Source organism: Capra hircus, chromosome 20 (assembly GCF_001704415.2).
Source record: "Capra hircus breed San Clemente chromosome 20, ASM170441v1, whole genome shotgun sequence".
NCBI lineage: Eukaryota > Metazoa > Chordata > Mammalia > Artiodactyla > Bovidae > Capra > Capra hircus.
The window spans coordinates 46,503,953-46,792,310 of NC_030827.1; the positions used below are offsets into that span (position 1 = coordinate 46,503,953).

The following is a 288,358-nucleotide window of genomic DNA, read 5'->3' on the forward strand; positions in this document are numbered from 1 at the left end:
GCAAATGGCAAATCATGATTTCATTTGTATTCACTGTAATAATGTTATTCATAAGACATTATTTTGGCATTTGTGTGAATGCAGCTCTCTATTTCCATGGAAATTTATTTTTATTTTGTTTTTAATTGAGTCAACTTGACTCATTGTTCTAGATGGCTTAGTTAACTGGCTGAGAGTACCTAAGAATTAATTCAGGTACAAACGGGTGGAAAGAAGTTCCATATGTCTAACAAGTGTTTTGTTTGGCTTGTTCAATATTTAAAAATGTACTGATAATTAAAACTTGGGATAATTTATCTAGCAGTCAGAATTTCTGTCTTATATTCATAAAGGTGCTTGGACACAGGCTTTTAAAAAGAATATTAGGGAAACCGTGTCACTGTTTCATTGTTAAGATTCCTAGGTACAGAAACTTATGTATCTAATACTGTTACCAGTAGACAGGTAATTAGGTAGAATGCAATCTGTTCGGGATTTAGTAAACCCAGAATGAAATATTTCTAGCATAATCAACCACTTGCTTGAACTAAAAATCTAGTTTTGATCAAGAGAGGCTACATTCCCATCAGATAGATGTGGAGAACAGATTGGCCACTTGTGTTTGTGTGTGTGTGTGTGTTCATGACTATAACTAGATCCTACAAAGAAATACTTGAATTGGGGAAACGTTATGGCGCCAAGTTGGTTCTTAAGACATTATCAGAAGAAAATGACAAATATTCAAAATATCACAGTCCTTACTGGTGATCTTTTTTTTTTCTTCTTCTTCTTCTCTTATGCTTAAACCAGGTCCTGAACTTCACTCTTTAAACTCATTCAAGGTACTGCATTTGAATTAGGAGTTTAATTTATATTGGATCAACTTTTCAAACATTTCAAGATATATTTCAAATAAGCACATTTTCTAGTTAATTGGTGATTGCAAGGTTTGTTGTTGTCTCTTTAGAAAGCACTGTCAATAATTAAACTCCCTTGACACGATTTAATTTTCTCATCTTGTAAAGATGAGTCTTGAAAAGTTTAATACATCACTTCACCTTATAACACTCCTCCCTCTATTTATATTTATAGTCTTTATATTAGCTATCTTTTAGTTTGTATCTTCTCTTCTGCATTTTCACCATGATTGAAGAGAAATTCCACCATTTGCAAACACTGATATTCTGGTTTGGCCATTTTCAGTAATATGCAGTAAATTGTCCAGATTCTGCCCTTTACAATATGATCTTCAATAAAAAAAGTAACCCTTTCTGGGTCTCTCTTTCATCTGTAAGTGTGGATAATAGCACTTGGTTGGCCCAGCCCATAAGGGTGTTTTGATCATAAGTAATGATAAAGTTAAAATCAAAGACAAATATTAATAGAAACCTTTTATTCACTCATAAAGCAGTCTTTAGAAGATTTCAGTACAAGGCTATGAGTTAGAATTTTTCTTTTTTAAAAAATAATTGCTGATTACCTAACATTTTAAGGGCAAGATTGAGAAATATTTTTCAAACTCTGGATCTGAAATTTTTACTAATTTACATATTTCAAAGCAAAATAAGGTTTCTTATCAAAGCTTTCTGTACAATGAAGAAATAATTTTAGGTTAGATGGAAATGCATGTCATGAAACTAGGGTTACTTTCCCTTATGCTTAGTAAAAATACTTCTTGCAATATGAAATATTCTACCTTTAGGTAATGAGTACTCAATTTTTTTTTTCTTCAGACCTTTATAAGTCTTTCATATTGCTGCTAGGTATTTGTGAATAGGTTTCTATTTGAAAATAGACATTGGTATTTCTGTATTATGAAAAAGACACATCTTTTTATTTACCTTTGCCTTGTTTCTTATTCTATATTGTAATATTTATTTGACTCTGAATATGAATATAAGAAACATGAGGAATTCAACCCAGTAATTGCTAACAGTCAACCACAGGGGAATTTGGTGTCGAGTTTCCAGACAATTCATCATAAATTTGACACTGATAATATAACTGGCTCTCATGTTGATACACCTTGAACTAGAGATTTATAAGAATTCATGTATTTGAAAATAAAAAAAAATGGAGATGTTTATGCGATTAAAATAATAGTCCTCATCCTAAAGCTGACTACTATTAACTGTTAGAATTAAACTCCTGCCAACACAGAAAATACTGCAAGAGCCAAACAGCATTTGGGAAACCGAAGTCCAACCAATGACATGCTATGAGGCCAGCAGTTCTTGCACACAGCAAAGATGTGGCCATTTTCCAGATTTCCAATCAGAGGTGGGGACAGATTCTTAGCGGAACTATATATAAATGTGATAAAAATAGAAATCTTCACTCGTATCTAACACAGTCCTTCAAGTTAGGCTTCAACAAAACATGAACTGAAAAGTTCGAGATGTCCAAGCTGGATTTTGAAGAGGCAGAGGAACCAGAGATCAAAATGCCAACATAAATTAGATTATGGAGAAAGCAAGGAAATTCCAGGAAAACCACCACTTCTGCTTCATTGACTATGCTAAAGCCTTTGACTATATAGAAACAACAAACTGTGGAACATTGTTAAAGAGATGGGAGGAGATGGGAGTACTAGATCACCATACTCGTCTCCTGAGAAACCTGTACGTGGATCAAAAAGCAACAGTTAAAACTGGACATGGAAAACTGACTGGTTCAAAACTGGGGAAGGAGTACGTCAAGGCTGTATATTGTCACCCTGCTTATTGAACTTATGTGCAGAGTACCTCATGCGAAATGCCAGGTTGGATGAATCACAGACTGGAATCAAGATTGCTGTGAGAAATACCAACAACTTCAAATATGCAGATGATACCACTCAAATAGCCGAAAGTGGAGAGGAATTAAAGAACTTCTTGGTGAGGGTGAAAGAGGAGAGTGAAAAAGCTGAGTTGAAGCTCAACATTCAGAAAACTAAAACCATGGCATCTGTTCCCATCACTTCATGGCAGATATTAAGGGGAAAAGTGGAAGATGTGGCAGACTTTATTTTCTTGGACTCCATAATCACTGCAGACGATGACTGCAGCCATAAAATTAAGATGCTTGCTCCTTGGAAGGAAAGTTTTGGCAAACCTAGATAGTATATTAAAAAGCAGAGACATCATTTTGCCGGCAAAGGTTTGTACGGTCAAAGCTTTGATTTTTCCAGTGGTCATGCACAGATATGAGAGTTGGTCCACAAAGAAAGCTGAGCATTGAAGAACTGATGCTTTCCAACTGTGGTACTGGAGAAGACTCTGGAGAGTCCCTTGGACTGCAAGGAGATCAAACCAGTCAATCCTAAAGGAAATCAACCTTGTATATTCATTGGAAGGGCTGATGCTGAAGTTCCAATACTTTGGCCTCCTGAGGTGGAGAGCTGACTCATAGGAAAAGACCCTGATGCTGGAAAAGACTGAAGGCTAAAGGGGAGGAGGGTGGCAAAGGATGAGATGATCGGGTAGCATCAGTGACTCAACGGTCATGAATTTGAGCAAACTCCAGGATTTAGTGGACAATGAAGGAAGCGTAATGTGCTGCAGTTCACGGGGCCATGAAGAGTCAGATATGCCTTAGAGACTGAACAATAATAACAACAGTATAGCCATTGTTTTGCTTATATTTATAAAGAAAGAAGGTCATAGGAACTTAAAAATTAAGCAAAAATATCAGGAATAAAAGAAGCTTTTCTTTAATTTTTAAAGATTTCCTCACAAGAGAAAAATGTTCAGTTTAAGCAGAGAGATATTATCCCTGATTTTCAATTTCTTCTTGAATATTTTGCTCTGTATTTGATAGAGCAAATATAATTGAAAATCAGAAAATATTTCCATATATACAAAGCATGCTAAACATATTTGATTTTCATTGCAACCCTGAACTGTTTTGTATCTTTTATATTCAAGACATGCTTATTTATTAGTTTGTAAATTTTGTCATGGCTGAGATTCTGTCATTGTAGATGGTGATTTAAAAAAAAAAAATCACTGTGTCAGGTTTTTCTTTCCTGCTCTGGAGATGGCAGATAGAATAGTTTGCTTTGGATAGTGGTTTGGATAAACATGAAGATAGAGAATGCATCTCTCAAACCTAGGATCTTTGAGGACTGAAGCATCACCTGGTTCACTGCTATGTCCTTGGCACATTCCTGCCATACAATAATTGCTCAATAAATGTTTGATAATGAGACATTGAATAGGTCCCCCCCCCACTACTGGCTTGCGAAATGCACTTTTAACTTCTGGTTGGGAAATGCATAGTATACTTCTTCAGCAGTGGGTTTTGTGGTATTTGGAGTGAGGCAGTGATATATAGTGGTGGAAAAGGTTTATTATGAGGATAGAGTTCCTGGGTTCAAATCCCTTTCTGCCAATTATGAGCTGTATTATCTTGAAAAGATGTTAACTTCTCTGTAAAAAATTATCAACTAGAAATAGAAGCCAATAATAGCTCCTATGTAATACAGCTGATGTGATCATCTAATGGGTCTATATAAATCCTTGAGACAGCAAGCACTATAGGGACCCTTCTCAGCTCATTTAAGGAAATCTGTATCTAAATTAAGTGTTCCTACATCTTCCTAGTTTTTGAGTGAACTCACATATATAATACAAAATTGTTAATGTTTTATAAATCAAGCAAAAGTATTTCTTTAAAATGCTTTAAAATCAAGTAACTTGATGGATTTAGTTTCTAAAGCATTTTGAAAATAATCTTTTATTCACTTATTTAATAGAATTACCAAAAGAAATAATTCTGGATAGCGTTCCTATGTCAATCAAATGAAATAACCTACTATTGCCTTTTAGAAATAATAGAAGGCAATGGCAATCCACTCCAATACTCTTGCCTGGCAAATCCCATGGACTGAGCAGCCTGGTAGGCTGCAGTCCATGGGGTCGCTAGGAGTCAGACACGACTGAGCAGCTTCACTTTCACTTTTCACTTTCATTTGTTGGAGAAGGAAATGGCAACCCACTCCAGTGTTCTTGCCTGGAGAATTCCAGGGACGGGGGAGCCTGGTGGGCTGCCGTCTATGGGGTAGTACAGATTTGGACACGACTGAAGCGACTTAGCAGCAGCAGCAGTAATAAAAATATAGATAGGCATAATTTAATGTTTCAGAAATTAAAAACATCAAACACAGGGTAAGGGCATAATTTCCATGCAAGTTTTACAATGAATATATGAAACATGAAGAGATTACTTTTACTAGAGTAGTATATGTTTTAAATTCCACTTCCTTTAGAAATTATGAACAGAGTTTGTATTTGGATTTGTGTGAAAGGAATTTTCCAGGGTAGAAATCTTTCTGATAGCCATTTTTCTTCATTTTATTTGTTTGGATTCACATTTTCAGTGAGAAATTACACATTGGTTTCAGAATTTTCTCTGTTGAATAAACATAGGGAACCCAATCCCCAGGTTGGTGAAGTGGAGGGGTCAGTGTTAATATAATCAGAGCTAGGAATGCGAAGTGAAAGTGGTGACATATAAATGGTGATACTAGTCATTTTTCTGTATATTAATATTCTTGAAGGGTCTCTAAAGAGTTCCTTTAGAAAAAAAAAAAAACAAGAAAATGACTTTCCATTGTGTAAACTCATCATCTTTTTAAAAGAGAATATAGCTTATCATTCTGAAAATTGGAAAATTGAATTTATTCCATAGTTCAGTGAAAAGTATAATCAGTAGAGTGTAGTGATGATGCCAACTCTCTGGAGGTCACATTATTATCGTTCTCATTCTGCTGCTTTTAGACAAAAGTTGATTCAAAGATTTAGAGACTTTATATGATAGTTCAAAAGACTCCAAGAAAAGAAATCTGTCACATATAAGCTAAGAAGACTTCTTCAATGATCACATTATATATGATTATGCATTTTCTGAATTGTTAGATTTTTAGATATAGTACTATCTAACTACCTCTATTCCTATTATTCCAAGATATAATGCAAGAATTTAAATTTAAGGAAATGAGAAATTAATCATAGTCCTTCTGGAATATTTCCTTCTCCAGGGGATCTTCGCAACTCAGGGATGGAACCCTGGTCTCCCGCATTGCAGGCAGACGCTTTAACTCTGAGCTACCAGGGAAACCCCCAGATTATACTATGCATTTATTTGAGATCTCTAGTAGATGGACGTTTTAATTCTCAGGCAGTATCTAAATTAGGGAAATATAATAGTATATCCTTAGAATTTTTTAATATATATATTACAAAAAAATTCTAGTGTGAAGAGTAGCTTTCCAAAGATTGGATCATTAAGATAATTTCCAACTAGCATAAAAGTGTTAATAGTGTGGTCAAGAGCATAGAGATTTTTGAACTACTGAGCCTCGGAGTAACATATTTAGTTCTTACTACAAGCACTAGCAAATAACTTTTTTTCATGTAATCTAGTCCCTCTATTTTATTTCTTGATCATTAAAAGTAAAATAATACCATGGTGCTTAGTATTTGCTAAGTCCTGTCCAACTCTTGCGACCCTATGGACTGTAGTCCTCCAGGTTCCTCTGTCCTTTGGATTCTCCAAGCTAGAATACTGTAATGGGTTGTCATTTCCTTCTATCATAAGGATATAGTGTAATTGTTATGATGACTATATGAGATAATTTTCCAGATTTAATGAGAGTATAATTGACTAGTCCAGAGAAATAACTTCCTTATTCAGTCATGAAGATCTATCAGGGAAGTGTTTGCTTTTTATCCACTCCTGTTCCTTTCTTCAAATGGAGAAGATATTTTTGCTTCCAATATTAAATCAGTTTTTACAATAACTTAACTAATAACTAATAAGTCACCATGAAATAGGGTTATACTAAAAGTTTTGTGACTGGTAGGATATTCGTCATTTTGAAGTCGCTCAGTCGTGTCTGACTCTTTGTGACCCCATGGACCTTAGCCCACCAAGCTCCTCCATCCATGGAATTTTCTAGGCAAGAGTACTGGAGTGGGTTGCTATTTCCTTCTCCAGGGGATCTTCCCAATCCAGGGATCGAACCCAGGTCTCTGGCATTGCTGCTGCTGCTGCTAAGTCGCTTTCTCATCCTCGGTCGTCCCCTTCTCCTCCTGCTCCCAATCCCTCCCAACATCAAAGTCTTTTCCAGTGTGTCAACTCTTCACATGAGGTGGCCAAAGTGCTGGAGCTTCAGCTTTAGCATCATTCTTTCCAAAGAAATCCCAGGGCTGATCTCCTTCAGAATGGACTGGTTGGATCTCCTTGCTGTCCAAGGAACTCTCAAGAGTCTTGTCCAACACCACAGTTCAAAAGCATCAATTCTTCGGCGCTCAGCCTTCTTCACAATCCAACTCTCACATCCACACATGACTACTGGAAAAACCATAGCCTTGACTAGATGGACCTTAGTCGGCAAAGTAACGTCTCTGTTTTTGAATATGCTATCTAGATTGGTCATAACTTTTCTTCCAAGGAGTAAGCGTCTTTTAATTTCATGGCTGCAGTTACCATCTGCAGTGATATTCAGTTCAGTTCAGTCACTCAGTCGTGTCCGACTCTTTGCGACCCCATGAATCGCAGCACGCCAGGCCTTCCTGTCCATCACCAACTCCCAGAGTTCACTCAGACTCACGTCCATCGAGTTCATGATGCCATTCAGCCATCTCATCCTCGGTCGTCGCCTTCTCCCTCCCAGCATCAAAGTCTTCTCCAATGAGTCAACTCTGCATAAGGTAGCCAAAGTACTGGAGTTTCAGCTTTAGCATCATTCCTTCCAAAAAAATCCCAGGGTGGATATCCTTAAGAATGGACTGGTTGGATCTTCTTGCAGTCCAAGGGACTCTCAAGAGTCTTCTCCAACACCACAGTTCAAAAAGCATCAATTCTTTGGCGCTCAGCGGTCAAATCAAAATAGATGTTGATAATGAACTGTCCGTAAGTGATAATTATAAATCATGTGAATATCAGCCCAATAAAAGGTAAATGGATAGAAAAAGAAAATACATCATATTTTCAAAATGAATATAAGCATGTTAATAGTTTTTATTGAAAGTGTTCTTTGACACTGAATTGTTTTTTTGTCTGTTTTGTTTTTGTTTGGGGCTAAGCATGCATTCTTTGGGAAGTCTTATGTACATTGTGATAGATAGCTTTGGCTTAAAATGTTATCTGTCAGTTGTCAATGAATAGAAATAAACACTTTTATTTTTACAAGTGTATTGGTAGTATACTATTAATAATTCAACAAAAATTAAAGAAAGTCTCTTTTTATATGAAGTAATTCTTGTTACCTGGGTCTACTTTTTTTCTCAAATTAAAAAAAAAATTATCACTCAAATCCCTTAATTTACATCAGAATTCACTCTTGGTACTGCACATTGTGTAGGTTTTGACAAATATATAATGATGTGTAGCCACCATTATAGTATCATATGCTGTGTTGTGCTGTGCTCAGTTGCTTAGCTATGTCTGATGCTTTCAACTCCATGAACTGTGGCCCTCCAGGTTCCTCTGTCCAAGAGGATTCTCCAGGCAAGCATACTAGAGTGGGTTGCCATGCCCTACTCCTGCGAATCTTATTAACCCAGGGATTGAACCCAGGTCTCCTGCACTGCAGTCAGATTCTTTACCATCTGAGCCACTAGGGAAAGAGAGAAAGAAAGAAAAAGTCATTCAGTCATGTCCGACTCTTTGCACCCCCATGGACTATATAGTCCATGGAATTTTCCAGGCCAGAATACTGGAGTGGATAGCCTTTCCCTTCTCCAGGTGATCTTCCCAACCCAGGGATTGAACCCAGGTCTCCCACATTGCAGGCAGATTTTTTACCAGCTGAGCCAGGAGGGAAGCCTGAGCCACCATGGAACCCCAAACAATTTACTTTACACAATGCCTATTCATTTCTTCCTGACACTTCCCGGCAATCATTAATCTTTTTATTATTCCCATTGGTTTGCTTTACCCAGACTGTCATATAGTTGAAATTGTACAGCATGTAGCCTTTTCAAATTGACTTCTTTCACTTAGTAATACTCATTTAAGATTCTTCCATGTCTTTTCATTTCTTGGTATCATATTTATTTTAGTACAGAATAATATTTCATTATCTGCATCTACCAAAATTTATTTATGTATTCATCTATTTAAGGACATCATGTTTGCTTCCAAGTTTTGGAAATTATGAGTAAAGCTGCTGTAAGCATACATACTTTTGAAGAGACATGAGTTTTCAGCTTTTATGGATAAATAACAAGAAGTACAATTGATGGATCATTTGGGTCACAAATAGTTGGACATAACTGAAGTGTCATAGCACATGTGCATGCAGTACAGATAAGAACATGTTTAACTAAGAAACTACCAGACTATCTTCCTAAATGGCTATGCCATTTTGTATTTTCACCAAAAATAAATGAGAGTTTTGTAACTCCATACCCTTTCCAAAATTTGAAACTGCCCAGTGTTTTGGATTTTTGTCTTCTTTATAGGTATGTTTCAATATCAATTCCTAAATGACTTATGCTCTTGAGTATCTTTTCATATGCTTATTTTCCATCTGCATATCTCTTTGAAATGGTATCTGTTTGAGTCTTTTATCTACGTTTTGATTGGATTGTTCATTTTCCTATTGGTGAGTTTTATGGGTTCTTTGAATATTTTGGTTATCAGTCTCCTTCATTAGGTTTGTCTTTTGCAAATGTTTTTTCTAGTCTATGGCTTGTTGTCATCCTTTGACAATGGCTATTACAGAGTAAAAATTGCATTTTGATGAAGTTGAGCTTATTAATTTTTTTCTCTTGGTATATGTCTTTGATGTGTATTTGAAAAATCATCATTTCCAAGGTTACCTAGGATTTAGCCTATGCTGTCTTGTTATATATTTTTTTCATTTCACATTTAGGTCAGTGATCCGTTTTGAGTTAATATTTGTGAAGGATGTAATGTCTGTGTCTAGATTCACTTTTGTGCATGCGGATGTCCAGTTGTCCCAGGACCATTTGTTGAAAAGACTTTTTTCCATTGTATTGCATTTTGTTTTGTTCAAAGATCAGCTGACTGTATTTATGTGGGTCTATTTCTGGGCTTTCTGTTGTGTTCCATTGATCTATTTTCCTATTCTTTTGCCAATATTGCACTATGTTGACTATTTAGCTTTATATAGTTTAAAAGTTGGGTAGTGTCAAGTCTTTGAGTTTTTTCTTCTTTATATTATATTGGGAAAGATTTTTTTAAATTTAATAAAATATAGACTAAGAATTGTTTTTCAGATATATTTTATATTCTAGAGTAAACATTTGCAAACTTCTTTTATTAAAGAGTCAGTATATATTACGGGCTTGTGAACAATATGTTGTTTGTTTCAACTATTCAACTCTGCTTTTTCAAGTGAAACAGCTTTAGGTAAAATATAAATGAATTATAGATTGGATGTGTTAAAATATATTTTTATGCAAGAACCAGGGGTTGGGCCAGATTGGTCCAAGGACCACAGTTAGTTTAATAACTGTTTTAGAGGATGGCTTCCTCAACAGCAATAACATCTGTAGCAAAGAGACCATATCTATTTTGTTTACTACCTTGTAACTGGTACCAAACAAAGTTCTTGGTACATACTATGGACTTAATAAGTGTATGTTGAAGAGATAAATGCAATAATTTTTTTTTCATTGGGGACATTTATTAATACTTTAGTCCAGAGAAATGATAATTTAGTAATGTAGATCCTGTTGCTAGCAAAGTGTAAACTTCACTAAAAGGATTCTGGTTCTATGAAATTAATGATTAATGTACATCCTTCAGTGAGAATACTATTGCATGTCACACTATAAATGATGCATACTATCATCCACATTTATTGATAATAGTTTGTACAATTTGATGAGTCTATAACATAAGAAGGAAAACAATTGGAACTATTCCCATTATGATTATGGTTTAGTTGCTAAGTTGTGTCTGACTCTTTGCAGCTCCATGGACCATAGCCCACCAAGTTCCTTTGTCCATGGGATTTCCCAGGCAAGGCTACTGGAGTGGGTTGCCATTTCATTCTCCAGGGGATTTTCCGACTCGAGTATGAAACCTGGGTCTCCTGCTTGGCGGCAGGCTTCTGTACCACTGAGCCACCTGGGAAGAGCACTATTTTCATCAGGTAACACTAATTTTTGTGTTTAATATCGATCTCTGTGTAAGAGGAGGAATTGGCAACCCACTCCAGTATTCTTGCCTAGAGAATCCCCATGGACAGAGGAGGCTGGCAGGCTACAGTCCATGGGGTTGCTAGAGTTAGACACAACTTAGCGACTAAATCACCACCACCACCAAGATTTGTAATGGAAAAATGTATTTAGTTAAGATACACATTATATAAACAAGCTTTTCATGCCTCTGAAGTAGATACTCTCAGCCAAACATGAGGTATAATGCTGACACTTTCAATAAATTTTATTGTGTAAGTTAGAAGTTTCTTCAGAAAATTCAGTTTATTTCATATTTTAATTTAGCATTTCAAAAGGTGTGCATAAAGTTATTTAGAAGCACATTTATTTGTGTAAATTAGAGGCTATTTTAGTAGTCTATTGTAGTATTAATATTCATATTTCATTCTAGCCTGCTGATATTCTTTATTCTAATCAGAATATGCAAACCTTTGTTATTATTCACTGTTAACATCCCATTAACAAATCACATGGGAAAAAAAGTGTTCTTTGGCACATTGAGAATACAATTGAAAGAGGAATTTTGTTCCTGTGGGATCCAAGAGGCATACTGGTATAGAAAATCAGAAATAGGAAATGATCTAGAAGAGTTTTGTTTTTGCTCAGGAAAATTTATATTTATGGACTATAATTGTATTTATTTATTTATTAACATAGATATATATGAGAAAGATCAGTTTGTAAAAATGATGTGGAGTTTTACTTTTATTGAAATTAATTTTAATAAATTATGTCTCAGGTAGGAATTGGAAATTTTTCTTAGCATACCAAGTTTCACTCTTAAAATTTACGCTATCAAATATTTAATCCTTATATTATTAAATATTAGAATAATCATGGAGCCAAAAGAACCCAAAGAATATAAAAAAATTAATATAATATCCTCTTTGTGTATTATAAAATTGCCATATTTATTGGTGTCACTTTTGCTCATGAGAAAGCAATACAACTGATTGATGCTAAATATTATCAGGCCAAATTCTCTACAATGGCCATTGAATATTTAATGCCCATTGACTATCCAAGCAAATATTTTAGTGGATTTCATTAATATCAATAGCAATCCACTATTTTAAGTAAATTCCTCAAGTACAATGAGCTAAATTTTCCCATCTATTATTAGCCATTATACTTTCTGAATGTGTTTCCATAGTAGCATATATATATCCATTGTAAATAAAGACTTTATTTATACCTTATAGTACTGATGAACAAGAGCCAGAACTGTTCAAGGCAAAAACAAAAAATAAATAAAACAAAAAAAAATTTGATGTAGTTTATTAAACTTGATTTTAATTATGCTTTAACACAAAGTTTCTTACTGATTCACATCCCCAAATAATGACTGCCCAATATTCACTATTATGGCCTCCATCCAACTGGCCCAGACCTTATTATACATGAGGCCTAGTTTCCTATCTCTCAAGCAATTTATAGGACATTTCTATTGGCATGTGCTGCTTTTGCCTCAGAGTTCAGGGCTTAAAAATTGTCATCATAATTTTCCTTTCTCTTGGCATTCCTATCCCCCAATAAGTAACACTAGAAAGGTTGTTTTCCTATTTAAGGCAAGTCCAAAAAACAACTATCGTTGCCTCAAAAATTTAGCTTTCCCTATACTCTGCATTGAAATATTTCATGGGAGTCACTTTATCAATATAAGAACTGAAGCTTAGAGGTCTTTATCATCTTACTCAAAATTACATTGCTGATGGGATTGTACGCTTCCCTGTAGCTCAGCTGCTAAAGAATCTACCTACAATGCACGAGACCCTGGTTCAATTCCTGGATTGGGAAGGTCAGCTGGAGAAGGGATAGATTTAATTATAAGGGCTGCAAAATAAGTGGCAGTTATTTAGGTAGAAAAAGTAGAAAGGAATATCAGTGAGAGAGAGAGAGAAAAAATACACAATTAAAAGAGAAGATGAAAAGACACGAGGTATTGCATATGCTACCTGAGCAGTGTTATCAAATATTGATGCTGTTAAATATTGATGATACTAAATTGTTAAGAATATAGGGCATTTTTCTTTTCATTTAAATATAATTCATTGTGATTTTCTTTGATTTAGTTAATATAACTTTATCTGCTATAAAAATTTTTACAATTTTTAGTATTTTGAATATGTTCTTTGAAAGATTCTTTCTATATTGATCAATCATTATTGATTATTTCAACACTTCTATATCAGCACAGTTCCTATAGAACTTTCTGCTCTAGTACAGTGGGTGGTCTGGAGAAGGAAATGGCAACCCACTCCAGTATTCCTGCCTAGAGAATCCTGTGGACAGAGGCGCCTGGTGGGCTGCTGTCCATGGGGTCGCACAGAGTCAGACATGACTGAAGCGACTTAACATGCATGCACAGTAGTCGATCAGTTTTGACTATTGAAATATGACTGATGACTATTGAAACATTGGAAGAACTCTGGTTACAATAAAGCTCTGAGAACGTCTGAGCCAGCACAATGGAAAATTCAAAAGCAAAGATGTTCCATCAGAGGAGTCCTATTTTGGGCAGACATGTTCAGAAATCAGTACTCCCAACAGATTCAGTTGTCAGGGCATTACCTGCGGAGGATGTAGACCAAGGCATGCTCCCGTGGATTCTTTCCAGTTGGGAACACTGCTCCATTCAAATGCTTCTGAGGCTATGAGTATCCTACATCCTTGAGAATGACATCCCAACCTCACAAAGTACTGCCTCACTGCTGGTACCTCATCAGCTCCTATAGTATGCTATTCTGAAGCCATCTACTTCTGGATTATGTAGCATATGTCTGCTGTTTAAGTGATATATTGTGTGGAATTCCATGTCTATGGGTCAGATATCCTATATGCCCCTAGATGGGTGCTGTCTTAGGTTCTTCATGACATAAGGCTACATCCACACCTGGAATATTTACCTTTTCTTGTCAGATTGGGCCCCCAGCCCAACTTGGAGCCTAGCACTAGTCTGTTTTGCTGGTAAATTTGTCACATCACTGTGACAATAGCCAGCTCAATTTTGGTAAGCAGAAATCTATGCTGCCTACAGTAGTATCCAGGAACTTTCTGAAGAAACATATGATCCTCTGATGCAGGTACCAAGGCCTTGCTTCAGATTTTCAAGAACCTATGTTAACAATTCTCCTAGAGTTTTTTCATAAACTCCACATTGCAATATTTCTTGTTACTGACAATCCCATTAGGCTCAGCCAGGTTGCATGTTAAAAACAACAGGGCCGATGGGGTCATAGCCTGAACCTACTGTCATTTGGTCTTTCTCAGATCTTTCATGACACCTAGATTGTGAATCAGAGCAGAATTACTAGCTATGAAATGTACTGGTTTTACAAACCAAGACAACCTATAAATGTCACACTACCTTCTTTGTATTAGAGGATGCAAGATGCCAGGAACTGTTTCTGTTTTACTCTGAAGTAAAAATTTCTCTCTTACATTTATAGAAGTGAAGGCTTGTGAAACTTTCTCAGGTTTGTGTCTCATCTCTGAAGCACACGTTTTTCATCAATGCTTCTGGCAGCCCAGACACCTCTTGTTCATTCTGCTTTGTAAGCCTAATATTATTGAAGTAATTGAGCAAAGTGATATTCTTTGGGAGGTCCAGACAAGCCAGATGATTTTGAAAGGAAAACTGGAGAGTTTCATAGCTATAGAGCAAAATAGTAAAGGAACATTGTTGACTACTCCTTGAATGCAAGATATTTTTGATCCTTTTCACTGGTTGGAATAGAAAGAAAACATTTGCCAAATCAATAAAACATGTCATAGACTTTAAGCCCTTTTAGTTGACATTAGCAATGATATTAAATTCATCATGGATCTGAGATCAGGACTGCAAACTCTTTTAGCTTGTCCTAGTCTATAGTCATTCTCCAGGATTCATCTGGTTGCCATTGTAACCAGGCTGGTGAGTTAAATGCAGATATGATGGAGATCATCAGCCTTGTCTTCTTTAGTCTAATATTGATGCTAATCTGTGACATTCTGGGGAAGGGCCCGTGACTCTTTAGAGTTTTGCTTGTCTGGACCTCCCAAAGAATATCACTTTGCTCAATTACTTCAATATTAGTCTTACAAAGAAGAATGAGGAAGAGGTGCCTGGGCTGCCAGAGGCATTGATGAAAAACGTGTGCAGTGCATTAGCTGTGCACCAAATCTGCTATGGGAAGGGCATCTTTTCCTGTGAGACTTACAAAATAAAGCTTTTTCAGTTGTCTATAGTTAGGCTGATTGATCACATAGAGAATTATGATCTGAAGCTGAACTCCTTAAGCTATTTGGTTGTTCCTCCAAGGCTGTTGGAAGAGGCAATGGCAACCCACTCCAGTACTCTTGCCTGGAAAATCCCATGCACAGAGGAGCCTTGTGGGCTGCAATCCCATGGTCTCATGAAGAGTCAGACACGACTGAGCGACTTCACTTTCACTTTTCCCTCTTATGCATTGGAGAAGGAAATGGCAACCCACTCCAGTGTTCTTGCCTGGAGAATCCCAGGGACCAGGGAGCCTGGTGGGCTGCCGTCTATGGGGTCGCACAGAGTCGGACACGACTGAAGCGACTTAGCAGCAGCAGCAGCCAAGGCTGTTAAAGTAACCAAAGCCCTCTGACTCCTGGCAGCCTACAGTCTGGCTTCAGTTGCTTTAGAACTTAAAAATACCCTTTGCTATTAATGAGCCAAGAAACTATATCTTCCAAACTTAACCCTGGCCAGCAGCAGAGACCCAACATCAGACTTCTTAGTGAAGCTGGTATCATCTTGCCAGAATAGTCCTGGTGGCCTTAGTAAATGGTCATTTCTCTGAGCCTTCCTGTGAAACAAAATCTTCTGGTGTTTCTTCTGACCCTATGTAACGTGTCCATTCTTGCATGCTTATATCCCTGGGTCATTTTTGCCTTCATCTGAGATGAGAACTGAAGCATTTCAACTTCTTTCAGGATAGACCATTACTTACTCCAGACTTCTCAGAACTTCTCTAGTAGTGAGTTTACCTTATTTGCTGGGGTCTCTGCTAGGAAGTTGGCTTTCCTGGTGGCTCAGACAGTAAAGAATCTGCCTGTAATGCAGGAGACCTGGGTTCAATTCCTGGGTCAGAAAGATCCCCTGAAGAAGGGAATGTCTACCCACTTCAGTATTCTTGCCTGTAGAATTCCATGGACAGCAGAGTCTGGCAGGCTACAGCCCATGGGGTTATAAAAAGTCAGACATGACAGAGCGACTAAAACTTTCACTGCTAGGGAGTTAAATCTATATCAAAAGAGTGTTCTCAAATCAATTAACTCTTGCACACTTAATTTTATGTACTAAATCCATCGATCAAACAGTCTCAAAATTCAGTCCCTCTGGTGCTACCCACTTGCTAGCTAGTTTGATATGTAATCTCTTCTTTCCCTCATTAGTCCCAGAATATTTCCAGCTTGCACATCTTTGCCTCAATATTTGTTATAGGCCTGCAAGATAGGAAGGAGGGTGAGAGTAGCTCTTGTCTTGTGCACAAGAGATCCCCTTTGGCAGTGCTACTTTTTATTAGCAAAGGATGCATTTCTTCTTCAGAATCTAATGGTTCAGAGGAATCATGAGTCATAGTTTTATTGAGATCCATCCAGATGTTTCCAACTCATATTTAAGTGTCTCATGTTTTCCCTATCAAGGCTCTGACTTTAGCATAACAGGTTTGTCTGGGCTGACAAATCAGTCCTCGAAAGTCTGAAATTATAACTGTCAAAATCTGAACATTCCATCAGTGGTGTCCTTTTCCTACAAAAAAAGGGCCTACTAGAATTAATCTGCAAAAGTGTCCTCCACTCTCTTTCAAAAACATTGAAACATACTGTTTGTTTACCACCTTCAGTTTCTAGTGTTCCCCTGAATAGTGTCAATTCATGTACCATAGTAATAACCAGACAACACCAATATTTTTATAGGTATTGTTGAGTGGTTAGAAAAATAAGCTCTTTGATAATGAAATTTAATTTGAGGAAAAAAATATGTAGATAAATCAAGCATAGCTATTGGGTGGGCCAAAAAGTTGTTTTAGGGTTTTCTATAAGATCTTCCATCTTTCTATGAAAAAATCAAATGAACTTTTTGGTTATTTTTCCTCTTAGCTATAGGAAAAGAAAATTTTAACCATATAAAAAGAAAATGGAAAACTAGTTTGCTTGGCTCTAGAAACTGAGAAGAGACTAGTGTAGGTTAGAAATGTGCATGCACGCTACGTAGCTTCAGTTGTGTCTGACTCTTTGTGGCCCTATGGACTACATCCCGCCAGGCTCCTCTGTCAATGGGATTATCCAGGCATGAATACTGGAATGGGTTGCCATTTCCTCTTCCAGGTTATCTTTCTGACCCAGGGATTGAACCTGTGACTCTTATGTGTCCTGGAAAATAACAGTGAGTGGGAGGTGAGTTACTTATACTTAGGAAGGTTAAGAATACTAGATAAAAATTATAAATAGGGGAAAGAAGCAGAGTACATGTTTTCTTGCAGGCTTAGGTGGAGAATTTAATTTTACTTTATATGCCAGGAATAGGCAAGGAATTATTTTAGCCAGATGAATTATCTGATTTGATTCTCTATTCAATGGGTAATTTATTATTTGGTTCATGAATTCAGTGACAGGTCATTTATTTCACACGATAATTTTCTCTGCTTGTCATTGATCTTGTACAAAGCACATGTGCTAGTTTTGTTTTCTCACTGGTTTATATATTAGAGCATGATCTTCTTGAGGACAAGGGAGGTCTTATTCGTTTTTGTATCTTCAGATTTTAGTTCAGTTCCCAGCATAAAACAAGTTCATTACACTTTTTTGAATAAAGAAATGAAATACTAATTTAATAGAGTGGAAATGTCTAATGATTCTTGCTGAGTTTATTTGCTTGGATAGTGAGGCTAGTTTTTAAAGAGACAAATAGGGAGTTATCATTTAGTACTGAAAATTAAATTTAAAAAAGTGGACAGAGCCTGAAACAACCTAGACCACTAGAAGCATAGAAACTTTACTAGCTTTTGATTTCATGGGTCATATTTCTTACTCTTTTTCATAGTTGCTTCTAAATAAGGCATGTAAGGTATTTACTAATTCTCGGTCACCAGGTCTGGAGAAGGCAATGACACCCCACTCCAGTACTCTTGCCTGGAAAATCCCATGGGCAGAGGAGCCTGATAGGATACAGTCCACGGGATCTCAGAGTTGGACACTACTGAAGTGACTTAGCAGTAGCAGTCGCCAGGTCTAATCACTACTGCCACATCTTCCTTGAACACCTATCAAACTTTCTACCGCTGGTCTGAATGCTTTCTCTGAGAATACTTAGCTACATATTCAACAGCCTGGAAACACTATGGGATGGACACTCATTCCTCAGGAGCAGAGCTCAGCTAAAGACTGAAGGAAGACAGAAGAGGTATACTGTAGCTCACTCCCTTTCAGCAGGATAATGCCTATACAGGTATTTTATTGTCTCTTTGACTTCCCCAGTGGGATTAGGCTCTAAGTAATTTATAGTGGTACTTGACTGATGAAAACACATTTTCAGTATACAGTTATCCCTTGGAATTGACATTATTGGTTCCAGAACACCATCCCCAAGATGAAAATCTGTGGATGTTATATAAAATCTGTGTCTCTTATATAATGACTTAGTAAAGTTGGTGTTCTGTATCTGTATCTGCAGATTGGACCCCACCAATCCAGTGGGCCAGCTGACAGTCATGTGATAAAGTATACATATAGTAGTCAAAGTATACATATAATAGTCAAAACTCAGGGAAAAAGTGATTTTTACCTAAATTAGCTTAATATCTTGATAACACATGTCATAGGAAAATCAGTTTACTAACTATAAGCAATAAATCGAGGAGATAAGTAAAGAAGCAAACCTAAAGTTATGAAAAAAGGAATCCACTGTTTTTCTGTTAATATGAGATGTGTAATTAAGGATTCATTTGGTTTCTTTCTATTGTTTGCTCAGTCATATTTGTCTATGTGAGACTCTATGGGCTGTAGCTCGCTAAGCTCCTCTGTCCACAGGATTATCCTGCAAGAATATTGGATTAGGGTGCCATTTCCTCCTCTAGAGGATCTTCCTGACCCAGGGATTTGAACCCATGTCTCACACATTTCCTGTATTGGCAGGTGGATTATTTACTGCTTTCTATCAGCTATAGATAAACAAAAACAGCCCTTTGAATACGTTAACTACAGTCTAAATATTGTTTAGGGTTATGGCAAGTGAGGTGTATCCAGTTTTAAGGTCCAAACTTCTAACTTTTCTGTTTTAAATTTGCTTAATCATGCATGAAATTTGAATACTAATATTAGGAGGCAGAGCAGAATGGCTGATCAGATATGCACCCACACACATACACACACACACATACTCACACTTGGTAATTTCTGGTACCAGCAATAGTGTTGGAAAGCAATTCAGTCACGCATGGTGGGAATGTAAATTGTGACAAACGTTTGAGAAAATATCTGGCAGTATAAACAATCTTTACACATCAAATCTGCTTTTAGAATTCCAACAACCATGATAACAGTAGGTATATACTTTGATAAACTGTATGGGAGAATATGAGATAGAAATTAGATGTTCATCAGTGAGAAATAGATAAATTTTTCTATATCCATTCAGTGGAATTTTAATGTCACACATCCATGTCCAGCCATCACAGGTAAATACAAAAGCTTGTTGCACAATTACATATAAGAGAAGAGAGGGAAGGGACCAGAGGAGTGGGGAAGAGAGGAACAAGGACAGGTGAGGAAAGACAATTAAAAAAATATCAAGGGGGAAAAAAATTAAAAAAGAGAGAGAGTGAGAGATAGCTACCAAGGTCTCAAACTGGTGCTTTCAGGAGTCAAGATAAAGAAAGGCTGACAGAAGTCTCTTGAAAAAATCAATGCCATAATCATACTTAAGAAAAATCTAGGAATTTTACTGGTGGAACAGTGGGTAAGAATTGCCTTCCAATGTAGGGGATGCCTATTTGATCCCTAATCAGAGAAGTACTAAGATACTATATACCATGAGGCAATTAAGCCCATGAGCTATGGAGCCTACATGCAACAAATAGAGAGAAGCCCACACACAGTAATGAAACAACCCACCTGCCTCAACCAAGATCCTCTGTGTTGCAACTAAGACCTGACACAGCCAAATACATAAATCAGTATTTTAAAAAAATCTTAAAACATATAAGCAAAACAAGAGTGTGAATAAAATGTATGCATGGAATTCTTTAAAAAAGTATTTCAGTTCAGTTTAATTTCTCAGTGAAAAAGTTGGCTTAAAGCTCAACATTCAGAAAACAAGGATCATGGCATCTGGTCCTATCACTTCATGGCGGATGGATGGGGAAACAGTAGAAACAGTGTCAGACTTTATTTTTGGGGGCTCCAAAATCACTGCAGATGGTGATTGCAGCCATGAAATTAAAAGATGCTTACTCCTTGAAAGGAAAGTTATGACCAACCTAGACAGCATATTCAAAAGCAGAGACATTACTTTGCCAACAAAGGTCCATCTAGTCAAGGCTATCGTTTTTCCAGTGGTCATGTATGGATGTAAGAGTTGGACTGTGAAGAAAGCTGAGCACTGAAGAATTGATGCTTTTGAACTGTGGTGTTGGAGAGGACTCTTGAGAGTCCCTTGGACTGCAAGGAGATCCAACCAGTCCATTCTGAAGGAGATCAGCCCTGGGTGTTCATTGGAAGGACTGATGTTAAAGCTGAAACTCCAGTACTTTGGCCACCTCATGTGAAGAGTTGACTCACTAGAAAAGACTGATGCTGAGAGGAATTGGGGGCAGGAGGAGAGGGGGATGATGGAGGATGAGATGGCTGGATGGCATCATCAACTCGATGGACATGAGTTTGGGTGAACTCCAGGAGTTGGTGATGGATAGGGAGGCCTGGCATGCCGCAGTTCTTGGGGTTGCAGAGTCAGGCACGACTGAGAGACTGAACTGAACTGAATGTCCAACTCTTTGCTACCCTGTGGACTGCAAGATGCTAGGCTTCGCTGTGCATAACCAACTCCTGGAGCTTGCTCAACTCATGTCCATTGAGTTCATGATGCCATCCAACCATCTTATCCTCTGTCATCCCCTTCTCTTGAATACAATCTTTCCCAGCATAAGGGTCTTTCCCAGTGAGTCAGCTCTTCACATCAGGGGCCAAAGTACTGGAGCTTCAACATCAGTCCTTCCAATGAATATTCAGGACTGATTTCCTTTAGGATTGACTGGTTTGATCTCCTTGCAATCCAAAAGACTCTCAAGAGTCTTCTCCAGCACCACAGTTCAAAAGCAGCAATTCTTTGGCACTCAGCCTTCTTTATGGTCCAATTCTCACACTCATACATGATTACCGGAAAACTATACCTTTGACTATATGGATCTTAGAACCTCCGTTTAAATATAGAATTTGATTAAGGGGAGCAAACAAGCTTCTTCCTTTCACACTCAAATATGCAGTTATAAACATAGTCAACATTTAACATGCTCAACCTCTGAAAATCCATCCGTCTTTGTGTTTGGGGATTCTTTTTATTATCCACATGTGAAGTGAGAAGAGAGAAAATTGAAAAAAATATCAAGGAAAGAAGAGATAGAGTGAATTTATTATTCACTTTAATGCATTATAAAGATTTTTGGAAAATTTTACTTCTAAATTTCTTGGGTAGACAACAATTACATATTTAAAAAAATAGGTCTTTGTGGACTCAAAACTTATGTGAAACCATTTTATAAAATTTATTTTAACCATAAACTTAAAAAAAAATGACATTTTTTTTCCCTTTAGTACTTAAAGGGCTACCAGATCATTCAATATAATTGTTTAAAAAAATCTTTGGAAAGTTAGAGATTTCAATAAATGTAGAAGCTCACACTCAAAACTAAATTCACTATGAGAATTTAAATTCCACTTTGAGAATTTACCTGATCTAGAATAAAAGAAGCATTTCCTAGGTTCTCTAATTTACTTTTAATTTACAGCATTAGAACATTAAATTTCAACTGTTTTTCAATTGAATTACAATAGTCACGACAAAGTTAAGTGTGCAATAATTGCTGACAGGCTTTTATCATCCTGATGCACATTATTCATTTCTGCTACAAAGACCCTCAAACTAACAACATTTTTTGGTAGAGCACTGTTTAATGCTTGTTTCCCTTAAGACAATGGAAAGGAATAGTCTTATATAAATTGATCTGATTTAAACAGTCAAGGCTATGGTTTTTCCAGTGGTCATGTATGGATGTGAGAGTTGGACTGTGAAGAAGGCTGAGCGTGATACTTTTGAACTGTGGTGTTGGAGAAAACTCTTGAGAGTCCCTTGGACTGCAAGGAGATCCAACCAGTCCATTCTAAAGAAGATCAGTCCTGGGTGTTCTTTGGAAGTAATGATGCTAAAGCTGAAACTCCAGTACTTCGGACACCTCAGGCGAAGAGTTGACTCATTGGAAAAGACTCTGATGCTGGGAGGGATTGTGGGCAGGAGGAAAAGGGGATAACAGAGGATGAGATGGCTGGATGGCATCTCCGTCTCGATGGGCATGAGTTGGAGTGAACTCTGGGAGTTGGTGATGGACAGGGAGGCCTGGCATGCTGCAATTCATGGGGTCGCAAAGAGTCAGACACAACTGAGCGACTGAACTGAATTGAACTGAATGGTCAGTCTCATATAATTTTGAAATAAATAATACAATATAGAAGAAAAGGCATTCCTGTTTGCTTCGGGGCAAAACAGCCTGCAGCTAGGCAGATATGCAGATATTTCCCTTTGGTATTTTGCTATTTCAAGAACTAAGTAAGGCTAATACAACCTCATCTTTTCTTGTGTACTAATTTTTATTGTAGTTTCATTCTTTATCTATATCCTAGAAGCTGTTTCTATAGAATTCTACATAGATTGTGGCCTTTCAGTAAGATTATAGAGAATGTAAGATGAAAAAATATCCTTTTTTCTAGATTTTTAGTTTCCTAGTTTCCGAATAGTTGATTCAGTTCAGTTCAGTCATTCAGTCATATCTGACTCTTTGTGACCCCAAACATGCCAGGCTTCCCTGTGCATCACCAACTCCCAGAGCTTGCTCAAATTCATGTCCATTGAGTCAACAATGCCCTCCAACCATCTCATTCTCTGTTGCTCTCTTCTCCTCCTGCCTTCAATATTTCCCAGCATCAGGGTCTTTTCCAATGAGTCAGTTCTTCATATCAGGTGGCCAAAGTACGGGAATAACATAATTTTGTGACATTTTGTACCTTAGTACAAAAATTGGTATACATAGGAATTGGAGAAATTCTTCTATTTGCACATAGAAATTAAACTGCCACCATAGTTGCAATGATTTCATGGTTAGTTGCTATTTACCAATAATGTGTCCCAAACTAGAAATCAACCTGAGTGAAGAAGAAGGTAAACAATAAAAAGAAGTAAAAGAGAAAGACAGTGACACTTCTGCACAAAGAATTTAGAAACTGTGTTCAACTACTTGAAAAATAGATATAATTGAAACTGTAGTCTCAGTGTGTTTGGTATTTTAATTTAGACAATCACTTGTAAAATTTATTTCTGCATTTTTGGTTTAATACGAAGTATTATATAATAGCAAGAGAAAACTCTCAGGGTTCTGAAACTGGAAACTGTTTGATTTATTAATTGTAATTGATAAAATCTGTTTGAAACAGAAAACGTAAGTCTATCATCTAATGTAATATCAGTGAGGAGCCTAATTCCACTTTCACAGTAATAGAAAAATAGAGATGTATAATTCTGCCTAAATTTGTCTCACTGTTGCATTGGATTAAATACATTGTCACAGTGTCTGTTCTACTTCTAAGTTAGTGATTAACAAAAGAATGATTTTACCTAGATGGTATAAATTGCTATTCAAATGAAATAATTACTTTATACTTGTATATATAAATCATCCATACTTAGCTTTCAGAGAAAATCTTGGTTCAAATTATGTGTACATAATTGTAATAAACTGTAATAAATTATGTGTACATAATTGTAATGTGTAATAAAGATTTATAAGACATCACTTGGTTGTATAGTTTACAGTTCTATAAATTTTTAATGGTAAATTAGTCACAAGTTTACTACTTCAAATTATACAAACATATTCTACATATGTGGTTCCTATATTACATTTTTTGTAAAGTGTTATGTTTCTTTCTTGAAATTTTGATGATATTTTAAGAAATTAGTAATGCATATTTTCTAAAAATGTATAAATGTATGTATATGTCTGCATATGTGAATTGAGAGATTACATCTATTTTAATGATTCTATCCTATTAATCTGGATTATAACAAAGAATTAAAAGTTTTTCTCATTTCTTATTGCCATATATCATCTGTATATTTTAAAATAATAATTTTGCAGAAATCTCCATTCAAATGAAGAATTAATAGCTTTGGTTACTTGAAAGAATATGGAGTCTAGATTCAGAAAAACAGTCTCTTGGTTACTAAACTCATGACTACCTATTATGGAAACTTCTTCTTCCTCAATCGTTTGTTTTAATCTTACTTGGAATGTGGTTAGAATAATCAGAGATATTTTACCTAATGCACTAAGCATATCATATCAATATTGCTTATCAAATCAAATGTATTATTACACATTTTATTCACACGGCCATTTCTTCATTACCTAAGAAGCATTAATTACCTTCATTTCCATGCACATGTTACCGTTGAAGAGAGAGAAACACAAACAATTGGGAAAAATATGATCTGCTTCAAAAGCATATAGCCCAGTATGTGATATATTAAACATAAAAATATATTATGTTCAGTGACTTTTGAAAAATATAGCAAGAAGCTTTTAATTCTGCTTGAACTTGGAGAGGAAGAGTTCAATGAAAAATGATATTTGAACTATGTCTCGAGAGTTGAGTTATGTTTTCTTTAGGTAGATTGAGTCTGAAGGTAGCATGGGCAGGGAGAGAGAGACTAAATTGAATTGGAAGCTTTCTAGACAGAGAAACCAACCAACATAAGGAAGTAAAAAATAAACTGCCATATTCAGCTACCTGAAAATAAGAGCGCATGGCTTAGATTCAGGCATGTGTGCAAGAGATGAGACTTTTATACCATAAAGATTCGCATAAGGCATCTGTGGAAAAAAAGAAAAAGATAACAGTCGCAGATCTGTGAATTACCTCTTCCCTACTTGAGGTTAATTTAATTGAGACACCAATTTTTCTCTAGGACAATAGCCAATTCAGGGCTATGATACTTGAGATAAGGAAAGCATTAAAAGAAGGCTTCACATTTATCTTAGCTTTTTTCCTGGGCGTGTTTTCCAAAGGTGCTCAGGAATATGGAGTGTACAAAGAAAGTAGCTATATTGCCACAGAGATGAAACAGAGATTGGGCACTAAGGTAGACATGGCAACAAAGCTTTGAAGAAAGAACCCAAGACAGGCAAAACCTGCATACAAGTTTTCTTCAAAATGTGTATAAAAATTCTGCTGATACTCATGACTATAGATATTCATTGGAAAACTTTGGCTACCTAGGACAGAGCAAATGCTGGCTAGCAGAGTTAAATGGAAAAATCAGAGAGTTCATAGTACCGAAGTATATTTGTATATGAATCCAGTGAGAATGGACATAACAGTGAAGATTTTAAGTACTCAGCTGAAGCTCTGAAATGCAGTAGGAACAAGATCAAACAGAAGTAAATTTGCTCTCATGGGCCTAAAATCAAGTTTCAATAGAATCAAGGAGCTCCATGGGGATAAGACTGCTTATCAGAGCAAATATCAATACCCTTCAGACGAAAACAGTATAATCCCAATTCTCAGGACATATTATCCACAATGTTCAGTACGCAATAAAAATAACTAGACATGTTAGGAGATAAAACAGTCAAGCGATATTCAGGAGGTGAAACTGTCAACAGAACTACACTTGAAAATAATGTGGATGTTGAAACAGGCTCAAGCATCAAAATAGTGAGGATTAGCTTTTTAAATAGAGAAAATAGTTGACAAAATGGTTTAATAAGTTAACACCAAGCTGGTATTAGCAAACAAAAAAATAGGATTAGAAATTAGAGGACTATTCAGGGGAAAATATCCAGAAAAATCCAGAAAAATCCAGAAAAATATCCAGAAAATATCCAGAGAAAAAATTGAAAAAGAGAATGCATATAAGAGAAATGTAGCATATGATACAAAATTTAACATGTATGTGATTGGGGTCCTAGAATAAGTAGAAAGAGGGAAAATGGGCTAGAAGCAATTTTTAAAAGAAATAATAAAAATAATTTTTCAAATATAAAAATAGATATCAAACCATGTGTTTAAGAGAGTGAATAAATAAACCATACAAACAAACACAGAAAAAATGACATGTAAGACAAACATAACCAAATCTCAGAGAATGAAATGGAAAGAATAAATTTTAAAATCACCCAGAGATTAGCTTTTTAAATAGAGAAAATAGTTGACAAAATGGTTTAATAAGTTAACACCAAGCTGGTATTAGCAAACAAAAAAATAGGATTAGAAATTAGAGGACTATTCAGGGGAAAATATCCAGAAAAATCCAGAAAAATCCAGAAAAATATCCAGAAAATATCCAGAAAATATCCAGAGAAAAAATTGAAAAAGAGAATGCATATAAGAGAAATGTAGCATATGATACAAAATTTAACATGTATGTGATTGGGGTCCTAGAATAAGTAGAAAGAGGGAAAATGGGCTAGAAGCAATTTTTAAAAGAAATAATAAAAATAATTTTTCAAATATAAAAATAGATATCAAACCATGTGTTTAAGAGAGTGAATAAATAAACCATACAAACAAACACAGAAAAAATGACATGTAAGACAAACATAACCAAATCTCAGAGAATGAAATGGAAAGAATAAATTTTAAAATCACCCAGAGATAAAGAAATATTATCTTTCATGATTAATAATAAGAAAGAAAACCAACTTCTCAACAGAAACTTTGTCTCAGCAGGAGGCAAAGAAAAGTAATGAAATCAGATAGAATGGTTAAAAAAAATTCTATATAAAGCAAAAATATCCTTCAAAAATAAAGATGAAATAAAAATAGTCTCAGAAAAACAAAAGCTGAGATTTATTTTCAGGTACACCTCCACTATGGGAAATATTACATTCAGATGGAAGCAGATAAATCTAAGGAATAAGCAATATTAGAAATGGTAAATACATGACTAAATATAAAATTCTATTCACTGTGTGAAGTAATACTAAATACTTTATAAAAAATGTAGAATAGGTAACAATTGCACAAAATATAGTCACAATACGTGAAATTATTCTATTTAATTATATTTTCCATTGTTTCACATGTTTTAAAAATACTAATTTGCTGTCTCTGGAAATAAAAAATATATATTGTTCTCTAATATGTTAAAACTGTGTTTTTAATTTCTAAGGTAACCAGTGGGAGATCATAACAAACAGTATAATGAAAGAGCTAGTAGAAAATGGAACATGAAATAAATGAAAATTTTTTCAAGTAATTAATATAAAGAATGGCTTTGCAACCCCATGGACTGTAGCCAGCTGGACTTCTGTGTCCATGGAATTTTCCAGGCATGAATATTAGAATGGGTTGCCATTTTTGTCCTCAAGGGGATCTTCCTGACCCAGAGAGAAAACCTGCACTTCCTACATTGACAGGTAGACTCCTTACTACTGTACATCTTGGAAAGCTATAGACAGGACAATATAAAGAATGGCAGGAAAGGTAGAATAAGGAGAAAATGACAAGCAAAAACAAAGAGCAATATGGTAGATTTGAACTCAACTGTATTAGAAGGCAGTGGCAGACCACTCCAGTACTCTTGCCTGGAAAATCCCATGGACTAAGCAACCTGGTGGGCTGCAGTCCATGGGGTCGCTGAGGGTCTGACATGACTGAGCGACTTCACTTTCATTTTCCTGCATTGGAGAAGGAAATGGCAACCCACTCCAGTGTTCTTGCCTGGAGAATCCCAGGGACTGGGGAGCCTGGTGGGCTGCTGTTCATGGGGTCGCACAGAGTCAGACACGACTGAAGTGACTTAGCATTAGCAGAATTATCTAAACACTCAATTTACTGATTTATTTGGCTGCATCAGGTCTTACTTACAGCATGTGGGATCTTTGTTGCGTCATGCAGGATGTTTCGTTACTGAGCTTCGGGCTCTCTAGTTATGACTCGCAGGCTCAGCACTTGTGGTGCTTGGGCTCCAGAGATCCTGGACTTCAGTAGTTGAAGCACAAATGGGCTTAGTTGCTCTGCTGCATGTGGGACAATTCCCTGACCAGGAATCGAACCTGTGTCCCTTGCTTTGTAAAATGGATTCTTAAACACTGGGCCTCCAGGGAAGTCCCTAAACATTTACTTTAGAACACAAAGATTGCCACACAGGATTTGTAAAAAGATAACTCAAATTGTTTTAAACACATACACATGTTAAATATAATTAATTATATATGAAACTAACATACCCAGCAGAATCGTGCCCTACTCTAACAATGTGTGCGATATAAAGCACAAAGCTAATACTACTGACATTATTAGCCCATTTTTTGTTACTGTGCTTTGCTACTGGTTAGGAGATGATGTGCTCTCATGTTGCATTTTGCAAAGGTTCAGTAAATATCATTTGCATTTTCTCCTTTAGCCTTTCCATTTAACAGTGTTGCATTCTCCTCTACATGCAAGAGTGAGTTTTTCCCCATCATCTTGTCTTTTCCACACTTGGCATAACTGAGTTAATATTCCATACATAGGCTTAGTCAATGTTAGCTCTCAATGTTATTCTGGAATCCCAAAGTAAAAACACCAGGCACCTGAGACTTCAGCTGTCAGTGAAATGATGCAAAACCAGATGTTTAGTCTTGACCCAGTAGCCAAAGTAGAGAAATAGCCAGTGTCAAATAGGATGATGTAAGTCGGCCACTGGGACCAGAAGAATGCTTGAACTAGACCAGGGCCATGTCCCTGCAGGTGTACTTCTGTCCTTCCTAAAAGTCAAAATTACAAATTTGACATCAGTCACTTGAGGTAGTTATCTAAAAAGCCTCTTGAAGAAAGTGAGAGGGGAGTGAAAAAGTTGGATTAAAGCTCAACATTCAGAAAACTAAGGTCATGGCATCTGGTCCTATCACTTCATGGCAAATAGATGGGGAAACAGTAGAAACAGTGCCACACTTTATTTTTGGGGACTCCAAAATCACTGCAGATGATGATTGCAGCCATGAAATTAAAAGACACTTACTCCTTGGAAGAAAAGTTATGACCAACCTAGATAACATATTCAAAAGCAGAGACATTACTCTTCCAACAAAGGTCCATCTAGTCAAGGCTATGGTTTTTCCAGTGGTCCTGTATGGATGTGAAAGTTGGACTATGAAGAAAGCCTAGTGCCTAAGAATTGATGCTTTTGAACTGTGGTGTTGGAGAAGACTCTTGAGAGTCCCTTGGACTGCAAGGAGATCCAACCAGTCCATTCTAAAGGAGATCAGTCCTGGGTGTTCACTGGAAGGACTGATGCTAAAGCTGAAACTCCAGTACTTTGGCCACCTCATGCGAAGAGTTGACTCATTAGAAAAGATTCTGATTCTGGGAGGGATTGTGGACAGGAGGAGAAGGGGACGACAGAGGATGAGATGGCTGGATGGCATCACTGACTCGATGGACAAGAGTTTATGTGAACTCTGGGAGTTGGTGATGGACACGGAGGGCTGGCCTGCTGCGATTCATGGGGTCGCAGAGTCAGACACGACTGAGCGACTGAACTGAACTGAACTGATAGTAATGCTATTGCCTCACGGGGCCTTCAGAGAGCTCCCATGATTCTTTCTTCCTTTGTTGTATGAAAACTGAGGCTGCAAAAGGTTGGGTAATTCTCTCAAATTCACACAGGAAAACACAGTATTATTATCTAAATTATCAAACCCATTCTCTCAAAGGGTGAAGCCAGATAAAAGCACTCAGAATATGTCATCTGATGCTCTTGTGTCCAGTGCACTAAAAATAACAAAAGTATCAGAGTAAAACAGATCTGGGTTCAAGCACAGCTGAGCTACCTATGAGCTGTGTGATTTGGTTTTTATATTTGACCATTTCTAAAATTCAGGTGGTGCTTCCCTGTTGGCGCTAGTGCAAAGAATCCACCTGCCAGTACAGGAGATGTAAGAACCACGATTTCCATCCCTGGGTTGGATAGATCTGCTGGAGAGGGAAATGGCCACCCAGTCCAGTGTTCTTGCCTGGAGAATCCCATGGACAGAGGAGCCTGGCAGGCTGCAATCCATAGGGTTCCAAAGAGTCAGACATGACTGAAGTGACTTAGCACACACACACAAGAAAAGAAGATCAGATGAGGTAAATTTAGACGGTATCTATTGCAGTAACCAACATGGTTAGTTTTCAAACTGTCATTAAAGAATAACATCAATTATACTTAAAGCAAAAAAAAAGTGTAAGTGTAATGGTGTTTTTTTTTTCAATTCCTGTGTGCATTTTTCATTTAAAGACCAAAAGTTAATATACAGTTACTAAGATACTAATCTTCATACACAATAGTTGAAACTATAAAACCAAAGCTTGACTAATGTTACATTACCTTTAAATGTGTATTTTTAATAAATACATGTCTATGTTATTCTAGCTTTATCTGTTAAATTATGCTGTATAGATATTAGCTATATTTTACAGATAATGCAATGATTGAAGACAGATTTTTCTTTTATAAAAAAAACAATTGAGGTTTTATAAATTAATCAATTGGCCAATTTAAAAATTAGAGAGCCCCTTTTATGAGCTTTGTGGCTCAGATGGTAAAGAGTGTACCTGCATGCTGGAGACCTGGGTTTGATCCCTGGGTTGGAAAGATTCCTTGGAGAAGGGAATGACTACCCATTCCAGTATTCTTGCCCAGGAAATCCCATGAACAAAGGAGCCTGGTGGGTAACACCCCATGGGATCACAAAGAGTTGGACACAACTGGGTGACAATCATTTTTATGAGCTTATCTATGTGGTCATGTATGGATGTGAGAGTTGGACTGTGAAGAAGGCTGAGCACTGAAGAATTGATGTTTTTGAACTGTGGTGTTGGAGAAGACTCTTGAGAGTCCCTTGGACTGCAAGGAGATCCAACCAGTCCATTCTGAAGGAGATCAGCCCTAGGATTACTTTGGAGGGAATGATGCTGAAGCTGAAACTCCAGTACTTTGGCCACCTCATGTGAAGAGTTGACTCATTGGAAAAGACTCTGATTTTGGGAGGGATTGGGGGCAGGAGGAGAAGGGGATAACAGAGGATGAGATGGCTGGATGGCATCACTGACTCGATGGACGTAAGTCTGAGTGAACTCCGGGAGTTGGTGATGGACAGGGAGGCCTGGCATGTTGGGATTCATGGGGTCACAAAGGGTCAGACACGACTGAGCGACTGAACTGAACTGAACTGAACTGATGTGGCAGACGTGTAATAACGTATGTTGTGGTAATGCCACACTGTGTAAATAAGACTAGATTTTAGCCTCCAAGGAGCTTGCTCTCTGATAGAGGGAGCAGGGTCTATTTCTCCCTGAGAAACAGGAAGAAACATTTGCCCATTAGTAATATCTAAAGTCACTTCAGCCGTGTCCGACCCTGTGCGACTCCATAGACGCAGCCCACTAGGCTCCTCTGTCCCTGGGATTCTCCACGCAAGAATACTGAAATGGGTTGCCATTTCCTTCTCCAACGCATGGAAGTGAAAAGCAAAAGTGAAGTTGCTCAGTTGTGCCCAACTCTTAGCGACCCCATGGACTGCAGCCCACCAGGCTCCTCTGTCCATGGGATTTTCCAGGCAAGAGTGTTGGAGTGGGTTGCCACTGCCTATCTAAAGAGGAGTGGTGAATTACCTTTGCGTGAGGAACACCCTCACAGAGGAGATGACATTTAAACTCTTTTGAAAGATTACAAGAAAAAATGCTGAAGTGGTAAGAGTTCCCTGGCAAAAGGAACAGTATATGCAAATATTTAAAACAAAGGAACAATAAGGGCTTCATTAAAGAAGTATGAAAAATTACATCTATCATGAGAACTGCATGTCATGTTGGAAGCAGTGGAGCCTAGAGTCTTTGGAGCTGTCAAGATATCAAATGCTTAGACCCTCTCCTGAACTTAACCAAGGAGTGAATCTGCAAGCTCTTTCTCAGATCAGCTCCCAAGCTTTTGTTTGGGCAGTTGGAATCACCAGCCAAGCCAAGGGAACTGCCAGGATCTGGGCTGTATTCAGCCTAGAACAACTAAGTCAGAATTTCACGATGAGAAACCTATCCTCAGGTGATTTTCATGCATGAACAGGGTCAAGCACCACTGATCTAGTTACTCCAACCAGTTTTAGATGCTAACAGGCAGGTTATAAGAGTCAAAAGTCTTTCCTTTTTATTGGTTTAAAAGAAAACTCAAGGTCACCTTCACTTTGCAGGGTATAAATTATCCCTTTCATGTCTTAAGAAACTCAAACTTTCCACTCTGGTGTTTTGTGCTACTAGCAAAGTACTGTATGTGAAGATATTCTTTAAAGGTTTGCTTATTTATGGAGATGATTTTAAAGTCACTGTTCAATTCAGACCTTTCAGTCCTTTTTTGGCTGTGCATTTAAGATATATGTATAGCACCTTATAATATGTTAACTACAATTTTTATAAAATACATAATATGTTTACTATGATTATAAAATGTTTCAGAATATGTTCACATATCATATGCTTTGTAAAATACATAATATAAAATTTTGCAAATATTAAATAAATTTAAGAATATATAAAACTTAAAAAAACTAAAAATATAAAAGAATGATAATTCAAGTTACATTTACCTTTAAAAGATTTCAGAAAAAAGTTAAAAAGGACATTAAAAGCTGAAAGATTTGAAAGACATTTATATTAATGGCATGGATGGAAGCATCCTTATGAACCACCAATTAGAAATTGCTATTAAAGAAATCAAAACATGAGACACACAGAGAATAGCTATTAGATTCATTGTTGAGGAAACAATTTTCTTCTTTCAATTCTTTACAGCTTCTGTTATTTTTATGAGCAGCCTCCTCTTTTGAAGCTTTGAGATACTGTTTCTAACAAATTTCTTTGATTTAAGAATCCCTGCTTTTAGTAACTAAACTGTTAATACCAGGCTTTTCAATATTAAACTTTCTCAATTCATATTTTTTTCAAGTTTGGTAGAGCAAATGCCATTATAATTTGTTCTTCTATAAATCAACAAAATCAAACCTAAACATAGAGCCTGCATTACTCTGAGAAGTGAACACATATATACATATGCTTCCTTCCTGATATCCAAATGAAACATATCCCAGTGAAGAAATTAGCAGAAAAGAAGAGTGTAGTCACTAAAATTCAGAAATTTAAAAACAGGGAATTTCCTAGCAGTCCAAATGTTAGGACTCTGAGCTGCCACTGCAGGAGAATGACTTCAATCATTAGCCTGGGAACTGAGACCTCAGCATAGCCAAAAATAAGTAAATAGAAACTTGAAAACAAGTGGCTGTACTGTTTCACTAAGCAAGGCAAATTCAAAAATTGCATTTGAAAATTTAATATAAATGTAAACTTTAAAAATTCATAAATATTACATAAAATATTTAGCAACCTTTGAAGCAATCAGTTCAGTTCAGCTTAGTTCAGTCACTCAGTTGAGTCCAACTCTTTGTGACCCCATGGACTGCAGCATGCCAGGCCTCCCTGTTCATCACCAACTCCCGGGTTTCACTCAGACTCACATCCACTGGCTCAGTGATGTCATCCAACAATCTCATTTTTGGTTGTCTCCTTTTCCTCCTGCCTTCAATCATTCCCAGCATCAGGGTCTTTTCCATTAGGTCAGGTCTTTGTATCAGGTGGCCAAAGTATTTGAGTTTCAGCTTCAGCATCAGTCCTTCTAATGAATATTCAGGAATGATTTCCTTTAGGATGGATTGGTTGGATCTCTTTGCAGTCCAAGGGACTGTCAAGAGTCTTCTCCAACACCACAGTTCAAAAGCATCAATTCTTCATCACTCAGCTTTCTTTATAGTCCTACACTCATATCCATACATGACTACTGGAAAAGCCATAACTTTGACAAGATAGACCTTTGTTGGCAAGTAACGTCTCTGCTTTATACTATGCTGTCTGGGTTGGTCATAGCTGTTCTTCCAAGAAGCAAGTGTCTTTTAATTTCTTGACAGCTGTCACCATCTGCAGTTATTTTGCAGCTTAAGAAAAGAAAGTCTGTCACTGTTTCCATTGTTTCCCCATCTATTTGCCATGAACTGATTGGACTAGATGCCATGATCTTAGTTTTCTTAATGTTGAGTTTTAAGCCAACTTTCCACTGTCCTCTTTCACTTTCATCCAGTGGCTCTGTAGTTCGTCTTTGCTTTCTGCCATAAGGATGGTGTCATCTGCATATCTGAGGTTATTGATATTTCTCCCGGCAATCTTGATTTCAGCTTGTGCTTCATCCAGCCCAGCATTTCTCATTATGTACTCTGCATATAAGTTAAATAAGCAGGGTGACAATATACAGCCTTGGTGTACTCCTTTCCTGATTTGGAACCAGTCTGTTGTTTCATGTCCAGTTGTAACTGTTGCTTTTATGACCTCCAAACAGATTTCTCAGGAGGCAGGTCAGGGGATCTTGTATTCCCATCTCCTGAAGAATTTTCCACAGTTTGTTGTGATCCACATAGTCAAAGGCTTTGGTATAGTCAATAAAGCAGAATTTTTTTTTTTTTTCTGGCACTCTCTTGCCTTTCTGATGATCCAACGGATGTTGCCAATTTGATCTCTGGTTCATCTGGCTTTTCTAAATCCAGCTTGAACATATGGAATTTCACAATTCACATAATGTTGCAGCTTCGCTTGGAGAATTTTGAGCATTACTTTGCTAGCATGTGAAATGATTGCAATTGAATGGTAGTTTGAGCATTATTTGGCATTGCCTTTCTTGGTGATTGGAATGAGAACTGACCTTTTCCGGTCTTGTGGACACTGCTGAGCTTTCCAAATTTGCTGGCATATTGAGTGCAGCACTTTCACAGCATTATTTTTTAGGATTTAAAATAGCTCAACTGGAATTCCACTAACTTTGTTCATAGTGTTGCTTAGTAATGCCGGCTAGATTTTGCATTCCAGGAAGTCTGGCTCTAGGTGAGTGATCACATCATCCTGAATATCTGGGTTGTGAACACCTTTTTTGTATAGTTCTGTGTATTCTTGCCACCTCTTCTTAATAGTATCTGGTTCTATTAGATCCATACTATTTCTATCCTTTATTGTGCCCATCTTTGCATGAAATTTTCTCTTGGTATCTGTAGTTTTCTTGAAAAGATCTCGTCTTTCCCATTATATTGTTTTCCTCTATTTCTTACACTGATCACTGAGGAAGGCTTTCTTATCTCTCCTTGCTATTCTTTGGAACTCTATATCCGGGTAAATATTTTCTTTTCTCTTTAGCCTTTCATGTCTCTTCTTTTCACAGCTATTTGTAAGGCATCCTCAGACAACCATTTTGCCTTTTTGCATTTCTTTTTCTTTGGGATGGTCTTGGTCACTGCCTCCTTTACCATGTCACAAACCTCTGTCCATGGTTCTTCAGGCACTCTGTCTATCAGATCTAATCCCTTGTATCTATTTCTCACTTCCACTTTATAATCGAAAGGGATTCGATTTAGGTCATACCTGAATGATCTAGTGGTTTTCCCTAGTTTCTTCAATTTAAGTCTGAATTTGGCAATAAGGAGTTCATGATTTGAAGCCACAGTCAGCTCTCAGTCTTGTTTTTGCTGACTGTATAGAGCTTCTCCATCTTTGGCTGCAAAGAATATGATCAATCTGATTTTGGTATTGACCATCTGGTGATGTCTATGTGTAGAGTCTTCTCTTGTGTTGTTGGAAGAAGATGTTTGCTATGACCAGTGTGCTCTCTTGGCAAAACTCTACTAGCCTTTGCCCTGCTTCATTCTGTACTCCAAGGCCAAATTTGCCTGTTGCTCATGTATTTCTTGGCTACCTACTTTTGCATTTGAGTCCCTTATAATGAAAATACATCTTTTTTGGCATTTAGTTTTGGAAGCCTTGTCAGTCTTCATAGAACCATTGAACTTCAGCTTCTTCAGCATTAGTGGTTGGGGCATAGACTTAGATTACTGTGATATTAAATGGTTTGCTTTGGAAATGAACAGAGATCATTCTGTCATTTTTGAGATTGCATCCAAGTACTGTATTATGGACTCCTTTTGTTGACTATGATGGCTACTCCTTTCTTCTTAGGGATTCTTGCCCACAATTGTAGATATAATGTCACCTGAGTTAAATTCACCCATTCCAGTCATTTTAGTTTGCTGATTCCTAAAATGTCGATGTTCACTGTTGTCATCTGCTGTTTGACCACTTCCAATTTGCCTTGATTCATGGACCTAACATTCCAGATTCCTATGCAATATTGCTCTTTACAGCATTGGACTTTACATTCGTCACCAGTCACATTTACAACTGGGTGGTGTTGTTGGTTTGGCTCCGTCTCTTCATTCTTTCTGGAGTTATTTCTTTACTGCTCTCCAGTAGCATATTGGGCACTTACTGACCTGCGGAGTTCATATTTCAGTGTCCAATTTTTTTTTTGCTTTTTCACACTGTTCATGGAGTTCTTAAGGCAAGAATACTTCAGTGTTTTTCATTACCTTCTCCAGTGGACCACCTTTTGCCTGAACTCTCCATCTTGGGTGGCTCTACACGGCATGGCTCATCAATTGGCTTCTACAGATGTTCCACAACATATTAAGTGGTAAAGCAGGTTTCTGAGAAGGTAATAAAATATATGGTCTATTTTTAATTAAAACACTAAAAGGTAGAGCGATTGATAGATATAAATAGGTGATAGAGACATAGATGCATAGATACAAAGATATACAGCTTAAAATATGAATAGATAGATTTTTAAATTTGATCACAGAAGGTACAGAAAATTGTATAAGAGACTGTTAATGTTAGTACCTACATTAAAAGAAGGGGTTTGAAAAGAAAAGAAGGGCAGAGAGGAAGAAAAATAAGGGGGAAAGAAGAAGTATAAAAAAATTTAAAGTTTCCATGATAAAAATAGTATACAGGATATAATCTCACTTATTTAAAATTAAATGTGTTGGTGACTTAAGTTACATACTAAAATATAACACTAGAAATTTTCTTTTATTTGAGTTTTATTGAGTGATCTCTGTTTGACTTTTAGGATAAGCATACGATGTTATATACCCAGTTATACCAACACTATCTTAAATAAAATAGAAAATAAATAACAATATTTTTTACTAAGCTTTCATTCTGTTTGAAACATATAAAGTGCATTTACTGGCTAACTAGTTTTATTTAATGTGCTAAAGAGATACAAAGATGAGTAAAAATCTAGGGATTTTTAAAATATATCTTTCTCTAATGTAGGTGTTAAGGGAATTTTTGTTATAACACATTATTTTCAGAATACTTATCTGACTAACATAATCTGCATGAGCATTTCTAAGTATTTCCAAAGATTTACTCATGAGCCAGAAAAAATAAGGAAAAAAAAGCTTTCAAATATGCTTAATACTTATAAATCATTTATAAATTGGTGTGTTCTTTTAACCTAATTCCTTACTAAAACTTTTTCTAAATGTAGATACACATTTCCTAAGTTATATATCATAAAATATGTATAGTAAGAATTTACATTTTAGGTATAATTCTATGCTGTATAGACATTTTGTTGATGAGAAATCTTTCCAAAGGCTACACAATATTACAGCTACATTTGGCCATCAGTGCCTGGAGTCGTAATGTGTTTTGTTGCCAATGAGCAGTTGAAGGAGACTGTATAGTGCTTAACAGAATGGGCATTAAATTTAAATAGAACTTGTTTCTACTCCTGATTCTATCAACTGCCTAGCTAAGTCAGTTTCATTGACTGTCAGGATCCTTATATTATATCAAGTGAAATCAACATTCATCTTCTAAATTTGAGATATTTGTAAAATACTTGTATTTATTAATGCAAATATGGAATAAGTCATTGCTATTATGATAATCAGTTGTATCATTATGAGTGATAGCAGTAGCAGTTGCAATAATAATAACAGTGATAATCAGGTGACAATTATAAATATAAGCAGAATTAAAAAAAAATAATAAAGGACTCGTATAAGTCATCCATGTTCTGCATGGTTTATGAATATCCAAGGAAAGACTTCAAGGATTCTGAGAACTTCCTAGATTTTCATCATCTACATAAAGACTGGAAAATGTTGAAGTTCTTCAAACTATGATGAAAAACAAAGATCAACTATGAATAATGAATCCAGAATTCTACTTCTGCTGCATTATTTGGTACATGGTACATGCATCAATCCAAGATCCCAGAGTCTGTCCATGGTTCATGTTTCACTGCCGCAAACATGATAGTAAACCCCCTCTTATATGTATCTATATTTTTTTCAATACTTTAGAAAAGTATTGCTTATTGCTCACTAGAGGGGGCAGAGTACATGCAATTATGAATCAAGAGTAGAACAAGAGAATATGCAAAGAAATAATTTTGATAATGGGCCCTGGGATCAAACCTGAGTGAGCTGAGAAGTAAGAATCACAAAGGGGCGAGAAACATTGAAAGAAGATGTGAGGTCAATGGGGGAGAGATCACAAGGAAAATTAGAATGGTGGTCATAAGATTCAAGGAGGAATCAAAATAGGAAAATCAAAGCAAGGAGGAGTCATTGTGTTGTGCGGATAATCAAAGTGATTGATGAATTTATTAAAAATGATGGCAATTGTTGAATAGAGTGTCTTTTCACCATTGTATATTCTTTTCAACTTTGTCATGGATTAATTGCCTATACGTGTGTGGGTTTATCTTCAGACTCCCTTTTCTGTTCTATTGATCTATGTGTCCTTTTTTGTGCCAATAGTATGCTGTTTTGATTACTGCAACTTTGTAGTATAGTTTGAAATCTGTGAAGATAATACTTCCACTTTGTTCTTTTTCTCAAGATTGATTTGGCAATTCAGGATCTTTTGTGATCTCATAAGAATTTTAAGATTATTTGTTCTAGTTCTCTGAAACAATGAGATTAGAATGTTTCTCATATCATATACAAAAAAAAAAAAAGCCCCACATGGATTAAAGACATAAAAGTAAGACCTGAAACCATAAAACTCTTAGAAGAAAACATAGGCAGAACATTCACTGATATAAGTCATACAAATATTTTTGACGTATTTCATAAAACAAAATCTAACAGCAAAAATAAATAAATTAGACCTAATTAAACTTAAAGTTTTTGCATAGCAAAACCCAACAGATGACTTATGAAATGTGAGAAAATATTCGCAAAATGGGAGAATTTTTTAGAAATTATATGACAGAGAAGAAGTTAATTTCCAAATGTAGCAACAGCTCATACTACTCAATATTTAAAAAAAAAAATCTGAGCACCTGAATATATATATATATTTTTTCCAAATAAGAAATGCAGATTGCTAGCAGGCACATGAAAAGATGCTCAATATCACTAATATTAGAACAATGCAAATCAAAACAACAAGATATTACCTCACAGCTGTCAGAATGGCCGTCATCAAGAAGCCTAAAAATAGCAAATGCTAGTGAGAATGTGGAAACAAAGGAACCCTTACCTATTGTTGGGGGAAAGGTAAATTGGTGCAGCCATTATGGAAAACAATATGGAAACTCCTCCAAAAACTAAAAAGTAGAACTACCATATAGTCTAGCATTTCCATATCTGAGTATACAGCTGGAAAAAAAAACAACAACACTAATTTGAAAAGATACAGGCAGATTCTTTACTATCTGAGACACCAGGGAATTTCTAAATGTTCATATCATCATTGCTTACAATAGCCAAGTTAAGAAAGTAACCCAAGTGCCCATCAATAGATGAATGGATTAAAAAATGTATATATATATATATATATATATATATATATATATATATAATGAAATATTATTCAGCCACAAAAATTGAAATTCTGCCATTTGCAGCAATGTGGATAGATTCAGAGAAAACTATACTTAGTGAAATAAATCAGATCAGTTCAGTTACTCAGTCATGTCTGACTCTTTGCCACCCCATGGACTGCAGCACACCAGGCCTCCCTGTCTATCACCAACCCCCAGAGTTTAAACAAACTCATGTCCATTGAGTCAGTGATGCCATCCAACCATCTCATCCTCTGTCATCCCCTTATCCTCCTCCCTTCAATCTTTCCCAGCATAAAGGGTCTTTTCAAATGGGTCAGCTCTTTGTATCAGGTGGCCAAAGAGAAAGACAAATACTGCATGATATCCACTGCATGACGTTCCACTTATATGTGGAATCTAAAATAAAATACAAATGAATGAATATGCAAAACAGAGACAGACACACAGTATAAAATTAATGGTTGTGAAAGGGAAGGGGTAAAGGGGGTGGAAATGAGGGATATGGGATTGACAGATACAAGCCATATGTATAAAACAGACAAGCAGCAAGTATATACCATATAGCAAAGAGAATCCTCGCCATTGTCTCATAATAGCTTTTAATGGAGTATAATCTGTAAAAATACTGAATTGCTTTGCTATACACCTGGAACAAATATAGTATTTTAAGTCACCTGTAGTTCAAAAAGCACTTCTGTAATGCAGAACCCAATTTGATTCCTGGGTGGGGAAGATCCCCTGGAAAAAGGATAGGATACCCCACTCCAGTATTCTTGCCTGGAGAATCCCCATGGACAGAGGAAACTGATGGGTTACAGTCCATGGAGTCACATACTGTTGGACATGACGGAAGGGACTAGGCAGGAGCATACTTCAAAAAAATGATGATGTTGATGGTTAAAACTAATAGTAAGAAGAAGAAGAAAAGTAGTAATAGTAAGAAGCAACAGCAGTAGCAGAAGCAGCAGCCAACCAAGTACTCAGTTTCAATGCATGAGGATTAATCATCTGGTCATTAATAAAATGATTTCAACACGGATAATTAGGTATGATGAAATCTATGGCAACCAGGGATAAAAGAGTAAGGAAAAATTACCCTAGCAGTGACAAGCTAGGAGATCACTGATCCCAACTCCAGACCTGTGGAACTCCAGGCTATGGGAATGACACCATTTCTCAAGAGAGAAGCATGAAATGCAGACGAATCTTCAGACAATAGCATGGTTTGAGTTAAAACAGGGAACTGAAAGTGATGTTCGAAGAAAACTACGAGAATACAAAGGATTTCCTAATGTCAAACAGATCTGCCAGTGGGCATATTTGGAACAAGGGAACTCTGATGAGATTTGGGGATACTGCAAATCACAGAGTGATAAAAATCATGATAATGGTAGGTGACTAGAGAAGCTTCAACTCTCATTTGCATGCATGCATGCATGATCAGTTGTGTCTTTCTCTTTGTGATCCCTTGGTCTGTAGCTGTCCAGTCTCCTCTGTCTATGGAATTTTTCAGGCAAGAATATTGGAGTGGGTTGTCATTTCCTCCTGCTTCCTGACTCAGGGGTTGAAGCCTCATCTCTTATGTTTCCTGCATTTCAGGTGAGTTCTTTACAACTAAGCCACCTGGGAAGCCCTGGAGAGGGCCTGATTCAAGTAGGAAGGTGAGCAATGGTGGGGTTACTATAGTAGGTTGTTTAGGGAAAAAGAATAGCTCATAATTTTTTTCTCCATTCCTGAGTATAATTTTCATGGGAGATTGGAGATATATATAATAGTGGTATGCAAAATCTCTTGTGCAAAGCCTTTTTAGCTGGGAAAGAGGAAACAATTCTTTCCCAGGTAGTGGTCTTAAATTCCAGGATAGTCCCATGTGTGGTGTCATAGTACAGGAAGCCTCTCACAGTTGTCTCAGTGCAATATCCATGCCTTTATGTTGTAGGACAAATTGTATTTTAAAAAATTCATTTGAGTATAAAGCTTATTTTATTCATTAATTCATATTCTTTAAAAAGGTTTTTCTACTTCAGTGCAAGATAAACTAGCATAGTGACTACTTAACTTTTTCAATGTCTTTTTCAACGAAAACATCGATCTCAGGAATAGCCAGGTGAAAGAGATACATAGGGCATGGTATGGACTATAGCCATGCTGTAGCCAAGAACACCACTCTCCTCAAATTCCCACTTTTATAACACCTGGATGCTCTCCAAATCTGGTCTTTTTGGTTTCCCTGTGGATGCTTCATTCAGTTCAGTTCAGTTCAGTCAGTCAGTCGTGTCCGACTATTTGCGGCCACGTGGACTGCAACATACCAGGCCTCCCTGTCCATCAGCAACTCCTGGAGTTTACCCAAACTCATGTCCAATGAGTCAATGATACCATCCAGCCATCTCATCCTCTGTCATCCCCTTCTCCTCCCACCTTCAGTCTTTCCCAGCATCAGGGTCTTTTCAAATGAGTCAGCTCTTCGCATCAGGTGGCCAAAGTATTGGAGTTTTCAGCTTCAACATCAGTCCTTCCCATGAACACTCAGGACTGATATCCTTTAGGATGGACTGTTGGATCTCCTTGCATCCAAGGGAATCTCAAGAGTCTTCTCCAACACCACATTCAAAAGCATCTATTATTTGGAGGCTTCATTACATAGGTATAATTGATTAAATCATCAGACATTGGCCATTGAGTCAATTTCCAACTTCTCTTCCCTTCTTATATCAGGGAAGTGGGACTAAAATCTCCAACTCCTATAATCACATATTCTGAACTCAAGCAGGGGCCTGTGGGTTCCTAAGCATGGAAATCTTTCTGTCCCCTGTTTGTTGACTCTAACCTTAATGACCTTTTTCGAGTTCCAAAGGGTAGAATAAAGTAGTTGCTAATTTAGGAAGGGAGAGTGAGGCAAAGACTATGGAAGAACAAGCCAGGAAATAAAGAGTGCTGTCTTGAGGTAGGGTCCTGGCATGAACTTGAAGGATCATATAACAATGTAATTAAGCTCTTTTAAGTGGTCAACCTCTTTGAGAGTTCGACCATAAAAAAGGTTGAGCACTGACGAATTGATGCTTTCATACTGTGGTGCTGGAGAAAACTCCTCAGAGTCCTTTGGACAACAAGCAGATCAAATTCGTCAATTCTAAAGGAAATCAACCCTGTATTTTCGCTGGAATGTGATGCTTCTTATGTTGAAGCCGAAGCTTCAATAACTTGGCCACCTGTTGTGAAGAGTCAACTCATTGGAGAAGACCCTGGAGCTGGGAAAAGTTGAGGGCAGAAGGAGAAAGGAGCAACAGAGAATGAGGTGGCTGGATGCTATCACTGACTTAATGGACATGAGTTTGAGCAAACTCCAGGAGATGTTGAAGGACAGAAAGCCTGGTGTGCTGAGGTCCATGGGGTCACAAAGAGTGACTGAACAACAACAAAGAGGTTAACATTCTTCATACCAGAGAAAAACATGTACCTCCACTCACGTTGTCTTTAAGTAATCAGAAAAGCTCATTGAGAAGATTGTGCATGCTCAGTCACTTCAACCATGTCCAGTTCTTTGCAACCCCATAAACTTTAGCCCACCAGACTCCTCTGTTTATGGGACTATCCCAGCAAGAATACTGAAATGTGTTGCCGTTTCCTCCTTCAGGGGATCTTTCTGACCCAGGGATCAAATCCTTGTCTCCTGCGGCTCTTGCACTGGCGGGTGGATTCTTTACCACTGAGCCACCTGGGAAGTGCCAATCTTTACAGCATCCCTCTACTTAAAGCATTGCCATGAAAGTTCTCACCAAATCCCCCTGGGTTGGGACTTTGTGAGGGCAGAAGCCCACTGTGCCCCTCTTTGCCTGGCAAACCAATAAAGCTATTCTTTTCTACTTCACTCAAAACTGTTTCTGAAATTCAGTTTGGCACTGGTGAACAGAGACTGAGATTCTGGCATCAGCTCTCCTGTCATCCAGCCCCCATCCTTCGGTGCAGTTTAGTAGTCACCTCACTAACCTAGGGGTGTCGCTGGTGGCTCAGAGGATAAAGTGCCTGCATGCAATGTGGGAGACCCGGGTTCGATCGCTGGGTCGGGAAGTTCCCCTGGAGAAGGAAATGGCAACCCACTCCAATATCCTTGCCTGGAGAATCCCATGGATGGAAGAGCCTGGTGGGCTGCAGTCAGACACGACTGAGCGAGCTCATTTCACTTCACTTCACTTCACTTCACTAACCTAAGAAGAGGTACCTTTTGGATCTTACTTCTTAGGCAATTCCAATGATTTTAAGGAGCCAGAAACCAGAATGAAGAGTCTATATATCTTCTATATCACAATATCATACAAGAGTAAGTCAATTGTTTTGAGTCGTCTGATATAGATGAGTCCCCAGGTATGAAGACACAGTATATTCAAAGACTAAAGAAAAGAAAAAAAAACCCAAAAGCAGAATTTTTTTTTTTACAATAAGGTAGTACTTTTGAAGTACTAAACAACTAAGAAAAGCTAATTCAAACTAATGTAATACGGAAGAGAATAATTCGAATAACATTTTACATTTACTAGAAAAGGAAATATACTCCTACTACTGTTAATAATGATGATGATGGTTTTGTGCAAACCTTTTTGCTAAATATTCATAAACATTATACTAAGTATCAAAAGCTATTTTATATGATGCAGAATGCTACTTATATTTGAAAACTTAAAAATAGCTATACACATAATAAGGAGAAGGCAATGACACCTCACTCTAGTACTCTTGCCTGGAAAATCCCATGGACAGAGGAGCCTGGTAGGCTGCAGTCCATGGGGTTGCTAAGAGTCAGGCACGACTGAGCAACTTCACCTTGACTTTTCACTTTCATGCGTTGGAGAAGGAAATGGCAACCCACTCCAGTATCAGAGTCAGACACAACTGAAGCGACTTAGCAGCAGCAGCAGCATACACATAATATAAAGTAATTTTCAGTAATCCCAAGGTTTAGGCCCCTTGTTTTCAAATGCTCCAAATCACTGTGACAAAGAAGTGAAAGGTAGAGGATTTCTGAGATAGTAAGATAATAACCATTTTTTTTTAGTTGGCAAGTTCCCCTCTCCCACCTCTAGAAGTAGTAAAAAATAACTTCAAATCAGGCAGTAGAATGCTTTGTTGGATTGTGAATTCACACAAAACAGCCTTTCCCTACAGTTGGGTTTCAGCGGGAAATGAAATGTATGCAACTTTAGGGATTTAAAGCTTTTATTTGTGAACATTCACCTTAAGCTATGATAAAATATTTTGTTTGGCTCCTTTCTCCCACTTTACAAGCATTACTTTATCAGCATTAACAGAGAGACTTCTATAATATGTTTATTTAAAGGAACAAGTAGACCTGGAAGAAATGAATATAAAGGAGAATGTGAATTTTATATTAAGTATCTTTGCCTCAAGAAAACTCTCTTAGACTCTGTGAAAAATTCACTAAGCTGCACTTAACCACTTGGATCTATCCAGTCCTGGACAATATACTTCATTTCTTCTTTCACTTCCTTCATTTGTAGATGAAAAAAGTTAAGTCCTTTTTTGTTGTTGTCCATCGGTCGCTAAGTCATATCAGACTCCTTGCAACCCCATGGACTGACTGTAGCACTCCAGGCTCCTCTGTCCTCCATTATCTCCAGGCGAGTTTGCTCAAATTCATGCCCCCTGAGTAGGTGATGCTATCTAACCATCTCTTGGTAGGGGGCTGGGGGTTGTCCATTTCCTACACTTTAAATTCACAAGTATTTCGAAACTGTGTACTACTAATTAAATTATTATGCATTAGCTATGTCACATTTTATTTTGGGACAAGTGAAATTGTATTTTCTAAGTATTCGTTTTCCCTTTTAAGAAAGGAATTTCTATAATGCACATAAATAACAATAGCTCAAATAGGCAGCTCTATTATCTGCACTTCATGGATAAGCTTCACCACTGGGGGGGCAGAAGTGGCAATTTTATTTTTATTTTCTATTGTCAGTTTTCCTTTGAAGCGTCAAATAGAATATTGATATTTTTGGCACTTATGCTATTTACTTACTGTGATTTAACGAGCCGTTATAAAGTGAGCCATATTCCCACTATGCATTTCATACAACTATTACTAGAACTTCTTTTCAGAAGGATTTATCTACAAATCAATATTTCTCTTATTGTACCATTTCCAGAAGTACTAAAGAAACTTCTCTTCTGAAACAGGATTTGATTGTTATAGTTTACCCTCTCTAATAGTTGTACAATGTACAGCAGCAAATCTAACAGGTGGAATATGTAGTTTTTATGATGTTGCTATGGTCACAATTATATGTGGACATTTCCAAGAAAGGTGAAAATACATCAACTGGAATATCAAATAATAAGCAAAATGTTATAGAAATCTAAAATCATATTTAAAATCATTCTGTTTACTGAAAAAATCATGTTAAGGTATTAGATGTCTTAAATTATTGTTAATGAAAGATTATTTTAGTCTATAAACTCAGAGACACATAAAAATTCATGATCACTGATAAATAGAATTTAGATTCTTTCTCTTTTCTTAAACTTGAAAATTTGAAATTAAAACAGTCATGAATTCTGCCGGGAGTATACACAAAATTCCTTTTGAGTATCAGCACTGTCCGTGTGATATATATTTGCTACAGATGATTTACAGGTTACAGACATGCTGTGACCTTTCTCTCCCAACTGTAAACATATTAAGCAGAGCTGATTAACGGAGACGGAAACACTGGGTTGTTTTCTCTAATGGGAGTCTTTGACAAAGCCCTCTTTGAGCCCTCCCACTTTATTCGCCTGCAAATCGCCGTGCCTAAAGAGTCTTTAGTCCCCAACCCAAACCTGGAGCCCTGCAGCGCCATCAGCGGCAATATCTTCCTATGTGAGGGACGTCTCTTATTAATCAGAAACGCTGAATGGAAACCAATCAGATAGAGAGTTCGTTTGGCTTCAGCTTCCTGCCTGTCTGAGTTAAAAGTGATGCTCGCTGTAAGAGGAAGGCACACTGAGATTCAGGAAGATTCGGCTGAGAAGATACTATAAAAAGAGAAGAGAAGGAATGAGAGAGAAGCAACACCGGAATTGTCAGCGCTGAGCTGGGCTAAACTCAATTTCATTGCGGAACAAGGTAAATGTCATATACTTTGCTTGACATTATAAGCTCTTTAATTTTTGCTTTCTTGTAATGTAGTAATACAAATAGTGCTTTTCTCTTAGTTGCTGTATTTTGCTCTTTCATTCTCTCTCTCAACATTTGAAAGCAGGTAAGAGTACATTTTTTAGTATTTGGATAAGATATTAAAATGCTCAGGGAAAAAACTTGCAATGTTTGCTTCTTATTTTACTTTTACAAAACTGATACCACCAAAGCTCTTTTTATAGTGCTCAAATTTGCATATGGAGCTTTATTTAAAAAATACAACTAAACTTCTCATCATGTTGATTTGGGTGGCTTTGAAACACATATTAATTTTGTTTGTGTGTACTATTATTATATTAATTTGAAATAGACTCCTATTTTTCTCATAACTTTTGCTTACGTAATTTGAGTCAGAACTATCAAAAATAAAGCCATCTTGATCATGTCTTAAAAAGTGATTTATTTTTAATATTAAAATGAAATGACATAGAAATAATAAAAATACCACATATATAGATAAACATAGGATGCCAGGATAATAGTGATCACTTTACCTGGTGAAGGAGGTTTCTTCACATATTTGTGGTTCTCACTCAGGTCAACATTCTGAGTGTGTATATCTGTTGGCTATAATTGTTCTCCATTATCCTGGGCAAATGTATCTTAATGTAATAAAGACTGGGTGAAAACCACAGGAGGGAGTTTCAAAGGCAAAATTGGTGTGTTTTATTTGAAGTGGTATGGAAAATGCAATGACTTAATGGAGCATTATTTTTTTTTACCTTGCATACTCAATATAACCATTCACATCAATTATATTTTCAAGCATGCTAATCTCTAAAAAGCCATGATGAATTTTAACTAAAAGGTTATCTATATTCTATAGCACTTACATTTAGATACTGTTAACAGTGTATGTTCTCAGAATCTATTTTAAATAACAAAAGTGCACAAAGGAACAGTGATCACCTGTAGTAAAGTTCACATTTATTTGTATTATCAACTTTTGGAAGTCTTTTCTGGGAGACTAGCAATATAATATTGTGTTGTATATCATCTATGAGATTAATAATCAAGATTTTTTTAACAAGGTCTTTGAAATCTGTAGCATAAAAATGAGTGATTTTTGTAACTGACAAAGGTGGTAACTTTTGCATGACAGGAGGAAATCTTCATGTGGCTCTCTACTTGTCTGTGGAATTAGAATGTTGCCCATCTTCAGCCATTAACTAAGAATGAACTTGATCATTCAATGTTCTTAACTTGGCAAAAAAGTACAATTTAAAAACCTCTAGTATTCAATAGAGGATGGATCCTGTTTTCAGACTGAGACACTTCTTCATTACCTAGGCAGTGCTATGTCAAAGGTAGACATCATTTGTGTAACTACAAAACTTGTTCATACAGGATTGAATGGTAGATATTTTTTGAAAAATAAAGAAAATGAAATAACATGCTATTCCAGCCCATAGCAGCAGAGACATGGGACTCAACATGAGCAGCATGTATTTGTGGTCTTGTCGTCAAACATATTATGGATTCAACTGAAGTTTTCTAAAATGAAGAGAACAAAATAATTGTATGCACTTAATAGACATATGCTGAGGTGTTAAAATACTGTCATCTCTGTATTTGTTTTGAAACATGAGAAAATGTAAGATAAAGCTCATTATATGGGCAAATCTAATTCTGGAAGTAATGAATAGAAAAAATGCTTCAGAGGAAGCAGAATAGTAGTATCAATTTAGAAAGAATTCACTAACTTTAAGTCAGAAAGGTTTGTTAGGACTGAAAAAGCAAACCATTTAAGATCATATTACTTTCTAGGATAGAAAAATGATTTTCCCCTTATTATACTATTTATAGTTTAAGAACAATTTTGAAATGTTTCACATAATTATACCACCATTATTGTACTCATTGTATAATTGGAATAAAAATGTCTTGTACCACTGCCTATGTATAAAGGATTATGGTATCAAAGTTAGCTTTGAAATTATGTCTTTAAATGTTATGTTGTTCTACTTGATAAATTACATGTTAAATCAGACGCTCTTCTGAATGTCACCTTGCATAAAAAGATTTCACTGGGTATTTGATATTTTACTGTGACCCTCATACACACAAAGTTTAGTCAGTTTAAGGTCCTTTCTTTGGTACATGCCCCAAAACTTCATCTGATATATATATATATATTTTTTTACTGAGTTACCTCTTTATAGACATCAGTGGTGATCTAAGGCAGACATGCATTCCCTATAATCTCTGCACAATCTGGAGGTGCAGTTTATCAGAATGCTTTGGACAATGCTTAAAATTACATAACATAAAATATGTGAGTAATATGGAGATATATTGTACACAAGAAAATAAAAATTAAGCTCTGTTAACTAAAAAATATGCATGTGTGTCATAAATAATCATTGGCTGTAACTTGTTTTCTATGAAAGTGAACAGACTAGATGGATAATTATTTAGTGTTAATACAAATGCTTCAATAAACTAGATCACTAGCTTGCTATACCATTTAAGACTAATTTTGTCCCCTCAAAGGCATTTTAAATATAAAGTATAAATAAATCTAATGTTTTTAAAGAAGAGTATGATACTTTAAAAATGTTCAATGTGATATTTTAAATATTTTCACCTCTGACTTCAAGGACACACACACACACACACATATATATATATATCTTACAGTATGTAAACATACATAATATATTATATTATTCTTTTCTATTATAAAAGCTCTAGTCAGGTTCTTAGGCATTTTGCTTGCTAATTTATCTACTTAAGTTTTCCTAAGAAAGAAGAAAACATTCTAAATGGTACCAAAGGGTATTGGTCTTAGTTAGCTTTGTTTTGACCTAATGTAAATTTATGAATAAATTATTTTATTGTAGAATAAGACACTTCTTAAGGTAAAGAAATCATTTCCTTTGTAGCTTGCATATTTGTTTTCAAAATGAGCTGTGTCTTAAAATATACCTCTGTCAAGCCTCTTAATGTCTATAACATCTCATCATCTTATTTAGGTGTTAACATAAAATCCTAGAACTTTAAAAAAGGGGTTTTAACCACCTCCATCTCTGATGTTGCACAGGAAAACTAAGGTTTAGAAAAATCAGATTATATAACCAAGGATGTCAAATTATATATGAAAATTGTCAACATTTTGTGAAAATATATCATTACGTGGGAACATTATGTGAAAGTTGAGTCATGAGAATCATATCAGGGATACACACACACACACACAGAGTGACTAGCTGAAAATACTAGATTGTTTTAAACATCCTGAAAAAGTTTTTTTTTTTTTTTTTCTTATAAGTCACTTCAAATTCCTCTGCCTGGAACTACCATTATCCTCATCAATATAATAAGGTAAGGAATGCACAGTGAGGAGAGTATCTTTATAGCACTCTTATACATTTTCATAGCAGCCCTAATATGTTAATGTACTTATCCCTAAATTTAGCACTACTAAGAGATGGTCTTATAGCCACATTAAGAATGCAAAGTGCCTGAATAAAAGAAGGATCTCTGGAACCTAACCAAGACATTTTATATTAACACTATCAAGAAACACCTCCCAAAGCATAAAAGTCATAATAATGGATCTTACTACTTATGAAGAGCAAATGGAAATCTCATGAGGTTATTGTTGCTGTGGTATGTGTGTGTGTGTGTAATACATATGTCTTTATACTACAGTCCATGGGGTCACAAAGAGTTGGACACACCTTAAGGACTGAACAACAATTTATTTTTAAGAGAAAAGGCGGGGACAAGAAGAAGGGAGAAGACCTGAATATTTTCTTAAAGTGACATTCAAGGTTTTCCTTTTTTCCCCCTATTCAATCACTTTGCTAAATTATAAATCAATTGCAGGAGGAATGGTTGTATTAATATTCTGTATTTCTATTCACGAGCAAGATAATTATTGGTCTTTCAGATTAATCAGTGAAACACCAGAACATATGATTGTTTTGTAAGAGTTAATTAAAAAATCTACTCCTTATATCACTGTCTGAGATTAACAGTTTCGAAAGCATGGAGATAGTAGTGGCTAGTAGTTATTATTTGATTCTTGAGTTTAAAGGTGAACATGTAAGAAATAGATACACCTGATAGAACTTATATTGGAAAAATCACTACACTTTATGTATTATTAACAGAATATCCAATGAATAGTGGACATTTTCCTCATATTTACTGAAACAAGATCTTAGGAAAGTCATAAAAAGCAAGAAACAATATTTACAGGAAGGAAGTGTAATAAGGATGACAACAATGCATATCAATGTGTAATCGAAGCAAATAAACACCAGTAATCCACTTCCTGTGACAAAAGATATCCTGTGAAATATAGTGCTTTTATGAACTAGGCCCTCAATACTACAAGTTTTCAAAGGGTGTTTTCTTTCAGACAAATAATTTCATTATCATCTATTTTTTTCCCTAGCAAAACAGGTTATTGAAATTATTTAATATAATTGCTTGAAATATTGTTTCAAAATATTAACATCTGTGTGTTATAAACACTTCACAATTCAAATCTCTTTTCACTGTAATGGTAATTAAGCCACAAATGAAACACTGAAGAACATTTACAGGTCAAATTACAAAGTAATATCTATCTATGTATGTTGTGTACTGTGCTTAGTTGCTTAGTCTGACTTTCTGTTACCCCATGGACTCTAACCCACCAGGCCCCTCCGTCCATAAGGATTCTCTATGCAAGAATTCTGGAGTGGGTTGCCATGCCCTCCTCTAGGGCTGTCTATCTATATCTTTATATATTTATCTATACATCCATCTGTATGTATTTCTTTTTCTGTATATATAGGTAGATCTGTGTGCATGTGTTTTTGTGTACCCAAAAATATATGATGGAAAAAAAAAGAAAGTAATAACATGATCAGTTCAATGTACAAATTATTATAGACGTTAAATTAGTAGAATGGTGTAATATTAAACAGTAAAAATCTATTTTATTGGCAATCATGGATACTATGAACAAATGATAAAATAGGAGTTAAAACTATGTTTTAATATTGGAAAAGTTTAAACAGAAAGTTCATGTATTATGGCTGATTTTTTTAGATAGGGAGAGTTACACGTGCATTTTTTAAAACCATAACTGGAAATAATCACTTTCCGTTTAATGTACAAAATTCTTGAAGGCTTCATAAAATTATAATCTCTTTACCCACTCATATGGTGGGTAGAAAATAAAGTAGGAATTTTAATGCTATCTCAAGCCATATTGGTTAAAACTTAGATTATTTTTATTGGAAAATAAGATCTTTATCATTTATTTAAAATATAGCAATAGCACATAATATATGATGAAATTTTAAATGATTTATTTGGTCATTTTCCATAGCTGACGGTGTCAATACCCCTTTTATATTTCTTGTATTATTCGGTAAATTAACTATTTGCTTATCCAAATTTTCTTTATATTACAAATATGATACTAAGATTAAAGACCATTGCTTTATGTCATATAACTTATATACAATAATTTAATAAATCAGTGAAGGATAAATATGTGTATTACTTCCAGTACTTCCAGGTTAATTTTATAACTTAGCATATTACAAATTAACTATGCATACACTGAGCAGGGTTTAAATAAGTTTAACTATTAGAGTAAAAGCAATACTTTTCCTTTTCCCCTAAATCTTCAGTGTATCTAGATGATGTGACATTTTATATATATTTTCAATTCAGTTAATGCTTTTTTGAGTATAAGAGCATTAAATAAGATTCAGGTTTATATTTCTGATACTACTTAACTCTTTCAAAGACTAAATAATTAATACTATTATAATAATGCATATGAAAATCATCTTTCATATATGTTTAGCTTAGAATTAAGGTTCCTGATACAGTCATTAACAATGAAGAATGTTATCATATCGGAAGTAAATATTTTTATATAATTAAAATTAACTTTGGTCAGTTTAGAATAGGGAGTTCTATTGAAATACAAATAGTGAACAATAATAAGCTTAAAATTTTTAATATTATAGAGTTCTTTTAACTCTTTAAAATGAAGATTTTTTAAAATCAATGCTATCTATATCTATATATTTAAATGTCTATATATATATTGAATGTATATATGTATGATGTGTCTCAAGGTCACTACTTTGGACTTGAGACTTATGTTAAATTTTGCTTTCAGTATGTAAATATGGAAGATTGTTTTATTTAAATAAGAAAGTTTCAATTTTGGAAATTTAGAAAATTGATTTCAGAAAATTAAGTGGGCAATTGTTCTAATAGAATTTTTAAAATAAATATATATCAGGAAACTACTTGAGTTTATAATTACAAATGCTCAAAGATGAATACTGAAACTGATGGAGACCAAATGACAGAATGGAGACTAAAAAGTAGTGAGATTCAATGACAGACTCAGTAGCTGCTGCTGCTGCTAAGTCACGTCAGTCATGTCCGACTCTGTGTGACCCCATAGACGGCAGCCCACCAGGCTCCGGTCCCTGGGATTCTCCAGGCAACCATACTGGAGTGGGTTGGCATTTCCTTCTCTAGTGCAGGAAAGTGAAAAGTGAAAGTGAAGTTGCTCAGTCGTGTCCAACTCTTCGCGACTCCATGGACTGTAGCCCACCAGGCTCCTCCATCCATGGGATTTCCCAGGCAAGAGTACTGGAGTGGGTTGCCATTGCAGAGACACGCAATAATTTAATAATGATGCTATCATGGGTGTCTGATGTCTCCCCAAACCTTCTTATGGTTTGCTGCTGACAAATGAAGCATTATCTTTGGAGTCACTGTAACTCTTTATTTAAACACAGGCATAGAAATTCCTCTCCATTTTACTCAAAACTAAGCTGTATTTATTGCAGTTTTACATTGAAATTGAGCTTTAAGCATTTTCAGGGAGGAATAAAATTTACTTCACAATAAATATGTCAATTGTGTATGTCTCACATTATACTTCAATGATATTATTGAATTATGGGCTTCCCTAGTAACTCAGTTGATAAAGAGTCTGCCTGAAGTGGGGGAGACCCAGGTTTGATCCCTGGGTAGGGAAGATCCCCTGGAGAAGGAAACAGCAAACCACTCCAGTATCCTTGCCTAGAAAATCCCATGGATAGCTAAGCCTGGTGGGCTGCAGTCCATGGGATTGCAAAGAGTCAGGCACGACTAAGCAACTAACACACATTTTAAATTGCACTGTTCTAAAACTACAAAAAAATGTAGGTAAACAACCCAGATGGAAAGGGTGTTGAGTAAATTCTACCCCAGAATGAAAATTTAATTTAGATGGTGAGTTTTGACAAACATATCCTTATGTATTTATAACTAATATTTTTATGTAAAATATGGATTTGAAAACAGATTTTAGAAAATAACTAGAAATCTATACATAGTCTTACAATGCAATGACTTTCTACAAATAAGAGATGTTTTATAAACTATCAGTGATACATGTTTTATTAAAATTACAGCTTTATATCATTTTCTAAATGTAATCATTTAATGTTTTCATTACTTTTCATCCAGTATTTTGACTTATATCAATGGAACCCATGTGAAATTAATCTTTATCCTCAAGATGAGAAACATTTTAAGTATAAGTAGTTAATTTACTAAAAGTAGAATTTTTTTTTTTTTTTTTTTTTGGTCATGCCACACAGCTTACCCTGGGCAGTGAAAGCACATAGTGAAACCACTGGTCACTGGTGCATGCATTCTCAGTTGCTCAGTCATGTCCAACTCTTTGTAACCCCATGGACTGTAGCCTCCCAGGCTCCTTTGTCCATGGGATTCCCCAGGCAACAATACTGGACAGTGAGGAAATTCCCACTACAAGTTGCTTTTTAACCTATTTAATATAGAGGAAAGTAAGCATATGTTAAGATTATGTAAAGAACTTTTGTCTTTAACATGTGATTAAAATGTTCTTGATAATAAATTCACTGATAAGATACATCAAATGAGGGGGTGACAGGATGTAATGGTTGGATGGCATCACTGACTCAATGGACATAATTTTGAGAGGACTCCAGGAGATAGAGTAAGACAGGGACACCTGGCATGCTGCCTTCCACGGGGTCACAAAGAGTTGGACATGACTTAGCCACTGAGCAAGTATATAAGTATATAACTATATATAATGCAAGTATATAACTTATATAATGCATTAATTTTCTGATATGCTTGGTGACATGTATTGTGCTGAAAGTGTTAAATATACCTCTCCTTTAACTATAACTATTATCTCTGAGAAAAAAAATGATCCACATCCATCTTCTTTTAACCTTTCGCTTCTGCTTGAATTCTGAATTGTTTGGTAGCTAAAATAGACTTCATTTGAGTTGTACGTTTCCCACTGATTTCTACCAAATTGAATGTAAATATGTAGTGATTCATAGAAGGCAGATTTTTTTTTCCAATGCAATGACCTGTGATAATTTATTCCTCTTGCTGCTTTTAACTACTTTAGCTTTATTACTTTCATTGAAGTTTTAGTTTTCTGCTATTTCTGTTTCCCAGTTTACTGCTTTTCTCCTTCCACCTACCCCTACACCTTCAGTTTTTCCTACGCCTACACCTTCTCTAATTCCAAGACAGAATATGTTTAACTGCAAGTGCTTTTTTATCCTTAATTTGGCTTGCTTTTCAGGAAGATGATTCAGTGAACTGTAATAGAAAAGTAGCTTTTCTAACTCAAGGAGCTCCTTAGAAGTGACACTAATAAAAATTGGTCAGTATATTCAATGGGCAATTTTATTGATATAAACACTTCGCTGCCATTCCACTTCTCCCAACTTTACCTTCTAATTGACTGGAAATGGGCCTTATGACAGTGGTTTAGTTGCTAAGTCATGTCTGACTCTTGTGATCCCATGGACTGAAACCCACCAGGCTCATCTGTCCATGGGATTTTGCAGGTAAGAATACTGGAGTGGGTGGCTAGTTCCTTCTCCAGGGGATGGGCCTTATGGGGAGCTGAATATTGCTGCTGCTGCTAAGTCGCTTCAGTCATGTGTGACTCTGTGTGACCCCAAAGACTGCAGCCAGGCTCCCCTGTCCCTGGGATTCTCCAGGCAAGAACACTGGAGTAGGCTGCCATTTCCTTCTCCAATGCGTGAAAGTGAAAAGTGAAAGTGAAGTCGCTCAGTAGTGTCCGACTCTAAGTGACCCCATGGACTGCAGCCTACCAGGCTCCTTCATCCACGGGATTTTCCAGGCAAGAGTACTGGAGTGGGGTGCCATTGCTTTCTCCAAGCTGAATATTACTGAGGTCACAATTCATTAAGAAGAGATAAGAGGAACAAAGAGACATGGTACTACTGACTAGTGGGTTTGACTGCAGGTCCAGGAATGTAGCCCTGACTTGCATACAGCTGCATGAAGATTTTAAACGATTAAGAAAAATCAGGACTTGAAACTGATAAGGCTGTTCTTTGTATAGTTAATATACATAAGGTGTATGTGTGAGGAGACAAATTAGCAAAAGTATTTCATGCTGAGTGCTCGAGAATCCCAAAACTGATACCTATGAACTTTTTACATTAAGAAACTGATTGTGTTCCATTTTCACGTAGTGGAAATGACAGTCCATCTTACAGTTCGCTGGTATTTGTAGAAGCAGTACTTCTCATAACATCAATAGCAGAATGTGGTGTTCTAAATATGTGCAGGTTTATTGAGAAGTCTGTTCAGAATCCTATATGCATCCTTTATGTTCTTTTAAGTTCACCATCAGGAGAAAAAGATCTTCTGATTAGTTGTAGAAATTAATCTTTCCATTGGCTGATTATTTCATTTTCTTAGCTTTGAATTTATTCATCACTGAAGATCTGCGTCATGTCTTAGGCTCTGTGCTGCTGTGGGCCATATGCTGGGAAGACCATCACATGGAAATCACTTTCATTTCCAAAAGCTTCACTTGTTAGACAATCTCCTCTTGCCATAAGTGGCAACATTTATCTTTATTGTCTCTATTTATTCTTAGTTTTCCTTGGTATTAATTTTTATTTCACCATTATGTAATAGTATTAAAAGAAAAGCATTCAAAGAAAACATTGTCTAGCCTATACTTTACTTTCAGTGTGAACAGGCCTCGTTACTGCAGTTTAAAATAAGTAATGTTTTATAGACTGCTATACCATTCAAGTTGCCCTGTGCAAATTGAGCTCTTGTTTGATATTATCCCAAAATTGAAATCAATAATCCTAATATGAAATAGGGATCACACAATAAGTAGGGCTATAACTCCCTTTTATAAGCTGCTTTCCAAGTTAATCCAAGACCGTTTTGCTATTCTTCTTCACTGCTTTCAAAAGACATACATAGAAAAAAATGTCTTTATGATTTGTAATTCTGTGTTACAAGGCAAAATACCAAATCCTGAGAGAGAAAATACTAGTCCTATCTTCCACTGATCTTTTACCATCTTGTCCTTCAACCAGTCTTCTTATGAAAACTTTCATATCTCTTTTCCCTAAAAAGATAAGACATTTTAATTGCTCACCTACCCAACAGTATGTTTAATAATTTTTTTTTTACATATACCCCTCTTTTTTTGGATATCTTTTCTATTTAGGTCATCATAGGGCATTACATATCCCTGGATTGGGAGGATCCCAGAGAAGGGAAAGGCTAGCCATTCCAGTCTTCTGGCCTGGAGAATTGTATGGACTGTATAGTCCATGGGGGGTCACAAAGAGTTGGACACGACTAAGTGACTGAGTGACTTTCACTTTCTTTTCTTTTTTCACTTTCTTTTCTTTTTTCACTTTCTTTTCAGGGCATTAAGAAGAGTTCCCTGTGCTACACACCAGGGAACACATTTAGTTATCTATTTTATACATATTAGTCTGTATGCATGTCAATCTCAATCTTGGTCTGTCTTCTAGTATGTTTAATTAATGATATATTCCACAAACTATAATCTTGTAAATTAAGAATATATATCAGTAACCTCTTCTCCCTTCTCTCTAACCCACCCTTCATCATGTCTGGAAATACATCAGTACTTCTCAGCCTTGGATCTGAGTCTTCAGCAGTTGGTTTATATATTTTAATTTTTCTGCTATATTATGAATCTTAAAAGTATGTTTACAGCCTTAAAGGGCCTAAAGTATACATTTCAAATGATCAGAACTATCCTGGAATCCTTACAAAAATATTTATGATTTGGTGTGAGTTCCCTGGAAGAAAAACCAAAGCTTTCATGATATGTATGGAGTTTTCATATTGACCTGACAAAGATGTGCTTAACAGTTTATAAGTTAAAATATTTGTAATTAACATACAAGTTTATCAAAATAATAGCAAAAATGCACTTGGCTAATGGTGTAAGTAAATATACAGTCTCTTCCCGGCTCCATTTACAGGTTCTGTCTTGTTGGTAAGTTATCTTCTTTATTGGGTACAAATTTTCTCATATGTAGTAAAATGCAATGAGCAGTAAATTTAGATAGGTAATATTTTATGGTCATAAGGGCAAGCAAAGTACTGGAGTCATACATTTAAAATATAAAAGTAGCTTTACTGTATACTTCATGTATGAGGTTGAGAAAGATTTTTAATGCTTCAGAGCTCTTGGAACTTCCTGAGTAAAGATATTAGCAATACCTACATTACAGTATATTATGAAGAGACACTACTGATACTATAACAACCACTGTTATTATTATTAAGAATGTTATTGCTCAGGTTCATTACATCTTAAAGTGTATTGAAACTTTCCGTGTAGAAAAGCATAAGAGTGACCTAGCTTAATTTGATAACTACTTTTATTGCTCTTGAAATTAGATAAGGTAAATCTGAAAGTCACGTACAACATTATCAATATAAATATGCATACTTGTCATGTGATTTCTTAAGTTGACATAGCATACAATGACAATATTTTACATTTTGAAAAATTATGTGGTATAAATTTATACCATATTTAAAGTAAGATAGAATATTTACAGTCATAGATTGAATACTATAAGGTTTATTGCTTCAAGTTAGGATGAGTATATTACACATGGATCTTGATGATGTGAATGAGTTACGAAAGTCTTTTAAATCAATGGTAATAACATTTCATAGTAACTCATATCATCACATATTTTAGCCAGGTATTTAATTTTCCTTTTCTATCATTTTTATGGTCTTCTACCTTTTATTCTTTGAATTACATTAATAACTATGAAGTGAATGACATTCTTGACCTTAAGTGCATAGAGTTTATAAAGATGGTTTACTTATATAAGAATTTTACTATCATTTGAAAAATGTAGTCCAAATAAAAATGGTAATAATGATTGCAAGCTTGTGACATTCACTAAAATTAACTTGCAAGCTATCTTTCAGAGAAGGCATTTGTGATGAATGTTACTGATTTGATAGTTTATTCTTAATCCATGTAAAATGGAGTTAATATTCATAAAACATAGAAACTATTTAGTTATATTTATTAAATATTTACTATGCAAATAGCACTTTTCTGAGTGCTAAGTTTATTGCAGTAAACATGATACAAAGTGTTTCTAGTCATCAGATTGAACTTTCTTGGGGAGTAATATAAATAATAAATAAGATAAACATGGTACTGATGAATGCTAAGGAAATAGGCAGTGGGGTAGAGAGGTACTGAGAGGAATGGGGTGGAACTTATCAGGGTAACTCGGAGATTTTTTCGGAGGTAATATTTAAATTGGTTCTGAGTGGAAATATCATAAAAAAAACCCATCATTTTAGACAGAAAGAATGGCAAGTTCTAAAGTTCTGGTATGTTGATAAATTTTGCTGTTCTTTATAATATTCTGATTTAAATTGCTTTAACTTATAAAAATTAGATTGTTATGTATATTTAGATGCTTATAAACTTCATAATAAAGATGTGAACTGGATATTTTCCACTTTTCACCTATTGGTAACTGTGCATTCTCACATTTTTTTCTTGCTTCATGAAACAAATGGTTCTGATATAATAGTCATCTTTGTATGTATACAAAGCTAGATTTTATTAAATGTTACTATTTATATAGTGATAAGAATTTCAGACAATTACTATAGAATATATAAATATTAATTCTTAGTGCCCCAAATATTTATTTCTCTTTTTTCTCCTGGTTATAAGTTGAAGATTCACTGAAGCTAAGGTAGGAAAGAGTATCTTATTGTAAGGAGGACATATAGATCTGTATATATCTTTGTATATTTCTATATCTATAATAAGGGACAGTTAATCTTACAATTTTCCAAAGGGGAAAAATGAACTCCATAATAGGTTTGATCCTCTTTTTTCCTAAATATTGAGGGAAATTCTATCCTTCTTGAAGGCACTAAGGACAGCAGGATCTGTTCTAGAATTGTCTCAAGTGTCTCCAAATGTTGATTCATCCTATCTGTGTGATTGTTTGGAACATGATTTTCATACTTCTGTAGAGTTTCCAAAAGAAATAGTCTAATTATGTGATTGGATATTTTTCTCTGCTTCTGAAGATCTGCTGTCTTACATGTTCCACTTTCATCACTTTATTATGTCATGCTTACCTTTATATTCTGGCACATTTACAATTTCTCTTTTGTTATTCATTTCCTCTTTTTTTGATGATCTGTGGTTAAAATTTCAGAGATAATTGTATTACTCTCTTATTTCTTTGTTCCAGGACCCTAGACAGTCTTTTAGTTGGTGCTCAGTATTTTGAGCACCAACCAAATTAGGTTGTTGTTGTACAGTCACTCAGTCATGTCTGACTCTTTGCAACCCCATGGATTGCTACACACTAGGCTTCCCTGTCCTTCACTGTCTCCTGAAGTTTGCTCAAACTCATGGCCATTGAGTCAGTGATGCCATCCAACCATCTCATCCTCTGTTGTCTCCTTCTCCTCCTGCACTCAGTGTTTCCCAGCATTAGGGTCTTTTCCAGTGAGTCGGCTCTTCACATCAAGTGGCCAGATATTGGAACTTCAGCTTCAGCATCAGTCCTTCTAATGAATGTTCAGCGTTGATTTCCTTAAGGATTGACTGGTTTGATCTTGCTGTCCAAGGGATTCTGAAGTCTTCTCCAGCACCAAAGTTCAAAGCTACAATTCTTTGGTTTTCAGCCTTCTTTATGGTCCAACTCTCATATCTGTACATGACTACTTGAAAAACCATAGCTTTGACTAGACAGACCTTTGTTGGAAAAAATGATGTCTCTACTTTTTAGTACGCTGTCTATGTGTGTCATAGCTTTTCTTCCAAGGAGCAAACATCTTTTAATTTCATGGCTGTAGTCACCATCTGCAGTGATTCGAAGCCCAAGAAAATAAAGTCTGTCACTGTTTCCACTTTTTCCCCATCTATTTGCCTTGTAGTTATGGCACCAGATGCCATGATCTTCGTTTTTTGAATGTTGAGTTTTAAGCTATCTTTTTCACTCTCCTCTTTCACCTTCATCAAGAAGCTCTTCAGTTTCTCTTCACTTTCTGCCATAAGGGTGGTGTCATCTGCATTTCTGAGGTTGATATTTCTCCCAGCAATAGTGATTCCAGCTTGTGCTTCATCTAGTCTGGCATTTCATATAGTGCACTATACATAGAAGTTAAATAAGCAGGGTGACAATATATAGCCTTAACATACTGCTTTGTCAATTTTGAACTGTCCATTTTTTCATGTCTGGTACCAACTGTTGCTTCCTGACCTGCATATAGGTTTCTCAGGGGGCAGGTAAGGTGGTCTGGTATAGTTGATCCTAGTCATATTCTCTTGGATCCCTGATATACAAAGTATTTGTGGAGAAATTGACCTTTGACCTCATCAAGGATTGGTTGGACACTCTTCTTTAAAAGCACCTGTCAGCACAGTACCCAATATACATGTATAAGATTACAACATTTGTGCAAAGTAAACAATCATAATGACAAGATTCGCAACCCAAATGACATGTAGAAAATGTGCTTCTTATCTTGCAAAATAGTGTTCATTTTGGCTAAAATTTCATTTGCAGTTGTAAAACAAAAATGAAAACATACACAGTTTAGAGTTTTAAGATTATATCATAAAAAGTTATTGGATGTTTTCAGTAAAGAAACACAATGGTCTAAGTATATTGGGTGAATTGTGCTTTGCTAAATAATTCCTTCCATAAGTTCTACATTACTCAATTATGAAACTGATTCATATACCATATTGGAAGGTGTGTTATTTATAACTTTTGATTTGATGCTAACTTTATATTTCCTATATCCCTGCTTCTCCCTTTCCCAATGCAAATCTGCCTGCCGTTCTTTTGAGCTACAGAGTAGGGAACAAATCATATTTACTTAAGTGCTAACTGTGATAGTTAGAGCTTAGATTCTTGAGTCAGAAACACCAGTTTTATCTCTCGCCTCCAGTGTGGTCTCAGGAAACTTATTTTATCTTCTTAAATTTAAATTTCCTCAGGTGAAAATGTGGACAATTGAATCATTAAAATTATTTTTTTAATTTATTTATTTATTATTTTTTTTAAATTTTAAAATCTTTAATTCTTACATGCGTTCCCAAACATGAACCCCCCTCCCACCTCCCTCCCCATAACATCTCTCTGGGTCATCCCCATGCACCAGCCCCAAGCATGCTGTATCCTGCATCAGACATAGACTGGCGATTCAATTCTTACATGACAGTATACATGTTAGAATGTCATTCTCCCAAATCATCCCACCCTCTCCCTCTCCCTCTGAGTCCAAAAGTCCATTATACACATCTGTGTCTCTTTCCCTGTCTTGCATACAGGGTCGTCATTGCTATCTTCCTAAATTCCATATATATGTGTTAGTATACTGTATTGGTGTTTTTCTTTCTGGCTTACTTCACTCTGTATAATCGGCTCCAGTTTCATTCATCTCATCAGAACTGATTCAAATGAATTCTTTTTTTACGGCTGAGTAATACTCCATTGTGTATATGTACCACAGCTTTCTTATCCATTCATCTGCTGATGGACATCTAGGTTGTTTCCATGTCCTAGCTATTATAAACAGTGCTGCGATGAACACTGGGGTACATGTGTCTCTTTCAATTCTGGTTTCCTCGGTGTGTATGCCCAGCAGTGGGATTGCTGGGTCATAAGGTAGTTCTATTTGCAATTTTTTAAGGAATCTCCACACTGTTCTCCATAGTGGCTGTACTAGTTTGCATTCCCACCAACAGTGTAAGAGGGTTCCCTTTTCTCCACACCCTCTCCAGCATTTATTGCTTGCAGATTTTTGGATCGCAGCCATTCTGACAGGTGTGAAGTGGTACCTCATTGTGGTTTTGATTTGCAAGAGGGATTATGATAATGCATACATCAAAGTGATCTCTGGTGGCCTTGGCTTGCAGTGGCTCGAAGCAGGACTTGGGTTCCCATCCAGAGACTGAGGTCAGGTCACAGCAGTGAGAACACCAAATCCTAGTCACTGGACCCCATAAGGGTTCTTGGCCTTTCAACTTTTCAGAAAAGAATTCCCACAAAGATGAAAAGTAGTGAAAAAAGTAAAGTATTTATTACAAGAAAAAAAAAGTACAGTACATGTGGATAGACATATGGGTGGGCAGACACACAGGTGGGCTCAGAGAGAGAATTGCTGAGTCATTCCCTTGTGGTGGCCTGAATTACTTTTATGAGGCATTTCTTTCATATTTTCTTGACCAATAATTCTGACTTGCTTGGTTCAGAGTCCATATTTGGTATATATCAGGATCCTCCCATGTGTGTGTACATATCACCTAGTCAAGATGGATTCTACTGAAGACGTCTATGGGTATCAATTGACATTGATCCCCTTTTGAACCCCAAGGAGCCTTTCCGCACGTGTAGTCAGGAAGATCTTCTGACTGAGAATGAGAAATATATGGTCTCTTATCTTCTGTCTGGGCAGGGCCCAGGCTCCTCTTTCAGTTGTCCTGCTGTTCTTATCTTGGTATATTGGTCCACAGGGGAAAAATGTCCCATTGTTTTACCCTGGATTGCCATCTACCTCCTGCCTCAAAAGTGCTTATGTAATAGCCATTTAATAAATATTAATTTTGCCAACTATTCTTGTTATATTCATAAAATACTCAAACTGTCAGTTTCTAATACTGTTTTAAGAGAATTTTACCCTTGTATTTGGAAAAATGTAGTTATAAAATTCAGTATATGTTTCAGGACTTTTCCTGTCTAAACTTTTAAAATAAAGTGGAAAATGAAATATAAAAGATGCTTTTGCCCTGCTAGGGTTTTACTTGATTAGGCAACATATTTTTTCAAAAGAAATCTTCACTGACTTTTAAAAATACCATATCATCAATCATGACAGCAGAGAGTAGGAGTAACAATAAGAACATATTGGAAACATTGAAGAAATGTTGTTTAAAATTATGTAAGCAATCACACTTTGAAAACGCACAGAGCACTAAAAAAACTCCCAATTATCGGAAGATGAAAAATATGTTTGAAAATGCATGAAAAATACATTGGTCTTAGAAAAACACTTGTCCAGTTTTCATTATTAATAAAAATAGGGCCAAGCTGTCATAATGATTTTAATACTATTTTTAAATTAAAAAAGTTTATGCTATAAAATGTGATCTTTCTCTTGGAAGGAAGATTTTAAATTAAGAAAAGATTGATTTAATGTAACCAGGGACTATTACAGTAAGAAGGAATCTAACAGACATTTAGGTAAGGATACCAAGACTCTGAAAAACTTGCTTAAACTGATCCTAGACAAGAAAACTGAGGATAGAATCTAGGTCTCCAAGGATAAGTTATGTGATTAAGAATGACTGATTAATGTAAATCATTATATTTTTTAAAAAATCATTTTTGATTCATACCCTTTACATGTAAAATATGGTATATTAGTAAGCATGAATAGCCAGACAGAAATAATGACTGCCATTTATTTCACCACTGTAGTTGGGCCTGACTTTCTCTATAAACCCTACAGAAAGAGTAGGATAAAACTAATCAACTCTGCATATAGAGAAGGACAAATAGCCTATGCCAATTGTCTCTGCTGTCTGCAAGAACGAAAGTGGGGTTAACTACTTCTAAAATTTTATGTGGTGGAATTACATTACAATCTAGTCAAAAGAACAAGAGATGGGGCCAAAAAGACTGGAGATAGGGGCTCTGTATTCATTTACCACTTTGGAATTTCTTCATTTTGAAAATGATTGATGGAGATAAGAAGACTTCTAAGGGCCTTTTCAGTTCTGAAGTCAATTAAATTTGTGAAAACAGTTATATTAATATTTAACATTCTATTATTTCTCTAACAAGCTTCCATCTTGTGGGGAAATAAAAAACAGAACAATAGAAATAAACAGTTTGAAAGTACCCAAAGACCTGGTACTATGCTCTTATACATGGTCCTTTTGAAGGCCTTTCCTGAGATGTGGATCCCTCTGTGTTGATGTCCACCCTAGTATTAGAGTAATAGTTTGTGTTCGATTGATATTCTCTATATTGCCTAAGTTTTCAACATTGATATCAGACTTTCTTTGCATTAAGAAATATGAATTTGAATTTTATTATTGTCAAAAATATTCAGAAATGTATTAATTTATCATGTTTACAGCACCAAACATTCCGTGTTTTTTCAAGCACATTCACAACTATTGTATTTTTTCAAGCACATTCACAACTATTGTATTGTATTTGGATTTGTATAAAACTTATTGTATACCATAAGCTATACATAGCTTATTGTAGAAATACATAGCTTTCTAAAGAAATTATCTTGCTTTTTGTTCAGATAACTGAAATAGTGTAATCTACTCATTTGATTGAACTTATATGTATGTTTCTGTAGTTATAAAATTATTTAACACTATTTATGTATTTTTATATTTGGACTTCCCTGGTGGCTCAGCTGGTAAAGTATCCACCTGCAATGCAGCAGACCCTAGTTCGATTCCTGGGTCAGGAAGATCCCCTGGAGATGGGATAGGCTACCCACTCCATTATCCTTGGGCTTTCTTGGTGGCTCAGATGGTAAAGAATCTGCCTGCAATGTGGGAGACCTAGGTTCAATCTCTGGGTTGGGAAGATCCCCTGGAGGAGGGCATGGCAACACACTCCAGTATTCTTGCCTGGAGAATCCCCATGGATAGAAGAGCCTGGTGAGCTCACCATGGACAGAGGAGCAGAGTGGGGCAGGGGGGGTCCCAAAGAGTTGGACACAACTAAGTGACTAAGCACAGCAAAGCACGTGTGTGTGTGTGTGTGTGTGTATTATTTTTATTTTTATTATTTCTGTATTTTAGCAAAGATTGCTTGAAATGGAACAGTTTGCTAACACAACAGCTCAATCTTTGGGAAAAAGAAAGTATGTCAGTTTCCCAGTTTCAAAGATAACAATTGGATTCATTTAAAGAATATGTAATTTTAATATCAAGTGAATTTCTAAAAATACACTCAATTTGTAAATGACTAGACTTAAAAAACGAAATATAGGTCAGTCATTTCTTTTAGACTTAAATATTGATATCTTTCAGTAATTCTGTCCTTGGATATCATCGTACCATTGGTTTATGTCAAAAAATATGTCAGGCATTTCAGATGTTAGATCCCTCATTTAAACCTAGAAGAATTTATTAACCTTAACTATGTTTTATTTATAGTGCTATCAGAGTAGTAAAAGCATAAATGTGTAAGATAAGTTCTCCCAAACTGCAAAGGGGCAACACCCTCTGTTTCAATGTAATGTCTTGAGGAAGCATAACATTACAAGTATTTGATAGTCAATTAAACATATTGCTTTCACAGTCTACTGACATGAAAATTAATTATTTATAGGTAAATTATTTCATCTCATCTCTTTGTGATTTCCTACTGGACTTAGAGGTTTGTTTCTTTATGATATTTTGGAGAAGGAAATTAAACTATACACTAAATAAATTAATCCCACTATAAAGTAACATTTTGTAGTAGGAACTACAGACTCTATTTTTCCTTGGCAATGAACCTTTATTAATAATGGTATCTTGCCCTAGTCTATGGGGAAAATGGGTAGTAGCTGTCCTGGATAAAACTCACATATTATTAGTATATAAGATCTCTTTGCCAATGATATCACTGGTTATGTAAAATATATACTTTTGGTGTCCTTTTTAAAATCCGTCATATTTTGTTTTATTTTAATTGTATTCATGTGATGTAAACAACCTCAATGTTATTGGCCTTATTTATACAACTATAGGGACTTCCCTGGTGGCTCAGACGGTAAAGCGTGTGTCTACAATGAGGGAGACCTGGGTTCGATCCCTGGGTCGGGAAGATTCCCTGGAGAAGGAAATGGCAACCCACTCCAGTACTCTTGCTGGAGCAACCCACTCCAGTACTCTTGCCTGGAAAATCCCAATCCCACGGACGAAGGAGCTTGGTGCAGGCTACTTTCCATGGGGTCGCAAAGAGTCAGGCACGGCTGAGCGACTTCACTTTCACTTTCATACAAGTATAGACAAAAATCACGTGATTCAGGTTACTTGAAGATTATGTGATTTCTCTCTTTATAAGACTCAATCTTTTAAGAGTTTGCATAATATATCAATGTTAATTTGTCAATATCAGACCTGGTTAAATTTACGTCTAAACACATCCCTTCAATTCCTATGTGAAATTGATCCATATAGAAAACCAAGCTACGTAGCACAATACTTTAGCGCCCTCTTTTGGTTGGCCCAGATTGCAATATGAAAATTACAAGGATTTGAAACAGTACTTATTTCATTGTTCCTGAATAAAATTAAACATCTAAATTACTTTTATAATAAAAATAATCAAATCTATTTCTGGAATGTTTTTACAGAGCTAAATGCTAACTTACTGAACACTTCATTTTAAAGTTAAAGATATATTTCAACACAGTTTTACAACATATCATTTAAAAAATAGCATTTACTTACTTTTTGAGATTTTAAAGTATGATTTCTCCAAATAAAACGTGAGCGTATATATCATACGTGTTTCCTAATGTCTATCAAAACTTGTATCTCCAAATCTATATTCTCATCTGTATTCTCATCTATATTTCTTAGCCTCATTTTTCCAGTCTTCATATTTGTGACTTTCTTTCATAACCTATATTTAATCCTAGTTCCAGCTTTCATGATTACACTAAACTGAGTCTATTCCTCTAAATATTTCTGTAAAATTTCTGGGAGTGTTTCCAAGTTCTGAGTTTCACCTATTAGTACATGCTTAGGATCCCTCTTCAAGTTTTTCAACTGACCAATGCTCAGCCTCAATAAGCCTCTGCTGTTTTCTCTCAGCCCTACTAATTCTAGGACATAATAGTGATTAACAATAATACCAATAATCATAATGAAACACCCTTTAGGGAAGGATGGGCTTCCCAGGTGGCTCAGCAGTAAAGAATGCACCTGCAATGCAGGAGCCATGAGTTTGATCGCTGGTTTGGGAAGATCCCCTGGAGGAGGGCACAGCAACCCACTCCAGTATTCTTGCCTGTAGAATTCCATGGACAGAGGAGCCTGGCAGGCTACAGTCCATAGAGTCGCAAGGAGTTGGTCGTGACTGAAGCAACTGAGCACACACACACTCAGTGAGAGACAGAAGAACAAAGATTATGTTAAGGAACAAAAGACATTAGGGAAGAAAAAATACAACAAAGTACTTCACTGTTGTTATTTATTCACTAAGTTGTATTAGACTCTTTAGGACCACACGGACTATAGCCCACCAGGCTCCTCTATCCATGGGATTCTTCAGGCAAGAATACTGGAGTGGTTGACATTTCCTTCTCCAGGAGATCTACCCAATTCAGGGATTGAACTCACACCTGCATTGCAGGTAGATTCTTTACTGCTGAGCCACCTGGGAAGTCCTGCAGTTCACTGATGAATCAAAATAGTCCATGCAGTTTCCCAGAACTTGACTCTAAGAAGTCTTCTTCCTTTGCTCTCAGCCTCCTGACTAACCAATAGATATTACCGTGACAATAATTGTCATTTGCAAGCCCCAAATCCTCAATTCTTCTCCGACTATAGAAAAAGGTGTTTTTTTTTTGTTTTTTTTTTTTTTTTTAATGAAATAATTTGGGCTTCCCTGGTGACTCAGTGGTAAAGAACCTGCCAGCCAATGCAGGAGATGCAGGAAACATGGGTCTGATCCCTGAGTTGGGAAGATGTCCTGGAGGCAGAAGTAGCATCCCACTTCAGTATTCTTGCCTGGAAAATCCCATGGACAGAGGTGCCTCCTGGGCTACAGTCCATGGGATCACAGAAGAGTTGGGCATAACTTAGCACCTAAACAACAACAACAAACAATTTACTCTAATATTATCTCAGAGATGCCAATATGTTTGAAAATTGAATTATTAAAGAGTACACATGAGCATTTGTAATTTCTCATTAGAAATCACAAGACCATCACTTAACCTTTATCTACATGACTTATAAGGCTTTCTGTGCATGAGGACAAACCACACCTTTGAATTAGATAATCTAAAAAAATAATTCTATTAACTTTGTCAATGATATTTTGTCACTAATCACTGTCCAAAGATCAAAAGTATTTTCTACTGTTTTCCCTCCTAATTTTGGGTGTATATAAAAGTATTTAAATGTTTATGCTTATTGTGTGGTTAAGTGAAGATGGTATAAATTTGAGAAACATTCTGTGTATAGTATGTGAAAACCAAATTTCTTTATCTCCTCCTGTAAATAAACAGAGACCCAAATCACTTTGAATAGCTTTCCTTTTTCTTTTTTTTTTGGGGGGGGTTATCCTCGTTTATGACATTTGTCACATAATAATTGGTTCAACTAATTTTTAGAAAGGTAATGAATCTTAAACTGTTTCTTTTAAAAATGAATAAAAATTAGAATTACTGTCTTTCAGCTTTATTAGAACCAATGCCAGCCTTTATTATAAAAACCAAAGATAATATAATCTCTGTCACAACACATCATGAGGAAGAACATATGTGTTAGAAATAATTGGTTCTGAGATTAAAATGGTAGCACAGGTTGCTAATGGAATTTTGAAAATTAGGCAGGATTTGAACCTGATCTAGGTGGCAGCACCAGAGGCTGGTCTAAACAAGTAAATGAGACTTTATTTACAAAAACGTGCTTGGGAATGATATCATCTGGTTTCATATTCCAACCCAGTCATGCTCTAACTCCAGTCCTAGAGGAGTGATTTGATCCTTCTGAGGCCCAATTTATTTCTGTATAAGAGACCCATAATAGGTTTTTATATGTATTCCTTTATGAGTCTTGATGAAACATACCTAAAAAGAATGTGTGTATTATGACAAAAGTAACATTTGGCAGAAAAATATTTTAATAAAAGCACTTTGACACATGTATGTCAGAAATCAAAGAATAAAGAATAGAACAAAGATAATAACAGTTTATAAATAATGAGTTCCTATATTTATTAAGCTTGAAGCTCGTCATGTTGAAGGAGACAAAGAGAAGAAATTAATGACAGAACTTGATAACACTCTGGCACTGAAACTCCAAATGATCTTCATTCAACTCTTTGGAAAACAATCAGGGATTAATTCCAATGAATAAAAAATATGTCTCTCTTCTCTATGGATTAAGGTATGATGTATTTTTGTAACTTTATGCTTCCTTAGTTTTCTCTTAATTTCACCAAAACTCCATAAATAAAAAGTTAGCATATCCTAAGTTTAGGTTCTTAAAAACATTTTTTGACAGCTAATTGAAAAAGAAAATAGAATTTTACGTCGTAAGTGATTTCCACAATGAATTTAAGTTACTCTTGAATTTCAGAATGCAAAGAGAAATATCAACAATCTCAGATATGCAGGTGATATCACTCTAGTGGCAGAAAGTGAAGAGGTACTAAAGAGCCTCTTAATGAGGTTGAATACTTGCCGAGAGAGAACAAGATGGCGGAGGAGTAGGTGGATGTGGATCTCTCTTCAAGGATACATCAGGAATACACCTTCAGACACAGAAGTGCATGCAGAACACCAACTGAGAGCGGACAGGAGTACCTGACCAATGGAAAAGAATATATAGAACCATGCAAAACTTGGTAGGATTCAAAGGAACCAGGGGGAAAAACAAGAGTGTTAGTAAGAATGGACCTGCCCTCAGCAGGTCAGGGAATTGAAGCAGGGGTCAGATCCCCACATCAAGGCAATTGTCTGAGTCAGAGGAGAAACATTTAAAGCTGAATGTGAAACAGCTGATCTGTGGCAGCCTAAATGGAATGAGAATCAGACAGTCCTTGCCGCAGGCATACATACCCTGGACAGGGATGTCTACCTGGAAGGCGCAGAAGCTGGATGCTGGAGTTTAGGGATTCTGGAGCCATCCCAGGGCAAGGGCTTCTGCTGACTGCAGAGAGATGGATTGAGGGGATGTGAGGGAGGAGATCGTGGTGGGAAGAGAGAAGTTTATAGCAATACAGTCCTAACTCAAGAAACAAGAAAAACATCAAATAGACAACCTAACTATACACCTAAGAGATCTGACCAGATAAATGAAAAAGAAATGAAAGAAACAATAGTAAACTAAAAACTGGTTCTTTGAGAAAATAAACAAAATTGACAAACCTTTAGCCAGACTCACCAAGAAAAAAAGAGAAAAGAATCAAATCAACAAAATTAGAAATGAAAAAGGAGAGTTTACAACAGACAACACAGAAATTAAAAGGATTATAAGAGACTATTATTATGAACAACTATATGTCAATAAAATAGATAACCTGGAAGAAATGGACAGATTCTTAGAAAAGATCAATCTTCCAAGACTTAACCAGGAAGAAATATAAATTATGAACAACCCAATTACAAGCACTGAAATTGAAGCTGTGATTTTAAAAAATCTCCCATAAAACAAAAGCCCAGGACCAGACGACTTCACAGGAGAATTCTATCAAACATTTAGAGAAGAGGTAATGCCCATCCTTCTAGAACTCTTTCCAAAAATTGCAGAGGAAGAAACACTTCCAAACTCATTCTACGAGGACACCATCACCCTGATACCAAAGCCAGACAAAGGCAACACCAAAAAAGAAAACTGCAGGCTAGTATCACTGATGAACATAGGTGAAAAAATCCTCAACAAAATTTTGGCAAACAGAATCCAGCAACATGTCAAAAAGCTCATGCATCATGATCAAGATGGGTTTATTCCAGGGAAGCAGGAATTCTTCAAAATACACAAATCAATTAATGTGATACACCGTATTAACAAATTGAAAGATTAAAAACCATATGATACTCTCAATAGTTGCAGAAAAAGCCTTTGACAAAATCCAGTACAGATTTATGATTAAAACTCTTCAAAAAAATGGGCATAGAAGGAACCTACCTTAACATAGTAAAGGCCATATATGATAAGCCTACAGCAAACATTCTCAATGGTGAAAAACTGAAAGCATTTCCCTAGATCAGGAACAAGACAAGCGTGTCCACTTTGCCACTATTATTCAACATAGTCTGGAAGTCCTACCTACAGCAATCAGAGAAAAAAAAGAAATAAAAGGAATCCAGATCAAAAAAGAAGTAAAGCTCTCATTGTTTTCAGATGACATAATACTTTATGTAGAAAACCCTAAAGATAGTATCAGAAAACTATTAGAGCTAATCAGTGAATTTAGCGAAGTGTGGGATACAAATCAATACTCAGAAATCAGTTGCATTTCTGTATACTAACAATGGAAAATCAGAAAGAGAAATTAAGGAATCAATCCCATTCACCGTCACAACAAAAATAATTATATATCTAGGAATAAACTTACCTAAAGAGACAAAAGAACTGTACACAGAAAATTATAAGACACTAATGAAAGAAATCAAAGATGACCTGAACTGATGGAGAGATATTCCATGTTCCTGAGTAGGAAAAATCAATATTGTGAAAACGACTCTATTACAAAACACAATCTACAGATTCAATGCAATCGTTACAAATTACCAATGGCATTTTTCACAGAACTAGAAAAAAATTTCATAATTCATATGGAAACACAAAAGACTCTGAATAGCCAAAGCAGTCTTGAGAAAGAAGGGTGGAGCTGGAAGAATCAACCTTCCTGACTCCAGATTACACTACAAGCTACAGTCATCAAGACAGTATAGTACTGGCGCAAAAACAAGAAATATAGAACAATGGAACAAGATAGAAAGCCCAGAAATAAACCCATGCACCTATTGGTAACTTATTTTTGACAAAGGAGGCAAGAATATACAATAGGACAAAGGCAGCCTCTTCAATAAACAGTGCTGGGGAAACTGGACAGCTACATGTAAAAGAATGAAATCTGAACACTTCCTAATACTATATACAAAGATAAACTCAAAATGGATTAAAGACCTAAATGTTAAGACCAGAAAGTATAAAACTCTTAGAGGAAAACATAAGTAGACCATTCAATGACCTAAATCAAAGCAAGATCCTCTATGACCCACCTCCTATAGAGTAAGTAAGTAAGTGAAATCGCTCAGTCATGTCCAACTCTTTGTGACTTCATGGACTGTAGCCTATCAGGCTCCTCCATCCATGGGATTTTCCAGGCAAGAATAGTGGAGTGGGTTGCCATTTCCTTCTGCAGGAGATCTTCCCCACCCAGGGATCGAACCCAGGTCTCCTGCATTGTAGACAGATGCTTTACCATCTGAGCCACCAGGGAAGTCTATAGAGTAATGGAAATAAAAACAAAAGTAAACAAGTGGAACCTGATTAAACTTAAAAGCTTTTGCACAGCAAAGGAAACTATAGGCAAGGTGAAAAGACCCTCAGATGGAAGAAAATAATAGCAAATGAAACAACTGACAAAGGATTAATTTCCAAATATACAAGCAGCTCGTATAACTCAATACCAGAAAAACAAACAACTCAATCAAAGAGTGGGCAAAATACCTAAACAGACATTTATCCAAATAAGATATACAGATGGCTAACAAACACATGAAAAGATGCTCAACATTGCTAATTACTAGAGAAATGTACATCAAAATTACAATGAGATATCACCTCACACCTGTCAGAATGGCTATCAACAAAAAGTCTACAAAAAATAAATGCTGGAGAGTGTGTGGAAAAAAGGGAGTGGTCTTACACTGTTGGTAGGAATGTAAATGATACAGCCACTATGGAAGGTGGTATGGAAATTCCTTAGAAAAATAGGAATAAAACTACCATATTACCCAGCAATACCACTCCTAGGCATATACCATGAGGAAACCAAACTTGAAAAAGACGTATGTATCCCATTGTTCATTGAGCACTATTTACAATAGCTAGAACATGGAAGCAACCTAGATGTCCATTGACAGATGAAGAGATAAAGAATTATGGTACATATACACAATGGAATATTGTTCAGTCATAATAGGAACACATTTGTGTCGGTGCTAATGAGGTGGATGAACCTAGAACCTATTACAAAGAGTGAAGTAAATCAGAAAAAGAAAGATAAATATCGTATTCTAACGCACATATAAGGAATGTAGAAAAATGGTGCTGAAGAATTTATTTACAGGGCAACAGTGGAGAAACAGACATAGAGAACAGATTTATGTACACAGGGAGAAGGGAAGAGAGGGTGAGTTTTATGGAAAGAGTAACCTGGAAACTTACATTACCATATGCAAAATAGATAGCCAACAGGAATTTGCTGTATGGCTCAGGAAACTCAAACAAGGGCTCTGAATCAATCTAAAGGGGTGGGATGGGGAGGGAGATGGGAGGGAGTTTCAAAAGGGAGGGGATATATGTATATCTATGGCTAATACCCCTGGAGGAGGGCATGGCAACCCACTCCAGTATTCTTGCCTGGAGAATATCCATGGAAAAAGGAGCCTGGTGGGCTATAGTCCATGGGTCGCAAAGAGTTGGGCATGACTGAGCAACTAAGCACACACATGGCAGATTCATGTTGAGATGTGACTGAAAAAAAAAACACAATCCTGTAAAGGAATTATCCTTCAATAAAAAAATAAATTTAAAAAAATCTGGCTGAGAATTCAGCTTTCACAAACAAAGATCATGGAATCTGGTCCCATCACTTCAAGGCAAATGGAAGGGGAAAAATAGGGAACAGTGACATATTTTATTTTGGGGGGGCTCCAAAATCGCTGGGGATGGTGACTGCAACCATGAAATTTAAAAAAATATGCTTGCTCCTTGGAAGGAAAACTATGACAAACCTAGACAGTGATGTCAGCATCACTTTGCTGACAAAGGTATATATAGTCAAGGGTGTGTTGTTTTCGGTAGTCATGTATGGATGTGCTATTTCTACCATAAAGAAGACTGAGTTCCAAAGAATTTATGCTTTTGAATTGTGGCGCTGTAAAAGATTCTTGAGAGTCTCTTGGACAGCCAGGAGATCAAACCAGTCAACCTTAAAGGAAATCAACCCTGAATATTCAATGGAAGGGCTGATGCTGAAGCTGAAGCTGAAGCTGAAGCTCTAGTACTCTGGCCTCATGATGTGAAAAGCAGACTCATTGAAAAAGACCCTGATGCTGAGAAGTTCAGTTCAGTTCAGTTGCTCAGTCTTGTTTGACTCTTTGTAACCCCATGGACAGGAACACACTAAGTCCCCCTGTTCAATATCAACTCCCAGAATTTCATCAAACTCCTGTCCATTGAGTTGGTGATGTCATCCAACCATCTCATCCTCTGTCGTCCCCTTCTCCTCCCACCTTCAATCTTACCAGCATAATGGTCTTTTCCAATGAGTCAGCTCTTCGCATCAGGTGGTCATAGGATTGGAGTTTCAGCTTCAACATCAGTCCTTCCAATGAACACTCAGGACTGATTTCCTTTTAGGATGGACTTGTTGGATCTCCTTGAAGTCCAAGGAACTCTCAAGAGTATTCTCCAACACCACAGTTCAAAAGCATCAATTGTTCAGTGCTCAGCTTTCTTTATAGTCCAACTCTCACATTCATACAAGACTACTGGAAAAACCATAGCCTTGATTAGATGGACCTTTGTTGGCAAGGTAATGTCTCTGCTTTTTAATATGCTGTCTAGGTTGGTCATAATTTTTCTTCCAAAGAGTAGGTGTCTTTTAATTTCATGGGTGCAGTCACCACTTGCATTGATTTTGGAGCCCAAAATAATAAAGTCTTCCACTGTTTCCACTGTTTCCCCATCTATTTGCCATGAAGTGATTGGCCCAGATGCCATGATCGTAGTTTTTTGAATGCTGAGCTTTAAGCCAACTTTTTCACTCTCCTTTTTCACTTTCATCAAGAGGCTCTTTATCTCTTCTTCACTTTCTGCCATAAGGCTGGAGTCATCTGCATATCTGATATTTGTCCTGGCAATCTTGATTCCAGCTTTTGCTTCATCCAGCTCAGCATTTCTCATGATGCATTCTGCATATAAGTTCAATAAGCAGGGTGACAATGTACAGCCTTAACGTACTCGTTTTCCTATTTGCAACCAGTCTGTTGTTCCACGTCCAGTTCTAACTGTTGCTTCCTGACCTGCATACAGGTTTTTCAAGAGGCAGGTCAGGTGGTCTGTTGTTCCAGCCTCTTTCAGAATTTTCCACAGTTTATTGTGATCCACACAGTCAAAGGCTTTGGCACAGTCAATAAAGCAGACATAGATGTTTTTGTGGAACTCTCTTGCTTTTTCGATGATCCAGCAGATGTTGGCAATTTGATCTCTGGTTCCTCTGCCTTTTCTAAAACCAGCTTGAGCATCTACAATTCATGGTTCACATACTGTTGAAGCCTGGCTTGGAGAATTTTGAGCATTACTTTACTAGCATGTGAGATGGATGTGATTGTGTGGTAGTTTGACCATTCTTTGGCATTGCCTTTCTTTGGGATTGGAATGAAAACTGACCTTCTCTAGTCCTGTGGCCACTGCTGATTTTTTAAATTTGCTGGCATACTGAGTACTGCATTTTCACAGCATCATCTTTTAGGATTTGAAATAACTCCACTGAAATTCCATCACCTCCACTAGCTTTGTTTGTAGTGATGCTGAGAATGATGAAGGTAAAAGGATAAGGGAATGCCAGAGGATGAGATTGTTAAATAGTATCACTGACTCAGTGAATATGAGTTTGAGCAAACTGGGAGATAGTGGAGGACAGGGAACCCTAGCATGCTGCAGTCCATAGCGTTGCAAAGAATGAGATATGACTTAGCGATCTAAAAACAACTCAGGGGAAATTTATGTGGCCAAGCATTCTAAAGGTTTTTCCTACAACGGATAGAATCAAATCCTCAGATTTTGTACCACAAACATTGAAAAACTCAAAGTTCACAAATAGCTAAACTGAGATAAGTATTCTTATAAGATAAATGTCATATGTGTTTTAAGTTTATTTGCCAAATGAATTCCTTTTCTGAAATGATGGTAGACTCTAAAGTGCACAATGTTTAACCTTTTTATGTACATATCCCCTACTTGTGTACACACAGTAGTATTTTGTGATAAGTACATACATACATATATATATGTATGTATACATATATATTCATTGAATGACAGTCCTTCTCAACTACATCCCATTTCTCCATCTACTAGTCTATTGATTTCAGATCTGTGTTGTATTAACAGAAGTGGGTTTCGAGTGTATGGTCAAAACCCATACCTGATATTCCATCAGTGTTCTGGAAAAATCCAAGATCAAGTTTACGAATAGTGGCTAATCAAATATCAGTACTGTCTGTTATAGATTTATTGAAATGTTCCAGTATCTAAAGATGGTTTAATTAAGGAAAATAATAAACTGTTCAAAACCTATAAAATATGTAGAAATTAAAAGGATAGACTATCTCACTAATACAAAGATATGTTAGTATACATTGAATTTGTCTTTATTCAGTCCTCCGATTTACGTAATTACATTAGTTCTGATGATGATGATGATGATGATGATGATGCCTCATTAGATTAAGATGATGAAATCATAGACTAGAAGTAGTTGTTCTCCAAGTTATTATTAGGAAATAATGATATACTGGATGCTCTGAGTTTCAGTGTTGGCACAGGTGATCCTCATATGCTTAATAAGCAAAATCCTATTAAAAAAGACAGCTGGGTTAAGTGTTTGGCAGAGTATGTAGTTATAATACTATGCAATGGAAACATGAATTATTTCTGGGAATCACTATTAATGCTCAAGAAGCCAGAGCATATATTAGAATTTATATAAGTATCTTCCTAAGGGGTAAAATTTGAGGACATCTTGGCTTTAGTTAATATGTTGGAGAAGACTCCTGAGAGTCCCTTGGACAGCAAGGAGATCCAAGCAGTCCATCCTAAAGGAAATCAGTCCTGAATATTCATTGGAAGGACTGATGCTGAAGCTGAAACTCCAATACTTTGGCCACCTGATGCGAAGAACTGACTCTTTTGAAAAGACCCTTATGCTGGGAAAGATTGAAGGTGGGAGGAGAAGGGGACGACAGAGGATGAGATAGTTGGATGGCATCACTAACTCAATGGACATGAGTTTGAGTCAACTCCGGGAGTTGGTGATAGACAGCGAGGGCTGACATGTTGCAGTCCATGGGGTTGCAAAGAGTTGGACATGACTGAGCGACTGAACTGAACCGAATATATTTATTATTTCATATCTCTGATAGTTAAAGACACTATTTAAGCAGCAGGCATATATTCCTTTGGCAAATATATAGAGAAAAAATTAAACATAAATTGATCTTATCATATATCTTACTTAAACTAGTTTCTTACAGAGAAGGATCCATAGCCAGAGGACTAGGAAGCTCAATAGGGCCTGACTTTAGAAGGTATTTCTGACTTAATTTTTACTTCTTGGAGTTTCTCTTATAGCAAAGAAAAGATAGCCTAATAAAGATTAATAGTGAGACTGAAGTGATGTAGCATGAATGATAATTTAAACTGAAAATGGTAAATATTCTCTGCTTGGGATTCAGTGGATTAAGAAATATTTCAAAGCTTTATTAACCTCATTGGCTGTGCAGTATTTCTAACTAAATTTTTAGCATTTTTAATGTTACAGTGCCTTAAAAATGAGATTAATTATGTGCAATATGTGTAGAGGGAAAGATAACATGTTGAAGTTGTCTGTTATAGTTAGCTGTTCCCTAGTATCCCGTTCCTTATTGTACAGACTTAGTGCATTGAGTCACTTGAACTCTTGGTCCATTATTCTTCCTCCAAATCAGACCATGATTCTATACTAATCTCAGGGTACATGATGAGGTTAATTAATTTTGTTATAAAACACTTTGATTCCCAGGTTATATTATTTATTGAAAAATCCTTAAGAAGACTGGGGGAGGTGAGAATGGCAGATGGGAATAATAGAAAAATAAATCAAGAAACAAGAGAAGGTCCTTGTATGATCTGATAACAATTACAGTCCATGAGCTGAGAGTGTAATTTATTCAGCCCTCTGCCCTTGAGGTTGGGCACTGAGGTAAGAACTGAGGCTATTCTTTAACAACCTTCCTTATAAATTCATATGCGTGTATACACACACATGCACTCATACACACGTACCCCAAAATGTCATATTTGTGCCAGTTTTACTGCACTGTTCTTTGACAGTTTTAACAATTCTTTGACAATGATATTGTTTTAATCTTACCCTTTGATTTATTCAAAGTAAAAACTATCTATCATGGAATTACATTAAGAAAGGAACTAACCTAAGTAACCTCATTGAGTCTCAAAATTCATACTGCTCTGTTTCAATGACAGCATAGTTGTTGTGTGGTGGACAATAGAACCAGACTCCTCAGGTATATACCTCGATTCTCACTGAAAAGTCCAATGCCTAAAGGACAGCCAGGAACACAGTTTTAGTCAAAATTTGGCATATTAACTTCCTGCAATAAGATATAGTGCTATCATGGGGAAATTGGAGATATTTTGGGCAGAGGGAGTTAAGATAAGCCTATCATAGGGTTTAGGGGTATGATGGGGCATTTGGACTGTGTTGATAAAAGCAGAGATCAACACTAGTTTAGGTAATACCAGGAAATTGAGGCAATTCTGTACATGTATGTTACTTTCTATATGGTACCTGGGAAAACAGTTTGAAGTTGTTTTTGATAAAGTCAGAGTAACTAAGAGAGGAAGATATTTGGTCATTTTGAGGGTGCCTAGTGCCTGAGAATTTTGGCTTGGACTTCCCTGGTGACTCAGACGGTAAAGCGTCTGTCTACAATGCAGGAGACCCAGGTTCGATCCCTGGGTTGGGAAGATCCCCTGGAGAAGGAAATGGCAATCCACTCCAGGACTATTGCCTAGAAAATCCCATGGACAGAGGAGCCTGGTAGGCTACAGTCCATGGGGTGGCAAAGAGTCAGACACGACTGAGCGACCTCACTTCACTTCACTTCATTCATAGAGAGAGCTCATCTAGTGATGGTATTCTGTTAAACTGTTTGTGCTCAGCAGAAGAAACCACAACCTTTTCTTAGTTGCCAGATCAGATACCAGCTGTCAGCTCTCAGAGCTGATTTTAATTTTCTCCCTTATCACCTAATGGATGTTTATCTTGGGCAATTTATTTAAACACTCTAAACTTTCATTTTTTTGTGTGTAAAATAGGAATAATATAGCACTTCATCAAGCAGATTTTGACACTGTAATGTGATTTAAGATCGATTCATCAGTCCTAAAGGACTAAGGTGTTCAGGGAGCTTAAACAAAAAATTTAATTTTTTCTCCCCGTTTATAATTTGCCTAGTGAGGATGTCAGGGAGCTCCTTGTGGTCTTCATTTTGGGTCCTAGTGGAAAGTCCTGCTATTTGGTATGGCAAAGGGAAAAGCATAGAAGCAGGATTATTTAGCAGTTCATAAATTTTCTTCCAGGAAGAACACATCCACTCAAACTTCAGTGGCTAAAGAGCTATAAAGAACTTCAAGATGGCAGTGCAACACAACCCCAGTGGACTAGAATTGGGATAATGAACTGTTTGTGAACTGAACAGACACATTACCAAAACTGTGAGGCACTTACAACAGTGCCTGGAGTATAAGATGTGTTTCATAAATGCTAGATATAACAATAATAAATAACACTATTATCTTCATTTTCCTTCCCTCCATAAGATTTCATAATAATGACTTACCTATCATATGTGAGTTTATTTTCAGATGAACTTTCCAGATGAAATAAACACTGGATTTTTAATATCAGTGTCTGTTAATGACATATGAAGCAATTTCTTAGTAACTTTATCGTATTTGAATAGGTAGTTTGCAAGGGAACAATGCTAATGTATTTTTACACTAGATTATTTGTAAAGTTTGGTGAGTATTTGAAATTTAAAAGTTAGGGATAGTACATGGTCGATGCTTTTTTCTTTTTCTTTTTTTTTTTTGGCCTGTTTAGATTTTATTGGCTGGTAAAATTAAATAATCTGTAGATCCATTATGAACCTGCCAAGTGGTACATTAGACTCATGTTATGCTGTGACTGTGAACACTAATTGAAAACATTACCATGGTGATTGCTATAGTAACATTTAAATTTGCATCAGTGCCAAGAAATCTTTATTGTTGATCTGATAGAGATTAATTCATAGTACATTCCAAGAATATAAATGAAATTTTCCTGGTATTTTCATTCATATGGGCTGAAAAAAGACATTGTGTATATGTTCTTAAAATAATAGATTTTAATAAAAATTGCTTAAATGCAATTTGCCATGTTTCATATATGATTTTATATTTTAATGATATCAGAGTACCTCATATAGTTTTCTTCCATAATATCACACTATATTTTCAGTTTGAAATATAAAAGAAATTAAGATACACTCTAAGTAATTCCATATACTAAATATTAAGCGTTTTAAGTCTATTAAAGTATTTAATCCATCAACATATACTTCTAATCTCCTCTGCTCTGTGCAAGATAATTTAATATAAAGACAGGAAAAGCCTGTTCTGGTTTTGAATAATAGTCTGAAAAAAGAGAGTCATATGTAATTTAAAGATAGCTAAACTTAACTGAGCATTTTTCTAAGCTTTTTATGAGAATTAGCAACAAGTTCATGAGTATTAAGTTTTACAAATTAAGAAACTAAGACGCAGAGAGAAGTTAGTGTCTTACCTAAAGTTACACTCTGATAGCTAGTAGGTAAGCATAGCTTTCTGAAACAATTCCAATTTATGGTCCTAAAAATGCTTTATGTTAACTCCCTTCACTGAATATTATATTCTCATTGATATTGAAGCATCGAAAAGAAATCTCTTACCTGTACCAGATACAGTGAAGGAAATCATACAGATTGGTAATAAATATTAATATTTAGTTAGCACTGTATTAGTTTCCTAGGGCTGTTGTAACAAAGCACAATAAACTGGGTAGCTTAAAGAAAAACTGAAATTTATTATTTTACAATTATGAAACTTAGCTATCTGAAGTCAGGGTATTTGTGGTTCTCTACTCTCTCCATAGACTCTAGTGGAGCATACTTCTTTATCTCTTCCAGCTTCTGGTAGGCTGTTTTGTGGCAGCACAATTCCAGTATTTATATCTGCCTTTCCAGGGCCCTTTTTTCTCTACCTTAGTCTCTTTTCTTCTTATAATCCAGTTGTGATGGATTAAGGCCCACACTAATTCAGAATGACTCCATCTTAATTTGATTACATCTTCACAGACCCAATTTCCAAATAATTTCACATCCACAGGTGCCAGAGCTGAGGACTTGAATATATCTTTTTGGTGAACACAATGCAACATGTAACAAGCACTCTCATAAGCAATCATCCAGACTGTTGACGAAATATTTCTGGATTTCTTTCTCCCAAATACATTGTTAGACTGTCCTCCTTCCTAACCTCTGAATTTAAACATAACCATGGAATTTGTTTTGCACATTAAAATATGAGTGCAAGTGAATGTTCCTCTTCTGTGTGGACAGCCTAGGGGCCAGCCTGAGAGGCCCTATGTTTCTTCTTCCTTCTCTTGGTAATCCTGGGGGCATGGAGATGGGACGTCCTTTGCCTTGGGTTCCTGGTGACAAGGTTTATCACAGCCTCCCAGGAAAACCACAGTGTTGTATATCTTGAGCAAGAATAAGCATCTGTCTCCAAGCCACCATTGAACAATGTGACTGGTTAATAAATATTTGCCAGAACGCATATGCTGTCCCAACAACATCATCATCAACAACAACAGCCCATGCAGTTTGTAACACTGACTTAAAGCCTGGCCATTCAGCAGTCAAGAAGGCCTTGTCAGAGTCTCAAAATGTAGAAATTCATTCCATACAGGGGTGTAATATTTGGCAAAACTATCACCTGTGATAACTTGGAAGGTAGATTCTGGGCCCAGTGAGCTTGTAGCCTGAGTGGAAAGGTGGAAAAACAGAGTATCAGTAGAGTGCACCTGTCATTATGGCTGTGTCAGCCAAGTACTATAAAAAACAGATAAATTCAGAGAGCTATTGCGTCTCTTGTGGCTCAGCTGGCAAAGAATCTGCCTGCAACACTGGAGACCTGGGTTCGAACCCTGGGTTAGGAAGAACCCCTGGAGAGGGGAGAAGCTACCCATTCCAGTATTCTGGCCTAGAGAATTCCATAGACTAATGGGGTCGCAAAGAGTCGGGCACAAGTGAGCAACTTTTACTTTTCAATGCCAGTTTCTTTGCAGGAAAAGGAGATGGCATGAATGGAGTACCAGCACGTTGAGAAGAAGACGCAAACTTTCATAAAAGAGATGCTCTTTCATAAAAGAGAAAGAATATTTTGTGTGAAAATGGCTGACTAAAACTTTTATAGCAAAAGCAAATCAAGAGAATGGTCAGACATCTATTTTTTAAACTTCTGAATGAATTATATAAGCAAGTGTTGGGCTGTACCCTACAAACCTACAAGGTGTGTACTTGCCCAGCTTTAACACCAAAGAAAGCCCAGAGGCAGCATCAGAGACATCAGCCATTTAATGGATGAGGGATCTTATATGCCTGAACCAAGGTCCTGATGCCACAACTCACCATATGTGGCAGATGGAGGGTAGGACATGATGGCAGTCTTCACACCAGAGTGGAAAGGGGAGATTGCCAGTTACAGGGGGAGTTGAGGGCAGTTTGGTGAAACCAAAAAAGAGGCATGCCCCTCATCACCCATTTAATAGTCTATCATGGTGGAGATGTTATGGTCTAAAGCTAGAACCAACATTCATTATCTGGGCCCTGGTCAGTCATGTGAGTGCAATGTAAGTGAAACAGGCATTGGTCTAGCTGAGGATGTACAGAGAGCAAGAGAACAGACATTTTGTGTGGCTTAACTCTACGGCAAAAGATTCAGGACCCAATTAAGTGTTTGGTTCCCAATAAATCCTTTTACTTGGACAAAATTTTTCATGTTAAAGACACTAAGACTGTGGCTTGTCCCATAAAACCCAGCAAGATTAAACAAACTAAAATCAAGTAGACAAATAACAAGAAATGTGAAACAATAAAAATAATAAATAAGTATAGAAAATCTAATTGTGTATAGACAGAAAATACCCTATGGAGTGTCTCTTGGCACATGAAATTGAAAGGAGCCAAATAGAAAAAGAACATTTAGTTTTTAATAGTTGTACTGCCCCAAACCAGCAACCCAGGCCAAAAAACCCAGATCTCATTGTTAAAATGATCTTTAGACTATCAATCCCCATGGTCCATAAGCTCACTAAGAATTTTTTTTAATTTTCAAGGTCCAGGAGTTTTCTTAAGATGTGGTCAGTGAGGTCAATGAATATGAAAGAATTCTGGAAGGTGAAGAGCTGCAAAGAACAGTGTACAAGGGATACGATCTCAGGAATCAGACCTGAAGAATGCTGTCTAATAATGGCCTGATTCTCCCACTGCCAGGATAGTAGGACATGCAAACATGATTTCAAAACTGCCATGGCTTTCAGAAGAAACAAACAAACAAACAAACATTTATTATGTTTGTATTGCCCCTGTGTCACCACTATTTATTGCATGTGTGGGGAACAGATATCCTATTTTAGTTCATAGGTCTTGGGTCATGAGGCATTTCATCGGGACTTGGTGTACAGACTGTCTCCCTCAATTTGAACTTGATGACAAGTCTGTATATGACCCATAAGCTGTATTTTTGAATATTTTTTCTCCAGAAGGAAGAATCAGCCTTACATTTGGTAGCTAGGGCTTTAATCATAATGATTATCCTTGTTACTTACCAAATATTTCTGAGTGTTTTGTAGGAAGGCATTTCACCAATACTTTTGAAGTTAGACAAAGTAACCTGATTTGGTCAATGATAAGTAAATGGAATTAATGTGTGCCAATACTAGGTGGAGATTTTAAGAGACTGAATGCAAAGTTACTTTTTTCCTACCTTGGCAAAAGTGGAATCAGAGATTGGAACAGGTCTCCTTCAGCCTGAAATTCTGATAAAATTGAGGTAGAACAACCTTCACTAACTGAACGATGATAAAATGCTGAGTGTATGTGAGGTACATATTATTATTTTACTATAATGTTATCACTGTTTTAACTAGCCCATTCAAACTAGTAGTGAGGCACTATTCCATTTAATTGATGTGTATCAACTAATGTAACACAAAATACTAAAAAAATGATAATACAACTTTCAAACTAGGGCAATCAGGGAACTAATGACTAAATAACACATTCAGGATCAACTAGCTAGAACCTGAAACCAGGCATTTGTGCTTCAGAGGCCATATCCTCAAATAATGAGACCTGTTACAGTCTGAGTCTTAACATTTGAACAGTTTTCAGGGTTGACTCTACAGAAACATAAAATCATTGTAGGTATTAGGACATTTGCAAATATATTCATCAGGAAGAAAGATTGTAGCACCTTCTAGTAATTAAAAGCTAGACCAGTTGAATTTTTTTCATATTTAGAGACCATTAGAATAATCCAGGTAAAATGTAATCTGCATTTATTAATAAAAGCATTGCAAAATATTAATTGTACAGTGAATATTGTGATTTCAATTCAATGGACAGCTTCCAGTCCCCATATTTTTGATCACGTTGCTTGATGTCATTACCTTCTCCCTCATATGCTTTCCTCTCTGGGCTACAAGAACTTCTCTCCACCCATGCTCAGTTTCTCTGTCCTCTTCTTCTATACTCTCCCCCCTTATTTCTCTCAGATAGACACAGCTGAAACAAACCAGGCACACTATTGCCAACTCATTGGAAAAGACCCTGATGTTGGGAAAGACTGAGGGCAGGAGGAGAAAGGAGAGACAGAGGACGAGATTGTTGGATGGGATCATCAACAAAATGGATGTGAATTTGAGCAAACTCTGGGAGATAGTGAAAGATATGGAAGCCTGGGTGCTGTAGTCCACGGGGTCACAAAAAGTTGGGCATGATTGAGAGCCTGAGTAACAACAAAATTGCTATAGGACCTTTGATTTGGCTGTTATTATGACTGGGCTTCCCAGGGGGCGCTAGTGGTAAAGAACCTGCCTGTTAATGCAGGAGACATAAGAGATGTGGGTTTCATCCTGAGTCAGAAAGATCCCCTGGAGTATGAGATGGCAACCCACTCTGGTATTCTTGACTGAAGAATCCCATGGACAGAGGATACTGGTAGGCTACAGTCCATAGGTTGCAGAGTCGGACACAACTGAAGCAACTTAGCATGCACATGTATGTGCATGATTGAAAGAACATCTCCCACATATCTAATTGGATATTTTCCATTTCTTCAAATATTTACTCAAATAATGATTTCTTAACAAGACCAACCTGGAATGTCACTTCCCTTCCCTTGCCCAGCCTCTATATTCTTATCCCACTGTATTGCTTTAAATTTTTTTCAATAGTTCTGAATGCTTTCTATCTTCTATATGTTATTCACATTCATTGTGTTTATTGGAGAGTGTTTGTCACTTTCTGTATGCTTTTGTTTGCATCACAAGCACCTGAATGATGCTCTATGCCTGGCAACAGTAGGCACCAGTCAATATTTGAAGAATAGGTGAATGGATTACTTCTAACATGCTAAAGGCTCATTCAGACCAATTGTGTAGGTAGCTCCTTAGAATCAGTATTGTAACTGAGACTTGGATTTGGGTATGGGTGTTGAATTGAAAATGTGCTTCTCAGGAGGAAACTGTAAGGAGGGAACAAAGCAAGAGAGAGAAATAAAAAGAAGACAACTTCCTAGCTTGATAGTCCTCATCAGTCCAGAAGAATTCTCAGAAGGGAGCAGCAGTAGGCAGTTAGTAGCCAGACATCACAGCAGCTGTCTGGTAAGTAGATTGGTATGGTCAATGAGATCTGCATGGAACACAATAGAATTTACCTCTATAGATTCCAGATTAGCACTTATAGTAAACCATGGATGTGCTTATACCTGTAAAATAGTTAATGTGATAGTTTACAAGGACCCTCTAAAACCTCATATTTTAAGTTTTCTAGACAAATGCATACTGTTTTATTGCATATTAATATAATATAATTATATAATGACCTAATCAATAGGTCAGTTTGAATGAAAGAGTTTAATTAACACAGATCGACTATATTTCAAGGTTTCTTTATGCACATGATTTTATACATTCTGTTAAGATAGACTTATGATTCCTATTATAGATATGATGAAAATAAAGACTAGTTAATAAATTCCTCTATGCTTAGGATATTAACCCATATCCCTCTTCATAATTGCTGTTTATTCTACTCTTCTGCCTACATCTGTAATGTCAATGTAAATACATTTTTTTTTCAAATTTTAAGTCCCTGTTACTTTAAAATATGGAGTCCATACATTTAAACTGGGAAACATTACATTACTATCCATACTAATTTCTTACTGAAGTTTAACATATCCCAAATTTGTGTTTATAGGTATCCATCTACAGAAGTTTTAGAGGTATCTGTGACTTTATCATAAGTAGAAATAAAATAACTTTCTAAATATCATGTTTGCTCATTTTTTCTTTGTAAACTTTGGAACCAATCAGATCTGCTACTAGGTCTTATTATTCATTGTATTACTTAAGAAGTATATGCCTTATTTTAGCATATATGTGGTGCATGTGCTCAATTGTGTCTGACTCTTTGCTACCCTCATGGACTGTAACCTGCCAGGCTCCCCTGTTCATGGAATTTTCCAGGCAAGAATACTGGAGTTGGTTGCCATTAGCTACCCCAGTGGATCTTCCTGATGCAGGGATTGAATCTGTGTCTCCTGCATTGCCAGGCAGATTCTTTACCACTGGCATGACTGAGGAAGCCATATTTTATAATAATGTTTTTAAAAATAGATTAATAGTTGTATTTTAATAAAATTGATCTCCATTTTAATACTATATATCTTATTTCTTAATTCATGCATTAAAATATTATCAGATTGATAGAAAGATTCATGAAACATAGAAGTTAAAATTCCTGTTTAAAATCCATGTATGTGTATTAAGTCACTTCAGTCATGTCTGAATCTTTGAAACTCCATGGACTGTCACCTGCCAGGCTCCTCAGTCCATGGGGATTCTCCAGGCAAGAATACTGGAGTAGGTTGCTATGCCCTCCTCCAACTGATCTTCGTACCCAGGAATCGAACCTAGGTGTCCGACATTGCAGGCAGATTCTTCACGGTCTGAATCTTTACCTGGTAAAGCCCTTAAAATCCATAATATATAATTTTTGATTAAACTATTAACTTCCCATCTGTATCTGTATATGGTAATTAGTATAAGTGCTTGCATATTTGTTTTGTAATTTGTTCTTCCATAACTACTTAATTTTCTCCTCTGTACTTCAAAGCATATGCCACCACCCACTTGATCCTGGAATCTCCTGCTCTTCCCTAAGAGAGAAGCTGGCCAGCAGTTTGGTGTGAACTATTGCTTTCTAGAGCTACTTTGGGAGAAAAGCTGTGTAAAATCACATATAGTTTTAAACATGGACACTTTTTAACACTGTGCTCTTCCTTAAATGAGAAATACTTAGTGAGACAAGTATATGTGAGACACTTATTAACTTGCCTCTGTCAGGTTCTGATGTTCATTTTGACACTGGAAGCTAACATGAAACCACCAGTAGAAAATTCATTTACACCTTTCTCCACTGATTAAAAATTTGAAATATAGAATTTCATTTCATTTTCCTGATTAAATGTTATTCAATAAATCACTTGTAATCTCAGTAACCGCTTCAGATATGTGTCATAAGCACATTTGCTCATGTTATATATGTAGAACATATTCTTAGAATGTAAACTTAGAATATAAATTCCACCTGATGAGAAGAACTGACTCGTTGGGAAAGACCTTGATGATGGACAAGATTGAAAGCAGGAGGAGAAGGGGAAAACAGAAAATGAAATAGTTGGATGCCATCACCAACTTGATGGACATGAGTTTGAGCAAGCTCTGAGAGTTGGCTATGGACAGGGAAGCCTGGCAGGCTACAGTCTGTGGGGTCACAAACATTCCAACATGACTAAGTGAATGAACTGAACTGAACTGAAACTCCTTAAGGAATCTGCAGTTCTGTTCACCTAGAAAAGAGTAGGCACTTTGTACATATTTGGTGAAAGAATTACTAAGTGGATTTTTTGATGACTTCATGTATGATCTCATATTACATGTAAGTTGTACTCTTAGACAATTAGTTCACTTTTACCTTTTCCCCAGTGTTTCTGTCAGGATATTTTCAGGAAACAACATACTGAATGAATGTGAAGTACTTAAAAGGTTTGTTGTTGTTTTTGCTTAGTTCCTAAATCATGTCCGGTTTTGTGGACCCCCCATGGACTATTGCCTGACAGGCTCCTCTGTCTAAGGGATTTCCCAGGCAAGAATACTGAGATGGGTAGCCGTATCCTTCTCCAGAGGATATTATCAACCCAGGGATCGAACTCCACCTCCTTCACAGCAGGCAAATTTTTTACCACTAAGCTACAAGGGAAGCCCCAAAAGATGGCATGGGTAGGGTTAAATGAATTGACTGGGGATGGTGTAATGTTTGAACTGTGGTGTTGGAAAAGACTTGAGAGTCACTTGGACTGCAAGGAGATCAAACCAGTCAATCCTAAAGGAAATCAGTCCTGAATATTTATCAGAAGGACTGATACTGAAGCTGAAATTCCAATACTTTGGCCACCTGATGCAAATAATTGACTCATTGGTAAAGACCCTGATGCTGGGAAAAGGCAGGAAGAGAAAGGGATGGCAGAGGATAAGATGGTTGGATGGCATCACCAACTCACAGGACATGAGTTTGAGTTGTTGATGGATGGGAAGCGTGGCATGCTGCATGCAGTCCATGGGGTCGCAAAGAGTCAGACACAACTGAGCGACTGAACTGACTGAACTGAAAGTTTCAGGTGTGTGTGTGTTTGTGTGTGTCTGTGTGTGCATGTGCATATACATACACATGCATGTCTGTGTTATTTTAAGCACTGACTCACTTTCTGGCTTCCTTGGCGGCTCAGACAGTAAAGAATCTACTTGCAATGTGGGAAACTCGGGCTGAGTTCCTGGGTCAGGAAGATCCCCTGGAAAAGGGTATAACTACCCACTCCAGTATTCTTGTCTGGAAAAACCCATGGACAGAGGAGTCTGGCAGGGTTATAGTTCATGGGGTCACAAAAAGTACGACAGGACTGAGCAACTAACACTACCACTCACTTACTGGCACTACAAAAGGCTTATCTTGTGTGTTTCCTTGGCTAGTTCTATAATCAGACATTTCTCCAAGAAGCCCCAGTTCCTTTAATTTGTAATGGTATTAGAAACTAAGATCAGTATACTAGGTGAGTTCATTGGTACTATATAGTATTGTTGGCAGGCCATCTCAACTAATAAAGTAAATAAATATACATGTAATTTATGTGTGTAACCCATATCTATAAATATTTCAATATATAAGCATCTGTGATTACATTAAAGTACATAAGTTTTCACTGATGTCTCCAATTCTAATCTGTTACCACATGGATCATGCTGTCCTCCTTTCCTTCGTTGTTCAGTCACTAAGTCATGACTGACTCTTTGTGACCCCATGGACTACAGCACACAGGACTCCTCTGTCTTTCACTATCTCCAGGAGTTTGCTCAAATTCACATCCACTGAGTTGGGGATGCTATCCAACTATCTCATCCTCTGCCTATCCCCACCCACTCCTTTTGCCGTCTATCTTTCCCAGCATCAAGGTCTTTTCTAATGAGTCGATTCTTCCCATTATATAGCCAAAGAATTATAGCTTCAGGATCAGTTCTTCTGGTGAATATTCAGGGTTGATTTCTTTTTGAATTGACTGGTTTGATCTCCCTGAAGTCCAAGGGACCCGTTTCCTTGTTTATCTGTAAATTCTCACAACAGCAGTGAGAAATGTGACTTCCAATACCTGCCATCCAATTACTTAATTGTTCAATTTCAGTATATATATATATATATATATATATATATATATACATATATATATGTATATATATACAGCAGCATAATTCTTAACCTATATTCTTGGAAGAAACAAACTTATTGGCTAGAAGGCAATGCATATGTTCAGTTTCTTCCCATTTAGTGTTAGAGACTCATTCCCAAAGTTGTTTAGAGCAACACCTTTCTCTCCCTTCCGCCACCCTTCACTCAGGTGGTTTCATACTATTTTAATGTTAGATTCTCTTGTAGTAGTCTGCATTCCTTCTTGGATTCAACCTCTGCTGTTTTCAATTCCTAAGTGATTTTTTTCAAGTGCATAAATTAAAGCTGATTATTTGAGTAAAGTTGCATGGGTTTTTGACAGATGTCTAATGTCACATAGGCCACTGTTGTAGTATCATACAGAAGTCACTGTTCAAAAGTTCCCCTTTGTACACATATTCATCCTTATTATCTTCCTCCCAAACCGCTGCAATGACTGGTTTTTCTATTGTGTCTGTAGTTTTGCCTTTTCCAGACTGTCATTCAGTTTTAATGATTCAATATTTTCAAACTTGAATGCTACATTTTAACATTTCACTTATCACAAGGCATCTGTTTTCTCATTTTTTTGCAAGTGACTTGACAGCTCATTTCTTTTTGCCCCTGAATAATATTATATAAGTATATCCCAATTTGTTTACCCATTCACCTACATTTTGTGCCAGTCTGAGCCTATTGATAAGCAATGTCATTGTAAAACACTCTCAGCACCAAAACTCAAAAAACTTTGGAAAAAAAGAAAAAAGCCCAAAGGTTTATTCTCACAACTCCTGGAAAGAACATGGCATGCCTGAGTGCACATATCTGTTTCCTGGAGAGGAGGATTTGAGGGAGAAAGAGATATACACACACACATATACAGAGACAGAGAGAGCAAGAGTAAGTTAGCTAGCCCGTGCATAGTTCTGGAGTTCTGCTTTTACTAGTATGAACAGTGAGGGCCTAGGGCTTCTCATTCTTTATTGGTGAATTAAAAATGTAACAGCAGAAATTTAAAGGGCAAGAAGAGAAAAACAAGTGGCTCACAGGTTGTAAGAAGTGTTGAGTTTGGTGACTTTTAACTTCTATATGAGCATAATTATTCTTTCCTATGGAAAGCCTTCTCTTTATCTAATTTCCTGCATTTTCATAGACCCACTATTGCTCTTTGTTTTTTATTCTTCCCTCAGGTGAAAGTGTTGTTGTATGTGTTTATGCTAATTAAATGATGTGCATTTCTCTTAGTCTTAACATAGTCCAATTTTATGCTGAATGTTATGTCATTTTGCCACACCAACTTGAAAGTCTTTTTGTCCAGTTTCGAGTGTTTAAGAACACAGAAACAAAAACTGTCCCTCTTTGTGATATAAAATTCCAATAACACCTTACTAGCCAAATTTCTTAAACAAGTTGTGAACACGACTGTCTCTTAACAGTTTTCCCATCTCTGACCCTGACTAAAATGATTCATTGTAAGGCAGGTCCCCCAATTAAAATATATCCAAAATAACACCCCCAACATGTCCCTTTTTTCTTTATCTTGTTATATTATGGGGGGGGTACCTCAACCGAACAGATACCGTAGTATCTTGGCCAACTACAAAGGGGGCATCTGTAATAGAAGGTCACATGTAAGTTTCAATCTTTTTGATCCCATTTCAGTTCAGTTCAGTCACTCAGTCATGTCCGACTCTTTGCGACCCCACGAATCGCAGCATACCAGGCCTCCCTGTCTATCACCAACTCCCGGAGTTCACTCAGATTCAAGTCCATCGAGTCAGTTATGCCATCTAGTCATTTCATCCTCTGTCGTCCCCTTCTCCTTCTGCCCCCAATCCCTCCCAGCATCAGAGTCTTATCCAATGAGTCAGCTCTTCGCATGAGGTGGCCAAAGTACTGGAGTTTCAGCTTTAGCATCATTTCTTCCAAAGAAATCCCAGGGCTGATCTCTTTCAGAATGGACTGGTTGGATCTCCTTGCAGTCCAAGGGATTCTCAAGAGTCTTCTCCAACACCACAGTTCAAAACCATCAATTCTTCAGCCCATTTAGGGGACTGATATTGGCGAAAAATTTCCTTGCTTATTTCCTTTTGTTTGAAAGTTGATGTGTTTTCCAGAAATCATAGAGTCATCCATTATCAGTTATTTTTTAATCTAGAACATTATTCTTACAGACAGAGTTTCTCTTAGATTCTAACAATAGATTGTTTATATGTCTTCAGATTTTATAATCCTCTATGTCCCTATTCAATAGATCCTTGATTATAAGACTTACAAGACATAATTTTGATGTCTATTCACATTCATAGTATTGATTCTTTGTACATGCATCATTTAACTAGCTAAACTGTTAGACTTATCTCACTGAACAGCATAATAAACTACAACAGTGTGTTGGAAAGATCACCAGCCAAGCAAAAAACAACATATGTATGCCATTTGCCAAATCCACAGAGTAACTGGGTAATCAGAAATATTAACAGTTTTCTTTCTCTCCAAACCTTATATGTCTCATCTGGAAAAGGATTCAGAATATATGACCATAACCCAGAGGTTTATTTGTTGTTTCTTTTGTTTGCTTGTTTTTCTTTAGATGAATATGTAAATGTGTGTGGAGGTAGGTTATTGACTACAAATCTTAAAATAAGATACTACAATCAATCATATACACTTGTTTTGTGTGTACATTTTATCTCAGAAACTTTGCCTGAAAAATATGGTTGGAAATTTGAAAATACTTTGAGTTAAGGATAAGAAATAATGATATAATTAAAATCTGGCTGGTAATTTTATATGATGAACATCCTACTTAATTACAATAATTTACATTTTTTCTTGGTTCACAAATAGCCAACAGTCATTTTTGTTAAATGCAATTGAAATATAATTAAGAGAACAAGGGAATGATAATAAAATAATTTTCAGTTTTTAAAGTTAACAACATTCAAGTCAATTCCTTGATTACAAAATCAAGATTAAACCAAACTTAAAATATGATACTTCTTAATACATCTGATGTTTTTATTTATCAACAAAAATGTGATTAAAATGCAGAGCATTTTAGGCTGATAGAGATAATTAACCATAGCAAAATTTAGTAATCAGCTTGTTGCTATTGAATAAATAAAGGCTATGAAGAATTTTTAATAAACCCTATGGGATAAGAGCTTGCTAAATTTAAAAACAAATACAACAGAACCCTTTATGATGTGCACTATTGTTCAAGAGCTGAGGAATGTACAGATGTTAAATTGGCCACACAAGGGGGTACATTAATTTTTCCTAAAGGTGAATGAATTATACTTAGAATCATGAGGAAAATAAAGAAGATATTTAATAAAAGGGCTTCACTGTTCAAATAGTCTATAATTTATAATTTATACCAATCACTTTGTGAAGTTCATACTTAATCCCATGTTATGCAAACTTTTATGAATATCAGTCTTACTTCACTGCATCTTGAGTTTTACTTGTTAGAAAAAACACTAGAACTCTTTTTTTAAAGACTTTTTCCACCAGAACCCTTTTAAAAAGCATGTTTCCTCCCAGTTAATCTCTTTCCATATCTTTATTAGATACTTATGCAATCAAATATCATCAATCTCATATTTGATCACAGGCTCAAATGAGGATTATCCAATTTAGGCATGAATCAACTAATCAGTTAATTTTACAAATACGTATTAAGTACCTATGGTATGTCAATAATTGTTTTATGCAGGACACAAAATATCCCACAACCATCCATTATAACTAGAGGAAACTGTCAATAAACATATAATCTACTAAATGAAATATATAATTAAAATCATTGTAAATTATATGAAAGAAATATGGATGGTATGAAAGAAATCAATAGAGATTTGAAGTTGGCTAAGCTATTTTTGAAAAGGTTACTTTGGAAGATTTTGAAAGAAAACAAAATATGACATAGAAATTGAAAATAATGAGAAGGAGTTGACTATGGATGAACCAGGTAACATTGTTCAAGGTCAGAGTGTGAGTAAGGAAAAACCTTGATTTATGCAAGCATTTAAAGATCATAAAGGAGGCCTCCAGGTAAGTTGCATAGGCAGTAATATTACTTTACAGCAGAACAATTAATATCAGAAGCACTGATATCAGTACAACAGAATTCAAATCCTAGACCCTTTTACTTTCCCACACATGCCTGACTTTCTGTGATATTAACAAGTTACTTCAGTTGCAGTTTACCCGTCTTTCTCGTATGGTCATACTTTCCTTGTAATATGGTTGTGAGGAGAATTTTAGAAACTGTGTTTGAAAAAAGACTTAGCACAGTGCCTACAACACAGAAGGCGAGTTGGAATAAATGTAAGTTGCCAGCATCACAGATGTTAAGTAGTCTATTTCGGGAGCAGTAGAGCCCAACTGCAAGTGAATGCCTAGTTTTAGTTTTCAGTCTTTCTGTTGCTATTTATGTGAACTTGTGCAGTCAGTTAAACTCTCTGTGCCTCAGTTTCCTTACAATATGAAAACTATGAGGAGTTATAGAAGACTTTAGTTTAAAAGGTTGCCATAAATATATAAACTATATAAAGTCAGTAGACCAGTGAATAACTTTGCTTCCTATTATTATGTTGAAATGTTAGTAGTAGCAGTGAAAAAAAAAAAAAAAAGATTTCATTTGACCAAGAATAAGGAGAAAAATGCAACAATTTTTCTAATGAATCTTCCCCCAGCCCCCGATATAAATGCCACTCCAAGTGGCTCAAGATTTTGTTCAATCATTTGCCTGGTTCACAAACTAATAATCTAGGAATTATAATTTATTTCTCCTTTATTTAAGACTTTATAATCAATACAAGGACTGATGCTGAAGCTGATATGAAAAACTGACTCATTGGAAAAGACCCTGAAGCTGGGAAAGATTGAAGGCAGGAGGAGAAGGGGATGAGAGGATGAGATAGTTGGATGGCATCACTGATTCAATGGACATGAGTTTAAGCAGGCTCTGGGAGTTGATGATGGACAAGGAAGCCTGGCATGCTGCAGCCTGTGGGGTTGCAATGAGTCAGCCATGACTGAGCAACTGAACTGAAATAAATCAATGCAATCAACATTCTCTGTTGAATATTGACTATGAAGATTTTACTCTGATCTTTGGTTCCCCAGAAACAGGCAAGGATTTGGGTGCAAGTGATTGGTTAACAGATTGCTTCCAGGTCAGGAAGTGTGGGAGAGAGTGTGAAAACAAGACAAGAAAAATAATCTAAGTGAGGGTGTTATTTCAGTCAGTCCAGGCTCAGCATGATTCTTTAGGGGAACTGCAGGATGCAAATAACATGTTGGTTTTTAATATTTCTGCACCTGTTAAACAGTAGCTCAGGGATTCCATGAGAGACACTTGTAAACTTGCAGGCACTTTAGGCTCCCTGTGCCTGTGGGCAAAGTGGCTCCAGTAACCAAGGGAAGTCCTTCAAAGAGAGTAGCAGGTGCAGGCCATTAGAAGCAAAGCATACAGAAACTGCAGTGCATGTAGTGTGTGTATGTGGCCATATTAAAGAATCAAAGGAAATCTGAGCAGAGATTGTGTCCACTTCAAACCACTTCTCTGTGAGCCATCATCATCAATTTCTGGATTACAGTGATAGACTGTCTCCCCAAATCCTTTCCTGTTTTCTAGCCTGTTTCCCAATCTGTAGCCAAATTGGTCTTTTCTAAGCATGGCATGTTAAAGCCTTTCAAGTACTTTCCATTTTGCACTGAAATGAAAGCAAATTTCTTACGATAGATTATAGAGACCTATGGAATGCTGGCCTTGGCCTAAGTCTTTGGCTCCATCTAATACAACTGAACTTTTCAGCTTAAAGACTTACATGCTACCTAAAGTGGATATCACAGAACAAACGACAGGAAATGAAGAATGCTCTTCAATTTCTCATGGAAATCTCCCAGTGGGAAGAAAACAGGGTACCCAGTGTAGTCTACTAAGGAAGTGTGATTATTTATCAAAGTGAGTTAACAGCTATTCTTGAGATTCTCTGGCTGCTCATTTTCTACCACACCATCCCTGATAAAGGACTTCCCTGGTGACTCAGACAGTAAAGCATCTGCCTACAATGTGGGAGACCCAGGTTCAATCTCTGGGAAGATGTCCTGGAGAAGGAAATGGCAACCCACTCTAGTGTTCTTGCCTGGAAAATCCCATGGATGCAAGAGCCTGGTAGGCTGCAATCCATGAGGTCGCAAAGAGTTGGACACGACTGAATGACTTCACTTTCACTTTCATCCCTGATAAATAAAATGTGGGGCATATTCTAAACTATTGACCATTAGATACTTGTCATTATGTGTTTTGCATGTATTATTTGCTGTTGCACTCTTCTTAAATTTCACAGTTTTATGGGTTGTGGTTAAATTTCCCAGTTTTCAGTAGTTTACAAGATTACTACTAGCTATGTAAAGTCAACAGGAATGATCAATGAACAATCTATAATGAGGTTGTTGATGGAAGTAATAAACAATCTATTGTAAGGAAAAACAAAGGGTTTTCTTTGAGCCAGACGGAGCACAAGAGCTCCAGAGACACTGAATCAAGAACTTGAATATTGTTTTGCTGGACTACAAAATGGTGATGACTGATAAAGGCAAAAACCTTTATGCATTAAAAATTACATAAACTGCTCATCAAGAACTAGGAGTGGAGCTACAAGAAGTAAGGATACTTGTTAAGCAAGGATAAGTTGGTGTCCAAAATGGTTGCAGAGTTAAAAGGGAAGACCTTGAAACCATAACGTTGCAGCTACTAATGGATGTTAATTTGAGAGCGACTGGTGTTGTTGAATCTGAATCAGGAAATTCAAGTTCTTGGTGATGCAGGGACATGTCTGAAACTATGTCCATTTTGGGTGACTAAACCACAATTACTCCATTTTGGTTTTCAAATGTACTCTCTTCTTAAATGGTTAAAGCAGATTTGTAATGTATGTTTAATAGATCACAGATAGGCTTTTCTAATTAGCATAAAGTTCAACTTAAGTCAGGTATAAGCCAGAATGACTTTCTCATACCTCAATAAGTGAAAATTTCTCCCATCAATAATAATTATCACCACCCATGCTTTCAGATTAAAAAATAATAACATGACTTTGATTTCTCTCATTCTGAGTGTGTAGATTTGTGGTTACATATGTGTATTTTGTTAAGTAATAATTTTTTTTAATAATAGGTATGGAAATTAGAGTACACATAGGTGGACAAGGTCTGTACCATAGCAAGTATCCATTCTTTATTATATTGGTATACATTGGGAGCAAACCTCGTTGACTGATAACGAAAACACTAACATGTTGGGGAATTGTATGCTAGCACTGTGCTGATTTACTATAAACTACATGTATTATGTAAAAATTAGTTTAAAGCTGAGAATCTAAAAACTAGCTCCAACATGTACTACCCATATGAATTTTGTCAAATTACTTAATTCTTCACACTTCAGTGTTCTCATAGGTATATGCTACTATAAAAATTTAATCTTTTTATTATAAATAGCTATGACTTTGTGATAAATGTTCAAAATGAAATAAATAACATTACTTTATGAGGCAGGTACTGATTATTTTCCTTTAATAAAAGAATTAATTGAGACCTCATGATGCAGGTAAGTATCCAAAAGTCTCAGATAATAAGATATAAGCCAAGCCTGAGGGCTATATATGACTTTTATGACTTGATAAGTAAGTAAGTGAAGTCGCTCAGTCGTGTCCGACTCTTTGCAACCCCATGGACTGTAGCCTACCAGGCTTCTCTGTCCATGGGATTTTCCAGGCAAGAGTATTGGAGTGGATTGCCATTTCCTTCTCCAGGAGAGGATCTTCCCAACTCAGGGATCGAACCCGGGTCTCCCGCATTGTAGACAGACACTTTACCACCTGAGCAAGCAGGGAAGTCTTAATAACTGCAACTAAATCCACAGGTACATAGTCTAGTACTGGACATCTGGCCGAGGCCGGGTAAATTAGAGCCATTTCTAGGATTTTTTTTTTGGTTTTTAAACTCAAAATAGAAAAGACTATCAGTTGTTTTCTCAATTGGAAGATATTGAATCTGAAATTCATGTATTTGCAGATTTCATCAGGTTGAGAAGCCTTAGGTTGAAGCCAGAAAAGAGTGAGAGACAGAGAGAGAGAGAGAGAAGGGAAAAAAAGAACTCCAGTACCCAAGGCCCTAATTCTCAGTTTTCATGAGCAGGAAGTGCCCAGTTGCTTCTCTACCCCTTTCATCATCTCCTTTCCACACTTGATTTTATAATCTAATGAATTATTTATTTACTTTTGCCTGTACTAGTTTGAGATGGGTTTTTTTTTTTGCTTGTGAAATCATTATAATCAGTAACAACATCTCAAATGTTCTAGATTATATATGTCTCAAATTAAAACAAAGTACTAATAGATAAAATTAATTTTGAAATACCAAAACATTTCAAAATTCTGGATCAAATTATCTCATAGGTAAAACTGCCTATCTAATTTTGTAATACCAACTTTGTATTTTCCTTTTTGTTATGATTATTATTTGAAATAATGTGTTTTTTTACAATATCAAACAGGATATTATAAATGAACAGAAGGAGAGCACATTCTCCTTACTTACTCAACTCATAGTTGGGAAAAAAGTTATTGATTGTAAAGGGTCAACCTTACAATGCTAAGTAATTAAAACAATCCAAAGTATATTTGGTATCATTTAATTTGCCTTGAGGCAACATCTCAACATGTTACAGAAGAAAAAGAGAAGAGAAAGGAGAGAAAGAGGTGGTGGAGGAGAAACAGCTTATAAAATTTGGTTTAGGTTGTGGACAGAAAATAGTGTTCTTGTTCACATATATTTATATATTAATAAATATTCAACTTTCTTTGGTCTTGAGGACTTTAGGAACTCAATATGATCTTTGGTGTATTATAGAGCTTACTTTTTTCAAGATAATGAATATTTTAAAATATGAATATATTCACATTTACATGTCATAATACAGTAGTAGTAATTCAGCTGTTTTCTGTTTATTTTTTCTATACACTTCTCCTTTACTATCAATATGTTTTAAATGATAATCCATTGATGTATATCCAAATATATGTCAATAATATAAATAATACATCTAAATAATATTCAGAAAAGTTTTGCAGGTTACAGGTTATATGAAAAAGAAACACAGTCTAATAAACTATTTTTCTCCTACTACTTTTCAGGAGAAAAAGGACAGTACATTGAATTTGCTTTCCTGCTGAAGCTACAGATAATGAGGACTTATCATTGCCTATCACTATTCATCTGGACCTATATGTATCATACAACTGATGCTATCCCATTTCAAGAAAAAGGTAACAGTGATTTACCAAGTGGAAGGATAGTGGGTTTGACACAAGATGATGGTAAAATGCTACATCGCACCAAGCGTGGCTGGATGTGGAATCAGTTCTTCTTGTTGGAAGAGTATACAGGTACAGACACACAATACGTAGGCAAGGTAAGAGTTTTTATATGATAAGTCTAGAAGTTTAAAGTAATAGCTATTTTTTACATCAAATTTCCATCTCACTAATAATTAAAGTATTTGACTAATGGCAATATCCAGAGGTATCATGTTGTCAATTCATTCAGTAGGATAATGTGGGGAATGCGATTTATTCAGGTAGTTAGATTAGGTCAGTATTCATAGTAAGCCTCAAAGAATAAACTATTTGTGGACTTAATTCACTATTAATCAGCTAGATATGATATACTTTCATGTGCATGTATCTAAAAGATTTTTTTTTAATTTCTTCAAAAATTAAGTCATGAATAAAGATAATTTGATGCATTATATAAGCAAATAAAACTGTAACATACAATTGTTACTAAAATATATTAGTCTCTGCTAATGAATAATTTGTTGTAATTAATAGTAGTATGCTGTATATGAAAAAGAAGTAATTTGAATACTTCTAGATACTTCTGTCTCCTAATCAGTCAAAATGAACTATATCTTGCCTATAATCCATACCAAAGGATTTAAAGCAGAGGGAAGAGGAAAAGAAAAAAAAAAAAAAAAGAACTAGAAAAAAGACACTACCCTTAGACAGACTTAATTCCATTCCAGTTGCAGCAGGTGAAAACTTGTTCATTAACAATCACGATCAAATAGCAGCAAGGAATATGTAACTGCCTTTTTGTATCCAGTTTTGATGAAAGAGAGTTAGTACCTCACTCCTCTTTCTGCTGTCTTGAAATAGGTGACATATTCTTTCTGCCATCCAGAATTTTCTAATTATCTATTGTCCTCTTACCAATCACATTCATTCTATTCCACACATACACTAATTCCTTTTTTTCACTGTGACTTATCCCCAGTTTATGCCCAGTGCTGAGGTAGTTTCAAATTCTGAGCATAAAACAAAATAAATAATTATTAATACTAAAATTTCCCATTAGTCATGTCTTTATTTATTTTTTTAGTTTTTGGCACAAAACACTAGAAGTGACTCTAATGATATAAATATTGTTTGACTCCCTGGCAACTCGGGCAAATAGGATAGAATCAGACAAAAATGAAAACATGAAAAGTATCCAGTATCACAAAAGTTATGCTTATTGCTATTAGATCAGAAATATTGGTGAAATAGACAAAATCTTGGTTAATACTTTACTCTTTGTATGTGACAGTATATATTTTTTTCAAATGCAACTTCTTTTATCAGAAACCTAGTATTTCCTTTTCTTTTGATATCTCGCTCCTCTGGTTCCATAAGTCATACTGATTTTGCTCCATGCATTTCAATTCCTGATTCTTTTTTCCCTCTTATTTTGCCTTAGGTTAGTCACATGGCATCTTCCAACATCCCTCATTTAACATCACTTTTCACACTATATTTAATAACCAGCATCAGGATATTACAAGTTCAACTGACAAATGTTTGTGTCCAAGGACTTGAAATTGCCTTATGATTCTTTTCCTAAGGCAATGTGTAAAGGACACATTCAGTTCATGGGCCTTGCACAAAGGGATTCATCCTTGGAGATTCACGGATACAGAAGAGTAGACACAAATAAAGAGATACTAGTAATCTTAAGGTAATCAAGGCTCCTCTACAAGCATTTAGTTTTAGCCATAAACAGAAATACTTCATTTTAAATATTGATTGCACATTAATTAACTGATCACCATTACTGCATTGACATTTAAAAAATATACGTTATGCTTTAGATCTTCTTGCTCCTTGTTCATTTTTAATTAGTTCTATAATCTGTCAAAAAATAGTGAAGTGGGTGCCTGCTTTTATTAAATGGCTTTTCGTAAAATATTTTATCACTTGTCTTGGGAAAAAAACCTCACTTTGATCATGGACAAGTTTCAACAAGATCATGAACCCAAAATAGAAAACACATTAAAACAGCAGAATTTTTCACATGAAGATATTCAAACCAAAACTATGTGTCAAATATTTTTATATTACCAATGGAAACAATACTCATATGAAAGAAAAACTTCAACAAAATAAAACACTTTTTGGAAAAAATACTCTATCTCTTTTGTAAGAAGACCTTTTCTTAGATATGCTGTCACCATCTATTTAGTTCATTATAACAATGTGATTTCGACTACTCCTTAGCATTTATTAAGCTTTTCTGTTGTGTCAGTCGCTCAGTTGTGTCCAACTCTTTGTGGCCCCATGGACTGTAGGGAGCCAGGCTCCTCTGTCCATGGGATTTTCCAGACAAGAATATTGGAGTGGGTTGCCATTTCCTTCTCCAGGGGGATCTTCCCCACCCAGAGATTGAACCCAGGTCTCCTGCATCGTGGCGGATTCTTTACCACCTGAGCCACCCAGGAAGCCCTGTTAAACTCTTAAGGCTCTGTAAATTCTCTCCTAATCTGTTCTCCTAGCATTTGACATTATTGCTCACTTGCATATGCAGCTAGCTCAGCTCTCACCCTTGAACTTGGTCAAACACTTGAGTTATGATGACAAATTAATATTTTGAACACAACACATATTGAATTTTTGACCACCTTGCTCTGGTTGACCCGGGTAAACTTAAACTGAATCTTTAAGAATCCATTGCAGCGGCAATACCCCAAGTGAAGACCCACTGCATTTACCATGCATCAAGATTGGGAAAGAATAGGGAGCTTCTAATGGTAAGACGTTTTCAAAGGTTTTTTTTTCCCCCTTCTTATTTTTCAGAAGCTAGGTATCACAGAATATGATAAGATATATTAATTTATAGCTGATATAAAATTGTTGAAAGTTAGAAGTGTATCTGATCCTTGGATGTAAAATCTAGGGTTCAATCCTGAATTTAAAGGAATTAGTCTTAGAACAAACAAAATGGAAGCAGTGAAATTTAATAAATCTACAAGTGTACACACACCAAACAAAGCTTACAAGGTTCAGTCCTGATTGTGCCATTCAGTAACAGTGCAAAAGTTGTAAGTCAGCTAACTTTCCCAAACTTCAGATTCTTGTTAGGTTAAATTAAAACGTCATTAAGATTTCTTAACTCCAAATTCCTGTTGTTTTCTAGGATTATGGAAGGAGGGAGCTGAGTCTGTAGCTAGGAAGTGCTAATAAAAATTTTAAAATTTCATGTGGATAAATCCAAGTGTTGGGATTGCAGACAGCAAGAAACACACACACACACACACACACCTAAAGAAAAGCTAGTCTAACGGGGTGAAATTAGACCACCACTATGAAATGCAGAAAATTCCATGCTGTGATGTTTTCATACACATCATGGGATGTGAATCCCTGTTGAACTAGTGTACAAATTCATCATGAGTGGAGCACAATTCTGGGATGCTCATTTTATTTTCAATGTCAGGGTGTAGTGGAGGACTAAGGGATACATTGTGAGGATATTTTTATAAGGAAATGTTGTAGAATATTTTATGTCATTTCAGGTCTTTGTAATGCAAGAGAAAAGTCAGACATGTTGAAATAAAAAGCATTTTTATTTTCACAATAATTCAAGCTGAGGTTTACTGATTCTGTTTTCTGCAACGAGGGAAACCTTTGGTTCTTATTCTTGAAGATTATAAAGTCATAACAATAGCCATGTGATTTTTCAGTAATGTGAATAGATGTGTGACTGAATTACTTGGGCAGTACTAATATCACTCAAGAGAATAATTAAAGTAAATTTAAGAAAAAGTATAGCAAAGGTTCCTACTATTCCTGTAGAGAAACTTCATACACAATTGATTTTTTATATATTAGGTTTAGATCTTGAAAAATCTGTACTTATAGATTAATAATCAATTGACCATATGGCTATACTTAATGAGCAGAATTTAATTTTATTATTTTAATATTTGGCTATTAAACACATTTATTGCATGAAGAGATAAATTTACAGATATAGCAATTATTGACAATTATTATTTTTGAACTAAATTTTAGTATTCATAAAATAATTTTAATATATAATTTAACTGACCAATATATTTTAATTCAAAGATATGTAATATTTATGCTTACTTTGCTCAGGGAAATTGTTGAACTGCCTATTAATTGTCAGCATCTAAATTCAAGTTATCTTTTTTACAGAAGAGCTCTCAATTATTTATAGTTTTAATTCAAAAACATGTACTATTCCATGGCTGAAATTATCCAAAACATAATAATAAAATTATGAACTAGAAAAGAGTTTTAACATTCATGAAACTCTTGGTTACAGCTGGATACTATTGATATAGGTGTTATCAAAAATGAAGCAAAACAAAAGTACTGATTGTCAAATGGTTAGGAGTCTGATTTACATTTGATTGAGTATCAGGTGGTGGAATAACTCTCTTGGACTTTTACAGGTTGATGTGGTCACTAAATATGGATCTTTCCCCCAAGAAAATAAAAAATAATATTCTTGGATAGGCAATTTTCTCTTAGGCTTTTAGGTAGGATATGGTGGTATGATTTGTACAGAGACAGAAATAAAGTCTGAAATTTCCTGAAAGCTATTTGATAAATGGTTATGGAACATTATAGTGCTTTTTCTGAATCTAAATAAATGATCTTTACAAAGGTTTTAGAATGTCATTACTTATGGTGCAGTCCTGGTAGCAGCTGCTTCTGATTTATGGACACATTGTATCCAAAATGCTTTTTATAGGTTCATTGTTTAAAACTAAGAACATATGAGAAAAATATTAAGCATTAAGGTGAGGTGCTCAGGAAAATCTACAAAGCCTTATTTCATACTGAATTCTATACAAATCTACTTTTACAATAGAGTGCTGTCATTTCCTTCTTACTACCAATCCCCTCACCACCAGTACTGTAATACCACAGCCCTGTACCACTGTATCACCACAGTGAATAGACTTTTCACTTGACTTTATTTGATTTTTAATTCTCAGAAATATGTTGCACACTATTTCTTTCTTTTTTATTGGGATATAGTTGCTTTATAATATTGTATTAGCTTCTGCTGTATAACAAAGTGAATCAGCTATTTGTATACATATATCCCTTCCCTCCCTGTTGGACCTCCCAACCCTTTACCCCTTCCCATGCATTTAGGTCATCAAAGAGCACCAAGCTGAGCTCCCTGTGCCATATAAGGTAGGCTCTCATTAGTTTCTTGAATGATATCAATCTCTTAGATAAAATGTCTATGGAAGAATAACCTAAATTTACTTAAGTAGAATTCAGTGTTCAGTGTCATTGTTTATTCCTGCCTTTGTTCTGTGTTCCCATCATTAGGTAGCCTAAGTTCTGGGCAAAGTTAAAACTTTCCTTTTCAAAATACTTGACCTCTATCTGATCATTTCATAGGCCCTTTTCCAGGAAGTATCTAACATCTTTTCTCATAATCTCATCTTTCTCTTTTGCTTTAAGTCCTACATCAGCTGCTTCCTCCTACATGAAGCCCATCTTCATTCTCCCCAGCTAGAATCTACTGTCAAAGTTATGGAGTCATCTATCAAAACTGTATTTATGACAGAATTTTAATTATTTTGGTTTACCAGCTTATTTTCTATACACAATATGTGAACCTTGGGCTTTGAATTTGTGTTAGATTTTTTTCTTTATTTTCTCAAAGTATTTGACATCGTATATTTACTCAAATTAATATTCAGGTGCTATCTCAATAGATTTTTATTGAGTGTTTATTAATCTGAGTCCTGAGAAATTGACACTGTATATCACAGAAAAAGCAGAAAAAACTTCAAAGAAATATACTTTATAATCACTTTTACTCCAAAATAATTACTACCTTATAAATTATACTATAAATGGAATCAATATTATATATTTTATAATTGTTTACAACATCTTTATAATTAAAATAGTAATCTTAACAACATTATAATCTCCCATGCCTGTAGGACTTTAGTTTTGTTATATATTTTCTTTCTGTATATATTGCAAATTGCTTTATACATTGCTATCATTTATTATTTAGGTATTTTATTACCATTTAAAAGCAAAAGATTTTTAAAAAATCATGTTATATTAAGTGATTACCATTTCTAACCATGCTTTTTATTTTCACATGTAGACCTTAATTTCTGTATGTTATCATTTCCCTTCAAACCAAAAACTTCCTTTATCATTACTTCTAGTGTGAGTTTGCTGGAAGCAAATTTTTTTAGCTCTTTTTAATCCGAAAACATCATTATTTCACTTTTATTTTTGAAAAAATATTTTCATTGAATATTAAAATTCAACTGATCTGAGAGTTTTGTTTTGTTTTGTTTTGTTTTCCTTTCAGTACTTTAAATTTTTGCTTCATTGCATTCTGGATTCTATTTCTTTCAATAAGAAGTCAGTCATTATTCTTATCATTGTTGCCCTTGTATAATTAGTATTTTTCTCTGGTTGCTTTTAAAGTTCTGTCTGTATCATTGACTCTCAACAGTTTATCTATGCAAGTATCTTACTTTGATACATATATGTGTTTTATAAATCTTGCTTGAGAGTAACTGGTTTTTTTAGACCAGTGATTTTGTTTCAATAAAATTTTAAAATTAACAATCATATTTTATGCCCTGTTCTACAAAATTAATAAACATAATGGATATGTAGATTTAAACTACTCAAACACCAGAACAACCAAGAGTAAAAAGACAGAAAATTCCAAGTGATATGAACAAGCTGTAACTCTCATGAATTCACGTTGAACTATGAAAGCTAGAAATATTAAAGGACACCAAAATGAAGCAGAACAATGTGCTTAGAGGTTAGAAGATTAATTAATAATCTAAAAATTAAATATTACCCAGTCAATACCCCTGTACATTTCTTTTATCTTTATTTTTACTAATTTCAAACATTTGGAGGGTCACTCAAGTTGTACAAAGAACTATATATCATTCAGCAAGATTTACCGGTTATCAATATTTCACCCAATTTGTTTTATCATACAATTTGCTTTATAGTATAGCTGAACCGTTTCAGTTTGTCATTACTTCTAGAATTTGTCTCTTCTTGAGCTCTATAGGAGGTTTGATGTAGTTGCAAACCCAAGATAACTTGGCAATATTGAACTCTTCCATTTCCTATGGATGAAATCCACAACTCCTTAGGCTTCTTGCTGACATTTTCTACTGTTTCTTAAAGTCAGATATTGTTCATGTGAAGTTTAGACATCAACTTAGAGATGTTAACAGAGACTTGAGTGCTCCATTTTCTGGTACTATCTCCTCCTTAAGATTGTGCTTTCTGGTTTCTGTCTACTCTGGCAAACCCAAACTCCAACCACTGTCTCCTCAGCCCAGTGATATTACTTCTTCCTGCCTGGGGTCTAACTAAATATTCCTAACTCTATCACTGGAAAATACCCTCAGAGGAAAAGTCTGGTAATAATGTGGTGGTTTAGGCCACAGAAATTTAACTCAGAGTCATAGGCTTTGCAATACCACCTCTTTTGCTTGGTGGTTGGTGTCATCAAGCAGTTTTGTCTGTTTGTATATCTGTAGGGGTCATACATTCATAATTTTTCTCAGTGGATATATTTGTACAATGCAGCTACCTATAAGGATAAAATGCTGAATATCAAGATTGATTTTGAGAAAATGCTTCATGATGTGACCATGCATGTTTCATGAACCAGTAAGACTTATAATTATATTGTAAGACTTAAAAATGTTTCAAGTGTTCTAAGTCAAAGTAAACTCTTTTCCTCAAATGTATACTTATTGTTTCTGTTTCAAGGTTGATTATATTAGGACTGTCAGAATGTTTTACATCATAAGTGATAGTGTGAATCAGTTCCTTACTGTGATATGTCACTTTAAACAATACCGTGCTTGGTATTTTAAAGTTCTCTGACATGTTAAGAAACATGGTGGTTCACTGTTTTCTTCCTGGAAAAGAACTCAGACCTTCGAAAGGAAATTTGCTGTGACCATTTGCAAGTGTTTTCTATTCATGTCTTGTCTGGGCCAGCAAGTCTATTTTTAGAGTCACATTTCTGCTTTTCCATTCACATATCAAATGCCCCAAAGAAAAAGTGATAAATGACCTTTCTTTCCAGGGAAGTTTTGAACAGCTCCACTCAATCTGCCAGTACATCAACGAGAGCATGAGGGCAAAAGTCAGGTTTCAATAGTTACCCTGTATGTTTTAAACTATTTACTCTTCTACTGTGTATGTTAGTTATGTAAAATAAACATAAATATTACCATTTTGTTTTACTGCATTTTGTAAAAGTAGTTCCATTTTATCTATTCAGGCTGGTTTATTCCTTGAAAATATAGATTCCCCCGGCCCCAGTCCAGTGTCTGGTATATATTCTCACTCAATTTCATGTTGATAGTAATCTAGGATTTTTAGCACTAGACTGTAATGTTATCATCAACGGTTATAATCATTACATTGATTAACCACAAGACAGAGCTAAAATTGAACAGGCAAATAGCTTCTAAACCTACTGAATGGCATTAGTGGTGTTTTGCAAAAGGAAAAAAAAATCACATACCATGCCTTTTTACTTATTAATTTTCATAGGTACATAAATCATTATTTAGCTCATTAAAGATGGCCTTTTCTTAACATCAAACATGATTTTAACAAAAATAGAGCAAAAGAGGAGAAAATTGTTTTAAAATATGCAAGATAGTTAAAATTGAGCCATATTAAATAATATAAACATTACTTGTCATTGTGTTAATTTTCAACATAATTTAAAAAGTAAAGATACATTATATACACTGCTTTAACCTTAAATCATTCATGTTAAACATGTTAAAACAGAAATCAGATCACAATAAAAAATGTTCACAAAATAAATATTTATTAACACATGTTATTAAAGGTATATTAGGTAGAGACACACTCAGATCAGTGAAATTTGCTACAATCATTTGTAAAACTTTGGTCATGAAAGAAGTTGAAATTGATAGTTATTGTTCTATAATCATATGCTTTTGATGAGTTTAAATTTTCTCAACTGTATATCAATACAGTTGATATATATATATATTTATATATATATATATATGCCTTGCACTGCTAATCTTCAAGGAACTTTTTAAGTAAAAGAGTAAAAACTAAAATAGATGTTATAAAAGTGACTACAAGCTAAAGTACAAAAGTAAATGACATATTTATGCAATCAGATATCTAAAGATTCTTCCACATTAACTTAGGTAACTTAGGTTTTCCAATTTCTTAAACCATTACCTGAAATCACGAAATAAAGTTAATATAGAGAGCACATTGAGTAAATAGTCTTAAAGCCCCATCTCATGATCAGGCATAATTTCAAACTTAGATAAAAAAATATAAACTTACTATTACTGTGCTGCAGTTAGCAGTCCGAAGAATAAGACTCAGTGTTCTCATTCCTTAGTTTTTTCCTCTTTCCTACAACCTGCATCACAAGTGCGATGGCAGAAGACATTTTTAAGTGTTTGGCCATGTTCTGCAAGTCCTGGCAAGAATTACTTTAATATTTTTTCCTCACATGGAAAAGCATACAGTAGAAAAGGGATACAAAATATATTCAAGGGATGTCAATGCATTGAGTTTGTCGTGGATGTGTCCTCTTTTTATTCCTCTTGTGCAATTGGTTGTATTATCTTCCAAATTCATAGGTATGGTGACATATGTGTTGCTTCTGTCAATCTTCAGTCTCTTAAAAGTCTCTGACTGAAGATTGACAGAAGCAACACATATGTCACCACACCTATGAATTTGGAAGATAAATCAATACAACCAACTGCACAAGAGGAATAAAAAGAGGACACATCAATGATAAACTCAATGCATTGACGTCATGTACACCCGTGGCGGATTCATGTCAATGTATGGCAAAACCAATAAAGTATTGTAAAGCAAAATAAAGTAAAAATAAAAATTTACATAAGAGTAAAAAAAAAAGTCTCTAGTCAGCTTTTCTTATACTGTTAAATTCCTAACAAGTCCTATTACTACCTCTATTGTTTTTCTTGTCTAGCAATTTACTTTTCTATACCTAATCAGAGTACTTTTTCTAAAGTATGAGTAACAATATTATCCTCTCCAAAACATTTAACATGGTTCTTACTTAGGAAAAATGCTCACATGTTGAGATTATCATTGTTTTAAAGCTCTTAACAGTTGAATATTCACTATTGTGTTGTTGTTTAGTTGCTAAATCAACTTGGACTTTTTTGCAATCCCATGGACTGTAGCCCTCTAGGCCCTTCTGTCCATGAGATTTCCCAAGCAAGAACACTGGAATAGGTTGCCATTTCCTTCTTCAGGAGATCTTCCCAATCCAGGAATTGTTTCCTGAAATCTTTACCACTGAGCTACTAAGGAGCCCAATATTCACTATTATTCATGTCATAATCACTCTTTATTTTTCCATTTAATACCGATCCCTCCACAATTTATACTCTCCATTCTACTCCCTGATTATTGTCTTACTCAATTTAAAAGGTCTGTATTTGATATCACTCTTTATGATTGATTTACTCATCTGCAATGTAGATGTTACTGTTTTCCCTTTGATATTATTGTATATTTATAGAATTTTTTTTTAAATCATAGAACACTTGTATTTCTTTCTGTGTGTATGTATTTGTGTGCAGGGTGTTAAAAAAAATTACTTTTCAATTTCAATGATTCTAGTATAGTACAGACATATGTACACATGAACACACACATGTGTTAGAAAAATAAAAACAGCTTTCTTTGTAAGGATATTAAACTTTGTAAGCAAATAATCTGAAGTGAATTCTGTTGTTAAAGTGCATTTTAAGCATGTGGTTGAATTTAGCAACATATACAAATAATATGATATAAGACAATGATTCAATCTAAACTCATTTCTTTTTGACTTACGGGTTTTTATATTTAATGAATTTTATGCACTGAGAGCACAATGGATAATACTGTTTCAAGTTGTTCCTACTAAACAAGTATTTCTCTAAAGTTGGGATAAAATAGTGAGAGTGATAAAACATTGCTGTAGTTAACACTCCCCCGAGTATTAAAATCGCCTATTTAAAATGATGTGTTCAAGGCTATAACCTTCACTTGTATTCTATGAGATATAATATGACTGATGAATGAATCCTAATTTTCTCTCATGTCATTTCACTCCTGGTTATGTGCTTCATCTTGACCATTTTTATGGTGAATAATGCTGGAATCATAGAGTACACATTCTCTTTTCTGACTTTCCAGTCAAGGCTAGAAATAGACACTCTCTTTTTAGCTTTGCATAAACCTGAAAAGAAGCAGAGTTTGCATTTATGTCACAAGGAATTTCATAGAATAAAAGGTAGCTGAAATGTGTGAATTGTGATAAGAATGGCCTCTTCTATGTCAGAAGCATTTTTTGAGGTTTTTACTTGGTAACATTCTTTTCCTCGCTATGGATCAGAAAATTTAGAGGAAATGAAAGTTTATGTCAGTATTCGATTTGAATTATATGTGAAGAGCCCAGGACCATTCTTATTATGTTCACAGTAGACATTTGAATTACTTTAGGACTTGCAACATTTATGAGAAAAATCATCTTATTTATATGTATACAGGTATACAAGACAAGGTCAAATTTGCAAAAGTGAGTGTTTTTTTTCTGAAGTAAATAAGGCTTATTCTATGTAAATATATGGAAAAATTCAGTGAATGCATAAAATGAAGATTACTAATGAAAAAGCTTCAAAGTGTACTCAATTATTCTGTCATACTGCTTTGGAGCTGTTGCAAAGCAGCTAAATGATTTAGTTAGTAAATGATTTAGTTGTTTTCTGTTTATTTTAGGCTAACAAGCCAAGTAAATATGGTATAACTTGAGCAATGAAGCTTAGTCATAAATATCCAAGCAGTACAATATTGGAAAAATCATTTCCATGGCATGTGAAACCACATATGTCATGTATATTTGCGTGTGTGTGTGTGTGGTAAGGTTGCTTTTACTCATATATTTCTAAGGTTTGGTAATTTGTTAAAAAAGAACTATAAATAAATCTATAATGCTTATTCTTTACAATCAAATAATGTGCCTTTTATAATCACTTCTTGGCCTTTTGGCTAAGATCAAGTGGTGGCTCAGATGGAAATCTTCTGTCTACAATGTGGGAGACCTGGGTTCGATCCCTGGGTCAGGAAGTTCCCTGGAGAAGGAAACGGCAACCCACTCCAGTACTCTTGCCTAGAAAATCCCATGGACGGAGGAGCCTGGTGTCCATGAGGTCACAAAGAGTTGGACACGACTGAGTGACTTCACTTTTTCACTTATAGTTGCTTACTCATCTGACTACTTGAAAAAGTTTGATTAGAAAAAACAGTAATTTAAGGTCAGTAACTACAATTCCAATTATACATATAGAATAAAAGTCAGTGGCTGCTTAATTTTGTGATTTTTTTTTGAGGCAAAAACCTGACAGTTCTTAAAATATTAAAAATTTAAGATTTACTAACTATCTTTTGAACATTCATTTTAATTTAAAAATTGAGTTATTAGAAATACTTAAATTTTAAAATGTGTTTTGTGATGAAGAAAGTTTGAGACTATGACTTACCTTGAAAAAGATGTATATGTATATAGTGTTCACATACATATATATGTATATAAATTTGTATCCTACTCATCAATAGAAGACAAGAAAAATATAAATTTAAGATTCTTGATGACATAAAACAGGAAATATGTGTTAAAATATGCCAATGAAACAGGAAAAAGTGAAATAAAATAAATAAAAATATATATTAGGCAAAGGAAATTTTAAATTTTAAAGTATTAACACAATATAATTAAACTCTACAATTATGCATTGATATCTGTTAGTTCTAGCACTATGCTGTATGACATCTAAGGTTTACAATGAATGTTTACATAATTCATATAGTCCAGTGACATAGATATCAGAAGCATATGCCCGAGGGAAAAAGCTAAATGTTTTTCACAACCCACTTTATTAGAATCTCTGCTTTTGCTTACCTCTTTGCTGTAATTTGTCACACTGTTATTTCAAAAATTTTAAATGATCATCATCCAAAAATCTTTTCTGTTCAATTAACATAAGAACAGATTCACTACAATCACAATAATAAAAATAATATCAAAACATCTATTAAATATAGTTCTCCAATGAGCCTTGTAAAGATGACAAAGTTTGAGACCTGGCAAGGGATTTGAAGTTTATTTCAGTTATCAGTATTCAAAAATAGCAAAAGACAAAATAGCAGTTAATAGTTGATGCTGTGATTCTCCCACCAGAAATGTACCCATTAGATACAACCTCAGAAATATTTGAAGATATATGCATATGGGCATTTAGTATACCACTGTATATACTAGCCAATGACAACAAGAATAACCTGAACATCCATTCACTGAACTTTGCTTACATAAGAATGAACAATTTCCTCACAATGTAAAATGAGTATATGGAACTACTTTAAATTATATGAGAAGCTATCTGAGATAAATTATTTAGTATTTTAAAAATGTAAAGAAAAGTGCAGGAGATGAAGCTTTAGGAGGGCAGACAGCTCCAGTTAATATTGCATATTCATACCTTTGATATATTAGACTATATTTCATGTCAATAAGGTGAGGGCAGATGTTATCTTTATATTCACTTTGCTTTTATATTTACAGGTTATCTTAATTCTTTATCATCATCACATGTTCATTTCATAGTAAGTAAAAGTACTAACATGTGTCCAATTTTACCTGACATGAGATCCTATCCAGACTTAACCCCATCACTCTTTTTATTTTTTTAACCATTTATCATTTATTTATTATTATTTTTTTATTTTTTTACTTTACAATATTGTATTGGTTTTGCCATACATCAACATGAATTTTAGGTGCTTCCCCTGCCAAAGGTTGGGCTGCCTAATCATAGCAAAATCCTTACTGTCTTCAGATCAGATTATGTTTCTTATACCTGCCTGGTGGTAAAGCATCTGGCTGCAATGCAGGAGACCTGGGTTTGATCCCTGGGTTGGGAAGATCCCCTAGAGAAGGAAATGGCAACTCACTCCAGTATTCTTGCCTGGAGAATCCCATGGATGGAGGAGCCTGGTGGGCTACTGTCCATGGGTGGCAAGAGTCGGACACGACTGAGTGACTTAACTAACTAACTATACCTCTAGCGTTTTTAAATGGTTGGTTCTTTTTCAAGTGTCCTGAAATATCTCCCATCTCTTTTGTTTGCCAGTGACTGGATATAACACCTATTCATATTTCATAATTACCTCATACATCACCAATTCCAGAAAAGGCTTCCTCAAATCTTCCCTCTCTTCCCTCAACGTATTTCCATATATATTTCAATAACATCATTTTATATTTCCTTTGTTTGTATGTTTCACATTACACTAAATTGTAAATCCATTAAATTAATGTTTATGTCTCTATCTCTGCATATATAATATATTGCACAGCTGCTGACACACAGTTCAGTTCAGTTCAGTCGCTCAGTCGTGTCCGTCTCTTTGCAACCCCATGAATGGCAGCACGCCAGGCCTCCCTGTCCATCACCGACTCCCGGAGTTCACTCAAACTCATGTGCATTGAGTCGGTGATGCCATCCAGCCATCTCATCCTCTGTCGTCCCCTTCTCCTCTTGCCCCCAATCCCTCCCAGCATCAGGGTCTTTTCCAATAAGTCACCTCTTCGCAGCAGGTGGCCAAAGTATTGGGATCTCAGCTTCATCATCAGTCCTTCCAATGAACACTCAGGACTGATCTCCTTTAGAATGGACTGGTTGAACTTCCTTGCAATCCAAGGGACTCTCAAGAGTCGTCTCCAACACCACAGTTCAAAAGCATCAATTCTTCTGCGCTCAGCTTTCTTCACAGTCCAACTTTCACATCCATACAGGACCACTGGAAAAACCATAGCCTTGACTAGACGGAATGTCTATAATTTGCATGTAGTGAAAGAATAAAAGAATATAAGAAATAATATAGATATTTAAAAGGTTGAGTGTAGTTTAGAACACATATTTGAGTATCATTCACTGTTTCACGATTTATCTTTACTAGTATGTAAGTTCCCTTCAGTAGGCATTTTCATTCACGTATTTCACTGTTGGGTTCCTAATACCTAAAAAGATACCTGGAATGTGTATATATATATATATATATATTCCAGTGATCTCTAGGGATCACTTCATAATTTCAAGTGAAATACTGTATCATTTTTAAAAGGAGTAATTACCAACCTGCAGTAATGATCAAATGATACATGGTTAAGTTCAACTTGCATTTGTGTCCATCACTCTAGGATAATATATACAATAATGAAGTAAAAGTTCCTCGGTTTCTCTATTTCAGAAACATTTGTAAGAAGGCTAATGGTTGCTATTGATTGCATGACTGAGTGATTGATTTGGTGTTAATGTCACATCTTTGTAGCAATCTATAAGCAATAATTAGTCTGTAATGCTCTGTTTGGGCTCAAGTATCAGCAATGAATAATTGCTGTCACCGCAACCCAGAAAAGACAGAACTGACATTCACTGCCTTTGTACTTAGCCTTATTTTCTCTGTATATTTTGAGGGTGTCTAAGACATAAGTGACTTCTTCAAAACAGACTTAAAAGTAGTCCAACAGAGAGCACTCCAAGGGGGACTGGAGCCAGAAGCTCAATTAGCTGCTATCCTACAAAGGGATTTATTTGGGTTCTATTGTATGCTCGTTTTCCTCTAGGCAAATTAAGCACTATTTCTTTAAAAGGACAAAAGTCAAAATGCTGTAGATTATATTATGACTGATAATTGTAAATGATTAATTCTAATATGATTTAGTGAGTTATCATCAATTCTTATTCAGTACTTGCATATATATAAATCTCATAATAATTATATTTGTAAATAATTACATGGGTAAATTTTTACTTTTATGCTCTCATGAAATCACTGCAGATTAACTTGTTTAAAGAGAATAGATTTTTTTTGTAGAAACATATTGATTTAGTTTTTATGAGGGTTCTTTATATTAAGAAAATAATTCTTGTTTAGAAAGAATTGTTAAACAGATCAGATATGGAGTAAAAGCTTTAGAAATAGGAAAGTTTGGGAGTTTTTTTTGCTCATTTGGGTGAATAGTACAACAGTAGAGCACAGAGGTAAGAGACTACTAGTGACAGAAGGCTAACTGCTTTGATGAAAGGTCAATAAAAGTTCATAACAAAAGCTTACTTTTGATAGCAAAAGGAACTCTAAGGTAATGAACGCATAGTACTAAATTTCTGTATAGTGGTCAAAGTGATTCTGCTACGTCTTCCATGCAATAAATATAATCTTCTACAACAAAGTTAAAATTCTGCATGGATTTGTTAGTAGTTATAAGATAGAATTATTAGGCAGTCAGTGTAAGGTTGGGGGCCTCAGTTTTTTTTTGTATGTTTGTTTGTTTGTTTTTTTAAATTTCACCTCATTTTCTCACATAAGCGTTTTGTTCCATTCAGTTCAGTTCAGTCGCTCAGTCGTGTCCGATTCTTTGCTCCATTAGCCTGACCCTATACTTGTTGCTCCAATCTAGGCATTCATAGGAATGCCACGCTGATCTGAGGGTCATAAAACATTCAGATCCAGGACAAAGCAATCATTAACTGCTGTCCAATTTATCAAGGAGGAAAATTCAAGATGGATCATTAACGTTTAAATATACATCTGGTCCCCAAATGGAGAAGGCAATGGCACCCCACTCCAGTACTCTTGCCTGAAAAATCCCATGGACGGAGAAGCCTGGTAGGCTGCAGTCCATGGGGTTGCGAAGAGTCCGACACGACTGAGCGACTTCACTTTTCACTTTCATGCGTTAGAGAAGGAAATGCCTACCCACTCCAGTGTTTTTGCCTGGAGAATCCCAGGGACGGGGGAGCCTGGTGGGCTGGAGGTGTGGGACTAGGTAGTGACTGCTTTGTGAATATAGGGTTTATATGGAGGGTAATATACTCGTTTTGAAACTAAATAGGAGTTATGGTTGCACACTGAAGATGAAATAAATTCCATTGAATTATATACTTCAAAATGATTGAATTTTATATTCACAGTATTTCCAAAATGTTTATAAAGTGACGAAACATAAGAATTAGGATCCTTTTACTTTTGATTTTCTTTCTCCTCTGTTATCATTAAATTTTATACTACTACATTAAGAAAAGGTATCCTAAATGCTTCCAATGAGGAGATCACCTGCTCAGGTATGTTCTCATCAACAACTCTGGACACTAAAGGATAAAGGAGTGATTGACGCTGCTCATGTTCAAGTTGAAGTTATTTTGAAAATAAATTCTATACACAGTAAAGTTATTAGTTAAACAAAGGATAAAATCAAGAAAGTTCATTCATGGACACAAGTTTACCTTCCATATGGCATTATAAAACAATTAAAAAGTTTAGACATCACATTAGACTTTCCAATTGATAATATAGTTATGTGAGGCTTTACGTTGAGAATGATATTGATGCATTTTTGTCAGTATAAAGAAATATAAAGAAGACAACCAATTACTTCAAAAAAAAAAAAGTAAAAGTTTCTGGAGAGTATTAGTAGTTCAATTAGAAAATAGACTGAAACTAAAAGGTAGCATAATTTTAATGACTAGTAGATATTAAGAGATGTCCCTGATAGCTCAGCTGGTAAAGAATATGCCTGCAATGCAAAAGACCCTGGTTCAATTCCTGGGTCGGGAAATTTTAAGAGAAGAAAATTCCAAATTAAAGGAGCCAAAAATAAAAGATGACATTGACAAAATGTATAATTGGAACCTATTCAATGTCATCTTTTATTTTTGGCTCCTTTAATTTGGAATAATATTTCTGAGGTTCAAACACACTGTAGATGAGGTCAGTTTAAATTTCTTTTTATAATTGAGTAATATTCCATAAATGAATATACCCCATCTTGTTTATCCATTCATCCAGTAATGAATCTGGTTCCACTTTTTGTTATTGTAAATAGTGCTGCTATGGACATTTAGGTACAAGTATTTGTTTCAATATGTGCTTTCAGTTTGGGAGGATATGCCATTAAGAGTGAAAATTCTGGGCGTATGGTAAATTATATTTTTAACTTATGGATGTTACAAAAACTTTCTCATAGTTTGGTGGTCTTTCATACATCATCTTTGATTAAAAAAGTTATTCAAGTCTTTTACCCAAATTTTAATTGTATTGTCTTTTGGTGTTAGGTACAAGAATTCTTTACATAGTCTGAATACTGGACACCTCTCAAATACATGTTTTGAAAAATATAAGCTCTTATTATGTAGGTTACTTTTTTTAACTTTTCTGATAGTGTCTTTTGATGCACAACAGCTTTTGTTTGTTTATTTTTATTTACCTATGACATTCAATTTATCTGAGTTTTCTTTTTTGCTTGTAAGGGTGTCCTGTATAAGAGTCCACAACCAAATCCAAGGTAACAGAGATTTACTTCTATGTTTTATTCTAAGAGTTTTATATTTTTAGCTCTTAAACTCAAGCCATTGATCAATCTTGAGTTAATTATTCACACCATGCTATTTTGGCCATAGTTTTGTCCAGTCACTCTTATTAATATTTTTGCATAGGTTCTTATTAAATAGATAACTTAAGGATTTCTAATTGTCTTACCCTCATAGTAAAATATTTTGCTAGGGTGTATGTAAGTTCTGAATATAATAAATGTATAATTTAGATTTTTAAAAAGTAAATTTGTTTTCACTGTACTGATACAGTATCTCCTGAGTACAGTTTTTTAATCTTTATTTGCTTACTTTTAAGTCACCAGTTTTCTTCAAACCTATCATTAGCATTTTTGTCTGTTCATAGCTATGTATGTTATTATAGCCACTATTCCTGAATTTGTAGGTGATTTTCCCTCTGTGCATATGAAAGAACCCTACAGAACAACAGGCTTTATCTCAGGAGGCACTTGTGGGAATCATAAGGGGAAAAAAGGAGATCATTGCTTCCTTAAATAATCAAGGGAGACTAGTGTAAGATATAGTTTTGATTTTTTTAGAAAGCCTTGTTTCAATCTCTTGTTTAGATCTCTTGTTTCACTCTAAATGTAAACTGCCTCTTTCCCCCATGTTGGTTAGGGAAGGAGGGTAACTAAAATCAACAAATCAATGATACCATTGCCTAAAATATTATTTAAGTTCTTCAATATTCAACCTTCTCATTTTCACTTTTCTGTTAATCTCAGGGTTTAGTGTATGTGTATATATGTGTGTGTGTGTATATATATATATATATATATATATATGAAGCAAAAATTAAACAAGCTTCTCCATTCCTCACTAGAGTGTTCTTTTTGTTTTTCTGAGCTTTGAGTCTCTCTCTCTCTCTCTCTCTTTTTTTTTTTTTTTTTAACAGAATCATGTTAGTAAATCCCACTTATTTGCTCTGCTCTAGGACTTGGCTAGAATTAACTAATGCATTCATCTTCGTTCTCAATATTACTCTAAATTCATTCACTTGAGTATTTTTTTCATATTTTATTTGGCTTGTGAGAAAGAGTGAGAAATTAAATTTGCTTCTGTAATCTATCTTTTTAAACTCAATGTCTCAATGACTTTGAAATGTGAAAAGAAAGTTAGTTTCTCAGTCTAGGCTCTCAGTCATGTCCTATTTGCCATCCCATGGACTACCCATGCCTGCCAGCCTCTCTGTCCATGGCATTCTCCAGGCAAGAATACTGAAGTGGGTTGCCATTCCCTTCTGCAGGTGATCTAACCCAAGGATCAAGTCCAGGTCTCCTGCATTTCAGGCAGATTCTTTACCAACTGAATTGCTAGGGAAGCCGAATGACTTTGAGATAATCTTTAAATAGAATCTACATGTAAAATAATGTATTTTGTTTAAAATATAAGAGGGGTCAGAATGTTTTAATTAATTTGAAGTAGAGAAAGCATAAGATTTGTATAGCATGAAATCTGCAGCATGCCTATATGTGTACATTAAATTTGCTACCAAAGAAAAAATATATTTAGGTAATTTCAAATATTTATGGGAATATCAATTTGACAACAAAAATAAGTTGACTTTATTATTCCCAACATGTTTTTAAGACCATTTTTTCAAATAGCAACAGACTCACAGACATAGAGCACAGGCTTGTAGTTGCCAATGGGGAGGCAGTGGAAGAGGAAAGGACTGGGAGTTTGGGATTAGCAGATGCAAACAGGATGGATAACACAGGGAACTCTATTCAATATCCTGTGATAAACCATAATAAAAATGTATAAAATATATTAAAAAAATCTATATGTGTGTAACAATTTACTTTGCTATACCACAGAGATGGGAACAACATTATAAATATTTCAATAAAAATTATTTAAAAATTTAAAAGAACCATTTCTCATTTATATTATATGTAAAAGTTTTTCATTAATACTATATAAAATGCTCTCAGTATCACTCCTACAGCAAAACTGATTACAAATTTCAAAGAGAAGTTTCAGTTCAGTTCAGTCACTCAGTGGTGTCTGACTGTTTGTGACCTCATGAATTGCAGCATGCCAGGCCTCCCTGTCCATCACCAATTTCTGGAGTTCACTCAAACTCATGTCCATCGAGTCAGTGATGCCATCTAGCCATCTCATCCTCTGTCGTCACCTTCTCTTCCTGCCCCCAATCCCTCCCAGCATCAGAGTCTTTTCCAATGGGTCAAATCTTTGCATGTGGTAGCCAAAGTATTAGAGTTTCAGGATTAGCATTACTCCTTCCAAAGAACACCCAGGACTGATCCTTTAGAATGGACTAGTTGGATCGATCTCCTTGCAGTCCAAGGGACTCTCAAGAGTTTTCTCCAACACCACAGTTCAAAAGCATTAATTCTTTGGCACTTAGCCCTGTTCACAGTCCAACTCTCACATCCATACCTGACCACAGGAAAAACCATAACCTTGACTAGAAGGACCTTTGTTGGCAAAATAATGTCTCTGCTTTTAAATATGCTGTCTAGGTTGGTCATAACTTTCCTTCCAAGGAGTAAGCATCTTTTAATTTCATGGCTGCAGTCACCATCTGCACTGATTTTGGAGCCCCCCAAAATAAAGTCTGACACTGTTTCCACTGTTTACCCATCTATTTCCTATGAAGTGATAGTACCAGATGCCATGATCTTAGTTTTCTGAATGTTGAGCTTTAAGCCAACTTTTTCACTCTCCTCTTTCACTTTCATCAACTGGCTTTTTAGTTCTTCTTCACTTTCTGCCATAAGGGTGGTGTCATCTGCATATCTGAGGTTATTGATATTTCTCCTGGCAATCTTAATTCCATCTTGTGCTTCTTCCAGCCCAGCGTTTCTCATGATGTATTCTGCATATATGTTAAACAAGCAGGGTGATAATATACAACGTTGACATACCCCTTTTCCTATTTGGAACCAGTCTGTTGTTCCATGTTCAGTTCTAACTGTTGCTTCCTGACCTGCATATAGGTTTCTCAAGAGGCAGGTCAGGTGGTCTGGTATTCCCATCTCTTTCAGAATTTTCCACAGTTTATTGTGATCCACACAGTCAAAGGCTTTGGCATAGTCAATAAAGCAGACATAGATGTTTCTGTGGAACTCTCTTGCTTTTTCCATGATCCAGGCGATGTTGGCAATTTGATCTCTGGATCCTCTGACTTTTCTAAAACCAGCTTGAACATCTGGAAGTTCATGGTTCACGTACTGTTGAAGCCTGGCTTGGAGGATTTTGAGCATTATTTACTAGCATGTGAGATGAGTGCAATTGTGTGGTAGTTTGAGCATTCTTTGGCATTGCCTTTCTTTGGGATTGGAATGAAAATTAACCTTTTTCAGTCCTGTGGCCATTGCTGTGTTTTCCAAATTTGCTGGCATATTGAATGCAGCACTTTCACAGCATCATCTTTCAGGATTTGAAATAGCTCCACTGGAATTCCATCACCTCCACTAGCTTTGTTCGTAGTGATGCTTTCTAAGGCCCACTTGACTTCACATTCCAGGATGTCTGGCTCTAGGTGAGTGATCACACCATCATGATTATCTGGGTCATGAAGATCTTCTTTGTATAGTTCTTCTGTGTATTCTTGCCACCTCTTCTTAATATCTTCTGCTTCTGCTTTCTGTCCTTTATCAAGCTCATCTCTGCATGAAATGTTCCCTTGATATCTCTAATTTTCTTGAAGAAATTTCTAGTCTTTCCCATTCTGTTGTTTTCCTCTATTTTTTTGTATTGATCGCTGAGAAAGGCTTTCTGATCTATACTGTTCTTCGGAACTCTGCATTCAAATGCTTATATCTTTCCTTTTCTCCTTTGCCTTTTGCTCTTCTTCTTTTCACAGCTATTTGTAAGGCCTCCCCAGACAGCCATTTGGCTTTTTTGTACTTCTTTTCCATGGAAGCTTATTCCTTTTAAAATTTTATATGTGATATTAAAATCCACTAAATATATGTAAAAGTTATATTAAAATTCAATTAAATAAAAGGATATTTTTGAAGGACAAATTAATGAAATTTTAGAATCAGATGTTCAGTAATTACTCAATTTATCCCAGTATAGTATTTTAAGGACATATGAAAACTATGCATTAAGAATAAAAAGTTAATTAAATGTCTTCAGATAAATTAAAAAAAGGAAATGGATGGACAACTTCATTGAATTATGCCTCTGATTATGTCTAATAGTCATTGGGCACTAACCTTGGTTTAGGAACTTTTAAGTTTTTTCTACATTTTAATGAATTTATTCCTCAATTCTAAAAGTGATTGCTGGTATTAGGATGATTTTATGGAGGTGGAGATGTTAAGTCACTTACCAAGGTCACACAATACCAAGTTGCAGACCTAGGATTTGGGTCCAGTCTGTCTGCCTCTCAGAAACATATGTTGAATCACTACACCCTACAGATGCTTAGTGTAGCTTAGTGTGTGTTCTGTAAATAGTATATTTACTAATATAGTAGGATATAATACAGTACATATTTATATAGTAAGTATATACTATAATATATATATTTGTATATATGTATATTACAGTAGAATAATTAGTGTAATAAACTGTACCTGAAAATATATAATGAGCAGAATGATGGTCCCAAATTTGCCTATATTCTAATACCGAGAATCTGTGATTTTTGTATAGTATATGGCAAAAGAAAATTTGAATCCTTCTGATAGTCAGAGGGAGCGGGCAGGACAAAGAAAGAGAGAGATGCAACCACAAAAGAAAGTTCAGAGAGATATCATATGAAGATAATTTGACTTGCCATTGCTAGTTTTGAAGATGAAAGAAAAGCTTGTAAGCCAAGGAATCAAGCAAGCAAAAGAAATTTAAAAACTCAAGAAAATGGATTCTCCCTTATATCTTCCAGGAAGGAATGCAGCCTTGATGGAATCTTGATTTTAAGCTAGCTAGACCTTTTAGACTTTTGATTCAGAAAACTATAAGAATTGGAAGAGAATTAATTTGTGTTGCTTCAGGTTATTAGGCTATAGTAAATGGGTACAGCAGCAACAGAACGGAATAGTTGAATGATAGACTACTGATGTTTGGTTTTAGTTTACAATGACTGTTTGCATGCTAAGTCCCTTCAGTTGTGTCCGACTCTGAGACCCTACGGATTGTAGCAAACTAGGCACCTCTATCCATGGGGTTCTCCAGGAAAGGATAGTGGAGTGGGTTGCCATTTCCTATTCTAGGGGATCCTCCCAACCCAGGGATCAAACTCACATCTCTTATGTCTCCTGCACTGACAGATTCTTTACCACTAGTACCACATGGGAAGCCATAACAACTGTTTAACAGTTTGTTATGGTAATGTTATAACAGCCCATTATAATTTGTTACTTAATTTGAAATTTATAATGACAAACATAATACAGTCAGCATTTGATTTTATGAACCTTTGCTTAAGTTATTATAATTTAAAAATTATCATTCATTATTCTTTATAAAATTATAATTATCAACCTTTACCTCAGGAGGTGGGATTTAAGATCCAAAGAGTGGTGATTTAATTTTTGAAGAATGGGAAAAATTAGGTGGTTACCAAAAAGACAAAAGCTCTAAACTTCTCAGCTCTAAATTTCTCTAAGTCTAGTTAGGGTAAGAATTAATGTTCAAAATTGTTAATTAATCAGAAATGAAGTAAGTCATGGAAAGTGTTGTTGTTAATTGAAATTTACACACTTGTAAGAGGTGTGAACAATGATGAAGAGTCAATAAATTGTGACTTAAATAACATTCTGCAGTAAAATGTTAGCATGACTTTGGACAAAGTAATTCATCTGTCACTCCAAATTGAAGGGATTGTGCTCAATTATATTGAGATCCATGGTGAATAAAGAAAGACAGTATGGTTACAGTGAGCAAGGAGAGAAATAATGCCTGGATAAATCTGGGTAGATAGAAAGAGCAAGGCCACATGGGGTTTTGAAAGCCATGGTAAACTTTCACCTTTATTTGTGTGTGTGTGTGTATGTATGTGTGTGTGTGTGTATAATTGAGCACAATCAAAAGATGAAAAGACGTGAATGTTCTTTAACCAAGCAGTTTTCACATAACTGGTTCTAAAGGAGAGAAAGATTCAAAAAGACTGATTAGGGGTTCACTGAAATACTACAGATGATCAACAGCAGTGGTCAGAACTAAGATGTTAACGGAAAAAAAAAAAGTCACCATAGGACCTAGACAGATTGAATGAAGGGGAAGAGAAAAAGAGAGGAAATACCTTTGTCATGATCTGTTGCACTGTTGACCACAATGGAGTCTACTGGAAAAGGTAAAGTGAGGGGATGAGGAGGGAGTAACTCAGAGAGAAACAGACAATTCCTATGGGGCCATATAAAGTTTTAAATGGCCTATTTGTCAAAATGATGGGTATGAAAGGCAGTCATTTCAATGATAGGTTTGAAAAGATAGTGGAAAAATTAGCATGGAGATATCACATGTGATGCCATTCCCATAAATTGGTATGTAAAGACATTCAAATAGGTAAACTACTTAGGGAGAAAATATAAGTAGAAGACAGGGATATGGACACTTTTATTATAATGACAAATTCTTTCAGATAATATCCATGGAAATGTCTAGGAGAAAATGCTTTATGAGCACACTTGCAGTGCACTGGTGCCTAAGTTTTCTTTTAAAAATATTTTTGAAGTACAATAGAGAAAAAAATTTAATAGAATGATAGTCAAATTTTTAAATTCAATCTGTAATAATAGAATCAAAATTATACAATTCCTATATGTGTCAATTTACTGTCTCATCGGGTTTTCTGAGGAAGAATGTTTGATATATTACTGAGTATGAACTTTAATTGGAGAAGGAAATGGCAGCCCACTCCAGTGTTCTTGCCTGGAGAATCCCACGGACGAGGGAACCTGGTGGGCTGCCATCTATGGGGTCGCACAGACTCAGACATGACTGAAGAGACTTAGGAGCAGTAGCAGCAGCAGCATGAACTTTAATGTTTTTCAATAAAAATGAGGAAATGTGTAGCAGAATTATAAAAGCTTCTATCAACACTGAGGTTACACTGAAGTTAATGTGAAGAATCGACTGCAGGCAGTGTATAGATACTGCATAGAATATCAATTATATAGCACACTCCCTAATTACATAATTTATTTTAGTTTATTATTTTGAAAACTGCCTCACTGTTCAACTTTAATTATTCTTTCCTTAAACTGTTTGTTCCTTAAGAAATGGACACATTTGGGGTTAATTCCCTGAACATTAGTCTTAAGGAGAATTGTTTTCTTTCTTTCTTTTTTTTTTTTTAATTGAACCTATGCATTGAAGATGAAAGTTTTGTAGGCACATTTGAATCAATAAAAATGGAATCTGTGAGAATAGCCTTGGGATGTCACTGATTAAGAAATGACAAATGATTGTCTTTTCTTTCTAAGCTAAGATAGGGAATTGTCAGATCAGAGATATTGCCCACCAGTTAGTAAGATTTACTGGTGGTTTTAAGGACACCATACAATCCATGCTAAAATACAAAGGGAAAGGTGCAGGGTACTTAGTGAAGATTCCAAGATCCCTAAAGGATGCATCTCAAGCCCACTTCTCAAGAATAGGTCAAGGTAAAAAGGACAGTCGCTTGCATTATAAAACATGGTGTAATTAGTTTATGAAGCATTTCCATTTTATACTTATATAGCTTACATGCTATTTTCCAGAGAGTATGTTTCATTATTTATAGATTCCTTAATACCAAAGGCAACCCTAAACCAGGTATAGTCTAGTAAAGCATTTTAAAGGTAAGTATTCTGCTCCTATTAAATCCCATTAGTTTGTTTTTAGGATATCTATTCTTAGCATGTTTCCAATGAGATTAGATCATGTTCTTTCATCCTAAGGAGTGTCTCTTCATTAAAGAGAACATTTTATAGGTGAACTATTTGTTAGTCATCTTCTGTCCTCCGTCATTATCTCCATACTGTATGTTTTATAGACACATTAACATTTTCTGTCTTACATTTTGTGTTATATTTTCTACAAAGATTAATAATACTAACATGATGACAATGAATGAGATTTTTAAACTTATATTATAAATAGGAACTTTCTTTGAAAAACTTGTTAAACATCCTATGTCTTCAGAGATGTTTTAACATTTTTTGTCAGTGCAATTACTCTTATCCTCCAGTGACCACAATCATTTGAGATTTTTATATATTCTGATGTAAGCCTTTATTCAATGTTTAATTTTCATAAAGTCAACTTTACTTCCTTTTCTGGACAAAGTTTTCACAGGTCTTTGTTAACCGGTGGCTTCAATTAAGATCATAAAAATATTTTCTCATTCTGAAGAATTATCATTTACACAAGTCTGGTTTTGATTCTATAAATCTATTTTTCGAAGCATTTGTTCTTTGTATAGCTTTGTCATAGAGATTAATGTAGTAATTTCCCCATATACGATACTTTTTGACTGATGAGATGGTAACTGAAGAACATTATGGTGTGAATTCTCAGATACACTTGGTTTGTGAATTTAACAGTACCCCAACAATAATAGGAAAGTAATTGGACATTAGTGTCCAGGTGTCAGTGTTTTACACAGTTTATATATACCTAATAAGGATGGCACAGTTTTGCTTCTCTGTTTATTCAAACCCAATGAATTGAATCTTGCAATTATTTTAGTTGTGATATTCAGGCTATTAGAAAACAATGGTAAAGACCACATTTCTTTCTGATGAACCACTATTCCCTAAAGTTTAATATAGCATTCACACAATTGAACTTCCTTTGCTTGGTTCTCTAAGACATACAGTCACTGACCTTTAAACCCATCAGGGATTGTATCTGATCCCCTATGTTTGTAATGAATAAGCCCTCTGCTACCACTGTTGGCAGCTTTGTTAAAGTTATTATTAAATTAATCCATATAATTAGAGCTTTATTTTCTCTTAAGGACAATTTCCAATCATTCCTGGTCTCCTGGAAAATAGCTTTTCTGATGCCTTTATTTGTGTTAAAAAAAGACTTTTTCATCATCTTGACAACATTCTAGGGCTGTTATTTCAATCCTACTGAGACTCTCCAAACAAGATCTCAACATACCTATATAATATTTGAAAGAATGGGGCTGGTGCATTCATACAGGATGTTCATTTGTATGTTTCATTTGCATATTTGACATTTTTTAGTTACTTTACTATATTTGCAATTCATAAATGTTTCTGAATGCACCAGCACCTTTTAGTTAAATGCCGAGTGCTGTTCAATTTTATGGATATATGTAATTTGTTATCAATTCTCCTATTAATGATCAGATTATTTTGAATAAAATATCTTTGAACAATTTTATAAAATAAATATGAAGAATACAATATAAAAATTTTAAACAAATGTTTAGTATACATTATCATACATAGGTACATATCAAGGAGTCCATATTCTGTCTTTGGATAAGTATGTAATTGACTCTATTAAAAGCTGAAAAATGAGTTTATCAGACTGATAAAATAAGTTACCCTTCATTATGGATAATGTTTTGCATAGCCTATCTTTGTCAATTTAACTTTCAATTTCAGGTGTTCTGGAATATTTTAGTATTAAGCATTCAAGATTGAAGTATTGTTGAGAATGTTTCTATGTTTAATTGGCTGTTCAAGCAACTACTTTTATGAAATCTCTGTTATTCTTTTATCCATTTTGTATTGGTTGGATTCTTTGTCTTTTGTTTATTGATTTCTAGTATTTCATTTTATAGAGATGAGATCTTTCCTAATGTATGTAATTCTGCAAATGTTTTATTCCAGTCTATAGCTTGTTTTTTATTTTCTTTACATTGATTTTTTTATTACTATGTATTTGTTGTTTTGTTTTTAATTAAAATAATTTATTTTTTAAAGTAGTTTCGTGTTTACTGAAAACGGATTATAAAGAAGAGTTCCCTCTCCATTCACTCCATATAGCTTACCTTATTATTAACATCATGCAATAGTGTCACACATTTGTTAAAATTGATATAACAAATATTGTAACATTGTATATAACTAAAGCCCATCGTTTAGATTAGTTAACTCTTTGTACCATACAGTTCTATAGGTTTTGACAGATGGATCCAAGAATCCACCATTACTGTGTCATACAGAGTGTTTGTTGTGCTTGCTAAGTCGCTGCAGTCATGTCTAACTCTTTGTGACACCATGGACTGTAGCCTGCCAGGTTCCTCTGTCTATAGGATTCTCCTGGCAAGAATACTGGAGTGGGTTGCCATGCCCTCCTCCAGGGGATCTTCCTTACCCAGATATGGAATCCATATCTCTTATGTCTCCTGCATTGGCAGGCAGGTTCTTTACCACTTGCACCACCTGGGAAGACCCTTGACATACAAAGCAGTGGAATTTGAAAATCCTACGTGCTTCCACAGTTCATCCCTTACTTTCCCGAAACCCTGGCACCTCTGGTATATTTTTATTTCTAAACTTTTGCCTTTTTACAATAAAATATATTTAAATCATGCAGTGTGTAATCTTTTCAGACTGGCTTGTTTCACTGAGTAATATGAATTTAAGCTTCCTTTATCTCTCTTTTTTAAAGGATTATAATTTATTTCTCCAGAGTTAAGAGAAAATATAGAAAGCATTTAATATAACCAGAAAGGGAAGAAAAAGATTAAACATATAAGAAAATAAACAAAGAACCAGGGACATGAATAAAATAATTGTGAATATGGTAAATATTAAACAAACTATATCAATAAAACTTCTAAGTTTGAATGACTTAAATATACCACTGATAGAGAATGGTTAATAAATACAAAATATCGCTAGATGTTGTTTAAAATGAACTCACTTTAAATATAAGTATACAGAAAGTTTAAAGTGAAGAGATACAGATATTCCAAGCTAGTAGTAATCAAACTTTGAATTATCTATATCAGTTTCAATCACAGCCAATATCAGATCAATATTATTATCAGGAATAAATAGGAACAATACTTAATGATAAAAATGGACAGTTTTCCAAGAAAACAAAACCCTAGTTAATGTGTATGCATTTAACTATATAACATCAAAATACAATGTCTTTTGATGACTATATTTTAGCTTCTACTAAATCAAAATTATAGCCTTATTTTCTTTATTGGTGATGTCTATTGTTTCTTTATAAGAATATTTGCCTACCTTGTGTCATAAAGCCATGGTTTCTTTTTCCAATATGCTTCTTTTTGTTGTTCCATTTATCACATTCGTGTCTGTGTTGCTGTTCAGTGCATAGTCATGTCCGACTCTTTGCAACCCCATGGAGTGTAGCAAGCCAGACTTCCCTATCCTTCACCAACTCCTGGAGACTGCTCAAACTCATGTCCGTTGAGTCGGTGATGCCATCCAACCATCTCATTCTCTGTAATCCCTTCTCCTCCTGCCTTCAATCTTTCCCAGCATCAGAGTCTTTTATAATGCATCAACTCTTCTCATCAGGTGGTCAAAGTATTGGAGCTTCAGCTTCAGCGTCAGTCCCTCCAATTAATATTCAGGATTGATTTCCTTTAGGATTTACTGGTTTGATCTTGTAGTCCAAGGAATACTCAAGAGTCTTCTCCAAAACCACAGTTCAACACCACAACAATTCTTTGGAATTATGGCCCAACTCTCATAGCCATACATGACTACTGGGAAAACCATAGCTTTGACTACAGACCTTAGTTGGCAAAGTAATGTCTCTATTTTTTAATGCTTTGTCTAGGTTTGTCATAGCTTTTCTTCCAAGGAGCAAGCGTCTTTAAATTTCATGGCTACACTCACCATCTGCAGTGATTTTGGAGCCCAAGAAAATAAAGTCTGTCAGTGTTTTCCTTGTTGTCAGATCCATTTGCCATGAAGTGATAGGACCAGATACCATGATCTTAGTTTTCTGAATGTTGAGTCTTAAGCCAGGGTTTTCACACACCTGTTTCACTTTCATCACGAGACTTTTCAGTTCCTCTTCACTTACTGCCATAAGGATGGTGTCATCTGATAATTGAAATACGTGATATTTCTCCTGGCAATCTTGATTCCAGCTTGTGCTTCATCCAGCACAGCATTTGACATGAGGTACTTTGGATATAAGTTGAATAAACAGGGTGAAAGTATACAGCTTGATGTACTGCTTTCCAACTTGAAAACAGTCCATCATTTCAGGTCTGGTCCTAACTGTTGATTCTTGACATCCATACAGATTTTTCAGAAGGCAGATAAGGTTGTCTGGTATTCAGTTCAGTTCAGCTCAATCTCTCAGTTTTGTCCGACTCTTTGCGACCCCATGAATTGCAGCACGCCAGGCCTCCCTGTCCATCACCAATGCCCGGAGTTCACTCAGACTCACGTCCGTCGAGTCCGTGATACCATCCAGCCATCTCATCCTCTCTCATCCCCTTCTCCTCCTGCCCCTAATCCCTCCCAGCATCAGAGTCTTTTCCAATGAGTCAACTCTTCATATGAGGTGGACAAAGTACTGGAGCTTCAGCTTTAGCATCATTCCTTCCAAAGAAATCCCAGGGTTGATCTCCTTTAGAATGGACTGGTTGGATCTCCTTGCAGTCCAAGGGACTCTCAAGAGTCTTCTCCAACACCGCAGTTCAAACGCATCAATTTTTCAGCACTCAGCCTTCTTCACAGTCCAACTCTCACATCCATACATGACCACTGGAAAAACCATAGCCTAGACTAGACGGACTTTAGTCGGCAAAGTAATGTCTCTGCTTTTGAATATACTATCTAGGTTGGTCATAACTTTTCTTCCAAGGAGTAAGCGTCTTTTAATTTGATGGCTGCAATCACCATCTGCACTGATTTTGGAGCCCCAAAAATAAAGTCCACTGTTTCCCCATCTTATTCCCATGAAGTGAGGGGACCTGATGCCATGATCTTCATTTTCTGAATGTTGAGCTTTAAGCCAACTTTTTCACTCTCCTCTTTCACTTTCATCAAGAGGCTTTTTAGCTCCTCTTCATTTTCTGCCATATGGGTGGTGTCATCTGCATATTTGAGGATATTGATATTTCTCCCAGCAATCTTGATTCCAGCTTGTGTTTCTTCCAGTCCAGCGTTTCTCATGATGCACTCTGTATATAAGTTAAATAAGCAGGGTGACAATATACAGCCTTGACGTACTCCTTTTCCTATTTGGAACCAGTCTGTTGTTCCATGTCCAGTTCTAACTGTTGCTTCCTGACCTGCATACAGATTTCTCAAGAGGCAGGTTAGGTGGTCTGGTATTCCCATCTCTTTCAGAATTTTCCACAGTTTCTTGTGATCCACACAGTCAAAGGCTTTGGCATAGTCAATAAAGTAGAAATAGATGTTTTTCTGGAACTCTCTTGCTTTTTCCATGATCCAGTGGATGTTGGCAATTTGATCTCTGGTTTCTCTGCCTTTTTGAAAACCAGCTTGAACATCAGGGAGTTCATTGTTCACGTATTGCTGAAGTCTGACTTGGATAATTTTGAGCATTACTTTACTAGCATGTGAGATGAGTGCAATTGTGCGGTAGTTTGAACATTCTTTTGCATTGCCTTTCTTTGGAATTACCATCTTGTTAAGAATTTTCTGCAGTTTGTTGTAAACACAGAGCCAAAGGCTTTAGCATATTCAATGAAGCAGAAGTTGATGTTTTTCTGGAATCCTCTTGGTTCACCTATGATCCAGTGGATGTTGGCAATTTTATCTCTGGTTCGTCTGCCTTTTTTGCAGCCAGCTTGAATGTCTGGAGATTCTCAGTTCATGTACTGTTGAAGCCAAGCTTCTCTTCCAGAAAATTAGAGTTACCAAGGGGAAATTTCATGCAAAGATGGCACAATAAAAGACAGAAATGGTATGAACTTAACAGAAGCAGAAGATATTGAAAAGATGTGGCAAGAATACAAAGAAGAACTATACGAAAAAGATGTACATGACCCAGATAATCTCAATGGTGTGATCACTTACCTAGAGTCAGACATCTTGGAATGTGAAGTCAAGTGGGCCTTATGAAGCATCACAATTAACAAAGCTAATGAGGGTAATGAGATTCCGGTTGAGCTATTTCAAATCCTAAAAGATGATACTGTGAAAGTACTACACTCAGCAGTGGCCACAGGACTGGAAAAGGTCAGTTTTCATTCCAATTCCAAAGAAAGGCAATGCCAAAGAATGTTCAAACTGCTGCAAGCTAGCAAAGTAATACTCAAAATTCTCCAAGTCAGGCTTCAAAAGTACATGAACAATGTACTTCCAGATGTTCAAGCTGGATTTAGAAAAGGCAGAGGAACCAGAGATCAAATTGTCAATATCTGTTGGATTATCAAAAAAGCATGAAAGTTCCAGAAAAACATCTACTTCTGCTTATTGACTATGCCAAAGCCTTTGACTGTGTGGATCACAATAAACTGTGGAAAATTCTGAAAGAGATTGGAATACCAGACCACCTGACCTGCCTCTTGAGAAATCTGTATGCAGGTCAGGAAGCAACAATTAGAATTGGACATGGAACAACAGACTGGTTCCAAATCGGGAAAGGAGTATGTTAAGGCTGTATATTGTCACCCTGCTTATTGAATTTATATGCAGAGTACATCATGAGAAATGCTGACCTGAATAAAATGCAAGCTGGAATCAAGATTCCTGGGAGGAATATCAATAATTTCAAATATGCAGATGGCACCACCCTTATGGCAGAAAGCGAAGAACTAAAGAGCCTCTTGATGAAAGTGAAAGAGGAGGGTGAAAGTTGGTTTAAAACTCAACATTCCGAAAACTAAGATCGTGGCATCTGGTCCCATCATTTCATGGGAAATAGATGGGGAAACAGTGCAAGCAGTGGCAGACTTTACTTTTGGGGCTCCAAAATCACTGCAGATGGTGACTGCAGCCATGAAATTTAAAGACACTTGCTCCTTGGAAGAAAAGCTGTGACCAACCTAGACAGCATATTAAAAAGCAGAGACATCACTTTGCCAACAAAGTGAAAGTCTGTCTGGTCAAAGCTATGGTTTTTCCAGTAGTCATGTATGGATGTGAGAGTTAGAGTATAAAGAAACCTGAGTGCCAAAGAATTGATGCCTTTGAACTGTGGTGTTGGGGAACCTTGAGAGTCTCTTGGACGGCAAGGAGATCCAACCAGTCAATTCTAAAGGAAAACAGCTCTGACTATTCATTGGAAGTTCTGATGCTGAAGCTGAAACTGCAATACTCTGGTCACCTAATGCAAAGAACTTACTCATTTGAAAAGACCCTGATGCCTGAAAATATTGAAGGCAAGAGAAGAAGGGGATGTCAGAGGATGAGATGGTTACATGGCATAACCAACTCAAAAGGCATGATTTTGTGTAAACTCTGGGAGTTGTTGACGGACAGGGAAGCCTGGTGTGTTGCAGTTCATGGAGTCACAAAGAGACATGACAGATCGACTGAACTGACTGAACTGAACTGAACCCTAGCGTGGAATGTTTTGAGCATTACCTTGCCAGCTTGTGAAATGAGTGCAATTATGCAGTAGTTTGAATATCTTTAGCATCCCTCTTCTTTGGGATTGAAATGAAAATGATCTTTTCTGGTCCTATGGACACTGCTGAGTTTTTCACATTTGTTGGCATATTGAGCACAGCACTTTAACAGCATCAACTTTTAAAATTTGTAACAGCTCAACTGAAATTCCATCACATCTAGTAGCTTTGTTTGTAGTGTTGCTTCCTAAGGCCCACTTAACTGCAGTCTAAGATGTCTGGCTTTAGATGAGTAATCATACCATTGTGGTTATCTGGGTCATTAAGATCTTTTTTGTATATTTCTTTTATGTCTTTAATTTTAAATTAATTATTATGAATGATTTGATCTGTAGATGGAGTTTCTTATTTTTTTTAAATACTGATAACCAAGTTGCTACAGCAGGATGTATTGAAAATATTTCACAATGAAATTGCATTGACACATTTTTCTAAACTCAAATGACTATATCTGTGAGTTTACTTCCACATTTTCTATAGGTCTAATTAGTCTTTCTAATGCCTCCATGGTTTCATTATCACAGTTATGTAGGAAATCTTGCAATATAGTAACATAAGTTATCTTTGCTTTTGTTTACAAAATTGTCTAGGCTGCCTTACGGTTTTTGCATTCTCATATTTATTTGAAATTTAGTTGTCAATTTGTTATTAAAAATACTTATTGGAATTTTGATACGGATAGTATCGACTCTGTATATGATATTTACAGCTCTTTTTGGCCCCATAGACTGTAGCCTGCCAGGCTCCTCTGTCCATGGAATTTTCCAGACAAGAATACTATAGCAGGATGCCATTTCCTACTCCAGGGGAAATTCCCAAACAAGAGACTGAACCCTACTCTCTCGTGTCTCCTGCATTCTTTACCACTAGCACCACCTTGCAACCCCACATTATACAGAGAAGGGGAGGAAACATATTATACAGATTATATATAAACAAGCTGTGGGATGTTGGATAATTCCAGCTCATCACAGTAGTACATAGCAAAATGTGATGAATACCCCACGTGCACTTGAAAAATGTGTATTACGCACATATTAGATTTCATTCTAGGAAAATATTATTGGTATTGATTTGATAAATAGCACTGTCCAAATGTTTTATGTCTTTACTAGTATTTGTTTTTCTGTTCTTTAAGCACTAAAATTAGTATTTTAAAATATCCAAGTATAGTTCAGTCTCAGTCATGACTAATTTTTTTGCAACTCTATGAAGTGCAGCACGCCAGGCCTCCCTGTCCATCATCAGCTCCCAGAGCTGCCTCAAACTCATGTCCATTGCAGTCCAAGGAACTCTCAAGAGTCTTCTCCAACACCACAGTTCAAAAGCATCAATTCTTCAACACTCAGCCTTCTTTATGGTTCAGCCCGCACATCTGTATATAACTACTGGAAAAACCATAGCTTTGACTAGACAGATCTTTGTTAGTAAAGTAATGTCTCTGCTTTTTAATATGCTGTCTAGGTTGTCTAGGTTTTCTTCCAAGGAGAAAGCATCTTTTAATTTCATGGCTCCAAGTGTATATATATCAGAATAAACTGTATATAGATGCAGCTAGTTTCATAGTGGGAGAAGGCAATGGCACCCCACTCCAGTACTCTTGCCTGGAAAATCCCATGGACGGAGGAGCCTGAAAGGCTGCAGTCCATGGGGTCACTGAGGGTTGGACACGACTGAGCGACTTCAGTTTCACTTTTGACTTTGATGCATTGGAGAAGGAAATGGCAACCCACTCCAGTGTTCTTGCCTGGAGAATCCCAGGGACGGGGGAGCCTGATGGGCTGCCGTCTATGGGGTTGCACAGAGTCGGACACGACTGAAATGACTTAGCAGCAGCAGCAGTTTCATAGTGCATGCATGCCTGCTCAGTCACTCAGTCATGTCCAACTCTTTGCGACCCCATTGACTGTAGCCTGCCAGACTCCTCTGTCTGTAGAGTTCTCCAGGCAAGAATACTAGAGCATGTTGCCATTTCCTTCTGCAGGGGATCTTGGAACTAAACCAGCATCGCTGGTGCCTTCTGCATCGGCAAGAGGATTCTTTACCACTGAGCCATCCAGGAAGCCCCCTCATTTCATAGTACTGTACAATGCAGGTTCATAATAATATTCACATAAGTAATACACAAGAAACACAAAGATAAATAAAATATTTTTAATCCTACAATATAGTACTTTGAAATGTACAGTAGTGCAGTACAATAGCTGGCAAACAGGAGTGACTTTGAATAAACAGGCAAGAAGAGTTACTGACGGGAGGAGGGAAAGCAGTTAAGAGATTGTAGAGCTGAAGGATCATCAGCAATAGGAGATGGAGGACAAGCTACAATTTCACTCATGCTTGACATGGATAGAATCAATGGTTCTCATCGTTGAAAGTTCACAACTTGAGGGTTCATATGTAGGGGACTTCCTGTAATATTTTTAGAATATGTTTTCAATTTACAGGAAAGATACAAAGATACTGCAGTTAGTTCTCAAATACCTTACACCCAGTTTCTCTTTTATTAACCTCTTACACTCCTACAGCATCAGTTCAGTTCAGTTCAGTCACTCAGTCATGTCCGACTCTTTGTGACCCCATGAATCGCAGCACACCAGGCCTCCCTGTCCATCACCAACTCCCGGAGTTCACTCAGATTCATGTTCATCGAGTCAGTGATGCCATCCAGCCATCTTATTCTCTGCCATACCCTTCTCCTCCGGCCCCCAATCCCTCCCAGCATCAGAGTCTTTTCCAATGAGTCAACTCTTCATATGAGGTGGCCAAAGTACTGGAGCTTCAGCTTTAGCATCATTCCTTCCAAAGAAATCCCAGGGCTGATCTCCTTCAGAATAGACTGGTTGGATCTCCTTGAAGTCCAAGCGACTCTCAAGAGTCTTCTCCAACACCACAGTTCAAAAGTATCAATTCTTCGGTGCTCAGCTTTCTTCACAGTCCAACTCTCACATCCATACATGACCACAGGAAAAAACATAGCCTTGACTAGACAGACCTTTGTTGGCAAAGTAATGTCTCTGCTTTTGAATATACTATCTAGGTTGGTCATAACTTTCCTTCCAAGGAGTAAGCGTCTTTTAATTTCATGACTGCAATCACCATCTGCAGTGATTTTGGAGCCCAAAAAATTAAAGTCTGACACTGTTTCTACTGTTTCCCCATCTATTTCCCATGAAGTGGATGGGACCACATGCCATGATCTTCGTTTTCTGAATGTTGAGCTTTAAGCCAACTTTTTCACTCTCCTCTTTCACTTTCATCAAGAGGCTTTTTAGTTCCTCTTTACTTTCTGCCATAAGGGTGGTGTCATCTGCATATCTGAGGTTATTGAGATTTCTCCCGGCAATCTTGAGCCCAGCTTGTGCTTCTTCCAGCCCAGCATTTCTCATGATGTACTCTGCATATAAGTTAAATAAGCAGGGTGACAATATACAGCCTTGACGTACTCCTTTTCCTATTTGGACCAGTCTGTTGTTCCTACAATTAATGAACCAATATTGACAAATTATTATTGACTAAAGTCTACATTTTATTTGGAGCCTTGAACAATTGATGCTTTTGAACTGTGGTGTTGGAGACGACTCTTGAGAGTCCCTTGGACTGCAAGGAGATCCAACCAGTCCCTTCTGAAGGAGATCAGCCCTGGGATTTCTTTGGAAGGAATGATGCTAAAGCTGAAACTCCAGTACTTTGGCCACCTCATATGAAGAATTGACTCACTGGAAAAGACTCTGATGCTGGGAGGGATTGAGGGTAGGAGGAGAAGGGGACAACAGAGGATGAGATGGCTTGATGGCATCACCGACTCGATGGACATGAGTTTGAGTGAACTCCAGAAGTTGGTGATGGTCAGGGAGGCCTAGCGTGCTGGGATTCATGGGGTCGCAGAGTCCGACATGACTGAGCGACTGAACTGAACTGAACTTTTTACCTAGTATATTTTATCTTTTCCACACTGCATTTAGTCCTCATATTCCTTAGGCTTGTGTATGTCGTGTGATTGTTTCTCAGACTCTCTTCATTTTTTATTACCTCCAAAGATTTGAGGAGTCCATGCTATGTCTTTAGTAATATGTTCCTCTAATAGGATTTATTTGATGTTCTTTTTAAAGATTATACTAGGACTATGTTTTGGGGAAAAAGACCACAGGGGTAAAGTGGGGTAAAGTGCCATTTCATCACATCATGTCAAGGGTATTACTTTCAAAATGATGTATTACTGTCAGTGTTAACTTAGTTGACTTAGTGTTTGTACAGTGTCTCCTCTGTAAAGATACTCTATGTTTTCCCTGTCCTTAGTGTGTTCTTGGGAGAAAGCCACTATGTTCTATCAACATTTAAAGGGTGGGACTCATGCTTCACCTCCTTGAAGGGCTTAAGAACACAGTCTGAATGGAACTTGTTTGTATGTAGGGAACTTTCTGTATTAATGAGAGTATAGCATTAAGTCAACCTACCTATTCTTTCTGCCTAAATTGTTATTTGCTGTTTTAATTATATGTGGACAGCATAATGACTCAATGGGATCACCTATTCTAAAATATCATAATTTTGATTATATATAGAAGAAATAAAACCTGATTGTTCCCATAATAAAATTCAACTGTGGTTTCAATTTGTCTACTACTTCTTTAAGTTTTATGAAATGCACTTCATGTATTTTGAACTTTCCTGGTAGCTCAGCTGGTAAAGAATCCTCCTGCAACATGGGAGACCTGGTTTCAATCTCTGGGTTGGGAAGATCCCCTGGAGAAGGGAAAGGCTACCCACTCCAATATTCTAGCCTGGACAATTCCATGAACTGTATAGTCCATGGGGTCACAAAGGGTCACATATGACTAGGAGACTTTCACCTTCATGTAGTTTTAAAATTTCTTTTAGTTCCATTCACAATAGTTATTGTTACATCTTTTTAAGATAATTCCTTTTTATCATTATAAAATGTTCCTGTTTATCATCTCTTAAAGTTTATTTTGCTTGGTGTTAATATAGCCCCACATATACCCCTACAATTATTATTTCCTATGTTTTTATTTCTTTACTTTGAATGTATTTGTACTGTTAAATTGAAATCATGGCTGTTGGAATGTACGAATAGTTAAGTATTTTTTAGTGGATTCTCATAGTCTCTTTATTACTTGAGGTTTTAGCCTGTTAATATATACAGATCTATTTGTATTATATTTGTTCTACTTGTTCTTTTTTTAACTCCTTCTTTGTTTCCTGTCTTTGTTTATGAAGCAGTGTTTCTGTCTCTCTTTCCCCTTTTTTTCTCCCCTATAGTTTAAATTTCACTCTGATATTTTCAGCTTTATCTTCTTATATTATTTAGTGGTTGTGTTAAGGATTATAGAACAATTACAAAGATAAAGATAAGTATCCATCCTTAATTTATATCCAAATAGAATATGATGCCCTTATTACAAAACATTATAACTTTGTAAAAGTGCAATTCCAGTTACTTTTACACACTAGGTGATTATTTCTATATAATTTACTTTTACTGTGTTGTATAAACCTCATAATACATTGTTATTGTCCCAGATTTAAATAAGCAATTATTTTTAAGGAATATGTCTAAAGTCTTATATTTACCAAGTGTTTTTCCCTTTCCAAGGCTCCTCATTTCTTATGTCAAGGATTCAACCTAGTATTATTTCTATATAGCCTAACGATATGATATCCCCTTAGTATATTTTGAAATGAAAGTCCTATTATAGTGAATTCTCTCAGCATTTTTCTCTGAAATGTTATTATTTCTTCATTTTGGAAGGTTATTTTACTCAACAATATTGCATTTCACTAATTCTAATTCCCTGAGCATATGTTTATTTTTTGGATGCTTTAAAGATCTCTTTGTTCACGATAGAATCAGATTAAAAGTGATAAAAATAATAAGAAAACATTTGCAAATTAATAATACACTTCTCAATAACTAAAGAGGAAATCATAAAAATTAAGAAACATCAATTTATTTTCTAAAACTTAGTTTTCATTGATTAATCTTGGTGTGCCCCCATTTACATTTTTTGTAATTATTTTCATTGAAATTCACTGAAATTGGATATATGGCCCAATGCCCATCACTAATTTGGAGAATGATCACCATTATCTCTTTTAAAAATTATTCTCTGCCATACTTTTTCCTCTCTTTTTAACTACATGCATATTAATTGGTTCTCTAAGTACATATACTTTTGTTAGTTCACATATCTGCATTGTTTCCTTCCATTGAGATGGAGATACAGACAGACGCACGTATATATGTGTATGTATATATAACATTTTTCTCCTGATTTTGTTGTTGCTCATCTCCTCAGTCGTGTCTGACTCTTTGCCACACCATGGATCATAACCTGCCAGGATCCTCTGTCCACAGGAGTTCCCAGATAAGAATATAGAACATATAGAACAGATTGCCATTTCTTTCTTCTGGGGATCTTCCTGACCCAGGGACCAAACGTGCCTCTCCTGCTTGGCAGTGGATTCTTTACTGCTGAGCCAATTGGGAAGCCATTATCTATCTATCTATCTATCTATCTATCTATCTATCTATCTATCTATCTATCTGTCTATCTATCCATGTAACATTATGTGTGTGTGTGTATACATACACATATAGAATATTCCTTTTACTTTACTAATTAATTTAAATTACTATATTGTGGGTATTATAGATGATACAGTGTCTTTTTTTGATTCTAGAAACTATTTGAATGGGTCTGTTAGTCTTTTCTTCTTAGGGTGTACTTTTTTGTTCATAGAATACATTCCCTTCTCCTGAGGCATGGGTTTTCTCAAGTCTTAATGCCCAAGATACTGACTTAAGATGAATCATTCTGGTTGTGTCAAAACTCCTATCTCTTCCCACTCTTTGCAGTGGCTGACACTACCTGTTAAAATCTTATGTCCCCAGAAGTGTCTTTTTCTGGGCCTGCCTCCCTGTATATGTACAGATTAAGATTCTACTATAAATTTTAGCAGTAATCTTACAAAATTACCTTGGTTAGGCCCTTCTGTGGTTCTCTGGTTCTCTCCTCTTTATACCCTCTCCAGGAAATTCATGCCACAATAGCAGCCCTGGATTCTGATCTCTTTTCTCTGCAGTATCGCTAATCTCTGTACACAGGCTACACATCCCTACAATAAAGCTTTTCCCAAACAAATGCTAGAGTGAATTTATATCTTAATCTGTTGCTTCCCCTCTGCTCTTCAGTTCTTATAATCAGAAACTTCATATATTTTGTCCAGATTTTTACTTGCTTACTATGAGACTGAAAGTCCAACTAATGTATTTTAGCTTAAGCTAGAAATCTTTATGGCGTAAATATATTGCATATCAGTGGCTTTCTATTTAGATTTTATTTACCATAGAACTGGATATTAACATAAAATCATGAAGCCAGTACCTAATATAAGTAAATTTAAAGATAAAAAGTTGTTTTATCCGAAAGAAATATGCAAAAAGACATTGTTAAGACTGACACACAATGTACTATTTTTGAAGATGTATTTTAACATTATTAAAATATCAGAGATATATTGTAATTGTTATCAATGATAATTTTTAGCAACTCTCAGGAAGAGCTCTTTGGCTTTCCTCACTAAAGTCTGAGCAGAATGTTAGGAAATTCCAAATATAATTTTAAGGATGTATAAGGATTATTTATAAGAGTTGGTCAATATGGCCTACTTTTGCATTTAGAAGCACTTTCAACAAAGCTTAAGTGAGCAAACAATTAATAGACTTTAATTTTTAATTTTTTTTAATTTTTTTTGTTTAATTTTTTATTTTTATTTTTATTTTTTTTAATTTTTAAAGGAAGGGTGATTAGAAATGAATTTGCTTTGATTTTGAAAACTTTGCTTCAAAATGTTGTATTATTCTGAGTTCTTGAGAGAAACAGAAAACATATAACATATTATGTAGGTTACATATGTGTATGTGTATACATATACAGACATACACATACACACACTGCTTGAAGTTCTGTCCACTGGAAATATTTCTTTTTAACACTGTCCTATAAGGATGTCTCAGAAAATGATTGTAGTGTTATAGTCCAGCTTTCAGTGATTCCTGAAAATCATGAAGAAAACTTTTTAAACCAGACCCAAGACTTTTCTTCTTCTGTCACCTGAAGAAGGAATTTCTCATGAGGCTATAAATACAGGCTGGGTAGAGAAGTCAGTGTAGCAGGAGTGGGGACCATGGGCATTTGGGTCACTTCTTTCTGTCCCTTAACTTGAGTTTTGGGGTCATGTCCAGGCCTGATCACATATGAGCCAGTTCCATTTGAGGATAGAATGCTGTCATGTACACTCAACTTTATGGCTTGATAGGTCAGATAATACACAGTTTGTGAAGAGCATCTCAGATTGCAACCACGCAGTGACCACACTTGGTACTCTGCGGGTTAAGAAATTAGTTTGTAAGCCTCCGTAGTAAGCCAAGAGGTTTTTCTCAAAAGGAGATTAGTTATCCACAGAGGATGGCAGGGCCTTGTTCCAAAATCGGGAGGGTCTGTAATGCAATTCACCTATCACAGGCTCCAACCAAAATCTCTACCTGCCACTGCTACTTTAAGAACTTCTGGATCTATAGGGTTATATGGCCAAAGTGATGGAGTAGCTTGCACACCAGCCCAGTCCTACTATAGTCAAAGCCAGCAGTTTTTCAGGTGACTTGGTAAATGGATTTGGAGAGAACACCCAAATGAGGAATATGTTGCCTCCAAAATCTGAAGAGGCCCACTAACCCATTGTGCTATTTTTTTTTTGGTTGTAGGATGGGCCAGAAGTGACAATGTGTTATTTACCACAAGACAGGTTTGGGGACACATGGGGTGCAGTATGAGATGAACTGCAGGCAAAACTCTGTTGGTCACCCGAGTTTCATACTCCTTTATTCGGGTTGGCAGATCACACTGATACTTTGCTTCTCCTGGAGTTGATATCAGTTCAATGTCTAATAATACCAAACTGATCAGTTATTCCCTTTTCCCCAGTGTACAGTTCTCCTTAAAAAAAAAAAAAGCATAGGTTTTTTGGGGGAAGACTTGGAGAAAGAATAAGAAATGTTTGGTTTATACTGGGGTCCTTCCTCAAGAAGAGTTGAGATCCTTTTTATTCAAGGGATTCTGGGTCTATAAGTTGGCTCAAGCCCGGGAACTGATTGATTCTGTTTTTATGATTCATGTTGGTGCTTTGCTCTCTTGACCCTGAATTTTTTGGCTTTTATAGGTTAAGTATGAATTTAGTAGCAATCCTATCCACTTTTAGGAACACTGTTATCAGTTAACCAATGCCATAAATCTATGTGAGTCAAACTATTCTGCTGTTTGACTCAGCTGACCACTATGATAACCCTGCCACCTATCTTTTGCCAGGTGATTGCGGTTAACCTCTGTCACTCTGGGATCCAGTTACTCCCACTGCACTTAGGTTTCCCAGTTCAGTGATAGCAGGTCCATTGTATCACAGAAAACAGTGATAACAAATCTCTTCAAGGATGACTGGGCTACCTCATAGGTTTGTATCTCACAGTAGTGATGAAAGATATGTTTTTTGTACCCTTTCAGTGTGGGTGAGTAGATGTTAAATAACAAAGCTATTCTAACATTCCAATCTCCCTTAAGACTATTTTCCTCCCTTTATTTTCCTCAGGAAAATCCAGACAAATACAGATTTTATTTATGTAAAATGTAATTTATATATACATTATATATATTATAAATATACATAACATTAATTCTTTCTCTGGAAATATATATACATATATGCAACATATATATCATTATAGACAAATATGTATTTGTGTTATATTAGCATATAAACATACATATGTAAAAATTGGCTCCCATGATTATGGAGCCTGAAAAATCCTAAGATTTGCAGTTGGCAAACTGGAGACTTAGAATGTTGATGTACTGGTTTAAGTCCAAGTCCAAATACTTGAAAACCAGAATCAATGGTGTAACTTCCAATATGAATAGAAGACCACAGACAGAAAGAGTAATTGTGGCTTATTCAGACTTGGATGAGGACACCACTTAGGAAAGGACGATCTATTTTAGTCAGTTTACAGACTGAGTTGCTAATGTCTTGCAGAAGTATCCTCATAGATACATTCAGAATTATGTTAAACCAAATATTTAAATTGATTTATAAAATTAATTATCAGTTTAAAATGTTAGCCTATTTTGCATGTGCATGTTTAATTTTTTTCAAATTTTTAAAAGTAAAAAATATTGTAGCAGAGCAAAACTAATACTGTTGGAAAAAAATAGCATTTGGGATATTTATCCATAATTTATTTTGCTTTCAGTATATTTATTCAAGTCTAGAAGAGGCAAAATAGGTATGATGAGGAAGTGAAGACTACTTGGTTTGTTGATGTCTGGAGAAAATAATTACATTTGGTACTCATTTCTTAAGGCATTTTATGTTGGCTTTTCTTTATAATAGATAAATAATATTTTTAAGATTTCTATTTTGTCATAATCCTAAAAGTGCTAATTTTGAAGTTGATTTTTGTCATTTATATTTAAGCTATGGTAGAATAAATTTTACTATTGATTTATATCAATTATAAATATGTGATTAAAATTAATAATGTACATAAAGAAAAATTTAATTTAGTGGCTTTTGTTTCTGTTAAACTTCACCAGAGAATAACTTTTGAAAACTTTCATTTTTAAAATGAAATTGTAAATTAAAGCCATTAAAATGTGTTTGATTTTGTGTAAAATAATTCTTTTAAAGTGGAATTTTAAATCAACAGAACAAGGAATATTATGAAATATTGGAACAGGGTTTAGAACAAGTAGGAATAGGATAATAAAATTATTTCAGTGATGTATTACATCATTGAATGTAATGATTTCTATATATGAATGACTAAAATAATATTGTTTTATTGCAAAGATTTATTTTATAACTAAAATTTAATATTTTAAGACAAAATACTTATTCTGAAAGTTTTGTATTTCCATGAATATTTTAATTTCCCTTTGGTTATTACCCTTAGTCCAAACAGCATGGTATAATACAGAATTTTCCTTGAAAGTTTAAAAATAATGGTACATATACACAATGGAGTATTACTCAGCCATTAAAAAGAATACATTTGAATCAGTTCTAATGAGGTGGATGAAACTGGAATCTATTATACAGAGTGAAGTAAGCCAGAAAGAAAAACACTGATACAGTATACTAACACATATATACCGAATTTAGAAAGATGGTAACGATAACCCTGTATGTGAGACAGCAAAAGAGACACAGATATATAGAACAGTCATTTGGACTCTGGAAGAGGGCGAGGGTGGGATGATTTGGGAGAATGGCATTGAAACATGTATAATATCATATATGAAATGAATCACCAGTCCAGGTTTGATGCGTGATACTGGATGTTTGGGGCTGGTGCACTGGGACGACCCAGAGGGATGGTACGGAGAGGGAGGAGGGAGGGGGGTTCAGGATGGGGAACACGTGTATACCTGTGGCGGATACATGTTGATGTATGGCAAAACCAATACAATATTATAAAGCAATTAACCTCCAATTAAAATAAATAAATTTATATTTTAAAAAATAGCAAAAATAAAAATTGAATATAGTATTGTTCAGGAAAAAAAAGTTTCTATCCTACGTAAATGTTTTTCTAGACTTCAAAATATTTTGAATGAGTAGAAAATCTTTGAAGAGTAAATTGTTTCCATAAACGATTGACTCTATATGTAGATTCATATATAATTCAGTGTGATAGATACATGTTCATTTTGCTACAGATTTAATTTTTTATGTAAATTTATTTATTTTAATTGGAGGTTAATTACTTTACAATATTGTATTGGTTTTGCCATACATCAACATGTATCTGCCACAGGTATACATATGTTCGCCATCCTGAACACCCCTCCCTCCTCCCTCCCCATACCATCCCTCTGGGTCGTCCCAGTGCACAAGCCCCAACCATCCAGTATCATGCATTGAACCTGGGCTGGTGGCTCGTTTCATATGTGATATTCCACACGTTTCAGTGCCATTCTCCTGGAGGAGGGCATGGCAACCCACTCTAGTTTCTTGCCTTGGAGAATCCCCATGGACAGAATGCTGGGCTACAATCCGTGGGGTTCCAAAGAGTTGGACTCGACTGAGCAATTAAGCACAACTGTCTTAACTGTCTAGACTAGACTATTCAGAACAGGGAGTTAAGGAAAGTATCCCTAAGAATAAAAATTTTAAATGAAATTTGATAAACAGTTAATTAGGGGAAAATGCAGAGAAGAGGAAGGGTGTTAAAGGGTGAGAGAAACATCTGCAAGCATCAGGTATAAAAGCTGGAACAAGCCTTCTGAGAAATGAAGAAAACAAATAAAGGCAAAACAAAGCAATTGATATGTATAGAATGTATAGCAAAGTGGATTAAGGTGACAGAAGCACATCTGTAGATGAGAACAACATTATGATTAAAACATAAATGTAGAGTCCAAGCAAATAGAAAAACAATAAAAGTAGAGATTATTAAAAAAAGAATATTATCCCCTCTTAATAGAAGTGCCTTAGACTAAACACACACATACACACAAAAAATTTGCCTAATATGACAGAAATGTGCATTAGACTAGGCCTGATTTCTAAGATTTTAGATTCATATTTATGTACTGTACCTGGTTGGAGTTTTTTTTCTTTTTGCTAGAAAGTAGTATGACTACATTTGTGATGTAGAAGAATCAACTTCTTTAGTACAGAAAATTGTTTGGAGTACAACGAGAGGGAAGTAGTCATCAATCCGAAGACTGCTGCATTGGTCCAGATAAGATCAGTGCAGGGTGGTAGCCATAGAGATGGAGACAGATGAATAGGCGGGGAGATATTTCAGAGAAGAAAAGTCTGCATTTATTTATTTTAATGTTGAGCTTAAAAGTAAAGAAGGAGTAAAGTATGAATCCCAAGTCTGCAATTTTTGCTATCATAAAAAAGATTCAAGTGCTCAAATAGTTCAAAGATGGAATAAGATACCAAAGATAGGTGGAATCAGAATGTACTGCGAATTGCAAACTAAATGACAGAGGACAATAGAGCAGCAGATAGGCTGGAAATTACTCAAGGTACAGAATAGTGTTAGGTTTTAAAAACCATTGTTTCCCTTGTGGCTCAGATGGTAAAGAATCCACCTGTAATGCAGGAGACCTGGATCTGATCACTGGGTCCAGAAGACCCTCTGGAGAAGGGAATGGCTACCCTCTCCGGTATCCTTGCCTGGAGAATTCCATGGACAGAAGAGCCTGACAGGCTTTGGGGTCACAGTCCTTGGGCTCTCAGAGTCAGACCCGACTGAGAGACTAACACTTTCACTTTTGCAAAACCATTAGGAATTTTTCCAACTGAAAGTTTCTGTAAATATTGATACATGATTCATGTGTCTGTTTTAAATACTTGATAAAAAACCATCTATACTAAGAAGTTTACTTTTAAGATGGGAAAGAATAGAATGAAGATACATAAGATTATTTAAATGGCCAATGGAAAAGCTCTGTGAGTTTTATATCGCTTGAAATTTTAAATGTCCATACAATTTGTCAATTTCAAAAAAAATGAGAACATTCTGGTAGAAAGAGTACTCTTCTAAAGTCATAGAGAGAAAAATCTGTGAGATTAAGATTAATATTCTATCTCTGGTCAGTCTCTGATACACAGAGCCTGTGTATCTGGAAGCAGTATTATACTGAGAGAAGTTAAATCATTTAAAATTATGGCATATAGCCTAAACTTATCATAATAAGGTTTGAAATTCCTCACATTATCTCTTTGAGTTCAGTGATTTTAAGTGTAATCAAGAGTACATTAATATTTTATACTTAAGATCTAGACTAATAGATTCTTTTCTTGTTAATGTGCCAGACATTTAAATCTTGGTAGTATTCTATTCAAAAATATTGTATGAGCACTGTGTTTTGAAAAAATATTTTACTTTATTTCAAATTAATATATATGTGTTTTTGAGACTGATAAAATTAAAATGTTTAGTCTCTCCACAGTGAAAATTAAGATAACCACCTCAATCATTGTTCTGGTGATGTTAATGTGGAGATAAATTGATATTTGCCAAAATTATTTTTTCTGTAATAACAATGCATATATTTATAGACTCTTCCTTTCTACCTCCCTGAAGCTTCACACTGACCAAGATAAAGGAGATGGAAATTTAAAATACATATTAACAGGAGATGGGGCTGGCAGTCTGTTCGTCATAGATGAAAACACAGGAGATATTCATGCGGCAAAGAAACTAGACAGAGAAGAAAAGTCCCTTTACGTTCTTCGTGCCAAGGCTATAGACAGAAAGACCGGGCGGCAGGTGGAGCCTGAATCTGAATTTATAATTAAAATTCATGATATCAATGACAATGAACCAAAATTCACAAAAGACTTGTACACTGCCAGTGTTCCTGAAATGTCTGGAGTCGGTAGGTATATGTTAATTCATGTAAATTAAGTTTTTAATTTTATTTTTTGCTAAGGTAGTTATTATGGACATACAGTTATGAGATGTGATCTCTTTCAAGATAAGAGCTATAACAAACTACTAATTAGTGTTAGCTAACTCACTTCTAATGATTTTCAGTTGTGTTTCTCAACATTTCCTGCTATTTTGTAACTGATGTTTCAGATGATTACTGAGAACAATTATTCCACTAAATTTCAACCAAATCTTTACCTCTACTCAATTACCATTCAAATGGCACTCAGATTAAATGTATTTTTGCCTGAAATGAAAAGAATAGTGTCAGCAGTTTTAGAAAGTTTTGCTTGCATTATTTTGCATAATAACAACAAATGCTTGCATTTGACAAATTTCTTTTGATAGTCTCATTTGATCATTGAAACAACTTCATGTGATAGGCATGAGAAATAGGATTTTAAATCCCCATTCTGTTAATTAGGAACCCTGGATTCAGAAAGATTAAGTAACTGAATTAAGATCAAATAACCTGGCAGCATATCAACAATATTCTAATTCTTTTTCATGTTATTTTAGCTATATTCCACATGGCATTATTAGTCCTAAAAACTGAAACTAATCATTTCATTCTTTAAGGCTGCCCATAATTTTAAATGCCTGTTGTTATTATGCAATATTTTTATCTGTAAAGGTCACTACTTTTAGCTATATTTATATGTAAGGTTAGATTTGTTAATGAGATAGTAAAAGCTGACTCAAATCATATTTCTAATAAAAATACTGAAAAACATGCTATTGATTTTCAAACTTTGATATTTAATTGAATATTATTTCAAAATCAAGTATATAATTTTGACATTGTTGTAATTAATACCTAGGTCAGTCTTAAATAAAAGAAGGAAAACAAACTGATGTACACCTTTGCTGAGTGATTGATGTTAACTATTTTTTAATTATGTGTGTCATCTAGCCAGAATAACCAAAAGTTTGTAAAGAAGTTTTTATTTTTTCTAAACTGAGATGAAATCTCATCTGAGGAGGGGAAAAATCTGCCATTTCAGGTATAAATTCCAATAATATGAAAAGCACTAATCAAATTAGAAAGGAGTCCTGTGAAATCATAAAGCCTAGGATGAAATATGAGTGGTTGTATTTTCTTTTAAGATTTTTAAATATCTGTTAGCTTGGTTAGGTTACATGGAAAGTACTGGGTTGGTCCATAAAAGTCGACCAGTGGGCTAATGTAGATATACAGCACGTCTCTTTGTAGGCTTATATTTGAGGTAAGTGAAGTGAAGTCGCTCAGTCATGTCCGACTCTTTGCGACCCCATAGACTGTAGCCTATCAGGCTCCTCCATCCATAGGATATTCCAGGCAAGAGTGCTGGAGTGGACTGCCATTTCCTTCTCCAGGGGATCTTCCTGACCCAGGAATCGAACCCCAGTCTTCCGCATTGCAGGCAGACGCTTTACCGTCTGAGCCACCAGGGAAGATACATCTAAAATGATGTTTTCCATTTCAGCTTCCTATTGATGCACATTCTACAGTTCGGTTTTTTGATTAATACCCTTCAACAATTGTAAAACTTGTTTTCTTTTTTTCTTGTATGTATGTTATTTTGTCAGATGTTTTGACACATAATAATACAAAAAGTGAAACTGTTGGTTTCTCAGTTGTGTCTGACCCTTTGCAACCCCATGGACTGCAGCCTGTCAGACTCCTCTCTCCATGGAATTCTCTAGGCAATAATACTGGAGTGGGTTGCCATTCCCTTCTCCAGGGGATCTCCCCACCAAGAGATCAAACTTGGGTCTCCTGCATTGCAGACAAATTCTGTACTGTTTGAGCCACAAGGGGAGCCCCAGTAGTACAAAACTTTCATGTCTTGTTTTTCTCCAGAAAGATTGTATAAACCTATAGGATATACAATTATGCAAAATCATGCAAGCAAAGCTGTCTAAAACTGCTGACACTATTCCTTTCATTTCAAGCAAAAATACATTGAATCTGAGTGCCATTTCAATGGCAGTATATTCCCTAGTGGCTCAGCCAGTGAAGAATCTGTCTGCAATGCAGGAGACTCAGATTTGATCCCTGGGTCAGGAACATCTGGAGACGGGCCTGGCAACCCACTCCCGTATTCTTGTCTAGAGAATTCCATGGTCGGAGGAGTCTGGCTGGCTCTAGTCCGTGAGGTTGCAAAGAGTTGGACATGACTGAACAACAAACACTTTCACTTTCATAGAAGTAAAAAGTGTAATTAATATGATAGAGGTATTTGAATGTAATAAATTTGGATAATTGACTTAAAACCAAAAGACTTTTTAAATTTCCAAACTATTATTTCATCTTTAAAAACAGAAACTTTACTTATCAGAAACTCTTTATATTTAAACTCAACTTGTATTTTCTCCTATATTAATTTAGGTTATTTAATAGGATATTATCTTCTACTAAATATGTTTTTATAATCTATCTACCAAATTCAAATTCAAAACTACCTTTGAATTTGATGAAATTTATTAGAATTAGATGAAATACTAATTCATCAGTATTAGTTGAAATACTAATATCATCTACATTCTATTAATATTTATCAAGTGTGTGATAAGATCAGAACTAGACTGAGTGCTTCTCTGTTTTATTTTTCACAAAACTTTCACTTGTTCAAACCTATATTAAAATATAGAATATATAAGTTTATACATAGGAAAAGGCTTGCAGATTATCTTGTCTAAAAAGCCCTTCATGTAAAGCAATCTGTATGTCATTTATATAAGCTTTAAATTATGGGCAGTACAATTTCTAATTACTGTAAACCTTAAATACGAGAATTTGGGTCATTGTCAATAACATTACCTGCATGTCTACAATTACAACAAAACCGAGAAAAGTGTATAGGTGGTGGCTGTATGGCTCCAGTTTCAGATTATGGTACTGATAAACAAAGATTCAAGAACTATAGGCGAATTTTGATCCCATTTATAGAGAGAGAAGTAGCATTAGTCATTCAGTCGTGTCAGATTCTTTGTGATTCCATGGACTTTAGCCCGTCAAGCTCCTTTGCCTATGTAATTCTTCAGACAAGAATACTGGAATGGGTTGCCATGCCCTTCTCCAGGGGATGTTCCCAACCCAGGGATGGAACCCAGGTTTCCTGCATTAGGCAGATTCTTTACCATTTGAGCTAACCAGGGAGCCCTGCCCCTTTATAGAGGATAGTTATTATTCTTTATTACTAAAATGACATTATTGCGCTAATTGATTCTTCCTTGCCCCACTCATAGACTTTGTGTGTGTATCTATTTTTAAACAGAAATGTGCATATTATAAATATCATATATATATATATATGTGGAAGATACCTACTTGGTTTAATTACCACTCAATAAATAAGTAAAAATGAGTCTAAAAGAATTAAACTGACTTGCTCAAAAAAATACAAAGACAAATTGTTACTATACTATCTTTAAAAAGGAAAAAAAGTTAATAAAATTAAGAGATAGCTGGATAATTTTAATACCTTACTATTTTTCTCTACTATAAAAGTTATGATTATTATGCAAAATGTACTGTGGAAAACTTCTAATTTTATTAGATTGACTCTTTAAAAGTAGAATTTTTTTCTTATTATTTTAATTCAAATTTCTCAAAAAATTAAATAAGGAAAGGGGAAACTGCATTTTACAATAAGAATTTAGATATATTTATCTATGTATGTATATATATATATTTCTTGTATATATGTATATATTTTTTGTGATTTTCTTTTGCAATTCTTCTACCTGATTTAAAGGAAAATAAAGATTAACTCATTATAGGTTTATAGATGTGCTTTTCTCTACTTTTACCTATACAAATTATCATTTACAGAGAAATATAAAGGGTGATATTTAGAAGCTTTGTCAGGTTATGTGTAGTCCATATGTTAACAGCTAAAGCCTAAATATAATCACATAAGAAAGAATGTCTTCTCTCCAAATGAAGTAATTCATAATTATTTAATTATAAACTTATTATTAATTGTAAGCTTATTTTCACTATATTAGTGATTTTAATTTAAACCCAATAATTGAAAATCTGCTATTAACTTTTATGGTAACTTAAACCTAAGAAGGCTATGGCACCCCACTCCAGTACTCCTGCCTGGAAAATTCCATGGATGGAGGAGCCTGGTTGGCTGCAGTCCATGGGGTCGCTAAGAGTCGGACAGACTGAGCGACTTCACTTTCACTTTTCACGCACTGGAGAAGGAAATGGCATCCCACTCCAGTGTTCTTGCCTGGAGAATCCCAGGGACGGGGGAGCCTGGTGGGCTGCTGTCTATGAGGTCGCACAAAGTCGGACACGACTGAAGCGACTTGGCAGCAAACCCAAGATAATAAAGTATATAAATTCTTTATTCTTAATTTATTTTTCTTTCCAATTTTGTAGCCCAATGTTCTCCTTTAGAGTGCTCCCTTCTATGGGATTATTGGCTATTTCATAATATTTGTCTTTTCTTTTTCTCTCTCAACAAATCCTCTGCATACTTTTTCCCTCTGCTTCTTTTTTCTGTAAAAATCATAAGCCATATTTCACTTTTGTTCTCAGAATCATGTGCCTCAATATAAAATGAATCTGGTAGCAAAAGAAATTTTATGAAATCAGTGAATTAACAATTTGAAATTAGCATCTTAGTTATGTTTAATAATTCATATTTCAAATAATCCTCAAGCATGAAAACAATTAATAATCTAACATATCTGCACAAAACTTTTTGTTAATAGCTAAATTCAAATGATTCCAATTAACTCCAAATGATTTCAATTAATTTTTGAAATCTGAAACACATTAGCATCTTCTGATCAGAATGCTAATCTGGGTAATATATGAGGCTATATAGTGAAGGAAAATAGGATACACTTTGATTTAGATATTTGTAGCAGATTCCTATATTTTGTTTTCCATTTTTTGTGACCATTATACTTTGGTTAAAGATTAGCTATCAGCTTTCTATATTTTCATGCATTCATCTCCATCAAGGCAAATTCCTACTGTGTAAATTTGGAGGCTTCTCATTGACTGGGTATTTCCCCCAACTGGTCCCTCAAAAACTTATCCAGTTTACCTCCCACACCATCGCCCCCAGCAAAGAATGTATCTGTAGCTTTTCACAGATCACACAATTAACTCATCAATAAATGCTTCATGTCCTAATCTAGGGCTCTATCTTATCTATATACACTGCCTGTAGATTCAATAATGTGTTCAATTATATGACCAGACAGGCCATTTACTTATTTATTTATTTATTTTAAATTTTATTTTTTTTACTTTACAATACTGTGTTGGTTTTGCCATACATTGACATGAATCCACCACAGGTGTACATGAGTACAGTGTTTAGACTGAAGCTTCTTCAGACTGGCTAGCTCAAATCCCATCCTATCACCATGTGATCATGAGCAACCTTGATATGCCCCAAGGTCTACATCCCATGTTTACCATGAGGATAAAATAATAATATAAATGAAGCACTGGGAACTCTGCCTAGTCTACGTTAAGCATTTTGTAAATGTTAGATCTTGTTATGACTTTGTACTAGGAACTCTGTTGGGCTTTAGAGATAAAATATTGAACAAAAGCAGACAAAAGCCCTTGCCTTGGGATATTTTACATCACACAGGACAAAACCTACAAGTAACAAGTGACATGAATTTGTCATTCAGGTTTCATTACATTTTACTTAATATTTGTTTAATAAAAAAGTAAATATTTATTTTAAATCATTTGAGAATAAATGAAACATATAGCTGCAAAAATCTAGAGGGCTATAAAAATCAATGTAGTCCCTTTTAGTCTTTTATAAACTAATATTTATAAAATTAGGACAAAAGTACATAAACAATTAATTTTATTACTAAATAATATGAATTGTGAAATATTCTTACATTTATGGCAATAGAAAACAAACCAAAACAAAAAAAAAAAAACCAGCTGACCTTTCCCTAAAGTTCAGAACACTATATATTTCTCATTTGTTCATTTTTCTAGTATAAATAATATATTAGTGATATGCTCTTAGTATTCATTAGTGTTTAACAACATTCTAATTATTACTGTGATTCTGAGAAGGGGAACAATATTTTATATGGCTGTTTGTGGCATTTAACCACATTGATTTCCATTCCTTAATTTATTTAATACTTTTAGGTTAAATAGTTTGGGGTAGATTCAAAGATCACATACCCATGATAAAGAACAAATGATCAGAACCAAACTTAACAGCAAAAAATATGAAAAGTGTCACAAAAGTATAGAGGTGTGTTTTTACTTATTATGAAATGTAAGACACAGTCAAAATGAATCTACTAGCAAAAGAAATTTATGAAATCAATGAATTAACAATTTGAATTTAGCATCTTGGTTATGTTTAATAATTCATATTTTAAATAATCCTTAAGTATGAAAACAATAACATATATGCACAAAGTATTATATAAAAATAAACATAAATCAAAAACAGTCTAATTGATTTTTGAATGTTATTGTGGGTGGAAATTACTTTAAAGATTTCTGCTTGTGTCTAACTCAGATATAAGCGGATGCTTTTTAAGTGATAAAAGAGTACATCTAGGACTGAATAAGTTACAATGTGTCCTCTCACAAGATATGCAAATTCCATTGCAGCTAAGGAAAACAGAGGCTTTAAGAGGAAGAGATCAAGTTCTCATGTGAATTAATTTTGAGAAAACATAAAAATATTTGCTAAATTCATGTAATCAGAAATATTGATGAAAAATAAAGTTGTTAGTACAATCTTAATGTGCAATATATTAGTTTCTATAATTTGCATATATACACAAATTTTGAGAAACATTCACTACAACTCATTACACCAGCTCTGCCTGTGTAATGTATGCAGGATATTAAAGTGGGTGACAGAGCCAACATGCAACTCACTTTTTCTAAAGAATTTCAAAATCTATGTAAGAATCAGAGTCAACAGTTTGAAAAATTGCATGTAATATACTAGAAAATGCTCTACGAACTAATTTTAGTCAAGGAATACGTGTAAGATTTATTTTCTGGTAGTTTTAGAATCATGCCTTGAAACTTTATAGAGTTCTAGAATATATAGAAAAAGTCCATCAATATATTACATTATTTAGCTCCTGAAGCTAGCTCCCTTAAAGTTCTTTTATCTTTTAAAAATAATGACGTGTGATGAAGTTAAGAGAAAATAATTGAAATTTTACAAAATAAAATTTAACCGAGAGTAATGGTAGATTATAGTATTGTATATGAGACAATTATACACTTTCTTAACTCTGGAAGGATATATCTACTGATTTACATACATGTAGAAAATAATACAAAGCATATCAATAGGTATGATTATATATGACAATGTTAACTACATTAAAAAAAACACAGACACAATACACATATAAATCTTACATACCAAAAATGTTGGCAATTTTATGTCTTTTGTTTCTTTCTTCATGAAAACAGGGCCCCTTTATTTTCATTAAATTTACCATATATATTTCATTTATTAGAATAAAAGCAGCAAGAGTGCTTTCATTGTTGGATTTATCTTTGAGTCCACACTTCCAGTTAAGAATAAACATATTAATTGAGAATTCATGAGCACTGTAGTGAAAAATTGTTTTTTGTCATAATATTTTCAATCAATCAGTGGATAGTCACTTTCATGATAAATTTTGCTTTTGATTGTTTAGATAGCCCAATAACAATATTATTCATGAATATTAAAATTTAAAAAAATGAAAGATGAGTGATTTTAGCAGCATAATTTAAACAAATTTCTTGAAAAGTGTACCATGGTCTAACATACCATATTTCCAGTAATATGTTTTCATAAAGATAATTTCAAATTTCCAGGTATTTAAGTATCTGTGTTTGGGTGGGAATTCATGTAGGTACATCTGTTATACAAGTGACTGCGACAGATGCAGATGACGCCAACTATGGAAATAGTGCCAAAGTGGTCTATAGCATATTGCAAGGACAGCCATATTTTTCAGTGGACCCAGAATCAGGTAATGACATTTAATACTTGGCCTCTTTCTCATTATGTAATACATCTGGATACACAGTTAATTTTTAAATTTTTATATACTTAAAATCAATCTATTACATAATGTGTTTTTATTTATTCTTAATATTTACTCCATGAAAACAGAAGCAGATTTCCTATTATTTAAAAAGATTTGAATCCTTAGCCCTTGAGACTAATATTTATTGAGTTTAAATTTATGATGTAAAATATAGAATTTCATAGAGATTGAACACATTATGTATCTTAGAAATTACCAAAACCTAAAAATTGTGATAATCATCAATATTAAACAAGCTGACTCACCTAAAGTTTTTGGTTAAAATTACTTTTTTTTAAGTCAAAATGGTAATTAAATTGATTTATCAAAACAGTAATTAAATTGATTTAGCAAAACCTGTTTCCTAAACAATTGCCCATGGAAGAATTTTTGTCCGTTCTATGACTAATGTTAAATTGGTTATGGATTGAAAGACTTATCTAGGTCCACTGACATGTTATCATCTGCACGTTCTGATTAATTTCTGTAAAATGGATCTTGCATGGCTTAATTTTAAAACTCGATGATTGAATTGCAAAATATGTGTCTACTTTTTCCAAAAGGTATAATAAAAACTGCATTACCAGACATGAGTAGAGAAAACAGAGAGCAGTATCAAGTGGTTATACAAGCCAAAGACATGGGAGGCCAGATGGGAGGACTTTCTGGGACCACCACAGTCAACATCACTCTGACAGATGTCAACAACAATCCTCCTCGATTTCCCCAGAGTAAGAGAGGTTTCAGTGATATCGTGTGGAAAGTTTATGAAACACGCTGTGAACAGTTAACTGATTTTGCTCCTAGTTTATGCATACAGATGAATCCACAAACCCTCCTTCAACAGAATGTCACAGTTTCCCTCATATTAAACTGAAGAATCCACCTGCAGTGCAGGAGATGCAGGTTCGATCCTTGGTTGGGAGACCCCGTAGAGGAGGAAATGGTAACCCACTCCAATATTCTTGCCTGGGAAATCCCATAGACAGAGGAGCCTGGTGGTCTACTGTCCATAGTGTGCAAAGATTCGGACATGTCTGAGCTATTACTACTGCATCACTTCAAAGTGACTATGATCATTTTTATCATTGAGTAGTTAATGGAGACAAGGAAATGAGGTTCTTTATGGCAACTTTAATTATCCTCTCCTACTTCTTGAAGAGTTATAAAATTTTCCAGCATAGCTTTCCCAACATTTCTATGATAATCTAGTTCTTTTGCTTATCTTTTCCCAGGTTATGTGTATGGACTCTCAAGGCTGACCACTTGGTTTCAAATCCATGTCTGTCACTTGCCTCAGTTATCTTGTTTGTACATAAAAATTATAATTCCTTATTTAGCCAATTATAAAACAGGTTTGTTTATATTTTTATGTCTCTGAAGTCAAATAGTATATTAAAATCAATGCCAGTTAGTTTAATTGGCCACATTTTTCTTTTTTTATTCACCCATAGACTTATGGAATACCTTGGTTGCGATGACATCTGAGCTATGTTAAACATTTTCTGGTATCTGTTACCTACTTGTGAGTAATTACACCAGCCTATAGCCTTTCAGTTGTAGCCATTTTTAGGTATGCATGTTAAACCATAGATTCTTTGCAAGCCATGAGGCCCTATAAATATAGACTTTGATTCTCTGCTGCAAATATTTCCATTTGGCAGCAAATAAAACATAAGGGGCCCTTTCTTGAAATGCTCTACTAAGGACCCTGACAATTCAATTTCTGACATTGATTCCAATGCAATAAAGCATTTTTTCAAGCTAATCAAATTTGAATATTTGATGATACAGCTCTGGATGGTGGACACATACATACGATAAATGTTAAAAAATAAACTTCACTGAGGATATGAATAATAAGCTTAATTAACATAAATCTAAACTTTGAAGTCTGTTTCCTTAAATATAAACTGAAAGAGTATGATCTGATGAATTCTCAAATGACTTGCTGCTCTATAATTCTATGATATAATATAATGTTAGCATAAGGTTTGAAACTGTAACAGTAATAGCAGAAATGATCTTGAACTAAGAAATGAACTAAGCATCATAACGACATAATTTCATGTAATCTACTTAACAAACATATGCGTTAATTGCTATCATCATCTCGATTTTATAGATGTGGAAATTAAGGGTTAAAGAATTTAACTAACTTGCCCAGTGATGAGAATTCAAATTCACGGTAGCTAGATTTAGAAGTCTCTCTTCTTAAGAACCAAGCAAATTGGAAAGAGAACAGACTTTGAAGTCAGAGAGACTTAGTTTTGCCTTCTGCATTTCCCAATTTTACAGGGTGATTTCTTTGAGCCTTATCTCTGAGGACAATATACCTGCCTTCATTCTATGAGGATGAATGTTAGAATTAAATGAATTAACATAGAGGGCTTTGGCCTTATATAGACATCATCACATTAAATGTTTAAAAATGTTTCTAACTTTCATTAATATTTGTTGTGATATTTTCCAATTATCTCTTGAATAAACCCTCACAAACTTAAATGCTTTTGGTGACAGCACAATGTAAACATTTCAGGAGACAGAAACATTCATATCCCAATAAGACATTAACAAGAAAAAAAGAAAAGAAGGAAATAAATAACGTCATGAAAGGATTTATTTTTTTCTATCCTTGAGTTAGAACACAAGAATAAATGCATGTTCTAAATAATTTCAGTTCAGTTCAGTTGCTCAGTTGTGTCTGACTCTTTGCAACCCCATGAATTGCAGCACACCAGGCCTCCCTGTCTATCATCAACTCCCGGAGTTTACTCAAACTCATGCCCATCGAGTCGGTGATGGCTGCAGCCATCTCATCCTCTGTCATCCCCTTCTTCTCCTGCCCCCAATCCCTCCCAGCATCAGAGTCTTTTCCAGTGAGTCAACTCTTTGCATGAGGAGGCAAAAAGCTTCAGCATCAGTCCTTGCAGTGAACACCCAGGATTGATCTCCTTTAGAATGGACTAGTTGGATCTCCTTGTGAACTTGTCAGGAAAGGATTTATTTTTTTCTGTCCTTGAGTTAGAATATAAGAATAAATGTATGTTCTAAATAATTTAGCATATGAATAATGCGTAATGATAATACTGAACACTTCAAATAAGCAGTAAACAATTGCTTTCCTGCCCTCTTAAGTCAAAAAGTTCTGGATTCTAATATCAGAACTACCATCTATTATCTAAATAACCTTGAGATGTCCACTTAATCTTTCTGGAACATAGATTTCTCATTTACAAAATGAGAGAGTTCTGCCTTTATAAATTAGTTTCCCAACTTAATAAATCTGTAAATTTTGACAGCTTGCAATTCAATATGATGAAAAATTATCCTAACTTAAAATTAATTTAAGTAAAAAAAGCAGAGGAAATGAAAGTTTTGTTATCTAAAGATGAAACAGCTTTGATTTAATTTTCAGGTACGTACCAATTTCATTCTCCTGAGTCTGTACCTCTTGGAACTCCTCTTGGAAGGATAAAAGCCAATGACCCTGACGTGGGGGAAAATGCTGAGGTGGAATACAGCATTGCCGAAGGAGATGGAGCAGACATGTTCGATGTCATCACTGACAAGGATACACAGGAAGGGATTATAACTGTCAAACAGGTTTCTTCTTGCTGTCTTCATTTTTTCATTGAGCATTTTATGGTAAATTTTTGCTTTTTAGGTAAGAAAGCCTAGGATTTATTTCTTCCATCTTTTATATGCTACTGTCCTTCACATAAATGGGAATAGTTGTGACTTCTCATCAAGTGAGTTAAGCATGTTTATCACTGACACTTAAAATTGCTATAAAACTTCAACAGCTTGTGCTTAGAGTAAACAACAAGTAAAACTAGGATCAAGTAATCTCAAAGTCATTTTTATATTTCTCCATGACATTATTTTGCCATGGCAATAGTCTGGCCACCTGACGTGAAGAGCTGACTCATTGGAAAAGACCTTGATGCTGGAGAAACTTGAAGGCAAAAGGAGAAGGGGCAGCAGAGGATGAGATGGTTAGATAGTGTCACTGACTCAATGGGCATGAATGTGAGTGAACTCCGGGAGATAGTGAAGGCCAGAGAAGCCTGGTGTGTTGCGTTCCACGGGGTCGCAAAAAGTCACACAGGACTTAGCGACTGAACAACTACAGCAACACTATTATTTCATGTACATTTCCAAATGTTTAAATTTTTATATGTGATGTCTATTAAAATAGATAAGGGTGGAAGATACTTAAATTTTATTTTTTTATTTTATTATTTTTTTAATTTAAATTGATTTATTTTAATTGGAGGCTAATTACTTTACAATATTGTATTAGTTTTGCCATACATCAACATGAATCCGCCATGGGTATACATGTGCCCCCCATCCTGAATCCCTCTCCCACATCCCTCCCCATACCATCCCTCTGGGTCATCCCAGTGCACCAGCCTCAAGCATCCTGTACCCTGCATAGAACCTGGACTGGCGATTAGTTTCTTATATGATATTATACATGTTTCAATGCCATTCTCCCAAATCATCCCACCCTCGCCCTCTCTCACAGAGTCCAAAAGACTGTTCTATACATCTGTGTCTCTTTTCTATCTCGCATACAAGGTTATCGTTACCATCTTTCTAAATTCCATATATATGCGTTAGTATACTGTATTGGCGTTTTTCTTTCTGGCTTACTTCACTCTGTATAATAGGCTCCAGTTTCATCCACCTCATTAGAACTGATTCAAATGTATTCTTTTTAATGGCTGAGTAATACTCCATTTGGCATATAATTGCTGATAGTAGTCTCTTATGATCCTTTGTATTTCTGTGTTGTCTGTTGTGATCTCTCCATTTTCATTTCTATTTTTATTGATTTGATTTTTCTCTCTTTGTTTCTTGATGAGTCTGGCTAATGGTTTGTCAATTTTATTTATCCTTTCAAAGAACCAGCTTTTGGCTTGGTTGATTTTTGCTATGGTCTCTTTTGTTTCTTTTGCATTTATTTCTACCCTAATTTTTAAGATTTCTTAAATTTTAGAGCAGTGAAGGAGAATATTATAAAATATTACATAGTATAATCCAGCTAAATATTGCCTATATTACATCACACTAATTTTACTGGTTTGATTCAGTTCAATTCTTGCTTTCCACAACATTCAGATTATTTTTTTTCTTTTTAAAACACAAATTTTAGAACTGTAGGACTTAAGGAAGCAACTTATATGAATAGCCTGCTAAATCTCAACTTTATATTTCTGCTGATTTCAAATTTTTATAACTTTAAAATAATAATACATAATATAGTAATAAGTAAATAGCCTATTTATTTATTAGATATTTCATTTACCTGTGACCACCAAAATATAAAATGTATTAATAAGTGCAAATCAGTATTAATGTTATACTGTTACATTCAACTACTCTATATAAACATGTAAGGCAAAAATAGAAAAAGTACTAACTTATTTGATATACTCATGAAGAAATAATTGGGAAACTTATTTAACCAAAATTACTGGAACTACTGGAGGGGTGTTTATTACATTTTGATATTTTCTCTGCTTGTTATGTCTGCTATGTTATACTAATTTTTCTTCATTTCACTTTAGAATTTAGATTTTGAAAACAAGATGCTGTACACTTTAAAAGTGGATGCAAGTAACACTCATCCTGATCCACGATTCTTACACCTGGGACCTTTCAAAGACACAGCTGTGGTTAAAATATCTGTGGAAGATATAGATGAGCCTCCTGTGTTCAGTAAAGTCTTTTATTTGATAGAAGTAGATGAAGATGTAAAGGAAGGCAGCATTATTGGACAGGTGACAGCATATGACCCAGATGCCGTGAACAATTTAATAAAGTAAGTGTTTTGAGAAAACTTAAAGTTGAAGATATATAGCAATTACTCACTATTTACAAGTTGTGTGAAAAATATATACAATATGTGATCAAGTATAGTAATAAGACCAAATACTTCCGTAACAAAGACTCAGCTGTGCTGCCTTTTAAGTGCTCTGGATATATTGATTCCTTTGACTCATCACACTTTAGGCTTCCCTGGTGGCTCAGATGGTAAAGAATCTTCCTGCAATGCAGGGTACCTAGGTTCGACCCCTGAGTTGAAAAGATCCTCTGGAGAAAGGCATGGCAACCCACTCCAGTATTCCTGCCCAGAGAATCTCCATGGAGAGAGAAGCCTGGCTGTCTACAGTCCATGGGGTCACAGAGAGTCAGATACGACTGAGCAACTAAACACACACATCACACTTAACAAGGCAGTTCCTATTATTTTATCTTTCTGCAGATGATAAGACTATAGTACTGAGTATTTAAATAACATGCCAAAATAGTAGTGACTGGAAAAGCTGGTTTGAGGTTCAAGCTATCTGTCTCCTTTGTCCATGTTTTAATCCATTAGTTATTGAAGTAATCCTTATCTCACTGTCCTTCTTAGATAAATCATAGTTCAAATAATAAGAGATCTCAATAAAATTTTCTAGAAAAATGTTCTTCTAGAAAAGTTATTAAGAGATACCTGGAAAATTGATGAAATAACTTTGAAATTAGTCCCTAGGCACATTTTACATAAAAATTTTTGGGAAACAAAGCATCAACTATATTCTATTAATAACACACAAGATTGGTAAAGACAGTAGTGATATTTGAGAACAGTGAAACTATTAAAAATTAATATATTTGTGCAGAATAGTGTAATAATTTCTCAAAGTTTGAAGATTGTATTAACCATTTCAAAGCTTTCAAATGTGCCATAAATTATGCTTAAGTGAAGTGTAGCGAAAATCACTTAGTCATGTCCGACTCTTTTTAATCCTGTGGAGTGTATAGCCTGCCAAGCTCCTCTCTCCATGGAATTCTCTAGGCCAGTATACTGGAGTGGGTAGCTGTTCCCTTCTCCAGAGGATCTTCCCAACTCAGGAATCGAACCCACATTGCAGGTGGATACTTTACCATCTGAGCCACCAGGGAAGCTCAAGTTATGCTTAAAGAGAATATAAATGTAATTGTGATATAAATTGATAAATAGGATGGGTGGATGAAGATGGGTAGTTATGCTGATGAAGACAAAGAAGACTAAAGGAACACATACTATATTGTTTGTTAATGTGTGACTAGGATAATAAAATACCTAAAATTATACTTCACTTAAAATTTAATTTTATTATCCAACAAGTACTTACCATGTAGCAAAGGGAACTATACTCAATATCTTGTAATAATCTATAATGGATGGGAATGTATAAGAAGAATATATATATTGACATGTAGTATAAACTGAACTATTTTGGTGCTTACCAGAAACTAATACCACATTGTAAAATGAACTATATTTATACAATTTTTAAGTTTTAATACTAATTAAATATGTATTGGGAGTGCCCAAATTTCCTACAATTCATGTCATATATTATACAGAGAAAATCAGTGAGAGCAACACTAAATATATATGCATTACATTTAGATGTAATAACTATTCATGTTCATTTACAAAGCAACATTTTTTGCACTAAATATACACTGAGTTTAATTTGTTGGTTAATTAATATATTTTTAAAATAAAGAAACAATTCATGAAATTTTAATTGTACTTAATACTTAGAGTTTAGCTTGAACCATTTGGCTAGGTTTAGGTTAATTACAAAAGAATTTATGTAACTTTCTCTTTTAAGTAAATGTTCAGGTTCAAATCATATATTTGTATATTGTTCAACATTAATTTAAAAACATAATATCAATGGATGAAAGATTATTTGATACTTTTATATCATCACGCATAAAGAGTATTAATTTTACATTATCATGCTGTATAAAACAAAACTCTTAAAATGAAATAAGTAATCTTGTTTTCCAGAGGTCTATGCATATGTTCCAGCAGGTCTACATCCAAAATTATGTTTATTTACTTTTATTGAAATTGAGTTTGGCTGATTGGCTTTGGCATCTCTTATATGTGAATTTATCTTTTTAAGTAACAAAAGGAAGTTCAGAGTGTTTTTGTGTTCTTTGTAATATTGAAATAGAAATAATTTACCATGTATATAAAAATGCATAAGGGGAAAAATTGCATAAGTGACTGTAGATACCAATAGCTATAAATGCTCAATAAATATCTATTCTTGATAGATTTTGCAGTTTCCAAAAACATAGTAGTCAGTGTTGGATGTCCCTTCATTTAGACCTAGTATTTGTGATACCAAATATTTATGCTTAAAATTCCACATTTATGTTTTTAAAAGTCATTGATTTTACCTTTTGTCAGTTAACAACACCCACTGTTAGAAAGTTTTAGACAAGTTACAGGATATTGACTGTTTTAGATTAAGAACAATTTATTGCCCTACTTGGAAAAGACTCTGATGCTGGGAGGAACTAGGGGCAGGAGAAGAAGGGGACGACAGACGAGGAGATGACTGGATGGCATCACCGACTCGATGCATGTGAGTTTGAGTGAACTCCAGGAGTTGGTGATGGACAGGGAGGCGTGGCGTGCTGCGATTCATGGGGTCGCAAAGAGTCGGGCATGATTGAGCGACTGAACTGAACTGCCCTACTACTGAGCATTCTGCAGTATGAAGCAGACAGCCTCTTAATAATCTTTTCTCATTCATTTGGTATATCTTGCATATAGGAATTCAATGAATGTTGATTAACTTGAGAAAGGCAAGTTGATTTTCCATGTTGCCAAGGATATTTATTTATTCAGATAACATCAAGGATTTTATTAAGTTTAATCATTTTAACACCCCTTTCTACACAAAGGTTTTAATCTTTTCATTGAATCAAGTGATAAGCAACAAAATGCTTTTCTACTCAAATGATGGCATCCGATTCATGATATGAGACTCAAATATTTTGTCTATCTTTTCCGCTATAAAGTAACTGCTATTTATTGTGCCCTTGCTATGAACTGGGAACTATCCAAAGTATCAGATCATTTAAATCTCATCACAATAGTATAAGGCAAGTACATCATTATCACCTATACTTTTTAAATAAACTATTTTATATTAGAGCATAGTTGATTAACAATAGTGTATTAATTCCAGGTGTATAACAAAGTGATTCAGTTATGCATATGTGTGTGTGTGTGTGTGTGTGTGTGTGTGTTAGTCGCTCAGTCACGTCTGACTTTCTGTGACCCCATGGACTATATCCCACCAGGTTCCTCCTTTCATGGAATTCTCCAAGAATCCTGGAGTGGGTTGGCATTTCCTTCTCCAGAGGATCATCCCAACCCGGGGACCGAACTCGCCTCTCCAGTGTCTCTGCACTGCAAGTGATTTTTTCCTTCCTGAGCCATCAGAGAAGCTCACAGACCTAGAGAATAAATTTGTGGTTACTCGAGGGGAAGCACAGGGGGAGAGAGAGATTGGGAGTTCAGGATTGACATGTACATCTATATTATTAAAAATAAATAGAGATAGAGATGCAAAGAGTTTAAGGAGCTTTACCAAGGACCCTATACAATTAACTAGCAGGCTGAGGATTCAAACTATTGTTGATCTGAATGCACAGCCAATTCTTTAACTTATATATTCTGCTTTCTAGGCCTGATTTTTAGAGATAATTAACAAGGTTTCACATTCATAAACTAATAGTACTAAATTCAGTAGTACATAGCAGAGCCTCAATGACGAACTTTCACAAAAAGCAACACAGGGCTTTTTGTCCCTCAGAATTTGGTTTAGTTTTTCCTTGTCTTTTCCATTGTCTATAATAAGGAATTTTTTTTTTCTTCTAGTTTTATTGAGGACTGTGTTGTGGGTTGTAACTTCTCTTTTTTCATTTCAAATTTTATTAATTTGGACCCACTCTCTTTTTTCTCAATGACTCTGGCTAAAAGTATACCAGTTTTGTTTATTTTTACAAAGACTTAATTCCTAGTTTTGTTGATCTTTCCTATTGTTTCCTTGTTTGCCTGTTTTTTAGTGTCTATTTCATGTATTTCTGCTCCTTATAACTGCTTTTCTTCTACTAACTTTGGATTTTATTTTTCCTTAGTTCCTTTAGGTGTAAAATTAGGTTGTCTCTGAGATTCTTGTTGTTTACTGAGATAAGCTTGCATTGATATAAACTACCCTCTGGATCTGCTTTTACTGTGTCCCAAAGGTTTTGTATTGTTGTTTTTGTTTTAATTTGGTCCATTTGCATTTAAGGTAATTGTTGATAGCTATGTACCTACAGTCACTTTATTAATGGTTTTGGGGTTGTTTTGTAGGGCTGTTCCTTTCTTCTTCCTTTTCTCTTCTGCCTTCTGAATTTACGGTTGCCTTCAGACTTTGTTTGGATTCCTTTCTCTTTTGCATGAATGTATCTGTTACGGATATTTGAGTGGTTCAAGATGGTGCTGTCCTCTTAGTATGCATTCAGAGTTATCCATTCCTTTAAAATTTTATGTAATAGTTTAAAAAGGATAGGTTTTAATTCCTACAATGTTTGGTAGAATTCAGCTATGAAGACATCTGGTCCTGAATTTTTGTTTGTTGGGAGTTATCATGAGGTTTTGGTTACCATGAGGTTTATATATATATCAGTTCATACATACATATATATATACATATATGAATCTATAAAAATTCATATATGTATATATATATGAATTTAAAGCTGCATTTGTCTTAAGTTCAAACAGATTTTAACGGCCAACACTGCATTTTTACTCCACAAATCTCCTCTACATTTAATGATTTTGACATCATATTTTACATTACTTTGTTTTATGTATCCCTTAACTACTTGTATATATGCATTATTTTACTACTTTGGTCTTTTCAACCTTTCTACTAGTCTCACACATCATTGATTCACCACCTCTACTGTATAGTTGCCTTTACAAATGAGATTTTTTTATATACATTTCTAGCTCTGCTGTTCATTTTTACTCAGAGAAATCCCTTTAATTTTTTTTTAAAGTTGGTTTTATGGTTCTGAACTCTTTAGTTTTTGCTTGCCTGTAAAAACCTTTGATGTCTCCATCAAATCTCAGTGAAATCTTGCCAGGGAGCATATTATCGCTTTTAGGTTTTTCCTCTCATTACTTTAAATATTCTGTGTAGTATATTTAAAATATATAAATCTTCTGTCCTGTGTAGTAACTGTTGAAAGGTTGACTGATAGCCTATGGGCATTCCCTTATATATATCTGTTGCTTTTCCCTTCCAGCTTTTAATATCTTCTATTTAGTTTTCTCATTTCATTACAATATGGTGTGGTCCTCTTTGGGTTGGTCCTGTTTTGGACTCTGTGCTTCCTGGCCTAGATGCCTGTTTACTTTCTCAGGTTAGGAAATGTTTCTGCTATCATCTCTTCAAATATGCTTTCTTTCTGTTTCTCTTCTTCTGCACCACAAAATATGAATCTTAATGTGCTTGATGTTGTACTAGAAGTCTTGCAAGTTTTCCTCCTTTATTTTCATCTTTTTTTTTCCCTTTTTACTATTTGTCTTCAATGATTTCCACTACTCTGTCTTCTAGATTGCAGGTCCACTCCTCTGTATCACATAATCTGTTGATTCCTTCTGGTGTATTTTTTATCTCAGTTATTATATACCTCATGCTTGTTTGCTGTTTGTTTTCTAATTGCTCTCTTTTCTTTGTTTCATCATTCCTATTTTCTGCCTTGTTTGGATTAATACTGTGCTTTATTTTGAATTATTCAATACTTCCTTTTTTAAAGGTACATTCTTTTCTCGCTGGGTACAGAATTTTAGATTGAGAGTAGTTATTGCTTTTTTTCTAAATCCTAAAGTAAATATTTTGAAATGTCTTTATGTTTATTTTTGTCTTAACAACTTAGTTGTTTCTTAGGATGCATTTAAATTTTGTCAAAAGCTTTAAGCAATTTGATTATGATGTGAATTTCTATAATGTGCTTCATATATTTTGTACTTGAAGTTTATTAAGCTTCTTGGATCTGTGAGTTTATGGCTTTTGTCAGACTTGGAAAACTTTTCAATCACTGTTTCTTCAATAATTTTGCCCTACCTTCCTCTCTTTCAGATCATTTAATTTTAATTATGTTAGGTCTCTTGAAAGTGCAACACAGCTCACTGGTGCTCTAATTTTTTAATCTCCCTCACCTTAGTCATTTTAGATAGTTCCTATTCATTTTTCTGTTAAAGTTTACTAATTCTTTTTTTAAACTTTTTTTGCAATACCTAACCTGATTTAATCCCATTATAGGATGAGTTTCAACTCACAGACTGTAGTTTCTTTTCTAGAAGCTTTATGAAGGAGATATGTGTGTGTGTGTGTGTGTGTGTGTGTGTGTGTGTGTCCTTATTCTTTCATCTCTTTGTGACTGTACAAACTATTATCTAGCAGACCTTTCTGTCATAGTATTCTCTGGACAAGAATATTGAGATGAGTTGCCATTTCCTTCTCCAAGTTAAATATTCAGAATACATTTAAAATAACTGTTAAAATATCATTGTCAGCTAATTTTGTCAACTGTGTAATATCCAGGTTAGTTTTAGCTGACAGATTTTTGTTTGCAGTCACATTTCCCATTCCATACTTATCTGTGATTTCTAATTGCACAAAAATATTGTGTTTATTTTGTGTTTAGTGCGTGTCAGCTTTACATTTTTATAAATACTCTTGGACTGTATTCAGATGTGTAGCTAAGTTACTTGAAATAGCTTAAACCTTTTGGCTTTTTCTTCAGCAGCCCTTTGTCTGTAACTGGTTTGCCCCATAAATCAGGTAAGACATTTCTGAGTAGTCCAGCAAAGCCCCATGAGTGACAAATTTTCCCCTTTGGCTGGTGGGAACTAGAATTATTTCCAGACACATGCCAGTTCAACTTTGCTCCCACCAGACCCTATAATTGGTTACATCTATGGAAGCCATAGATTTTACTTGTCCTCATGTGTATTCTGACCAGTACTCAGCTGAAGAGTTGAGTGGGATTCTTTTCATATTTCTGTGGTTCTCTGTGAAGTTCTATCCCTTGAAGTCCTCTACCCAGAAAATTGTAGCCCACGTTAGTCTCCTTGGACCCTCAGAATCATCTCTTGAACTCAAGGGATTGACAGGCTCCACCTGGGCTCCCACTTCCTGCATTATTACCTAGAAACCCTCCCAGGCCAAAGCCACTTTTGAAGATTGCATCATTTCTTGCTCTTTGCCCAGGAATTACCCTCTCTGTCTCCTGATATCTAATACTTCAAAAATAATTGTTTCGTATATTTCATCTGGCTTTTAGTGTGGAAACAGGTGGTAAATATAGTCCCTGTTATTTTATGTGTGAGAACATTCATATCTTTTCAAGCTTTCAAGTTTTCAAGATTATATAATTATAGCCATTCATTTTAGAAAAATGTATTGCACAGATTATTTTACAGCAAATAAGATGTCTGTAATTATCCCCTTAGTAGATACACCAGTGCTATTTATTCTACTTCCATCAAGTATTTCATCTTTCAAACAATATATCAATCTCCTAATTATTTATTATTAAGTAGAAATCTTGTAATATTTATGGGTTTATATATTTTACTAATTGTAAATATTTGCTAATGTCATTACCTTTCTTAATAAACTTCTATTGTCTATATATAGTATATATATATATACATATATACATATATATGCAGTGAAGTGAGAGTCACTCAGTCATGTCTGACTCATAGTGTGTGAGTCTATATCTCACACATTATATCGGATAATTTCCACATGATACAATTTCAGTAGAAAAAATGATTGGTCAAAGACTGCTAGTAAAACTTGCAACTTTTTTATGATATATAAAAGTGGCTGATACATTTTTAAATTCTTAGCTCTACCAGAAATATTTACTTTTATAGGGTACTTATATCTTAAGTAAACAATGAGCAGTAGTTTTACCTGTAAAATCAAGAATTGTGACAAAGGGAAGAAAAATATTTGGGAAACAAATGAACTTGAAATTATGCTTCTAAAATTATGCTGCCAAATCTGATAAAATATAGGGCCATGCCTGAAAATATAATATTAAACTCATCTTGTTAGCATAAACATGTACATAAAAAAAGCTTTAGATATTCAATTACAGTGTGAAAAGCGATCAGTAATTCAACCAGAAGACAACATTGTAATATTTGACTCTTTTATTTGTCTGAATCCTTTAGAAGGATGACAGATCCCCAGAGCCTGAATAGGCTATGATAAACATCATGGAGAAACATTTACTAGGGAAGTTTGGGAAGTAATTCTCACCCACCAGTAAATCTGTCCATGAAACATATTTTCTGAAATACAGCTGCCACTTGCAAAATACGATTCTGGTTACAATTAGCAGCTGTTGTCAACTCTGTGTCACTTCATTAGTTATTCTGGATTTACTAGTTTTAAGGTTGATTATAGCTTTACAGTTTCTGAAAGAATATATTGTCTCATTTCACACTTATTTTATGCTCAACATATTTAAAATTCAACAAATTTTAGAAGAAATCAGTTCTACAGCAGTCATGCAGAGAAGTAAACAAACTTGCTGGTGAGAAATTTAGCTATATCACAGTAAAGTACATGATTCCACCATAAACTGGAATAAGTGCCTTCATATATATTAGTATTTTCATAATATTTTATTTCATTACAGAAAGGAAAATACTGATAATTTCAAAATTATGTCACTGATATTTCCAAAAAATGTTATGAATTATTTGTTCAAGCAGTATAGTCACATTCTCAAGGAAGGTTTCAATTTGTAGCTGGAAGACACATTTCTGGAAAGCAGTAGCTGAAAAAAATGATTAAACTCACAGCCTAAGTATATTGAATTAATGGAAGATATACCTGAGATACAGAAAAGGGAAAGGAATGGTATCCCTGACATATTTTTGCATATTACTGATTTGTTGATTTGTTCTGGTATCTGTAATTTAACTAACATTTTTGTAGTAGGTGAAAATACAGGGATCTTCTATGTGTTTGCTTCTTTTTCTTTTTAAGAATCTTTTTTTTTTTTTTTTTTATGTTGGAGTATATTACTCAATTCTGTCTGACTCTTTGTAACCCCATGGACTGTCACCTGCCAGACTCTTCTGTCCATGGGGATTCTTCATGCAAGGATACTGGAGTGGGTTGCTATACCCTCTTCTAGGAGATCTTTCCAAACCAGGGGGTGAACCCAGGTCTCCAGCATTGCAAGAGGATTCTTTATAGTCTAAGACACCAGGGAAGTGCATTTTCTTCTACCTGTAAATATATCGAATCTTTTTCAAAGTTTCCGATTTAGGTCATTACAGAATATAAACAGAATTCCCTGCGACAACAGTAGGTCCTTATTGGTTATCTATTTATTTATTTTTAAACTTTTTATTTTATATTGGGATATAGCTAATTAATAATGTGGTAGGTTCAGGTGAACAGCAAAGCGACTCAGCCATGCATATACATGTATGTGTTTGATCCTTAATTGTAGAACTTGAAAAACAAACAACAACAACAAAGAAAACAAGCTAGAACCAGGTTTTAGGTTCCACAGTCTCAGCTTTCTTGTGACCTTTTGGCCTTGATTTTTTTGCTGCTTATATGATTGGCTCCTGTTTCTGCATAAGATATTCAAAAAATCATGCCAATGATTTTTTTAACTTACTATTAAAAATTCAATATAAGGAGATCAATTAAAAAATTGTTTTATTAAACCATCTGCTGAGGGATAGAGATAGTTTTATCTCGCATTAAATGTTTTTCAGCCTCCTTTTGATCATTTGTTGTACTCTGGTGTATTTATTATTAATAGGTAAACCAGAACATCCTATCCTGTGTTCAAAATAGAACACTGATTGCTAAATAAATGAAAATTATCTCTGGGCTTTGAAAAATGGCAAGATATAATTTGCAATGGGGCAAACTTATAAATACACACCCAGAAGTTTGCAGTGTTAATATTTAAGTGAACTATTTATATATAATCAAAGTGATTCTTCTTTACGAATTCTTAACTTGAAGACAGTACCTTTCAAGGTTGAACCTAAGAATGGGGCAGCAAGAAACATGGACTTATTTTGATGCCACACAAGTGCCAAGTCAAAGCTAGATTTATATAATGTAAGAGTTATTCATTATTGCACAATCACAGAAACTCTCACACAAATCTCTAGGGCAAGTAACAATGGGAACAAAGAGATTTTTATTTCTTCTTGATCTCTGATACAAATGATAGGAGGAAATCAAAGATCTATTCAGCAATAAGCAGATTATGGTTAGCTTCTGAACTTTCCAATGATAGAGATAAAAATATAAAGGTGAATATTATGAACTGAGTTTCATTCAACACATAGATGTGATTGGGTTATGCTCTTTTATTTACTTTGTGTTTCTTTTAGGATTGTTTGTATTGATAAGTAAAATTTGGTCCAAGTATTTTAGGGATAACATTTTTTTAATATTCCAGTAACTCTCAGGCTACATTAAGGGCTAAATTTTAGGAAAATTGAAACCTAGAGATAGAAAACACTCTATCTTGCTTCATTTAAACACTACTTAAGCAATAAAAGACCTTCCCTGATGGCTCAACAGTAAAGAATCTGCTTGCAAAGCAGGAGACTCCAGTTGGATCCCTGGCTCTGGAAGATCCCATGGAGGAGAAATGGCAACTCACTCCAGTATTTTTCCCTGGGAAATCCCATGGATGGAAAATCCTGGTGGGCTACAGACCATGGCATCACAAGAGTTGAACCTGACTTAGCAACTAAAACACAACCACCACCAAGGAATAAAAATTAAAAAGAAAAAATTTCATATGACTTTTAGTCTTGATTTGAATACAGTGATGTTTATTAAAAAAAAAAAAAAAGAACTATCTCAGATTCTTTGAGGACAATGAATTCTTAGTTATAACCCAACATAACATTTGTCTCTAAGAAATATAAATATAATATATATATATACATACATGTATACATACACAGCTATGCAGAAAAATTACAATCATAATTATTGCAAAAATGTCCTCAGTCACTTCAGTCATGTTCAACTCTGTGATCCACAAACAGACTGCAGCCCACCAGGCTCCTCTGTCCATGGAATTTTCAAGCAATAATATTTGCATCGGTTGCCATTTCCTACTCCATTTGCAAAAATAATGGGACACTACCATTTCCATATAGCTCTACTGTCCATTGCACAACATGTCCAAAGGATAACAAGGAGGTAACTGACCTGGTTTCATATCTGGGAAGTGAAGTACAGAAAGAAATTTGAGAACAAGTTTCAAAGCTTTTAGTTATTCTATTTTAAGATGAAATCCAATATATATACATTAATATGTATATGTCCACATGCCCAAATACTCACTTTGAACTGTGCTTGTGGATTTGAAATAATAAATTTACAAAATTTAGCAGAGAATAAATTACATAAGTACCATCACATACTAAATAGTTAAAATTATTTTTGAAATCTGAATTTATTAATGGATCCCTTAAGTTAAGCATATTTCTTATAAAAGTAGACTGTTATATGTATTTTATTATAATAATCCTAATATAAAAACATAGCCTTTACTTAAATCCATTTTCATTCAATATGTCAAAAATTACCAATGTTTCACAATGTTAGAAACCTAAATATTTATTACTAATTTTTGTCAAAGTCAGTGTGCAATAATGGATATATTACAGAATCATAATGGGAGTTGTTGTTAATTCCCAAATTCACCAGATTAAAAGGGAGTTCATTTTGCTAAGTGTCTTTAATAGAAACCTGGAAAAATCAAGGTGCCACTTGATGCTGATTAGACTGTTAGTTCTCTGCCATTGTTCTTCTCTTAGCTGTCCTTATTCTAACCAGTTTATCCCATGGTCTACAACCTTGTTATACAAAATCTTGTCAGTGGACTTACAACCTGGATTCACCTAAGCTTGTTAGAATTGCCGAATAACTGTTCACATACTAGATCTAGTGAATCAGAATCTGTTCTACCAAGATTTCCATTAACATGTGAGATGCACTTAGGTTCTTACATTGCTCAATTAAACATTCAACAGCAGAAATTTTAAATATGCAAAAATGGTAGCTAGTACAGTTTAACATGGCCTGATGTAACTAAAGGATTTTCATGTAAGCTAGAATTTTACCTTTCTGCCTTCTTCTTCAACTTTTAAGGGTTCATAGGATTAATTTGTAGCTCAGACAGCAAAGAATCTGCCTGCAATGTGGGAGACCAGGGTTCAATCCCTGGGTCAGGAAGATACCCTGGAGAAGGGAATGACAATACACTTCAGTATACTTGCCTGAATAATTCCATGGACATAGAAGCCTGGCAGGCTACAATCCATGGGGTCACAAAGAGTCAGACTGAGTGACTAACACACACAAATAATCAAGTTTAATCTCCCATCTCAATGTCTTTAACCTTAATCACACCTGAAAAGTTACTTTTACCATGTAAAGTAAACCATGTACAGCTTCCAGGGATTAGGAGATAGACATTCATTGGAGGAAGGTGGGCATTATTTTGCCAGTCACTGAATAGTATAAAGTTTAGATTGACATCTTACATACATACCTGATGAGAGAGTCATGTATTCTGTGGCCCTTTGCATTTCAGTTTTTATTTGAAGTAAGTCACCCTGCTTATTTAACTTATATGCAGAGTACATCATGAGAAACACTGAGCTGGAAGAAACACAAGCTGGAATTCAGATTGCTGGGAGAAATATCAATAACCTCAGATATGCAGATGACACCACCCTTATGGCAGAAAGTGAAGAGGAACTAAAAAGCCTCTTGATGAAAGTGAAAGAGGAGAGTGAAAAAGTTGGCTTAAAGCTCAACATTCAGAAAATGAAGATCATGGCATCTGGTCCCATCACTTCATGGGAAATAGATGGGGAAACAGTAGAAACAGTGTCAAACTTTATTTTGGGGGGCTCCAAAACCACTGCAGATAGTGACTGCAGCCATGAAATTAAAGGACACTTATTCCTTGGAAGAAAAGTTATGACCAACCTAGATAGCATATTGAAAAGCAGAGACATTACTTTGCCAACAAAGGCTAGTAAGGCTAGTCAAGGCTATGGTTTTTCCAGTGGTCATGTATGGATGTGAGAGTTGGACTGTGAAGAAGGCTGAGCGCCGAAGAATTGATGCTTTTGAACTGTGGTGTTGAAGAAGACTCTTGAGAGTCCCTTGGACTGCAAGGAGATACAACCAGTCCATTCTAAAGGAGATCAGCCCTGGGATTTCTTTGGAGGGAATGATGCTGAAGCTGAAATTCCAGTACTTTGGCCACCTCATGCAAAGAGTTGACTCATTGGAAAAGACTTTGATGCTGGGAGGGATTGTGTCAGGAGGAGAAGGGGACGATGGAGGATGAGATGGCTGGATGGCATCACGTTGGATGTGAGTCTGAGTGACCTCTGGGAGTTGGTGATGGACAGGGAGGCCTGGCGTGCTGCAATTCATGGGGTCGGAAAGAGTTGGACATGACTGAACGACTGAACTGAACTGAAAGGGAGAGAGGGGAGGAGGACATTTGATTCAGCTGAAATAATCCTTGAAGAGAACCATTCAAGATCCATGTATTTTACAACAGCCTCTGCATATCCACTTATAAGGACTCTGTGGACACACATTTTCATGTGTTATTTGCAACTTAATTTCAATTTATCCAATGGAATTGATTTTATTAAATTTAATATGGCTGTTTAATATGTCTCAAGTACTGCGATAGGTCTATGATAGCATAAATAAATCAAGTGGCTATTAAAAACTCACTTAAAAACTGCCACAAGGACTCACAAATGTCAATAATGACTCTGAAGTACACATAATCATAGAAGAGTAATAATGAAATCAGTCAAATGTACCAAATTGTCTAAATGAAAATTACACAAAATAAAAATTCAAGAAAATCATCTGTATTTCACTTGTCTCCTTTATCAGACCATTGTGTGAATTGTCTCTAACTTTATGAAATGGTAGATAAGCTATAATCTTAAAACAGTGCCTGGAATGATGGGTCTCTTTCCTGCTAGGTACTCTGTTGATCGGCATACTGACATGGACCGGATTTTCAGTATTCACTCAGAAAATGGCTCTATTTTCACTTTGAAGCCTCTAGACAGGGAATCAACTCCTTGGCACAATATAACCGTCACAGCTACAGAAATAAGTAAGTTGGAAATACATCCATCTGAGCACATTATTTTTCACCAAAGTTTTAAAATAATAGCATTAAATAAACTTTTTCCTGAGTGGGATGATTTTATTATTAGAACTGAGAGAGATTACTTAGAGTGTGTTGGATTTTTAACTTATTTTAAGGATTACCAGATATTCATTCATTTTAAACTTGGCTTTCTTTTACATCTTACTGTAGAATAAAACACGATCTAATCATAAAATAATCAGTCTAAGAAAAGAATATCTTACAAATAATATTCACTCTCAATTATATTCTCCTCATTCTATCATGCTTTCCACCTGAACCATGTAGGAAAGCTGAGATATACATCAGCAATCCAATCAAAAAGTGAATACCCTAGAAATGATGTGTTGCTAAGTTACAAATGGGGCAAACAATACCACTGCTACTCTGTAAATGAGACTAAAATCTTACACATGTTCTCACTGCAGATAACTCAAAACAAAGTAGCCACATTCCTGTCTTCATCAGAATTCTAGATATAAATGACCACGCTCCAGAATTGGCCATGTACTACGAAACATTTGTTTGTGAAAATGCAAAACCTGGGCAGGTAAGTTATTATAAACTAAAAAAAAAATTTTTCCTCTTCACCAAGGCAAATGACATTGCATTAATTTACTTTGTTTTTTTTCATTAAAACTATTGTCAATTCACCTTGTCAGTTCTTTATCTCCCATACCAAACAACTCACAGTAAATCTTAAAAATATTAATTTAAAATATTTTATATAATCTATGATATAATATGAAAATTATAATATATGCTTTAATTTATATACCAGGTATATAATAGATATCACATATATAAAAAGTTCCTAGCTGGATTCATAATTATATTGGTAGTGATATATAATCATGAATGGGATGAAAATATATTATTAAAACATGAAGTAAGAAAATAAATATATTTTAAATAAATAAATAAAATATATTATTAAAACATGAAGTAAGAAAATAAAATTGACCTGTGTTAATATAAAGGAAATCATAATAATTTCTTGCTGATTACATTTGCCACTTTCAGTTGCTCAGTCAGGTCATTTTGGTTTGAGATTAGTTATATTTTGTCTGTTTTAAGCTTTAATATTAGTGAGATTAAAAAAAAGATTGTAGAAGAGTTACAAGGTCATCTTATAAAGCAATATTTGAGACATCACTAAAGTAATTTTAGGAAAAAGCTGAATATGTTCACTTTTTACACTTATATAGTATTTTATCACTGAGCCCCCTGGTATGGACTTAGAGAATACACAATAACCACAATGAAGAATACATTAAACTATGACAAAACTACTAATTCTTCATCACAGAATGTTGAACTGTGATAGCTGGAAGTGGTGAAACTATTTGTTTTTGTAGAAGAGGATTTGAAAGTAATGGTAATTAAATGACTGTGATTACAAATCACACAGATGGCAGACCCAGGACTGGAAAACAGGCACCCCGATGTGTGGCTTTGTACTTTATCCATGATAAAATGCTCACTTAGCATTTCACTGCCCAGCCTGTCATTTGCTGTTCCATCTTCCCACTGTGGCACACCTCTGACCTACAGGGAGCACAGCTGAGAGGTGCTAAAATTTCTCAAATTCAACAGTGTATTACAAAACTTTAGAAGGCTTTATTCATATATTCTTCTAAATTTTGCAGTTACCATTAAAGAGAAGAGCAAACATTTTGAATAAAATATGCAATCTCATTGTAGTTATGGCACCCCAAAGCTTAAAAATCTTCTGCTTTCTGGTATTATATGGCATATTGCTCATTTTTCCAAAACTATATTTATAGTTTCCTTAATCTCTAGGTGTGGTTGTGATAACCACTTTAAAAAAATCCATCTGTTATGTTCTTTGCTTTTGAAACAATCGTTGTCTAGTGGAGGCAAGATGTTGGTAACCAGTTCATAATGAAATGGACTGGAAGTATATATTAACAAGTCAAAAGGCAAAAGATATTGACTTGACCTAATTTTGGATTTCTTTTCTTGGATACAATAGTGGCCTGGAAACAGACAATGATTCATAGAGGTGCTCTGCAAACTGAGACTTGATTGACAGTTTTTACTCCTCATTAAATAAGTTACATTAGACAGAGCTATAAAAAATGGTGGAAATTTTTCTCAAAATGGAATTTTTTTTTTGTTTAGTTTTAGTGATATATTTAAAGTCCAAACGCTAATTTTAAATGTCTTCTAATAACAAGAGTTGCTTTTTGTGCTATATTTAATTGATTTTTCTTCGGTTTTAGTTGATTCAGACTGTCAGTGTCATGGACAAAGATGATCCTCCCCGAGGCCACAAATTCTTTTTTGAACCAGTTCCAGAATTCCCCCTCAATCCAAACTTCACCATTGTAGACAATAAAGGTACAGAGCATTTTTAAAGACAAATATTATGAAACATTGAGTCAAAATTTAAAAGACTGATCTGACTGTTTTTTTTGTTTTTTCAACAGATAATACAGCAGGAATCATGACTCGAAAAGATGGGTACAGCCGCAACAAAATGAGCACGTATTTGCTGCCAATTTTAATTTTTGACAATGATTATCCGATTCAAAGCAGCACTGGCACACTCACCATTCGTGTGTGTGCTTGTGATAATCAAGGAAACATGCAGTCCTGCAATGCCGAAGCCTTGGTCCTCTCTGCTGGCCTGAGCACTGGAGCTCTCATTGCTATCCTTCTCTGTGTCATCATACTGCTTGGTAAGTATGCCCCAGAGTGATATGCCCCTGAGATATACTCATTCAATTCAAGGAATTCTCTTCATTCTCCAGTGATTGTGGACTGAACAACGCTCTTTTTTCATAGCTAAAGAGGGAGAATTTGAACTTGTTATTAAAATAGTTCTTCCAATTTAAAAAAATGAATTTTTGATGAAGGATAGTTCTAGCTTATGAGACCAAAAAAACAAGGATATAATAATGTGATATATATAAATACCTTAAGTACATTTTATATATGTATAGAGTTTAGTGTGAACTAATATGATCATATTTCAAAGGGTATTTCATTTAATAATCGATTAAATTTTTATGTCAACTGTATAAGATAAATACTTTCATTTTTGTACAGAAAGTTAGATAACTTACACAGTCACTCATTCAGAAAGTGTTCTATCAGTCAAACCCAGGTTATTCTTTGTTAGAATTCACCTTTCTAACCATTGTCCTCAAAACAAAAGATTATTTTACAAATACTATTTCTAATATTACCATGTATTTCACATATGGAATTAACCAGAGCATTTAAGTTGTCACAATAATATAGACATTTTTTCATAAAATTTTTATATGTAGTTTCAATCCACCAAAGAAAATGTTTAAGTTCATTTCTTAAAATATCATTATGACATTGTGGCCATACCTAGTTCAGCAATATTTTCTAAATCAAGTCATGCTTCCAATTGCAAATACTTTATTTGAGTATGCCCTAACAGGACAACAATTTAATTCAATTAAGTGGTTGTTCCACTGTAAAACATTCCCCCCTAAACTTGTCTCCATCAAATACTCATCCAAAATGAATCCTTAGGGCAGGAGAGCTAGCCAAATTTATGTTCCAGTGCTCATATGTGTTGGCTCCTTTTTACTGCAAATCCCTTCAACCTATCTGGATGAAATCCCTTTGGCCAGATATTCTTGCAGGACTTCAGTGGGGAACTGATTCAAGTGAGGGGAAAACATTTGTCCCAGTCATGATGGTCCAACTATTTAGAAAAACAATTTATCAGAGTGATTTTGAACATACGCACTACTACCATCAGCAGCAGCAGTCTGCGTGTCCATGTGCTGTTAGAAATTTGAACTCCTCTGTAAAATATTTTTGTATCCCTATGGAGATTAAATTTTGGCTTACCCTTTCAGCTAAGTGCTACTGATATCATGCTGTTTTATTTGCTAAAATAGTTCTACTTCTCTAATTTAGTACAAGATGGAAATATGTATATTTTGAGTTTTTTTTTATTTCAATATTAATATAATACATATACACAAAAAGACATGTATATGAGAGAATAATATTCATCTGCCAACATAAGTTTAGATATCATAACACTATTCAACTAAATCTCTATGCAGAAATTCTAGAAGGCTCTTTTATTCAGAAAAGTTTGTCATCTTTCTGACCTGGGCAATATGGAGGGCATACATTTCTTATATTTTACCTTTCAATTATTATCTAACATGGAATTGCTTTCTGTTATTTTAGTCAGAATGTGTTCTAATTCATAAGGCTTTATTATAAAGTTTCTTAAGCACTCATGCCATTATTTCAAGCCTTTATACTAATGGCTGCACATAGTTGCTATATTTCTGTAGTTAGGAGAGTCGGCTTTGCAAGGTGGTGATATAACAAGGGCCATGGTATTTTAGGCCTATCCTTTTACACTTTGAAGAAATGTAGTTTTTCGTTTATATCCATGACACAAGGCAGGGGTTAAAACCTAGGGCAGGACTTCTTAACCCCTTTGGTTCCTTGAACACCTTTGGTAGTGAAAATGAAACTTATGAATCATTTTAGAATAATAATTTAAACTTATTAAATAAAACATGTAATACAAAAAGAAATATATTTATCCAAATTAAACAAAACAGAAAGCAAAATATGCCTATATATGCTTTGTTTTAGTGCAAGTCTAATGATCATTTGTGATGTATCTATGATTTTTATTAGTTTGATAGTCACTATACTTACCATCACTAAAATTTATGCTGATGTTTATGACAGGAAGTGCTACATTCAGTTTACAAATTAGTAAAAATAATGATGCTTTTTTTTTTCTGTTCCTTATCTTAGCTTCTCTGAATTGCATTCACATACCCCAGATTAATAACCTCAGTTGGGAAAAGAAGCAGGTAATTTTGACCTGGCAAAGGAGAAAATACTCAGAGCAGATTCTAAAGGCCGTTTGTGAAAATGCATAAACATTACCTTAGAAATCCTTAAAGCAATTTGACGATACAGTTGTTGTGTTACACATATAGAGAATTTATAAATTAGTTTGGGCTCCCCAGGTTGTGCTAGTGGTAGTCAACTCATCTGCCAACCCAGGAGATGTAAGAGATGTGGGTTCAATCCCCAGGTCAGGAAGATCCCCTGGAGGAGGGCAGGGCAACCCACTCCCATATTCTTGCCTGGAGGATCCCAGACAGAGGACCTTGGTAGGCTTCAGTCTATAGGGTTGAAAAGAGTTGGATATGATGGAGTGACTGAGTACACACATGTAAATTAATTCATTCAATATTAAACTTGGAAAGAACCCTCTTTTTCTAATTCATAGCTCACTAGATTGGTGGATTTCAGACCTATATTGAATTTAGTTTACATGCTTATCCTTTAATAAGAGAGAGTAAAGATATGTCTCGTTTTTAATGGATAGTTTTTTATAATGTGTCCAGCATGACTCTGAATATAGCTCAACACCAAAAGCCTGCTTGGTGCAGGTGAGTGAAGATATTTCTAATGATATTTTGTATTCTTTCTATCAATTAGTAGAAGCTGAGGAAAGTGCATTGGTCAATATAACAATAGCATTGGACAGGACTTAAGGGTAGTTATAGGGGCATCAGGGCCAAGGTGAAGTGCAGTCTCAATGAAAATTAGTTCTATAATCTCAAAACAAAGATTGAAAAAAATGAAAGATAGAATTTGAGCCAGCACTTTTCTTATTTTTCAGTGAAACATAAGTAATACCAAAAAAACTTTAACTTTCCTAAAGTAAGAGAAAATTTGCTTTCATTTCTCCCCAGTAATGTATAAGTATGCTTTGGAAAATTTTTCTTTATATAATTTTAACTTTTCTTATGTATAAAAATATGGACTGTCAATGGAAAACATACTTTGTTGAAAATCAAATAGTCGTTCTTACATTTTAAAATGTAATTTTTAGTTTATAAATGTATTTATCTTGCAAATATTTGTTGTTGAATATATGCATATTAGTTTAAATTTCACTAGTATAAAAGAAATAAGAAGGCACATCATATATGGGGAGGGTTCATAGCGTATGCAGAGGGACCACAATTAACATATCAGCTTCAAAGCTTGAATACAACTGTATAAGTCAAGAAAGTCCTTAGAAACAAGATAATTTCTGTAAGATGAATAGAAGCTAGGGATGAGTTTACGTTTGAATTTAATATTGTAGCATATAGAATTATATTTCAGATTTTAAACAGGCTTTCAAAACCAGGTCAATAACGGGAATGGATGAAACCACGATATATGTATGTATACATATCTATAGATATGTGTGCATACATATGTCTATACAATACACATGACACATATTTACATGTGTCATATTTGCATGTACATACATACACATGACACTCATATGCATGTAAGGCATTTATGTGTATATATGCATAAATTTGAATGGTTTGCATATATCCACTTGAGTCATTAAGAAAACATAAAATTTGTGCTAAATTTCTCTTGTAAAAATAATGATTGTAGTTTTAGAATTTTAATATTTTGAGACAAATGTTCATTAAGGAAAAGTGAGATATTATATACTCATTTGGCTAAATGCATTAGCCATAATTAAAATTATTCAATGCCTGAGCTCTTTAGAAGGCTGAGTCTCAAAAGCAAGTAAAAGGCACTCTATTATCTGCTTTTTTTGTTTTGTTTTGTTTTATCAATATAGCACATCCAGTTTTTGGCTTAAATCATGCTGTATTTGCACAGGGTAGTTAGTCTTTATATCCAAATGAACTTAACACCTCTTTTACCACATCAAGGTCACAAAGATAAGAGTGTGCTGTATTTAAGCCAGAATTATTGAAACTCACCATTTCCTCTCTGTCTCTTTGTTATATTTTTGTTGTTGTTGTTGTTGTTGTTGTTTGTTAATAGTTTTAGTTGTGCTTTTTGCTGCATTGAAGAGGCAAAGGAAAAAGGAACCTCTGATAATTTCAAAAGACGATGTCCGGGACAACATCGTGACCTATAACGATGAAGGCGGTGGGGAAGAAGATACCCAAGCTTTTGACATCGGCACTTTAAGGAATCCAGAGGCAAGAGAAGATAGTAAACTTAGAAGGGATGTAATGCCTGAAACAATTTTTCAGATAAGGAGGACTGTACCTCTGTGGGAAAATATTGACGTACAAGATTTTATCCATCGAAGACTAAAAGAAAATGACTCAGATCCAAGTGCACCTCCTTATGATTCACTGGCAACTTATGCCTATGAAGGGAATGATTCCATAGCAGATTCCCTCAGTTCTTTGGAATCTCTTACAGCAGATTGCAACCAAGATTATGATTACCTCAGCGACTGGGGGCCTCGTTTTAAAAAACTTGCTGATATGTATGGGGGTGATGATAGTGACCGAGATTGAGTATGGTATGATTTCATGGATGTCGATGGAAGTACTCTCTTTGCTACTAGATGGAGTGGCCTGCATTCTCTTCCTTGGAGGAAATTTTTAAAAAGTTAAAATTACAAACAATACGTAGGTGTTGTCTTAGTAAGAGTTTGCTTAATCAGTAAGTTTCTGTGAATGAATATGAATGACATAGATTTTAAAAAGTAATAATAACCAGTTCACCCTCTTTGCCTAACAATCTCTGAAGGAAAGTATATCACATCAATAATCAATAAAATATACATGAAAGGCTTTTTGTGCCTTTTCTTAGATATAAGAACTTTATAAATAATGTTTTCTTAACTGACTTGCAGTCACCTTTACTATTAAATGAAACATTGTGCAACTGCTTTGTAAATTAATATAAAAAATATATCCTTAAAGAAATAGGAATGACTATTACTGCCATATTTATTTAGTTGAAGAATGTCTTTGTGTTAATTCATTCATATTTTTATAAATGTATATTTATATTTTTGTATTTTTATGAAATAAAATAATATTTATAAAAATAAATTTCATTTTATTTGATTCCTATTAGAACTTCTGATATTGCTTTTAACAGTTGCTAACCATCTTTAAAAGTAAAACATGATTTACTCAGGGAAAAAGCAGCTAAATTGTTGCATGTAATTTGGAACTAGAATATCATGGGACTATAAAAAACTTTGCTACAAATTGTGATTTTTTGCTTCCAGCTCTCAAATATGGACAAGTGTTTATCTAGCCACTGATGTCTACTCATTGATTAGGATGTGAGACAGGACTATAGAATATTATAAATATATCTGTGAATAATTAACTAAATTTTTATAAAATTCTTTCTTATGGTAAGAAATTCTTTCTTATGGTAAGAAATTCTTTCTTACAAGTGAATTTTATCTGAGAGTAAAGTATGTGTCAGTAATGTGTTGATGCTAAAAAAATCTAAACCTTCCTTCAATAATAGTATATTTCTCAGAATGAGAAATAATAGTTCTGACTTTCCTTTTTAAGATTAGATAATTCATGGAATATATTAATTATATGGGTAATATTTCAAATGGGTATTAATAAAGTATTGGAGTTTTTTGGCTGATAATATTGTTGAGGAGGTTGGAAGCCATTGTATTTGAGGAAATCTTAAAAACGAGTGACATGTAGATTGGAGATAAGAAAAGTAATGTAAAATTTTGCTAATAATTGGGATTGTCCAGAAAACAGAATATGGACACCCTAAGACATGGGAAATAGAGAGGGGAAAACTGTGTGTAATAATCATTTGCAAATTTTGAAAGACTGCAATACAAAAAGCTTGTCCTAGTTTAGGCTGGAGAATAAAACCTAAACTAAAAGAACCTTCATGAGGAGATTACATGATACCATTTCTGTGTCATGAATTTCCCTTTTCTTTCTTTTGTATTACTCCTTTGAAGAGCAAATGTCATGCACAGGGTGTTTCCTAGGTGGAATTTATATAAAAGTTTGACTAGTCTGTTACCAAGTCTTTTAAAATAGCTAACACTTACCAAATTATAAACAGACCTTTATGTATTGTATTATGTTACTATATTGGAAAATATTTAAAGATAAAGACCATTTCAATAACTTTACCACAATAGCTAACACATATTGAATATTTAATTTAATGCTAAGAAAACAAAAATATACTGGGTCTTTTAAAAATATGTGAAAATTTTCTTATCATTGGAATCGCCCAGAAAACAGAAAATTTTTAGTTCAGAAAGTATTAGTTTTCACTTAAAAATAATTCCTTTCCCTATTACTAGAGATTTTCCAACATAAATCAGACAAATATTTAAGGAGGATTATATAAGTGGCTTATGGTAGTCAGAAAAAATGAATTTGATATCTATTAATACCTCATAATCACTTTATTCTATAATCACTAGAGGGATAAGTGACAATAAAAGCAAACACATTCTAAGGAGAGCCATAATTACAGTATGAGTAACATCTGCTTCAAAGAGATTATGTGAGATCAGAACTAGAGGAATAGGCAGTTACATTCGCTGCCTGGTTTTACATGCTATAAATACTAAGAACACCACAGTAAACCAAGCTTCAGTTGTGATCTATAATTGCTGTGAGAAAATCATAATGATAATAGAAAAGACATATTAAATTTTTAAGCTCTATTATAAATAATTGTTAATTTGACTACATTTTCAGCAATTAAATAATGAATTTAGTTTTAGCTTTCTTCCTTTCCTTGATCTGAAAATCACTGATAAATTACTGGAGTCTTTATAAGGACAGAGCTACAAACTTCATATTTTAAATAGATATATGATTGTGTCTGCTATAAATTGGAGGGTCAGATTCAATCAAAGAAATTACCAGGTCTGTGTAATACTATTCTTACCACAATTTTCCAGTAATCCTTAAAATTCCTACAGTGTAAATAATGCCTTTGAGAGTAAGATAAGATTTTATAATTTCCAAACTGACAAGTAAAAAATTTTCTAAATTCTATAGGAAAATATTGATAATATTTACCCTACTGAATTTGGTTAATTTGATTTCACTAAATGCACACATTAAACTTGATAATATTAGTTTCCATTACTTGATTCTCTTGGACGGTGGAGTTGGTATTATTTGAAGAAAATTAGCACGTGTGTTTACTTTTCAAACAAAATAAATCAATTGCTTACTCTTGAGGTAGAATTAAATTAAAATCCATTTAAATAACCATTTTCCAAATATAAAGCTTAATCATTGTTCAATAATTTTCAGAAAAATATAATATCTGTCTATATTCATATTTTTCATTGAGGGGAACCCATCTACATTGTTAGAACTTTAACATAATCTGAATGCTTTCACATTCAATCCTGTTATCTGACAAAGGAAATAGATTCCAATGGCTTAAAATCAAGTTTAGTAAAGAAAATATCATTAACAACAAAAACAAGCTAATAAATAAGAAAAAAAAAAAAAAAAGTAACAGCATCTTACCTTAGCCAGGGTTGAAATGGTCCCAGCCGATTATTCCTTTATTCTGGATAAAGTACCACAATTGGCTCCCAAGATTCTTCATTATTTGGGGTTTTCTTTCCTAATTTTTTACTCTTTTCTTTCTTTCTAACTCTGTATTTAGGAATAATCCAAGCCTGAACCTTTTTTCCCCTCTATTTAAATGTTGAGATGTTGTGGAGGAGGTGGAGTTCATGTTTGGAACCATGTAAGAATTAAAGATTTTAAAATTTAAAATAAATAAATAAATAAATTAATTAATTAATTAATTAATTAATAAAAATTAAAAAAATAAATAAATAAAAAATAAATGTTGATGTTCTTATCTACAGATAAAATATGTATCTCTATCTTGATATAGATGTATCAATAATCACAAATATAAATGGAAAATTTCCAAATTTCCACTTATCTTTAACTCTTCTTTTATAATCCAAGTATATATATATATATAAAGCTACTGTAAATTTCCACTTGTGCATTTAATTAAGTGAGATATGTCCAGATTTTAACTTACAGTTTCCACTCCTAAATCTGTCCTATTTTCTACTTCTTTTATGTAGGTTGATGGCAATTGATCCATCTACTTGCCCAGGCCAAAACCTTATAGTGATCCTTCATCCCTCTCATTCATATTCAATATTTTAGAAAATCCTATTGAATATATCTTCAAATTTACTTAAAATATAATGACTTTTCATCATACTTCCTGACATAATCCTGGTATAAAAGTCTTACCTTTTAGACACAATGGACATGAGTTTGAGCAAACTCTGGGAAATAGTGAAGGAAACGGAAGACTGATATCTTGCAGTTCATAGGGTCACAAAGAGTCAGACACGACTGAATGACTGAACAACAAGAAAAGTTTTACCTAGACTACTGCCATATGCTTCTAAGTGGTTTTGCTCCTGCCATCTGCTTTGAATGTCAAAATGGATTGCATTTCTTTTCACTTTTTCTTATTTGTTTCAATTAGGTAAGTGTGAGCATCTCATCTCTTGATTCAAAATTTATCAACTGCTCTTCAAAGTGAAAATCCATCCTCTCAAATGGTATATCATTTGAAAACCATGTTATCTCTTTGATCTTATTCTTCTCTATTTCCCTAATTCATATCACTTTAGTGATTCTGGGCTTCTTGTTGTGCCTTAAAAAATGCTAAGCTCTTTCCCTTTGAACTGACTGATCACTCTTTTAGAACAATCTTTCCCCAGACATAGATGAAGTTAACAGAGTAACTTCCTTTAAGTGGTCAGATGCCACTTTCTAGATGAGGGCTATATTAAACAATCTCAAACCAGGGTCTCCTGCATTGCAGGCAGATTCCTCACTGACTGAGCTATGAGGGAAGCCCTTATTAAACAATCTATTAGTATTTAAAACTGCAGTCCTTCTAACCCATTTCTTCTTTCCACACTTACAATACCATTTTCTCAGCAAATACTATCATTCAACATTATACACAATTTGTTTGTCATCTAATTGTTGTCTGCTCATTTCCACTAGAGTTATTTTTTGGTTCATAGCATGTAAGACAAGGAGAGACTGAAGAAAGAGGCAAGCAAGTCCAGATTAATAGGTAGCAGTTTTAATAACCAAGGGATCTTACATATGAGATTTCCCTTTGCAGTGGCAAGATAAGTAGATCTCCTCACTCTCCCACCAAAATCGTAGACATTTCTATAGAAGACTTACCTGGGTCTAGTCATATATTCACTCCAGATGGTATCAAATCTTACTCTCTCAAAGCTGTTTTTAAGATAGCATCTTGGTGTGGCATGGTGAGCAGAAGGTGTTTTCCAAGGGTGGAGAATATATGTAGAGCCTCCAGTTGCCCAGTCCAGTGTGCAGGTCAACCAGCAGTCACATCCTCTTGATAACCTCCTCTAGCAATGACTGGTACCTTTGGGTAACAAAGGTATTTCATATATTATATTCAATAAAATATTCCATGTGTCTGGATTAGTGTTTTATACTTTGTTGAAAAGCAGTTAATATTTTACAAATGGGGAATGTCAGACTCAGTATTTAGATGTGATAGCTAATTCATAAAATAATATAAATGCATAGAATATTCAAACAAATGTAAATAAAAATGATTATACTCAAATTTATGACAGTGTGGGAGGGATTGGGGGCAGGAAAAGAAGGGATGACTGAGGATGAGATGGCTGGATAGCATCACTGACTCGATGAACGCGAGTCTGAGTGAACTCCGGGAGTTGGTGATGGACAGGGAGGCTTGGTGTGCTGTGATTCATCGGGTCGCAAAGTTTTAAATCTAAGTACTGTTTACTGTATTTTGTTTGATCATCACCAGTCACTATTTGAAAAGACCTTTTAAAAAATCAACAATTTTTCCACTTGTGGTTTTGAAAAGCTTCACAATGAACTAAATTACATGCAATGATCTTTGCTTCTCAAAGAAATTGGTAGTGAGATTTTACTAGATTTTAGGCCATCAATACCAAATGTGCCAATCAAAACAGAAGCCAACACAACGAAGGAGTAAATACATTTCTCTTCTTCTGTTTTTATTATTTTTGCAATCTCCTAATCACTATTCTGTTCTCAGATGATTATTTTCTGGCACATCAGTAGTAGAATGAAGGTGAAAGCAACTGACTAAATCTAAGAAAACATTCTCTGACTTAAATTTGTATAAACTTAGTAATAATATTTTTTAAGAACAAATACCATACCACTTGAAGGCAATTTATATAGAATAGAAACACAAATTATTTAGATCTATATTTTCAAAATAACAATGCACCAACATCTGATTAGCACTCTTTGTTGCTGTTGTTTGATGGGATATTGCTAGTTAACTTAGGTTGAAAACATGGATAAAAATCACCATATTATTGCCAGCATTTAAAATTCAAGATACTTTAAATTATTTCTTCTAGATTTTCTTGAATAATTTAGTAGTGAAATTAAGTATCCTTGCTCTAATGTTTATGTGAGTTGATGTTTATTAACAGTTCATTTCAGAAATTACTAGTTCATGCTATCAAAATTATATATAATATATATATATTATATATAATTTTGATAGTAATAAGCTTTAATTAATATTATGAATATCCTTTTGCAAAAATGTGGCTTCTGTTTTCACTGTAATTTATTTTAATATACTCAAAATGGTATATGATATGATTTATAGTTTCCTTGCTACTTTTCTTGGTTTTCTGTGTGTCTGTATTGCTAGTTTAACTCCATATTTATGGTATATGATTTGTATATATTATGTACCATATATATATGCATATGGTATATATATATGTATATATACATATATATATAATATACCATATATATTTATGGTATATGGTATATGGTATACCATGTATATGGTATACAATTTATAATTTATATAAAAATATGTATATATAATTATATATATAATTTTGATAGCAATAAGTTTTAAATAATATATATTATAAATATCCTTTCACAAAAATGTGGCTTCTGTTTTCACTGTAATTTATTTCAATATACTCAAAATGGTGTACGGTATGATTTATAGTTTCCTTCCTATTTTTCTTGGTTTCCTGTGTGTCTGTATTGCTAGTTTAACTCTAAACTCTGTGTCAATAGTTTCAGCACAAAAAGTAGGGGACCACCTTTAGTCCTTGAAGAAATCTTTCCTTCTGTCATTAAACCACACCATTGGGGTGGATTAATTGTCCTGTACACTAAGTGCATCCAGATACCTTCTCTCCTGATCAAACTGGTCATTTGAGGATATATTCTTCACAGTTAAGTCCTGATTATCATATGCCATGTCAGTTTGCTTTCCTTGCTCCTTTTCAGCACATTTAAAATAACTTGGCCAATATATCTACCTATTGATAGTATTGCTTAATTATATCTCTATTATAGTAACATTATATTTTCTTCCAATTTTATTGAGATTAACATACAGCACTGTATACATTTAAGATGTGCAAAATACTGATTTGAGTTGCATACTTTATGAAATTATTACCACAATAAGTTTAGTGAACTTCTGTCATCTCATATAGATACAAAATTAAATAAATTGAAAAAAAAAACCACTTCTTTGATATGAGAACTCTTAAAATTTAGTCCCTTAATTTTTATGTGTAATGTTGTTGTTGTTCAATCACTCAACCGTGTCCCACCTTTTGCGACCCCAGAAATTGGTCTCACTTCTTTCTTACTCCTCACTCCTCATTGGCTCTGGTGCTGGCCTGGCCATGCACAAAGTCCTTATATGTAATATACAACAGTGTTAATTATATTTATCGTATTGCACGTTGTATCACGAGCACTTATCTTATAATTGAAAATTTGTACTTTTTGGCTGCTGCTGCTGCTGCTAAGTCACGTCAGTCATGTCCAAATCTGTGCGACCCCATAGACAGCAGCCCACCAGACTCCCCCGTCCCTGAGATTCTCCAGGCAAGAACACTGGAGTGGGTTGCCATTTCTTCCATCCAATTCCACATTTCCCACCTTCTGCCTCTGATAATCACAATCTGATATATTCAATTTTTTGTTTTTGAAGTATAATTGACCTGTAACACTATATTAGTTTCTACAAAACAAAATTATGATTCAATATTTCAAAATGATCACCTTGATAAGTCTACTACTTATCACCAAAACAAAATATTATGTAATTAAAGACTATATTCCCTACACTTTAGACTTTATACTGATGATTCATTTATTTTACAACTGGAAACTTGTACTTCATTCTCTCTCAACTATGTCTTTACTCACCAAGCCAAATCCCTCCCCTCTGGCAATGACTTTTTGTTCTCTGTATCTATGATTCTGTGCTGTTATATTTATTCATTTGTTTTTACATTTTTTAGATTCTACATAAAAGTGAAACTATGTAGTATTTATCTTTCTCGTCCCAACACTTCACTTAGCCTAATACTCTCTCCATTCAGTTCAGTTCAGTTCATTTCAGTCACTCAGTCATGGCTGACTCTTTGCGACCCCATGAATCGCAGCACGCCAGGCCTCTTTTTCCATCACCAACTCCCAGAGTTCACTCAGATTCACGTCCATCGAGTCAGTGATGCCATTCATCCATCTCATCTTCTGTTGTCCCCTTCTCCTCCGCTCCCAATCCCTCCCAAAATCAAAGTCTTTTCCAATGAGTCAACTCTTCCCATGAGGTGGCCAAAGTACTGGAGTTTCAGCTTCAGTATCATTCCTTTCAAAGAACCCCCAGCGCTGATCTCCTTCAGAATGGACTGGTTGGATCTCCTTGCAGTTTAAGGGACTCTCAAGAGTCTTCTCCAACACCACAGTTCAAAAGCATCAATTCTTTGGCACTCAGCCTTCTTCACAGTCCAACTCTCACATCCATACATTACTACTGGAAAAACCATAACCTTGACCAGATGGACCTTTGTTGGCAAAGTAACATCTGTGCTTTTGAATATGCTATTTAGGTTGGTCATAACTTTCCTTCCAAGGAGTAAGTGTCTTTTAATTTCATGGCTGCAATCACCGTCTACAGTGATTTTGGAGCCCCAAAAAATAAAGTCTGACACTGTTTCCACTGTTTCCCCATCTATTTGCCATGAAGTGATGGGACCAGATGCCATGATCTTCATTTTCTGAATGTTAAGCTTTAAGCCAACTTTTTGGCTCTCCTCTTTCACTTTCATCAAGAGGCTTTTTAGTTCCTGTTCACTTTCTGTCGTAAGGGTGGTGTCATCTGCATATCTGAGGCTATTGAGATTTCTCCCGGCAGTCTTGATTGCAGCTTGTGCTTCTTCCAACCAAGCATTTCTCATGATGTACTCTGCATATAAGTTAAATAAGCAGGGTGACAATATACAGCCTTGACACACTCCTTTTCCTATTTGGAACCAGTCTATTTTTCCATGTCCAGTTCTAACTGTTGCTTCCTGACCTGCATACAGATTTCTCAAGAGGCAGATGAGGTGGTCTGGTATTCCATCTCTCTTGGAATTTTCCACAGTTTCTTGTGATCCACACAGTCAAAGGCTTTGGCATAGTCAATAAAGAAAAAAATAGATGTTTTTCTGGAACTCTCTTGCTTTTTCCATGATCCAGCAGATGTTGGCAATTTGATCTCTTGTTCCTCTGCCTTTTCTAAGTCCAGCTTGTACATCAGGAAGGTCACGGTTCACGTATTGCTGAAGCTTGGCTTGGAGAATTTTGAGCATTACTTTAGTAGCATGTGAGATGAGTGCAATTGTGCGGTAGTTTGAGCATTCTTTGACATTGCCTTTCTTTGGGATTGGAATGAAAATTGACCTTTTTCAGTCCTGTGGTCACTGCTGAGTTTTCCAAATTTGCTGGCATATTGAGTGCAGCACTTTCACAGCATCATATTTCAGGATTTGAAATAGCTCCACCGGAATTCCATCACCTCCACTAGCTTTGTTCATAGTGATGCTTTCTAAGGCCCACTTGACTTCACATTCCAAGATGTCTGGCTCTAGATGAGTGATCACACCATCGTGAGTATCTGGGTCATGAAGATCTTTTTTATACAGTTCTTCTGTGTATTCTTGCCACCTCTTCTTAATATCTTCTGCTTCTGTTAGGTCCATACCATTTCTGTCCTTTATCAAACCCATCTTTGCATGAAATGTTCCCTTAGTATCTCTAAATTTCTTGATGAAATCTCTAGTCTTTCTCATTCTGTTCTTTTCCTCTATTTCTTTGCATTGATCGCTGAAGAAAGCTTTCTTATTTCTTCTTGTTATTCTTTGGAACTCTGCATTCAGATGCTTGTATCTTTCCTTTTCTCCTTTGCTTTTCACTTCTCTTCTTTTCACAGCTATTTGTAAGGACTAGGTCCATCCATTTGTTGTAGTTGAGAAGATTTTATTCATTTTTATTTCTGAATAATATTCTGAGTAATAAGTGTGTGTGTGTGTGTGTGCGTGTGTGTGTGTGTGTGTATACAAAGTGGTCTTTTAAAGGTTTTGAAAAGTTCTGTCTGCAACATGGAAGGTGTCTAAAATTACACAGTGAAGTTCTAGATGATGATAATATTGAAACTGAAGCCATCTAAATCTGACAAAAGCAAAGTAAAACAAAACTGTGATATTTTAAAGCAAAGTATTACAAATGTATAGTCTGTTATAGTATAAAACAAACAGTTCAGTAGAACACATACAACAAACATTAATTTTGCAATTATAGTGAGTCTTGGTGCTTCATTATCATTTTTTAATGGCATGAACATCAAGGATAGGCTGGATGGAGCAATTGAAACTTTCATCATTGAAAAGTTTACTATTAAATTGCAATATATATTATAGTCTCTACTTTATAAAAATAATTAAATAAGTTAATACATATTCCATTAATTATTTAAACGTAGCAAAATGTTAGGAAAATTTTCAAAAACTCACAGAAATCAAAACTAAGATGTGAAATTGTGACCAGTATTTCTGCTGGTCATTTCTCCTCAGGTGGGAAAATTACATGTGATGGGAGAAATTTCAATCAGAACGTGCAGAATTATGTATGTTCTGTTATTACTTTGCCTTTGACAGTAAGTAATATGGAAATGTGTATAGAACTATTTTATATCTGTTTTGCTTTTCCTTAAAAGCTAAAATAGTTTATTTTGAATCTTCTGTTAAAAGGAACTTGAAGGCAGGTAAGAGTGGGAAGTTTGTTCTGTTTCCTTGCACAGGATTTGGGCAGAGAAAACACAATGAAAGAACAGGGATTTGAGGTTAAACTGAGCCTTTACCTTCTAAATTTCCACATGATGCTTTGAAATATTTGAAAGACCACTCTGAGTTAATCTGTGGAGCAACCAAATATGGGGCCTAGACTCAATTAAATCCAACTCCAGGAATGGTTATTGTACATCATTTCTGCCTTTAGCCATACTAATTCTAAAGAGGGCAATCTGAAACTTAAGCACCTCCTACTAAGATGAAAGAAGAATAACAGGCAATGCTGACACTAGGTACATACCTCTTTCTCTGGTTGCTGGATAAATTATGTGTTTTCATTTATCTATTTTATTGCCATGCATAGTCATCTAAATCACAGAGGTAAGCCAGGCTAGCCCTTGATGGCCCTCCGTTCTGCACCCCCTACACCCATATTCCCAGCATGTTTTAAATCTGTCTAAATCCAAATATTTCTCAAGTGCTGAGACAGCTTTCCACTGATGCAAAGTTCCAAATGTTGCCAAGGGTATAGCTAAAACAATATTGTGCTAAATTATCAGAAGCTCACATATTGATTCCAAGTCATTGTTGGCATCTATATGATGGAATATTTTGAAAATGTAGAGGACTGTTCATACATTATCTGAATGTGTTTATATACTCAGATTTAAATATTCATAGGAAAAAGCAAACTTTAAAGTGCAACTGTGTAATGAATGGGAACAGATATTTGTCAAGCTTAGACTACTCTAAATATCCCCTTGTTTCCCTGTATCGATGCCATCATGCTAATAAACTATCTAATTTATTTTAAAAAAATGAAGCAAACAGATTCACACTTGTTCCATTTTCAGAGATGTTGATGTATTTGCTTAATGAAATAAGGCGTCTTATCAAGAACTAATCATCGTATGATCTAGTTCTTACCTGGGTATTATTTATTGAATTAGCCTAGTGAACAGATGGAAATGTCAATCTAGTGTCACTAAGAAAAGAGACATGCTCTGAAAAGTGGAGTTGATTATACAGATCTAAGCATTAGTTAATAAAATATTGGGGAAGTTATTTCCATTTCATGGTCTGTGAAATGAATTCTTTAACCTTCCAGCAATAGTGAAAAATCATATTCTGCATTTGTTGTTAATAATCTACTCATACTTATTATCACCAAATTTATATTAAGTATTCTCAACCTTACTCATTAAAACTTTAGTGCAATAACCATCAGTTTTTCTCACTGAATAACAAATAATTTAGAAACAATGTTGAAAGATATTTAAATGCAAATCTATGTTAAATGGAAGAGTGATCTGAATTCCTGAAAATTTTGATTTAAAAACTGACTCTAATTCAGTTGAAACTAATAGAGCTAAACTTCTTGCTGTGAGTTCATTTATGACAAATTAATTAATTAGTGTGATTTGCTATTTTCAGCAGCATAACAAAAAATATGTACTATTTATTCTCTAAATAGTCTATTCATCTTCCTTTTAAGAATAAATATGCACATCATCAGGCAATAGAAGCCTGTAAATAAAATACTATTTCAGAAGAAAAGCAAATGTGTACTTAATTTTACGCATCTATTGTTGATATATTTCTGCATATGTGGCAAAACATCTATGTGAATTGGGATGAAGGATGTGAATTTAAGATTATGAGCATATTCTGCTCATCTTTGAAGGAAAAGCTCTTTTTGCAGATTCACACGAGGTTCCAAGAAGAAAAGCAGTAAATGTAAGTGATCAAAAAGAAAAGCCCCAAGCTAAAAAATACGTGGCTAACCTCAAATGTTAATTATTTTCAGAATTTTTTTAAGACAAGGATACTGTTTTGAGATAAAAGGGAGAAAGCTTATCCTTATGCTTCAATTATGAGGAAAGGGAAATTACCTCATTATATTTTAACTTAAAATCAAATCTCAATTAAAATAAAATCAACTTTGGAGAAATAAGTACAAATCCATAGAGAACCAAGATGACAAAATTTAGGTAATAATATGCTGAAGCTGAAACTCCAATACTTTGGTCTCCTGATGTGAAGAACTGACTCATTGGAAAAGACCCTGATGCTGGGAAAGATTGAAAGCAGGAGGAGAAGGGGACAACAGAGGATGAGATGGTTGGATGGCATCACCAGCTTAATGGACATGGGTTTGAGTAAGCTCTGAGAGTTGGTGATGGACAGAGAAGCCTGGTGTGCTGCAGACCACAGGGTCGCAAAGAGTCGGACACGATAGTGAGACTGACCTGAAATGATGCTCATATAAAAGCTCTCATGTTCTCTTACAGCATTCATCATCTTTCTAGACAAATGTTCTTTGTGAAAATAAAGCCTATCAATGCGTATTGACAGAAGAGAAATAAGTAGCCAAGGAGACAGTAAATAAGAAAGAACATGCCTCCTTCCCTGGTTTACCTTGCTTCTCTTATTTAAATTATGTTTTTTACAGTATCTTTTCTCTCTCTCTCTTTTTTTTTTTTGTATTTATTAAGTGTCTATCATCATTAGCTTACTCAGTAATATGCATAGCCAAAGGAGAAATCTTCAGCTCTGAAAATGCATGTAATGAACAGGAACATGCTTGTGTATATATTATAACTCTGCAAGTATAAAGGGGCAAAAAAATTCTGGAATCAAAATCCTGATGAAACTTCTTAGAAATTTACTTCCTTGGAGCAACTATAAAATTTCAAATTTCAAAAAGATAAACATACATATTTGATATATATGTATATATCAGGCTATGAATTTTATCATACTCACATTAGCATCTCATGCGGAGTTTCAAGGGAAAATGAAAACAAATACTTAAAAATATAAGCATTACAAAAGTTATTGTTATGACCATTAAGTAAAATTCATACTATACCAAGTTGTAGATGTTCACATGGACTTTATCATGTACATGTGTTTTAGAAGCAAGCATATAACAATAGGGTTCAAACCTCCATAACTTTGTGTGTAATATAAAATATATTCCCACTAAGACAATGATGGTCACATTTTTGTGCTGACACAATTTCAAACATTAAAAGTTTAATATCACATCTAAAGGAATTAAAAAACTCAACATAAAAATTTTTACCATCAAATCATCTTCTTATCTGGCAATTATGTTAGAATTGTTTAGTGACTTGACCAACTGTCTTCATACTCACAAATCTAATGATCTCCTTTTCTAGGGATATTAGTGATTTCAATTCAGGCAAATTCTCTGAGCTTTCTGTGCTCCTTCTTATGGTATTTCAAAAGTTCTGAGATAGTCTTCTTTGCCCTCTTAAGGTCATAGAGAAAGTGGGGAAGGCAGTGGGATTGAGAAACTGAGAGGCAGCCGCCATCTTTTCCACAGGAGTAGTTATTCCAAACTTTGTTCTTTTCCCACCATCATGGGCTATTTCAGTATCATAGCCTTAAAAATATAAGCAGTAGTAGAAAGAGCCTCCAGAATTTTGCTCACCATTCAAAATCAGGAGACACATGTTGGACATTCCCTAAAAAGTCTCCTGGCCCATTTTTTTCTATTCTGCCTTGATGACAACAGCACTACAGCAAATCTCTTTTCAGAAGCTGAGAAAGCATCCAATGAAGGAGTCAAAGGAAGTCAGATTGTCTTTTAAAAAGATACCTCCAATCTGTTTGTGTGAATTTTACTTGATTCTCTTGAAGTAACACTTCATCTGACTGTGGGAGGTAGGACTATGGTAGACTGAAAAAAAAAAAAAATTGGACATAGATTCTCTACAACTTTTCAAACCACAATAGTCGTCTGTGTCCCCATGTCTTGAAACTGGACTTTCAACTTAATCTAATAGATGTAAAAGAAGGGATTAGTACAACTTCCAAGCCTATACCTCAAGAGGGAGAACTTGGAGCTCTGCTCACTCCCTGAGAACTACACCTCCCCGGCTTGGACAAGCCTGGCTCATCTTCTGGAGGATAAGAGGTCACACTCATAGGAGCAGAGCATCCAGCTATTCCAGCAAATGCCCCAGAATTGGGACCAGGTCCAGAAAACAATATCAAGGCCTATATGAAAACGTCCACACACTGAACTTAGGCCAGATTGGCAACCCATGGAATAGTGTTCTAAATGAAATGCTTTTGTTTTATAGTGCTAAGTTTTAGAGTGACTTAGTATATAGAAAAATAGGAGTAGAGGCACTAAGGAGAAATTACTTCCTACCTTGCACATTGAGATGGCAAGCTAAAACATCGATTTTTCATAAAGAAGATCTTCTGTAAACTCTGAAATCTCATGTCATCCCTCTGTTTCCCTGGAATCTTAAGCACATAAAGCTACATCAAGAGTATGTGCTTGGTGATTGAAGAGTAAAGACATTTTACGAGTCTCTTAGTGAGCATCACAGAGGTATTAATATTTAATGACACATTTTTGTCCTCCTTTTATATCTAATTTATCAAAAAAGATGTCACACCCAACATGCTAAATATGTTTAACTGAAGAAAGTGGTTATACATGAGAGTGGACAGAATTAGAAAACTGATAAGAGAGAATGAAGCGCCCAGTGACCAATGACAATGAGTAGACCTTCTACCATTTCCAAAAGAGAATATGGAGAAAAGCAATGTGACAGGACCAGAATTTAGAATAGCATTCCTAGTCAGTACCTGTGGGTAGAGAAATTTGTCTATTACCACATGTATATCAAGGGGAAAGGGGCAACAATATTTTGGCATCTCTCCCGTCTTAGCTATTCCAGGTGCTTTCCATTGGCTAAACCCTCAGCAGCTAAAAGACGTGGAAGCCCAATGATGCAGTCATACACTACTAGATTTTAGCATCCTGAAGAACAGAGCAGGCCAACACAGCAGATCAGAGAAGTCTGGAAAATTTATCTGGAAAGACAATAAGATCTATTATGAGACTTTTGTGCAAGTTCTATCTAACAGAAATGACACTCTGTACATGTAAACTAATAACTGGCTACATTCCAATACAAAATGAAAAGTTAGAAAAGCAATAAAATTTAAAAAAAATATTAACCAGAAGTTAATATTTGAACTTATTTCTTCAGCTCTCTTCTTGTATTTTAAATAAATAAAATGAAATAGAAATAGCTAAAGCCTTATTCTATCTTTTCCTTTCCTCCCTATTTATAGGTCAAGATAAAATTCTAGGGACTTCTCTGGTGGTCCAATGGTCAAGCATCTGCCTTCCAATGTAGGGGACACAGGTTTGATCCCTTGTCAGGGAACTAAAATCTCACAAGTTGCAGCCAATTAAGCCCATGCCCCACAACTATGGAGCCCACACTGTAGAGCCCCTGTTTTGCAACAAGTGAAGTCCCATATGCTACAACTAGAGAGAAGTCCTCATACCTCAACAAAATGAAAGATCCCCCACGCCACACCTAAGACCCGACGTAACCAAAGAAATAAATACCTTTTAAAACACTAAAACAAAACAAAACAATGTTTCCTGGATAAACTTATGTGCTAGGCATTGTGCTGTTTTATGTCTGTGTATGCAATTATTCCTCTTGAAAACATTATGAGATGATTGGTATTATTATTATCCCTCTTCCTCAGTTATGGAAACCAAAATTCAGAGAGCTATTTTTTCAGAATCACTGAGCTAAAAGGAATAAGATTAAGGATTCAAACAAAATGTATCCTGGGTCCAGAATATATGATTTATTCACTTCTCTGCATTGCTTTCAAAAGATTTTACGTTATCATTACTGGCAAAATAAGTAATGCTGACAGCCCTGGAAACCTAGAGATGAAAAGCACCACTGAAATTAGTTAGCAGAAGTTAAAGAGGTTTTCAAAGGAACCTAAATATCTAGAAATATAAGCACTTTATGCCCATTTCCCACAAATATTGAGTAGATTCATCCTTGGGTTGCCCATATAAACATGTTCAGTCCTTGGAAGAGATAGTTATGCTCATTCTAATTCTGGGGATTCCATAAGAATTCTCTGCTAACATCTGTCAGAAAACTCTAACATAGTGCTTTACTCTAAAACTTGTTCAATACATACCTAGTAGCTGTTCAGTCAGCAGGTCACTCAGTCAATTGGCCTAAACAGGTGTCCCACGAATCTCCTAAAGGGATTCTTCACAAGCTGCATACCCATTTCAAAGGACCCAATCATGGTGAGCATTGTCATAACCCAAGGCAGATTATCTCCTATCAACCTGAACGTATTACTTGATGGATTGTACTTTGCTTCAGTGAGTTTAAAAGAAATTGTCATATAAGTTATAAATCAAATGATAATCTGAAGAGAAGACAATTTCAAATTATTTTTGAAAAAACATATTACCAGAATAGTCAATCCATATTAATCTTATGATTTCAGTTTTTCTAATAAAGTTGGCAATTTATTTTCAATTCTATATGTTTGGGAAGGGACTTCCCAGGTGGCATTAGTGGTAAGGAATCCACTGCTAATGCAGGAGGGACAAGAGATACTGGTTTGATCCGGGGTCAGGAAGATCTCTGGAATAAAAAATCGCACCCCACTCAAGTAGTCTTGCCTGGAACATTCCATTGGCAGAGGAGCCATGGAGGGCTACAGTCCATAGGACCACAAAAAGTTGGACATGACTGAGCAACTGAGCATATCCATATATCTGGGATGGCATTACAAACTTCTATATCAGTTATAATAACATTCTGAATAATAAAACAGATCTAAGAAAAAAAAATTATCCTACATGTATAGAAGCCTATCATTGTAGAGCACTCTTAAGTTCCAACTATGATTAACTAATTTTTCTATACTCAAAAAAAATTCTACACCAAAAAAATCATTTTAGAAGTACTAGATCTTAGTGTTAGAGCAATAACATTTTGTTTAATTGGAGTATATTGCTTTACAATAGTTGTGCTAGTTTTTGTTGTACAGCAAAGTGAATCAGCTATATGTATACATATATCCCCACCTTCTTGAGCCTCCCTTCTACCCTCCTATCTCACCCCTTTAGGTAATCACAGAGTAACTGAGCTGAGCTCCCTATGCTAGACACATTGGAGAGCTATATATAGATAGCGACTCCTCACTAGCTATCTATATTTTACACAGTGCATATATGTGATACAAACAAACACAGGAAAAAATACTCAATATTGCTCATTATTGTTGTTGTTGTTCAGTTGCTCAGTCATGATCAACTCTCTGTGACCCCATGGACTGCAGCATGCCAGGCTTCCCTGTCCTTTACCACCTCTAGGAGCTTGCTCAAACTCATGTCCATTGAGTGAGTGATGCCATCGAACCATCCTGACCTCTATTATCCCCTTCTCCTGCTACCTTCTATCTTTCCCAGCAGCAGGATCTTTTCTAATGAGTTGGCTCTTTGCATCAGGTGACAAAAGTATTGGAGCTTCAGCATTAGTCCTTCCAATGAATATTCAGGATTGATTTCCTTTTATGATTTACTTATTTGATCTCCTTTCAGTCCAAGGGACTATCAAGAGTCTTCTCCAACACTACAGTTCAAAAGCATCAATTCTTCAGCACTCAACCTTCTTTAGGGTTCAAATCTCACATCCATACATGACTACTAGAAAAACATAGCTTTAACTATACGGACATTTGTCAGCAAAGTAATGCCTCTACTTTTTAATATAATGTCTCGGTTAGTCATAGGTTTCCTTCCAAGGAGCAAGTGTCCTTTAATTTTATGGCTGCAGTCATCATCTGCAGTAATTTTGGAGCCCCCCAAAAATAAAGTCTGTCACTGTTTCCATTGTTTCCCCTTTTATTTGCCATGAAGTGATGGGACCAGATGTCATCATCTTCATTTTTTGAATGTTGAGTTTTAAGCCAGCTTTTTCACTCTTTTTCATCTTCATCAAGATGCTATTTAGTTTCACTTTGCTTTCTGTCATAAGGGTGGGGTGTCATCTGCATTGACATTTCTCACAACAATTTTGATTCTGGCTTGTACTTTATCCAACCTGGCATTTTGCATGATGTACTCTGCATGTAAGTTAAATAAGCATGTTGGCAATATACACCCTTGACGTAGTCTTTTCCCAATTTGGAACCGTCTGTTCTTCCATGCCCAGTACTAACTGTTGCTTCTTGAACTGCATCTAGGTTTCTCAGGAGGCAGGTAAGATAGTCTTTTATTCCCTTCTCTTGAAGAATTTTTCACAGTTTGCTGTGATCTACTCAGTCAAAGATTTTAGCATTGTCAGTGAAGCAGAAGTAGATGCTTTTCCTGGAATTCTCTTGTTTTTTCTATGATCCAATATATGTTGGCAATTTAATCTCCGGTTCTTCCGCCTTTTCTAAATTCAGCTTGAACATCTGGGAAGTTCTCAGTTCAAGTACTGTTGAAGCTTGGAATGGGGAATTTTGCCCATTATTAGGTAAATGCAAATCAAAACTACAATGAGGTATTACCTCACACCTGTCAGAACAGCCATCATTATAAAATCTGCAAACAATAAATGCTAGAGAAGGTGTGGCGAAAGGGATCCCTCTTGGACTGTTGGTGGGAATATAAATTGATACAGCCACTATGGAGAATAGCCTGGTGGCATCTAAAAAATTAAAAATAACATTAATATTAGTAAACTTGTAAAACAAATGTAAGGATTATTATATTCCTAGAGTCTGAAGTTAATATATTCTCAAAAATATTGTATTTTAATAATTTAGTGGGATATAGTACTTTATTCATCATTGTACCATTTCAGTAGAAAATATGAGAGAATGATCCTATATAACTAAAATAAACAACTCCTATTTCTCGGTAATAGGCTGTCTTAAAATACAGACAGAAAGATATGGTACATTCATGAAGTTCAAAATTTAACTGAATTCATATTTCAGGTGAGATGTATATATTTCCTTTTGGTTTTAAAAATTTAATAAATTAGATCCTTTTCATATAAGCTTTGAATGTACTAGCTACATTTTATTTTTCTATGGCCATCTACTACATCACTGCGGAGGCTACAGGAGAACACAGATACAATTCTTATTCACTTATCTTTAACACATAGTGCATACCAACACTCTGGAATTAGTTTACATATATTTGTTGGTTACCTGAATGAAAATATTCGGTATGAATGTTCCTTGTTCTCAAAGAGTAGAACAAACTAGAAAAACCTTGCCTCTTAAAATTAAGAGGCTGTTCAAAGTGATTTGTAGAGAGAAACTTAAATGGCAGACACAGATCTTTCCAAAGGATTGTCTCAATTAAAAGGATATACTGAATAATAATAATAAAGTCAAACTCACTGAAGTTATCCTTTGTCAGCAAGAGAATCAACAAAAAGACCATAACTGCAAAGTAATCTTTGAAAACTTCTAGCACCTGTGCTTACAGGATCAGTGAACAAAAGCCTAAGAGAAGTATTGCTATTCTGAGACATGATGACAAAAAATAATTCATTTAAATGAAGAGGATATTTGGAGGAGACCAGATTTCTGAGAGGTTACTGAGTGTCAGCCCTGTTAAATAATATCACTTTTAAGGAAGTAAGGCATGAGTAATTCATCACAGACAAAACACTTACTTGATTTTATATCTACAGAACATTGTTTCTCTAAATCACTAGGATGAATCACCAGTTGGCATTCATTGCAGTCATATACCAGTGAGAGCAGATGGAATATAAAATGGTATGAAACATGTCTACTGAGGAAACAAGCATTTTAAAAGTTAATGAAAGACAAAACAACATAAGTATAAAGTAGGCTGAGTGAATGTTAACACAGCAACTATAGCATAAAGAGAACCCTACACATCTAATGATGATCCCAATGGTGCATAATGATACTAGCAACAATACTGCTAGTAATGTTTGTATCATTTTTGAAGCAACATCTTAAACACTTTAGGCATATCATATTATATGATCCTACAGATAACATTTGAGAGATGTGCTTGTATTAATCCTATTTTCTTAGTAAGATAAATGAGACTCAGACATTATAAAACTATAAGGAATGGCAGATACAGCATTCAAATTAAATTCACCCTACTAAATTTTATGCTATAACAATTAGATTAAATCATATTTTAAGTTTTGAACTTGTGTTCACAAATACATAGCGATGCAAGATATTTTAGTGGAATACCTGAAAACTTGCTAACTCAAGAAATATCTTAATGCTTACTCCATACCAGGCACTTTGGGCATTGGAGATAGAATAGTAAACAAAAAAGATGACACCGTACCTTATTTGTTACCCTACCTCAAGGTGCTTATTATTTTAGTGGACAATGTAGTCAATAATACTTATTGATTATTGACTATGTCTTTGCTACTCTTCTCAGCTTTTTAAATGTATTAATTGATTCAATCTATCATTGAGCTAGGACATGCATTTCTGGTATAAGTAAACAGACACAAATTAGATAATTTGCTTTGGTTCTCATAGTTAATAAATAATTAAGTTGGAATTATTCTCCAGTAAGTTTGTCCCTAAATTTTGCAGATGTAGCCACTACCCAGGCATAGCTTATCAGCTAGCTGTCATAGTTTCTAAACTGCTTGCTGTGGTCAACCCAAAAACCTGCTTCATTAAGAATAAATAAAATAATGGAATCTAAAGATGGAAACCATTCTTGAATAAGTTAAATATTATCATTTATATTATGAAGATATTCTAGCCTTATATATAAGCCAGAATTCATGGAGCTGGAGATCATAAAGAATAAGTGCCATGCCTTTGTGAGGCAGCACTATCAATTGACTATAATATTGACCTTGATTTATAATATATGAAAGAGAAAGAAATTGCTATATTTTAAGTAACTAAATTATTGTTGTATCTCTGTGTTACAACCTCACTTCACTATGACCAAGAAATAGAATTATTAAATAATTTAATTCAATTCTTTTCAATTTATAGAAAAGGATATAATTAACAGTATGTATGTATTATGCTCCAAATACAGACTAAGAGCAATTTTAACTTTTAGACATTTGCTAAATATTATTCTCAGTGACACTGCAATCCTCATACAATTTATATGAAATGTCACATACTCCTAAATTCTTTTTGGAAATCCAACTTTATCATAACACACTCTCACTAACATGCACACATGAAGACACACACATGCAGACACACACACATACACACACACCAACCAATGGACAAATGCCTAGCTTATATTCATTTTCTGTTTGTCACCTTGACAACTGTACTCAATACAGCTATAACACAGGAAGATTATAAGCAACAAGAGCTGGAAACAGGAGATTTTGTTGTGTTACTATGAGTGTGAATAAAAGCTGTAACAAACCTAGACAGTATATTAAAAAGCAGAGATATCACTTTGCTGAGAGAGGTCTGCACAGTCAAAGCTATGGTTTTTCCAGTAGTCATGTACAAATGTGAGAGTAGGACCATAAAAATGTCTGAGTACTGAAGAATTTATGTTTTCAAACTGTGGTGCTGGAGAAGACTCTTGAGAGTCTCTTGAATAGCAAAGAGATCAAATCAGTCAATCCTAAAATAAATCAACCATGAATATTCATTGGAAGGACTGATGCTGAAGATGAAGCTCCAATACTTTGGCCACCTGATGTGAAGAACTGACTCATTGGAAAAGACCCTGATGTTGGGAAAGATTGAAGACAGGAGGAGAAGAGAGCAACAAAGAATGAGATGGTTGGATGGTATCACTGACTCAGTTCAGCTCAGTCGCTCAGTTGTGTCCAGGTCTTGTGACCCCATGAACTGCAGCACACCAGGCCTCCCTGTCCACCACCAACTCCCGGAGTTCACTCAAACTCACGTCCATCAAGTCGGTGATGTCACAAATTTGAGCAATCTCAGGGAGATAGCATAAGACAGGGAAGTCTGGCATATTGTAGTCCATGAGGTCACAAAGAGTAGGACTTGACTTAGTGACTGAAAAACAAAAACAAATCAGTGAAATAGTATCAGTAGAACCATGTTACTATGATTCAAAATATGAAAGATAAAGATAAAGACAGAATATTCCATATAAAAATTTGAGAATTGATAAACAATGGATCTTTTATTCTATTTATTTAGTTGGCATATTAAAGAAAGGTGACCCATGGTATATAACACAAATGCAACTGCTTTTTAAAAATTAATGTAAAAAAAAAAGAAATAAGAAAAATAAAAAATAAATAATAAAATAAAATAAAAATAAAGCAGGGCAGAGACATTATCCTCTGCTTTACATTATGGACTGATCAGAAAAAAAAAATAATAATCAAGTTTCTAAATGTGTAAAATGCACACAGTTTCTAAAATTCAGCAAATGATTTTCCAGGAAATCATGAAAAATGGTTCTTCTTATAAATTCTGCACATGATAAATGTTAAAAGGTATATTAATTTTGCTAACATTGGGCTATTATGAGAGTGACAATATAAATTTAAGAAAAAACCTCTGGGTAAAATTTGACATCCCAAATTTGGTTGTATATTGCTTCTTTAAATAATAATTATATCAATTAATTTATTGCATATAGATATTTTAAGATAAACAATAATTTACATTTGCATAACATAAAATGCACAAAATAATCTGTTTTTTCTTACCTAAAAATGTTGGTATACTATTGAATAAATAAATAACAGAATTTGAGGCATCTCCTAAAAAAAAAAAATAATGTAGTAAAACATGGTTGTAACTACTGGTTTTTGCCTAATATCTATTACTGTCTTCCTCCAACGTAGTAATCTTTTGCTTAGCAAATGGTAATGAACAATGACTATCATACTTCAGTGTCTCTTGCAGTAAGTGTGGCCTTATTACTGACACCAACCATTAGAATGTGAGCAGAATTCCTGTGGTTAGCCTGTGGAATGACACTCTGCTTTTTCCACTGGATTTAATGCAGGAAAATTAGAAATGTGTGTGTTTAAGTGTAAATTACAAATCAATATACTAGTTCAGACTTTATATGATAAAGAGATCCATTTCTATCTTGTAAAAATTTGCCACAAGTTAATAAGAAATAAAAAGCCTCTTGATGAAAGTAAAAGAGGAGAGTGAAAAAGTTGGCTTAAAGCTCAACATTCAGAAAACGAAGATCATGGCATCTGGTCCCATCACTTCATGGCAAATAGATGGGGAAACAGTGGAAATAGTATCAGACTTTATTTTGGGGGGCTCCAAAATCACTGCAGATGGTGACTGCAGCTATGAAAGTAAAAGATGCTTACTCCTTGGAAGGAAAGTTATGACCAACCTAGATAGCATATTCAAAAGCAGAGACATTATTTTGCCAACAAAGGTCCGTCTAGTCAAGGCTATGGTTTTTCCAGTGGTCATGTACGCATGTGAGAGTTGGACTGTGAAGAAAGCTGAGCACCGAAGAATTGATGCTTTTGAACTGTGATGTTGGAAAAGACTCTTGAGAGTCCCTTGGACTGCAAGAAGATCCAACCAGTCCATTCTGAAGGAGATCAGCCTTGGGTGTTCTTTGGAAGGAATGATGCTAGAGCTGAAACTCCTTTGGCCACCTCATGCGAAGTGTTGACTCATTGGAAAAGACTCTGATGCTGGGAGGGATTGGGGGCAGGAAGAAAAGGGAACAACAGAGGATGAGATGGCTAGATGGCCTCACCAACTTGATAGATGTGAGTTTGAGTGAACTCCGGGAGATGGTGATGGACAGGGAGGCCTGGCGTGCTGCGATTCATGGGGTCGCAAAGAGTCGGACATGACTGAGTGACTGAACTGAACTGAATAAACATTGAAAACATGGTGACAATTCCCTGGTGGCTCAGTGGTAGAGAATTAACTTGCCAATGTGGGAGATATGGGTTCAGTCCCTAGGTTGGGAAGATCCCCTGGAGAATGATATAGCAACCCACTCCATTATTCTTACTTGTGAAATCCCATGGACAAAGGAGCCTGGCAGGCTATAGTCTATAGGGTCTCAAAAGAGTTGTACTTATCTTAATGACTAAATAACGACAATTCAGACATAGGTTTTTGGAATGTTCTATTCCTCACAATTATTGAAACTATGAACTCATTTTTACACCAAATACTCTCAACTGGCCAAGGCAGAGTGTTGTGGATTGATCATTTGTTAGAGTTTAGGTCCATCTTATCTCTCATTTCCTCCCTCAGTGGGTAGCTAGTAGTCCTGACCTTTCTAGGTTTGGATAATAAAAACTTAAGAAAATTGGAGGTAAGAAGATTGCTATAAAAATCTCTTTCTCTGTGTGGTTCACATCTGGTACATGCAAACAAACACACATACACTTGGAACTTTGCCCACAAATATTTGTTTTCCAGATGTAGCAGGAGGCTTCCCCAATACAGCTTTTTCAAAGTATCTCATCAGTATAAATCTTATGCCCTCCGAATTTCTTGGGCAAAAATTACTTCTGTTAACAAATAAGGAAGAAAGAGCCTTCATATCCCAATGGCTTAACAAGTGAAGTTCATTTAATGCTCATTAGTTCAAAGTGGTTATACTGAAGGTGATTTTCCATAGAGCCATTAAATGAAATAAATCAGGCCATTTTATTTTACAGTGATAACAACCTTTGCACTTGGCCAGGAAGCAGAGACAGACAAAGAAAGAGAGAGGAGGGACTTTTGGGGAAACACGTGAAAGTATTTTATCATCTAACTCCTGTCCACATTGTGGTGCCCAGAATGTAAACAAACAGCCACGTGTAAGGGAAGTTGGCACTGTCATCTAGATATAATTTTAGGGAGAAAGATAAATGATTTTAGTGAATCAGTAGCCAAAACAATAGCTATTCTCTGAACAAAGTTCAGACCACGATGTCTAAGAAGTTTCATTGATACCTCCCAGTCTCTTCTACAGGTCCCACTTAGTCCTTCGATCTAGACCTACATTGTAAAAGAGACTTTTCCATCTTGCTTCTTTTCTAAATATTTTTGATAAAATTTTGAATCAGTTCAGTTTAGTCGCTCAGCTGTGTCTGACTCTTTGCAACCCCATGGACTGCAGCATGCCAGGCCTCCCTGTCCATCACTAGCTCCCAGAATTTTCTCAAATGCATGTCCATTAAGTTGGTGATGACATCCAACCGCCTCACCCTCTGTTGTCTCCTTCTCTCCTGCCTTCAATCTTAATCAGCATCAGGTCTTTTCCAATGAGTCACCCCTTTGCATCAGGTGGCCAAAGTATTGGAGTTTCAGCTTCAACATCAGTCTGTCCAATGAATACTCAGTACTAATTTCCTTTAGGATTTACAGGTGGATCTCCTTGCAGTCCAAGGGACTATCAGGAGTCTTCTCTAACACCGCAGTTCAAAAGAGTCAATTCTTGGGAACTCAGCTTTCTTTATAGTCCAAATCTCATATCCCTACATGACTACTGGAAAAACCATAGCTTTGACTAGACAGACCTTTGTTGGCAAAGTGATGTCTCTACTTTTTAATATGTGTAAGTTAATATGTTTTAATATGTTTAGGTTGATCATAGCTTTTCTTCTAATGAACAAGCGTCTTTCAATTTCATGGCTGCAGACACCATTTGCAGTGATTTTCAATTCAGTTCAGTTGCTCAGTCATGTCCGACTCTTTGCGACCCCATGAATAGCAGCATGCCAGGCCTTCCTGTCCATCACCAACTCCCGGAGTTCACTCAGACTCATGTCCATCGAATTCTGTCACTGTTTAGATTGCTTCCCCATGTATTTGCCATGAAGTGATGGGACCAGATGCTATGACCTTAGTTTTCTGAATGTTGAGTTTTAAGCCAGCTTTTTCACTCTCCTCTTTCACTTTCATCAAGAGGCTCCTTAGTTCTTCTTTACTTTCTGCCGTAAGGGTGGTGTCATATGCATATCTGAGGTTATTGATATTTCTCCCCAGCAATCTTGATTCCAGCTTGTGCTTCATCCAACCCAGCATCTCATATAATGTGCTCTGTATATAAGTTAAATAAGCATGGTGACAATATACAGCCTTGACTCCTTTCCTGACTTGGAGCCAGTCTGCTGTTGCATGTTTAGTTCTAAATGTTGCTTCTTAACTTGCATACAAATTTCTCAGGAGACAGGTAAGGTGGTCTGGTATTCCGATCTCTTGTAGAATTTTCCATAGTTTCTTGTAATTTACACAGTCAAAGGTTTTGGTATAGTCAATAAAGCAGAAGCAGATTGTTTTTTTCTGGAATATCTTGCTTTTTTGATGAGCCAGCGGATATGGTAACTTGATCTCTGGGTCCTCTGCCTTTTCTAAGTCCAGGTTGAACATCTGGAAGTTCACACTTCACGTACTGTTGAACACTGACTTGGAGAATTTTTAGGATTACTTTACTAGCGTGTGAGATGAGTGCAACTGTGTGGGATTTGAACATTCTTTGGTATTGCCTTTCTTTGGAATTGGAATGAAAACTGACCTTTTTGAGTCCTGTGGCCACTGCTGAGTTTTCCAAATTTAATAGTATATTGAGTCCAGCACTTTCACAGCATTATCTTTAGGATTTGAAATAGCACAATTGGAATTCCATCACCTCCACTGGCTTTGTTTGTAGTGATGCTTTCTAAGGCCCACTTGACTTTGAATTCCAGGATGTCTGGCTCTAGGTGAGTGATCACACCATCATGGTTATTTGGGTCATGAAGATCTTTTTTCTATAGTTCTTCTGTATATTCTCACTGCCTCTTCTTAATATCTTCTGCTTCTGTTAGGTCCATAAACGTTTGTGTCCTTTATTGAGCCCATCTTTGCATGAAATATTCCCTTGCTATCCCTAATTTTCTTGAAGAGATATCTAGTCTTTCCCATTCTATCATTTCCCTCTATTTCTTTGCACTGATCCCTGAGGAAGTCTTTTTTATCTCTCCTTGCTATTCTTTGGAACTCTGCATTCAAACGGGTATATCTTTCCTTTTCTCCTTTGCCTTTAGTTTCTTTTCTTTTCTCAGTTATTTGTAAGGCCTCCTCAGACAACCATTTTGCCTTTTTGCATTTCTTTTTCATGGGCCACTGTTCTCCAGTAGCACATCGTGCACCTACCAACCTGGGGAGTTCATCTTTCGGTGTCCTATCTTTTTGTCTTTTCATACTGAAATTTTTGATAAAGCACAATTTGTCTCCAGAAAAATCACTGCTATTATTTTTTCTTTGCAAGTTCATTGCATAAGTTTTGGCATGAGGTTTCTGTCCAAGGGAATCCAGACTGATGTTGGACTGCTAGGGCAAAAATTCTGACAATTTATCAATTTGCACTTGGGGTTGATATCACATCATTATTCATATCACCATGCCTCTGGTAGGATTTCTGGTTTAACATCTTAGAGAAGAGTAAACTCTTAGAGAACAAGAATAAAAGTGAGTAAGATCTGAGAGTTAAAGCACAGGAAAGTACTGAGATGGGAGAAAATTCTGAGAAGATGAGATACAAGGGAGCTCCAAGCATAAGGTAGGAGAAAATGAAACTAATTCATGCAAATTCAGCAATCCTACTAGATATCTCAGAACTTGAATGAGTGTCTAGTTATAGGCTTCTGTTTTCTATTGAGTATTACATGGGAAGTGCTGAAATGGAAACTTTGGAGAAAATTATGAAACTTTAAAATAGCTGATTCCAGAACATCTCAAAGTATATTTCATGAAATATCTATTCATAGACACACTATGAATAGTCTGTGGCCAGTGTAGGAAGAATTACCTGCATATTCAATAAAGATACACACACTATGCTAGCATATTATAGGGTTCAGATTTCAGTGCTGAGAATGGACATATCACCCAACATTTAATCTACTCATTAAAAAACTATAGCTTTCTTTGACTATATTTATTTAAATACTGTTGAATTTATTAATTCTATACAAGCCACATGAGAGGGTAGTCCTAATACATTTTCTAAAGAGCTAGTAATTATTACAACATTCTTAAAGCAATAAAGAAAAAAGCAGACAATGGGCATTCAATTTGTTCTCTCTTTAGATACATACCATTAAACAACAATTTTAAGTGATCAAGCTGAATGGATATGCATATGATTGTGGACTGAATCAATTTCAGTTTTGCTGTCAGATCATACTGCAGAAAGAAAAAATATATAGAGGTTATGGTAAGGGCAAGACTGTTTTCCAACACCTAAGAGATATGTACTTACCTCTGAACACTAAAAGCCATAGTCATATTTTTCCTAGATCTGATTCGAATAAATTTACACTTTTCCCATGTGGTGAGTTTATCAGAAGTCCAAGGCAAAATGATTGGCCCATTACACTTCAGAGTGAAAGAGTGAGAGCCAAAAGTATAATCCTTTGAGGTTCATGGGATTTTATAGCCATTTATTGAAGGAAGGGTTCCAATGTATTTATTTAAAAAGACAAAGGATTCTGCAAGTTCAGTTGAAAGAAAAGTTTTCCCCAAAGTATGCAGAAGTTACTGCATATATCAGCTTAATAGAATCATTTCCAATCTCATGTAAAATAAGCCTTTTTGCATTAACCAGTAAACATTTTTCATAATATCATTATCATTTAAAACAAATACCTACCTCAGAAGTAAATGTGGGGCTCTGTAATATTTCTCTTGATATTGTCACCTGAAATTCTGATTTTCTTGTTCTGAATTCTTAGAACTATATGATATATCAATTAACACTATAAATATGAGTCAGGTTCCTAGTAAAACACTTGCATTAAATTGACAACAAAATTCCACTTTCACCTTTTCAGATGGCTCTCTGACAATCTGTGCACATGAAATAATTATTTAAAATTGCTAACTTAAAATTTATAGAAAAAAATAAGAAAATGCATATTGATTTAATTAATCAACAATTCCAGGACTGAAAAATTCTCCAAATGAAACTAAGTTGTTTTTCATCATAAAGGGTTTATTTCATGACAACCATGGACAATTCAGTTCATTTCAGATCAGTTCAGTCGCTCAGTCATGTCTGACTCTTTGAGAGCCCATGGACTGCAGCACACCAGGACTCCTTCTCCATCACTAACTCCTGGAGTTTACTCAAATTCATATCCATTGAGTCGGTGATCCCATCCAATCATCTCATCCACTGTCATCCCCTTCTCCTCCTACCTTCAATTTTTCCCAGCATCAGGATCTTTTTAAATGAGTCAGCTCTTTGCAACAGGTGGCCAAAATATCAGAGTTTCAGCTTCAACATCAGTCCTTCCAATGAATATTCAGGGCTGATTTACTTAAGGATGGACTGGTTGGGTCTCCTTGCAGTCGAGGGGACTCTCAAGAGTGTTTTCCAACACCACAGTTCAAAAGCATCAATTCTTTGGCACTCAGCTTTCTTTATATTCCACCTCTCACATCCATACATTACTCTCACATCCATCCATACATTTTCCAGTATCCATCCATACTGGAAAAAACATAGCCTTGACTAGATAGACTTTTGTTGGTAAAGTAATGTCTCTGCTTTTTAATATGCTGTCTAGGTTGGTCATAACTTTTCTTCCCAGGAGCAAGCATCTGTCAATTTCATGGCTGCACTCACCATCTGCAGTGATTTTGAAGCCCCACAAAATAAAGCCTGCCACTGTTTCCACTGTTTCTCCATCTATTTGTCATGAAGTAATGGGACCAGATGTCATGATCTTCGTTTTCTGAATGTTGAGCTTTGAGCCAAATTTTTCACTCTCCTCTTTCACTTTCATCAGGAGGCTGTATAGTTCTTCACTTTCTGCCATAAGGGTGGTGTCATCTGCATTGGAGTAACAGGCAAATTTGACCTTGGAGTGCAGAATGAAGCTGGGCAAAGACAAATAGAATTATGCCAATAGAATGCACTGATCATAGCAAACACCGTCTTGCAACAATGCAAAAGAAGACTTCACACATGGACATCACCGGTGGTCAACACCAAAATCAGATTGATTATATTCTTTACAGTCAAAGATGGAGAAGCTTTAAACAGTCAGCAAAAACAAGACTGAGAACTGACTGCGGCTCACATCATGAACTCCTTATTGCCTAATTCAGACTTAAATTGAAGAAAGTAGGGAAAATCACTAGGCCATCCAGGTATTACCTAAAATCAAATCCCTAACGATTATACAGTGGAAGTGAGAAATAGATTTAAGGGACTAGATCTGATAGACAGAGTGTCTAATGAACTATGGACAGAGGTTCGTGACGTTGTAAAGGAGACAGGAAGAAAGACCATCCCCAGGGGAAAAAAAAATGCAAAAAAGCAAAGAGACACTTAGAACTATTCGTTTCACAGCCTTACAAATAGCTGTGAAAAGAAGAGAAGCAAAAAGAAATGGAGAAAAAGAAAGATATACCCAATTAAATGCGGAGTTCCAAAGAATAGCAAGGAGAGATAAGAAACCCTTCCTCAGTGATCATTGAAAAGAAATAGAGGAAGATAATGGAATGGGAAAGACTAGAGATCTCCTCAAGAAAATTAGGGCTACCAAGGGAGCATTTCATGCAAAGATGGTCTCAATAAAGGACAAAGATGGTATGGACCTAACAGAAGCAGAAAGATATTAAGATGAGGTGGCAAAAATACACAGAAGAACTGTCCAAAACAGATCCTCATAACCCAGATAATCACAGCAGTGTGGTCACTACTCACCTAGAGCCAGACATCCTGGAATGCAAAGTCAAGTGTGCTTTAGGAAGCATTACCAGGAACAAAGCTAATGGAGGTGATGGAATTCCAGTTGAGCTCTTTCAAGTTCTAAAAGATGATGCTATGAGAGTGCTGCACTCAACATGCCAGCAAATTTATAAAAGTCAGCAGTGGTCATGGGGTTGGTAAAGGTCAGTTTTCATCCCAATCCTAAAGAAAGGCAAAGCCAAAAAATGCTCAAACTACCACACAATCGCATTCATCTCATATGCTAGCAAGTGATGCAGATGACCATGGACAATAGGAAAATAATAACATAAATTTATTTGCTCAGCTTATTTTAATTGACATAAGTTCCCAGGTAAGTCTACCAAAATATACTGTATTATTTACCCAATATAGAATGTAGTATGAAGAACTTAGTTTATGACTAAATGTATGTTAAATATATTGTCTTTATATTAAATACTATATATTTTACATAAATTAAAAAAAAAAACTATCATAGCAAAAGTGTAGATATTCAATTTTGTTTCAAGATATTCCCTGGATAGTTTGTGAAACTCTGTCTTTTTAGATGTATTTTTTAATTAATTAATTGATTTTACTTTACAATACTGTATTGGTTTTTCCATACATTGACTTGAATCCACCAGGGGTGTACATGTGTTCCCTCTCCTGAATCCCCCTCCCACATCCCTCCCCATCCCATCCCTCCAGGTCATCCCAGTGCACCAGCCCTGAGCACCCTGTATCACGCATCAAACCTGGACTGGTGATTTGTTTCACATATGATATTTTACCTGTTTCAATGTCATTTTCCCATCTCATCCCACCCTCACCCTCTCCCACAGAGTCGAAAAGACTGTTGAATACACCTGTCTCTTTTTTGCTGCCTCGCACACAGGGTTATCGTTACCTTCTTTCTAAATCCCATATATATGAGTTAGTGTACTGTATTGGTGTTTTTCTTTCTGGCTTACTTCACTCTGTTTAATAGGCTCCAGTTTCATCCACCTCATTAGAACTGATTCAAATGAATTCTTTTTAACGGCTGAGTAATACTCCATTGTGTATATGTACCACAGTTTTCTTATCCATTTATCTGCTGATGGACATCTAGGTTGCTTCCATGTCCTGGCTATTATAAACAGTGCTGTGATGAACATTGGGGTACACGTGTCTCCTTCAATTCTGGTTTCTTCAGTGTGTATGCCCAGCAGTGGGATTGCTGGGTCATAAGGCAGCTCTATTTGCAGTTTTTTAAGGAATCTCCACACTGTTCTCCATAGTGGCTGTACTAGTTTGCATTCCCACCAACAGTGTAAGAGGGTTCCCTTTACTCCACACCCTCTCCAGCATTTATTGCTTGTAGACTTTTGGATAGCAGCCATTCTGTCTGGCATGAAATGGTACTTCATTGTGGTTTTGACTTGCATTTTTCTGATAATGAGTGATGTTAAGCATCTTTTCATGTGTTTGTTAGCTATCAGCATGTCTTCTTTGGAGAAATGTCTGTTTAGTTCTTTGGTCCATTATTTGATTGGGTCATTCATTTTTCTGAAATTGAGCTGCAAGAGTTGCTTGTATGTTTTTGAGATTAGCTCTTTGTCAGTTGCTTCATTTGCTATTATTTTCTCCCATTCTGAAGGCTGTCTTTTCACCTTGCTTATAGTTTCCTTTGTTGTGCAGAAGCTTTTAATTTTAATTAGGTCCCATTTATTTATTTTTGCTTTTATTTCCAATATTCTGGGAGGTGGGTCATAGAGGAGCTTTCTGTGGTTTATGTTGGAGAGTGTTTTCCCTATGTTTTCCTCTAGGAGTTTAATAGCTTCAGGTCTTACATTTAGATCTTTAATCCATTTTGAGTTTATTTTTATGTATGATGTTAGAAGATATTATAGTTTCATTCTTTTACAAGTGGTTGACCAGTTTTCCAAACACCACTTGTTGTAGAGATTGTCTTTTCTCCATTGTATATTCATGCCTCCATTGTCAAGAATAAGGTATCCATAGGTGCATGGATTTATTTTTGGGCTTTCCATTTTGTTCCATTGATTTATAATTCTGTCTTTGTGCCAGTACCATACTGTCTTGATGACTGTCGCTTTGTAGTAGAGCCTGAAGTCAGGCAGGTTGATTCCTTTAGTTCCATTCTTCTTTCTCAACATTGCTTTGGCTATTTGAGTTTTTTTTTTTTTTCTTTTTTGTATTTCCATACAGACTGTGAAATTATTTGATCTAGTTCTCTGAAAACTGCCATTGGTAGCTTGATAGGGATTGCATTGAATCTATAGATTGCTTTGGGTATTATACTCATTTTCACTATATTGATTCTTCTGATCCATAAACATGGTATATTTCTCGATCTATTAGTGTCCTCTTTGATTTCTTTCACCAGTGTTTTATAGTTTTCTATATATAGGTCTTTAGTTTCTTTAAGTAGATATATTCCTAAGTATTTTATTATTTTCATTGCAATGGTGAATGGAATTGTTTCTTTAATTTCTCTTTCTGTTTTCTCATTGTTAGTGTTTAGGAATTCAAGGGAATTCTGTGTGTTGATTTTATATCCAGCAACTTTACTATATTCATTGATTAGCTCTAGTAATTTTCTGGTGGAGTGGTTAGGGTTTTCTATGTAGAGGATCATGTCATCTGCAAACAGTGAGAGTTTTACTTCTTCTTTTCCAGTCTGGACTCCTTTCATTTCTTTTTCTGCTCTGATTGCTGTGGCCAAAACTTTCAAAACTATGTTGAATAGTAGTGGTGAAAATGGGCACCCTTGTATTGTTCCTGACTTTAGGGGAAATGCTTTCAATTTTTCACCATTGAGGATAGTATTTGTTGTTTGATAATATTTGCTATAATGTCATATATAGCTTTTATTATGTTGAGGTATATTCCTTCTATTCCTGCTTTCTGGAGGGTTTTTATCATAAATGGATTTTGAATTTTGTCAAAGGCTTTCTCTGCATCTATTGAGATAATCATATGTTTTTTATTTTTCAATTTGTTAATGTGGTGTATTGCATTGATTGATCTGCAGATATTGAAGAATCCTTGCATCCCTGGGATAAAACCCACTTGGTCATGATGTATGATCTTTTTAATATGTTGTTGGAATTTTTAATATGTTGCTAGAATTTTGTTAAGGATTTTTGCATCTATGTTCATCAGTGGTATTGGCCTGTAGTTTTCTTTTTGTGTGGCATCTTTGTCAGATTTTGGTATTAGGTTGATGGTGGACTCATAGAATGAGTTTGGAAGTTTACCTTCCTTTGCAGTTTTCTGGAATACTTTGAGTAAGATAGGTTCTAGTTCTTCTCCAAATTTTTGGTAGAATTCAGCTGTGAAGCCGTCTGGACCTGGGCTTTTGTTTGTTGGAAGATTTCTGATTACAGTTTCAATTTCCGTCCTTGTGATGGGTCTGTTAAGATTTTTTATTTCTTCCTGGTTCAATTTTAAAAGTTGTACTTTTTAAAGAATTTGTCCATTTTTTCCAAGTTGTCCATTTTATTTGCATATAGTTGCTGATTATAGTCTCTTATGATCCTTTGTATTTCTGTGTTGTGATCTCTTTGTATTTTTGTTGTGATCTCTCCATTTTTATTTCTAATTTTGTAGAATTGATTTTTCTTCCTTTGTTTCTTGATGAGTCTGGCTAATGGTTTGTCAATTTTATTTATCCTTTCAAAGAACCAGCTTTTGGTTTTGTTGATTTTTGCTATGGTCTCTTTTGTTTCTTTTGCATTTATTTCTGCCCTAATTTTTAAGATTTGTTTCCTTCTACTAACCCTGGGGTTAATAATTTCTTCCTTTTCAAGTTGCTTTAGGTGTAGAGTTAGGTTATTTATTTGACTTTTTTCTTGTTTCTTGAGGTAAGCCTGTATTGCTATGAACCTTCCCCTTAGTACTGCTTTTACAGTGTCCCATAGGTTTTGGGTTGTTGTGTTTTCATTTTCATTTGTTTCTATGCATATTTTGATTTCTTTTTTGATTTCTTCTGTGATTTTCTGGTTATTCATCAGCGTGTTGTTCAGCTTCCATATGTTGGGATTTCTAATATTTTTTCTCCTGTAATTGACATCTAATCTTACTGCATTGTGGTCAGAAAAGATGCTTGGAATGATTTCAATAAGTTTCTTTCCTCTTTCTGAGCCATCTTCATTCAAATTTTATTCCCTTCCTTGACTGTCTTTTGCCTATTTCTCTATATTTTGTAAGCAAAAAATTTCTTTGAAATGATTCAGTGTGTAAAACTGATTAATTTCATTAAACTTTCATTTTACTTACTGCGAAAATTTATAAACACCGTATGCCCCTTGCTCTTTCTTTTTGCTTTTTGAAGATTTTGCTTCTGTCACTTACTGTGAACTTTTGTTCCTGTATCTTCATCTTACTTCATGTAATACTACCAATGCAAAATAGATATTCTCATGTGTACTGTGATCCCTTTGTAACTTTATTTTGGAGTATGGCTACTTTGCCCCTTTGTACACAGTAAGAACACTATGTATTTTCCTTAGGACTCCATTCATTATATTTGGATTTAAAAAAAAAAAACGATGCTTTGCAAAATAACAAAAGGATGATCAGAATTTCAGGAAACAAAATCACTCCCCTGTCAATGAAACTCCTGGTCAACTAATTCTAAAGTGTCCCAATTACAGCTCCTGAGGAAGATCAAAGACATGCTTAGATTCAGGGAAGGAGGGAAATGCAATAAGAACACTTCCATATTTCACTTTATATGATTCACCCCATGAAGATTTAAATGGTCCAGCATAATCTAAGATCTGCATTGACAGATGTCTCAGCATTCAGTAGTGCACAGTTTTTAGATAAATGTACTCACAGGCATTAAACAAAATACTCTTGTACTGAGTTTTTGTTAATAAGATTAAAAATATAGGCTTATGCTTTGAAAATTATAATTAAAGACTTTTGCAATCTGTGCCGCTTGAAGAAACAAGACCACTGAGGTAGTGTTAGAACTGTTTGGGGGCCCTTTTAGATATCAAAATTTTTAATGCTTAAAAAAAAAAACTGATTTACATAAATAGTTTATCTAATGGCTACGTCTGCAAAGCCTACAATAAAGACCATGTAAAATGATTATTAAGTGTACTTTAAAGCTACTCTCCCCAATCATAGGACTTATTTTCCTATATAGAAACTCGTATGATCGTTATTTTCCCTAGTCAATGATATCTATTCTTAATTGATTTTTGTATACCAATTACTTAATATGATGCCAAACATATGACAGACACTCAGAACTACTCATTTATATCAAGAAACCTTGAATAAAACTGAGTTTTAACGTTTTATAAATAAACATAGAAAAACAGTAATTGATTGCTTATCTGGAAGAACAATGATTATCCATGCTAATTTGTTCCTGTGCAAACACATTTTAATTATATTCTGAAATTGTATTTTAATGTTTGCATATTTCTAGACATACTTGGGTTTTCTATAACCTCTGAAATGTATCACATTGTTCCTTTCATTTATTATTCATCCATTTATTTTTTCAGTCAATTGTTTATTTAGAAAATAGTGGGGATTAATATGTGCTACACTCAAATTTATGCATCGTTAATACAGCTATGAATAAAAATGGACAACTTTACCATAGTCATATTCTAGTGGATGCAGCTTCTATTCTAATCAATACATAAAAACAAATATATAGATATTGAAGAGTATAATGGAAGGTTGATTAAGTTCTATGAAGAAAATAAATCAAATTAAGCAAGAAAAGTATTTTTTGTAAATGTGTATTATTTTATATAAGGGTATTAGTAAAAGTCCCTCTGATGTGGTAATATTTGAGCAGACAGACACTAGACAAAAAAATGAGAGGAAAAAAAAAAAATGCTTGAAAATGCCAGAGGAATGTTTCCCAGGCAGAGAGAAAAACAAATGCAAAGTCACCAAGACAGGAATTTGTATGGTATGATCTCTGAAACAACAAGAAACCAGTGTGTCAAAATAAAAGTGAGAAAGAGGAAGAGTTAAGAGATAAGGTTATAAGCAGAGCTGTGGCTCAGATCCATACATGCTGAAAGAGTGCCACATGGAATTTAGATTTAGTCTGAGTAGCATTAGGAAACCCTGGAAAATTTTGAGCAATATTGTGCAATGTATTTTCAAGGAATCAATTTGGTGTTAAAGACAAGGATGGCTGCAGTGAAGGTGGGAAGAAGTGGTCAGACAAGGTGTACATTTCAATGGACATCAATGTCATTGATGTATTGGTATGAAATATGATGGAGATAGCTTGAGGATGAATCGCCAGATTTGATCTGGGCAAGTAGAAGAAAAAGGGTCATTTTCATGAAATTGGAATACTATAGAAAGTATCAGTTTATTGGGAGATGATGAAAAGTTACTTTTTTTGCACATTAAGCTTGAAGTATTTTTTAGGCATTTAACTGCAAGTCCTTAAGACATAGGGACATACTTTCATGGAGTTAAGGAGTAGACTCTAGGCTGGAGATATGACTTTGCAGCTCCTCAGTGTATAGAACATTTTAAAAGTGTAGAGACTGAATATGATTATCTAAATAAAGATCAGTTTGTCAAACACTGCTGATGGTTGAGAAAGATGAGGTTTTCAAACTGTCCATTGAAATTGGCATTCAGGGTCTATTCATGATTTCAAGACCATGTCAGTGGAATCATGGGGGAATGAAGCATGAATGAATGGTTTGTGAAAAAGAAAGGGAAAACTAAACCAGAAAATTTAAAAAAAAATCAAATTTAAATCATTTTCTCCAAATGACAAGTCAACAAAATTTATGTTAATTGGAAGGAGTTCAGAGTCAAAAGAGAGTCTTGAAGTTGGGAGATATTGAAGCCAGGTATTTGTTGAAAATGATTCAGAACAAAATCATGCTAATAAAGGAAGTAGAAAGCAGAGATAAGTTCTGAAGTGATGATAAAGAAGGGAAGGGATACAAACCACAAGTGGATATTTTTGCCGTAAGAAAGACTGAAAACAGTGATCCATTTATCATAAGAAGGAAGACAAAAAACAGATTCAGATAGATTTGATAGTTTTGGTGGTAAATGCAGGTAGAGATTTTCTTCTCAGTGGTTCCATTTTTTTCAGTGGAAGAGAGCTAAAGTTATGTTGAAACAAGGAAACAAAAGTCTTAAATGATAAAGGATAGAAGAGAAGGTGTGACATAGGTATCTAAGAGTGCATCTCTGAAACTGACTAACTCTACTTAAATTAATTCTTTCCAAAATAAGACCATTTACTCTCTTTTGGGGCTCCCCAGCTGGTACTAGTAGTAAAGAACCTGCTTGTCAATGTAAGACAAGTAAGAGAACTAGGTTCAATCCCTGGAGGAGGATTCCCTCCAGGAAGATCCCCTGGAGGAGGACAAGGCAACCCACTCCATTATTCTTACCTGAAGAATATCATGGACAGAGGAGTGATCACAAAGAGTTGGACAAGACTGAAGCGACTTTTTGCATTTCTTTTCCATGGGGATGGTCTTGATCCCTGTCTCCTGTACAATGTCACGAACCTCATTCCATAGTTCATCAGGCACTCTATCTATCAGATCTAGGCCCTTAAATCTATTTCTCACTTCCACTGTATAGTCATAAGGGATTTGATTTAGGTCATACCTGAATGGTCTAGCGGTTTTCCCTACTTTCTTCAATTTAGGTCTGAATTTGGCAATAAGGAGTTCATGATCTGAGCCACAGTCAGCTCCCAGTCTTGTTTTTGCTGACTGTATAGAGCTTCTCCATCTTAGGCTGCAAAGAATATAATCAATCTGATTTTGGTGTTGATCATCTGGTGATGTCCACGTGTAGAGTCTTCTCTTGTGTTGTGGGAAGATGGTGTTTGCTATGACCAGTGCATTTTCTTGGCAAAACCCTATTAGTCTTTGCCTTGCTTCATTCCGCATTCCAAGACCAAACTTGCCTGTTACTCCAGGTGTTTCTTGACTTCCTACTTTTGCATTCCAGTTCCCTATAATGAAAAGGACATCTTTTTTGGGTGTTAGTTCTAAAAGGTCTTTTAGGTCTTCATAGAACCCATCAACTTCAGCTCCTTCAGCATTACTGATTGGGGCAGAGACTTGGATTACTCTGATATTGAATGGTTTGCCTTGGAGACGAACAGAGATCATTCTGTCATTTTTGAGACTGCAGGCAAGTACTGCATTTTGGACTATTTTGCTGACCATGATGGCTACTCCATTTCTTCTGAGGGATTCCTGCCCACAGTAGTAGATATAATGGTCATCTGAGTTAAATTCAGTCCATTTTAGTTCGCTGATTCCTAGATTGTTGACGCACTCTTGCCATCTCTTGTTTGACAACTTCCAATTTGCCTTGATTCATGGACCTGACATTCCAGGTTCCTATGCAATATTGCTCTTTACAGTATCGGACCTTGTTTCTATCACCAGTCACATTCACAACTGGGTATTGTTGTTGCTGTGGCTCCATCCCTTCATTCTTTCTGGAATTACTTCTCCACTGATCTCCAGTAGCATATTGGGCACCTACTGATCTGGGGAGTTCCTCGTTTAGTATCCTATTATTTTGCCTTTTCATACTGTTCATGGGGTTCTCAAGGCAAGAATACTGAAGTGGTTTGCCATTCCCTTCTCCAGTGGACCACATTCTGTCAGACCTCTCCACCATGACCCGACTGTCTTGGGTTGCCCCGCAGGCATGGCTTGGTTTCATTGAGTTAGACAAGGCTGTGGTCCTAGTGTGATTAGATTGACTAGTTTTCTGTGAGTATGGTTTCAGTGTGTCTGCCCTCTGCTGCCCTCTTGCAACACCTACCATCTTACCTGGGTTTCTCTTACCTTGGGTGTGGGGTATCTCTTCACTGCTGCTCTAGCAAAGCACAGCCACTGCTCCTTACCTTGGAGGAAGGATATCTCCTCACTGCCGCCCTGCCTGACCTTCAAAGTGGGATAGAAAAGAAATGCAAAAAAGCAAAGCGGCTGTCTGTGGAGGCTTTAGTAATAGCTGTGAAAAGAAGAGAAGTGAAAAGAAAAGGAGAAAAGGAAAGATGTAAGCATCTGAATGCAGAGTTCCAAAGAATAGCAAGAAGAAATATGAAAGCTTTCTTCAGCGATCAATGCAAAGACATAGAGGAAAACAACAGAATGGGAAAGACTAGAGATCTCTTCAAGAAAATGAGAGATACCAAGGGAACATATCATGCAAAGATGGGCTCAATAAAGGACAGAAATGGTATGGACCTAACAGAAGCAGAAGATATTAAGAAGAGGTGGCAAGAATACACAGAAGAACTGTACGAAAAAGATCTTCACAACCCAGATAATCACGATGGTGTGATCACTCATCTAGAGCCAGACATCTTGGAATGTGAAGTCAAGTGGGCCTTAGAAAGCATCACTATGAACAAAGCTAGTGGAGGTGATGGAATTCCAGTTGAGCTATTTCAAATCCTGAAAGATGATGCTGTGAAAGTTCTGCACTCAATATGCCAGCAAATTTGGAAAACTCACCAGTGGCCACAGGACTGGAAAAAGTCAGTTTTCATTCCAATCCCAAAGAAAGGCAATGCCAAAGATTGCTCAAACTACCGCACAATTGCACTCATCTCACACGCTAGTAAAATAATGCTCAAAATTCTCCAAGCCAGGCTTCAACAATATGTGAACCGTGACCTTCCTGATGTTCAAGCTGGACTTAGAAAAGGCAGAGGAATCAGAAATCAAATGGCTAACATCCACTGGATCATGGAAAAAGCAAGAGAGTTCCAGAAAAACATATTTTTCTGCTTTATTGACTATGCCAAAGCCTTTGACTGTGTGGATCACAATAAACTGTGGAAAATTCTTAGAGAGATGGGAATACCAGACCACCTGACCTGCCTCTTGAGAAATCTGTATGCAGGTCAGGAAGCAACAATTAGAACTGGACATGGAACAACAGACTGGTTCCAAGTAGGAAAAGTAGTAAGTCAAGGCTGTATATTGTCACCCTGCTTATTTAACTTATATGCAGAGTACATCATGAGAAACGCTGGACTGGAATAAACACAAGCTGGAATCAAGATTGCCAGGAGAAATCTCAATAACCTCAGATATGCAGATGACACCACCCTTATGGCAGAAAGTGAAGAGGAGCTAAAAAGCCTCTTGATGAAAGTAAAAGAGGAGAGCCAAAAAGTTGGCTTAAAGCTTAACATTCAGAAAATAAAGATCATGGCATCCGGTCCCATCACTTCATGGGACGTAGATGGGGAAACAGTGGAAACAGTGTCAGACTTTGTTTCTTGGGCTCCAAAATCACTGCAGGTGCCAACTGCAGCCATGAAATTAAAAAATGCTTACTCCTTGGGAGAAAAGTTATGACCAACCTAAATAGCGTATTCAAAAGCAGAGACATTACTTTGCCGAATAAGGTCCGTCTAGTCAAGGCTATGGTTTTTCCAGTGGTCATGAATTGATGTGAAAGTTGGGTGAATGCCAAAGAATTGATGCTTTTGAACTTTGATGTTGGAGAAGCGTCTTGAGAGTCCCTTGGACTGCAAGGAGATCCAACCAGTCCATTCTGAAAGAGATCAGCCCTGGGATTTCTTTGGAAGGAATCATGATAAAGCTGAAACTCCAGTACTTTGACCACCTCATGAGAAGAGTTGATTCATTGGAAGACTCTGATGCTGAGAGGGATTGGGGTCAGGAGGAGAAGGGGATGACCGAGGATGAGATGGCTGGATGGTATCTCTAACTCGATGGATGTGAGTCTGAGTGAACTCCGGGAGTTGGTGATGGACAGGGAGGCCTGCCGTGCTGCGATTCCTGGGGTCGCAAAGAGTCGGACACGACTGAGCGACTGAACTGAACTGAACAGAGCTGAAGCGACTTAGCGTGCAGGCATGCGCTCATGCGCTCATGCGCGTGCTCCATTTACCCTTTTAAGACTCTAAGCACTGGTAGAGTAGAGTTGACCCCGGGTAGAATTTACCACTCTTTGTTGTTGGTTACCTTTGTTTTGGGTTACTTGACTCTGAGTTTTGTTCTCCTCCTGTAACACTCTCTGGCACGTTAGTTTTATCTTCGTCTCACTTTGATAGACTAAGTGATTCAAAGATTATAACACTGATCTTACAATTCATGGTATGCCCAGTGCTTTACACATAATATTCTCTTATTATATATTTCATTAAAGGGACAAATGATATTTCATACAATGATCAAGTATTAAGAGACACAGTTTGAAGCCTTTATCATAAGTTTAAATATCAGACAGTTCCCACAGCGTGTAATCTAAGAAATATTCCAAATTGCACTATTTACACATTCACAGATATCTAGGGTTTCAGCAGAAGTGTCTTCAAAAATCTACTTGAAGTACTTAACTGTCTTTGGTGCTTCCCAAGGCTAAATCTTCACTAATAAAGCAAATCAAACATTATTTTCTTGAGGTAGGGACTTTATTTTGGCCTATACTTGAATATTTAAGTATATAGGAGTATTCCATTCAGATACCTTGTGCCTGATTAGATTGGAATTTTCACTTAAAATTTAAATATGTTCCTAAATAATTTAAAGATCAGCACTAATTTCAGAATAAAGGACATATTACTCATTCTCATAACAGTCATAGTTGAGAGTGGATTTTAGAGTGTGATTGAATTAAATTTGGTTGGGACGAACACAGTTTTAATAACTGTTCTATATTGTCAGCCAAAATTACTTTAAAAATTACTTCTAGCCAAATCTGCTTCCATATATAAAACTCTGTATCATAAAATACTTTAGCCATAGACCTACAATCCACATGCCTGCTTGAATCACTTCCTGGCTGACTCAAAGACAAATTAAACTGAACAAGACCAAAATAAGTCACGATCTTCCTATGATCAAAAATGATTATCCTCCAGCATTCCCTGTCTTAGTAAATGACAACTAAATCCAACAATGATACAAGCCAGAAGCCACAATATCATATTTTCCTGCATTCTTCCTTAATTCATCCATCACCACATTTCTGTCAATTTTGCTTTCTTCTAAACACTGTTTAAATGTGTCTCCTTTTTATTTTTTTCCCCAAATGCAAAACTGCATTGTTTTTCCAAAATACTGCCAAATCTTGTTTGGATTTCTACAACAGTCTTTTAATTTGCCTCCAAGTTTCTTGGCCTCTTTCAAACCATTTTATTTATTCTGTATTCAGGAGTAGTTACACAAAGTTTAAATCTTATTTACATTATTCCATATCCTCAAAAATTAAATTAAAAATAAAGATCAGTGCATTCTTATTGTTTTCAAATTATTTGACATGACACAGAAGGTCCGGTTCTTATATGCCTTTCCAGTTTTGACTCAGATACACTCCCAATTCTCTCTGAATATTAGGAATTTTGTCCTTGTTACATTTTTGCAAATATGATGTGCTTCCATTCAAAGGCACTTAATTGTCTCCATCGCCTGGGACATTGATAACTTTCCCTCACACATTATTCCACTTTGTCAAATTATATTTTTCCTTCCAATTTAACATAAAAGTGACGTCTCCAGAGATTTTCCTGGTCTTTCTGAAAGAACTGCTTCTCTTGTACCATTTCAAAGTTGCATGTGTGTTTGACTCTTTGTTACTGAATGGACTATAGCCCACAAGGCTCCTCTTTCCTTGGGATTCTCCAGGCAAGAATACCAGAGTGAGTTGGCATGCCCTTCTCCAGGGAATCTTTCCAATCCAGGGATCGAACCGCATCTCTTACATGTCCTGTACTGGCAGTAGGGTTTTTTATTAGTAGTGCTACATTCAAAGTCCATTATTTATTTATTTAGTGATTCAGCGCTACATGTACTGTTTCACCAGAGCTATGGTATTTTACATATATTTGTGTATTGTGTGAATATCTGCTTGATTACTGTGTATCTCATTACACAGGGACCCCATAAGTTTTAGCAGACCCTGTGTGCTTTGTTCACAATTATTTTAGTAGTGTAAGTGAGTGAAGTTGCTCAGTCGTGTCCGACTCTTCGCGACCCCGTGGACTGTGGCCTACCAGGCTCCTCTGTCCATGGGATTTTCCAGACAAGAACATTGGAGTGGGTTGCCATTTCCGTCTCCAGGGGATCTTCCCAACCCAGGGATTGAACACGGGTCTCCCGCATTGTAGGCAGAGGTTTTTACCGTCTGAGCCACCAGGGAAGAACCTATTTTAGTAGGGTCCACTTCAAAACGCGCTCATAGTGCTGAGAGAATAGCTAAATAAAAGTACACAGATACACATGTAGAGCAATAATGCTCCATAGAATATATAATAACTTCCCAAAGATAGAGTCATTATAGAATTATTAGAAACATTCCAGTTTTAGACTAACAAAAACATGCTTTTTTTTTTCTTCCTTTTTCTCTACAGAAGCAAGGTGCCAGAAGCAATTCTGAAATCAATTGTGCAGAATTGCACAAGCTAAAAGAGGATTCTGCAAACTTTTTGTTTGTTTGAACAGATGGCAGCTGTTCATATAAGAAAATAGATGTTATATAAAAATAAATAAATAAAGCAAATTAAAATAAAATAACAAAATATATTTAGGTTAATGGTATATCTATCTATAGAGGAAACACTTATTCCAATGATTGCTCATAAATCATTGCTCAATTTTCAAATTGTCTTGGTCTAATTCAAAGCAAGTTCCTTTTACAATAGAGAACAATATAATTATTTCCTTATATATAATTATTCTACTGTGTTTTACAAGAAATAACATATATAATGCAATATTGAAAAACTCAATTTACTACACATTGAAGTTTATTAAATTAAGTATCACATTTCTAATCACATGAATTTTAAATAGTATTAATGGAAAAGTTTCATTAAGCAAATATTTTAAAGAATCAAGCTTTCTAAAAATTAATACAATTTTTATAAAATATACTTCATCCCTAATTGTATGGATAACTCCTTCAATTTTTATTCTTTTGTTTTTTTTGATTACAGTTTAAGTACAATAGTCTTTGCAAAGAAATAGGGACAACTGCATTTCCCTGGAAGCTCTGCCAGTCACTTGCTACTTGGCCTTGGGCAATGCACACTGGCATCTTAGAACTTGTTTCCTCATATCTCAGATGAATGTGCTACTCTTGATTATTTCTAAGGGAACATTCAAAGCCCTGATTCTGCAGTTTGATTTTCTAATTCAAATAGAACACTGCATTAATGTAGTCATAGATTTTTATCCCTGGAGTTTCTTTAATGGGGGGAATTAGAAGAGTTTAAAGAAAATCACAAAAGTAGAAGCAAAAACGGTAAGTAGACCTGGGGATTATTACCCAATTTAGATTTTGTTGCTGAGAGATTGTTTCCATGGTACAGATTCTGTCAAAATCCCTCAGAAAAGATGTCTCTATTACCATTATTTGCTTTGACAATATTAGCTGTTAACAGCCTTATATCTCCTTTTCAAAACAGAGACTGAAGCAAGGCCAAAGAGTGGAATGGTGTAAACTCATTACTGTGCCAAAATTTAAATCAAGCACATTATCATTTAAAAACTATAATCTTGTGCTCTCTCAAGATGAGATACTCACTTTGGGATACTACATCTTTATCTTTCCTCAGAAACCATTAAAAAAAAGTTCTCAGCAGGGAAGTGAAGGCTAACAAAAATCACTATCTCATCTATTTAAAGCTTGAACATGTTGCCTCTTTCTACATATTAATTTATTTAGAAAGTAAATAATTTTTTAATTGAAAAGTTAAGCTTATGTAGCAAGCAAGGTATGAATTACACATTCATATGTATGTGTGTCCATACATGTATGTATGTGTTTATCTACATGCAATATTACAAAGCCAGAGCATGTATTGTTTAATAACATTGCCCTCTGACACACGTCCTCTAGGTAATAATGAATCACAGATACCTATTCAAATAAATTGATGGATAACTAACTTACTCTTTTAAATAGCTAATTATTCTTTATGCCGAGTTTATGTTTTAATTATATGCTTGGAAACACTATCATCAGGTAACCTATTATTCAACATGTTTTTGTATGCTATATATATATATTTTTTGTATGCTGTATGTACCAGATTGTTGAGTTCCACTGGTCCATCATTTCTGTTAAAATTAATCATACAATGAGCTGTGTCATGCTTTGATGTCAATTGTTTTGTTCTAAATTTATGTCTTTCTCATATATCATACCATTTTATACTTGGAATATGTACCAAAATAAAGAATCTGAAACAGAGCAGGCAGTTTGTTTTAGTATAATAGTTACATTCTATACAATAGCATATCAAACTGTACATTGCATATATTAATATTGTTAATTCTATTTTTTGTGAGATATCTGAGACTTTATAGTTAATTAATTTAGATTCAAAAGTATTTTTCAATGATAAAATTAGTATATAATGTTAATGCACTTAATTTAATCCAAAATAAAATATGCTATTTAGTGTTCTACTCCAGATTATTTAAATTTAGTCCATAAACAATGTAGTAATTGGGAAATGCTGTTTTTTTAATAAATAAATACATATCTCAAGCACATGGATTTCTTTCCATTTGAACTTTGAAATAACTTCTTTTAGGAATTATTGTGAATGGTTTTGGTTTGCTCTTCATCTGCTTTTTTTGCTCTTAATCCATGGTTTTCATATCTCAACCCTTTTAGTGCTTGCATATCCTTCTTTCTCCTCTAATTTATCTGTTACCCTGACCCTCATTCTTACTTATGTTTACTTTTCTTTCCCTTGCATTCATAGCTCTATTTGATCCACAATTTTGACATTGCCATAAGAACTTAAGTGGGAATTATTCTACTCAAGGTTTTGGAGCAACATAAAAGCATTGGCTACTGAAAAACTCCAGATTTCATATGCAGAGAATTAACATGACAATTTGTCATGGTTCTTGCAAGAATTGGCTGTAAGAAATGGAGACTTGGCTGTTTGCCATTCTCACTCCCTGCATCTAATTCAAATGGTCTATGATTCGTGGCTTAACTCAAAATTCAGGTGATATAACTGTACTTCCAGCAGATTTAAAATATTCCATTCTGATACTCTTTTAATCACCAGGAACTGGCAGATAGGATAGCAAATTTAATTGATGTTTCTCACGTTTCTTCACATCATATTGTATCTCCATAACATATCAATATGAAAACACAGAACTCTTGGTTTGTGGTTGATAAAAAGCTGGCAAATTTCCTTATTTATGTTTTATCAAACAAGGAGACTTACAATCTTGTAATGAATAAAAATCCTCTCCTTAGACAATTATAATATACTTGTCCCTAACAAGTGGTCACTTGCCTCAGGGCAGAATGTTTTCACCGGACTCTGGGGTAAGAGCATTGATTCTTAATTACATTTCATCAATTAAGTTTTTGCCTGCAATTTTGAGACAATCTACAGAAAGAACTGCAGATCTTTCCAGGCTTTAGGTGCAAATTCTAAACTTTATTTAAACTACTTTTACTAATTGATAGAATTGTGCTGAAAGATCAATAACCTTTCATTTCTTCCACTTTTCCTGTAGCAGGAATGTGAAAAGTGACAGTTCTTTTGTAAATAGCACTGGAATTGTTTCCTTTTCTCTCTTTTCACCTTTCTGTACTTCCTATAGCTGAGGAAATGGGCTACAAAATTTTCCTTTTACTGCTGGATCAGAACTTCCAGCCAGCAACCAGTTTCTTCTTTCTGTTTGTGTAATGCTAATTTTTTCAGTCTCTTAACTTTGCAGGTGGCTGTATGATGCTGTTAAGGATTTAACTCTGTCCCTCCCTAAATATATATGTATATATATATATATATATATATATATATATATACATACACACACACACACACACACACACACACACACACACACATGAGAGAGAGGCTTCCCAGTGGCTCAGACAGTAAAGAATCTGCTTGCTGATGTAGTGGATGTAGGTTCATTCCCTGGGTAGGGAAGATTCCCTGGAGAAGGAAATGGCAACCCACTTCAGTATTTTTCCCTGGGGAATCCCATGGATAGAGGAGGCTGATGGGTTACAGTCCATGGGGTCACAAAAGAGTCAGACACAACTTCACGACTAAAGAGCAACCACATGTGTGTGTGTGTGTGTGTGTGTGTGTGTATCCTAAACTTTAGAAACTACGTGTGTGGCCTTATTTAAAGATGAAATCTTTACAAAAGTCATCGAATTAAAAAAGGTTATTAAAAGGAAAATGCAAAGTAACATAAAAAAAAACAAAAGCAAAGTGCAACTCAAAGAACACTTTCACATGTACTGACATGTTGCATGGGATGGTTAAAATAGTTCAAAGGAGCTTTGAATATCTGATCAAGTGCTGACATCCATCTATAACTTTATAGAGTCTGATCCAAATTGTCTTTTAAAATGTGTACAATTATAAATCGAAGCTTTACCAAAACAAAAAAAAAATAAATAAAAAAAAAAATAAAAAAGGTTATTAGTTTGGGTTCTAATTCAGCACAACTGCTGTCCTTATTAAAAAAAAAACAATAATTTGGAAACAGAAACAGACAAGGATGAAGGAAGATGATGAAGAAACACAGAACAATGATGGTCATCTGCAAAGCAGGCAGAGCCTTGGAGCAGAATGCTCCCTTTGTAGGAACAAATAGAAATTAAAAATAAGAGGAGTTTAATTATGCTTTATAAACAAGGATGGAGACTTTTCCTCCACTGTCCTCTTCGTAGATCATTTACTTTAGAAAACTTGCAAGTATAAGTTCTTTCATTGCCTTTTTGGAATGTTGTAAATATTTTTAGAAACTAAATGAAATTTTGTCAGCTCTATGACCCAGGAATATCTTTTTTAGAACCTGAAAGCCATCTCTCTGAAATCTATACATCTAAAGAGATAGTACTGTAACATCCCAGATTTTTTGGTAAGGTAGGAGCTTAACCTCTAAGGATACTTTTTTCTAAATTGCAAAGCTGTCTCATGTTACAACAATATGAAAAGTTTGTCTTTTGTCTTCATAACGCCAGTTAGATAACATCTGCTCTTATCAGGTGAGCCTGGAATAAACTATGTGTGAAAAATGGTGCTGTCAATACTCTTACTTCAGGACTAATTATTGTTCACCTTGAGAACATGTATATAATAGGTTATTTCTGCATGATTACATGAAATGATTTTTTTAAAATTCTGTCTTTGTAACATCTGAGGGGATTACATGTTAGAGTATCATAGTGTGCTTTAATGCTTCATTATCAGTATCAGTTCAGTCGCTCAGTTGTGTCCAACTCTGTGGCCCCATGAACTGCAGTATGCCAGGCCTCCCTGTCCATCACCAACTGCTGGAGTCTACCCAAACCCATGTCCATTGAGTTGGTGATGCCATCCAACCATCTCATCCTCTGTCGTCTCCTTCTCCACCCACCCTCAATCTTTCCCAGCATCAGGGTTTTTTCAAATGAGTCAGCTCTTTGCATCAGGTGGCCAAAGTATTGGAGTGCTTATACAGTAGTAAAAGTAGGAACTTCCCTGGTGGTGCAGTGGATAGCAATTATCTGCCAACAGGGAACATGCCCTCTATCCGTGATCTGGGAAGATGCCACACAAGACGGAGCAACTAAGCCCCTACACCACAACTACTGGCACTCTAGAGCCTATACTCAACAACAAGAGAAGCCACAACAGTGAGAAGTCCGCACGCACAGTAAAACAAAGAGTAGACCCCGCTTACTACAACTAGAGAAAACCCAGGGAGGAACGAAGACCCAAGCACAGCCAAAAATACATAAATAATAAAAATATTTTCTTTGTCTAATAACCTATATATATATTTTTTTAGGGGGTATCATTTTGCTTTCAATTATATTTCCCGCAGGATTTCACATTCCTCAGAAGGAAATGAATGTGGAAAAAGGAAAATCAACAATTTGATTTTGTATTCTAACTTCTACAAATGTGAAACAGTAAATATCTGTGGCTTAATCTATCCAGTTATTTGCAGGGAGACATATCAACAACCTCAGATATGCAGATAATACCGCACTAATGGAAGAAAGGAAATAGGAACTAAAGAGCCTCTTGATGAGGGTGAGTGAAAGAGAGTGAAAGATCTGGCTTAAAACTCAATATTCAAAAAACTAAGATCATGGTACCCAGTCCCATCACTTCATGGCAAATACACGGGGTAAAAGTGGAAACAGTGGCGGATTTTATTTTCTTGGGCTCTCAAATCATCATGGACGGTTACTGCAGATACAGGACTAAAGGACACTTGCTCCTTGAAAGAAAAGCTATGACAAACCTAGACAGCATATTAAAAAAGCAGAGACATTGCTATGCTAACAAAGGTACATATAGTCAAAGCTGTGGTTTTCCAGTAGTCATGTACTGATGTGAGAGCTGGACCATAAAGAAGGCTAAGATGATTCATTGGAAAATATCCTGATGCTGGGAAAGATTGAGTTCAGGAAGAGAAAGGGGCAACAGAGAATGAGATGATTGAATGGCATCAGTGACTCCATGGACATAAGTCTGAGCAAGCTCCAGGAGATAGTGAAGGACAGGGAAGCCTGGTGAGCTGCAGTCCATGAGGTCACAAAAAGTAGGACATGACTTAGCCACTGAACAACAACCCAGTTAGTGGTATATTGTTACAGAAGCTTTAGCAAATCAAATATTAAGATGAGGGTTTGAGTTTAAGACCTTGGAAAACTTTAAGACCTTAATCCAAGTCTGTTTGACTTCTATTCATTGGTCTATGTTATCCTAAAAATACATTTCCTTTTAAAATTTCATAGGAAACATGAATGTTTCCTGGGCTTTAATAACATAACACTTTCCTAACACATTCTACCATTATGAGATGGAACCAGTACATTTTTCACCTCCTGCATTAGAGATTAATATCTAAGAAATATATTGTTGACTTCTATAAAGGAATCCCCTACTTAAATCTTTACATGTCTATATGCTTGCATGACTTTTCAGCCATTCCACAGCTTGTTAAGAATTGATCCCCAGTTTGTGTGAAACTTGCTCAGTTATGTTCAACTCTTTGCAACCCCATGGACCATAGCATCCATGGAATTCTCCAGGTCAGAATACTGAAGTGGGCAGCCTTTCCCTTCACCAGGGGATCTTCCTAACCCAGGGATTGAAGCCAGGTCTCCCGAGTTTCAGGTGGATTCTTTACCAGCTCAGCCATAGGGGGAGCCCTTATTTAATACCCACCAGTTTAATACCACCCAAATAATGTCATGATGAAAAATGATCAGTCAAAAGAGAAACTTTTAGGTTTATTTTAGATACCAATCAAAAAATGTTTTGGGAATCCTGTTTGCAAGTAAATGTTTGTTTTGCATAAATCAAGCACCTACACGACACAGAGTGAATCGCTGAACTCTCCCAAGAGTGATATGAATCTCCTTTTCCTCACAAATTAATAGATTCAGATGTGATACAAACTATTCTGTTGTAGTAGTTGTTTTTGTTCCTCTTCAATGCCTCTGTTTATGAAGATCAATAGTTAGATATAAATAGCTTTTATATCTTTTTATCCAAGACGGTGGAGACCACAGTAAAAATAAAGGAAAAAAAAAAAGAAAGAAATTGAAGCTTTGCCACAACTTTTCAGTGTTAAATGTTTCCTCTCAGTTGCTAATATGGAGAGAAATCCAAGCAGTTCTCCACCTGGTCCAGCATTCTAGGCCCAGGGCAGGATGTATCATAAATAAGGAACAGGGAAATATCTGTGGAAATGAGCTTGGGTTTTTTCTCAGAATAAACATTTGCTTCTATTGTTGACTCATTGGAAAAGACCCTGATGCTGGGAGGGATGAGGGCAGGAGAAGGGGACGACAGAGGATGAGATGTCTGGATGGCATCACAGACTCAATGGACATGAGTTTGAGTGAACTCCAGGAGTTGGTGATGGACAGGGAGGTCTCGTATGCTGCGATTCATGGGGTCGCAGAGTCAGATACGACTGAGCGACTGAACTGAGCTGAACTGATTCTTCCCTTTTTGCTTTCTAATTCAAGTTACAGTGTAGTGTCAAATACATATAAATTTGAACAGAAATATGGAAATACTTTTCTCAGAAAAACTACTACAAAGGGAGAATTCCTGGATCTCAGAAATATACAAGCATCTCAAAATCAAATGAAAAAAGAACTTTTCTTTTATGTGGTGAGGCATATCCGACTCTTTGTATAGACCCCATGGACTATACAGTCCATGGAATTCTCCAGGCTGAAATACTGGAGTGGGTAGCCTTTCCTTTCTCCAGGGGATCTTCCAACCCAGAGATCAAACCCAGGTCTCCCGCATTGCAAGTGGATTCTTTACCAGCTGAGCCACAAAGGAAGTCCAAGAATACTGCAGTGGGTAGCCTATTCCTTCTTCAGGGGATCTTCCCGACCCAGGAATTGAACCGGGGTCTCCTGCAATGTAGGCAGATTCTTTACCAAAGGGGCAACAAAAATCAGTAAAAGCTTATAGCAGAAAGTTGTGGAGGCAAGAGGAAATGATCAGTGGAGTCTTCTCTCTGCAGTCACTCAGTTCCCCAGATGAGCTTTCAGCTTGTGCTTAGATTTGGGAGAAGTTAAAATTCAGTAACTTGCAGGGAGGAGAGAAACCTGAGAAACCTTTGTTCAAGATAAAGCAAATGTCACTAAATGGCAACTGAGACCATTCAGTCGATGGAGATGAACACCTTCTCTACTCCAGGAAATGTGGTTCCTCTGTTCAGAATGCTACTATAAAGGGCAAAGGCTACTTGGTTTTTTTGTGCACCAACTTCAGTTTTACTAACACTGACCCAACTTCCTTAGCAATCCAACCTTTTTGAGGAAACACTCCCTCTGGAACATCATCCCAAGTAAACCCATTAACAATTATTAGGAGCTAAAAATAGAATCTGGGTAATAAAATAAAGCCTATTTTTAAAATATTTTCCTTTGTGCTTGCATTCTCACTGGTTCATGGGGTGCCGGTTACAGAGGTCTTTTCCTGGCACTTCAGGCCAGAGTTCCTAGTGCCAAATAGCTGTGCCCATCACCTCAGCTCTGGGAGACTCAATTTAAGATGGCAGTGGGCCATATGCAGATACGCTTTACCTGGCAGTGCACTCCAGAACCTGAACAACACAGCTGCACCAGCCCCACTAGAATTCTGCTCACTTCCCTTCTCACTGACTAAGTCCTAGAAAGTGTCCACCCTACAGCTTGTTGGGGGTAGTTAGCACTTGGAGCCTGAGGTCACACTTCTTCACCCTTTGATTAAAAACTCAAGCTTTCCTTTGCTTCTGAACCTAACTCAGTCCTGTTCTACTGGCACAGCTACAGGAGGACGTTTGTAAGGGATCAACTAGGAAGGGTTGCCTGATAACAACTTCACTAGATCATTTATTTGGGGAATCACTTATAACATCCTCTACACTTGGAAACTGAAAAAACTGTGAAGTCTCAAGACAAGTCTCCAGGGAAACACTGTGTGTTTTTTTAACACTTAATATACAGGATCCTTTCGCATCATTTGGTGTTAAAAAAGTAAACAAACAAACAACAACCAAAAAAAAAAAAAAACCAACCAAGCAAATGTATTATTAGCATTAACAACAATTTTTAAGTATCCTCTTTAATGATACTTTATATTCCATGCAACTTGAAGTTATTTAAAAATTTAGTGCATTTTATACATTGAAGCAGCCTAAGAAAAAATTTACAGAATTCTTTTTAAACAAATACTTTTATCTCTTATCAAGAAATATCAATTTGTAAACATGAAGTTTCATATTTTTCTGAAATAGTGGGGAGTAACTATGACAAAAGATGATGGAAATGCATAAGAAATGCATTAATAATGCAATGGGAAAATAATTTTAGTAGAAAGAAGGACAGGTGTAACTAATGTCAGAATTTTCTCAACGATGTTTACATGTATATATTTACAATTATATAACTATTATGGATAATCCTTAAGGATAGAAAATATAATTTAACTCTGAAAATTGTTTAGTCACTGGACATTGATTTCCTGCTAAAATATCTGAATCTATGACACCACAATGATTCCTCTTTTCTTTTTTTCCTCAGATTTCTCATTCTCAAAGCTCTCATTATTGCTCTCTGGATCCCTTTTCCTCAGAGACAGGCTGTGTGCTTTGTTCTTATATTCCTAGAAACATTGGGCTTAACTGTAGGCGTTGTGGGAATACATTTAAGAAATTTAGAGAGAGACTATAAGGGAAGTGACCCAGTTGGTAGAAAAATCCTTGTCAATAGTGTATCTGGAATGATCCATGTTACTAGCTTGGAATATAAATACAATTACCTCACTTTTATTTATTCATTTTCTTGCTTGAGCACTAACCTGCCCTCAGTGACAGGAAATCCCTTTACTTTAAAAAGCCTTACTTAACCACCCTACTTGGGCAAGAACACTAGGAATTTTTTTTTTCTTTGCCTTTTTTTTTTTAATTTTTTATTTTTACTTTATCTTACTTTACAATACTGTATTGGTTTTGCCATACATTGACATGAATCTGCCACGGGTGTACATGAGTTCCCAATCCTGAACCCCCCTCATCAAAGAAGATTGGTCCACCTTCAAGAAGTCAGGGAAGAGAGAAAACCCAGAGGCATGACCAATCCATTAATGCCTTGGCTTGTGTCTCTGCCACACGGATTTACAGGTGGTCTGGCACATTCTTATGGCAGGAAATGTGTTCATAGTTTCTACAATACTCCCTTTAATTCAACTATTTTCTTCCCATCATCCCAGCAGCATCCCCCGGAACTCTAAGGACACCTCTCTTTTTGATCACACTCACGTACTGAGATCGCCCCGCCCCGCACTGAGGTTTACCTCAGTCCAGGTGGGCCATGCTGTAGAAAAACTCAATCCCAGTCTCCTGAGGTGCTGGAATAAGTTTCCCATGGAGCCTGGTTTGCTCCTCTTCCATGGGACCATCTCAACACAAAGGGGAAAGGCAAATGTTGTTAAATAATAAACACACATCTTACATATCTATACCTACACACAAATCTTCACTGGCAAGGACTGCATATTTGCCTTACATCTTCATAATTTAGAGAGTGTTTTATATCTTTATCTATAATAAAGCAATATTCTCCAAGGGACTGTTCTTGGCTATGCAGTGGGAGTTGCACCTCATTCCAATATTAAATTTTCACAGAGAAAAATCTGGCTATTGAGTGAGACCAAGTAATCATATTTCAGGGTTTGAATTCTTATGGTGGAGGAGTTAATTACCAGTTGCATCTTCCCCAGCATTTGATAGTTTTACTCAGCATGTTTTTTTTTTTAATTAGTAACATATGTAACTGCAAAGGATTGATACCTAACATGTATAAAAGATGACAATGGTCAAGAAAGAAATAGTGCAGTAGGAAAACAGACATTTCACAGAAAGGAAATCTAAACGTCTAGTAAGTCTTATTAGTAACCTTGAAAATTCATATGAAAATTAGGAAATCCATTTCACACCCACCAAAGCAGTAAAAAAGAAAACAGAAATAGGGCTGAAGGGATGAGAAGGGATGAGATGCCTATGGTAGAGCAGGTTCCCTCAGCTCCTTGGGAGGACAGTGGTGCTCACCAACCACCATGCTTTTCAAATAGCCCTGCATGTCAGCAGGTTGTGGGTCATGATATGGGCATCTGCTTGCTAGGGTTGGGCGAGGCCTTTCCAGGACTGGTTGGTGCAAGTAGCCCATTGCCCTAAAGAAAATTCTATGCCCCCAACTCCAGCACATCTCAGAAATCCTCCTAGTCTCCACACATTGGAAGTGTGAGCTTGTGCAGAAACTGCTGGTTCTCCAGTTGTAATGGGCATGTCAGTGCCTCACACTGACACCAGTGAGCCTGCCCCGTGGTATTCATGGCCCAGGTGGTCCCTCCCAGGCCTAGTGAGGCCAACCTGTATAATGACACAGATGACTCTGGAGCACTGGGACTTTCTCCTGGCTCTCTTGGATCACTTGCTGTGGGTCCCCAGCTGCCATGTTGTCAGGACACTCGAGGTGTCCTGTAGGGTGAAGAGGCCCCATGATGAAGATCTGACACCTCTGGCCATGGCAGTATTACCTGGCTAGGCTGTCAGTGGCTCCTTCAGACCCAGGCAAGTCTTGGCCAAATCCTACTGCAGTCTTAGGAAGGATTGAGCTCAGTCACCCAGAGAGGCTGCTTCCTGACCCTCAGAAATGATGTGAGATCATAAATGTTTACTTTTTATAGCATCTATGTTTTGGAGTGATTTGTTATGTAGCTATAGGTAATTGAGAAACCTTATCAAATGCAGACTCTCTAACAATCTGCTGCCAAAGTGTTGGCACTTCAATGATGCCAGTGAGCCAGCTCATGGTCCAAGATGAGAAGGAGGATTTGGCTCCTGCTCCCACTACACTCATTTCCAAGTGGCTCAGTCTGTAAAGAATCTGCCTGCAATGCAGGAGACCTGGGTTCGATCCCTGGGTTTGGAAGATCCCCTGCAGAAGGAAATGGCAACCCACTCCAGTATTCTTGCCTGGAGAATCTCCTGGACGGAGGAGCCAGGTAGGCTTTAAAAGTTCACAGGGTCGCAAAGTCGCACACAAGTGTGAGACTTTCACTTTCCCTTTCCCACTACACTGAGAGGCAATAACACAAAACAGTGGATAGTCAGCAGCCTCCGGGCTTCAGAAAGGGTCAGAACAGCCAGGCTATGAGGACAAGCAAGGACAGTCCAACAGCGGGGACCAGTTGCAAGAACCAGGCTTGATGGGAAAGGATGCCTAGTGGACTCTCGGAACTTCTGTGAGCCTGGATCCTCCTGGTGAGTTCTAGTTACATTTAGCTCAGAATTTGCTCTGTGGGCTCCAGAAGGTTCTAAGTTCTTAATTAATTCAATGTTAGTCACTCAGTCATGTCCAACTGCTTGGGTCCCCATGGACTGTAGCCCTCCGGGCTCCTCTGTCCATGGGATTCTCCAGGTGAGAATACAAGAGTGGTTAGCCATTCCCTTCTCCAGGGGTTCTTCCCAACCCAAGGATATAGCCCTGGTCTCCTACATGGCCGGCAGATTCTTTACCATCTGAACCACCAGGGAAACCCTGTGAGTCCTGTTTCCATTTAATTCTTAGTTTGCTCTGTGGGCTTCTGTAAGTTTGAAGTTTTAATATCTTTTGGTGTAAAGGTGAAAACTTATTTAAATGTGCTTTTAAAGACCCGTTTAAAATTATTTAGTATAACTGTGTTTAGTTACATTTGAAATTAAAAAAATAACACTATTTAGTTATGTTTGTAACATAGAGAAGAATGATCTGCACTCCAAAAATTTATTAATGGAGAACATCCCAATAAACAATAAGTGTAGAAGTATTTATGTAATTTGCTTTCAGGTTAAAAAGTTTTAATCAATTATGAGATATCAGTGTATATGATACATGCATATTTGACAGGTCACTTAAATATGATACCTTTTTTATTACTTCAAGGAAACATAGTTAAATGTGTAGGTGATATTGTAAGCAAGAAAATCCCTTTGATTCTTAAATTTGTATGAATAATGCAATAATCATCTTCCCCATGAATTTTTTTTTACCACTGATTGCAATGGCCGCACCACTTTTTTTAACTTAATTGTTCTTCAATTTGTTGAAAACATTTCTGTTTAGAAATATTACTGAATAAACTTACACAGATATAAAAAGACAGGATTACTCATTAGTAATTAATAAATTAATCCCCAAATTATTGTTTTAAATAGAAATTGTAGCATCCTGAAATATAGATTTGCACTAGCTATAGAAATAGGATTTGGGGTTCATGTTGGTGAGTGCTAAGAAAGGAGTCACATTTTAAAAATATGGGCAGTGAGACTTGTCATGTTGCTATATTATACACAACTAATAGCTTCTAAAATTAAATTTGTGTTTTCTTTTTTTAAATTTTTATTTATTTTTAAATTTTCCATTATTTTTCACCTCATTGCTTTCTTTTTTAAATTTAAATTTATTTATTTTAATTGGAGGTTAATTACTTTACAATATTGTGTTGATTTTGCCATACATCAACATGAATCTGCTATGAGTGTACACGTGTTCCCCATCCTGAACCCCCCCTCCCACCTCCCTCCTCATACCATCCTTTTGGGTCATCCCAGTGCACCAGCCATTGTCACCAGCAAACATCTCAGCATGAATTAATTTCTTAGATTAAGAATTTGTGTCTAAACAGAATACTACAGGGATGAGAGATGACAGAGAAGAAAGCAATAGTATGATCACTGGGGAAGGTACTGAGCTGATTCAGGAGTGACCTAGTGGACGAGTGATTTTATCTTTTAATTTCTCAGCCTCCTATTTACAAAGAAGGGTTAATACTTGCACTCATTATATTTGTCAGATGTGGGTAATTTCTTTTCAAAATAAGACATTAACCTGTTACCATGACTTCTACAGATGAGATAATTAATCACAAGAAATTCAAAAGTAATAATTATATTTGAAAGTAAAATAAGTATTATGAATGTTAAGTGGTTCTAATCCACAGTACACAATTAGGAACTCATGAGGCCAAACGTGTTTCAAATTAAGAAATTTGGGATTTCAAAAATCTAATTTGATGTATATACTCTATATTGGTTATCCCCTAACCAAACATAGGTATGCAATGAAACATGAATATTCATTAAAAGGGATAAATAAAGACTATAAATAGTTCATATTTTAGTTCAGGTCTTATGTAGATGGCTAATATAATTAAGTTTTTACACTTTGCTTAAAATTTTACTTTAGAGATTAAATACTATGGAATAAAATAAAGATTTTTATTACTGTGGGAATATGTTTATCCATCTTTCCACCTATGCATCTGCCTGGAATGCAGGAGTCCTGGGTTCAATCCCTGGGTCGGGAAGATCCCCTGGAGAAGGGAATGGCAACCCACTCCAGTACTCTTGCCTGGAGAATCCCATGGAGGGAGGAGCCTGGTAGGCTATTAGTCCATGGGGTCACAAAGAGTCGGACACGACTGAGCGACTTCACTCACTCACTCGTATATATGCATGTATATATACATATGTAGAGAGGAGGCAGATAGTTATAAATATATATTCTACATGTTAGAACAACAGAGTTGGAGAAAAGCAAATATTATTTATTTTGAATAAATTAAAAGGCACACTCTCTTGATTTATGAAATAGAATTTGACCTTAGCCCATATGTCACCTACATTACACACTGACGGCAAGTATTCATCATTATTCAAAGTGAATAAAGAGTAATAACATTGACAAGTGTAAAGTACACAATAAGAGTCATGCCCACTGCGTGGTACTGCCCAATTTTTTATAATTCCCTACAATAAAAATTTAGCATTCTTTTGTTTGCTTTCCTTTGTGCTTATTTCTTGTGTTTACAGTTTTCCATAAATGTCATTTTTTTCTGGTTAATAACTTCATGCTAATTAACTACTTGAAACTTTAAATGGTTTCCAATATTTAAACCAATAAACACACTAAGTATGACTATATACACCAAAGAAAACTCAAACTTGAGTTAAAAAAATAGTAGGTCAATAGCCTTAGTATGTTAGTATAAACCTTCCAAGGTGTAACTATATTTTTTTTCATTGTTTGCCCTTTTTCAACAAAAAAGTAAGATTTTCTGAGTATTGTTTACTATATATTGACAGATGCGCTTTGAGGAAAAATAATGTGTTTCAGGAAATTACTAATTCAGTTGATTTACATGACAGAGAATTTTATACTTCAAATATTTTTCCTCAAACTTTACCTTTATGTTAAACAAGCACTTTTTCATTTAGCAAACTAAACTTTAAGTCATCAACTAGATTATTATGAGGTACAGATTACCGAGTTCTTGTTAATAAAGAATTTTTAAGAATTAAGCTGGCTGGATGAAGGATGGAGTAACAAAATATCCAGAAGATTGTCTAAAGGAAAGTAACTGTGCTATGTGTTCACTTATCTTATTTCATTTTAATCTTCCAATAACAGTATCGTTAACTTCATCATATGTGAAGAGATTAGAATTCAAAAGAATGACATTTTTGTTTGATATCAAAGAGCTAAATAGATAGCATAGCTAAAACAGAGTGGATTCACAAAAACCTACATTTTAAAGTATATTCTTTTCTAACACTTTCCTATTGAAAGTTACTGAGAAATTGTCATGAAATTGCCAATACTATTTTCTTACATTTTTTGAAGAATTATTCTTTTATGTCCTTTTATATGTATATAATTGATTTCATCTATATAATACAGTTATAAATATATATGAATGTATTTATAAATATATTCACTCTCTAAAATCAAATCTCAAATACTAGTACCAGTCAAATCCTCAAATAAGCCTCTGTAAGTGTGCATCTGAGACCTTGAGCTGATTTGTCTTTCTCTTGGAGCCTCCATAGTCAAACATATAGAAGTCTTCCTTGGCTATCTAAGCATCAACATTTCCCACCTGAATCTTCCTTGGGCCAGTGTCTAGCCCATCCCTCTGCAGGTTGAAAATGCAAGTTACTGGCCAAATTCTCTCTTGCAGCTAGGAGTCACACAGGAGGCCTACTTCCAGCTGACTAAATACAAGGTGAAATAGGCTGGGAGCTTTTGAAAAGTCTGATAGACTAAAAGATGAAAAAAGGAGTTACCAGACTTGGCCTTACTCCTAGTGGACATAGTTTTGGAGTACTAAAGATTAAAAGCCATGCTCATCATCTAAGGAAAGGACAAAAAATAACAGCGAAGCTGACAAAAATCCCAATATTATTGACTGATATCCTTGGAATCCATTACCCCTTGATTTCTTGGTATTGTTAAGTAGATAAATAACACATGAATAAGATTTACTTTTCAGAAATTTTTAGTGAAATATCCTATCATTTCAGCTTAAAACCACCTTAGCAGGTAAAAGGTCTTGAAATTATCAGTTATCATGATGATTTGGGGTTGCGCATTTATGAAACCTTTCCACATTATTTGAGTTAATATTCAAGAGATCATATATAATTGTTCAGTTATTTAAGACTGAGTTGTACATGAATGCTAAGAATAACTTCTACACAAATTATAGAAAGGCATGCTAAAGATTCAAAGATAAATCTGATTTTGATGACAATACACTTTATTCATTATTATAGCTTTATATTATACCTCGATTAGTATGTGGTAAAGTTATCTAAAATAACCTTTAAAATCTCTTTTTTACTAGTATCTGCTTTCTACCATTGTAAAATTCTGTGACTGTTTATGACTACGCAGTTTATATGAACAGATATGTGGTATATTTTTGCCACAACTAGAAAAATAAGCTAAAACTTCCTCTTAGTAATTCTGTGAAACCAAAAATAAGTGGCATATTCATCCTAATGTTGATGTATTTCCCAATTGGAATTGACTTCTTAAGCAGCCTTCCAAGATTTCTAAAGAATGATATTCATAGCATCACAGCTTCATTACACTATAAATTTGAGTTTAGCTTTTCTTTCTCAATTTTTTTAGACAATCCTACTATGTTTAGGACAAATCATGAGAACCAAGTGACTCACTAAAATATGGCTAGCCAGCTGTTTTAACCATTACCTAAAACTGAAGGAAGAAAGCCTTCTCTGGCTAGAACTTAAAAAAAGCAAACAAACAAAATATAAAAGCAAACCATGAAATTATTGAAGACTTTAGCACATGAAAGTACAACGACTACCAAACATTATTATTTTAAGTCAATATAGAAACACTTATCAGTCACTGGAAGAAATTTATCTTCAAGACTGTGGCTTCCCAGGTGGTGCTCAAGGTAAAGAACTTGTCTACTAATGTAGGAGATGTATTATTGAAGGTTTGATCCCGGGGTCAGGAAGATCCCCTGGAGGAGAGCATGGCAACCCACTTTAGTATTCTTGCCTGGAGAATCCCACAGATAGAGTATCCTGGTGGACTACAATCCACAGAATCACAAAGTGCTGGACATGATGGAAGCAACTTAGCATGCACACACACATCTTCAAGATGGTTTGGAATTATCAACACTGCCTTGCATAATGAATACCTTTGGAAAAATGCTGACGTGTCAGTTAGTTAGTTCAGTAGCTCAGTCATGTCTGACCCTTTGAGAGCCCATGGTCTGAAGCACACCAGGCTTTCCAGTCCATCACCAACTCCTGGAGCTTGCTCAGTCTCATGTCCATCAAGTCTGTGATGCCATCCAACCATCTCATCCTCTGTTGTCCCCTTCTCCAGCCTTCAATCTTTCCCATCATTAGGGTCTTTTCTAGTGAGTCAATTATTTGTATCTGGGGACCAAAATATTGGAGTTTCAGCTTCAGCATCAATCCTAAATATTCATCATCAGGGAATATGACATATTCATCATCAGGAAATATGACATATTCCTTTAGGACTTCCTTTAGGGTTGACTGGTTTGATCTCCTTTTAGCCCAAGCTGGAGTGTGGACTCCCCAAAACACTTGACCTTATTTTGTCCTTGAGAGGGATTCCAATCAACCTTCAAAACTCAGGAATCATGTCCCATTTTAAAATGTATCAGGCAGAAGATCCAAATTTGAGTGTAAAAGGGTTTTCTTACTAGAATGAGGACAGTTTAAGAGAGAATGCGACAGCTGACTCATCACCATTCTACTAGATAAAATTAAAGGGAATGCTAATAGTAATCTATGCACTTATGTTATTTTTAATAGCACTTTAGTAAAAATACTGAAAGATTGCTACTGGCTATCATTTTGTTTTCAGTTTTCATTAGGTGCTTTGCTACTATTTTTCATTATTTTGCATACATAAAATGCCAACTGATTATTGCTAAATAAACAGATGATATTGTAAATGCTTTATGTATAATGAGCAACCTAAAATATATATTATATTATTGGAGTAAAAGTTATTCATTTTGTATGTCTATCTACCAGCAGATAGATATATCCATGTTTAGACAGATAGGAAAGTTGATGATTAGATGCAATGAGCAACTGTTTCAAGTGGTGTTAGAACCTGATTTAAATGCAGATCTGTTAATCTAAGGCACTATACGATTTTGATCTCTAAGCAACATTCTCTATGCCTGTGATAGGTTAGGTCAAAAAGTTAGAACATGACAGGAAACAGAGAAAGGATATCAGAAATTATATTTGAGCCAAGAAAATATCATTATGCTCAATTTTCACAGATAAATCTTGCTAACTATGAGGTGATTCTGGTTGAAGCCATCAGTATGTATCAGTACATGTACATATGCATGCTTCTTTCTAATTAATAGATGATTAAAAGATAGTAACTATTGTTAGAAACTTTTGCTGGTTATAATAAGAGAAAGAAAAAAGAGGAAATTCACATTCACATGTAAGATCTCATAATTGAAAAGATAATATTGTGATGAAGTGCAGACAATATTAGCACTGTTCTTTGCACAAAATAATAATTGATAACATGATTTTGAGTAAACTCCGGGAGTTGGTGATGGACAGGAAGGCCTGGCAGGCTGCGATTCATGGGGTTGCAAGAGTCGGACATGACTGAGTAACTGAACTGAACTGAATATATATTTTTAATCAAATGATAAAAGGAGAAAATAGTGATAAGAAAAAAGTAACTGTTTAAAATAAACAAGAAAAAACAAGCTTCAAGAATATATAACATTATATATGTTATATTATACATATAACATATATTTATATATATATATATATAATATATGTAACATTGCTGCTATAACAAATCACCACACATTTAATAGTTTAAAACAACACAAAGATATTATCTTACAATTTTGGCTGTCAGAAGTACAAAATCAGTAGCATGGGGATAAAAGCATGTTGTCAGAAGATCTGGTTCCTTCTAGTCTCTAGGGGACAAGGAAATGGATTGTCCCCTTTCCATCACCAACTCCCTTAGTTTGCTCAAATTCATGTCCATTGAATCAGTGGACATGAATGGGATAAAGAATGGATTATCATTTCCATTTTTCCTAGCTTCGACAGGCTACTTTGGTTCCTTAAGTCACTCTTCTTTCTTCTCAAAGCCGGCAGTAAGTATTGCACCTTCTTTCCTAGGCTCTTTCCTAGCTTCTAGAGCTACCTTGATTCCCTTAAGTCACTCTGCTTCCTTCTCAAAGCCATCAGTATTGCACCTTCAAAACTCTCTTGGCTTCCCTAGTCACATTTACTTTTCTGACTCTAACATTTCTGCTTCCCTTTTATAAGGAGCCTTGTGATTATAATGTACTCACCTGGAAAATCCAGGAGAATCTCATCTCAGTACCTTTAATCTCATCTGCCTCTGCACACTCAGTCATGTCTGACTCTTTGTGACCCTATGGGCTGTAGCCCACCAGGCTCTCCTATCCATGAGATTTCTCAGACAAGAGCACTGGAGTGGGTTGCCATCTCCTCCTCCAGGTGAACACAGAGACTGGACCTGTATCTCCTGCACTGGCAGACAGATTCTTTACCACTGGGAAGCCCCAGGCTCATCTGCAAAGAATACGTCTGCAGTGCAGGAGACGTTGGTTTGGTCCCTGGTTTGGTAAGATACTCTGGAGAAGGAAATGACAAAAATGACATCCCACTCCAGTATTCTTGCCTGGGAATTCCCATGGGCAGAGGAGCCTGGTGGGCTATAGTCCATGGGGTCACAGAGTTTAATGCAACTGAGAGACTAACAATTTATTTTAATTTTAAATTTATAGCATGATAACATCTTATCAGCGATTATTATTCAGGAACCATGGAATGCTTTTAACTATTGTTGATGATTCTGACATCCTTATTAATTATTCATAAATGCAAATTAAATTCTTTTTTTTTCATTTTAAGCAAAAGTTCTTGCAATTAAATTATTTAGGTACAACTGAGCTTGATTTTCTTTATTTTTAAGCTTTCAATGTTACTAAAAAAGGTACTTATAGGAAAATACATAACAGCTAGCTTCTAGGACTTTCTTGCCTTTTAATTATTTTGGTATTTAAAGTAGATTTGATAATTTTCTTTCTCCAGTATCATTTCTTTAAATCCAACAAGAAATGGATATGTTTGCCAGATATAAAATACAGAAAAAAAATATCTAAATTCTCAAGCTTCTTTTCCCACAAAATTTTCCTTGGCAAAACATATGACCACTCGGCAAATGAGGTAAATGTCAAACATGTTAAACAAACACACCCCTACACACATTGTGACAAAATGGTATAATCAGATAAGATATTAAAATGTATATTTTAAGGAAGCAAAATATAATATTTACATCCATAGAAGTTTTGGAATAAACATAGAAAGATATATAAAACAATAGAGAACATAGGCATTAATAAAATAGGCTAATTTGTGTCATAACAATCCCTTCAAAAAATCACCCTTAATTATTTAGAGTCTATTAAAAAAAGTTTACAAAAGATTTTTCAACAGAAAAAGAAGATATAAACAAGTAATTAAAATTTAGGAAACACTTAAAAGTGAAAAAACAGTTTTATGATTTAATTTTTGATTAAATTTGTTGAAATTCTGTTCCACTATAGGAAGAGAAATGGAAAGGGAACCAGGTGTAGAGATAATTCCTTTCTTATAAAGTGTGAGCAGCCAAGCAACTGAGGAAGACAGAGCACTACAATTAACAATAAAATAGTAATAATGTTAAGAAAACAATGCCAAGCATGAACTGAAAAAATAGACATGCAATAAAACTAAGCTTATGAAAATATTTATTATGAAAATTAATATCATGATGCCAATCTGGAATTTAGTACAGAACTGAGAGTTAAGAAATGGACCACAGATTTAGAATAATTTAACACTGAGTTTGAATGAACAATGTGAAAACATTTTTTAAAAGATCTCAACATTTCATGTCAGATGTGAATAATATTTAATGTACTATGTTTTATGTTATATACATGTTTATCTTATACGGCATTCCTTTTCCCATGAGAAATTTCTGGCAATAATTTTCTTTTCACTTCGTCCTAATGAGAAATTTACTCATTTTAATTATGTGGTAAATAAACTGTCAAAACTGAAATGTCACTGCTTAATGTAAAAGTCAAAGAAAAAAGTCAATAGGTATTTGTAAAATTATGTAATGGATACTTTATAGCTGTTATTATAAAACAAACATTTTTGATACTATAAGCAGAAAAGCAAATTATTGAGTCATAGCCTCAAACAGAAAATTAAAAGAAAGGATAGCACCTAACTGAACCAAAAAGATAATTTGTTAAACTAACATCTATTAATCTCAGGATCGAATATTCAGCTATTTTTTTTCCCTGTTGAAATCCTACTGTAACCGCAAAGGAAAAATTTCCTAATGGAGGCTGAAATATGGATATTTCACTAAGTATGTCACATTTAAATGTAAAGATTATGTGATATGGGTGTCATGACCCAGACTAATAACAATGAGAACATATTTTATCCTGGAAGATTAGGATTCAAAGAAAAAAGTAAAGTAAAAAAAAAGAAACATAAGGAAAGAGGTCTCTTAGTAATCTCTTGTTACATAATAAATCACTTCAGAGTATGATGGTTTAACACAATCCACTTACTTTATCTCACAGTTGTTTGATCTCACATAGATTCTGTGGGTCAGAAAACCCAGTGCATAGGAGCTGGATTGTCCTGGTTAAGGACCTTTCATGAAGTTGTAGTTAAGAAATTGGTTCAAACTGTCATTCAGTCATCAAAAAGCTAAACTCTGATTGGAGGACCTATTTCCATGACGGTTCCTCACTCACGTCTGATCAGTTGGTCCTGGTTCTTGACAGAAGCCAAAGTTCCTGACCATATGAACCTCTTCAGCTACTTGAGTGTGCTCACAAGGCAGTAGGCATCTGGTACAAGATTTTAAAGGAAAAAGAAGGTGAAATCACAATGTCTATTATAACCTAGGCTTGAATACCTTGTGCTGTCATTTCCATATTGTGTTGATTATACAGCTCAGAGAGGGCTGCATAGTATGTGAATATCAGGAGGTAAAGTTCACTGGGCCTCTTCTTGAAATCTGGCATGCACAGGAATGAACAAAGTTAGCTATTTTTGAAAAATATATATATAATGTATATAATTTTAGTGCAAATTCTATTATAGAATCTGAACTGAAGGACCAAATGTATCCTGCAATATGGAGTTCATGAGCCATGAATTTGTCTCATTTTTTTTTATCCCATCCAAAATAAGTGTGAGTGCTGGGGTCTTGTATTAATCCACTGTTACACATAGGATTCCCCAAATTTTATTCTGACTCTGCTGCTGGGAAAGATCTTTCCCTGATGGTTCAGATGGTAATGAATCTGCCTGCAATGCAGGAGACCTGGGTTCAATTCCTGAGTCAGGAGAATCCCCTGGGAAAGGAAATGGCTACCCACTCCAGTATTCTTGCCTGGAGAAATCTTTGGGCAGAGGAGCCTGGTGGGCTACAGTCCTTGGGGACACAAAGAGTTAGACACGCTTGAGTGACAAACACTTTCACTCTTCACTTTTGTTGCTGGGGGAGATTCCTCAAGGCTTTTGAAGTTGTTTAGGGGTGAGAATACCTTTTTTAGAATCTAATAAAATGTTCTATTAGGAGTGAGATTAGTCTTCACAAGGTCTGGATGAGTGAACTTTTTAATCATGCATGAAGAAACTTTGACCCAGTCTTCAGGGACTTCACTATATCAAGAACCTGCGTAATTCAGAAAGTATAAAACTTATTTGTGGTAGGAAAGCAAACTCTGAGTTCAGTCTCATTGGAGGAGTGGGTCATTATAGTTGTTCTCTCCAGTTACATAATCACCCAAAAAAGGAAAACTTTAAGGGAGACGGATGTGTGTTGGGGGTGAGGTTTGGCCAGAGATTAGTACCAGAGTTAATGGATGTTTGTATAATCACCACTTTTAGAAAATCTACTCCTAATATTGAGATATATTATTTAGAGGTATGTGAAATATCCCCTAGGTTATTGTATTTATAAATTGTATTCATAAATTGCAAATTGTATTCATCATTTTTCAGTCTCATCATCCTAGCTGAATTTTCAGATGGCAGTCCTTCTTCATTTTCCACTGATTTAATAATGCATTTTTACACCAAACTCCTGGACCTTCACAAGCATCCTCCCCATTTTACCTTCAGTTTTAAGCAGAGAGATTTATTTTCTATATTGAAAGCCAATATGTGACCCTAGAAAAGTGTTCAATCCTCAATTTTTTTGTAATGATGAGAAAAACTTATTGTTGTTGGTGGTATCTTTACCTTCCATTTAAATATTCCATACTACCAATCTTCATCAGAAAGCAGTAGGTGTTAAGATATTTTCAACTTCTCACAATTTTTCAGGAGAAACATATGTGGCATATTTTTATCATTTGTGGAATGAGTGAGAAGAAGAGTACTACAGTTTATATGAAGCACCTGAGCATTAAGAATCTCATAAACAAATACTCCCCTCTTGCTCTTGTCTTATGAATCTAAAATAAAGGATCACTGGGGATATATCAACAGCAGAGATAATTGATTATGGTCATTTCACAAATTAAGAAGGATTACAGGTTTATATCAAGCTCATCTCAAGTCGTGTCTAGTGATGAATTACCCCTTCTCTCTGTTTTGAGGAAAGTAGTATGCAAGTAATTATTATTAGTACAAGGAAATATTAGACTTGAAAGGTACATGGAAGAATAGTTATACTGTAAACTCAGATTCCTTGCAATTTGTCTGCTAACCATACTGAATCTCTCGCTGGAAAGGAACATCACCTGAAAGTGTCATTCACACTTAAATGTCTAGAATAAGACTAATTTTGAGGTGATCATGGTAGAGTTCTTGTCTCAGATATAATCTTGTACAAGATGCTTATCCAGATAGCAGCATTTTTAAAAAATGCAGCTGAAAAAACATCATAGAACCTAGGAAATTTTTTACTTTGCTTCATTTCTGAATCTACCCCGCATACCTTAACATCAAATAGATGCCATGTAATGAGTGATCATATTTACTTATTTAGACAAAGTTATCAGAAATATCTGATGTTTAGTTTGAAGCTTGGGTGTCCTAGCATTCATTTACAATAGTTTTTAAGTACACCAAACTAATTATGTTAAAGATGAAGACTAATTGGACTTAACAAACCAAATTTCATCCAATTATTGAGATCAATTTTCCTTGGAAGAAAGTGAGAAATTATTACACTTTCATTATTTTCTCTCATATATACAAATTGCTTTCTTCTTTCATCACCTCATTCTTGTTTGAAAGTCACTAACTAGAACACTACTAAGAAGAAAGCGTAAAGCCCTCAAACTAAACCCGGGTTCATTAAAATTCAATGTGTATATTTCAGGATTTGGTTAACCCTGAACAGAGCCCATACAGAATGGTCCTAGGAACATCTAGGAAGACAACCATCTAGAGAAGTGAGTAATATCATCAAAAGGCAGTCTTATTTCTGGACACAAAGTTAATAATAAAGATGATGGTTTAATTACACATACTTAAGCTCTTACTCGGAGAAGGCGATGGCACCCCACTCCAGTAATCTTGCCTGGAAAATCCCATGGACGGAGGAACCTGGTAGGCTGCAGTCCATGGGGTTGCGAAGAGTCAGACACGACTGAGCGGCTTCACTTTCACTTTTCACTTTCATGCATTGGAGAAGGAAATGGCAGCCCACTCCAGTGTTCTTGCCCTGAGAATCCCAGGGACAGCGGAGTCTGTGGGGTCACACAGAGTCGGACACTATGGAAGCGACTTAGCAGCAGCAGCAGCAGCAAGCACTTACTAGCTCAGGATCTGGCCAATTATCAACTATAATTTCTAATAAACCAAGTGTTATGCTATTATTTGTCCTCACAGATTAGGCTGATAACTATAATCATAATTGAATATCTACTATGTAGTTATTCTAGCTATAACTTCACCTTGCCTAGATTTGTTGCATCAAACCTATCTTTATGGATACTCGCATTACTGCTCAGTGATTTAATTCCTTACATAAATGTTAATATTGATGTCATTAAACTTACTCCAGATGCTTTGAAATCACATACCCTCTGATGGATCAGGCAGAAACATTTATTTAATGTAATTAAAAAGCAGAGACATTATTTTGCTGACAAAGATCCATATAGTCAAAGCCATGATTTTTCCAGTAGTCATGTATGGATGTGAAAGCTGAACCATAAAGAAGGCTGAGTGCCCAAGAATTGATACCTTCAAACTGTGGTATTGTAGGAGACTCTTGAGAGTCCCTTGGACTTCAAGGAGATCAAACCAGTCAATTCTAAAGAAAATCAACCCTGAATATTCATTGGAAGGACTGATGCTGAAGCTGAAGTTCCAATCCTTTGGCCACCTAATGAGAAGAGCTGACTCACTGGAAAATGTACTGATGATGGAAAAGACTGAAGGGGACAACAGAGGATGAGATGGTTGGATGACATCACTGACTCAGTGGAAATGAGTTTGAGTAACTCCAGACGATAGTGAAGGACAGAGAAGCCTGGCATGCTGCAGTTCATTGAGTTGCAAAGAGTCATACCTGACTTAGGAACTTAAAACAACAACACTATCTCTGACCTACTGAATCAAAATCCAATTCATTTTAATACGTTTCCAGATAATTCACAAGCACGTAAAACTTGAAATATTAGAGATTCTGCTTCAAATGATCTGAGGTTATTGGGCTGGAGAAATGTACATGGGCAATAGTTAACATAGTAAGATTCAGAGTCTGCTTTTAAATAAGAACATGTGTGCTCTTCATTTATAAGAACAGGGAAGGGAGAGAATATGGCTGAAGTGTAGCTGAGGAAGATAAGTTTATTTCTTCATCATTACTGTCTTTAATGTTAGATTACTTTAAGAAATTAAAACTGCTCTTTAATGATTAATTTTGTGTCAGCTTGACTAGTCATGGTGTGCCCAGATTAAATATTATTTCTGTTTGTGCCTGTTTCTGGATGAGATTAACTTTTGAATCTCTAGACCCAGGAAAGTACGTCTGCCTTCCCCACTGTGGGTGAACATCATCCAGTCTGCTAAAGGCTTGAATAGAGCAAAAGGAGGAGGAAGAATTCACTCCTTTCTGCTTCCTGTCTCACTACATGACTTAAAACAAAACACTTCTCCCTTTTCAGCCCTCAGACTGGAATTTACACTAGCAGGTCCCCAGTTCCCAGGCATTTGAACTCAGACTGAATTACACCACAAGCTTTCCTGAGTTTCCAGTTTACAGATGGCAGATTATGAAACTTCCTTGATTCCATATTACCTGAGCCAACTCTTCTTCATAGTAATTGCTCATAATAAATCTTTTTCTCTAACCACAAACAAATAAGTATACATATATCTTTTGAGTAAGAGACCCAGTACATAAAAATACATTTATAAATATATACATATATATGTTCTTAGTCGCTCAGTCATGTCCAGCTCTTTGCGACTCCATGGATTGTACAGCCAGTCCCTTCTGTCCATGGAGATTCTCCAGGCAAGAATCCTGGAGCGGGTTGCCGTGCCTTCCTCCAGGGGATCTTCCCAACCCAGGTATCGAACCCAGGCCTCCCTCATTGCAGGCAGATTCTTTACAGGGAAGACCAAGAATACTGAAATGGGTAGCCTATCCCTTCTCCAGGGGAACTTCCCGACCCAGGAATTGAACTAGGATCTCCTGTATTGCAGGCGAATTCTTTACCATCTGAGCTACCACGGAAGCCCATATATATATAATACATATAAATAATGCATACTCACACACACATACATATATATATATATACATATATATATATATATATATCCTATAAAAATGCAGTTTATGTTTCATGGTAGACTCCTAATAAATTTTGACATCTTCTTTCTTTGATAGTCTCATAAGAGGGAAAGGACTCCATGAAGAGCAAAAAAAAAAAAAAAAAAAAGAAAAGAAAATAAAGACTTTAGAAGACCTGAAAAGGGTTAAAATTTCAGTATTTTTTTCGTTCATTGTAATCAGTATGATCATCATCATCATCACGATAACAGCATCAACCGAAACAAACACACATTTATTTTATACCTATAATATACCACAGAGATCAAAGTGTTTTACAGGTAGCATTTACCATTCACAGCCTCTCATGAAATGAAAACTATTCAGGACTCCATTTTTATAAATAAACAAAGTGAGGCACAAAGATGTTAAGAAAATCACTCAGTACCAAATAGTGAGTAGAGGAATATTATTTTAATATATTGCATTTTGGCTTGAGTTCTCTTGATGACTCTTCACTGTTCCTCTTGACACATATAAGACCTTATCAAAATGTAAAATAATGTGTATTTAAATACACATTTATCATTTGTATGATGCTCAGTTACATATGTGTCTACTCTGTCACAGTTTGTGAGCTCACCAATGGCTCTTATCTCCAGATTCTTACTACAACACCCGTTACAGCAGATCTTTTATAGATGTGTGCTGAATTTTAACTCTAATTACTTTAAAGTAGTAGGAAATACATACATCAAGACAGAAATCAAACATATTAGCATTTTTTACTATAGTATGCTTGACAATTACTAATTTCTCGGACAAGTAGAGATATGTGGGATCAGAGAAAGTGACTGATAATACACATCATATATCTTTAATTTCAAAGAGGGGGTAAGAAATTATCATCTAAGCCTGTTGTCATTACTAATATACCTTATTTAGACCACAGAGAATGTAAAAATACTTCTCTTTTAGATTTAAATAGATGTAGAAAGGTGAAGGTTAAACATGGAATTTAAAACATTCTTAAAATAATCTAAATTTTCTGGTAAGAAGGGAAAGCAGAAAGGAGACTAGAGAGATTGGAGAGATAGGAGAGAGAAAGAGATTTCTAAAAAAGAATTCACCAAATATATGAAAAAACAAGACATTTTTCTTGCTAAATGTGAATAGTCATTTATGGAGACAACAGAATAACAGAGACTAAATTGGCCTAGTTAATCAAAGAGAGATTGAATAGAAATTAAAAACTAGGTGGAAGCTTTCTAGAAGAAAGAAAAGCCAGAGATCTGAGTATTATATGAAGGAAGGAAGAACAGCCATAAGCAAACTTGGACAAAAAATAAGTACAGAGGAGATTTTTCAAGTGAAATGCCATATTTAGTGTACTGTGCAATGTGACCCTGCAAGCAACCCCATGCATCCTGAAGAAAATTACAGAAAACAAATTATGCTGGTGTGATTAGATGCCTCCCTGAAGCCAGCAACAGAGATGAGTTTTATGTCAGAGCTGTCTGAGGCCAACAGGACACCCATCTATCTGGATTATCTTTTCTAATTCAGAGGGCTTTTTTTCTGTTAGATGTCAATCCTAAGGAAGAAAATAAATTGCATGCTTTAAAGTTTGGGTGGTCTGCATAATTTTGAATATTTTGATTTGCTTTAAATTGTTTTCCCTCTGAAATATTTCCCATGTTAATATTAGTCTCAAAAATATCAAGGTTAAGAGAAATATTCTGTGCAGGTGTGCTGGTACCAGTGATACCAATCAGAAATATTAGGTAATGCTTATTAAGGAATTTGTGAATAAACAGTGCACATTCTAAAGTATTGAATAAAACACAATGTTATGCCTATAACTAGCCAGATATCTTTATTTTACATGAATAAATATTCCCCAAAACTTTACTTCTAAAAGATATTTTTATGATTTATCAGGAATAATTTGAAGGGATATTCGATCATCTATTTTCTGGGCTGTACTGTGCTTGGTTACTCAGCCATGTCTCACTCTGTGTGACCACATGGGCTATAGCATGCCAGGCTCTGTCTATGGGGATTCTCCAGGCAAGAATACTGGAAGGGGTTGTGATGCCCACCTCCACGGAATTTTCCTAACCCAGAGACTGATCCCAGGTCTCCCACATTGCAGGCATATTCTTTACCATCTGAGCCACCAACGAAAATCAAGAATACTAGAATGGGTACCTTATCCCTTCTCCAAGGGAATCTTCCCAGCCCAGGAATTTAACCTGGTCTTCTGTATTGCAGGCAGATTCTATATATTATTTAAAGTGCTTTTGAAAAAAAAAATCTGATAGAAATATTAGCAAGCTGGGTATTATTATGCCCCATTTTTTTTGTCCATGAAGAAAACAAGATATGGAGCAATTAAAATATTAGATCCAATGTAATAAGTTACCAGTAAACTGTGGAAAATTCTGAAAGAGATGGGAATACCAGACTACCTGACCTGCCTCTTGAGAAACCTATATGCAGGTCAGGAAGCAACAGTTAGAACTGGACATGAAACAACAGACTGGTTCCAAATAGGAAAAGGAGTATGTCAAGTCTGTATATTGTCACCTTGCTTATTTAATTTTTATGCAGAGCACATCATGAGAAATGTTGGCTGGAGGAAGCACAAGTTGGAATCAAGATTACTGGGAGAAATATCAATAACCTCAGAAATGCAAATGACACCACCCTTATGGCAGAAAGTGAAGAAGAACTAAAGAGTTTCTTGATGAAAGTGAAAGAAGAGAGTGAAAAAGTTGGCTTTAAGCTCAACATTCAGAAAACGAAGATCATGGCATCCGGTCCCATCACTTCATGGCAAATAGATGGGGAAACAGTGGAAACAGTGGCTGACTTTATTTTTCTGGGCTCCAAATTCACTGCAGATGGTGACTGCAGACATGAAATTAAAAGATGCTTGCTCCTTGGAAGGAAAGTTATGACCAACCTAGACAGCATATTTAAAAGCAGAGACATTACTTTGTCAACAAAGGTTCATCTTGTCAAGGCTATTGTTTTTCCAGGGTCATGTATGCATGTGAGAGTTGGACTGTGAAGAAAGCTGAGTGCCGAAGAATTGATGCTTTTGAACTGTGGTGTTGGAGAAGACTCTTGAGAGTCTTTTTGGACTGCAAGGAGATCCAACCAGTCCATCCTAACGGAGATCAGTTCTGGGTGTTCATTGGAGGGCCTGATGTTGAAGCTGAAATTCCAATATTTGGCCGCCTGATGCGGAGAGCTGACTCATTTGAGTCAGCTGGGAAAGATTGCTGGTGCTGGGAAAGATTGAGGGCAAGAGAAAAAAGGGGACGACAGAGGATGAGATGGTTGGATAGCATCACCGATGCAATGGACATGGGTTTGGGTGGATACCGGGAATTGGTGATGGACAGGGAGGCCTGGCGTGCTGTGGTTCATGGGGTCACAAAGAGTCGAACACGACTGAGAATCTGAATTGAACTGAAGTGAATAAATTACCATAAACTAAGTGGCTTAAAATGACAAAAATTTATTTTCTCAGAATTCTGGAGGACAGCAATCCATAACCAACAATAAGCGGACCATACCTGCCCTAACTAGTATGCATTCAACTAGACCTCTCTAAAAAGATCTTGTTTCAAACAAGGTCATGTTCACAAGGTACTCAGAGTTAGATCTTCAACATATTTTTTGAGAGATATGGTTCAACTCACTACCAATGCCAATTTTTTTTTCCTTTCTATTATGTCATGGAATTTCTAAATTAACCCAAGGAGCTAAGTATTAGTGTTGCTTCTACTTTTATCTTTTATTTGAAAATCCTGTAGCCTGAAAATAGAATACCTTATACATAACTGTTCAGCAAGTAGGAGGTGGAGTTGGGATCCTGATCAAGGCAGTTTCACTCCAGAGATTAAAATCTTAATCAAGAAGAACATTTATACAATGTTCCAGCTGGATGTCACAGACAAGCATGTGAAACTGTGTTTCTAACTCCATAGTTTGTATTTTTTTTTCTTTATGTTATTTCAAACCACATTTGTTTCTAAGTTTATTGTGGTTCCTCAGTAACTTTACTGTTGAAAAATTAACCAATACCACATTTCTCTTTTCATTTTCCATTATTTGTTTACTTGATACTTAATGAGTTCCTCCTCTAAGTGAGGTGTTGTTCTAGGCACTGGGTATACAGCACTGAATTAAACAGACAAAGATTTCTGCCTTCATATACCATGTAATAGAGTATTGTGCTATGCTGAGCTGCGTTCGACTCTTTGCAACCCTTTGGACTGTAGCCTGCCAAGCTCCTCTGTCCATGGGATCTTCCAGGCAATACTGGAGTGGGTTGCCATTTCCTTCACCAAAGAATCAGTATATTTCCCTATCTAATACTATTATCACAGGATTCAGTTCATTTGTAAAGATATTTTTTAATGTTATTGTAGAATGCATTAAAGGACAAATTTCAAGTCAGTTCCTCATAGAATTAATGACTGATCCTACAACCTATAGCAGAAAATTTTAAGGAGACCAAAATGGAATGTATAGCTAATCTGAGGGTACCAGGAATTATTTTTTCTGAAATATATGCAGAATATTTCTGTCACAAGTGCTTGGTGTCTCTCTAGGGCCTTAGCTAATTTTGCAGCTGTGTTTAACTACCAGTAGTACCCGTTATTCAGTAATTGACTAGTAGTGAGGAGCTGGATGACCTTTGAAAATGCCAACATTTCATCAAGATCTCGTGTAACAGTCTTCAGGAGACTACAGATCTCCATACAAGATGTCACTGCTCCTGTAGCCATGATTCTTCTATTCTTGATGTCAAATTAATATCAATTTTTACTTGATATCACATAAAAGTGATAGCCGTTGTTTCTTACTATTAATACAAAACATTCTGAGTTAAAAACCACAGGATATCAGAAAATTAAAAAATTACAATGAAATATATTTGAAGGGCACTCTCCAGCTTATTGTCTTTGTGCTCCTTATTCAGCTGTACACTGAAATAATTAAAATTTTATGTTGTAAAATATGTCACAATGTTCTGTTAGGTTCTCTATGTCATAACTTAGAATAATTTAAAAAAAAGTTCAGGGGTATGGTTTTTGGTATGTTCGTTTTTGTCCCATGGTAGGGTTAGATCATTGTATGGGTACAAACAGAATCATTGTGTGAATTAAAAACAGTCATAATGGTAAAACTCTCCTGATTTTTTAAAAAAGTACTTTGGAAATTTTTAACATGCTTGACATCTACAGTAAGGTTAAATACCTTAAGTATTAGCAGAAATTAGTATGAAATGGTCAAAATAATGAGACATAAAAATGCAGCTTGGTATTTTTTAGCTATTTTTGACACTTAAACTGGTAAAATAATATTATTGGACTGAACCAGAAAAATCATGAAATATTATATAAGAAGAAAAGTACATTGTGCTATCTATCAAATATTCTATGTATTCATTTTTATTGGGCTATAAGGTCATATTGAGAATCATAAAAATAAATTATGTGTCACTTAATACGGTACCCATTTTGGAGATCAGGTTGATATCACTGTCTTCTCTATATTTTTATTAAATTTTATAAGAGAATTTTATTCCCTACTCCCAATGCTAAGAAAAGATGGACTTTTCCATATTTATTTTTTATTAACTGCATATTGTGATTATTGTTATTGACTCTGCTTCTTAAATTATTTTTTGCCTATCAGGATTATGTAGTTGATTTCATAGAATAAATCAACTAATTATACATAACCTAATAACATATATTTTCATGAACTAACTTTCCCTTCATTATTATAATTCCTGTTTTCTCATTTAATATAATACTTCCTTTATTTTTACAAATACCATAATTATAAATTAAGTACAATATAAACAAGTGAAATAGTGAATAATCAATGTAGTAGTAAGAGACAATCTATTAGTAGTTGTTATAATTGGGGCACTGCTTAGTTGCTCACTTGTGTCCGAATCTTTGTGACCCCATGAATAGTAGCCCACCATGCTCCTCTGTTCATGGGATTCTCCAGGCAATAATAGTGGAGTGGGTTGCTATTTCCTACTCCAAATTGGGGTGCTACTGACATTTTATTATTTTTCTCTATTTCTCTATGGCTATAAATCTGCACACATTTTATTTTAAATATAAAAAGAAACTATTAAAAAACCTAAGTGTAATAAAGTTAAGAATGAGTTACTGACACATATTAGTGGATCTACTTTGTAGCATATATTATACTACCATAAGTATTCTTTATGCTACTTGCTGTACAGTTTCGCTATTTAAATTACAGTTGAAGGCATCACCTAGGGGCCTTACTATATTGTAGGGTATTATGCCAAATGAAATGTCAGAAAAAACAAATACCATATAATTTTGTTTGTATGTGCTATCTAAAATAACTAAACAAACAAAACTAAACTAAAAGAGATCCATAATATAGAAAACAAACCGGTGCTTGCCAAAGAAGAGAGAATGGGACACTAACAAAATAGGTGACGGGGATTAAGAGGTACAGACTTCCAACGATAAGATAAGTAAGTCACAGGGATGCAATGTGCACTTAGGGAGTATAGTTAATAATGTAACTTGCACGGTCATTTGGTTTTATTACTGTGATCATTTCAAAATGATCAAAATGTAAAAATACACTGTATAGAAAACATCAAATAATTATGCTGTATACCTGAAACTAATGTAATATTGTATGCTAATTATAACTCAACAGAAAATAAAATTAATGGACATAAGATGACTTTGTTCAAATAAAATTATTTGACATACTAAAGAAAAATGTTTCAAATAATATACTTTGAAATCACTCATTTAACCTACAAGAAAAGTAAGCAAAGATTTGAAAGTCATTTCAGGTACAGAGAGGTAGAAAAAGACTAAAGAGCAAGATAAAATTTACAATGGAATATTATTCTTTTATTTTCAATACTGAGAATTTGCTTATTCAGAGAGAAAATATATTTTTACAATTCAGACAGCAACTCGCTAATCAAATAGACGTTAAGTATCTATTTATCCAGATGGTAAATACTCTTTCATATAAGAATATATTACCAATAAAGTAAATAACAGTTAATAAAATATTTTATATCTGATATTATGAAATAAAAAGTTATCTATTTAAGTAAATTTATTTAAAATGCAATGTAGAGATAAATATAGGTATGCTATTCTTTTCAGATTTGCATTCTTATCCTAGATATTAGACATACACTCTGATTACTTTTATCAAAATAATTTCTATATAGTATACATTTTTTAAACAACTTTCAATGTATTTTACATCACAGTTTATATATTGATAATTCATGAAATATAACAAGACTGCCAAACTCACACATTCAGAGTAACCCAGTTAAATTTTTAAAAATGTCATTTTTTTTAAAGACGTGATATGCTTTCTGTGGGGTTGGTTGGTGAATTAAACTTTAAAGTTTATATGCTTCCCGCAAAACACCCAAGGCAAAGGATAATAGTAGAGTCTAGAAAGATATTAGCTTTTAGAATTTTTTGATTCACAAAATAATTAAATTTTTACATGTTGAATCTGCTTCCATTTTTGCTAATAACCCTATATGACATCAAACTTAGATTAGGGTTTTTAAAAATTAATATGAAATTCAACTATATTGTACTATACTATATAGCTACAAAATTAACAAAAATGTATCAGTGAATCCAACATAATGCACTATATTGAAATAAATTTTGTTTATGCCTTGTTGTTTTTAACATATGTTTATACTGTAGGTCTTACAAAGCTGGCAATATCATTTTTGGGGAAAAGTCAGTATTTTACTGTGAGATAATATAATTTTTAAAACTTGGCTTCCAAAATATCCTTCTTTTATGAAACATGGTAAGGATAAATGGTGCTTTTGTTTGGGTTGCTGTAGATTGATTTTGGTTTGTCTTACATTTGTTATGCACTTACCATTACAATCAGAAGTTGATTATGTTAATCTGCTGTTTAGTAGAAACTTAAAATACAGGGAACAGCTTTCCAAAGCATCAGCTACATTTCATGGGTATGGATTTTAAACATAATGTTAACCCACATTAAAATTATTTCCTATAGGAAAAATACAAAAACCAAAATGCACCTAAATTTCAGGTAGTGTTTCAAACATTTAAAAAAAGTCTACATACATGAAAATTAGCACCATTTAACAGAATTTGCATGTTTGATTTTTTTTTAAGTTTGATTTTTGGTTTCCACTTTGTTATGTTTTTTCAAAATATACGGTAATTATTTAGCATTCAGTTTAACCAAATTCTAAATATGTCATTAAATCTGATATAAGAACTCACTTATTTCACTTAATTTAACCTTTATACTATCAAATATGGGATATTTTCATTTTCCGTCTAATACAGACTCGTATTTGATCTTTTTCATGACTGGCAAAATCTAAATGTGAGTTACAGTTTCATTCTGATTCCTAATATTCACCTTAATGCAAATATGTTCAGTTGTTTCAGTCATTCCAACTCTTTGGGAACCTATGAACTATATAGACTACCAGGTTCCTCTGTCCATAGATTTTACAGGCAAGAATACTGGAGTGGGTTGCCAAGCTCTCCTCCAGAAAATCTTCTCTATCCAGGGATTGAACCCATGCCTCCTATGTCTGCTGCATTGCAGGCGGATTCTTTATGGCTCAGCCACCAGCAAAACCCATTCACCTTAATGCGCGGTGCTAAGTCAGGTCACTTGTGTCCAACTCTTTGCAACCCTATGGACTGCAGCCTTCCAGGCTCTTCTATCCATGGGATTCTCCAGGCAAGAACAATGGAGTGGATTGCCTTGCCCTCCTCCAGGGTATTTTCCCAATGCAGGGATTAGACCTTGTCTCTTACATCTCCTGCATTGGCAGGCAGGTTCTTTACCACTAGCACTACCTGGACACACTTTCCCTTCAGTTCAGTTCAGTTCAGTCGCTCAGTCGTGTCCGACTCTGCGATCCCATGAATCGCAGCACTCCAGGCCTCCCTGTCCATCACCAACTCCAGGAGTTCACTCAGACTCATGTCCAGAGTCCGCAATGCCATCCAGCCATCCCATCCTCGGTCGTCCCCTTCTCCTACTGCCCCCAATCCCTCCCAGCATCAGAGTCTTTTCCAGTGAGTCAACACTTCACATGAGGTGGCCAAAGTACTGGAGTTTCAGCTTCAGCATCATTCCCTCCAAAGAAATCCCAGGGCTGATCTCCTTCAGAATGGACTGGTTGGATCTCCTTGCAGTCCAAGGGATTCTCAAGAGTCTTCTCCAACACCACAGTTCAAAAGCATCAATTCTTCGGGGCTCAGCCTTCTTCACAGTCCAACTCTCACATCCATACATGACCACAGGAAAAACCATAGCCTTGACTAGACGGACCCTAGTCAGCAAAGTAATGTCCCTGCTTTTGAATATGCTATCTAGGTTGGTCATAGCTTTTCTTCCAAGGAGTAAGCATCTTTTAATTTCATGGCTGTAGTCACCATCCGCGGTGATTTTGGAGCCCCCCCAAAAGTGACAATAAATCATATTATTTCACTATTCAACTGAACAGTAAATTGTAGTTAGGCGACTGTGATGGATAGTTTATAAATAGTCAAAAATCCTTCCTTTATTTAGTTAAGCCCACAGCATTTTTAAGAACATGGTTTAATGTTAAAGCTGCACTGATTCATATTGCACATTGTTGAATTTGAAATGTGGTCTTTAAAATATTGAACTGCATAATATTTATATATACATATGCACATTATTAAATTAACAATACTAATAAAAAGGGCCTAAATATTTTAAATGAATAGTAAATTAAATAAGACTAGATCATACTTATAAATTCAAAATAGTTTGACAATACAATTTAAACACATTTAAAGATATGTCTATATATTATTTTACATTTCTGAACTTGTAATGATAATAAGCAATAGAATCTAACCTTGATTTTCTAAGTTCAAATCAGATTTTTAAGTTAAAAAAAAAATACAGTTTCCTTCCCTAAATCATCAAAACTGAGAATATCTATTTTGTGTTAATAATTTCCCTAATTTAAAATATACAGTTATTAATAAAACTGCATTTTGTATCCAGTAGAACCATAATAAAATATTTGAACAAAATTGAATTTCTAGGAAAATCCTCAAGCAATATGTTTTAAATAATTTTTATATGTATCTTACTTTATAAATCAAATGGAAACTATGAAGCAACCAGTAAAAACTCTTGAAGAGGAGGGATATATGTTTAATGAAGTCAACAAAATCTGTATTTCTAGGAAATTGCCTCTACTCCTTTTCAACTTGGATTCATCCTGAATGTTGTTAATGTCACTTCCTGCTGCTGCTGCTGCTAAGTCGCTTCAGGCATGTCCGACTCTGTGCGGCCCCAGAGACGGCAGCCCATCAGGCTCCCCTGTCCCTGGGATTCTCCAGGCAAGACCACTGGAGTGGGTTGCCATTTCCTTCTCCAGTGCATGAAAGTGAAAAGTGAAAGTGAAGCCACTCAGTCGTGTCCTACTGGTACTGACCCCATGGACTGCAGCCCACCAGGCTCCTCCATCCATGGGATTTTCCAGGCAAGAGTACTGGAGTGGGGTGCCATTGCCTTCTCCTAGGACCTTCTAATTACAGTACAAAGAATCTTCCCATCCTGCCTCTAAAGTGTTTTTTGTATGATAAAGCTACAGCAGAAGTAAGATAGAAGACTAAAACTTAGTGCTAGAGTGTGGCACAAATAAAGAGAAAACATCTCACAATGATAGAACATAATAAAACAACTATTAATTGCTAATTACTTATTATATGCTAGGCAATATTCTAAGCCCTTTACATATATTAACTCATTAAATCTTTCTACCAGAATTAAAGTGATGTACATTCATTATCTTCCTGTTAATTAATTAGTTTATTTTTTTGCAGAGAGTAAAAATGAGTAATACTATAGCTATATTTTATTGATGAACATTTCCTCCAACTTTAAATATTTCTGAAGCATATATCTACAAAAATAATATCTTATGTATAGAAGAGTAACTTATGTAAGACTATACAGATGTATTTGTGCAAGTTTAGTTTCAGCTCCAGCCCATCTGTCCTGGTTAGTTAGCTTAACCACACTAAGCTAAGACACACTGCCTTGTGTAGAAAGTAACTGAAGAAATAGTTTTACACTAATATATTCATTTAAGACATTTAAAGTTTAGGTTCAGGAAATTACTGACTAAAGTCAACTGAACTATTTTAGGTAGTCAATGAAAGTCCTGATTCTAAGAAAATGACACTCAAATGCCCACTGACTTGGGAAAGATACTCATGGTAAAATGATGAAATCAAAAAGGAAACTACTATCAGAAAAATAAAATGCTCTTATTAATTACTAATTCTATCATTCATTTTGTAAAGAAATAGTATTCAAATTAATATTAGAAACATACTCTATTGAATTTATATTCTATGTATGTAAATATGTTTAATTCTAAAGGCACATTTTATTTCACTGTATATTATATGATTTCTCAGCACACACATTTTATTGGACATAAGTTATCTATCATAATAGAAATAGTATAGATTTGGAAGATTCATAAATACCAATTTCTGCTATGAATATGATATCAAGAATAATCAGATCAGGAATAAAGCAGTATTTGTAGAAAAACTTCCCAGTAATTTTTTTCTACTGGTATATTTCACAGTATACCTATGTAGCACAAGTACTTGCATTTTCAGATAAACAGTTTTCTTCTTTCTTTAAATTCAACATTGCATAAATAAAACTTTGCTTCCTCAGGCTCATAACACTATCTATCTATTCAGGTTAATCCTGCTTTCTATTTTCTTTTCTTCAACAGTGTTATTTTCAAATTTAAGTTGCTGCTTTCATATTCTCCATAGTTATATTTTTTTTCTTTTCTCTCTACTAGAAGACATTGCTTGTTTATACAGTGTCATGTGTTGTGTCTAGAATTCTTCAATCAATACCAATTCTTAAACTACCCTCAATTTGTAAAATGTCTAATGCATTTGAAGACTATTTGGCATATGAAAGTAAAAGTGTTAGTCGCTCAGTCATGTCCAACTCTCTGTGACTCCATGGACTATACGTCCCCAGGCATCTCTATCCATGGAAATCTCCAGTCAAGAATGCTAGAGTGGGCAGCCATTCCCTTCTCCAGGGGATCTTGCCAACACAGGGATTGAACCTGGGTCTCCTGCAATGCAGGCAGATTCTTTACCATCTGAGCTACCAGGGAAGCCCATTTTTCATGTGGTTATATGCAAAACATATACTTTGGTCACCTCAGGCGAAGAGTTGACTCATTGGAAAAGATTCTGATGCTGGGAGGGATTGGGGACAGGAGGAAAAGGGGACGACCGTGAATGAGATGGCTGGATGGCATCACGGACTCGATGGATGTGAGTCTGAGTGAACTCTGGGAGATGGTGATGGACAGGGAGGCCTGGTGTGCTGCGATTCATGGGGTCGCAAAGAGTCAGACATGACTGAGCGACTGAACTGAACTGAACATGATAAGCACTGAAAGGGCCTTCACAGTTTGTTCAATAAGTTAAATCTTTTAGAAATGGTAAAGAAAATAATTTATCAACTTATAAGAAGTAAATATCTCCATAGAAAATTATCATATCTTAAACACCTGCTGTAGATAAGATACTGGTACGCTTTTTTAAAAGTATTGGTAATGATGTAGAAAAAAAAATTAGATACAGCTATGAAAGATATTCTCATTCATACATGTTTAAAACAATCGTATTTTTATGTTAAGTTCATTTAAAATTCATGACCAAAACCCACAGATGAGCACTAAGTATTTGCTTACTGGTTCTGTTATTTGATATGTCAAATCCTGCAATGATTATTTTATCTCTACCCTTTTCCTCAATTCCCACACATGGTCTTCTCTCTTCATTCTCCACATATAGTAGATGAACTTGTGTTGGAGAGTACAAAGTGGACCTGGGCAATGGGAGCTTTGTTAACCTAGTCCTTGAAATGTACATTCTGCCCATTGTTTCTGTACTTCAAGGATGCAGCCTTGAGATCAAGGTATTTTTGAGATCATTTATAGGTGACTGAACTGAGTTAAGGCCTTTGTATAAATTCTTAAGGTTCTGGTGGGTGTTTGTGGAGAGTGACTCATTTTGAAGGAGCCCAAGATAAGTCTCTCATGTAAGTTCCCTTGTTTATTAAAGCTGCTGCCTATCAATCAGGAGCAGTCTATTTCTTTCTTTAGTTTCTCCTTGCCCTCCATTTATGAGAGTCAGTTTCAAACCTCACCCTGGAACTCTCATGGTTGTGAACCAACATCCTGCCTCATGCTTTGTCAAGAAAATGTTATCCGTTTGAGTGTATTTAATTCATATACTCAGCTCTCCATATGAAATTCTACCTGCTAACCTACCATTGTTCTTCGACTATTTTGTTCTAGGAGGAATTTTGATTCTTTTGCCAACAAGTAATCTCTTATAGTCTAGAATCCAAAGTTACCTGTAGTTCTGAAGATGTCTCTTGCCTGTATCATTAATCTTGTTATCATTCTGTCTACATACAAAGGACTACTAGTATTTCACCTCTAAAATGTACACACTAACATTTTTACTTCAAAACAGCTTAAGTATCTGACTTAAATTTTGGGATGGTCCACAAAGTTGCATTACTGGAAAACAGCATTAAAACTGAATGGCCAGACTTCCCTGGTGGTCTATTGGTTAATAATTCACCTTCCAGTGCAGAGTATGTGGGTTTGATCCCCGGTTGGGGAGCTAAGATCTCACATGCCTCATTCAGTTCAGCTCAGTTCAGTTACTCAGTTGTGTCCAACTCTTTGTGACCCCATGGAGTGAAGCACATCACCGTCCATCACCAACTCCCAGAGCTTGCTCAAATTCATGTCCATCGAGTCAGTGATGTCATCCAACCATATCATCTCCTGTGTCCCCTTCTCCTCCTGCCTTCAATCTTTCCATATGCCTCACTGCCCTCCTCCCCCTCCCCCCCAAAAAAAAAAACACCAGAATATAAACAACAGAAACAATATTGTGAAAAATTCAATGAGGACTTTTAAAAAATGGTCCATATTAAAAAAAAAAAGAAAGAAAACAAGAAAAAGCTTGTAAACCTGACCTATATAGTTTTAAATACTATTCTAGCCTCACTTGTATGTGTATCAGTGTATTCTGTGTGTCTGTGGAGGAAACAGAGATGTGGTTAGTCAGCAATCATATAAACAAGGAGATCGGGAGATGGACTAGTGCATTGCTGTAAAGATGCCTTCATCTTTACAGAGCAAAAGCAGAGCTATACTCTCTCAGAATTTCACTCCAGTTATTTTTGTTAATTAATTTTGTAATTGGAAGATGAAGAACGGAACATATACATGAGCAGCATCATACATAGTAGCTCCTTGAGCTAAAATGTGGATTTTTAAAAAGATATATATTTTAATTTTCATATACCTTAGCATAAATAAACAAAAAAAGGAAAACTGGTTATCTGATTTCATTTATTCCTAATCTAATCATTATTTTTCTTTTCTTTTTTCCCCTTCTTAGAACATGCCTTTCTCTTTTATTACAGTGTATTCTCCTGTAGAGTGCTAACTTTTGAGTTAAAACAATTTCTTTGGGTCTTGGTAGTGTTTGCAAATGCACAGTTATCACCTTTACCCTTCCACTCCTAAATCTTCACTGCTTGATCCCATCTTAATCCAATCTTCATTTTTGCTTCTCTCCTGGATCAGATAACATAAATGGATTTCTTAGAATACCCTTTACATTTTATGATACCTTGTTTCCCAAGATTGTAGTAATCAGAAGGTGGAATGAACAGCAATATCAGTAAGAAAAAAAAATACATCAATCTCTTTTTTAGTCAAAGAGAATGTGCCAGTGAGACTACGGAGCAGCTCTAGTCAAAGTTGTATCAGCATCTATGCAGCAGCAGCAGCATCTTCTGGACAAAAAGAAAAAATGTGAAATTATAGGAATAAGATTGTAATTAGTAAAAAAGCAGTCACCTGCTAACCAAACTCAATTTCTTTTCAGGTCATTATTAGAAATATAAATAAATAAAGATGAAAATAGAAAGGATATAAGTATATAAGCTTTAACAGTGTTTATAAATCTCTAAGTTTCACTTAAATATGGTAATCTGAGTATGACTTGATATTTATAATTTTTAGAAAAGGAGGTTATCTTAATTGATTGAGCTTGTATTGTAGATTAGATCTTCTGTTATAAATATGTGTGTGCACTTTTTAAAAAATATTCACATTATGACAACTACACAATTTTTTCAGCTGGCATATTATCCTGACAACTTAAAGCAAATTTTATGTATTAGCACTGTAGTCACTGTGTACAGTAAGCAATATCATGTGTAATAATTATTTTAAAATATAAGTTGATATTTGTTTTCTTGTTAGTAGCTTTCTTCAAGATATATTAATTAAATTAGACATATAATAAATTTAATCTTCATGTTTTTGTTTAAGGGATTTGAAATAAAAAAATTTTTCATTACTTAAAGTTATTGATAAAATTCTGTGTATAGGAAGAGAATTGGACAGGAAGAGAAACCACTAATTGTATTCAAATGAACAGCACCCACCCTTAGGTGGAAAGGTTACAAGATTACACTTCACAGTTTTATAGAGAGGGAAATTAGTTTGGGCAAATATAACACACAGTAGCACACAATTACACCAGAGCTTACAAGTACTAGAGCCAAACATTAACTAGAGAATTTTATAAATTTGTATGTAAAAACAAAATGACCAGTCTTCTCAAGCTCTAGTTCCAAATATGCTTCCTCTTTATACAAGATCCATCTATGTATAGAAATCTGAATCTTATATCATTTATATGGAAAGAACAATATGGCAATGCTAGTTAGCAATGTCAAGTTTATGATATGATTTTGAAGACTTGAATTCAACAAAATAGGTTTGAATCACATGCTTCCAGATCATGATTTTAAAATTATATTAAACAGTAAAACTCATATGAAGCGTTAGATATCTTAATTACCTCTGACTTCAGCAAACTTCCTACTCATTCTTCAAAAACTTGACATGCATCTTTCCCTTGTTACTCAAAGTTTCTTCTTACTTCTTTTGAGCTAACTTGAGTTCTACAGTTTGGAGCCTTTAAAATATTTTTTCAATAAAGGCCAGTATCTAGTTCAAGATCTTCTTGTATTAGCTGTTTAGAGAATAAAGTAGTATCTAAATGATTACATATATTTATTTCTAGCCTCTCTAAACAGAGATGTACACACACACACACACACACACACACACACACATTCATAATTTTTCTCTATTTTCTGCTTCAAAAGACCTTTTCATTTACAGGGCCTAGAAATTAATTTTTGAAAACAGACAATTTTCCAGGTGCTTACATATTAATTATTGCCAAGTTCCATTTGTAGGACTAGGTTATTCCTGGATCAAAGCCCAAAATGTATTACATTAACAAATGATTGTAAAAATCCATATGAAAATTCACATCTGTGTATTTCCTTAGCAGATCAGAGTTCATGTTATGTTACATGATGACTTTTTATTTTTCAAATGTTATCAGTATTCCTAGATAATACTAGCAGTTAATAGAAATAAGATTTTTTTTTTTTCTGTAAATATCTCCTCCTGACTTCAAAATCTTTTCCAGCATCAGGATCTTTTCCAGTGAATCAGTTCTTTGCATCAGGTGGCCAAAGCACTGGAGTTTGGGCTTCAGCATCAGTCCTTCCGATGAGTATTCAGGACTGATTTCCTTCAGGATTGACTAGTTTGATTTCCTAGCAGTCCAGGGAACTCTCAAGAGTCTTCTCCAACACCACAGTTCAAAAGCATCCATTCTTCAGCACTCAGTTTTCTTTATAGTCCAACTTGCACATGCATACATGACTACTGGAAAAAACTATAGCTTTAACTAGACAGATCTTTGTTGGCAAAGTAATGTGTCTGCTTTTGAATATGCTGTCTAGGTTCATAATGGTTTTTCTTCCAAGGAGCAAGTATCTTTTAATTTCTTGCCTGCAGTCACCATCTGCAATGATTTTGGAGCCCAAGAAAATAAAGTCTCTCACTGTTTCCAACATCTCCACTGTTTCCATTCTGCTACCTCACCACCAACCAATCCCAAGAAAGTCTTCACACCGTGAAAGATAATGAAGACTCTGATTCCCTCCCAAATGACTAACTGTGATTGACCTCACCTTCCTCCCTTTACAGAGGTTCATGATTTTACAGAAACATATATATAATAGTCATTCAAATGTGCCCAGCTTTTTGTAACCCTATGGACTATCACCACGGAATTCTCTAGGCAAGAACATTGGAGTAGGTTGCCATGCCCTCTTCCAGGGTATCTTGTTGACCCAGGAATCGAACCAGCATCTCCTGCATTGCCGGAGATTTCTTTAAACACTAAGTCTCCAGAGAAGCCCCATATACACATAAATATATAGACTAAATCACTTTGCTGAACACCTGAAACTAACACAACATTGTAAAGCAACTAGGAATGTGAAAAGTGAAAGGGTTAGTCTCTCAGTCATGTCTGACTCTTTACAAACCCATGGACTGTAGTCCATGAGGCTCCTCTGTTCATGAAATTCTACAGGCAAAAATACTGGAGTGGGTTGCCATTTTCTTCTCCAGAGGATCTTCCCAACACAGAAATCAAACCTGAGTCTCCCATCTTGCAGGCAGATTCTTTACCATCTGAGGCACCAACTATACTTAAAAAATAATAATAATAAAACACATACACTTTTACTGTCTAGCAGAATCTTTGGAGTTGGTTTTCTTGGACACAAGTCTACCTTCTCCCCAGGTTTTTTATCTCCTGAATATAGCAGCCTTTCTTTTCTAACCAACACTTGTCTGTTGAGTATTGGCTTTCGAGAGGTGAGCACCTGAATGTGAGTTCAGCAACTAAATTATTATATTTAATAGAGAATTAGAAAATTCAGGCAAAACAAAAAGTTTCATGGCAAGAAAACTCTAGTGATTCATGTGAGTACTTGCTTGAAACCCAAGGAGGACATTCATAGAAAGGTGTGCCAAAACATGATATAAGATTGTTCCTAAAGTGAAGTAGTTTTCAGTTTAATCTTGAAATGAAAGGACAAAATTGTTCTGCAGTAAGTAGCAAGTAATTCTTTTATCTAATTCTCTCAAAGTCAAATCCGAACTATTGATATGTCATTCATCAGAACGAGGGAGGTATGTAGCTCCATCTGTGCGTGTGTGTGTGTGTGTATCACATTAATAGTTGCTACAGAAAGTAGATACAAGTATGAGAATGTTAAAGAATTGATAAAATCAAGGAAGCAGAGTTTAAGAGTTTTTTATTATTTGGTTGAATGTCTACAATATCTCTAGAGAATTTGGCAAAAAACTGCATGTACATACACACTGTATAGTCATAGCTAGATCATGCAACAGTATTTGCAATAAAGAAGCTGTTATTAGAGGAAAATAAAAGGTTTTCTTTTCTTTTCTCAGTAAAGACACTGGACAGAAATTATAAAATATTACAGGTTTGAAGAACTAGAATCATTTTCAGAGATCATTCAATTCTTTACATAAACATTTTGGAGATCACCTAACATTTCTGTACAATATCACTGATAATAGTCTATTTAATTTGTGTTTGAATTCTACCTTTGAAGACTTCTTCATTTGTGAGACACCTTATTCCATTTTGATATATAGCTTAATTTTAGAAAAATATCGGCTTATATGATTCTATTTACACTACTTCTTAGCCCAAATTTTGCTTCTGAAGCTACAACTTATAAGAATATATATGACTTTCTCATAAAACTCTTCAAATACCACAAGATAAGAATATTTACCCTTTCATTCTTCATGGTATTAAGTTTTCAAGTTTAACATATGTGCGTGGATTCTAAGTCACTTCAGTTGGGTCCAACTCCTTGCAAACATCTGTACAGACTGTAGCCACCAGGCTCCTCAGTCCATGGGGACTCTCCAGGCCAGAATACTGGAGTGGGTTGCCATGTCCTCCTCCAGGGAATCTTCCTGAGGCAGGGATTGAGCCTGTGTCTCTTATGTCTCCTGCATTGTCAGGCGGGGTTTCTTTTTTTTTTTTTTTTTAATCACTAGTACCACCAGGGAAGCCCTTAATATATGAGTGAGTGAATGAGTGAATGAAACTCAGTCATATCTGACTCTTTGTGACCCCATGGACTATACAGTCCATGAAATTTTCCAGGTTAGAATACTGGAGTGGGTACCCATTCCCTTCTCCAGGGGATCTTCCCAACCCAGGGATTGAACCCAGGTCACCCACATTGCAGGCAGATTCTTCGCCAGCTGAGCTACCTAGCGAAGCCCACTTAACATATATATTTGCATATATATGTATATATATATATATATATATGTATATATGTAGCTGCTGCTGCTGCTAAGTCACTTCAGTTGTGTCTGACTCTGTGTGACCCCATAGATGGCAGCCCACCAGGCTCTGCCATCACTGGGATTCTCCAGGCAAGAACACTGGAGTGGTTGCCATTGCCTTATCTGATATATATGTTAGGAATACAAAAATTCATATAAATCAGTTCTTAATGTTTAAACCCCTGCACAACCCCTGTGAAACATATGTTCTGTGCACAACACATGCACACAAAATAATTCCACATTGGCTTGATACTATTTGTTAAGGATATGGTGTTTCTTCATAAGTTATTTTTCTGCTCTTAATTGAATCTTACCTCTTTATGTATCTCCATGTTCATTTTCTTAATGCAAGCTTTATTTCTAATGAGACTACAACATATTACCTACTTCGTTTATACGCAAGGTATACTCAATATGGGCTTCCCACGTGTCACACTGGTGGAAAATCCACCCGCTAATGCAGGAGACACAGGAGATGTAGGTTTGATACCTGGGTCAGGAAGATCCCCTGGAGTAGGAAACAGCAACCCACTCCAGTATCCTTGTCTGGAAAATTCCATGAACAGAGGAGCTTGGCAGGCTACGATCCATGAGGTTGCAAAGTGTCAGCCACAACTGAGCACACACACACACACACACACACACACATACTCAATCTAATCTAATTCTCCCATGATAAGTCATCTCACATGAATGAATATTAATTTGTATACAAGACTACATCAATGAATATTAATTCATATACAAGACTACAGGGGCTCCCCTTGTAGCTCAGTCGGTAAGGAATTTGCCTGCAGTGCTGGAGACCTGGGTTTGATCCCTGGGTTGGGAAGATCCCCTGGAGAAGGAAATGGCAACCCACTTCAGTATCCTTGCCTGGAAAATCTCATGGACAGAGGAACCTGGTGGATTGCAGTCCATGGGGTCGCAAAGAGTCGGGCACGATTGAGAGACTAACACACACACACACACATACAAGACTACACTAGAGAAGTTTTCCTATATTCCCACACTGATAGGCTATCAGTAGTCACTCCTATTTTCAGTGCATTTGGACTTATTTAATAGATTTCGTATCCTAACTGGCTGCTTCTAATATTCTGAGATATAAAAATCATATGAGAAAGTTTTTTCATGTTGTCCTTAAAATAAAGCAATGATTTGGTGGTGGTGTTAGTTACTCAGCCATGTCTGACTCTCTGTGACCCCATGGACTCTAGCCCATCAGGCTCCTCTGTCCATGGAATTCTTCAGGCAAGAATACTGGAGTGGGTTGCATTTCCTTCTCAAAAACAAAGCAATATCTATTCAATAAGTGTTTAAGATGGTAACAATAGAGAAAATTCAATATATTAATATTTTTATCCTGAGAGCTTTGTGATAATTTTTCAATGATTCAGGGCTCAGATAAATGTTAAATTTTATTTGGGTTCTATAACTATGATGAAAACAGGATGATGTTTGAATCCGGGATCCAACATTTTCTAGCTAAACAGCCTGGGCATTTTAAACCTTCAGAGTCTCATAGACCACTTAGAAAAATAAGAATAATAATAGCCACAGCTCAGAAATATTTTGAGAATTAAGTGAATAAAAGCAGATAAAGTTCTTAGAAAGTTCATAGATACTGTAAATAAATGCTCAACAAATTCCATTTGTATTTTTAATTTTTTTCTACTACTAAATGGCTACCTAACATGCATCTTTACTGAAGTTCACACTGCCATCTTTGTCTACATTTATATCTGTATTTATGCCTATGTCCATATCTAACAGTTTGCAATTAGAAGGTATGTAGAAGCAAAACAAACTTAGTAATTGCATTAAGCTTAGATCTATTCTCCATTAATTTGAAAAGGGATATCATAAATTTAGCTTGATATCATTAGTGGAAAGAATAGACAGGTATACTTAGAGCTGAGGAATAAATTAGTCAGATTCAATAAGAGACGAGAGAAGCAAAATAAGTAAATTAAGTATAGACATTTTATCATTGCCTGGAATTTTTATTTTATTTTTGACAGATTTAACTAATAAAGAGTTCTAAATGACATTTTTAATTTTTGCTATTGAGGACTCCATATTTGTTCATTCAACATTTAATAATCAAATTTAAGAAGTTTTTCTAAATTTTGAAGGTATATATTTGGCTGTGTATAGTTATATCATAGAAATTTTTAAATTCACAAGGTAAAATTTTTATAAATATAATAAAGATATTTCAACTTAGAAGCAATCATTTAGGGAATTGTTTGCTGATGTTACATAATTATTTTCCTAGAGAGGAAAGAATAATATAATCTAAGTGTATAAATGGTACCATGCTGCTGCTACTGCTGCTAAGTTGCTTCAGTCATGTCCGACTGTGTGCGACCCCATTGATGGCAGCCCACCTGGCTCCACCATCCCTGGGATTCTCCAGGCAAGAACACTGGAGTGGGTTGCCATTGCCTTCTCCAATGTATAAAAGTGAAAAGTGAAAGTGAAGTCGCTCAGTCATGTTTAACTCTTGGCGAACCCATGGAATGCAGCCTACCAGGCTCCTCCGTCCATGGGATTTTCCAGGCAAGAGTATTGGAGTGGGTTGCCAATGGTATCATAATATGTAATAATAAAAAGTTTAATGACTATGAATGGATATAATTTCAGGATGATATAGCCGCAGAATTAATTGATATTGATTGGTCAAGTAATAATCACCAAAGTAATGAAAATCACAGTGAATTTTCTTGCCTAGTTTCTACCGTGTGAATTGATTTTAGTATTATATTCATCACAAAACAACAATTTTGATATTTTATATAGAATTTTCTGCAATATTATCTCAAATGTACATTTCAATTTTGCTGTGCTATGCTATTCTTTGTTGTTCAGCCGTGTCTGACTCTTTGTGACACCATGGACTGTAGCCTGCCAAGCTCCTCTGTCCATGGGGATTCTCTAGGCAAGAACACATGCTTTCCTCCAGGGGATCCTACCAAATCATGTGTCAAACTGGGGTCTCCTACAATGCAGGTGGATTCTTTACCAGCTGAGATATCAGGGAAGCCCCCATTATGTAAAATTAAAATGCCCTTCTCCATGGAATCCCTGGAAGAGTTTATTTCAGTTTTACTTAATGTAAATCTAAGTTTCAAAAATGAGAATCTTATAATCTCTTGTTTTTATTAGAGATGTGATGTACTTTATTTCCCATACATTCTATGAAGTAATCTGAACTTAAACCTCAAGTTCTGCATTAATGATTAAAACTGAGGAACAGACCATCATACTTTCTTTTTCACTTACTGTTTTATCATACTTTAAAATTAGTATGTATTCTAATTTTTGTATACAGTTAAAAGAGACAAAAATGTTGTACATTAATTGCCTCATCAAAAGAATAATTATGAAACAAAATTAAAAATTTTTTTTCCTTTTTTCTGAAAGCTATTACCAAAACTTCATGGAATTGGAAAAAAAAAAAGCCATTTTATCCTGAGTCTGAGATTTCATGTACAAGAAAATACAGTGTTTTTATAGCAATAAATGATTTATACCTCTAGAAAACTGGTAGAGAAGACTAGCAGGCTACAGACTACGGGGTCCCAAGAGAGTCTCATGTGAATTAGCAACTAAACAATAACAATAGGCTGTGTATTTTAGGCCAATAGACAACTTTAAATCTAGGCCCAGGTTTGCTTGACTGTATCCTAGGGAAGAAAAAAATTTCCCTTGATGATCTTAAATTTCTGAAAAAGTTGTTAATTTAACTAGAACATTAATAAAATGCCTATCAATGGTAAAATACAAGTTATATTTAGAATTAGAACTTAGTTGTGAAGTTCAGTTTAAACATTTAAAGTGCCAAATGTCAAAATCTTTGTGCACTTATTATGTACTTATCATTGCAAATGGATTTCTTATGAGTCATAATTTTTAATATTTTTATCTTCATTATTTGATCTATTTAATCACTTCTCTGGCTCCCATATACATAGATAAAACAATTCAAGTAGTATGGAAAAGACGATTATATCTAATAGCTAATTATTAAACCTGTAGAAAGTGACACTAAATAGCACTGTGTGTTTTAACCACAGAGAAATTAAAAAACTGCTTCGGAGGATGTACTTGGCAGTCCACTTGGGCATCATATGACACTTCATCTGTCTGTGAATTTTATCATCTGAGAAAATATACTTGCAATTTTTCTCTTTTAAATGATAAAATGGTAGAAGAAATTAAAATTGTTGACTAATGTCAAAAATGTCAGGGAAGATGGATTAAATTAATAAATTATTGATTCAGCAAGAGGAGAAATCAATAGCAAATTGTTGAACTTTAATTATAATGATTGAAAAGGAGTATGTCAAGGCTGTATATTGTCACCCTGCTTATTTAACTTATATGCAGAATACATCATGAGAAACACTGGGCTGGGTGAAACACAAGCTGGAATCAAGATTGCCAGGAGAAATATCAATAACTGCAGATATGCAGATGACACCACCCTTATGGCAGAAAGCGAAGAAGTACTAAAAAGCCGCTTGATTTAAGTGAAAAAGGAAAGTGAAAAAGCTAGCTTAAAACTCAACATTCAAAAAACTAAGATCATGGCATCCTGCCCCATCGCTTCATGGCAAATAGATGGGGAAATAATTGAAACAGTGACAGACTTTATTATTTTGGGTTCCAAAATCACTACTGATGGTGACTACAGCCATGAAATTAAAGACACTTGTTCCTTGGAAGAAAAGCTATGACAAACCTAAACAGCTTATTAAAAATCAGAGACATTACTTCGCCAACAAATGTCCGTCTAGTCAAAGATATGGTTTTTCCAGTAGTTATCTGTGAGAGAGTTGGCCCATAAAGAAAGATTAGCACTGAAAAATGGTTGGTTTTGAACTGTGGTGTTGGAGAAGACTCTTGAGAGTCCCTTGGACTGCAAGGAGATAAAACTAGTCAATCCTAGAGGAAATCAGTCCTGACTATTCATTGGAAGGACTGATGTTGAAGCTGAAACTCCAGCACTTTCGCCAGCTGATGTGAACAACTGACTCACTGGGAAAGACCCTGATGCTGGTAAAGGTTAAATGCAGGAGGAGAAGGGGATGACAGAGGATGAGATGGTTGGATGGCATCATGGACTCCATGGACATGAGTTTGAGCAAGCTCCAGGAGTTGGTGATGGACAGGAAGCCTGGCATGCTGCAGTCCAGATGTTGCAAAGAATTGGACACAATTAAGTGACTGAATTCAACTGACTGAATTATAATGATGATTGCATAAAAATTAATATAGACTACAGTTAATAGACAGGGTTTCACTGATGGTTTAGAGGGTAAAGAATCTGCCTGCAATGCAAGAGACTCAGGAGAGGCCAGTTGATCCCTGAGTTGGGAAGATTCCCTAAAAAAGGAAATGGCAATCCATTCCAATATTCTTGCCTGAATATCCTATGGACACAGGAGCCTGGCAAGTTACAGTTCAAAGGGTCTCAAAGAATCAGAAAGAACTGAGTGACTGAGCACAGCACACAGTTAATAGACAAAGATTAAAAACTGGATAAAATAGAAGGCCCAACTCAATGCTGTTTATAGGGCACACACTAAAATATAAATATGCAAATATAAATAAGACACAAGGTGAAAGGAAAATCTGAAAATGATATAGCATGTAAAAATTCAGCAAAAGATGGTTTAGCTACATTAGCACCCAGCACACAGATTTTAAATCAGGAGGTTTCCTAAAAACATCAAGACTGACATTCCTGAAGTAACACTGTATTATGGTTCATATACTTTGTTCTGTGCTTAGTTGCTCATTCATGTCTGACTCTTTGCTACCCCATAGACTGTAGTCTGCCAGGCTCCTCTGTCCATGAGGATTCTCCAGGCATGAATACTATGAACTAACAACACATCCTCAGCATATACATAGATATAGATATAGACATATACATCGATGTAAGTGTAGATCTAGTGCAGACCAGATAACAAGAAGAATAAGAATTTTAATAATTCAGAGTTTCTGAGGACTGCTATTAATCTTATTGCTTCTCTTCCAAACCTGAAGAGTCATTTTCTCTTGATGTGTTCAAGAAAGTCTCTAACAGTTTATATATGATGTGACTAGTAATGGATGTCTTTAAATACATTCTACTTAGAATTTGTTGAGCCTCTCGAATGTATGGATTATAATTTTTTTTATTAAATACTAAACTAAAAAAGAGAATTTGGTCTTCTGCATTCTATTCAGCCTCTCAAAGGACTGGATGATGCCCACTGGCATTAAGTCAGTCTACTGTTTCAAATGCTAATTTCTCCCAGAAACACTCATACTAACACACTCAGAAATAATTTTTTATTAGTCACTTGGTCATCCCTCAACTTAGTCAAATTAGCACACCAAATTAACCATCATGATAGGTGTCTTCTCAAGTAAACTGCAAGTCCATTTCGGCTAGGACTGTGTTTATTGTGACATATATAGAAGCTATACTTGAATATGTCTCAAATAAGCAAATAAGTAGAGCAAACTGAGTCATCAATGACACATATTGAATTCGAGAAAGCATTAAAAAAGAGCTCATTTTCAGCAAGCAAAATTTTTAACGGGGACAAATAATATCTAGAAATTATCTTTCAAATAGATTCAAATACATTTTCCGCTGATAATATGTTTCCCTTTTCAGGCTGCTTATGAAATTGCTTCCTTATGAGGGCTTCCTTTCTTTACAGTATCACATACTACCAATGCACCAAGAAGTTTAAATTTGTCCAGAACTTCTCACTTTTTTCTATTACTCTAATAAGTTCAAATAAGAACATCAAATTTGTTGGTTTGGAAGCGAATTTTTCACTTTGTCCTATGCAAAAAAGTAAATAATTAATATCATCTATTATATTCAATATATATTCTAATATATGGCATAAAACTTGTACAACATACAAAGTATCAAGTGCGTACAATGTTCAGTTCTATAATAAGACACAAGCACGATAGATGATATTCACAATAATAAAGCAAGGTATGGCAAGATCTTAAAACAAAGCCTTTAAAAAAAATAAGCAAGCACTGAAATTCTAAATGCTTATCCTTATACTTAATCACATATGGAGAAACAAGGACTTATAATTTTGGGTCTCATTCCTCTACTTGAAAAGGAAGAAGTCACTTAATATTCCTGAATTCTATTTTTTTATTGTCTTTAAAAAAGCATAAAACTATAAAATGTTCATAATGTTAACTCCAAGAGATTTATGTGAATATAAAAATTCTAATCTTAACAAGCAAATATTACTATGATCACCAACAGAAATTAATCCTTTCTATGTATCGCCTCATTTGTCCCTCATACATATCATATTAGGCATTTTCTATATTTTGGCTTGTTATAAAGGATGAAGAAGCTGAGTTCTGTTGAGACCACACAAACAGCTCTTGAGTGCATGACTCTACCTTTCAAGCAAGTATTTGAATGCATGAAATTTAAAGACTTTACTCTTAATGACAAACTTTAATATATGTGAACACTCTTCAGTTCAGTTCAGTTCAGTCACTCAGCCCTGTCCGACTCTTGAATCTCAGCAGGCAAGGCCTCCCCGTCCATCACCAGCTCCTGGAGTTCACTCAGACTCACATCCATCGAGTCAGTGATGTCATCCAACCATCTCATCCTCCATCGTCCCCTTCTCCTCCTGCCCCCAATCCCTCACAGCATCAGAGTCTTTTCCAATGAGTCAGCTCTTTGCATGAGGTGGCCAAAGTACTTCACTGGTAGCCTAATCATTTGCACAATCTTTTTCACTTATCCAAATAAACAGAACCTACAGCATATTCAAAAATCCATAAATTCAAACTAGAGGCAGCTAGCACTTGTTTCCGGAGAAGGCAATGGCAACCCATTCCAGTACTCTTGCATGGAAAATCCCATGGACAGAGGAGCCTGGTGGGCTGCAGTCCATGGGGTTGCGAAGAGTCGGACACGACTGAGTGACTTCACTTTCTTTTTTCACTTTCATGCATTGGAGAAGGCAATGGTGACCCACTCCAGTGTTCTTGCCCAGAGAATCCCAGGGACGGTAGAGCCTGGTGAGCTGCCGTCTATGGTGTCGCACAGAGTCAGACACGACTTAGCAGCAGCAGCAGCAGCAGCAGCACTTGTTTTGCTGCTAAAGCCTGGTGAGGCTTAGCTGCAAGAATACAAATCAATTTGGAGTATCACTCTCTCAGCACTTGGCAACAAAAATCTCAAAGTGAATGGAAAATTACAAGGGCTGGATTTATTCCATTTACCAAATAAAAACTACAATCTTATCTCCTTCTTAGTATAGAAGAATCAAATAAAAATACTTCATTCTGCAAATGCCAAAAACTGCTTTTTGGACAATTACAGTACCAACTCTTCTTTTCCTAACTGTACATTTGTGGGTTTTATGTACCGACCAATCAAGACTATTTGCTTCACTTAGAACTTCTCCTGCCAAAAAGGCAATTTTGTGTATAAATGGCTCCAATCTGGGAAACCATCCAAAAGAAGCTGTTCAGGTGAAAAACAGTATGATTTACATCCAGGTGCAAAATGTAAACTTAGCAACAGTTTGAAAATGCTACCTAAAGATATAGAGTAGAAATGAGTTAACTAGACAGGTATATCACCTTCCTTCTGGTATGTTAAACATCCTAGAAATGCTTTATTATTATTATTTTTAGATTTATAAGAATGCATCTTCCCTTGAGGTTTGCTTATGCTTTTGGTTTTTAAGGAAATGGATATTAGGGTAATGACTCATGCCCCACAGAATCTAATGGTAAAAAGTATTAGTAGAGTGGAAAAGAGACCTGTCCTGCTTGATTGAAAACAAGAAACACTCCAAGGAGATGCATTCATATACCTGAAGATATAATGCAATTTTCCACTTTCATTTTCACAGCTCTTTATATAATAACTAGGTGTCTTGTATTTATTTCTTTATTTTTAATAGTATAAAAACAAAGCAACAATGTAAATCATCAAAAAACTGAAAATAGAAAGAAGAAAAAGCCCTTGGTTTGTGAAAAAGTTCAAAATAAATCTACCTACAATACTGCCCCTGGATCATTTTAGAAGTTAAAAGGAAAGTATGAACCAATGAAACTATGAAATAATATATTGACTCATAAGTTCTGGGAGGTAGAGGAAATGTTTCTCTCCTTTTCCTTGGATAGTCTAAAGTTCTGATTGCTATCAGCTGTAGCAAGGATTTACTAGAAAAATACAGATGGTAAGAAACCTGAATGGACATCTAATGATTGGAATTCTAGTGCTGAAACAAACAGTTACTCAAAATGGAAACTTAAGAGCTCTGAGGGTTTTCCTGGTGGCTCAGATGGTAAAGAATCAGCCTGCAATGTGGGAGACCTGGATTGAAAAAGGAAATGACAAGTCACTCCAGTATTCTTGCCTGGAGAATCCCATTGACAGAAGAAACCAGTGGGCTACAGTCCATGCAGTCGTAAAGAGTTGGGCATGACAGAGTAATGAACACTGCTACCAAGGGTTCTTAATCTCAATTTCTTTATTGTAAAATAATGCTTCAATGACTAACCTTTATTATATGGGAAAAATTATTTTATAAATATGAAACTTTTTACAAAATGAATTTTTAAATAGGTTTTATAGGAATAAAAGGAAAAGCAATTTAAAATTACTTAATGAATTAATATAATGATTTGTACAATGTTATTAGCAAGTATCATTTATATTCCAGGTGCTGTAAAATTTTAGATTCCTATAAAAGGAATTTAATGTCAATGGTTCTAACATGTTAAATGAAATGTGACATAATCTCCTCTAAAAATGAGAATTAAAGATATTAAATGTATGCATTTTTGGTTCTACATGCAATGTTCATTTATTCATTGTACTCAGCCACTCAGTCATGTCTGACTCTTTCCCATCCCATGAGTGTAGCCTGACAAGCTCCTTTCTGTGTGGAATTTCCCAGGAAAGAACTCTGGAGTGGGTTGCCATTTCCTTCTCCAGAGGATCTTAATGATCTAGGGATCAAATGCACATCTCCTGCATTGGCAGGCATATTCTTTGCCACTGAGTCACTTGGGAAGCCTTAAAAATAGTGCTACTATTTATCTAATAAGTAAGTAATGAACAAAATCAGGCCTTTCTGAAATATAAGGTAGATTGCTTCTTTCATCGTTAGTCATGCTTAAATTTACATTTTATTTTTGGCACACAATACACTCTATAACATTCCCAGTGGTCACTTACAGTTGTGAGAGTTGGACGATAAAGAAGGCTGAGCATTGAAGAATTTGATGCCTTTGAGCTGTGGTGCTAGAGAAGGCTCCTGAGAGTTCCTTGGACAGCAAGGTGATCAAACCAGTCAATCTTAAGGGAAATCAACCCTGAATAATCATTGGAAGGACTGATGCTGAAGTTGAAACTCTGGTATTTTGGTTATCTGATAGGAACAGCTGACTCATTGGAAAAGTCCCTGATTCTGGGCAAGACTGAGGGCAGAAAGAGAAGAGGGCATCAGAGGATGAGATGGCTGGATGGCATCACCAATGCAATGGATATAAACTTGAGCAAACTTTGGGAGGTGCTGAGGCCTGCAGTGCTGCAGTCCATGGGGTGGCAAAAAGTTGGAAACAACTGGTGACTGAACAGTAACGACACTGTATGACTTTGGATAACTGTTTGAGTTTCCTCTTCTTCATATATAATAGCATAACATGACATGGAAGATAAAAGTAAGAGAGAAGAATCCAGAAATGAAAGGAAGGTATTTCAAAAATAAATGACTGGTAGTGGTTAAGACTTTGCCTTCAGTACAGGGGATGCAGGCTCAGTCCCTGGTCTAGGAGTTAAGATTCCACATGTTTCACTGCCAAAAAGCTAGAACACAAACAACAGAAACAATATTATAACAAATTTAATAAAGACTTTAAAAATGCATGTATTTTGCTAAGTCCCTTCAGTTGTGTCTGACTCTGTGCTACTCTATGGCTTGTAGCCTGTCAGACCCCTCTGTCCGTGGGATTCTCCAGGAATGAGTATTGGAATGGTTGTCATACCTTCTCCAGGTGATCTTCCTGACCCAGGGATCCAACCTGTCTCCTGCATTAAAGGCAAATTCTTTACTCTCTGAGCCACTTGATCATTTCCTTCTACAGGGAAGATTCCCGACCCAGGGATCAAGCTGAGATTTCCTGCATTGCATGCAGATTCTTTACTGTCTGAACCACCAGGGAAGCCACCTTTTAAAATGATCTTTGTCAAAAAATCTTTAAAAAATAAATTTAAAAAATGAGGAACATAGATATTAAATCCATATAAAACTGAAGACATGAGTTTGAAAAACTTGATTAATAATATTTCTTTATAATAATTGATGAGCAGATCCAAAGGGAAAGTTCTGTGATGGAAATCACCTTGTAAATTTGTCCTCTCCCAGAAATAATCCTTAATCTGATACTTTTTATATCTGCTCACATTCCAGTGAATTGTTCTGACAAAAATTGACTATTCTCTTGGTTTATTTACTAATTAGTAATTATTTAAATATAGATATGACTTTATTACTTTATCTAAATTACTAATCCTAAAATTTGATCATTTTCACCAGTAATTTTTGTACATTGACCAACTATATTGCATTTCAAAAGCATTGGTTGGATAGCTTCTATAAAGCTCAATAATTAAGATGTGATATTGCTAGAAGAGAAGATTGCAGACCACAGGAATGATATGTGACGCTTATAGCAGACCTAAATATTTAAGGACACTTGATTTGACAAAATGAATTTACAGGTTAGTGAGTAAAGGAAGACATTTTTAATATACAGTGCTGGACAAATAACTATATAAATCATGCTTATACAACATGTCCTCAAAAAGAACAGGAAACATAGACTTAA

The 288,358-nt window shown here is 35.3% G+C and overlaps 1 protein-coding gene across 1 annotated transcript; it reads left to right on the forward strand.

Annotated features, from left to right (window-relative positions):
- On the forward strand, window positions 47,132–185,611 carry CDH9 (cadherin 9). Its single transcript, XM_005694834.3, has 12 exons — window positions 47,132–47,311; window positions 100,867–101,144; window positions 149,198–149,492; window positions 157,418–157,537; window positions 158,158–158,325; window positions 161,013–161,200; window positions 163,174–163,427; window positions 177,552–177,688; window positions 178,153–178,274; window positions 179,971–180,088; window positions 180,178–180,429; window positions 184,586–185,611. Exons 2-12 carry the CDS (start codon window positions 100,917–100,919, stop codon window positions 185,071–185,073), a joined length of 2,370 nt encoding a protein of 789 aa, XP_005694891.2. The 5' UTR covers window positions 47,132–47,311; window positions 100,867–100,916; the 3' UTR covers window positions 185,074–185,611.

Bases quoted from the DNA above. Each gene is read 5' to 3' on its own strand.
- CDH9 (XM_005694834.3), top strand. From the start codon at position 100,917: ATGAGGACTTATCATTGCCTATCACTATTCATCTGGACCTATATGTAT. The intron at 149,493-157,417 runs GTAGGTATATGT...GAATTCATGTAG, and splicing joins TCCTGAAATGTCTGGAGTCG to GTACATCTGTTATACAAGTG. The intron at 180,430-184,585 runs GTAAGTATGCCC...GTTTGTTAATAG, and splicing joins CTGTGTCATCATACTGCTTG to TTTTAGTTGTGCTTTTTGCT.